Genomic DNA, 265,451 nt, shown 5'->3' on the forward strand with positions numbered 1-265,451 from the left:
CTCAAATATTATATAATTAACAACTGTTAATAGGATTATCTCTAGCAGTGGCCCTGTAAATCACGCATTTTATCGCTCACTTTTATATTTCATGATCTCTCACTCTCTCTCTTTCTCTCTGTCTCTCTCTCTCTCATACAAACAAATTGCTTGTGTACTTATTTCTGAAGTATAACTTGTAAGTGGCTTAGCCTATTTAATATAAATTTCATTCAGTCTACATTTTTATGTCAGAAGTTTGGCAAAATTATTCTGGTTGTTTGGACTCATATTTGAAGTTTTCAAAATGTTATGATTGTCCTGTAGTTACACTGTTGTTTTATTAAAAAAAAAAAAAATCGTGCCCAAAGGAGGGGAGTGGGGGCGCGCACCCCCCTTTGAAACCCTCCCAAAGCCAGACATTTTCAGTGTTGTTCCAAATTGGTCATTCTCATCGCTGAATATTACAAAATATATACCATAATTACAGATTTTGCTTTTTTTTTTTTTTTTTTTTTTGATGATGCAAATTCTTTCTTGACAGTAAATTTGACTTACCGAAGGCCTGAGCGTGGAAGCAGAAGGTGACATTGATTCGTAGAGAGAGAGAGTAGAGGTGAAGTTTTGTTAGCGATACTTATACAAACACTCACAGTTCAAATGCGAGTTAACGTAACAATGAAGCCGAAATGTACTCACGCGTCAGACATAGTGACAGCTTTTCTTGTGTCTCCCTCTGTCAGAGGAGAGAATGGAAAATAAACATCTTAAGAACATTTGCTTGACAAAGGGTGACTTTGTCTTGAGGTCAAACTGCGTTGAAACAGCATTTATTAAAATAAGACAATACCTGGTGAAGATAACTGAAAGATGGTTGATATCACACATATTCTATAAATGTCACATAATAGCGTTTTCTTCTTACCTTACACAATACGCGACAGAATTTCTCGCCGGCTGCTTTTTCCCCGAGATGACAAGCGCACAAAGAGGCTAGATATATAGATTCCGGCGCCCTTGTGAGTGGCTCTCCAAAATAGACACGCTGTCCTCACCATTCCTGCGCGGTGTCTTGTACGAGGTGCGAAAATGTCCACCTGTGAGATTTTCTTTTGGGCCTCCTTATGGGGCTGATGGCACAGTGACACATGCTCGGGTTGAAATGAATGAATCATCGCGAAGTTCTTCGATTTGCTATATATACGTTTTAACAAATGACCCCACGGCGAGGGTTGGCGTCGCTGGTGAAGCGTTGGCCTCACAGTTCTGAGGACACGGGTTCAATCCCGGACGCGCCTCTGTGGAGCTTGTATGTTCTCCCTGTGTCTGCGTGGGTTTTCTCCAGACACTCCGGTTTCCTCCCAGATCCCAAAAACATGCAACATTAATTGGACACTCTAAATTGCCCCGAGGTGTGATTGTGAGTGCAGGTGTTTGTCTCGAAGTGCCCTGTGATTGGCTGGCAACCAGTTCAGGGTGTACCCTGCCTCCTGCCCGTTGACAGCTGGGATAGGCTCCAGCACTCCCCGCGACCATTGTGAGGATAATCGGCTAAGAAAATGGATGGATGATAATAAAACTAGGGTAAAGTCAAACTGCTCACGATTTGAAGACACCTGCTGCGTTGAGGAAAAAGAAATGCATTTGCATAGCAATGCTGACACCTCGTGGCGTTTCCTAGGTACTGCTGGAATGACTACAATCTCATGATAGTTCCCATAGATAGATGATAAATCCCCACTTTTGAGCAGGTTTTTCTTCCCTGGGGGGGGAAAAAATGGAAGGCAATTTATGGCAATTATAATTAGTATCAATTATTCTCAAATTTTGCCCCAATCACTCCCATATAGAGTGGCCACATTTTACAGGACATATTTTACTTTTCATGCACACTACTTTTTTTGTTTTTGTTTTACATATATGACATCCATATAGGGGATTCCCACTATTTGTGGGGGATAGAGTCCGAACCTGACCCCGAATAGGTAATTGTAACTGTAACTTTGCATAGTTTGCTCATGAGCCCTGCGCATCAATATAGGACAATACAGTAAAAGCTGGACCTAACAATTCATCCATCCATGTTCTTTGGCGCTTATCCTTACAAGGGTCGCGGGGAATGCTCGAGCCTATCCCTTCTGTCAACGGGCAGGGGGCGGGCGACACCCTAAACCGGTTGCCAGTCGATCGCAGGGCACATCGAGACAAACAGCCGCACTCACAATCACACCTGGGGGGCAATTTAGAGCGTCTAATTAATGTTGCATGTTTTTTTTGGGATGTGGGAGGAAACGGGAGTGCCTGGAGGAAACCCACGCAGGCACGTGGGAGAACATGCAAACTCCACACAGGCGAGGCCGGGATCGAACCCGGGTCCTCAGAACTGTGAGGCCAACGCTTTACCAGTTGAGCCCATCGTGCCACCCCAAATTAAACATATTACACATAAAAGTCAAATCAAAATTGTGCCTAAATAAACCAAAACAAGCACTTTTTGAAAATTAAATGCAAAAAATTAGTTTAAGGATTATGTACAATTGAAGTGAATTTAGGCACTGTCCCTCTCAAATATAGATCTCAATAAGAGCTAAAAAAGAAAAAAAAATGCGTACATCGAGACAAACAGCAGCACTCACAATCACACCTCGGGGCAATTTAGAGCGTCTTATTAATGTTGCTTTTTTTGGGGGGGGGGGTTGTGGGAGGAAACGGGAGTGCCCGGAGGAAACCCACGCAGGTTTTGTGTGCTTTCAGTATATTTAAGTCCATGCTGCCATCACGAGGCTGCAGTCAAGAACTACACCACAGTCGTACCCGCCATCTTTTAAGAGTCAAAGCAAGACTGAACACATCTTAAAGAACAAGGGCAGGTGCCAATCAGTGGTTGACGGTTAGTAAACTGACCCCGGATCAGTATGTGTCATTATTTGCTTAGTTGTATGTTTTTTGTTTTTTTTTTTTGTATCACATTGTAGTCAAATATGCACAGTTAGTTGACTTTGACTGTGCCACCATATTAAAAAAAAAAAAAAGCAGTAGCAGACTACTTTAAACAAGAATAGTAGAGTATGGGCTTGGAGTATGTCGGATGTATAAGTGAACCTCCACACACACTTTAACCTTCACCAGCATGACTTGACGAGGATCTACTTTTAGTATCTGTGAAGTTTTTTTTTTTTTTTTTTTTTTTTTTTTTTACAGGATGTAAATATAACGATATTGTAATCCAATTTTAAAGCAGCATTAGTTCCATGCTTAAAAATCCTTTCCGGGGAGGGGTTGCCAATTTGCAACAGGTTTAATATAATTGAAAATTTTTGTTTCAATTTCTGTTTCATGTTCTGAAAGGATCGGATTTTTCTCTCTGCAAAATTTTATTTGGTCCAGAGAGGGTTAAACTGTTGACAACATGAAATCTTTTTTCAGTACAAACAATATCTTTAAAGTTTTAAGTTAAAATAAAAAAGAAAAGAAATCGTTAAGGTTTTGAAATTTGGTTTGTCACTGTTTGATAATGATAAATTAAACTGAAGTGCAATAAAACGTCTCAAAAGGTAGTTTTTAGTGAAATTTTGATGTTTTTGTCAGGTGTTAGTAAAATGTAAATAAAAGATATTTTACAATAAAGTAAAACTACACCGAATGGCAGGCATGCCAAATAAATACTCAATTTCGCCTCGAAAAATCTATGTCTTGCCATCATTTTAAAGTAGTTACAAATTTATCCATTAGAAGTTATCCACAAATACGTCTCTCATTCAAATGAAATTGATGCTTTTGGATAAAATTCTATAAAATAGCAAATAGCTTGATAGGATTAATCAGCTTTCCTTGTAAAAATCTACAATTTGTTGATTGATTCTGTACAAATTATTGCATTCTATATTTTGAACATCAAACATGAGTTTCAATATGTTGATGATACCTTTTTTTTTATTGTCATCGTCACATCGTTTCCAGGCATCTCGACACTGTAAGACGGCATTACCGTTGAGCTGTGGTGCTCGGACACACAGAGATTGACCAAGTGATTTTCCGACTTCTGTCATTTTGAATCTACTGGCCGGCGTTAAAAAGCTTCATTCTTCCCTCCATACCAGACATGGCCTCCACATTCTTACGCCAGTCGGTCACTTCCTCCTTCTGTTCACGAGAGGAAAATCCTCAAATCAACCAATTGGTGTCCTAATTTGACGTCAACGGAGCGCCGAAATGGAACCAAAATCTAATCTTACCTTTTCCTCTTCCTTCTTGACGGTCTTGAGGTTGGCCTTAAAGTCCACAGACTCCTTGACCTTGGCGCCCAGCAGAGCTCCCAACATGGCGTCGGCCGAAATCTTGACCCTTTTAAGAGCGGGTCGCTTCATTTTACCCTTCAGCTCAATAATCTTGGCGGTCAGATTCTCCAGCTGAAGGAAATCACCGGAAAATGGTCGACTAAATTCTTAAATTATGGCCACGCCTTTAGATGAATTTCCATACCTCTGTGTTATTCTTGGTAACCTTGGAGTTGATGTCGTAGCGCTCTTCGTCGACCACGTCGATTTTATGGTGCAGTTCTTTGCACAGAGCCTACGAGAGAGGCAAGGACCTTTAGAGGTTGCAAAAAAAAAAAAAGAAATACGTAGCCCAGTGGCCATGTTCACTGGTTCTCATGCATTCTAAAAAAAGTTGTAAACTGTCTCATAGAAATTTGTCATCTAAAACCACTGCAGCTAAAACTATTCTGGACATAAAAAAAGAAAAATCACAAATGGAAAGCAAGTCAATTAAACATAACAGCTGGTAAAGCGTGAGCCTCACAGTTCTGAGGACCCGGGTTCAATCCTGGCCCCGCCTGTGTGGAGTTTGCGTGTTCTCCCCGTGCCTACGTGGGTTTTCTCTGGGCACTCCGGTTTCCTCCCACGTCCCAAAAACATGCAACATTAATTGGACACTCTCAATTGCCCCTAAGTGTGTTGTCTGTCTATATGTGCCCTGCAATTGCCTGGCAACCCGTTCAGGGTGTACCCCGCCTCTTACCCAATGTTAGCTAGGATGGGCTCTAGCACTCCTGCGACCCTTGTGAGGATATGCGGCTGAGAAAATGGATGGATGGATAAACAACACAATTAAAAGTCCAAATGAAGCTCCTCCGGAGCTTAAAAACTGTGTAGCGAATCATTAATTCACGCGGCAAAACAGTAACGTTTAAAAAAAAATGTAAAAATGTTGTCGATGTGGGATCAGTATTTGTCAAACTGGAAGTCACATACATTTATACACGTTACCAATTGAACCATCCATTCATCCATTTTCTTTGCTGCTTATCCTCACGAGGGTTGCGGGGAGTGGCGGAGCCTATCCCACCTATCATCGGGCAGGAGGCAGGGAACACCCTGAACTGGTTGCCAGCCAATCGCAGGGCACATAGACACAAACAACCCCACTCATAATCACACCTAGGGGCAATTTAGAGTGTCCAATTAATGTTTCATGTTTTTGGGGATGTGGGAGGAAACCAGAGTTCCCGGAGAAAACCCACGCAGGCACGGGGGAGGACATGCAAACTCCACACAGGCGGGGTCGTGATCGAACCCTGGTCCTCAGAACTGTGAGGCCAATGCTTTCCAAGTACTTCACTGTGCCGCTAGTGGATGCAAATAACTAATAAATTGATATAAAGTAACAATAAATAAATATATACACTGTAATAGTAGCAGATAAGATCTGTAACACCATCCCTGCCTCTCCTAAAAAGTGAGTGATGAGAAGTTGAAACGAAAAATGCAACCCTTGAAAAAAATGGATTGAAGGACAACGTTGTAAGGTGTCGGTGTATGATATGAAATTCAATATGCGCAGCATACATGACAAGAGCAGCAGCTATGAACATGGCGTGCGCTTGGCAGAGGCGTGCGGAACATTCAGAACAGCACGCCGTTAGAGCCCAAACGTAATGGACTGGCGAGACACCGCACGCACGTACCTGAAGGTCCTGCGCTGACAGCCCAGACAGCTGCAGCGGAGGAACTCGCGTGCTCAAAGTGCTTTCTCTCTCCTGGCGTTTATCTTCATTCTCCTTTTCCAACATGACAGTTGCCACCTTCAGCAGCTTGGTCTGAATCGGAAACGAAACGAAATCGCTCATTAGCATGTTTGTGAGCGATTGCAGTGAGTCGTCGTTGCTCAAAGGCACCACAAGGGAAAAAAAAAAGTCATACCTTCAAGGTCAGCCTGCGAGATGCAGAAATCTTGGATTTTCTCTGCGCAGAAATTCAAATAGTGCATAAAATGCCACATAATTTTCATTTGAAACAGTTAACATGCACAAAAAGAATATCTTACCGGTCTTTGGTGGAGATTGAAGAGCAAATGAAAACCAAGTTAGAATTGAAACAAGTCATTACAAACACAAATGTTCATGTAGCGGGGCAAAAAAGAGTGATGTCTTACGCCTCTGACATGTTGGAAGTCTTCTTGCTGTGAAAAATCAAATTATTTGGATTCAAAAAGACATGCAGATGATATGACTCTTTTGATTCCAGGAATCAAAGCCAATGACAGATTCCTGCTCGCTGGCCTCAGCTGCTTATTTCAATAAATTCTTAACCCAAAGCATTAATTGCACAAATCGGTGAATCATCAAAAATCTAATTAGTACCCAAAGAATTCCGGCCTGTGTACAGTCATCCAGGTAATTTGCAAAGGTCAAATATTAGCAACTGGATTTTTCTTGTTTGTTTAAATTATTTTTTCATGTTTTCCAAAAAAACTCAACTCTGACTCAGCCAACAAGACTATTGAAAAGTAGTCTCACTATTCCCATTTGAATAGCTGGATGGCATCGATTAAAGTGTGACCTTACGTCTAATATTTTTTGCACTTATTCAAAACAATCCAACATGCGTCAGTCGTAATAAGTTGCACAAGCTGCGAGGACGATGAAGAAAACTTCTCATACCTTTCTCTGCGCGTACAAATGAAGCTGTGCAGCGTCCGTCTCGGAGTGACGGGAGGAGCCTCGGGTCACATTCAAGAACTTCTCGTCGGGTCTGTGAGTGGCCAACTAAAATAGAACTCTTGTGCCGGGACCGCAAGCAAATCAGGATGCTAGGTCACCCGTTATTCATGCCTCTTCCACTCGGAGTTAAATCCCGAAGGTAGGAGACGAAATACTCGACCAGACAAGAAATACAAAAGAAACGAAGCAGAAAAGTGGCTGTAATATTTTTAATCATTCTTGTCCAAACTGGTAAAAAGCACAGCCAGTTGTCCGATAAAAATAATGCCCCATGCCTGCAAAAAAAAATTGTCTGTGTTTTTTAAAGAAGAAAAATAGCACTGTATTATATTGTACTTCATAAAAGCATATAGTAATATATTGATTAAATAATAGAACTTGGAAGAATTCAGGAATTTGCACATCATGGTTAATTTGACTTGGCCACCTGGGTCATATAGAGGTCGTGCACGTGACGGTCACCATTTTCACGGCGCCATATTGCCGGTCAAAAAGAGCTGCTCGACAGTGTGGGGGAGATTGAACAGGAGGAGAATATGCACAATGCCGGAGACTTGTTGTGCTGTTGGTTGTTACAACAGACGAGACAGATATTCAAAGAGGTCATTCTACGGAATACCATCTGAAAAGACGAGAAAAGATCGATGGATTTCGGCAATGAAACGTGATGGATGGTGCCCAACCAAAATACACACACGCATGTGTAGCGATCGCTTCATTTCAGGTAGAAATTATTCTTCTTAATCTCAAATTCCCAAGAAGTATTTATAATGCCAAATTGGCTCATTTTAGAACAATTCGTTAAAAAAAAAAAAAGTCATCGCCAATGTACACGGAAGCGTGTTGCGGCCACATGTTAATCTTAGGTAAACCTCTCCCCGACAGACTTTTTATTTTTGTTGTGTTTAATATGTATTGTTCTCAAATCCAATGAGTCCAATGCGTATTTAAAAAAAGAAAATAAACCGTCGGTCACACAGAGGTCTACGTAGTTGAACGTGTGGCCGCAACACGCTTCCGTATACGGGGGGTGAAGCCTATCCCAGCGGTTTATTTTTTTTTTTTTAATATGCATTGGACTCATTGGAGAACAATGCATATTTAAAAAAATAAAAACTCTGTCACGGAGAGATTTACCGAAGTTTAAGTTTAGCCGCAACGCACTTTGTGTACGAGGAGCTGACTCAGTCTTTTTTTTTCTTTCCCCAATCATAGTTAATGAAAGCGAGCTTGTGTAAAACCAGACCTGTTGTTCTGTTGGTTGTTCCAACAGACGAGACATCATTTTATGGAATACTAGCTGAAAAGACCAGAAAATATTGATGGATTTTGGCAATTAAACGTGATAGATGGTGCCCAACGAAATACACACGCCTGTGTAACGATCATTTCAAGTAGGAATTATTCTTCTCAATCTCAAATAACCAAGAAGTATTTATGATGCCAAATTGACTCATTTGAGAACAATGCGTATTTAAAAAACAAAAAAACGTCAGTCACAGAGAGGTGTACGGAGGCGTGTGTGTGTGGCCGCAATACGCTTCTGTGTACGGAGGAGACGACTCTCTGTCCTAAAATATTTTTCACAATCATAGTTAATGAATGCAAGTTTGTGTAAAACCAGGGGTCATTTATTTAAATATTGGTATCTGTATTGAAAAAATGAGCAGTGTATAGAAATGTGATGGATGGTGCCCAACGAAATACACATGCCTGTGTAGCGATCATTTCAGGTAGGAATTATTCTTTTCAATCTCAAATTATCAAAAAGTATTCATAACGTCAAATTGACTCATTTGAGAACAATGCGTATTTAAAAAAAAAAAACATCTCTCTGTCTATGGAGGTAAGAAGAGAACAGATCCAGCAATGAACTATTTGTATGCGTCCAGACTTTTCTACGCTTTCAAACTCTTCTGTGTAAATTCCAATGACTTACTCACCAGATGCATGTGTGGATCCAGTTGTCCAAGACAAGCAGAAGCGAATTAACACTCCAATTTCTTATCGCCGAAAACATCGACTTCGGTATTAAATATGGGTCCTCTACGGCAAGTGTCTCTCATTTTTCCACGTACCTTCGTTTATTATCACCTTCTAAATGTTTAACGGTATGGGACAAAACACTGAGCGTCGTGCTATAAGACGTATTTTCGTGCCGTCTCCAACTGACTTCGCATTCAAGAATGCTTTGTTAGACTGTCAATATGATCAGTCACGTGACTTCGGTGACATAGGTGCACGAACTCAATTCTAACATATCTCTCCGCTATACTGGACTTGCGCATGCAGTACCACAGTTCCTCTCTTGGTACTCTGTCATAGGCTTTCTGCAGATCCACAAAGACACAATGTAGCTCCTTCTGACCTTCTCTGTACTTTTCCACTTGCATCCTCAAGGCAAATAATGCATCTGTGGTACTCTTTCTAGGCATGAAACCATACTGTTGCTCGCAGATACTAACTTCTGTCCTGAGTCGAGCCTCCACTACCCTTTCCCATAACTTATAAGTATTCAGTCCATCTATTCAGCACACTACTGGCACCAGTCAAGACATTTCCGTCTCTATCCTTAATCACCCTTACCTGCTGCACATCCTTTCCATCTCTAACCCTCTGTCTGGCCAACCTTTAGAGATCTTTTTCTCCTTTCATGTCCAACCTGGTGTACATGTCCTCATGTGCCTCTTGTTTACCTTTTCCCACCTCTACCTTTGTTTATTATCAAAATGTTTAACGGTATCGGACAAAACTCTGGGTGTCGGGCTACAAGACATACAGTGAAGAAAATAAGTATTTGGACACCGGTCACTTCTTCCCGCTGGAGCCCACACGCATACGTAGTTAGATGCTGTCGTGTAGATTTTGTCTACAAATAATTGCGTTTGAACGTTACCTTTTCGTCCTCTTTCTTCACTGTCTTTAGGTTGACCTTGAACTTGTACCATGGCCAAGACCAAAGAGCTGTCCAAAGACACCGGAGACAAAATTGTACAACTCCACATGGCTGTAAAGGGCTACAGAGAAATTGCCAAGCATCTTGGTGAAAAAGCTCCACTGTTGGAGCAATTATTAGATAATGGAAAAAGGGGCAATCTCAATCGGAGTGGAGCTCCATGCAAGATACCACCTCGTGGGGTCTCAATGATCCTTGAAAAAAAATCAGCCCAGGACTAACTTACTCTGTAAGAAGCATATCAAGGTTCTGCTGTGGCCTAGCCAGTCTCCAGACCTAAACCCAATAGAAAATCTTTGGAGGGAGCTGAAACTCCGTGTTGCTCAGCGATAGCCCAGAAACCTGTCTGATCTAGAGAAGATCCGTGTGGAGGAGTGGGCCGAAATCCCTCCTGCAGTGTGTGAAAACCTGGTGAAAAACTACATGAAATGTGTGACCTCTGTAATTGCAAACAAATGCTACTGTACCAAATAATAACCTTGGATTTCTCAGATGTTCAAATACTTATTTATAGCTGTATGACACAAATAAATGATTTCAAAAATTCATACGTTGTGATTTCTGGATTTTTCTTTTTAGATTATATCTCTCACGGTGGACATGCATCGACGATGAAAATTTCAGACCCCTCCATGATTTCTAAGTGGAAGAACTTGCAATATAGCTGGGTGTTGAAATATTTTTTATCTTCACCGTATTTTCGTTTCGTCTCAACGGACTTAGCATTGAACAACGCTTTGTTTGATGACGTAGGTGCACGAGCTCTATAATACAGTCATGCTGATGCAAACGAAGAAGAGTTCCACAACGACTGTGAGCAACTCATAAACTGCAGTATTTGTTGTCATTTGATTGATATGATTGTAGAAATTCTTAAATTATATTGTAATTATATGTGTTACAGGGGTGTTTGTGTTAAAATATCCGTTACTTGACTACATTTTTCATTTAACTGACATGCAACACATTTTAATTGAATCCAAATTTCAGTGCATTTTTTTTTTTTTTTTTACATTTTCAGTATTTTAGTACAGTGTTTATGTTGAAACTGTTCATAATATTACAATGACTTACTATGATACAAAATCTTTACCGGCATAAACCCTTGGTTAACACTTGGGCCTACTATGCAATTGCATTTTAATCTTAGTACTATAATGACGGTACTTTGTCTAAAACGTTTGCAAAGCAGTTAAAGTAATTCATGGAAACTGACTCACAAGCTATGATGCCGAGTTTGGTTATTGCCCGGAGTTGAAAAGCTTCTTCCTGCCCTCCATGCCAGACATGGCCTCCACATTCTTACGCCAGTCGGTCACTTCTTCCCGCTGGAGCCCACACGCATACGTAGTTAGACGCTGTCGTGTAGATTTTGTCTACAAATAATTGCGTTTGAACGTTACCTTTTCGTCCTCTTTCTTCACTGTCTTTAGGTTGACCTTGAAATCTTGTTTCATGAGTTTGGAGGGGTCCGAGTAAGCGCCAAACACGTCCTCTGTAGTTTTCTTCACCCTCTTCAAGCTGGGCCGCTTGACCCCCTTCAGCTCGACAATCTTCTGTCTCAGTAACGCAATCTGCGGCGAACGACACAAGTGATTGCGTCACTTACTTGTATTCTTTTTGCTATGTCAAGTTTCATCGCATGCATATTAATTTTTTTTGGGGGGGGCAGTTCGTTCATTGTAATATGCGTTTTCGGGGCGGGGTTTGGAATGTACCTAAGAATTGCAGAAAAATAAGTCACTGAAACTTATGGTTTATCGTAGTTATGAACGTCTACATATTCATGTTTTGACACGCACAAAATCATACATCCATCCATTTTCTTTGCCGCTTATCCTGACGAGGGTCGTGGGAATGCTGGAGCCTATCCCAGCTGTCAACGGGCAGGAGGCGGGGTACACCCTGAACTGGTCGCCAGCCAATCGCAGGGCACATAGAGACAAACAGGCGGACTCACCATCACACCTAGTGGCAATTTAGAGTGTCCAATTAATGTTGCATGTTTTTGGGATGTGGGAGAAAAGCACGCAGGGACGGGGAGAACATGGAAACTCCACACAGGCGGGTTCGGGATTGAACCCAAGACCTCAGAACTGTGAGGCCTACTCTTTCCAGCTAATACACCTTGCCGCATTAAAAATCATATAGTATTTGAATTATTTGTATTGTTTTACCTAGACTTGGTATTCCCTTATTCACTCGTGGGATGTGATGCGACTAAGTCCGGAAAATGCAATCCCCCAAATGTTAGCGCGTTTGCAATGTGCCTTTCTAAGCTTAGCCGGAGACGAGAGGCATCTAACTAAGTGGGTCACACAATAGTGTGAATTTGTACGGAGGGGCCCACCTGCTGCTTTTAAATTAGCTGCGTGGGGAAACTGCCCATTTGTGTGGGGTGGTCCTTTTTTATGACGCACCTGGCTACCATAAATACTCTTGGGTTATAAATGGACTTAACCCTTAGAGCTTTTCTTTTGGATCGTTTAGCCTTGATTTAGATTAATAGTATAGCCTATGATACAGTGAAGAAAATTAACATTTGAACACCCTGCTATATTGCAAGTTTTCCCACTTAGAAATCATTTTCATTGGAGGTGCATGTCCACTGTGAGAGAGATAATCCAAAAAGAAAAATCCAGAAATCACAATGCATGATTTATTCCCGATTTATATGTGTGATACAGCTGCAAGTAAGTATTTGAATACCTGAGAAAACCAATGTTAATATTTGGTACAGTAGCCTTTGTTTGCAATTACAGAGGTCAAACGTTTCCTGTAGTTCTTCAAGAGGTTTGCACACACTCCAGGAGGGATTTTGGCCCACTCCTTCTCTTCTCTAGATCAGACAGGTTTCTGGGCTGCCGCTGAGAAACATGGAGTTTCAGCTCCCCCCAAAGATTTTCTATTTGGTTTAGGTGTGGGGACTGGCTGGGGCACACCAGAACCTTGATATAGTTCTTTTCAGAGCCACTCCTTGGTTTTAATGGCTGTGTGCTTCGGGTCATTGTCATGTTGAAAGACCCAGCCACGACCCATCTTCAATGCTCTAACTGAGGGAAAGAGGTTGTTCTGCAAAATCTCACAATACATGGCCATGGTCATCATCTCCTTAACACAGTCCAGTCCTGTCCCATGCGAAGAAAAACACCCCCAAAGCAGGATGCTACCACCCCCATGCTTCACAGTAGGGATGGTGTTTTTGGGATGCAACTCATCATCCGTCTTCCTCCAAACACGGTTAGTGTAATCATGACCAAAAAGTTCAATTTAGGTCTCATATGACCACAAAACTTTCTCCCATGACTCCTCTGTATCATCCAAATTGGCCGTGGCAAACTTAAGACGGGCCTTGACGTGTGCTGGTTTAAGCAAGGGAACCTTCTGAGTTCAAACCATGACGTCTTAGTGTATTACCAACAGTCACCTTGGAAACGGTGGTCCCAGCTCTTTTCAGGTCATTGACCAAGTCCTGTCGTGTAGTCCTGGGCTGATTCCTCACCTTTCTAAGGATCATTGAGACCCCACGAGATGATATCTCGCATGGGGTTCCACTCCGATTGAGATTGACCGTCATGTTTAGCTTCTTCCATGTTCTAATGATTGCTCCAGCTGGATCAAATAAATAAATCATTTTAAAAAAAAATCATACATTGTGATTTCTGGATTTTACTTTTTAGATTCTCTCTCTCACACTGGACATGTACCTATGATGAAAATTTCAGACCCCTTCCATGATTTCTAAGTGGGAGAACTTGCAATATAGCAGGGTGTTCAAATACTTATTTTCTTCACTGTGTACTATGATATTTTTAAGATGGACATAATGGTGGTACTTGGAAAACTCAGTAGAGGTACAATATTTAAGCCTTTTGACAAATCCTCGGCTCGTTGGTTTGCCACAGATAGTTTGCAGGTATTCTTCCCGCTCAAACATACTTTACCTCATTTTCATTTTTGTCCACCTTCACCGCGACATCATACCGAGCTTCATCGGTGACATCAATCATTCTGTGCAGCTGCCTGCACAGCTCCTGCAAAGGAAGAAGACGTCAGGGATGTGTTGATTCGGGAGGTGGACCTCGTGGTCTTGCTACCTGGAGGTCTTGGGCCGACAGCTCCGAGGTCTTCGGCTGAGGGAAACTTTCACCGATGAATCGTTCCCGCTCCGCTCTTTTCTCTTCACATTCAGTCAAAAGCATGGTGGTGGCCCTCCTCAGCAAGATGGACTTTTAGGTAAGAAGGCAACCCGTGTGTGATTAAGCTCCACCAGTCGCGTGGCATTTTTGGGGAGGAAAATGATATTCACATATTTTCACAGTAGCTGATGGACTCACCTTCAAATGCAGTCGCCGTGTGGCTGAATATTTTGCTTTTCTCTGCGAGGTAAATGACTATGTTTTATGCATCACTTTGGAATGGATTATTGGATGAATGAGCATTAATAACAGCACCACGACACTCACCGGATTCAAACACAATGAACGAAAAAAAAACTTCCAGTTTTTTAGGACAGATGGGCTTTTGTTTCTCTCAACCCAAACCCTGAGCTGTTCCGAAATATGAGAAGCAACGATAACAGTGCCATGGCAGCACTTGATGATCCTAGAACTTATGACGCATCCAATCAGATTCCATGCATTAACCACCATTATCGTCCTCATCTCCCGAGCAGTGGCGGTCCCTAACGTGTGCGATGTGTGCAGCTGCACAGGGTGGCATTTATGATGCCCCCTCCCCAAAGCACCCCCCCCAAAAAAAAAACAGGTGGAGGCACACAGCATGTAATGTGATAACATATATGTATTTTGTATATCGCTGCGCCCCAAAACTCACAGAGTAACGCCCCCGGGAAAGTTAGAAAATAAATATTTCCACACAGCCCTGCAATTGGATGGCAACCAGTTCAAGGTGTACCCCGGCTACTGCCCGTTGACAGCCGGGATAGGCTCCAGCACTCCCGCGACCCTCGTGTGGATAAGCGACAAAGAAAATGGATGGATGGATATTTCCACACACCAGTTTCACTGATCAACCTACAAAATTTTGGTGGGTGTCTCTATCATCACAGGACGTAGGAGAAAGTCTCTTGGACCCACGTCCAAAATTCTACAGGTCTGCCATTTTAGCTGGCTACAGCCATTTTGCTAAATTTCTAGGACAAATTCCTTGTTGAGCCCCTATCAGAAGCAAGGATTCTAGACCAGTGATTCCAAACCAGTTTGTATTGGCATATTAGCCATCAGAGCTAAGCAGGTGTGCTGTGGGAAAGGATCCCAATTTCACGCAATTCATCCCAGAATATTTGATTTACAACTAATGTAGCGACAATGACAGGCACAAAATTTTAAACTTCCTTCCACAAGATGCAACAGAAAGCACTTCATATTAAATTTGTGTTTTGGGAGCATGCCATCTCATCTCTTCTTATTTAAAATACGTGCCTTGGCTCCAAAAAGCTTTGGAAACTAAATGGACCTTTCCGACCTGGCAATCACTCATACACTAACAGCCAATCAGATAGCCGAGTTGTCTTAACCCCTGGTTTGACACGCCCCCTCTCGCCGTATTGTCCCACAAGCAATGCTGGTTGTCGGTAGCGGGCGCGTGGAAAAGTTAATGTTACAAAGAAAATGGTCCTCAGATGCAAAATTCTGATGAAAGATATCCTGCTAGGTTACAAGGGGCCCGCTTGATTCATTTTCCAAAGCCTAAAACACAGTTTACAAAGTGTCTACGATGGATTAAGGCTCGCAGAAGAGCGCACGTACAACGAATGTGGACAATATCAATAAACACAAGGCTGAAGGTAAGTGAGGGAGAAGTATAATCTCTGAGTTTGATTGAATTCTTTTCAGTGCTTTATACATTGCAGGAGAACAACTTTCACTTTGTTAGCATATCACTGACCTGCCCAATGAAGTGTGTAATATTTTAGTGTTAGTGAAATTTAAATGTGCGATGTCATGCAAGAGAAACGTCTATTTGCCTATTTGTATTACATCAGACTTTTAAAACAGAGCATAAGGTTCAATTACAAGCCAAGTCAAATAAAAAAAAAAATACACCCACTCACTTATAAAAACTACAATGATATTACTCGTGATCTTTCCAAGTAAAAAGTACTCAACTTGCTTTACATGCGCAGTACGATTCCACTATTTTATCCTGTTGGGTTTCAATATGAACTTTGTGAGGCGTCATGCTTTTTCGCATCGATCGCCAACATTTCGCAGTAACTCTGACATTGCGTCCTGCTCCGTCCAAAATGTTAATTCTGTGTACATATCCTGGCGTGAAATAGTTGAGACCTCTCTGAAGAACTCTCGTGGAACAAGTCAGACCCATTTGGCAAAAAAAACATACAGCAATATTATCTGAAATACTCAATAGAGAATCGATTTCAAACACGTTCCGTTCAGTCGCCATTTTGTCAGCGTGTGGGACATGGCTAAGGGGGCGGAGCTTATGATAGCCAGTCGGAAAGGTCCACTGTGAAGCGTTTTCGGCTTTGCCGTTTTGATGTGGGCGATTACTCACCGGTCTTTGGTGGAAAATGTGACGGGGAAGCAAACAAAAGAAGTGGCATTAAAAGTCAAACATGAAATAAGGAATGTTGGAAGAAATGTACTCACCCTTCAGACATATTTGCACCAGTAATTTATTATTCCTTTGGAACAAAAAAAAAAAAACAATGTTATATCCATAATTTTGCAACAATTTCTCCCTATTTGTAATTATTATTACTATCAGAAGTGTGTTAATATCCCTTCCATAGCTCGATAATCATTCAGACATGCAGAGTGGCTATATTTGTTCAATGGGTCCCAAACAGCTGCCGTGGCCTTCAATCGTTTTACAGAAGGCAGAATTTCGAAAAGCAGAGATCTTAAAAGTTATTCAAATTATACTCTGCTTTTATCCTCATTTTCCCCGTCTCACTTTATTATTTTTTATTTACAAAGCAGTGACTCGGTGACGACATAATCACAACCACTTCGACAGGTTGGCTGAAGCGGAGACGAACATTCGTGCCAGCGACCTTCGCGGGTTACAAGCGTGGGGTCAAGCACGCCGTTACCGTCGACCTTTGGGTCGAAGGGTCAAATCTCGGGTCACATTTCTTTGTTTAAAGAAGCGTGGCAAGATTATCAGGAAGCTCACCCGCGTGTGAATACCGTCTGCGTTGAGGCATGCGTTAAATCCCAACTGGATTTACTGCGCATGAAGTAAGGCGGATACCCAGACACCGAAAAGGCTGCCAGAGTCCAATAATTTGAATATTTTAGTCGCAGCGTGTTGTTATTCCAACTTACCTTGAAGGTGAAGTCCACCAAATATGGCAGAGATAAGAATCAATCCAGCGCACAAATGATTTATGCGTGAAAAGCCCCATCCCGCCCAGTAAATATACCCTTCCACTCCCACCTCACTATTGGTGCATCACGAAGGAACCATTCTGGATTTGGTCCAGGGGAACAGGGACACATTATTGCATGTTATTGCGCAGCACAAGGGCATACCTTGTCGAGTATGCGCCTGGGTTACATGGCAGCTCAGTCATCCTCTCCGTCCAGATCAGGTGCTCCGAGAATGTTTGGCGTTTGCGTGTTCACGGCTACGGCGGAATAGAACTCGGCGTCGTCGGAACAGGTGACTTTTCAAACACGTCAGAGCAATTCTGTCCGACGGATCGTAACGTTGCATGGAACCCACAAGTACTTGCTACAATCCTATACAAATTCTTGCAAAGGCCAAGCAATTACTTTGGGGTATCCGGTTCGTGACGGTTTAGACAAAGTATTTTCAAGCAAAAACGAGACAGAATTTTTCCCCCAAGTACATTAATGTTATTATAAGCCACTTTAATCTGATGCACAGTTTGAATATTAGAGCTAAACATATATAATAATGCATTTTGGCACACATGATTCACACAGCCATGTACCGACAGTGGCTATAAAAAGTCTACACACCCCTCTTCACATGCCAGGTTTTGGTGATACGAAAAAAATAAGACCAAAATAAATCGACTCCAAAAAAATTTGCACTGTTAATTTGACATATAGCCATGCATCTCAATTTTACCTAATGTAATATTTTTAGAGCGAAAATAAGCTGCCAATTGATGTGAAGTCAGCCCGTAGTTTGAATGTTTTGGAGTCCAGATTAAAAAAAATTAATAATACTCACGCGCGGCACAGTGAAGCAGCTGGTAAAGAGTTGGCGTCACAGTTCTGAAAACCCGGGTTTGATCCCGGCCACCCCTGTGTGGAGTTTCCATGTTCTCTCCGTGCCTGCGTGGGTTTTCTGCGGGTACTCCGATTTCCTCCCACATCCAACATTAATTGGACAGTCCAAATTGCCCCTAGGTGTGTTTGTGCGGATGTTTGTCTCTATGTACCCTGCGATTGGCCGGCAACCAGTTCAGGGTGTACCTCCCCGTTGACAGCTGGGATAGGCTCCATCACTCCCCATGACCCTCGTGAGGATAAGCAGCAAAGCAAATGGATGGATGGATGGTTAATTCTCGTGCTAATGATTGAATAATTTAGAGCATTTTCATTGGAAAGAAAAAACTTGCTCTGTATAGTCTTCCAATAATTTTAGTCAGGTGACTTTTCTTGTGTTTGAATGTTTTTAATCATGTTAAAATCATGTTTTAAAAAACATTGGGTTACCTTATAAATGAAAATGTAAATATAATATTTGACAAACAAGACCAATTAAGGAATATCAAATTGTTATGTTTAATTTTTGTTTCTAATTTTATTCAAGGCGAGACTGATATTTCACCAAGGAGGAGCGTGATGTTTGTTTGGAAGCTGAACATTTTTGTTTTTAAATTTTCACATTTAGAACATGTCTTGTCGGAGCCAACTGACTCCTGATGGTGGCAGTAAAGGGACGTTGGAGTTCTCCAGCGACTGCCCGTCAAAAACATCACCGAAGAAGAAAACGCGGAAGTTGTCGGTACTGCTAAGCAAAAGGGCATTGTAATAAGCCTAAAGTCAACGTTATTTTCTTTTTTTGTCATTTTATTAGACATACTTTTTACAGCGCTTAACAAAGGAAAACCAGGGCGTCTTTGTTCTCTGACAATTTTTTCTTCGTCGACTCACTAAACCTCTCCACTTAGCTTTAGCTTGCTAGCCGCCAACAAGTAGACGGCGAAAGTGATCTGATTTCATTAAATCACAGCAGCGGCGCACTCGACAAGATGTGTAAAGTCCGAATGCTGAGGGCTTTGGTGGCGAGGCGACTAACCCAGGCCGCCGAAGATATATTCGGCCTCTTTGAGAGGACGATAACGGAGTACGAGGAGGAACTGTGTCGCTCCAAAGAGGAGAACGAGCGACAGCGGCTGCTACTGGACGCGTTTCTCAAGCCCAGTAGTGTACAAATACATGTGGAAGGTTTGTACTTGCCGCTTCATTCTCACACGGATTCCCACTTGCCAAAATCATGACTCCAATATAATGTTACATATCTTTATTACCATATTGAAACCATGACAAAAACGTGAAAAGTATAATCAGTAGAACAACAGATGACAAAAACATACCATGGCACCAAAAAAAAATCGTAAACAAAAGCAAGTTATACGCCAACGCTACTTATTTCAGACTGAGTACCAATACAAGCACTTAACACTTACATTTGAGTGCCTACCGAAACTTTAAAATGTCATTTTCGTCTGTTTGTGATCAAAATGTAATATTGCTCAGAAACACACAATTACAAAAAACAAATTGTCATTACTGCTAAATTAATACCCAACTGTGTTTTGCTAATGATCATCCCACAAATTTTGACTTCTATTTAGCCTGTAATATAAGGCATTTCGGTTATAAAATACAACTGTGACAGGACAATGAAATGATATTGTAATCACACCATCACTTACTATTTTTGTTGCTTATTGAAGTTGTAAAACCAAATGATGACTTCACTATGATAGCTGCATGAAGTAGATCAGTGTTGATACTGAAACAATCCCACAGCAAAACACCAAAATGGCTGACAAAAACAGCATCTACAGTGGGGATCACCAACACGGTGCCCGTGGGAAAATGGTAGCCCACGAGGGCAATATAAAGCGCCCTCAAGGTTTGTTCTAAAAATACCATAGGCCACCAATTGTTACTATTATTTGTGCTTTAAATTTTGAATCTAAGTTGCTTACGTGAATTAAAGTTTTAAAATACCTGTAATGTCATTTACTACAATAAATTAAACCAAAACTACATACGTGTAATGAACTGAGTCTGAAATTTGCCGCAAACAGGTCACGTAGCCCTTCATACAATCGGTGCTCACGAAGTAGCCCTCAGCCTCAAAAAGGTTGCTGAGCCCTGAGCTACAGGGTGTCCCAAAAAATATACACACACTTTCAATAATTTGTAAATTCTTTTACATGTTACAAAATTATTCAAATTATAATAAACATCAGGTTTGCAATTATTTAAAGCAGTCACTGTGATTTGACAGGCGCGTATGCCCATCGCACTCGCAAACCTGCACTCGAGCACGAAAAGTCATGCGTGTAAAATTTGTTGCGAGTAGAAATACATAGATATGGAAAGATGTCACTTATTTTGTGTAGTCTTGACCAATGCAATTGCGCACTTGTCGCGCACACGACAACCGATCCAGCGCAGTGAACCACGGCCTGATGTCTTTTTTTTTTTTTTTTAATTTAACACGGAAGCACGTGATCTCTTTGAGCTGGTGCTCAGCCTACTTCAACTTCCTAGTTTACCTGACACCCCCCCCCCTCTCCGCTCTTAATGGGGTACACTCATAAATAAAAACAACACACACCCGTACCTTTATATCTGTGGGCATGACTGACCACACCAGTACATTTTTCAGTTATGAGGGACTGATTTAAAGTGTGTATACATTTTTTTTGGAACACCCTGTATTTTGTATGGTGCTTGTTATCCCCATTGGGGTTGCTGGTGAAAGACGGCGTATACCTTGGACTAGTTTCCAGTCAATCATAAAAGGTTTTTTCCAGCGCCTTTGCAGCCTCACTTACGGACTGACTTGTTCATGGTGTCCCGCAGATGTACCACAGCTGACGGACATGAAAGAAGAAGTGACCCCCGACAGGCGCGAGTGGCGCGGCAGTGCAAAAAACCAAGAAACACTGGATCCCCGCCACATCAAAGAGGAAGAGTTCTGGACCAATCCGGACGGAGAAACTGGGAACAGGCCAGGTGATGAAGTGAGGTCCTCACCATTTTATCGCAGAAAAAGTCAGGAAAACATTGAGTCAGAGTTTCAAACCAGCAGCTTGGCAGCAGAAGTTGCCGAAGACATCAGCAAAGGACCGCAACCGTATAGCCACGGCGATGCATCGGCCGACCGTTTGACGTCTGACTCATCCAGCGAGGCTCTTCATGGTAACCCAGACTCGCAGGATCACGGCAAGAAGTTTCAGTGCTCCGTATGTGGTAAGACGTACATGTCCAGAGGCAGCCTGAACAGGCATATGATGAATCACAGCGGAGAGAGACCTCACAAGTGCTCGGTATGCAGTAAGAAATTCATGCAGCGCTCGGATTTAGTCATGCACTTGCGCAGTCACACCGGAGTGAAGCCTTTCGCCTGCACGCTTTGCTGCTGGAAGTTTGCTAAAAAGAGCAGTCTGGCGTTGCACATGAGGCGACACACGGGCGAGAAGCCTCACCGGTGCTCGGTGTGCGGCAAAAGATTCCGGCACCGCTCCACGCTAGTGGAACACACTCACGTTCACATCCAAGGCAGCGTTTACTCTTGCTCGTTGTGCGGCGCCGGATTCCCCGGGAAACGCAGTTTGGTGGCACACAGGAAAACGCACAGAGGAGAACAGATCCTTTCTTGCTCACTTTGCGGAAAGAAAGTGACAAGCGCCAGTTTTTTGGACTTACACATGCGAATGCATACCAGAGAGAAAATACACCCGTGAAAATGAGACCAACATAGATGATGTCGCCGTCTCAGAAGTACATTTAAGTCAAGGCCTCAACCTTTCTTGTTGATGAGAAACCCGTCATCTGAGTATTGCATTCTTACACTACTCGCAAAAGGTTTGAAAATTTGGGCTTTTAGGATTTAAGGATGAACCTAAATTGCAATTTCACTTTACAGGTGGACTTAATGTAACCTTCCCCAAACTCTTAAATACACTTTTTGATAAAAAAAAAAAAAATAAGCAAAATAACTTGAACAATTCAATGGACCTCCCTCCCAAAAAAAATCTGATTTTTCCAGATGGACAAACTTTATTGGAGACCCATGCACCACTCCATGTAGAAATGCTTTTCTGCAATGTTACAGTGTGGAACTTAAGGATCCCAGTGTGACAGTCTGAGCGCTCCCCCGTGCTGAAAAGTCTCCTTGTGATGAATGCGCATGCATTACTAACAGGGGAACTCTTGGTACTTAGCAGACGCTTACTGGGAAATCTCCCGGTCTCATAGTTCCCCTTCTTCTACATAGAGGGCGCTAACATACGTTATAACCTAAACTTAAAACAAAAGATATACACATCTATGTACGATCGCTGTGTTCATCTTTCTGGGACGTCCACGCCGAACATGAACACTCTGCGACAAGTTGTCGAATGGCACATGAGGCATGGATGGGGATGTTTCAGACTTGCCGGGAGTTTACAAAATATACGTGCATGTGCATTACTCACAAAGAGACTTTGCAGCACCGGGAGCGCTCAGACCGTTACACCGGCCCCAAGTGGCTCCCGGTGCTGCAAAGTCTCTTTTTGAGTAATGCGCACGCGTGCATATTTTGTAAACCTCCGGCCAGTCCGAAATGTCCCCATCCATGCTTCATGTGCCATTTGACAACTTGTCGCCGAGTGTTCATGTTCGATATGGACGTCTCAAAAAGACGGACACAGCGATTGTACATATATGTGTATATCTTTTTTTAATCAGCTTTTGTTTTAAGGTTAGGCTATAACGTATGTTAGCTCCCTCTATGTAGAAGAAGGGGAACTATGAGACCGGGAGATTTCCCAGGAAGCGTCTGCTAAGTACCCAGAGTTCCCCTGTTAATAACGCATGCGCATTCATCACAAGGAGACTTTTCAGCACGGGGAGCACTCAGACTGTCACACCGGCCCCAAGTGGACAACAACAATACCTACACCTTAAATTCATGTTTTTTTTTTTTTATCTAGTTACTCCATTAACTGATTGGATAATCAGTGTAGTTGTGGATTCTAAAAAGATCTCATAATAAAGTCACTCGCAAGGTGATTGCATTTCAGCTTTCCTTCTAAAATTTCCCCCAAAACCCGACTGTCCCTAACTTATAGCTAGTTGTGTATGTTGAAGTCATCTGAGGAAGTTGGTCGCCTCATTCATTTTGTTTCATCTAGTGAGAGAAATTTGTAATTTTTTTCTCCCTTTTTACAATATGTAAATGTCATTGGAACTTTCAAATAACTAATAAAATGTCACCTCAACATTGCCTGTAGTGTAAATAAAGATTTTATGATGGTGAGATATTCAGCTCAGAACAAGTTCGTTCACTTGACTTTTTTTTTTTTTTTAATAGGGCAAAATTAAAAACAAGTTTGGTATTTTTTTATCCATTTTCCGAGCCGGTTATCCTCACGAGGGCCGCATGAGTGCTGGAGCTGATCTCAGGGCAAGTACACGGCCTGCAACAGGAGGCCGTGCTGATGTTTTTCCTTGTCAGTCTCACAATTTAAAAATGATTTAAGATGTTAAGATTTGTACGTGTATCTTGCTTTAGATGACTGAAAAAAGTAGCCGAGCGCTATTGAGCAATATTTCCTGTATATGTGGGGTAATGTACGATGATTAAAAGTGATAACAGAATTCTTCCTGCATGTTATGATGAAGTTAACGTTCAACATTCATAGCAAATCACAATCATCCCCCTTAGGCAACAACTTCATCTAGTCTTGCACCTCCAACGTCAGAATGATCCATGTTGCGTTCCTCTGCTCTTTTTTGCCGGCTGGCCTTGCAGTTCCCTATTTTCTTTGGGTGCCTGACTGCAACCAACGGGTGAGGCTTAAATCATTTATTGATTCATTCATTTCCTTTAAAACAGGAAACAGCCTTTAAATGTTTTTATTAAAGCCTGGAAATGTCCAGTAGTGGCAAGAACTTTATGACCGTTTTTTTTTGTTTTCTTGGTAAGGTGGTGATCATGATGGGGGCAGGATGTAAATAGAGAGTGGTAAAGTCAACTCCAGTTGAGTTGATCATAGATTCATTGAAATCTTGGGTTGTTATTTGCCTCTAGAAAAAATAAAAATAAAGGAAGGACAGTGAAAAGCAGGCATGTGAGCCACTGAGAATTAGAATTAGAATATTATGATGCCTAGAGCTATGCAGAAGCAAATATTCCCCACCCATGTTTTTATGAAATATAATTGTATGCTTGTGAACTCCAAGAATGGCTCTCGGTAAATGTGCTTCTTTTGTGGAAAAAAAAGAAAATATACACGAGGTCGCCCCCCCCCTCAGTTGTTTAATTGTGTAGCCCGAGGGCAGCTATTTTTGTCCTCCTAAATATGACCATTGTACTCGTTAATAAAAGAGACTATTTTAACGGTTTCATATTTTTCTGTGCTGAGATGCTCCACCCCGCCCCTCATTATGTCAACTTATGAAAATAGGTATTATATGAGTATATAATTGGCTAAAACAAAATACTTTTGTACTTGATATTTCAGTCTGTTCTGCACTTGTGCTTAAAGGTCCACTGTCATGAAATGCATGATTTTTAATGTTACTAATTTAAACAAAAAAAGGCAGCTGGAATGGACGCATCTGTTCTTTCACCTCATAACATGATTCTGACGTATATGGATTTTTGTCACTCCCGCCATGAAAATCCTCTCGAGGGATTTGGTTTCCAGAAGAAGCAGGAAGTGACGTCAGGAGCAGACGCCCACTCAAGCGGTCTCGTGTGTTTCTACAAGTTTTACCTGCTGGAAAGTAGCTCGTTGTTCCTTCGCGTTAGCCAAAATGCCCGCTCGTTGTATTGCGGGATATTGGTCGAACACTCGGGAGGATGGATTCGTTCTTCGTACTATTCCAAAAGACCCGGTTCGTGGTGAAAAATGGATTGCACGGGTGCAAAGGACGAGAGCTTACTGGGTTCCAAATGACAGGTAAGTGTGTTTACAGCGGCTAAAAAAAACTAATAGTTGGGGTGGGGGGCGCGACATAATCCTCTCAGAATCCGACAAAAGATCCGCACACGTTAAGTCAGGGGTGCTAAATTGGTCAATGTACCCGTTGGCACCGAGCACGGCTTTGGTGGCCCCTCGTCCGGGCTGGCTCATACATTCTGTCTGGGAGTCTGTTGTTAGTTAGTAGTGATCCGCATATCATCTAAATATGGCTCAAAACAACAGGGTAATATTGCCCTGGTCACTTCACTTGATTGTGAGATGTTCTCTCCTTCGAAAAGAGCTTCCGTGTCCCACAGTAGGTCGCGCAGCGTGTTTTCAGTGGCCGATGTCCCGGTGTGACGTCACGGACGGACGCTTCAGGAAATATGGCAACCACTTGGACGTCGAATGAGACTTCCGCAACTTTGACGCGCTCTCCGCTCATATTTATTTTTCTATTTTCTATTTTTGATTTATTACAATTGGTATTTCAGACTGTTTATAAGCATGACACTTGACCTTTAAGTACATTAGTTGAATTACTTTTACCTCTGTCATTTGGTTACGTTTTGTGTTCTGACTCCTAAGACTTAAATTCCTGTTTTTCAGGGTCTCGAAAGCTGCGCAATTAAATGTGAGTGTTTAAATTTGTCCATAATGACAACGAACATTCCTCACCGTTGTCAATACGGCATACATATTTTGCAAATGTCAGATAACTGCACAGACGAGCGCAAGGTTGTGCCCCGGCAGAGTGCACCCACCGCTCCCGAATGGGGTCCGTACTCTGTGGGGATAGGTCAGGACAACCATGTGCCTGTTCCCGTTATGAACGTAACGTGGACGCTAAGGTCAGATGGTAAGTAGCGCTTGAGACTTCCATCAGTGCTGTACAGTATCTTCACGGATTCTTTTTAAAAACGGGTCTTGAACTTTTTGCCCCTTCCCCGCTTCTCAGCAAGTGTATTAAAACTCCAGGGGTCACAGTTTCGTATTGTCGATAAACATCTGAATCGAAGTCTGTGTGTGCAGTTTACTTACAGTATCAACCAGCAGCTCAATCCCAATTTTACCAAGGTAAGTCGACACTCTCCATCACAGGTGTCAAACTCAAGGCCCGGGGGCCAGATCCGCCGCGTCGTGAGATTTTATGTGGCCTGCGGAGGCAAGTCACGTCTATCAACTTCTGTGATTTTTTTTTTTTTTTTTTTCATATCTGAACCAAAATTCCAAATTGTCCTATCATAGATGATAACGTTGAGATATTAGAAGCATTTTTGGGTTGCCAAACAACAATAGTTGGAAAACCCCATTACCCTTGATTTATGATTCAAAAACCAGTTCATAAATTTTATGTGTAAATATGATAAAGATTTTTATTGTTTCACAGCCATAACGGCCCTTTGAGGGAAACCACAAGTACGATGTGGCCCGCGACAAAAATGAGTTTGACACCACTGCTCTACATGTTTGTCTTGAACTGGACCGAAGAAGTAACGGCGTTTCCTAAATAGTGGACCTTTTCGATGAGTGGGCTGGTGGTGGAAGGTGGGCGTACGTACACACTTTCAGCTTTTCATTTGCCACGACCCGACCTTGGAGATTACACCGTCACAAAGCAAGTTACTATTCCAGGTGAGGTATTGCCACTGGACATTTGGATTTCATCTTCATTAACTATACCAATAGTTCTCCACATAGTGGTAAAATGGTCAGACCTAACCATTCTGATCAACGTTAACAAAATCACAATTATTGGATGTCTCCAAAAGACTGTTGGGCAATTGTCATGAGATGTGTCAGGAGTGATTTTTACCTCCTGATCTGGAAAGGTTCTGAGTCGACAATTGTAAATGCTAAACCCGTTCAATATTGACAATGGCAAATCATCGGATATCTGTGTGGTCTCCCATTTGTTTGCCGATACTGAACGATAATGTGCAGCTAAAATTATGTAGTTTTAAATTTTTTTACTTATTTAATGTGTACACACACATACCGATGATTGGGGTATTTTTATCCCCTTCTAATTCTGACCGATTTTTCTGCGGTGGTGTGATTTGCCCTGGATGACCTGTGGCTCCATGCTGCCTCCTATTGGTCAGTCTTGGAACTACACCAAACATTTAATTTTGGGGAGGGAGACTTGATTTTTGGCGCTGATGGTGGTGTTTGTGGGGTGTCTTGCATTAGTCATCTGGCATAAGACTGGTAGCCATACACATGATTTTATCAGATAATAATGATACAGTATACGATAATGTGATCATATTCTTTATCATATTTTTACACAGTTCTGAGGTCCCACGGTTCAATCCCGGACCCGCATGTATGCTGTTTGCATGTTCTCCACGTGCCTGCGTGGGTTTTTTCCGGGCTCTCCGGTTTCCTCCCACCTCCCAAAAACATGCATCATTAATTGGACACTCAAAATTGCCCGTAGGTGTGATGGTGAGTGCGGCTATTTGTCTCTGTGTGCCCTGCGATTGGCTGGCAACCAGTTCAGAGTGTACCCCGCCTCCTGCCCCTTGACAGCTGGGATAGGCTCCAGCACTCCAGCGACCCTTGTGAGGATAAGCGCCAAAGAAAATGGATGGATATTAAGATGGTAAAAATCTCACCAGGACTACATTAGGTCCCAATTTTATGATGCATTCACTATCGCTCAAAAGTGAGTACATTTGTCACAGGTTTCAAATCTTTTCTATTCTCACGTGGTCAGTGACAGTGAGACCTGGAAGGGGGTGAACAGCCTTGGGAAGAACAGTCCCCCCGATCACAACCCGAGCGGTGTTCTGTTTCTGGACTTCTGCTGTCATCGCAGATTGTCCATAACCACGCTCAAGCATAAGGGTTCCTTGGAAGTCGGATCTCAGGTTCATGAGGTGCAATGCGGTTTCCGTCCTGACTGTGGAACGGTGGACTACCTCGACACCCTCGGTTGGGTCCTCGAGGGTGCATGGGAGTTTGCCGAGCCAGACTGCTTGTTTTGTGGACTTGGAAACGGCGTTCGACTGCGTTCCTCGGAGAGTCCTGTGGGAGGTGCTTCGGCTGCACCGAACCCACTAAAGCGCACCGTTCGGTCCTTGTGTCAGAGTCTAGTCCGCAATGTCCGGCAGTAAGTCGGACTCGTTTCTGGTGAGAGTTGGACTCCGCCAAGACTGCCCTTTTGTCACCGATTCTATTCATAACTTTTATGGACGGAATTTCTAGGTGCGGCCAAGGCGGAGAGTGGGTCCTGTTTGGTGGCCTCAATATTGCATCCCTGCTTTTTGCAGATTTTGACATTTTGTTGGTTTCATCAAGCCGTGATTTTGGCTCGGCATCCCCCACCCCCCCGGAAGAGTAGCTGTGGAAAGGGAAGTCTGGGTGTCCCTCCTAAAGTGTTTGGCCCGGCGACCTGACCTCAGATAAATAAGCAGTAAAAGATGGATGGATACATTTTTATTAAGAAAGATGAATTCGATGCACATAACTTTCTGGATATGTGATTGTGACAACAAATTTCTTTTTTTGTTTGTTTCTTCATCCACTCTTATCTTCTTAAACACTAACTGTAATCTTTGCTGTCGTGCCCAGGATGCGATGACGAAAGAATCCGAAAGTCCCAGATGTGTCTGGAAAATGGTGCGTTTGTATTTAAAAAAAAAAAAAAAAAAAACGCTACTGGGGACAAGGGGGTTCAGCCATTGTAATGCTTTTTTTTTTTTTTTAATAATTTTTCAAGGCAGCCTTTGGGACCCTCAAGTCACGACTGTTTTGTCAGTGGAGAAACAAATGTTGTCTGTCGTCGTGGGCTTCGAAGCAGACAAGCATTCTGACTTATATCAAGTTTCCATTGAGAGTGACGGCATCCATTTCTCCGAGAATGTTTCCAAGGTAACCACAATACAATACGGACACTCACTTATTGCTCTCTATACCTGTAGATCCGTGCAGAAAAAGACTCCATTGATCCCATTTGGTGTAATATTGCATTATTGTGCATTATTAATATTGTCTTATTACTCAATCTCATGAACAGGAGTACAGAAGATTTCTGAACGTTACCTTTGGCTTGGATGTGTCACAGCTTTTAAAATGTGAACTGACATTAATGGTGAGTCTTTAACCATTCCCTGTTTCATAAAAAAATAAAAATTAAAAATCTGTGAATACAAGTTGAATATTTTTTTTTTTTTAGATCAAGCCATTTTTCACAAGGTGCATGAATGATGGCTGTCGTCCAGAACAAATGAATATCAATTATTGTTTGTGTAAGTACTGCACTTGCTGTAGCATTCAGAGCTCAACCCTTATTATTTGGGTCAAATTTAACCCATTCAGACATTTGACAGAAAAAGAAACACCATGAATGAATTACACCCTGAAATCCAATGTCTTTTCTTAATGTTAACCAAAATACCCCCCTCCCCCCCCAAAAAAAAAAAAACATAAAAATGTGTTTTGTGTGTTTATGAAAAAGGAACAATCCTGTATATATCAGGGGGGGGAATCAGTTAACTTACAATCAATTTTAATGGAATAAATGATAACAGGACTTAATAGATGTACCCAGATGCCTTTAACTGTACATAATAGTGTTTTTATTATTATTATTTTAAATTGAACTTTTTTTGGTAGATTTTCAAGCACGGACAGCAGGGACTAAGGGCGCTATGGGGTTGCTCTTTGTTGTTGTTTGCTTTGCCTCTCTGCTGTGGCGTGCATCACGTAAAGGTAATACAATTGATTTATACGTAACATCCTCAATTATGTTGTAATGCATGAGAGTGAGTATATAAAGTGTATATAATATTTATTTTTAAAAATATATGTCATTTTTACATTCAGCATTGTACTGGAATTGAGTTCCACCCCACATAATGTTTATCAGAGGATCGAATGGCTTTAAATTAATGTTACACTTTTTTTTTTTTTTCAAAAACCACACCAAGGTTCCACAAGACGATGGCAAAGTAATCAAGTACTTGTATTGTTTTGGGCTGACAATTGTACAGTGATTAGACATGTTTTTAAGTGATTGACCCCAAAATTTTGGTAAATGGATCAATTTGCAGATCCCCAAACACAAATAGGTGGAGCGATTCACTGTGTTAAAAAAAAGGGTTGCTAAATTAATTTTAACGGTAAACTACAACTGGTCATGGGAATCAACTGCGTGAAGCCTATTTCAAGTTAGGGTTTCCAGGCTAAAGGGAAAAAAACAGCTTATTTCATGAAAATATACATAGTTTGGGCCACCCAGATCTCGAGGCAGCTCTATATATACACACCTCTAGGATAAAAATTCAGAGGCTGAAAAGTAGACTTTTTGGGGAGTGTTTTGACCATTCCCCCCCCCCCCCCCCCCTTGAAATGCTCGTTCTGGTGTGGACACCTTTGACCACCAGGGAGCAGTATCATGAGATATAATCTTTCATCTCCAAAAGGGGGGCGCTGCATAAAAGTTTGGGAACCACTCAATGACGTGGAATAAAAACTGGACTGCGCACTCAGCATCCATCATCGGCCTCCTTTTTGAAGTATATATTGCTAGATTGTTTACTATTCAATTGCTGGTTCATAGTTAGCTTAATAGCTAGCTTGTAACTCAAAAAGGAAGAAAAACAGCCAGGCAATGGCTGTAGCTATAGCTAAAAAAAAAAAAAAAGACAAACATAAATTGGTTCATTGGTAAGTCGAGGCACCTCAGTATTTGCAATTTCTGAGATATGTTGTCAGTAGTTTACACAACAAAAGAAAACAGTTTAGCCAATCATTTCGCTGTAAATGGCAAATTTTAAGAAATGTACATTTTCGCAGCTGTCTCTTGAATTTCTTTTTCCTTCCCTCAGATCAGGTCACTGTGTCGTCACCAGCCGCTGACCAGCAACTGCAATTTTTCCAGGTGCAAGAGAGAAAAAAAGTCCTCATCCTCTACTCGCTTGACCACCCTCTATACAAAAACATCGTCCTCAAGCTTTGCGCCTTCCTGACGGCCAAATGCGGCACCGAGGTCATTCTGGATCTCCTGGATTCCACCCGACTGGGAATATTGGGCCGTATCCAATGGCTGGACTGGCAGAGAGAACGTATGGAAAGCTCTTCGGATAAGGTCCTGCTCCTGTGCTCACAAGGGGTGCGAGCCAAATGGAGAGCCATGTGTGGAGAGAAGCCAGTTCTTCTGAGGGAAGACCTGCGCTCGCCCATGGGCGACATGCTCACCCCGGCTCTCGGCCTCATCGTTCCTCATCTGGTGCGCCGCGCCTCTTTCGAAAAGTACGTGGTCGCTTACTTTGAAGACGTCTGCTCTCCGGAGGACGTCCCGTCGCCGTTCAACGTCACGGTTCGATACAAGCTCATGAAGCAGTTCGAGGAGGTCTTCTTTCGAATCCTGGACGCTGAAAAGCACGGGCCCGGGAGAGTCTGTCACATCGAAGGAGTCGCAGAGGGCGAGTATCACCGCTGCCCCTGGGGTCGAGCCTTGCGGGAGGCCTTGGAGGCTTTCCGGGCGTACCAGCTGAAGCACCCGCAGTGGTTTGAAGAGGAGCTAGTGGAGGACTTGAAAGTTGAGCAGCAAGTCCTATAACGCCGAGGTTTTATTTTTCAAAGTGCATACCTTTGGGGATCGACAGACGGTAAAACAAACATACCACATTGCATGCTTCGAGTTGAACAGTAGTGGCTTTTCTTTTACATGGCATTCATCATTCACTCAATGAAGTGTATTTTTTTTTCTCATAATTGTGACACTTTCTACTACCTACCTAGACACATAGTCTGGTAATATCATATCATACATAAATAAGATCCCAGCGTGAGGTGCCTAAATTTGTCCGACTTCCAACATGTTGGCGTTTCTGTCTCATATCATCGAAGGGACAATTAAAGAATCACTATCTATTTTTATTTTCTATACATAAATTAGTGTTTTAACTCAACTCTAAAGCAACGCAGTGCTGGTACCTTCGAGAATCTGTAAGTGATTACAGTGGTTTACAAACCTGAACTTCAACTTCACAGACAAGCTAGGCGAGACCCTCTTCCATCCCAACTCATTAATAAATATACTTGAGGTGGATTTACGTCGGTGGCATGACTGTCTAGACCACGGGTGTCAAACTCATTTTTGCCGCAGGCCACATTGCGGTGCCCCTCTGAGGGCCGTTATGATTGTGAAACAATAAAAAATGTTAATCGCCCCATTATCTTTCCACTGATTTGGAATCAGAAATCTCGGTAAATGGGTTTTTCGACTATTGTTCATGTTTGGTAACACAAAAATGCTTGCAATATCTCAAAGTTGTCATTTATGACATGCTGATTTGGAATTTTAATAAAACTCCTGCAAGTTGACACACATGTTTTGCCTTCGCGGGCCACATAAAACCAAATGGTGGGCCAGATCTGGCCCCCAGGCCTTGAGTTTGACACCTGGGGGTTTAGACTCATTTAACAAATGTAAACATCCCATGCAGTGAATAAGTAATTACCATGTCGTGCCCCAATCTTGCAAAAATACAACTTTGATGCTTTAAGATTACTCAACTTTTTCCATTCCAACAAAATGTCTTTGTTCATGTGATTACAACTTTCTTTTTTGAACAAATACATCTTTATTCTTATTTTTTGACAACTTTTTTGGTCTCCAAAATATTTATCGTAACATTACACATTTCTCGTGAAAATAGGTTAACTATAAAATGTATATGGAATTTTCAGGGTGTTTAATTGGCGTTGGGATTTTGAGTGATTCCTTGGGGTGGTATAAGGATGTTAAACAAACACCTCAGCCTAACTTTGTATGTACAGTATTACACTGCAGACAACTGTTATTACATTGTACGGTAATGTGTGGCTGAAGTTAACTGGATTTCATGTACAATTGTCGTAATAATATAGTGACCTGCCCTGCTATTGGCTGGCAACCAGTTCAGGGTGTATCCCGCCTCCTGCCCGTTGACAGCTGGGATAGGCTCCAGCACTCCCCGTGACCCTCGTGAGGATAAGTGGCAAAGAAAATGGATGGATGGATGAATGTTTGGGAAATTTTGTTTGTCGATGATAAATCTTTTGCTGTTGGAAAGCAAGTTTATTAATAACCTCGTGAGGATAAGTGACAAATAAAATGGATGGATGGTTGAATTTAGTGACCAGAAATAGTACAGAAAAATGAAAAATTAGTGAGTTACATTTATCATATACTTCACAGCTGTTCTGACCTAAAAGACCGAGTTCTGGGGAATTAGTTAACTAGCACACTATGGTATTGATGCTAGCTGGCAGTGTCAACAGTGTTTGTGGTTAAAGTTCAGCCTTCTGGACAAAGTTTTTTTTGTTTTTGTAGCAGCAAAGAAGGTAAGCATGTGCGAATTGCTCTTGCCGTATTCATAGGACAATTTTGGGCTGATGTAGTGTATACTGTGAGTGTAATATATTATTGGTGTAAGTGTAGATTTAGTATAAAATGGCAAAATTGCCTTAAAACTGCCTTTTTTTTAATACCTACTGTACAGAAGAGAATGACACAATTTGCAATATTTTCTTCTACTTCTGGGAAATGAATCTTTTGGTCATATATCTAAAATTGGAGAAGTTCATTATTTTTACAATTAATACAATAATTTGAATGTAGTCTGTAGAGAGAGAGCAAAAACAATGTTCCAAAAATGTTGGATCACGATGGGAAAAGTAACAGACAAAAGGAGTGTGTTCCAAAGTGTTACGTTCTCTTCATATTGTCTAGGTGCCCCTACAAAAAAAAAACAGACAGAATGCTCAAGCGATTTTCCACTTTGCTCATTAGAAGAGGACTTTCGACATTTCAGAATGGTAAGATTTTCCTCTTCGTTATCTCAAAATATGGCTTTGTATCAATTATTGCCAAATGAATTGTACTTTGTAATTTAAGGAGTGTTCAATATTTGGACTGGAGAACTATGGTGTTTAAGTGATTGAATTAATAAATTAGATGGTAAAATAAAATAATTGTTTGTTCTTCTATTATGACAAGTTTGATTCTTTATATCGCCAATCAGAAAAAGCTTGAAAGTGTGAATTTGTCCTTAAAAAGTTGTGTTCGAATTATATTAGGAGTACTGATTGTGATCAGAGTTGATAAAAGTACAGACGTTTGTGTAAAACAAAAAAACTGCGGTAAGTAGTAATCACACTTTTTGATAAAATCAGTTTTGATAAGTTTTAGGCCAACTTTTTTTGCCACTTTATTTTCTAAATGCTAGTGGTGAGAAGTGCAGTACACTACGAATACTTTAAACGGCACTTAAGTGGATTTTTCGAGTATCTGTAGGCTTATTTAACTTGAAGTTGAGTAATTAAAAACAGTAAAATGCATTTAAGTTCAAAGTAAAAAACAAAATGGAGGGGCTGTCATTCATATTTAATACAACACCAGCTTTGATTAATTATTAGACCACATTTTTTAGCACATTATTTTTAAAAGCCACCGTTGGGAAGTAGTGAAGTACAAATCCATACTTTAAGTTGTTTTTTTTTTTTTTCATATATATCTTATTTTCTGGAGTATTTCATATACTTTTACTTCCTAAATTTGAAAATAGGGTTCTGTACTTCCTCCTCACTTTGTTTTTCAATCAGCTTGTTACACCCCACCATTGACTGCTATGATAATATAATACCGCAATTCCCGGCCTACAGAGCGCACCTGGTTATAAGCCTCACCGAGTACATTTGCAAAAGGAAATATCATTTGGTACATACATAACGCTGCAGCTGTGGAAAAGCCGCAAGTGGCCACATTGAAACCCACATTCAAACACGAGATATTTACAAAGAAAGACAGTACACAGATCGAGTTTAACGCTAGCGCGGTGCTAACGCCAGTGCTAACCCTACCGCTAAGCTAACAGGGCCGGTTAAAATAAAACTTACCGGTAAATATCACTGAGACACACCGGTATCACAGCAGCAACACGCTAGCACAGTGCTAATCCCAGCCCATTGCTAACAGGGCTGGTAAAAGTCACTTCCTCGGCACATACAGTATATTCCACCGGTCTCATTCTTACCTTTTCCGCTCGAGTGCCCCCTGGCGGCCGTTAGAAAAAAAATGCACAAATTAGCCGCATCAACCGCAGGGTTAAAAGTGTGTGAAAAACGTTGCGGCTTGTAAGCTGGAAATTATGGTATGTATAATGTTCCTTTTAGACGGCGCCTTCAAAGTTCATCCATCGGTATCAAATGCATTGGCAGAAAGCCGCCCAGTGGTGGCGCTTGAGAGCGCTATCATCACTCATGGCATGCCCTATCCTCACAACCTCAGGTATGTACTGTGCACATGATGTTACAACTGTGATAATGAGCCTCAAATTGAATGAGTGGATCAACACAACACAGCACAGCCAGAGAGGTGGAGGCCGTAGTGAGGGCCCAGGACGCCACCCCAGCCACTGTCGCGGTGATTGAGGGCAAAGTTCACGTCGGTCTGTCCATGGAGGAGCTGGACTTCCTGGCCCGCTGCGACGGCTCCGTCAAGGTGTCTCGACGTGACCTGCCGTATGTGCTGAGCCAGGTGACGACGCGACACTCAGATGTGAAATATGAAGCTTGATTTCTACCCCTGTATTCAACAGATGGATAGGTGGGGAAAGATAATTCCACAATTGGACAATTTAGCCAGAATTTTTTTTTTTTAAAAAAGCACCAATTATTTGATATTTTTTTCTTTTCAAAACTGCAAAAACTGAGACCTGCGTATAAGTTTGTAATTGCGTGTAGATGACCCAAGAAGCACTTAAAATGCAGAGGGCCATAATGCATCAATGCCATACTTCTAGCATGTACACTATCATGCAATCATGTTACATAAACAACTGTGTTAAGTTACAGTTATGTGCCAATTTTGACAAAGTATGGAGGAAAAAGTGTAGTTTTCAAATGTGAGTAAAAGTAAAACGTCCATCCATCCATTTTATTAGCCGCTTGTCCTCACGAGGGTCGCAGAGAGTGGTGGAGCCTATCCCAGATGTCATCGGGCACGAGGCGGCTTATACCCTGAACTGGTCGCCAGCCAATCGCAGGGCACACAGAGACAAACAGCCACAATCACACCAATTTAGAGTGTTCAATTAATGGACGTTTCTGGGACGTGGGAGGTAACCGGAGTGCCCGGAGAAAACCCACGCAGGCACGGGGAGAACATGCAAACTCCACGCAAGCGGTGCCGGGATCGACCCTGGGTCCTCAGAACCCAACGCTTTACCAGCTGATCCACTGTGCCGCCCGTTATCATTTATGACATGACAATTTGAAATTTCGGTACAGATTTGAACAAAAATCATGTTGATACACATGATTTCCCTCCGTGTGCCACATAAAATCACGCGGCGGGCCGTATCTGGCCCCCGGGCCTTGAGTTTGACACCTGTTATTTAGATGTTTTGGGGTTTTTTTTTTAAACCCAAAAATTACATTACACAAATTTGTGATCAAACCCGGGTCCTCAGAACCAAGAGGCCAACGCTTTCCAGCCGCACCACCATGCCGTCTAAAAGTGAATCATCTTCAGGAAAATAAATTGTCATTAAAAAGTACAGGTAGCTAAACAATTTAGCACGGTAGCAAAGTTTACACGGTTTATGTCCCACCATCTGACCGGATGTGACGATGATGCGTCTTCAGGGACTCTCTGGAGGAACGACCGTGTCGGCCACCATGATAGCGGCACAGCGGGTTGGCATCCCCGTGTTTGTCACTGGAGGTATCGGGGGAGTGCACAGAGATGGAGAGAAGAGTAAGACCGACAGCTTTTTTTTTTTTTTTTTTTTTTTTATCATGGATTCCTTTGAAAAGGTGATGTCGACTAACCCTAACGCAAAACTGAGCTGAAAGAAATCTCGGGTGTTCACGTACCCTTAAAAAGTCCCTCCACCTGTTTTCTATAGCGCTGCAGATTATCCCACCTGACTTTGGGTGAGAATCGGGATATAGTATTCCCTTGTCTGGTCGCCGGCCAATCACATCTATGTACAATTTAGTCTCTTCGCTAAACCACACGTGCATATTTTTGGAATGTGGAAGTAAGCCGTAGAACATGCAGAAAACCAACACGGGTGAATATGCAAACTCCACACCAGAAGGCCAGCGTTGATATTGATATGAGCCTCCCAAATGAGGGAAAACCGATTGATGGAACTACAGTAGTGCCTCGGTTCTGGACCACAATCCGTTCCATAAGATGGTTCGAGAACCGATTTGTTCGAAAACCGAATCAGGCCTTGCGCGAATTATGTTATTTCTGGGTTTCTTTCGGGGGTTCGTTCGAAAACTGAAGCAAAAAAAAAATTCTTGAAATTTTCATTCGAAACCCGATTTGTTCGAAAAACGAGACGTTCCAAAACCGAGGTACCACTGTACTACTATTAGATGTAGTTTTGACATTACCGGTCCTCAACATCAGTGAGTTTACAAGAAGATTTTGTATTTTCAATCAACACTGGGTTATTGCCATTGTGTTATCACTTTGTTGCGTATTTTTCCAGGTTTGGACATCAGTGCTGATCTCACAGAACTCGGCCGGACTCCCATTGCTGTGGTATCAGCTGGGGTCAAGTCTATTCTAGACATTGGACGCACTCTGGAGTTCCTAGTAAGAGCTTAGAGGAGATATGGAATAGCACATACACTGTATACGCTACCTATGATTCTTTTTGGCGCTAGGAATCCATCCATCCATTTTCCATGCCGCTGATCCTCACAAGGGTCGCGGGAGTGCCGGAGCCTATCCCAGCTACCACTGATTATATCTTTAAAGCTAACATACTTTTAAAAATGCCTTTGACATGCTGAAAATTAGCATTGATGATTGCAGTTTTAGGACCCCTGAACACAAATTGTGGCGCAACAAACGTAGTCAGACAATATAGCAATCCTCACGGACACATTCTTTATTCTAGTCTTCATTGTTTGTGTCTGAAAATTGTATTTTCTGCCCCTTGGTGCTGTAGCTACTCAAGTAAAATTTAATGTTAAAGAACAGATATCTGTTTTTAAATGTAAGGAGTAAACGTCAGTCATCAAAAAATGTAAATACTCAAGTCAATTACAGATACAGCACCTGAAAAAGCTACTTCACGACCCCCCCCCCCCCCCCCCCCCATCACTGTGCATTTTCCCTAAACAGGAGACACAGGGCGTTTGTGTCGCCACCTACGGACCGTCAAAAGATTTCCCGGCCTTCTTCTCTCCTCTAAGCGGATTCACTTCACCGTACGGAGTCAGGGATCCCGACGAGGCTGCGCAGCTCATCGGTAGATTGACTTCTCAAAATTTCACCCAACGCCCAGGACATCGACGTTGACAAATGATCGTGCTTTGTCACTACCGCCCCCATTAGAGAGTGCTTTGTCGCTTGGTGTCCACAGTGGGGTCCTGATAGCTGTGCCCATCCCCAAGGAGCACGCAGCAGCTGGACGACAGATAGAGCGAGCGATACAGACGGCCGTGGCGGAGGCAGAGTATGCGAGTTATATTTATGAATAAAATGGACGGAATGGATGAAAAGTTTAGCCTTACATACTGTTTGCGTTCCATGCACAGGTCGGTTTCGACCCAAGCCAAGCACATCCCCATAATTGTCTACATCAAATTTTGACCTGTAAAACTTTTCCAAGTGTATGAATAGCCTGTCTGACATTAATAGATGGATTATTTATCCTTAATCTAGGTTTCAGAGAAAAGAGAAAAGGTATTTTTTTGCAAGTGCAGTGATGTCTTTTGGATACCACTTGTTCCACCGTGAGTTTGGCTTCACAGTTCCGAGGTCCGGGGTTCGAATACCGGCCCCGCCTGTGTGGAGTTTGCATTTTCTCCCTGTGCCTGCGTAGGTTTTCTCTGGGACACTAAATTGCCCCTAGGTGTGATTGTGATTGTGAGTGCGACTGCTGTATGTCTCTATGTGCCCTGCAATTGGTTGGCAACCAGTTCAGGGTGAACCCCGCCTCCTGCCCAATGACAGCTGGGATAGGCACCAGCAGTCCCATGAACCTTGTGAGGATGAGTGTCTCAGAAAATGGATCGATGGGTGGATGGATATATATATTTCCTCCCACATCCCCAAAACATGCAACATTAATTGGACACTCTAAATTGCCCCTAGGTGTGATTGTGGGTGTGCTTTTTTTGTGTCACTATCCCCTGCGATTGGTTGGCGACCAGTTCAGGGTGAACCCTCCCTCCTGCCCATTGACAGCTGGGATAGGCTCCAGCACTCCCCACGACCCTTGTAAGGATAAGCGGCTAAGAAGATGGATGGATGGATGGATGTATGTGTATATGTAGCCAAGGCATACACACTAGAAGTAGCAGCTCAATGTTCATTGATGTTAAAAAAAAAATAAAAGTTTAATTCTTTACATTCCATTTAATTGTCAATGCTTTATTTTTATGAAGAATAATATAGAATGCTAACTTTATTGATTAAAAAAAATACAAACATTGCATTCTCTTTGGGAGGCTGGAACAGATTAAAGGCATTTCCATCCATTTCAATGGGGAAAGATGATTTGAGTTACGAACACCGTCATGAAACAATCTAAAACCGGATTGCATGGCACCACTGTACTTTGCATTGGAAACTGGACAGGCCAGTGCTGACTTTTGTCATCCATAGTTGAATTTCATGGTCGTCGGTCTGCATTTCCAAGCAACTGTTTTTCTCATTTCTTCTTCTGATTCAGTGCTCTGGGCATCAAAGGAAAAGACGTGACGCCGAACATTCTCCAAAGGGTCAACGACCTGATGCAAGGACAGTCCCTTCAAGCCAGTATCCTTCCAATAATTCATTTCTCATTGACCGTGTGCGCATAATATCCACTCCCCAATATCAGTATGTTATCTTTCCTTCATTTTTTTTTTTGCTCGCAGATATCGCTCTCATTCATAACAATGCGAAAGTTGGCAGCCAGATAGCTTTTGCACTGTCAAAGCGGATGAAGACGAAAAAGCCAAGTCCCGCATCACATCGTCATCAACCCGCTAGACAATCAGAAAATAATATCGTGAGTGTTATCAAACGCAGATAGGTGATTTGAAGGAATCATTTTTCAAATACACTTCAAAAAAAAGCGAGTAGCATTTCAAAAACCAGCACTGTTTATTAACTCTCATCTATCCAGCTAATGAAATTCAGTGCAGCTCTGCTTACCTTTTGACTTCAACTTGATAGTAGGATGTTTCTTTGTGATCGTCTTTTGGACATTATCGTTGCTTGAAAGTGGACTTGGTTCTTGAATTTAATGCTTGATGGTTGGGCAGACGTCCTTGAGAGTCAACCAGAGGATTTGTGAACAAACCGTTAAAAAAGTCAATTTTCATAAATACTGTATGTCTCTAGCTCGGTGTGCGTCAACAATGCCACTCTGTTTTGGTGCAGGTTGTCGTCGGGGGCATAAATGTGGATTTTATTGCAAAAGGGAAAACGAAAACATTTCAAGTAAGTTTATAATCCATATCATAAGCTGTTTCTCAGTCTTTAATGATCCGAGACAAATATATTGCATAAGAAAAGTGTATATTGGCAAATAAAAATGTCACAAAAAATGGATACACGTTTGATTGTTCCCTTCTTCCATTTTTAAACTGTTGTCACTTTGAGTTTGGGCAGACCAACCCAGGAAGTGTTTGTCAGTCATACGGCGGCGTCGGAAGGAACATCGCCGGTGGGTCTGTGCGATCTTTGTCCGAACTGGTTTTCTTATGATCTTCTTTTGATTGACGTAATTTTTGCGGTGTGCGTGTCCTTTAAGACTGCCTGAGTCGTTTGGGCCATCAGCCGATGTTCATCTCGGTCACCGGCGCTGATTCTCACAGCGATGGCGTCTTCAACTATTGCAAGCATATGGTATGTGTTGTCAGTAGGGTTGCAGAATTGGAGGAATTTTCAACATTGGAAACCTTTTTATCGGAATTACATTTACCAGAAAATATGCCACGCCTTTACAACCTCGGTCATCAGGTGACTCGGTTGTTCGAGTTTTTATATGTGAGTTTGTGGTCAGTAAATGCCATCGTCGCCTGTGCTTTTGCCGTCAGGATACCAGCGGCGTGACGAGGTTGGAAGGCCAAAGCACCGCTACTTACTGTGCTGTTATCACTGAAAATGGAGAACTCAGTCTTGGATTGGGCGACATGGACATTCACCAGCTAATAACAGAACAATATGTAAGTTCTGATTGCACCCCGACCTGGCCCGATGGCTTTTAAGGTTCAATTTTTGGGGGTTTGAATCTCAGCTCAGGCCAACTCTGTGTACCATATTTTCCGGCCTATGAGCCGCGACTTTTTTCACACGCTTTCAACCCTGCGGCTTATGCGGTGATGCGCGATAATTTGTGCATTTTTTTCTAACGGCCGCGAGGGGGCACTCGAGCGGAAAAGCTAAGAGTGAGACCAGTGGAATATATGTGCCGAGAAAGTGACTTTAACCGGCCCCTTTTAGCGCTGCGCTAGCTTGTTGCTGCTGTGTTACTGCCGTGTCTCTCTGATTTTTACCGGTATGTTTTTTTTTTTTTTTTTTTAACCAGCCCTGTTAGCGCCACGCTAGCGTTAGCATCGCGCTCACATGTTGCTGCTGTGCTACTGCCGCGTCTCAGTGATTTAGGCATGGTTTCTTTTTTAACCGGCCCTGTTAGTGCTGTGCTACCGTGTTGCTACTGTGTAGCTGCCGCGTCTGTTTTTTTTTTTTTTTTCCACCGGTATGTTCGTGCTCCCGTGCTGTTGCTATGTTAAGCTAGGCTAAGGTATTAGAACTTTGAAAACTCTTTCTGTGTACCGTCTTTCTTTGTTAATATCTCGTGTTTCAATATGGGAACTTGCGGCTTTTACACGGGTGCGGGTTATGTATGTACCAAATGGTATTTCCTTTACAAATGTAGTGGGTAAGGCTTATAACCAGGAGCGCTCTGTAGGCTGGAAATCACGGTCGTTGTCGTCCATACTTGTGTGGGTTTTATTCATCTCACATTAAATAATTAATGTTATGTTCATGGAAGGCTCTAAATTCTGCAAAGGTTTCTCTGGCACTGAGCCGAGGAGCAAAACCTAATAAAATGAATGTATTATTGTCATCTGTCTTCCGATAGGTGTCACAGTTTGAAAACCAGCTTTTGTCGTCCACCTTGGTGTGTCTTGATGGAAACATACCCGCCTCCACCATCGGATATGTTTGCTCCATGGCCAAACAGCACAACATCAACGGTACATGCTGAATCGGGGGTCTCGAACTTGCATCCTGGCTGCCAATTGAGGCCCGTGGGATGCAGTGTTTGTCGATTAGTTAGCCAAAGTCAATTAGCTACACTACATAAAATAAACGGTACATAGTATACGCTAATGAAGTACATTACTGTTCGTTTAACAGTTTAAAAGCAGTTTAAGAGCGTGGAAAGTGTTAATAAGAGGAAGTAGAGGAAAACACGAGTGTGTTGAATAAGTTGAGTTTTGATAACCCGCCCTAAGTTGAAAAACAAAAAGTCTTTAACATGAAACTTGGGTGCAGTTTGGTACGAGCCTACGGATTCAGAAAAAGCTTGCAAGCCCTTTCTGTCCGACGCCTGGAAGTCGATGTCCTACGCGTCACCCAACCTGGTGGAGCTGTGCACCATGAATAAAACGCTTGGCCTCCAAACACCTAAAGGTAAAGATCGGAAGAAATACAACATTGTTTGTGGTAATGTGCAAGTGAGGATGTGGTTTTGTTGGGGGCGGGGGGGACATCAGCGCTTCCAAACTCCCTGGAGCAGGTGCTGAGTCTGGCCTTGGCCCTCTCACGCCCTCTTCTGGAGCACCTCCACTGCTTGGTGGTGACCCTGGGAGAGAACGGAGTGCTGGTATGCGGTGAGCACCACATGGGCTCAGTCAACCTGCAGCCAAGAATCGAGAAGAAGGCAAGAACTTGACTGGTTCAATTCACAAACCCGAAGAAGATAACAAAAAAAAAATCAATTTCAAGTGGTTGACGTACGGGTTTTTGTTTGTTCTCACAAGGGTCACGTAACTCAAATCTGTCACATTTCAAAATCATGTTTCCCCTTTGAAATGAATACATCAACACTGTATTTACTGTTCTAGTCTCGCTCTCCCCCCAAAAAGGGGTTTTTAATCAGAAGAATAGCACACTTTATAAAAGCATACTGTAAAAACACAATTCCCATAATCCCAGCCGACAGAGCGCACCTGGTTCTAAGCCTCACCAAGTACATTTGTAAAGGAAATACCATTTGGTATTTGTATACGCCGCAGCTGTTTAAAAGCCGGAAGTGCCCACATTGAAACCCACATTCAAACACGAGATATTTGCAAAGAAAGACGGTACACAGAAAGAGTTTAACGCTAGCACTAATGCTAGCGCCACGCTAAAGCTAGCAGTAACACTAGAACTGCGCTAACACTAACGCCAACATGGCCGGTTAAAATAAAACTTACCGGTAAATATCACTGAGACACGCCAGTAACACAGCAGCAACACACTATCGCAACGCTAACAGGTCCAGTTAAAAAAAAAAACATACCGGTAAAAGTCACTTTCTCTGCACATATATTCCACCGGTCTCACTCTTAGCTTTTCCGCTCGAGAGAGAGAGTTTAATGCTAGCGCTGCCTCGCTAATGCTAGCGCCACGCTAACAGGGCCAGTTAAAAACAAAAACAAAAAAATATATACAGGTAAAAATCACTGAGACACGGCAGTAACATGGTAGCACAGCGCTAACATGGACGGACCGGTAAAAGTCACTTCCTCGGCACATATATTCCACCGATCTCATTCTTACCTTTTCCGCCCGAGTGCCCCCTTGCAGCCGTTAGAAAAAAATACACAAATCAGCCGCATAAACGCAGGAACCGCAGGGTTGAAATTGTGTGAAAAAAGTTACACCTTGTAGGCCGTAAATTACGGTAAATACAATGTGATGAAGTTAACATTTTTGACATTTCATCACTTAAATGTTGTTGAATTTAATCTCCATCGCTACTGTTTTGTCCCCGTTTGCCACACTCACTGATATTTGTAATTTTCTGCTTTAAAATTCAATGTAGATCATTCACTTTTCACTTTCTTTCACTTTCAAAATGGGTCGAGGATTATAAATATCTTCCTGTGTCCACTTTTCAGGCAAGGAAGCTCTGCGCTGTCCACTACCCAGCAGTGAGTGTCGCAGCACATACGACGGTAAACGTCTCGGGAGCAGGAGACAGGTAGGTCGCATCTCCCTTTCTCATACTTTTTCCAAAAATTCAAAGTAAAACGCGAGTTGTCGTCGCCCCGACGCAGTCTCGCAGGCGCCTTGATGGCCGGGATCGTCCAGGGTCGAGACACTGACGCTTGCGTCCGGATGGGTCTCCTGGCCGCGCGCTCGTCACTCGCATCGCCGCATCCTATCGCCCCCGTCCTGAGTGCGCACTCTGTAGAGCCCGACCTCATCAAAAACCACAGCTGGCCCAAACCGGCATTCATGTGGATTGACTGAAAGTGTTTGGAGATGCTCCCGAGAAATTGTCCATAGAATGTTTTGTTGTTTGTCTGTATGTTCTCTGTGATTGGCTGCTCGGACCCACACTAATCCTGACCCCGCCTGTGTGGAGTTTGCATGTTCTCCCCATGCCTGCGTGGGTTTTCTCCGGGCACTCCGGTTTCCTCCCATATGCCATCAACAATTGCTCCGAGGTATGATTGTGAGTGTGACTGTTTTGTCTGTATGTGCCCTGCGATTGGCTGGTAACCAGTTCAGGGTGTTCCCGGCCTCCTGCCCGTTGACAGCTGGGATAGGCTCCAGCACTCCCCGTGAACCTCGTGAGGATAAGCGGCAAAAAAAAATAGATGGATGAGTAAAAGCTGTACACTAGCTACTTTACAGTACATTGTAGCATTGTAATGCCATTTTTTTTCAATTTGTCCTATGAAAACATAAAATATTTAAAAAAAAAATGTGACAGGTGTGCTTCATTTTATAAGATACTGTATGTATAATCATTTTAGGCATGCAACATAAGTTATGTATTGTAACAATACCAAGCTTGTAAACACCGTATGTTAACCATTTAACACAGATTTGAGCAAAGTCCAGCCTGTGTTCTGCAATCCAACCCATGGAGCGTTTTATTTTTTTACCTTTTAATAAAGGTTCTTCAGTATGTTCTGGAATAATTTAACAGTTTTCCCCCAAAACTATTCTTACATATCAATCGCAGTTGTTCAGCCACACGAGGCGACAACAACGCTCTTTACTGACGTTTGTGGCTTACCATGACCTGGATGACTGAAAATGTACTCATAGGCATATTTTTTGGTTGATGATCAATACTAATATTCAAAATCTTTGCAGTAAACAGCCACGGAGGGGCAGAGTAACTTGCACTCAACAATATTCTGCGTTCCGATGATTTCCAGTCCAGGTGTAAGTACCTGGCTTCAACCAAGACATGTTGAACATGTCTCAAGTTTTACCACACAGTGCCAACACACTTATATCATAACCATATCATCTTTGCTGCATTTAACTGTAATTGTTTACCGTATGTCATTTGGTAGGAGCCTGCTGGTGGTTGTTTTTTTATTTTTTTTTCTAGACTTATTAATTTGGGTGGTCAGACACAGCGCCACTGTTTGAATTCAAATTAGAGAAGCTAATTTGGATACAGCTAGAAGTTGTTCCGTTAATATTGAGGCCAAGGTGCTACATGCAAGCCAACTGACGGAATGCCAATGAGGCCCAGCATTATAACTCAAATCAGGACACATGGAGAGAGAGAAAGAAAAACAGATATGGTTCGAGGTGCAACAATTAATCGATTAATCTAGAACTGTTTCGATAATCGACTACTGTATCATTTAGAGACCTTGTTTAAAAGTCCACTGTCATAAAATGCATGATTTTTTTAGTATGTTATTAATGAAAAAAAAAACGGCAGCCGGCATGGACCCATCTGTTTTTTTTCACCACAAAACATGATTTTGACGTATATGGCTTTTTGTAACTCCCGCCATGAAAATCCTCTCGAGGGATTTGTTTTCGAGAAGAAGCAGGAAGTGACGTTAGTAGAAGATGCTCGCACAGGAGGCTTCGTGTGTTCATATCAGTTTTACCTGCGGGAATTTAGCTCGTTTTTCCTTCATGTTAGTGGAAATGCCGGCTCGTTGTATTGCTGCATATTGCTCGAACACTCGGGAGGATGGATTCGCTCTTCATACTTTTCCAAAAGACCCGGTTCGTCGTGAAAAATGGATTGCACGGGTACGACGGACAAGAGCTTTGTGGGTTCCAAATGACAGGTACAGCTACTAAAAAAAATAATAGTTGGGAGGGGGGGGGGGCGTAATCCGTAAATCAGGAGTGCTAAATATGTTGATGTGCCACCCTAACCGAAGCTGTGAAAAGCGGATGCGGCGCCGCGCCGTTGTGCCTCATCTCCGCCGCGGAGATGGATTGGACGGGGAGGCCGTTTGGCTGCGGTGTCGTCGTCGCTCGCGGGTGGTGTTGTTTTTATCACCGCCGCACAGAGGTGGATTGGGCGGGGAGGTGGTTTGGCTGCATGCGGGTTGGCCGTGATCCGCATATCCTCTAAATATGGCTCAAAACGATAGGGTAACATTGCCCCAGTCACTTCACTCGATTGTGAGATGTTCTCTTCTTCGAAAAGAGCTTCCGTGTCAGAAGGGGCGTGTTCGCCATCGTCGGGGCCACAGCGTGTTTTCAATGGCGGATGTCTGGGATGACGTCACGGGCAGGAGATGCAGCCAATATGGCCACACTTTAATGTTGAATGACACTTCTGCAACTTTGCGCATAGATGACACGCTCTCCGCTCATATTAATTTTTTCGTAGAGACATTTAAGTGAATAATGTTACATGTATTTTTCATTACAACATCTATTTTGGAATGTCTATAGGGATGACACTTGACCTTTAACTTAAAATGATCCATATCCTTGGAATTTCATCAACTCAAGATGAAGTATTCTCAGATTTTTGTGGTCCTCCAGGAAAGCAGGCTGATTATCTTTGTGTTTAATCAAATGAAACATTTCCAAACCTCGACTGGAAAACGGTTGTTGGTCGTTTTTCTTACATGCTACGGTCCATACCACTAACTGAATCATAATCAAATTACATTTGTACATTTTCTTCACATTCAAGATAAAATAACGCCACATTTTTGAATAAATAAATTGAAATTTAACAAAAATGTTGTCATCGTATTCATTAAAAGGAAATCAACAGATTAATTGATGATAAAATAATCAAAATTGCAACCTTGGATTTTATATATCAGTATTGAACTTTCATTACTAATACATAAACTCAACATCTGTTTTTTTCTACATGCTGTGCATTTTTTTTCATATAAAATCCCCTCAAAGGTTTTTTTTTTTTTTTACAGTGCATTTAATGGGGCTGCTGCATCCAAAAATTCACATTTGTTTGTTTTATAAATCCAATGAATTATTATTTTGCTGTGGCCCGGCATTCGAACAACCACCAAATCAGATTTGATGTTGATTTGATGATCGCGAAGTGTTACGCTGTGTTTAAAAACTCCATCTCCCGCAATGCACCGCTCTCTCCGCGCAGACTCAGTGCGGTCGAGTACTACTACGCTCCCTCCTCCCCCCTATTTTAATGCTAGCTAAGATGGTGGTTTGAGCGTAAATTGTCTCCTCAATACTAAGAAAAGACAGGGGCAAAAAGACAGATTTATAGCCTTTTACTTAACACCGAACAGCACACCTACGGTTACCCCAAGTGACCGCTTCGAGATATTTTGACATTTCCCCACACATTTACTCGTAGTCCCCGCCCAATTCGGTGTGACTCTCTTGGAGTGGAATCCTAGCTAAATACGGACAGGGTAAGTAACGCTAACGTCTCCAGCACTCCCTTCAGATCGCCCAAGAGGCCCGTTTGTTAACCCGCCCGACGACCGTCGAGGGTGCCCGCGTCCATTCCAACCCCGGCCGGCGTGTTTCCGAGCCGGTGAGAGCGCTGTCAGGCGTTTTAATCGCGGGCAACTTGCGCCCAGCTTGCCGTTAGCATTCGCAGGCCGCGTCCGTAGCCTCCGCCGAGGCTAGCCGATGCTAAGCGGTTATCTACAAGCAAGCTGTCAGGGGGCGAAACGTCACGTCGTGTCGACGGTTTTATAAAGTAGTCGATATCAGTGGCGTGTAGAAATTCCGCTTCCGAATGAATAAATTGAATGTTTAACGCCCGCCACCCACCCAGCGGACTACCCCCCACCCACCCCCACTCTCTCCCCCTCTCGCTCTCTGCTGACTTATATAAACTAGAGCAGCTTCCCTTTATGTGTTTTCTTGGCTAATGTTAGCTGCTTTTGATTCACGTCGGTCGAATAACATCTGTCAGGAGGTACGAGTCTGAAAACAGGCAGGCCGAGATGACACACTTTGACTGTCCCGCACGGCACGGCAGCCAAACAATGGCTTGACAACTGCATTGCGAACAACCACGGACAGGATTTGAAATGCTGCTCTTTTTATTTTTCCTCCCTTCGTACGCTTACGCGGATTCGCTTTGCTCCGCAAATCGGGATCGGGCTCCCAAGTTTCTGTCAGCCGTGTTGTCACATACTAAGTAGAGCATGACTGCTAACAACACGTTATTTATACACAATCACTGCCGATATGTTGCGAGGCGTTAGGTAACAGCGGAGCAAGGCAGATCTGGACTAATTTAGGAGATTTTTTTGTTTGTTTGTTTTTGCTGTATATTTGTTTTTGTGTGTGTGCAAAAGTTATTGCAGGACTTAAACGCCTGCTTTGGAATGGGATTGAATCCCGTCTTCCTCTGTGGAGTTTGCCTGTTCACCTCCGGATTCCTTGCAAGACACTAAATTGTCCATTCGCGTCAATGTGAATAGAATTTGTGGAGAAGGGTATGTTTACACCCCCCAACCCTTTGTCAATAGTGATTTATTAGTAGTCATGGAGGCGGATTTGGAGCTGGTATTCATATGCAGTAAAAATGAAAATTTTGGGGTCATAATGCTGAATAAGCTACAAAACTTCAAAACGACTGTGCTGTTTAAAAGCCTTTAATGTTTATTAAACAGCTTTTCAGATTTGTAATGCTAGTTTTTTTCTTAAAAAAATAGACAATGTATATCTTTTAAAATTCAGAGGTTTAGGAGTGTGTCTTCTAAATTTAAAAACCTTTCAACATAATAAAATCTTCCTCTAATTGATATTTGTTCTAAGTTCAAATGAGTTCAGGGGGTTACTAGGTTCAGCAGTATCTGTTGTGAAGTTAAATGAAATTTTAAATAGTCTCCTGACGTTCACCCAGTTTTAAATTCTCTCGTCAGGTACTGGATTAAAAAAAAGTCAATGCCAATATATGTCATATATCAGCACCAGCATTATACCTGGCCAATAATTGTTATATCCTGAGGAATTTGTCAATATATGCCCTGCATCATCAGTCGCCCACCTTCCGCCAAGCGTCTAAGGACAAGCGCAATAAAAAATGGATGGATTGGACTTGTTTTGAATGGCGACAGCAGCTTTCCCCAATGAGGCTCCAGATCACCTGCGATGCTGAGGGCAAGCGGCATAGAAAATAGCTGGATGGACTTGTCTTGAGGCAGAACGGTGATTTTGTGGTTTGATGTTTAAAGCTCATCTGCCGTCTTCCAGTGTGTCATTGGCTTGTTCTCCCCGTTTCCATTCGCATTACAAAAATATGAGTGCTGTTTGTCTATATCTGTGATGTGCCTCGCGTCTCACCTCCAGTCAGCTAGGATACGCTCCAGCTCACCTGACCCAAGGAGTGACAGGTTGGATGGATGGACGTGACTTTAAGGCAGCACAGTTGAGCGGTTTGCATGTCACCCTCACAGTTTTTAGGTTGGGAGTTTGTATCACTGCTGTGACAGAAGAGTGTCTACTAGGATGAAGGGCAAAGCTTATAAAACAGCAGTGAGGCCGTCCATGATGTACGGATTAGAGACGGTGGCACTGAAGAAACAACAGGAAGCAGTACTGGAGGTGGCAGAAATGAAGATGTTGAGGGTCTCGCTCGGAGCGAGCAGGCTGGATAAGATTAGAAATGAGGTCATAAGAGGGACAGGCAAAGTTGGATGTTTTGGAGACAAGGTTCGAGAGAGCAGACTTAGATGGTTTGGACATGTCCAGAGGCGAGAGAGTGAGTATGTTGGTAGAAGGGTGCTGAGGATGGAGCTACTCGGCAAAAGACCGAGAGGAAGACCAAAGAAAAGGTTGATGGATGTTGTGAGGGAAGACATGAGGGCAGTGGGTGTTGGAGAGGAAGATGCACGTGATAGGCTTAGATGGAAAAAGATGACAAGCTGTGGCGACCCTTGACGGGACAAGCCCAAAGCAAAAGAAGAAGTGTGTGTCACTGCTGTGGTGTTTCTTTGTGGAGTTTGTGTGTTCTCCCTGTGCTTATGTGAGTTTTATTTGGGTTCTCAAAATTCTGACTTTCATGTTGTAATTGTAAAAAAAGAAGTGATCCTTTAATGATACCACATTAAGCTTGACTTGTTTTGGCATTCATCTCGGTGGATCAATGTTTTGTGGGTGGGTTCACCTCTCTGTAACCAGTCCCGTAGAGCTGCAGTTGCCCGTGACTGCTTATTTATGCCTAGGAACCCTTCTTTTCCAGCTCCAAGTGTCCTGGATTGCCCTAATCTGAAACCCCTGAGATGCCCCCCGGTGGCTTTGGAGCTCAAGCTCGTGAATGTCAAAACACTCACGCCGGGTGCTTCGCACCAACCTGGCAGCTTTACCTCACCTGGAAAAGATAGTTTGAGTTTAAACGTTGTAACGAAGCCTGCGTGTAAGGGGACACGTTAGTTTCAAGGATCAGTGTTGTTCATCATGACAAAGTATGGCTTGACTCACGATGTTACCGCACTTTAGTCCTCGCAGTTCTGCGCTCCGCGACCGCTTCAACGCTCAGTCTCGCCACGCCGTAGGATGTCCCATAGCCCTGAAATGAAGGACGACCCCATGGAGTGCCCCCTATGCATGGAGCCGCTGGAGATTGACGACGTCAACTTCTTCCCCTGCACCTGCGGCTACCAGATATGCCGCTTCTGCTGGCACCGCATCCGCACAGACGAGAACGGCCTTTGCCCGGCGTGCAGAAAGGTGAGGGAGACTTACTCGATAAGGGTTTTTGGAATTGCGGGAAATTTACAAGTTGGAAACTCGTGGGGAGAATTCATGGGAATAAAACGTGAATTTACAACAACAACAACAACAAAAAAAGCAAGTTTGGGTATTAATAGGGAATTTTATATATATTTTGTATAATAGAACAAGATTTAATAGAAATACCATTAAATATGAAAAGCCTATTGCCTGAAGAGGTTTAGCAAAAATGCAGAGGCGAGGCTTAACAAGCATGTTTTTTAAAAAAATTTTAAATTTGTGATTTATTTGACATTTTGCGGGGAGAGAGAGCCACTTCTCAAATGTTTTGAAATGGACTAATTAACTCACCATTCATGTTGATCGTCCTTAAATTAAGTAATTTATTGTTCACTAAATGTGAAAACTTGATAGTCCGTCTTATCAAATGTTTTGATATGCCTTGCTTTTTAGTTTTAATTTTATATAGAAAGCAAAACGTTTATGTTTAACTATTTCTGAAATTCCTCGGCTTTTATGTAAATTTTTTTACTCCTTTGCCATTCAATCAAGTAACATTGTCGAGTGTCATATGCATTTCAAATAATAAGTCTACTGCTCTAAGATAAAACAGCCTCTGCTCTAATTTACTGGTAGATGTGAGTCACTGCATGTAAAAGCATCACGTCTTATTCATCTCTGGGATTTGGAGGTACACTTACATATCCAGAAACATCAGTTTTCAGAATAAAAAAAAAATGCCATGTTATCATTTGCAGTCATAATTGCATCCTCAAAGAGCGCAACACATTTCCAATATTTTAGGTCAGGTAAAGTTACTGGACTGACCAGTCGTATCGATTTGTGAAAAAATACGAAACTGACCATATTTGAACGTTCTTAATGAGTGCGCAGTGTGAAATGTTTACAACTATAGTCACATTGAGAAGCTCACTTTGGACAAGAGGCAGGGTAGGTACAACCTGGACTGGTCATCAGCCAACCGCAGGGCAAATCTAGAAAAGTGATTCCCAAACAGTGTGCCGTGAGCGCTCTTCGGGTGTGCCGTGGGAAGTTATCCAAGTCGCTTAAAAAAAAAACAAAACATTCAAAGAAATAACCCTAACCTTCATCTATTTATGCCAGTGAGGCACAATGACAGACAGAACAAAAAAATCATCTTCTATTAAATGGCAGGAAGTACATAGAGTACTTAATCGATCCATTTTTGGTGACATTTACTTTTGTTGGTGTGCCGTGGGATTTTTCAATTATAAAATGTGCTTTGGCTCTATAAAGGTTGGCAATCACTGATCTAGACAAACATTCACAGGCTCATTCACACCATTGGACACTTCCGAGCAATGGCGTCAGTTTTATTCTTGTCATGGACCACGTCATTATCATGGTTTCCCTCAGACGGGGTGCAGGCATCGTGAAAACTATATAGATGTGTAATCTTTGTATTATTACATATACACATTTGCCCCTGTATTGGATTATTATATACACGAAATTGTTCATAAATTTGGGGTCACACAGACAGTTTCATGGATTCCATGAAAACACATCTTTGTGTCGATATACGCTTCCAGTCAAAAGTTTGTTGCAACTTAGAAATCCCCCCCCCCCCCGTAGAAAAAAGAAAAGTAATTACTTATGAATGTCTAAACTGTATATTCGATAATCGTCATTTGAAAAACTAAAATCAGTGCCGTTGTCACGGTGAGGGAGACACAGTCACCACTCTGCTGCCTGAATCAGGTTGACCTTGCCACGTTGTACAGAAAATGCCGGTCAGACCAACATCATATTCATTTTGTTTTTTGACCCCAGACTCCGTCATAGCTTTAGAGTAGGGGTCACCAACGCAGTGCCCACGGGCGAATGGTAGCCCGCGAGGTATGTTCTAAAAATATCATAGGCCACAAATTGTTTCTATTATTTATGCTCTAAATTCTGAATTTGACTTGCTTATGTGAATTAAAATTTTAAAATACCCGTAATTTCATTTACTACAAATTAAAACAAAAATATTTTATGTACGTGTAATGAACTGAGTCTGAAATTTGCCGCAAAACAGGTCACGTAGCCCTTCATACGATCACAAAGTGGCCCTCAGCCTCAAAAAAGGTTGCTGAGCCCTGCTTTAGAGAATTTAGATGTAGATGATGGAAGGACTGACTGTGTCTCAGAAAGGAAAATACTTTTTTTGTTGTTGTTTAACGCCGAATTGCGTGCGTTTGAGTCACTTCAGTTGCAGGAAGTTTCCAAACTAATTTAAGAAAAGTTTCAAGATTTGTTGTTGGGTGCTTTAAGGAAAGGAAGTCATCTGAAAGGTGTTGCATTGTCGTCACCAGACAACCAACCTCAGTTGTTGTGATTCATTAGCGGCATTATTTTTCCTGAAAGTGTTTTTTTGATTTCTACACTGTACAACCTTGCTACACATTTTCGAGTTGTACGCAAACACATGCTAAAGAGTCGGGTGTTTTAAGTCAATATTGGGAAAAAAAAGAAGAATACAGGGGGAGTGGGGTTGGGTGGTTGTTACGTAGTTTTTGAAAATTGTTTGTATTGAATACAATAAACATGATAATGAATAATAAAATAAGAATATTACAAGGAAATAAATAAAATAAAGAACAGGAACCAGCCATTCCAAATTTCTTTTTTATCCAACTATACCTACACAACAGTTCAACTTTTTTTTTTTTAACTAAATCTTCCATGACTGTTATTTTTCAACAGCTGAAATACATGTCAGTTTGGACTGTGTCCCTCTGTTGGCGACCACAGACCGAGCACTCTTAACGGGTCGCTGAAGTAACATTTAAACAAGCCTTCAAAATAAGATACAGATACGCCACGAAAATGGATTTAAATTGCATGAAAAATTTAACTCACTATGACGCAAAATCAATGGGAGCCCTGAGCTTGCTTCCCTGCAACGAGATGGTAACGTAATGGGAGACAACGACACCAGAAGTGCGTTGTTTATATCCAATCTGTTATGTTGTTTTATTTTGGTTGCTGTCACGCCAGAAAACCCCGGTTCACAGATATGTCGGAAATGAGAAATCTTTGCAATGGTTCTCGTAATTAAAACAGCGATTAAAGAGCGATTTCCCTCTGGATAGCCATCTTATTTCCGTGTGTAAGAGAAGCATCTCCGTGCCATCTCTTCACAAACCTCCTCAAAAACGCGTGAGTTAAAGGAGTGTTTTGATGTGGTTAATAACTTTCTAGGAAGTTGTAGGCTCTTCCTCGATCTCTTCAGTGGGCCTTTTCCCCATCGAATATAAATTTTCCAAAGACGTGTTTTTTTTTTTTTTTTTTTTTTTCTATCTTGCGGGGGTAAATTTGGTCCTCAAGTGACCGAGATGTAACCCAGAGAATCCGGTCATTTTTCAAAGTAAAAGATTTTTCCAGACTCTGATAATGAATACAACAGAACTAATTATTACTTTGGCGGTCCGGTACTAATTGATCTGCGGACCGGTGGTTGGAGACCACTGGACTCAAGTGCTACAGTAATGATAGACTGCAGAATATTCTCTCTTGCGTGTATAATTGGGTTAAAATGCAACCCAGTGTAAGGCTGCATATAGTGACTCTTGACTCTATTCTTGATATTTGCTGTCTTTCACGTAGCCGTACCCCGAGGACCCCGCTGTGTACAAGCCTCTGTCACAGGAGGAGATCCAGAGGATAAAGAACGAAAAGAAGCAGAAACAGAACGAGAAAAAGCAGAAGGTGACGGAGAACCGCAAGCACCTGGCCAGCGTCCGAGTGGTCCAGAGAAACCTGGTGTTCGTCGTGGGGCTCTCGCAGCGCCTCGCTGACCTGGAGGTGAGCACGGCGAGCTGGGTGACTTGCTTATGCTCCACGTGGTACTGCTGCATTTGTGAGGGTTCTGGAAAGAAGTCCATCCTATTTAGTAACCGTAAATGAGCACAAAAATACACTTTGGCACAGAAATCTGTGGAAACAAAGCATGGTCATGTGACACAAAAAACTTTGGTGGTTGAATTTTGTTTTCCAGTGTTAACTAAATAGCCCAATTTTAAATGAAATAGAAAAAGGCTTTTTCAATGAGTTGTGCATTTGGATTGAAACTGAAGGAACTAGCTTCCTAGATCTTGAGCTCAAGGTTGTAGATTCAGTATTGAGACTTACGTCAACGACCTCATACGTGTTTTTTGTTGCACCCACAGGTCCTAAAACGACCAGAATATTTTGGGAGATTCGGGAAGATCCATAAAGTAGTTATCAACAATAGTACGTCTTATGCAGGGTCACAGGTGAGTTCACAGACGTACCCTTTAGTTGCTATGTTGATGGTATCCTGACTAAAACATTATAATTAATGCTTTCACAGAATTGTAGTCTACTGTTTTTCACAATTTTTTAAAAAAAGTAAAAATATACAAGTTTTCATTTGGTTCAGTTTTGGTCATTTTCCGTCAAACTTTAATACCTTTTCTGCCTTCGTGTCGCTTGTTTGTTTGTGTCTGAACATTTCAAAGGTGGAAGTTTGGAAATGAAAACACACCCTATATTTTGTGTATTTAAATGCAGAAGAAAATGTTCAGTGAGATATTTTGGCAGTCTACAACCGTTTCTATTTTGAATTGCAACTCAGGAGCAAGCAAAAAACAACAAATTTTCAGTGGCTGTCTGTCTGTCTGATTTGTCTCTTTATACCTCTGATGGTCCAGGGGCCGAGTGCCAGTGCGTACGTTACCTATGTTCGCTCAGAAGACGCTCTCAGAGCAATACAGTGCGTTAACAACGTGGTGGTCGACGGCAGAACACTCAAGGTAACTTGCTGATCCTCCTCTCGGCGATGAAGGCTAAGTCAATTCTGTTTGCGTTTCTGTTATTTTAATTCTATTCTCCCTCTCACAGGCGTCTTTAGGCACAACAAAGTACTGCAGTTACTTCCTCAAAAGTATGCAGTGTCCTAAACCTGATTGTATGTATCTACATGAGTTAGGAGATGAAGCAGCTAGCTTTACTAAAGATGAAATGCAGGTAATACAGTTATTGATAGTGAGGTGATCCCCCTTGCTCTGTTTTTTTTTTTAATATATAAATATTTGCGTTGACATAATTGACGCATTTTTTGCATCTCGTTTTCAGGCAGGGAAACATCAGGAGTATGAGCAAAAACTCCTGCAAGACCTGTATAAAATAAACCCTAGCTTTCTACAACCTCCAGTATGTGGAGCAGAAAAGTCAAAAAGTAAATCGGGCTTAACGCAAAGGTCGGCATTTTCCGCTCATCTGTCCATCTTCTGCTTTCTCGTCCTGTCATAATCCCTCATGTCTTCGTTCTCCTTTTATGTTTTTTGTTTGTTTGTTTTTTGCAACAGACAAAACAGTAGCAATGGTAAAGATGGGTGGCCCACGTTATCAGGGCACAGCAAACTAGCCAATGGCCTTTCAGAGGACCGCAAGTCCCCGCCGCTGCTAGACTATCTAGACCAAGAGGGACTCGCCTCAGATTGTCTCGATACAGACATCGGTCCTGGCCAGTGTACTGCCATGTCCCCTTTCTCATCAAACTGTGACAGCAACAGGTAGGACTGGGAACTCCCGAGTCCTGCAGCGCCCGCGTTTTGCATGAAGCGTGTTTGTTTTTCGGCTATTAATACACAAAATATTGTGCCAGCAGCCCTAGTGACAAAGCTTCAGAGTCTATTGGTATGGTGAACGGCGATACTTTCCAACAGGTAGAACACTTTCAGATACTTGCTTTTGCCCCCCCCCCCCATCCCAAAAAAAAAAAAAAAAAAAAAAACCCTAAACGAACAAGTCAGACGAGCACATTATTATCGCTCTCTTCCACAGATGCCCACCAGTGACTCCCCATCCCCTCCGCCGGGTTTGACCAAGCCCAGCCTGGTGGTGCCCATCAGCGTGTCCGACCTCACAGCCCGCTCGCCTTTCGAGGGCGCGGCGGCCGAGTCGCAATCACTCTTTTCGGACAACAGCAATTTCAGACACCCCAACCCGCTCCCCACCGGTCTGCCCCCATTTCCCAGCGACCCCCGGGCCTCCGATTGGCCCATGACTCCTGAACCGCAGAGCCTATTCACGTCAGGTAACTCGAACTTTTCATACTGTATATCCCTATGTGTTTAAAAATATAGGGAATCTGGGCAAGAGGCGAAAATTGTGATATTGAAATATCATGTAAAAATCATTTGAAGTACATTACCCCTCACAAAAGCTTTAAACCAGGAGTGTCAAACTAATTTTTTTCGCAGGCCACACTCTAGTTCCGGTTTACCTCAGAGGGTCGTTATGACTGTGAAACCATAAAAATCGTTTTTATCGACTCATCATATTGACGCATGAAATTTATGAATTACTTTTCAAATCAGAAATCAAGGGTACAACTGTTGTTGATGTTTGATAACATAAAAACTTGCAATACCGTGTTATGATTCATGATATGACAATTTGAAATTTTGGTACAGATTTGAACAAGAATCACAGAAGTTGTCACAAATAATTTGCCTTCGCGGGCCACATAAAATCATGTGGTGGGCTGGATCTGGCCCCTGGGCCTTGAGTTTGACACCTGTGCTTTAAACACATAAAAAAAATTCATACCACAGTTAAAGGATTCCTTTTAGCACCTGTTCTCACTCTTGTGCTCCCAGTTATTCAATGAAGAGGCAAAGCATACTTCAAGCTATGCAATATTGGAAAAAATGTTGAAGTAACATAAAAATGAAATATTTGTAACGTAATATAGTAGGAGAACATTTTAATATATTTTGTTGGTTTTCTGAGAATCTACTGGACCAACATGCATCTTGGATGACGTAGCAATTAAAACAAATATTCTGAAAATGCGGATTAATCTGGTTAGTCACATTGGACGGTTATTATTTTGAACACTGCTGTATAACAAAAATTAAATAAGTATGTATGGCAGTACTGACTGCTTTCTTGTGCCGGATGAAATATTCATACGTTGGGGCACAAAGCAGTTCATTGCAATGCGATTTTTCATAATAAAGGATGGCCCCTGTATTTTCAACACATTTTACAAAGGGAAAATTTTTTTGGACCATCTAATGAAATACATTTCCATCTGGTTTCAACAAGATCAGAACCAATTAAAAACCAGTATCCCCATTACACAGACATTGGGTGTAAAGATGTAGATGATGCAAAGATCCTGCTTATTTTTAATGGTTCACATCATATTAATATGTATCTTGTGTTACGAGTAATGAGATCGTGTTGGCGTTCCACTTCAACTCTGTGCATAATCATTGCTAAATTATTGATGCAATGGGCCATCTTTGAAATATTCACCAGGCGTCGATTTTTCATTATTACTATTTGCCGTTTGTGCTTTTGTCGGTCGTATGTTTACTGAATTGTGTAATTAGGACATGTGATCAGTGGGAAGTCGTAAATGGGCTCCAATTATAAAAGGCTTTGACTACACTATCACAGTCCTCAAAGCAAAATAGAAAGCCTCACATTCACCCATTTTCACACACACTTATACAGCAATGGGAGACTGCTGCCATGGAAGGAGCTGCCAGGCTCAGTTGGAGCAAATTAGGGTTTAGTGTTTTGCCCAAGGACACTTTGAAATGCGGACAGTCTGAGCTGACCAGCTCTTCCTACTGAGCCACAGCTGCCCATTAGAAGCCAGTATAACAGTGAACTGAGCAGAGTTGTCATCCATATAGCCAACTTTTTAGAGTATTTGGGATGTAATCGTGTTTTTCCTGTGTCTCAGTGAACGTCAACTATGGATTAAAACCATTCACGCTTTCCTGGCTTCTAGATATTTTTCTCCCGAGAGGCCTAAACGATCATTTGAATGTTTTGAGTTTATCGACATCAGTAGCGAAAATCTCGCCTACCCTTACGGTCCCGACCCGGCATTGTTGACATAACAGACACGTTGTGCTCTCACATTGTCTGATGGTGATCTTAAGCTTCGCCCCCTCAGCTATGTCCCACAAGCTTTCAAAATGGCAATTGAACAGAACATGTTTGAAGTCGATTCTCTATCGTGTATTCCAGATAATATTAGAGTATGTTTTTTTTTTTTGTTTGTTTTTGTTTTTTTTGCCAAATGCGGTAGACTTGTCAGAGTTCTACAGAGAGGTCTCAACTATTTCACGCAAGGATATGTACATGGAATTAAGATACTTCTCCCTCACTTACCTTTGAACATACAGCCTTGAGTTTATTGTCCGCATTTATTTGTACGCGTGGTCTTCCGCGCGCCTTAATCAATCGTAGACACTTCGTCAACTGTGTTTTAGGCTTTGGAAAATTAACCAACCGGGCCCCTTGTAACCTCGCAGGATATCTTTCATCAGAATTGCGCATCTGAGGACCATTTTCTTCGTAACATTAACTTTTCCAAGCGCCCGCTACTGACAACCAGCATTGCTTGTTGGACAATTTGGCGAGAGGGGCGTGTCAAGCCAGGGGTTAAGACAATGTGGCTATCTGATTGGCTATTATTGTACATGTGATTGATGGGTTGGAAAGGTCCTTTGGGTCTTCTACACGGAGGCATCCAATCAGGGGAAAGGTCGCCATTTTAGCCAAATATGGACAAAGCGGATACAAAACTCTGTCAAACACAAGTACTGTAGTTGTCAGAGGGGCCTTTTCTGAACACTTGGAGGACAAAATTTTTTTTTTTTTAAACAAAATTGAAGGGTATACTAGATCCATGTTAAGAGTCGCTAAATGGCGATCTAAATAGCCAGTCCATGAGCCTTTTATCAAATTTCATTAATTGAGATCACAATAGTTGCATACTGGATCTCTGTCATGTGTAAGACCCTGAAGCAGTTTCCTTCCACTATACAGTCCGTGCCTGTGTTATTGACTTTACCGAGCAAATAACTGACACTTAACTGAGTACAATGGTACGCACATAATAACAGATACATGTTGCCACGACACCTTGCTCCAGTACACAGACTATATCAAATGTCTCCGTGTCCCAGTGATTGTGAAATAGTGCACGTGCGGTCAGCATTCTTGAAACATTTGGATGTCAGTGTTGTGTTCTCAGGGTCTGAAAAGTGCTTGAGTGTTGGATAAAGGGCATTGAAGTGCTTGGAATAATAACCATTTCTCTCACAATTGGTGGCTATCTGACTGAATACTTTGCTTGTTCGATAGAAGCTGGGGGAGGGTTATTAACTCATACATGAAAACTGTGCATAGTGGAATTTAATCTCCCTTTGCTCTTAGGATTTCAAACATTTTTTTAAAGGAGTTAATCACTTTTAATCTGATTGTGCTATTTGAGCATATAGGTCCAGTATTATTTTATGGTGGTAGGGGGTGCTGCCCTCCATCAAACTAATTTGCTGTTTGTGTTTTTTGTCAGTTGTGGAATATTAAAAATATAGCTTTGGGGTTATCTCGTGATTAAGGAAATATGCCAAGTTGAGGGGAGGATCTTTCCACCATCAGGCTGAAGCTTTGTTTAATAGAAAAAAAGTGCTTTTCTAGAATCTTGTGACAAATCTTGAGGCAAAATGTTTTTAAGGTGACCATTACTCGTGGATTTTTGCAGTTCATGGCAAGGTTCAATCTCTAGCCCTCACAAATGAAGGGATTTACTTTTTCTATGTCAATGAATGGCGACTGTGGTTTCCAATGTTCTTTATTTTAGTAGTACCTGAAAAATATTTGACTCCGTTATGACTAACATTAAAATGCTTCATGTTCATCCAAAATGAGGCACGTTTTGCTCCGCAAACTTATATCGTTTTAAATAACTCTACTGTGCTTGAATTTAGGAAAATAAAAAACTCATATTCAATTAAAATGTTTTTTTAAACAAAAGTTAAAACATTTTACCTAAAATGTAAAATAAAGAGTTTGTAAAGATTAAATGCAAATGCATTACCAATTCACGTAGCACTAGTGCAGTGGTTCCCAATTTATTTTGGTGGGGGGTGGGCTTGCCTCCCTTTTTGGAGAGGAATATATGTTTTTGTTTTTTTTTTTAATTCAGGGGTTAATTTAAAAAATTTAAACTGTCATTACAAGAGCAACTCATTGAACACAGGAGAATAACTTTTGTACTCTTCCGACCAAGTTTCTACATTAATCAATTTTTATGGTTTCTTACAGAACTTGAAAGTTCCTGAGGTTGCTGTCCCACCCCACCCCCTTTGTTTTGCTTATACTTTAGTCGCACCTCCAGTAACGTCCATGTTTGCTCTCGCGGCAGAAACGATACCAGTGTCGTCGTCCACGGACTGGCAAGCGGCCTTCGGCTTCGGCTCGTCCAGCAAACAGCAGGAGGACGACCTGGGCTTCGACCCGTTCGACGTCACCCGCAAAGCGCTGGCTGACCTCATCGAGAAGGAGCTGTCGGTACAGGATCAGAGCTCGGCCTCCGCGGCGCCTCCCGCCCAGGGGGGCAATCACGCACCCGGTCTCCCGCCCCCCAACGGCAACGCCGGCAACTCTCACCATTTACACGGCGGGCTACCCCGCATCCCCCAGCTACACCACCACAGGGCCATCTACAATTCCTTCAGTTTCCCCGGCGGTCAGAGCAGTCAAGCCAGTCAACAACAACAACAACAACAGCAGCAGCAACAGCAACAGCAGCAAGCTGCCAGACACCCCTGGATGGGCATCCCTTCGCGGAATAACCTCACACACTTGAACCACTCAGCCACTGCTGCCTCACACAGTAATTTCCTGGACCTGAATATGCCTCATCAGCACAGCACAGGTCTGGGAGGGATCCCCATCTCAGGTAATGTCTGCATGGCTGCCCACTCACTATGTGATTGTTTTCATGGGTTTTTGCAGTACAAGGAAACGCAAGGGGAAACCAGTCCCACACACGATGGGTTAAAATTTGCAATTATAGACGCCATATAAAATAATTTTTAGTTATTACCCTTCCCACACAAACTCAAAATTTTAAATAATTGGACCCAAGTTATTAAAACACTTTTTATTCCTCGCCTCTTGTTCTCATTCTGTCGAAATGGAAGGTTATCATACGTCACCAATTTGGGGAAACAAAGACCATACGTATACTTGGGGGGGTGGGGGGGCACTATACTTGAGCACAAAAAATGTTAAAATAAACCACAGGTGTCAAACTCAAGGCCTGAGGGCCAGATGCGGAACGCTGCATGATTTTATGTGGCCCGTGAAGGCAAATCATTCGTGTCAAAATCTGTGATTCATGTGAAAGTCCCAACATTTCAAATCATCATATATCATAGATGATCATGTTGAGATATTATCAGCATTTTTGTGTTATCAAACATGAACAGTGGTTGGAAAAACCCTACTTCGCTTGTTCTGATTCCAGGACTAGTTCATAAATTTCCTGTGTAAGTAGGACGAGGCGGTTCAGGCTTTCTATGGTTTCACCATCACGGCCCTCTGAGCGAAATCGGAATTACAATGTGGCCTGTGACAAAAATGAGTTTGACACCCCTGAACTAAACCCTTTAATTCCTGAAAACGTAATGCCAATGTAATGCAAAAAGCAATAGGGGGCTCATGTCAATTGGCAAGTATCGTAATTTCTGGTCTATAAACTGCGACACTTTCAAGCCTGTGATTTATGCGGCGATGCGGCAGATTTGTGCATTTTTTTTTTTTTTTTTTTTTTCTAATGGCCGCAAGGGGGCACTCGAGCGGAAAGTTAAGAGTGAGATCGGTGGAATATATGTGCCGAGGAAGTGACTTTTACCGGTCCGGCCATGTTAGCGCTGTGCTACCATCTTACTGCCGTGTCTCAGTGATTTTTACCAGTATGTTTTTTTTGTTTGTTTTTTTTAACTGGCCCTGTTAGCGTGGCGCTAGCATTAGCGAGGCACCACTAGCATTAAACTCTGTACCGTCTTTGTAAATATCTCTTGTTTGAATGTGGGTATGTACTAAATGGTATTTCCTTTAGAAATGTACTAGGTGAGGCTCTGTAGGGCGGTACGGTAGGCATTATAAACCTAAACAGCTGTTACTTTACCATGGACAGAGCAACAACACACAAACAGATCAGTAATACTCACAGGCATATGTATCATATTTTTCTTTTTGGTAACAGTGATTGCCAGTCGAGTTGGGGATGTTCTCTGTCTCGTTCTTGTATTAAACTGCTTGGCACACAGAAGGTGTGCCGCTCTAAATTCAGACGAGCCTGCATACTGTAAACAAAATGATTGGTTTAAAATCAATGGGTGTTAAAAAAATGGGGGGGTCCACAGTATACTTACCGTAATATGTGGGAAAGGAGATTATTGGCTTGACTTCTCAAGAATTGAAGAGATCCACGTTGTTCCTCCGCTGTGATCAAAATGTGAATAACCCGGCACTTGTGATTTACCCGCTTGCAGAAAACAGCAGTTCTATAGAAGGCCTAAATGTGAAAGAGTGGCAAGACGGTCTCAGAGCGCTCCTGCCCAACATCAACATCAACTTCGGGGGCCTTCCAAACTCCTCTTCCTCCTCGTCCTCTTCATCCTCAAACAGTGTTAACCACATCGGCGGGCCGGCAGGCATTTCGCACAGCCTGAGCTGGGACAGCACAGCGAGCTGGATGGACCCTGCGATCATCACAGGTATGTTGGAGATGGCTGATGAGATCTCTACCTTATTCTAATGCTATTGTCTCGTAGGTAGGTGGCTCGGAGGCCCGATTATAGCTAGTTAGGGTTGTAGCTTGGTGGCTTGAACCGAGCAGTGTTGGTACATAGCGAGGCGGATGGCTAGGTAGTAAGTAGATGGGTTGTGGTTAGGTGGCTCGAAGGCAGGTAGCTCCGTGGCTAGAGTTGAGTGACTCTAGATAGATGAATTGCTAGCTAGGTGGCTAAGATTGGGTGGAAAGTTAGGTAGCTAGGTGGCTTAAAGGCTAGCTAGCTACTAGTGGCTTATTAGGTTTGATATTTTGCTAGCTTGATAGCTTTGTGGCTAGGTAGGTAGACGGGTAGGCCGGTAGGTATGTGGCTCAAAGGAAGCTTCAGCGGGTAGAATTTCTTAAATTTCTTTGTAAATTGGTCCTGAAATATACATATGGTCTATATTCATCTTGAACAAAATTAACCTGTCCGTGTGAACTAAAACCGCACAATTATCCATCCGTTTCTACCGGCTTACGTCCAGCGCTACCCTGAGAACGCCCGATCTCGTCTGATCTCGGAAGCTAAAGCGGGTTTGACCCTGGTTAGTACTTGGATGGGAGACCGGCTGGGAATAACAGGTGCTGTAAGATTCTCTTCCCCGGCTAAAATGCAGAGGGGTTGCGTCAGGAAGGGCATCCGTCGTAAAAAGTGTGCCAAACACATACGCGGTCATCTGAGATGACGCGTGGCGGCGACCCCTAACGGGACAAGCCGAAAGGAAAAGAAGATAATCCATCCAGTTCTACCGCTTATTCGAGGTCAAGTCGAAGGGGCAGTTGCTTTAGCAGGGATTCCCACAATTCCCTCTCCCCAGCCGCTTCATCCAGCAATTCCGGAGGGATCCCTAGGCGTTCCCAGACCAGCCGAGAGACGTAATCCGTCTATGGAGTTCTGTCCTTCCGGTGGGACGTCCGCGGAACAAATCACCAGTGAGACGTTGGGGAGGAATCAGATGCCCAAGGAACCTCAATGCAGAGGAGCAGCGGCTCTACTCTGAGCCCCTCCCTGATGGCGAAGTAGGAAGGAAGCTCGGTTTGAAGCCGTCCAGGGTAGCGAGGTCGTAGGGATGTGCAGTAAGTCGGTCGGGATTGTCAGGTTGTTGCCAGTACTTCTGTCCACTATCCGACGACTTGTTTCAAATGTGGTATCTAGACATGTTTTGAAGTGTCTTGTAAAGTATTGTGTGACGTTCCGATCTCCAGGCATCCCGGCCTCAGCGGGCGCCAGTTTAGACTGTCTCCACGACGACAACCCCCCACACTGGCTCAAGTCCCTGCAGGCGCTCACAGAGATGGACGGTCCGGCCAGTTCGGCGGCGGCGCCCGCCCCCCAGCCCCTCCACAGCGGCATCCTGGACGGCCACCTCCCTCTCCACCACAGAGCCGCCGCCGCCGCCGGCTGGGCCCCTTACCTGCCCCCCGCCACAGCCAACCCCGCCAGCCAGTTCCACTCCCCCCCGCCAGGTTTCCAGACCGCCTTCAGACCCCAGGGACAGCCCGCCACAGAGTTGCTACAGAGTGCCACCGTGGACCGCCACTGAATACAGACTCCACCCTTCCATTTCCACCACCCTTCATGTACCCCGACCCCCACCCCCCAAACATCAATCTGCAGAGTATGAAAAATGATTAACAAAGTAACACATAATGCTTTCTTTTGGTCCACTTCCCCCCCCCCCTCCCCTCTTTGTTCGTGGCACACAAATGATCCATAACCTTCGTCTGCGACCATCACCAGTCCTTTGATGAAGATTGTGGGGTGGGGGGGGGGTGACCCCGGTGTAGTACTGAGGACCCCAAAAAAACTGACAGATTGAATTAAGCTTAAACGAGGGTTGTCTTTTTAAACGTAACTAACGGTGAAAATGTAAACGGTTGTGAATCAAGGATGACAGTCGTCGCTCGGCTCCATCGCTCGCCGAGGAACGACAACTCGGGTTTCGGGGAGTACGGGGAGCAGGCTATGCACAGGGCTCCCCCCCGAGGGTGGGGCACCAAAAGGTTTGCCCCACCGGCTTGAGAGGCCCGGTGGCCCGCACGCCCTCCAGTGTTGGGCTCCCACTGGGGACATTTTTGCCGAACCTCTGTATCAGAGGGTAGGGCAGTGCCCAATTGCAAGGGAGTGGCGCGTAGGAGGGGGTGGAGTGGGGGGGGAGGGGGAGAGTCCACCCCCGCGGGGAAAAGGTGGCACATATCCTGAGCACGAGGGTTAGACTCTTTACTCACAGTGCCACCGTGTGGTACCGACAGTAGCCTAACCCTAACGTGGACAAGCCACCAAGTAGATAAAAGTCAAACTAAACAGATTGAAATACTAACTAGGCCGGCGAGGACAGGGGGGGGGGGTCATCGGGAGCCCCCCCCCCCCAAACCCCCACCAGCCCCACCTTGTCGACTCGCGAGGGCTTAATCGAGGCCTTAATGTGGAGCGGAGAGAGAACAGAGCCTGAATGCATGTAGGTGAGGTCACATGTCAATGATTGCAGTATGCGTACCGGGGGGGAGGATTTTAAATTGTGGTTCACTATAAATGAAACGTACGTACAAAATATTTTTGTCTGCACGATACTCAGTCGGGGCTGCAAGTAACTATATTGCCATAAATTGGTCAGTGAAATGCTAACGTGTTGCTTCAAATGATAGATTACACGATCATAGAAATACAAGCATAACATTTGTGGCCGTGAAAAAAATGCTCACTTGCGGTCCGACTTGGGTACAATGTGTGCAAGAAATACACATTTGTGAAATTACGGAATAGTAATTTGCAGCTAAGAAATACTAAAATTTGCTCGCGAGCTGGATTATGAATTTGCGGTTCCAGATGAGATGTAATTTGCGCGCAAAACACTTAATTTTGTAGATCGGACGTGGGCGACCAGTTGGGTAAATGGAGCAGAACTTTTCTAGAAAGTGCAAAGCACGGCGCCCTCTTCCGTATCCCGACGTTTGAGGCACGCCACATATTATATAGAAATAAAAATGGTTACGAAAAGTTTCAGACACAAGTTCAATATGTATCTTCTCGCGTTTAGCGGAAGCGCACGTAGTTGGCGCGCCTGTCCAGTTCGGTGACGGGCATCGCGTGCGTCCCTTCTGGCGACCGCAGTTGAATTCCCCCAACCCCGGCACGCGAGGGCGCCGTACGTCGTTTTGTGCCACTTTGACACGTGCGAGTGAGCGGGCGTCACAAGGCAGCTGCAGTACGTAGTACCGTTGCGGTCAGTCTCAGCTTCCCCCGCCCCCACCGTATTCGCCCACCACATTCTGCCTTTCTTCTTTTCGAGTCTTAATAATTACTGACCCCAGTTTTTTGCTCTTCTGGCCCCCCTCCCCCAAACCCTCCCCCCCCATTTAACAGTATTGACTCACAATGATCAAAATGGAAGGAACCGCCAACAGCCCTGGAAATGGGTTTTAACTACAATGCTGTCAGGAGGAAGGGGTTAAAAAAAAAAAAAAAAGAAGAAAAATGACAACGAAATGAACTTGAGGCGCTTAAAAGGAAGTACAACTGTCCTCTGCAGGTCTGGAAAAAATGAACCTTGAATAAAACTTAAAAATTCAAGACCTCGTGTTTGCTGTTGTCATTAAGAAATTGGAAATTGGGTTGAGCCGTTTAGTGTTGCGCACGAGGAAGCAACGGCAATTGCCTGCAAATTGGGAGTTTCCCTTCCTTGGTCTGCAGAGGTCGACTCCGCTGGCACAAGGATGCAAACGTTTAAACTGGAGTTCATGTATCATTTGCTGCTTCTCAAATGACAGAAAACTGTTAAAAAAAAAAAAAAATGGTATAAGTACAAAAACAGTTTAGTTTTGATTGGGAAGTGTTAAGTACAAATGTAAAAAAAATAAAAAGTTTAAACTTTCACTTCATTTTGAATGTGAGTGGTGCAGCTACATCCCTGTTTACACAAGGGTGTGTACACTTGTGCAACCACATTCTTAATTGCTTTCTCTCTGGAAATTAAGTTTTGAAGTTATCTTTATTTTAATATCACAAAATCATAGCAGTTCTTGTGTGTGTAGACTATATACATGCAAAGTAAAATAACATTTTACTAATAATTCACAAATCAATTGCAATAATTTTTTTTAAATGAAATATTTCATTTTCATTATCCCACTTATTTAATACTGATAAAAATCGAGTGTGTATTTAAATGCATTTTACTATTTTGGGCTTATCGTAGTTGTCAATTTGACTTTTTTTTTGTAATAAGGTAGAATAGGTGGAATGGTGGAACAGCTGACAAAATGTTGGCCTCACAGTTCTCAGGACCCGGGTTCAATCCCAGCCCCGCCTGTGTGGAGTTTGCATGTTCTCCCCGTGCCCGCGTGGGTTTTCTCTGGGCACTCCGGTTTTCCTCCCACATCCCAAAAACATGCAACACTAATTGGACACTCCAATTTGCCCCAAGGTGTGATTGTGAGTGCGGCTGTTTTTTGGCGACCGGTTCAAGGTGTACCCCGCCTCCTGCCCATTGACAGCTGGGATCGGTTCCAGCACTCCCCGTGACCCTCGTGAGGATTAGCGGCAAAGAAAATGGGTAAGGTATAATCCAAATATTCTTTTGGGAGTTTATTTAAGATTAACTGACCTACTGTAAATACAATGAACTCCAAAATACACTTTTACATAACTTATTTTAAAAAAATATCAGGAAAAAATGAAATTAACAATACATCTAAAAAAAAAAAAGAAGTTTGATTCCCCAATTTTAAGACGAATTTAAGGCAACAAATCTAACATGACTCATGTAAATGCTCGCTGTCTCTGTTGTCATGTGATCATCAGAAATCCTGGGGTGCTCAATGGGTTGATCAATCCATCGTGAAGGTCGTGTTGGTCACGTGACGTTCTTCTTTTCCTTTCGGCTTGTCCCGTTCGGGGTCACCACAGCGTGCCGTATTTTTCCATTTGGAAGTGTGCTTGAGGTTGGCTGTCAGCAGTTACTGTCCGGACTGGCGGATTCACTTCAGTGCAAGTCATCGGAGTCAAATCAGGTAATGACAAAACATTTTTTTTACAATGTTAATTATGACGTGTTGTGCAAGATTGCCTCACGCCGTCATGCGTTTTAGCTCATTGGTATTTATCTACACCCCTGGTCAAACTGTTTAAAGACAATATTCCTCAGCGTATTGCAAGGAATTTAAAGATTTCATCATCAAGAGGTTCAGAGAATCTGGAAAAATCACTGCGTGTAAGTGCCAAGGCCAAAAACCAACAGAGTGCCTGTGACCTCTGACCCCTCAGGCAGCATTGCATCAAAAAATGACGTCAATTTTTAAAGGATGTCAACACATGGGCTCAGGAACACTTCAGAAAACCAATGCCAGTAAATACAGTTTGGAGCAACAACCATAAGTGCAACTTAAAACTCTACAATGCAAATTGAAAGCCATCTATCAACAACACCAAAATACGCCGCCAGCGTCTTTCGAGTCTGAGCTTGTCTAAAATGGACTGATGCAAAGTGGAAAACTGTTTTGCGGTTCCGATGAGTCCACGTTTCAAATTGGTTTTGGAAATTGTTGACGTCGTGTCCTTTGGGCCGAAGAGGAAAAGAACCATCCAGACCGTTATGGATACAAAGTTCAAAACCTGGCTGTGATGGTGTGGAGCATTGCTGAAAGGTACATGCAGATTTTGGAAAAACATATGCTGCCATCCAAGCAACAGCTTTTTCATGGACGCCCCTGCTTGAGTGTGGCTTCATAGTAAAAGAGTGCAGGTACTCGAGTGGCCCGCCTGCAGTCCAGACCTGTATCCCAGTGGCACATTATGAAGCGTAGCAAATTACAACGGAGACCCCGGACTGTTGAACAGCTGGACCTGATCCTGTACTTCAAGCAAGAATGGGAAAGAATTCCCCCCAACAATGCTTCAACAATTACTGTGATCAATTCACAAACATTTATTGGATGTTGTTAAAAGAAAATATATTTTTATGACAGAAACCTGGCATGTGTGCAGACCACCATTTTGATGAGGATGAGTGTCACGTGTGGTCCTTGCAGGTGCGCACGTCCAACACCTGGCGGCAGTCTCTGCAGCGGACGGCGCAGCACCAGTGGAACTTGCATTCGCACTTGACGCTGCGGCTGACGCGGGCCGTGTCGTAGCCCCGCCCGCAGCACATGACCGAGCAGCCGTCGGCTCCCCGGGACGTCGCGTTGCACCGCCGGCCGCCCGTCCCCACGGACCCTGCGCGGGAGACACACAGTCACGGTCGCCGTGGAAACGTCCACGCAAATTAGCGGCAGGGATGGCGATTCCGCTGCGACCTGCGTCGTGGTCGCGCGTGCAGAAGTCTGGGGATCGGTCCGAGTAGACCAACTGGTTCTTCCCCGGCGCCGCCCGTCTTCCCGCCGCCGCCGTCAGCGCGGTGAGGGCGGCCCCGTAGTGGTTGACGGCCACGTGGACGGCGCGCTCGTACATGCCGCGGAGTTCGTCTCCGGTGCGGCGGAAGTCGGCCATGGCCAACCAGCAGGTGCGAACGCTGCAAGAGCCGCTGACGCCGTGGCATTTGCACTCCAGGCTCAGGAGACGCTTCACCGCCTGACGTAAAGTCACGTAAGAGACACTGACACGCGTTCGCAACGCAGACACAAATCATACACAATTTATTGTAAACAGATTCAAGATTTAATACATTTCCCGGCCCAACGAGGTGTGCGATGATCACAGATGGAAAAGACCACGTGGGGCAAAGTCCGTCAGTTCCTGATACAGTACAATCTCGGTTCTCGACCACAATCCGTTCCAGAAGGCGCTTCGAGAAGTGATTTGTTTGAAAACCGACATTATGTTATGTTATTTCTGGGGGGTTTTTCGCGGTGCGTTTGAGTATCGATTTTCATTTGAAAACAGAAGCAAAAAAACAGGGACGAGAATGACTAATTTGGAAAAACACTGAAAATGTCTGCTTGGGGGGGGGGGCGCGCCCACTTTTAGGCATGAAAATTTTTTATAAAACACACTGTTAAATGGTGACCTCTGGTTACTTCTAACAATGTGTAAATACAGGGCAATCATAACATTTTTGAAAACTTCAAATATGAGTCCAAACAACCCAAATAATTTTGCCAAACTTCAGACATAAAAATGTAGACTGAGTGAAATTTATGTCCAATAGTCTACGCCACTTACAAGTTATACTTCAGAAATATGTACACAAGTATGACCTACGGGGCCAGTCCTACAGATAGGCTTAATCATATTAACAGTTGTCAATGATATAATATTTGAGAAATTTACGTCACGTTACTTTTGCGTTTCCCGGTTTGGATACGCTCCTGGATATTTTTTTGCTCCTATCGGAACGCGGCACTTTGCCGGGAACGTCCACTTTTTGCATGTGTTCGGTTAGACACGTTGATACAGTTTTCGTTCACATCCGCACGGTTACGGAAAATTCTCACCCCTGGAAAAAAGTGGTGGAATTTGAATTTGAAAACTGAGTATTCACTGCAATTGTAAACCTCAGAGGCCATGAACCCGCTTGGCCCGAGGTCGCCTGCCGAGCAAGAGAATTCACAAAGCTTCCGCATCGCATGTCTTGAGGTCAAAATGGGAAGGTTTTGAAAAACAATAGTTTTCTCCTTACAATGGTCAAAGAGGCAAACCATTCGAACTTTCAAGACAGATTTTTTTAATTTGAAAATGTTTGATACTGACAGGAGACGATAAAATCCGGTTTTATTAGTTACAATGTGAGAAACTAACTGTGCCTCTCACCCTTACTTTGAAACTTTATGGCCCCCCCCACACTTTCTCTTGAAATACGGACAAAGTCCCAAATGACATCCAATAAGAGCCCAGCCCCCCCCCCCCCGGCCATCACCTTGCGTCCGGCTCTGTTGTTGTGCAGGTTGACGCGGGCGCGCACGTCGGGCTCCTTCCTCTCCTTGGCGTCCACGAAGGCGTGCCCGAAGCGCGCCGCGTGCTCCACGTGGTCGCTGCAGCCGCCCCAGTTGAAGGCGCCGGCGCGGTCGCGCCAGGGGCCCGTCTTGCGCGGGTCGCACGAGCACGAGTCCAGCTCGCCGCGGCTGCACGCCCGCGCCAGCGCGTGCACTGCGCCCGCCGACGAGATGGCGTAGATGAAGGCCACCTCGCGGCTTCCTGCGGGGATTTGGGGGGGGGGGGGGTCCACACAAACTTATCCTTCTGACGATGCCCTCGCCTCTCATGCCAGCAACAAAGTTGCACAAAACCCACTCAAATGCCAAACAAGTGACTCACACCGCAAAATACAAAACGATAAACACGGAGCCATATCATAAGCAAATGATAAATAACCTGCATGTATGTAAATAGAAATTACAACACAATAAATACATATACTTGCAAATGACACACAAAGCAACGTGCAAATGATACAAATACACACAACCAACGCACACAATGACATGAATAACACACATATTACATAAACATGCAAATCCCACATTAATCCCATACAAATGACACACACAAAGATTTTTTTTTAAAAAGTAAAACACATTTGCATTTCTGTTTATAAGAATATTTCTTGTCTTCAATGATTACATTTAAAACATTTAAAATGTCTAAGTTTTTTAATCGTATTCCTCTTCATTTTTGAGCTTTGAGACATGGTCGAGTTCTATTTTTTTTTTTAAATCAAATCAACCAAATTAATACATAATTACAAAGGAAATGTGTAAAAATCCTACTTCAATTTTTCAACTTTTTTACATTTTTACACAACTACTAGTTTACTGTACTTTTAAAATACCTTATAAATTGAATTCAATTATATTAAAAAAAGTATATATTAATATGCACACATGCATATATACATATACGTTTATGTGTATATATACACATTTTTTTAAATTGAAAGTTTTTTTAAATAAGCTAAATAAGTTTCTAACTTTTTTCAAAATGTCTATGTATAAATTGAATTTTTTTTACTTGAAAAATGATTAATACTCCATAATTGCTTCCATTAAAAAAAAAAAAAAAGTCTCAAAAGTAAAAACAAAACCAAAAAATGGCATTCATCTAATTTCAACGGGGAAAACAGAATCTGTTGAATGGCTGACTTTTCTGATTCTGATTTGTGATGGGCCCCCTCCACCCCCCCGCGTGCCCACCGACATCCCCCGTCCCAGACTCGCCTCGCAGCAACAGACGTCCGAACAGGCTGTGGTCCCGCGCCACCGTGTTGCAGTTCCAGCGGTGGTTGCGAAACTGGTGCTGGCACTCGGCGATCCAGTCCTGCACGCCGGCGCCGATGGCCTGCATCACGCGGGGATGCCGGCGGCACAGCCGGCGCTGCTCGCTCACCAGACCCGGAACGTTGTCGCACATCAGGCCGGACCCCAGAGTGCTCATGTACCTGCGCGGGACGGGATCACGTCATTAGGTACACCGACCGCCATCACCTCAAAACATATTAAGTACAGTGTATATAAAAATATATTTAGCCAGATTCTGCCTCCAGTGGTCCTCAAGGTCATTTGAGTTTGAGACCCCTGGTAGTGCATTTCATATACAAGGAAGCTAAATGTGCTTTACATGATTAAAAGCGATTAAAAACAAAGAAATTAAAACTGAAAAAAAATGACTACAATTTAAAACTACTTACAGTGCAAGAAATAACTTTTAAAAATGTTAAATGTATTCTAAAAAGAATGAGAAAAAAAGTGTTTTTAACCTTGGCAGATGTGACTAATTCATTCCATTTTTGTGGAGCATGATAGCTAAATGCTAAAGACTTTCATCAGCAAGAACCCGAGGAGAGTCTAGTCAGAAGATCATTACAATAGTCAAGTCTCTTTGAGATAAATGCATTGATGAGCTTCTCCTGGTAAAAGGTAAAAATGCTTTAAAATAATAATAAAAAAAAGTTAATAATAATAATGGGAATAGGTATTCATTATTAAAAGCTCTGTTAATGTGGCACTTTCTCAATATTCAAAAATGTTTGTTCTCAAGAAAGTGTAAAGACCAAATATTTACATTAAAGGTCTGTTAAATTTTAAAATTGTGCAAATTAGATTTTCTTTGGCGGCACGGTGGAGCAGCTGGTAAAGCGTTTGTCTCACAGTTCTGAGGACCCAGGTTGAATCCCGGCTCCACCTGTGTGGGGTTTTCATGTTCTCCCCGTGCCTGGGTGGGTTTTCTCCGGGCACTCCGGTTTCCTCCCACATTAATTGGACACTCTTATTTGCCCCTCGGTGTGATTGTGAGTGTGGCTGTTTGTCTTTATGTGCACTGCGATTGGCTGTTGACCTTGCCTCCTGCCAATTGACAGCTGGGCTAGGCTCCAGCACTCCACGTGACCCTCATGAGGATAAGCAGCAAAGAAAATGGATGGATGGAAATAGCTCTAATAAGTGAGGATGACATTAGACGGTGTACTTAGCTTCATGCCCACGGGAGGATTAAATAAGTGAGTGGCTACAGTCGAGGTGTAAGATTATTGCAAGAGGTGTTGAAACGTTGGCCGTCGAGGGAAAAAGCATCACGAGACCAGTTGAGACTTGTGAAGATGTCTTAAAAGACTTCAATGGGGGAGAAAACAAAATTTAAGCTGCAAGAACATTTGGTGACAGGTCAAGTGTAATCATGTTAAATACAAGGCCGTGCGGGAAATCATCAGCATTTGTGAAAATGCTCAGTACAAATTTAAATCCTAGCGAGAGACAATTTATACAGCAAATACACTAAAACATGAAACCGTCACAGCAATAAAAGACTTGGGAGCGAGCGTTCCGGTCCAAACTCACCACCAAGACCCATCGACACACAGCGCGCACAAGGTCACGCACACGCACCAGCGGACTCCGCACGCCGAGGCGTTCATGACGGCCGGGTCCGCGCTCGCGTGTCCGCGGGGAGCGCGAGCGGCAGGCCAGCCGAGCGCGTCCTCGCGTCGGAGCGAAGTGCGCTACTCTGGAATGTTCAGAGCGCACGATCCATTTATACGCGCCGTACACGCTGGCGTTCGTTTTGCGCTGGGGCCAATCAGTGCTGGGAAGATGACTTGACCTCGTGATGTTTTGGCTAAATGGGTGGATTATAATCATAAGCGTTATTTTGGAATTAACCGCATAGTTCTTCTTTACAAAAATAATCAACTGACAACAAAACACCATCAAATGTAAATATATAATAAATAAATGTGGCATGTGGAAAGCCATATCATCTTGACATAATGACAAATGTGCACAATTATGATATAATTGTTCCAAAAATCTTTTTTTTTTTTCAAAGATCACAAAAATGTCAAATCCACAACCAACTTGCATATTTCTGCTTATTTTTCAATTTTGTTTCAAGGAACACTTTCTCCATTTTTAACTTCCTTTTATTTTTTTTTTATTTAACTATTATCAAAATCTTCATCTCGAGACCATCTCTCATAAAACAAACTTCTACATTTGAACATATTTTTTTGTTAAAAAAAAATAAAATAAAATACTGTGCGTCTTAGAAGAGAACGTAGAAATAAAAATGCCAGGTTAAACACAGGTGTTAAAATGAATTGAGAACGTTCCTTCACTTGCGCAGATAGCGGCAGCTGAAGAAGAGGACGAGGGCAGCCCCAAGCGTCCCCACGACAACCCTCGCTAGGGGTGGCAGCTTCCTGTTGCCGTGGGCGACAGGCGGCGGAGGTCGACAGTAGTTCGGGGCCTCGTTCATCTGTGTGTGAAACACATCTATTTTATTCCACTTGGGGCTCCACTGGACCATAATCATCAGTCAATCGTGGCATAGTTCCCCCACCTGTAGGCTCAGACCTCCTTTTACTAGTCTGGAATCTCTTTCATGGCCTGGGACTCACCTCTCCAGATCAGCAAATCCCGACCTTGAACTAAATCGTGGTTCTCGAGCTCAGCCGTGCTTTTCCTCTACGACCTGGAGCCCGTTCTAACTAACTAAGACCACCCTCCCAAGGTTTCAAACAACTCTGCTGCTACTACTTTTCTAGGCTGGGACCACCACAGTGGGTTGAGCCCGTCTTTACTTGACAAGGATGTCCAGATGCCAGTTTTGGTATCTCAATGCAAAGAACATTTGCTCAGCAAGAAATACCTCCTCCGGCTATTCCCGTACCCTCCTCTATAAACTCGGATCTTGAGATGCCAACCTTGTGCTCGAGTTGGCAGTTCTAGGCGGGGAACCAACCTTTCTACACTAGGGCCCGCATTTACTAGTCTGGACACTCTTTCCTGTACTGAGTGAGACCTCTCGTTCTAGTCAAGGACTTCTCTCTAGGCTGGAAACACCATAGGTGGGAGTGCCCACCCTGCGCTAGGAACTACTTTCCAGATTTATTTAGGACTACCTCACCTGAGTTGGGAACCTACTCAGTATCCTAAGGCCGGGAGCCTCAAAAACTAGGAACCCCAACGAGGACTTATACTGAAGACTCACATTTCAAGGCAGCAACCCACCTTCCTGGGTTCTCAGACGTGAACCCTCTCTGCACTAGAAACGACTTGACCTGGGTTTGGATTCTGATCCTAGACTAGGTCAAACAGTTTTAGGCCAAAGAGTGTATGCATTGTACAATATCTAATGGCTGAGAACAAAATAAACAATTTGGTCTGGGATCCCCACCACAGGCCTCTGGATTCCGAGACATCTCCCCAAGAGAGGAACAAGACACCAAAGCTCAGAGCCAAACAACTCATTTGGTCTGAGGTAGCCACTTTGGACCGTGCTCCCCTCCACCTTAGCCTAAGGAACCACATTTCTAGGCGGCAGCCCCACTTCCTGGACTGGTACTCCCAGTGCAGTCTAGGACCCCACTCAGTCCAATAGGGCTCCACTGGTCTTCAGATTTGTGCTTTACAGAGCTGAGGATCCACAGTCCCAACCAACTCCAATTTGTCTGTGCTGCTCCTTCATCTCCTTTTCTCACCCCTCAACCCAAACCCTAACCCATCAGCCATCTAAACTCCGTCACCCCGCAATGATATGCCCCTGCAACCCAACACCCCGCACCCCACCCAGTCTTCCCTCTCCCTGGTCTCTGCGTGCTGACAGGGCCATGTCACGGCAGTGCTGATTTATGGGCTGTGAGGATTCGCTTCTTTCAGACTCAAGAGTCACTAGACTATCTGATCAGCTACGAACACACACACACACACACACACGCTACAACTTGTCAAAATTCAAATCCACTGTGCAGACGTTTTGCGGACCTGGCAGAGCAGATTGTGCAGGCAGTTGACTTCGGTCTGCAGGTCTTGAATCTGCACCATCAGTTGGCTGCACACGGCCTCCGCCTCCCTCTTGTGGTCCAGTGTGAAGACCAGCTACACCCAAACAATAATTAGCACACAAAAGCAGCACAACCGCTCCCACGCATTGGGAGAGCCAATATGACAAAAGTCATAGTAACGCCTCGAAACCTTTTTGCTAAAACTGCAGATCGGAAGGAGGGGGCGGACGGTATTTATTTGTACAAAAACATATTTGGAATGACAAGTCAGTAATATTATCAATATATACCAAACGCAAGTCTTTTACACTCAACACTTTATTAACAGGGTCTTGCTCACCTGCAACCGAGCACTATAGACTATTTTCGACCGACGTCACACACCTTCGGGATTAGAACGCGGTCGCCATTTTGGTTTGAGTAAACAAGCGTACGACTGGGGGACGCACTGCTACGTTATCGGTTGTAAAGCGTCTTTCTTTCGACTGCCAGCTGTGATCAAGAACCAGAGTGAGAAAACGGAGCAGTTAGCAACCAAGCGGCGACAATTGTGGCTGTCTCGTATCAGCAGAGCCAATCTAGCAGCCAAGTCATTCCCTTACGTCCGAGTTTCCTCGGAGCATTTTGTTCTTGGTCAGTATTTAGAATTTCCCACCTACTTAGCAATAACTAAGTACTGTGAAGGAGAAGTATTCTTTAGGGCCAAGGGCCTCCATATTACTCATGTGTGAATGCAATGCATGTCTCCAAAATTTGTATTTTCTGTTTTATTATAATAAGTTTGCAAAAACGAGCTAACGCACCGCGAGCTGTTTCGAGTTGAGTTAAAAATGTAGCTGTGGAAGTGGAGAAAAAGGTCCGGGCTCCACTTGGGACTCGTGCCGGTTGAACCTCTCTCTCTTGGTAACAAAAACGAAAATAATCATCTAGACCTTTTACTTTTTTACCACTTTTGTTGGTATAATCAACATAATTTAACAGAACGCTGACTGTAATCACGCGGTACATATTTAAGTTGCATTGTGCGGTACACTAATTTTAGCAGTGTGGAGCACTTACAATGAATACCACCACAAGACGGACCTAGCCATTGATGAATCGGTTGTAGGCCTCCAGATCTTTGTAAATCTTTAGTTGGTCCACGGTATAAACGCTTGTCGAGAAGAGGAGACAGTTACTGACGCCCACAGTTCGAAATCCTTGCTCCATTTGTGTTTCTTCGAGGCACATGGGTCGATATTGTCGATCAAAGCGCACTTCTTGTCGTAACTGTTTCTTTAAATAGCATCTAATGAGCACCGATAACTTTCCAAAGTCTTTTTAGCTATCATGTGTCACTTTTAAAAGTCGTACGAACATTTGTGTAACTCCGATCTGTATGCAAAAGCGAGAGTGAACGGCGCGTCACTGGAGTGAACCCATCCAACATGGCCACGTGCCCTGGTCACGTGGTCGAAAAGTCTATAGATGTGGACGCTGTGCCATTTTTTTTAGTGTGCATTAACGCCACCTACAGGACTGGAGTGAAATGCCGCACCCCCTCTCCCCGCCGCAACCGAACAGGTAAAAACTGAACCTTTTGATGTGATAGAATTGAGCAGCTGTGCCGGCGTACCTTGGAGACCTGCAGGGGAAAGTGGCGGATTGTGTCTTGAACGATTTCCGTCAGGAAGCAGCATTGCTGCTTCAGCTTGAGCAGGAAGTTGAGCAACTCCTCGCTCCTTAACAACAACAACAAAAAAGCACAGTAATCCTTGAAATGTTTTTTATGCATACAAATGAGAGTTACTCAAAATGTTGAACGCCTCAGCAAACAGGTGGCCGGCCGTTCTCACACCCAGCGAACGTGGTCTTCAGATGATAAGTGATTTGCATTCATCAAGCCGCGTACCTGACAGCGGGGATTATCGATCGTTGTTATTTTAGGGATACGTTTGCCTCGGAGGAGGCGCACTCTGTCACAGTAAGCAGTGTAAACACTGTCAGGCAACCTGGCCTCCCTTCTCCCTGCTCCCAGTTTGTCTAGCATGCCGATGACAGCACACCCGCACAAATATGTAATGTTATGATATGCTTTGTTGTTTTGCAGAGGGGAAAAATGTGAGAGACTGCCCGCCTTTGTTTTGTTTTCATTTATTGTTTTTAATTTTAACGCTTGTAAATTAATTAATCCCTGTTTTGGATGTGCTACAAGTCAGAAATGGGCCAGCTACTCAGACACTTCTGAAAAAGAAAGTCATCAAAGTTCAATTTTGGATTATACAAACGTAGAAATGGTTTTGAGATTTCTGGGGTCGATTTTGGTTTATTTAAAGCAGGGGTGTCAAACTAATTTTTCTTGCGGGTCACATTATTATTCCGGTTTCCCTCAGATGGCCATTATGACTTTGAAACATAAATATTTAGTCATCTCATCATATTTACATAATCAATTTTGTGAACTCGTTTTGGAATCGGACATCACGAGTAATGTGTTTTTCAACTATTCATGTTCGGTCACACAAAAAATTCTTGTAATATCTCAACTTTATCATTTATATGTGACAATTTGAAATTTTGGTACAGATTTTTACTAGAGTCATGGAAATTCAAATTCTAGATTTGGCTTCGCGGGCTACATAAAATCATGTGGCAGGCCGGATCTGGCCCCCGGGCCTTTAGTTTGACACCTGTGATTTAATGTAACTTTCAGGTGGTAATTAACTTTCTAAAACTTATGCATTTAAATGTTCATTTTTAAAAAAATATTTATTTAAAATGTTTGTTTTCATTTCAATTACTTTTTTTTTTAAATACAATTTCAAATGTTTCCGTTTCCGTTATATTCTTGGTGACATTGTTTATTGTCCATATCCAGAGTTTTGGATAAATTAGACCTTCATATTGTAAAGTTGAATTTTTGATTTTTCCCCACGAATTAATTCCATATACTATATGATATATCAAATATACACAATTTTTTTTTATTGTTGTTCCAGTTTTACACTGCAAAAGCAGTTAAGTTGCTTAATATCACTTGTCGCTTAATAAGGTTTTTTTCTGGGCAGATGAGTAGAGAGGCGACCGAGGAGGAGGCCTGGTCCCGGTCAAGCCTCGGCCCATCCTTCTATCTCCTGACGTCCATCCGCTGAGCCCACACGACGTGATGGGGTGCGCCGAGGCGACTCTGCTGTAAGCTCCCGTCGCCTCTCTCCTTACAAATCATTAAATCTACACTCCAACCATTACTTTCGGACTTGGTGAACGTTCAGATGAGCACACATGGGGTTGAGGGTTGAGGGGGAGTAGTGAGGTGCCCACAAGTGTGATGGACAACTTCCAGTTAGGGAGGACAGGCAGTCTTAAGTCTTAAGCCCGCCACACACCGCCGAGCGACACGGCCGAACCAGACTGAACCTCGGCGACTAGTTCTTAAGACGAGCCACTGGTCGGCCGACTGTCTGAGGTGATTAAAAATTTGAAGTGCCGGTGCACGGCGTTGCAGGAGCCCTTTGATTAGAAGATGTGGTAATACAAACCCATTGTCATTCACCCCAAGTTCTTCAATAGTTTTCAGTTCCACTTCGTCCAAGTGCATCTGACGCAGGGCGCTCAGAACCTTCTTCTGGTCTTTTAGATCTGTGATTCCAACCTATCGTAAGACAACACTGGTCTTAGCTCATTTGCATAACGTTTGTATTTGTAGTCTCTCGTGTACCTAAATCAAGTCACTTCCACATTTAATTTGACAATCTTTAAACTTGTTAGTCACATTTTCTGCATTATACTGTACATGAACACATATTTACATTGTTTACTGTTTTTTTTTTAAACATAATTTGCAGTAACTGAACTATTCAAATAAAATATGGATGCAGTGCATTGTCTATATTTACATGCTATAATAGGGTCTCCGAGGTCATATTTTGTTAGCTCTCATATGACTAGATAAAAAAGGAGGAGGAAGAGTGAAGCTCCAGGGAGAAGAGATAGCGAGGGTGGATGACTTCAAATACTTGAGGTTAACAATACGAAGCAAGAAAGAGTGTGGTAAGGAAGTGAAGAAACGGGTCCAAGATGGGTGGGAACGGTTGGCGGAAGGTGTCTGGTGTGATGGAAGAGTCTCCGCGAGGATGAAAGGCAAAGTTTATAAAACAGTGGTGAGGCCGGCCATGATGTACGGATTAGAGACGGTGGCTCTGAAGAAACAACAGGAAGCAGAACTAGAGGTAGCAGAAATGAAGATGTTGAGGTTCTCGCTCAGAGTGACCAGGTTGGATAGGATTAGAAATGAGTTCATTAGAGGGACAGGCAAAGTTGGATGATATGGAGACAAGGTTAGAGAGAGCAGACTTTGATGGTTTGGACATGTTCAGAGGCAAGAGAGTGGACATATTGGTAGAAGGGTGCTGAGGATGGAGCTGCCAGGCAAAAGAGCGAGAGGAAGACCAAAGAAAAGGTTGGATGAATGTTGTGAGGAGGACATGAGGGCAGTTGGGGTTAGAGAGGAAGATGCAAGAGATGGGCTAAGATGGAAAAAGATGACACGCTGTGGTGACCTCTAACGGGACAAGCTGAAAGGAAAAGAAGAAGAAATTACTAGATAAAAAAAAAAAAGTTCATTGTCTAATTATTACACCTCACAGTGTAATTGCTGTTTTATCTGAGAGTCCCAGACTTAAGACATCCTTTGTCTTTTTTTTCCCCATACATTTTCTTCTTCCACTTTGTTGTTGTTGCGGTTTGTTTGCCTCTTTCAACTTCCCACTCTGTGAATCTCCCACGTAAAGTCTGTTCTTCCTCTTGCTTCCCTTTCGTACTTGGGTGCCATTAATAGTGGCCTGTGTGTCCCTTGCGCCTTACAATTAAATAAACAGCTCCCCAGAGCAGAGAAATTGTTGCTACGAGGTACTCGGATTAGTCGAGGATTCGCGTTACCCCTAATATCACTGCAAACTACAACCACAAAAATACAACCTCCATTATGATGTTAGTCAAGCAATTTTGAATACAGCTAATTAATCTACATGACGTACCAAGGCTGGTACCAAGATAAGTAGAACTTGAAAATAACGGCTCGCACTTGTTGTGGATGTAACATACCTTCCATGTACACAAGATTGAAAGTTCACAAAAAGCTGCGATACATGAAGTGATGCTTATTGGAGCGTACCAGCGTCATACTACGTGCGTACTACGTCATTGCAGTTTGCAGTCACCCTGTACCTTGGCCAGGTCCTCCTGCTCCATAGTCAGCAGCTCACCCCAAGCGATGTCCTTCTCCTGTGAAGGAACACGGCACAACTTGAGCGAATGGCAAGAAAAGATGCACCTCCATGCCCGACAGCGGCACCTGTCAAGCTCTGGTCGAACCTGCGTTCATTCCAGCTACCGTGCCACAAAAAAAAAATGTAAGCAGCACACCTCATTACATTATATATAATGTACATGTAACAATGTTTTGGAAACATGATTCAGCTGTACAAGTGATTTTAAATAGAACAATTATTTTAAACCTAATCTCTGAACATCTACGAATGATTTTAAACGTACATGGAGTATTTATTTTTCCATGTGTGTTGTCATGCTTTCAAAATATATCCATGGGAATGGTTTTAATGGTTGCAATGGTTTAAAAGAAATTATTTTCAATGTCCACCTCAAAGGGCCAATTTTGAACAGTGTACATAATGGTAACAATTTTAGAGATTCTTACATACAAATGATTTTAAAAATATACGTTAGAATGATTATTATGTCATTCATGCAGTTTTTTTTAATCTATAATCTATTATATCAACCCCTGTACATCAATGGAATGATTTTAAACATGTACACATTTGTATGAGTTTAACATAATGTATAGTTCAGGTATGACCTTGAACCTAATTTAGAAACATTTCAAACATAATATTAATCAAAGGGGTGATTTTAAATATTAGGAATAGCTGAGAGATGATATTTAAAATCCAGGAAAGAGGCATCCAAGATGGATTTTTTTTCTTTTAATCCCAAAGATGGGAAAATATATTTTCATGCCTGGAAAGGGTACAAATAATGTAATAAGTGGTGACGTACATGCATGATGTCGGCCAGATAGCCAAGATCCAGGCCGTGAAGGAAGAGCTCTAAGTCATTCAGCTTGGGTACGCTAGCGTGAAAAAGAGACAGTATGAATTTGAATAATTACTTTAGTTAATTTCTATCAGGCTGAAAATGTGGATTCCTGCAGTTGTTGAGAGAATTCAGTAGGGGGCAACAAACACACAACATCAAACTGTTACGAAAGCAGGACAGCCCGAAGCAATGTGTATCCATGCATATTTTGCAACTATCTATGAATATATTTTCAAATCAAGGTTACGTTACAATGCTTTATTTACCTTTCCACAGAAGATTGAGGCTGAGGGTTGGTATAGATGCTTGTGCAAAGTGATTCCTCAGCAGAGTTGATAGGCAGGACAGGATTAATGTTGGAGGACAGGATCCTGGAGATCTACATGGTGTGAGGAGTACACCCAACATTGTACGTTTATAAACAACCAGGTGTTTAATGCACTCAATTTACATTACAACACAAAAATGTATTCATTAAATAAAGGTAGAGATTACAGCCGACGACGTGCACATGCAACAGATGTGGCAAAATCATTCTTCGCTGGGTTCTGTGTGAAATGACATTGCTGGTCTGTGAATGTCATAATTATAATTAACTAGGTTGCCAAAAATATGGCACACGTGAGAGATTATTAGGGGTAAAATGGCCGAAGGTTGGAAGTCAGACAAGCATTTTAAAATCAAATCGTGTGTATATGTATAGTACAGTATTAGCAGACTGGGTGCCCGGGAGTTTCCAAATGTGTCTTTTGTGATCATGATAAAGTACGACAGAGACTGATAAGAAGGACGGACGGTCAGCATATAAGGCAGTAAAATGATTGAAGTCTCACCTGGTGAGGCCGGGTTGCTCACGGCGTATGTCTTATATTGGTAAATACGGTGGTACTTCTACTTACAAAATCCGTTCCAGAAGTCGTTTCATAACCTGAATTTTTCGTAAGTAGAAGCCCATTTTACATGTAAATAGCGTAATCTGGATTTCAACCTATTGCAGGTGGGTCTGGGAAGCGTCTACCGTGATAAACGGGGGCTCACTCTAGTATACTGTACATTCCTAGTTGGGTATTTGTCGTATTTGCTCCATGTAGAGTCAGAGTTGAAGGTACCTGAGTGTGGTTAAGAAGCGAAGCCAGCTGAGCGGGGGTCTTCCCTGCACTGGTCGTGATGCTGCTGTCTGCTCCGAGCTGGAGGAGCTTTAGCACGGCCTTTTCGTGGCCGTGGTGCACGGCAAATGACAAGGCCTGAAACGCCACATCACCTTTGTTATACACACTGCATAAGTGTAGTTGCAATAGTGTCACATACGGTGTATCCGTTGGCATCCTGCATGTTGAGATCAGCGCCATACGATGCCAGCAGGTTAAGGATCTTGCAGTAATCCTTACTGGCAGCCATCATCAAGCAAGTCATTTGACACCTTAAAAAGAGCCACCACAAATTATAAACTGGGTGTTAATGCTCAAATTTGAAACCTAGGACCACCTTTAACACCCCAAACAAATATGGTGCATTCGCTGTCCCACGCAAACACCTTTCAAAAAATAAGACACAAATCGATATTAAGTCATCAAATGTACCCCCAAGGTCCATACACATGCAATGACAAAAACGTCATTGTTTTGCAATTTAGCATTGTCCATCTGTCGAGTACATGTGCTTCAAATTTGGTAATAATTAGACATTTCAAAGACAAGTTTGTGTTTGAGACCTGGAAACATCCCAAATGACTCAAACAGCTGGCTTGTACCAAAATGGGAGACCACCAAAACTTCCCTTTTTTGAGGTTCTACTAATTTACCAGCTGAAAACACAAGAAAAGATCGATGGATTTCAGCAATTAAACGTGATGGATGGTGCCCAACCAAATACACACGACAATGTAGCGATAGCTTCATTTCAGGTAGGAATTATTCTTCTCAATCTCAAATTTCCAAGAAGTATTTATAATGCCAAGTTGGCTCATTTGAGAACAATGCGTTAAAAAAAAAAAAAAAAAAAGACAGGGAGTCATCTCTAACGTACGCGGAAGCGTGTTGCAGCCACACGTTAATCTTTGGTAAACCTCTCCCAGACACTTAAAATCTGCATTGTTCTCAAATTAACAATCAATGCGTATTTAAAAAAAGAAAATAAACCGTCGATCAGACAGAGGTTTACCTAGGTTAATGAGTGGCCGCAACATGTTTCCGTGTACGGGGGCTGAAGTGTTTCTTTTCTTTTTTTAAAAGCACATTAGACTCATCTGAGAACAATGCATATTTAAAAACAAAACGTCAATCACGCAGAGGTTTAATGTGTGGCCGCAACACACTACATGTAAGGAGGAGCCCACTCGCTGTCTTTTTTTTTTTCCTTCCAATCATAGTTAATGAATGCGAGTTTATGTGAAAGCAGGAGTCATTTATTTAAATATTGGTATTTGTATTGAAAAAATTTGAGTGGCTCTATCACTATGTGGGATTTATTCTTGATTGAGAACAGATCCAGCAACGAAGTATTTGTATGCGTCCGGACTTTTCTACGCTTTCAAACTCTTCCGTGTAAATCTTGACGACTTACTCACCGGATCCACGTGTAGATGCAGTTGTCCAAGACAAGCGGAAGCAGGTTAACAGTTCAATTTCTTATCGGCGAAAACATCGACTTCGGCATTAAATATGGGTCTTCTATGCCAAGTGTCTCTCATTTTTTCACGTACCTTCGTTTATTACCACCTTCTAAATGTTTAATGGTATCGGACAAAACTCTGGCCGTTGTGCTATAATTTTTGCTATTTTTGTGTCGTCTCCAACCGACTTAGCATTGAGCAATGCTTTGCTTGTCCGGCAGTATGGTGACTTCGGTGACATAGCTGCACGAGCTCTAGACTGCGCTTAGTGCTTGAAGATAGCTGGGATAGGCTGCGCCACTCCTACGACCTGTGAGGATAAGCGACCCGAAAAATTGATGGATGGATGGTTCAACTGCGATTCAAATTTCTAATTGTGGGAAAATCTAATTGCCAACGGATATTCAGTCATAACTAGTTCCAGAACCCCGCACACTGCACGACAGCTTGCCCATCTTCGGTTAAGTCATGTTGTGTGTGACAGGTTTTTAACATCCAGCTGTAACACAAATGTACACCTCTTGACAAATCCATTCATGGTCTACAGAATATAGCGTAGGCGGGACGGGACACACCCCTGGGTCAACCCCCGTAGATGAAGACAATTCTGGATCCAATTCCTATAATCATGCTCGAGAGTGACAAACACTGTACATCAATGACTTTTTACCTGTCACACCTCAAAGGCGAACTAAGTGTTGACTTACGGCGGTGATTTATTCAGTCGTCTGGGAAAGTGTGCGAGCTGTGCAAACAGCGTGACGGCAAACAGTCATATTAATCACCTTCGAGTAGACAAAAGTTAATGTTTTATGTCAATTTGCGTACATTCCTCGCTACCTCACCACGAAGCACTTCCTCTTTTGAACAGTGGGAATCGGACCGGTCGCATTGTTCATTTCTACAGTCAGTGTGGCAGCCCTCACAAGGTCTTTCTCATACAGCTTCTGTCCGAGTGATCCAATCATTGGCACCGTAGATCATTCTTATCTGTCCAACTGTCCGACCAAAGGTCAGTTGAGCTTTAAGGTCTAATCGTGATAAATAGACGTCACAAATTCAAAAAGAAAGTTCACGCCTCCTGTTATGTAGCGGGTCAGACTGACCAATTTGTAAAGTAATAAGATAGCTAAAGCGGTACTTCTCAGTATGAAACTTCATTGTGGGTTTGTAAGCATAACAATCATACAATGAAAAAAGTTAACTCTCCAAAGTGGAGAAATGGATGCACTTGATTCTGTGTGAAAGGGTAATGCAGGTTAATGTTGGCTCTGTGTGAAAGGGTATTGGGCTACACCAGGACAGTTAAGGTTAACATCGACATTCACTGTTTTGTTATTTACAGTATTCTTGCCAGTATTCTAACCAACTACTTTATACGACACACTAAGACGGTGGTGCTGACCTGTGTAACTAGCCGATTGCACACAATTGCAGCGAAATTTACTGGATTCTGTGTGAAAAGCAAATGTGGCTTAATGCTTCTTTTCAACTCAGATACAGCAATTTTCTTTTTTTTCTTTTTTTTTTTTTTTTCAAAGGTTCACTCTTCAATTGCAACCATTTTAATGACAATTCTTTTAGTCTTAAACACATTTCACATTGCCTGTGAAAGGTGACATTTTGCCCAAGCTCTGTAAGACAGAGGCTATTCTTGCATGGCGATTCATTTGTCAGATTTGGTGGAGAATGTCTTAATTTATTCTTCTTCTTTTCGTTTCGGCTTGTCCTGTTAGGTCTCGCCAGAGCGTGTTATCTTTCCATGTCCTCCCTCACAACATCCATCAACCTTTTCTTTGGTCTTCCTCTCGCTCTTTTGCCCAGCAGCTCCATCCTCAGCACCCTTCCACCAATATACTCACTCTCTTGCCTCTGCACATCTCCAAACCATCGAAGTCTGCTCTCTCTAACCATGTCTCCAAAACATCCAACTTTGGCTGTTCCTCTAATGAGCTCATTTCTAATCCTATCCATCCTGCTCACTCTGAGCGAGAACCTCAACATCTTCATTTCTGCTACCTCCAGTTCTGCTTCCTGTTGTTTCTTCAGTGCCACCGTCTCTAATCCGTACATCATGGGCATCATCAGCCTCACCGCTGTTTTATAAACTTTGCCCTTCATCCTCATGGAGACTCTTCTGTCACATAGAACACCAGACACCTTCCTCCAACTGTTCCACCCCGCTTGGACCTGTTTCTTCACTTCCTTACCACACTCACCATTGCTCTGGATTGTTGACCCCAAGTATTTGAAGTCGTCGTCCCTCGCTATCTCTTCTCCCTGTAGCTTCACTCTTCCTCCTCCATCCCTCTCATTCACTCACATATGTGCTGTTTTACTTCGGTTAATCTTCATTCCTCTCCTTTCCAGTGTGTACCTCCATCTTTCTAATTGTTCCTCTGCCTGCTCCCTACAGATCACAATATCATCTGCGAACATCATGGTCAAAAGGGGATTCCAGTCTAACCTCGTCTGTCAGCATATCCATTACTACCGCAAACACAAAGGGGCTCAGCGTGGAACCCTGATGCAGTCCCACCTTCACCTTGAATTCTTCTGACACACCTACGGCACATCTCACAGATGTTCTGCTGCTCTCATACATGTCCTGTACTATTCTAACAATTCTCCACCACACCAGACTTGTGCATGCAGTACCACAGTTATTCTCTTGGTACTCTGTCATGGGCTGTCTCTAGGTCTACAAAGGTACAATATAGCTCCTTCTGACCTTCTCTGTACTTTTCCACGAGCATCATTAAGGCAAATAATGCAACTGTGGTACTCTTTCAAGGCATGAAACCATACTGTTGCTCGCAGATACTTACTTCTGTCCTGAGTCTAGCCTCCACTACTCTTTCCCATAACTTCATCATGTGGCTCATCATCTTTATTCCTCTGTAGTTTCCACAGTTCTGAACATCGCTTTTGTTCTTAAAAATGGGGACTAGCACACTTTTCCTCCATTCTCCATTCTCCTGGCATCTTCTCTCCCGCTAGTATTCTTTTGAATAAGTTGGTCAAAAACTCTACAGCCACCTCACCAAACTGCTTCCATACCTCCAATGGTATGTTATCCGGTCCAACTGTCCTTCCATTTTTCATTCAGTTCAGTGCATTTTTTAACTTCACCCTTATGTCTTTATTCAACTAGAGCTCCAGACCAGTGGGACTAGGAGCCGCTGTGCATGCTCACATGTGCATAGCAGCTCAAAGCCACTTCCGGCCTCAACAGACGAGTAAATGTGAGCGCATGTGAACAATTGCGAGTCCACGTCGTGTTTGTTGAGACTGTTTGTTTACACTGAAGCAGAAGGCAGCTGGTATTAATTTTTGGTCTGATGCTCCTACGTAAGCGACGACAGCGGGGGGAGGAGGTTTGATGGCGTTTAACCACATCAACGTAGACTTCTCTTTGAGCTGTGGGGGGTTTGTTAGCATCTTTGCTATGCCGGTTCGCTCAAATATTTGGTCAAGCAAGGAACTGATCACTTGGCACTGGTAAAGTGAAGCGTGTTAGTTTGTAGGCTAAACAGGACATGCACAATCAGTTTGTCGGGAAATACAGCGCAGTCTAATCTTAGAAAATGAAACACATTCAACAGCAAAACAAGTTTTCTTTAAAATGGCCGATAGTTTCCGACAGTGGTCGCAGATGATGGCAAATCATGAGCAAGCGCTAGTTTATCCTACAATGCAATAAAAATCCAAGAGGTCGTAGGAAGAAACTAGTACTGACACTTTGGAAAGAAGAACTTCAAGACACAATGAACACCTGCCATCGTGTTCATTTGTACTTATCATTTTGTACTTAACAGAATAGCAGTACTTTGAAACAGTAAGTCATGCTTTTATTAAATCGCGACTGAATTACAGGAATACTAATAATAATTTTGGAGTCAGCCAGTCCTCCCTCAAACAACTCCAGTCTGTCTCAAATGCTGCTGCGCGCTTCCCAACTGAAATTCATAAGTACACAACTCCTTAACTGGAACACATAAGAGGGCGCACATAGCTCAGTCTATTTTAGGATTCTGTAGTCCCCCCCCATGTGCCCTGTGATTGACTGGCGACCAATTCATGGTGTACCTTGCATCTTGCCCGAAAATACTATCTACATGATTTCTTGATTGAACATGTTTGTACATAATCAGTGAAAATGAACCAAAATAAATGTGATTCGCCACAGGTAGCTCAAGGTTTAACAAAGGAGGTACTGTATGACCATTATATTACCAGGTTGCTTTGAACAGGTTATTACCCTAGTAGATAAAACTGCATATTATGCTTTTTAATTTTTGTTTGATATTTACATTTATTTAATGATCTTAATGTGGAAAACTATACGAAAATGTAAGAATTTTTTGGAGGTGGACAGTACTTTTTTCATTGCACTATACTGATGCCTTGTCATCAGAAAACAAGCATCAGGGGGAATGAAACTTCCCTGTTGACGACAGACTCACCTGTTCGCCATGTTGAGATCAGCATTCCTGGAGAGCAGAAGGTCCACACAACGAGCAATTTTGTCCTCGTCGGCAGATGCCCCACAGGCAGCCATGAGCACTGTCCTTCCATCTGTAGACAGTAATAGAACATTTGCTCACACACAATATATACATTTTTAGTTTAGTACAAATCACGATGAGGTTCCTACGCAGACAAACATTGAGGCATGACTTAACGCCTCGAAATTCATGAACTTTAGACCATCATTCTCGCATAAGTGCATCCAATTTTGGTAGTAACGGGACAAAATTTCTATGGGGACATTTTTCAAGGACCTGTGGAAAGGAGCCTAAATTAGAACTAAATGCAAGTTTTGAGGCCCCTAGGCTGGAGTCCATTATTATAACTAGAGATGCAACGATTAATCAACAAATAAGTGATTTTCAAATGAATATACAACTATTGTTTTATATATACATACATTTCTATATATATATATAAAAACTTAAAAATGTTGTCACGTTCCCTCATGGGAAGCAAGGGGGGAACTTTCACAATGTCACTAGATTAGCATCTTTTGTTCAAGATGACGTCCAGAGTTGTTCATACGCTGTTAAGAGCGATCCGAGACCCCCGGCGCTGCATTCAATCCCCACTTAGTTCCAGAAATGTGTTTGAGTGTGTGTGTGTGTGTAATGTGTATTTGTGTTTGGGCTCCTCCATCTGTATGTGTGTTACTGTGTTTTTGTTGTTTATATATTCTTTGCGTAGGCGCAAACCAGACGGGGCAGCTTGCGACTGCATGGGCTCGAAGTAAATAAATGCTGATCCCGAGATTTTGGCGAGCGGGAATGGCAGCAGTGTGACGAGCGGGATGTGTGTCGTTCATGCTTCATACTCGTGGATTCACTTGGGCAAATGAAAGCCATCGGCACGTTTGTTTCTTCACCTGCCTCCAATGTCACATCCATGAAATCGTCCTGGACTCACTTGAACTTTTGAAGGAGTTCCAGCAAAAAAACTATGGAGGTTAACTGTGCCTTGTGTTAGCACGATGGCATTAGGATTTTGCATAATAAGATAATAGTGTATGAGAGTTATTTTAAATATCACACAGGCACAAGGTTTACCTTGGAACACAAAAAAAGGCATGCCTTTTGAGTTTTGATGGATTGAAATGACTACACATATGACACTATATCTTAATCAAGTTTTCCATCCATCCATTTTCTTTGCCGCTTATCCTCACAAGGGTCGCGGGGAGTGCTGGAGCCTATCTCAGCTGTCAACGGGCAGGAGGCGGAGTACACCCTGAACTGGCCAATCGCAGGGCACATCGAGACAAACAGCCACACTCACAATCACACCTAGGGGCAATTTAGAGTGTCCAATTAATGTCGCATGTTTTTTTTTTTGCGGGGGATATGAAAGCAAACTGAAGTGCCCGGAGAAAACCCACGCAGGCACAAGGAGAACATGCAAACTCCACACAGGCGGGTCTGGGATCGAACCCGGGACCTCAGAACTGTGAGGTCAATGCTTTCAAGCTGAGGCACCATGTGCATTTCATTAAATAAGTGGTGAAGTAATAACTAAATGAATCATACAAATTAACCCTTTTCGGGCATGTGATGCAAATTTGCAACAGGTTTAATATAATTGAAAATTTTAAGTCCAGAGTATCATTTTCTGAAAGTGTCAGATTTTTCTCACTGCAAAATTTTATTTGGTTCAGACTGGGTTAAAAAAAACTAACCTTTTTTCCCATCAAATAAAAAAAAAATAATAATAAAACAAATCAAATTATTTGAATAATTTGAATAATTTTTTTACCCTCATCTACTAATGAGTGCTGGCCCATTTCTCTATTTTATGGCTCGCCGTCGTAAGTGAACATACCCTCAGATGAAAAAAAAAAAAAAACCCACAACATCCAAATACTTTTGTCCAATTTGAATGTCAATAAATGTCATGTTTAGCACTTCTTTCTTTTACTTTGACAGTGATCCATCCATTTTCCATACCGCTTAACCTCACTCAGTTCGCGGGCATGCTGGAGGATATCCCAGCTGACTCTGGGCGAGAGGAGAGGTACACCCTGAACTGGTCGCCAGCCAATCTCGTGACTGATAGTTGATAGTCACCTATTTCCTGATTTTGTTCCCATTACCTTAAACCAGGGATGTGAAATATTTTGTTGAGAACCACAATGTTGGTTCGATTTCCATCTGAGGGCCGTTATGACGATGAAACCATATAAATGTGTTTTACATATACACAACAAACTGATGGATAACTAGTTTTGAAATCTGAAGGATAATAATTGTTCAAGTAGCTCTAAAATTGTACTTTCGTTTTTTTTCAAGATGCTAAACCTCGATGCAAGACATGCATGAATGACGCCACAGCGGCTCTTTGGCTGGACTAAAAACAACTCCCAGAGCGTTTCTGCAACATTTCCTCTTTAGCGTCATCGTAGTTAAGTAATGTCAGATGAAGGATGTTGATGCAGATTGCTCCGCGGTGTTCGGCTTGTGCCGTATGAAAGAATGTCATCAATCTCATCGATTTATATTTTATTAGCAGTCAGAAAATAAAATCAACATCTGATGATCATTAATGATGGGGATCTGTGAATTTTTAAATGGACTCGTTTGGGTGTGTATTATAATATTTCATCCATATAACTATCATGTTATGACTACAGAGGCATGTTTCTTTGTCTTATCACTATTTTTGTCAGATTATCACATTTTCATGAAAACTACTTAAGACATACAATATGATTTTACTCACATAACTATCCTCATGACTTTTTTTCAAAAAAATAACTTACCTGTTTTTTTTTTAAATGTACTTTGTCATACACTATTCTAAATGTATTCAGTTTTAAATTATATGAAAATGACAACATTTGTAAGAGTACAGGTATAACTTCATATTGAAAATAGATTTTTTTTTTCCCGACTTGAAAAATTTTACTGACTTGGACTTCATTCTCATAATTGAAAAAAAAAATCATCTATAAAAACAATTTTGAAAAATCAAATGTATTCATGCAAAATCTTGTTTTTTGGGGGCAGGAAATAGAAAACTTATTCCCAAAAATGTTGTCTTGCATGGCATTTGTCAAATCTCATTAAAAAGATTTTTTCGAAATAAAAAAAAAAACTCAGATTAGTAATGTTAAGAAATACAATCAATATCACTCAGTAATTTCATATGAATGGGAAAGTTATTGTCAAAAAAAAAAGATTTTCTCTTGCCACTTCACTCGCACTGATATTGAAACTGCTCGTTTTGTCTCAGTGGAAGTTAAAAGTTTAAGTGAATCTATATAATCAAGAAGAATTTATTTTTAGTTTGTGAGCGAGACCTTTGCTGAAGTTGGCGTTAGCTCCCCGGTCCAGAAACACTTTGGCCATTTTGTCATCCGCCACACTGACAGCATACATCAGAGGAGTCCAGTCAAAGATCAACTTGCAATCCACGTCTATGCCTGTGTACAACATCAACGATATTACTACGAGGTAAACTTATAACCTGTACACAAACACATTTAATGTTGTGTGTTATGATTGAAAAAAGCTTCTTGCCATTGTCCAGCAGCTGTTCAATGGCACCAACTTTGCCTTCATTGATGGCCTTTTTCAGCAAAGAAAATGTATCTTCAGGATCTGCCACGGCATAATCAACACTCTGTCACAATAACAAATAAAATCATCAGCAGCAGCACCAGGAGCGTCATCATTTACAATGCAGTGATTCAACAACGTACAAGTTCTTCAAGTTACGAGCTGACCATTATTGGACTAAGGTACCGTAATACCTCACGTGGGCAAGCGGAACTACAGTCACGGATGCACTTTCAGCAATTTTTTTAATAGGACAATCAGTTATTAGTTTTGCCTCAACACTTAATATCTTTATTTTGTGACTGCACTAAGAGGAAGTTTTGACGTTTCATATTTTGCTTTTCCTAATTCAAACAGGATATTTAAATCTAATGTGTTTGCATAACTGTTTTGTACTTCACCACTAAGATGAAATAGAAAAGATTTTTTTTTTTGTATTTAGTTTGAATCACAAATTCATTGGACCAGTATAAAAAGGTATCATGTTGGGCAGCTTTTATACAAACCCCCCCAACTGAGACAATCTGTATGCATGCTTTTTTCCGTTAATGCATCGCCAAAGTATCGGATCAGTACTCTGTATTAAGAAGTACTCAGAATCAAGTAACTATATGGATAGGTTTCCAATTACGCCATCTTGTGTGTCACAGAGGTCAGAGAACACAGGTGATAGGTGAAGCCGTGATTTTTTTTTTCTATCCTTAATTTGGTGATGATGTCATTGGAAACCTATCCATTGGGTGCCCCCCAAAAGAAAATAAATGTGATTGGGAAATCCCTACTTTAAAGGCCACCATCAATGACTGGGTCATGTGGGACAGACTACATTGGTTTTAGAATCTTTTGTTAATATTTTGGTTTATTCCATTCCAAATAATCATGGAACATTTTTTTACAGTGATTGCAGCTTGTTGGTAGCAGCATCTGTCGATGCAAACTGCATAGATTGATCTATACTTAAATTATCTTTTTTTTTTCGGCTGTTTCCATGCCGGTGGATACCAATGTGACATTTGTATTTGTTTTAATGATGTATGTAAATCCCAACAGGTAGAAATACTTACAATGACTAAACTCAAATCGTGGCCACAGATTTACATAAATCATGTCACCAACACTTACAAACATCCACAATTCATCTTACAATAATTCCGCTTCAAAATTATGCTCTTTTGTCTGTATAAAAACAAAGAAAGTGAATTTAAGACCTATTTGTATGGATGAATTATAAGAACTATGTTAAAAGGTATGTTGCATACTACCAATATCCGAATTTACACATTTCCCATTTGATATTTTTGTCTATTTAACATTCATGCTGTGATTAAAAAATAATACGATACCATAAATAGTCCACCAATTACTGTTTTTTTTCCTCCATTGACTAATCCCCTTTACCCTGATTGTTTGGATGACTATTTTTTATTTTTACAGTACTTGAATCACTGCATTTTTTTTGGGCCACGCTGCACACCAACAGTACAGAATTGAGGCAATAGGACACTAAGCCTTAACCAAAAGCTTACGATACTAATCATTGTTTAATCATTATAAGAACTTCAGCGAAATTATTTATGTTGTGCTGAATAATATCTAAGGAGGCGTTTGATGACAACCAACGATCAAAGTTAGCTCTCCAGGTATCCAGCAACACGTTATTAGCATAGCTAAAGGCGGTAGGCTAGTAACTTCCGGTACCGCTATGCCAAGTTATCAATCGTTTTTCCCCAAGTCGAACTTGCCTGAACGTCAAAATGGTTTTTGTTAGGGGCCCTTTCGCTGTACCAGTCTTCGTCGCTGTTATCGCTCTCGTATCCCGCTGGGTAGAAACTCGTTTTCAAGTGCTCCATGTTGACGTTACCCACTCAGAGAAGCTGACTGACCGAGCCCTTCAATCAAGACAGGCGGCGCTAACTGCATCCAGGTACGACCAACCCCCGCCCCCACCCCCACTTTTTTTTCAGTTATTATAAATTTCCATCATATTTTGATCTAAACAGCTCATTAATTTTATCTTGTTCTATGACTGTTTCTAACACCATGTTAAATTGTTTCAAAAGGTACTGTACAAATTGTACTGTACGACATACTGCTATGCACAGTTGTTACTACTACCAGAGGTGGCTAAAGTCCCCACTTTGATTTAAGTAAAAGTACAGATATTTGTGTTTTGTTTTGTTTTGTTTTAATAAAATAGTAAGCAGAAGTACCTATTCACTTATGGAAATGTAAAATAATAATCAGAATCAGCTTTATTGGCAGAAGTACCTATTCACTTATGGAAATGTAAAATAATAATCAGAATCAGATTTATTGGCCAAGTAAGTAACAACACACAAGGAATTAGTCTCCGGTACTGGGTGCCGCCCTGGTACGACTTTCATGTTCCGTACTGAGAAGAAGAACAAACTAAATAACAACAACAAAGAACAATAGACATTCAATTCACAGGGAAGTCTTACTTATGATCTGCAGTGAAAGCAGGGAGCAGGCGGAGGAACAATTACAAAGATGGAGGTACGCACTGGAAAGGAGAGGAATGAAGATTAGCTGGAGTAAAATAGAATATATGTGCGTGAATGAGAGGGGCGGAGGAGGAAGAGTGAAGCTCCAGGGAGAAGAGGTAGTGAGAGTGGATGACTTCAAATACTTGAGGTCAACAATACAGAGCAATGGTGAGTGTGGTAAGGAAATGAAGAAACGGGTCCAAGCGCAGTGGAACAGTTGGCGGAAGGTGTCTGGTGTTCTATGTGACAGAAGCATCTGCGCTAGGATGAAGGGCAAAGTTTATAAAAAAAGTGGTGAGGCCGGCAATGATGTACGGAGTAGAGACGGTGGCACTGAAGAAACACCAGGAAGCAGAACTGGAGGTAGCAGAAATGAAGATCCTTAGGTTCTCGCTTGGAGTGAGCATATTGGATAGGATTAGAAATGAGCTCATTAGAGGGACAGCCAACGTTGGATGATATGGAGACAAGGTTAGAGAGAGCAGACTTTGATGATTTGGACATGTTCAGAGGCAAGAGAGTGGACATATTGGTAGAAGGGTGCTGAGGATGGAGCTGTCAGGCAAAAGAGCGAGAGGAAGACCAAAGAAAAGGTTGATGGATGTTGTGAGGGAGGACATAAGGGACAGTGGGTGCTCGAGAGGAAGATGCACGAGATAGGCTTAGATGGAAAAAGATAACACCTTGTGGCGATGCCTAACAGGACAAGCCGAAAGAAGAAGAAGTTGTGCAAAGATCCAGATTCTTCCTAATTTAGAGCAGCTAAAGTGCATCAACGCCCCACATTATGCTAAGCTTATACGGAGTGTCGTCACCCGTTCGCGGTTCACCGTTATAGTCCAGTGGAATGACAAGTGTGCAATAGAAGCAATTTAAAGTGACAAATCGTGTGATAGTCTACAGTATATATTACTAATACACTCATTGGACCAACAACAGAGTAAGGCAAAAAATAGTAAGTTTGCTGATCAAGAATTTAATGGCTTAATTGCAAGAGGGGGAAAGAAACTGTTTGAATTCCTGCTAGTTTTGACTTGCAATCGGTAGCGCCTACGGTAGTTGGAAGAGCTGGTAGCCAGGATGTGCTCTTGTGACTGGGTGCAAGAAGTTCATCCTTTTGCTGGGCTTTTTTAAGGATGGAGTTGATGTTCATTTTCCACTTCAGGTCCTGTGGGAGTGTAATTCTTAAGAACTTGAAGGTCTTGACGGTTGACACAAGACAAGAAGTTGGACAGTGTGAGGGCCAGGTGGGGTGAAGGTGTGGTGAAATGTAATCCATCCATTATCTGAGCTGCTTATCCTCACAAGGATCGCGGGAGTGCTGGAGTCTATCCCAGCTATAATCGGTCACACCCACAATAAAACACCCGACCAAAGAAAATCTCAGTTTTTAGGATTCCAGTACAAGGTGTAAAATTTCTCCAGAATGTTTTTGAAAGTTCAGCCCTCCTTTTTGTTGCTTCTCTCACATCCCTGTAAATACTTTGTTCCGGTCAACTCAACGATTGTAGTTCTCAATAAATGTCCAAGAGAATACAAAGAAACCACAGGGGCAGCTTCAAATGGCCACTGTGAAGGATTCATCTCCTCCTTTCTGCTTGACCTAACAGTCGAACAGCACAAAAAAAGAAAGTCCAGCCCTTGAAACACGTTAAAGACAACATGAAGGTCAATAGAAAACACGAATAAAACTACAATTTTAAGGTAAACAATGTCTATGAACAATTAAGTGGTTATAGAGACAGTTATTGATCAATTTATATTATTTGATGATTCATCTTTGACCAGAGCAATTATGTACAATGTAATGTTAAAAAAAAGGCTATGGCTTTGCTAACGTTATGATTTAACTGTATTAAGCCACAACTGCCTTAAAAGCGACAGCACCCACCATGACACTACCAATCTGAGATTTTTGTCTGGTATATTTCTTCCACTGTTGTTCGAAGACCCCCCTCCCTCTCCCTGACTCGTATAAAAACTTTTTTTCTTTTTAAAAAACTATATTTTTCGGGTGGCATGTTGGATCAGCTGGAAAGTGTTGGCATCACAGTTCTGAGGTCCTGGGTTCAATCCCAGACCCGCCTGTGTGGCGTTTGCGGGTTCTCCCCGTGCCTTCGTGGGTTTTCTCCGGGCACTCCGGTTTCCTCCGACATCCCAAAAACATGCAGCATCAATTGGACAGTCTAAATTGCCTCTAAGTGTGATTGTGAGTGCAGCTGTGTGTCTCGATGTGCCCTGCGATTGGCTGGCGACCAGTTCAGAGTGTCTCCCGCCTCCTGCCCATTGACAGCTTGGATAGGCGGCAGCACTCCCCGCAACCCTCGTGAGGATAAGTGGCAAAGAAAATGGATGCATGGATTTTTTTCGTTTTATTTCGCCTTTTGAGAAGTCTTCACTTCCACAAGAGCAGGGCTGGGATTGTGTCGTGTAACCAAATATGTCCAGCAGAGGTCGCTGTTTCTCCCAGTGAGCGCTTCAAAGACAAATGTAACTCCACGGGCCACAGACTGCTCAAAGTGAAGTACTTACTGTACTTCAATAGTTGATGTTTGTTTTTAACGTCCACAGCTCCGTGTCACAAAAACACACCGAAGTCGCCTCCGTGTGAGCTCTGAGTTTGCCACTGTTTTTTCAAATGAATCGGACCAACACAACCTGAACACACCTACAGGAGGGCTGATAAGACTTCAAGTTCACCCAGCGCACCGTCCCTGCTTTATCTGTGTTCCCATGTGGAATGTTTTTAATCCTCCCTCTCCTGAAACTGTATGTAATCCGAAACTGATGTTTGGTTATTATTAGGATTTTTCTTTTAATTCATATAGACGCAGTGGAAATTATTTATGATGGGACGGGTGTGATGTGGTAAAATTGATGGGGTCCACGGGTGAAGTACTTTGTTAAGGCCTCAAGTAACATCCCTAAAAAAGAAGTTTCTTTACAATATTGAAATGGCAAAAACATATGACTTGACGGAAATTAAAAGATGTTCCTGGGTTAAACTGCCACACACCTTCCGAGTTTTACCCACCCAGGCGTGGGGGCTGATCTAAATTCTTCTTATTATAATTTTTTTTAAATACAATATGCACTTTTCTCATTTACAATATGGATGAATCAAATGAAGAAATTATGCAATTTCATTTCATCGTTACTCTGTACTCCCATATTTGAGTTATATTGGCGCAGTATATTCATTTTAATGGTGATAACTTGTCATTTATATTTCTTTGTGAGTTTTTAACTTTGTATTATGCAAGGTGGAGTTAAAAAATAAATACATTGACAAGAATAGCTTAAATACAAGTGAAAAATGTATTATTAAGAAAAAACTTTTTTTTACTTTATTATTTTGGTTATATACATTTTTATAGTTGCAATGTTTTTGTTTTGTCATGTTTTTTGTGTGGAGTTTTTGATTTAGTCTTTCAAATAGACAAGTAATAGGTAAAAATATATATATATTTTGTTTTATGGTTTCTTATTTTCTAATTTCAATTACTTCGCTATTTTAATACTAATACCTCCAGAATTGTAAGCTCTTTTTATTTTCGTTTTAAGCCTTTTAACATATTTTCTACGCAAAATTGGTATTTATTTAATGTTTTGTGCATTTTTAAAAATATGAATTTGTACATGTAACTGATGAAAAAATTGAGGGTTAAATAAATATTTTTTGAAATATATTTTTACTTTTGATTTAGTCTTTCAAATAGACAAAGAACAGGTAAATTTTTTTTTAGGTTTTTTATTTTCTAAATTCAATTTAATTGTACTATTATTACTTCCCTATTTCAAAGCCGATATCCCCAGAATTGTAAGCTCTTTTTATTTTCGTTTTAATTCTTTTAACATATTTTCTACTCAAAATTGATATTTATCTAACATGTTGTGCATTTTTTAAAATGTAAATTTGTACATGTAACGGATTAATAAATACAGGATAATTTTTTTTTCTAAAAAATATTTTTACTTTCGGTTTATTACAAATTCATTTGAAGATTTTGTTCTTTACTCCTCTAAAACTTGTTTGTATTTTTTTTTTCATGAAGCATTTTGCACTTTGGAATGAATTCAGAGGCGCAAAGTAACGAAGTACAAATATCTTGTTTCTGCAGTCAATTTTGAGGTGTGCGTATTGATATGTGTTTGGGTTTTCCTTTTCAATTTGAATTTCTGTCTTTGAAAACGCCTGCCTTTTTACACCTTCCTTTTTTTCAGCTTCATGATATGAAGAGGTGTGTGCGCGTGCGTGTTCATCGGTCGACTCTTGCGGAAGACGCGAGCGTGTGCGGCGTGCGCGCGCGCGCATAAAAGGATGGCCGGCGCTTCCACGCGCGCTCACACCCCTCCAGCCAAATCGGTCGCTCACACCGTGGAGGCTGCAGTCGCGTCGGGTTCTTTGGGGTGGAGCGTCACGCCGAACCGCGACACTCCCCCGGTGGTCCTGGGCGCTGGGACGTGCATGTTTTTCGGGGTGGGGGGCAGGCACCTTCGTCGCTCTGCGCCTGCGTGTGGCGGACGCCGAAAATAAGTGGGGGTCCTCAAAGGAAAGCGGGGGGCGCGCTTGCCTTCCTATCAGGTGCACACGACCCGGCTGAGGATGCAGAAGTCACCCGTGGAAGATGCCAACTTTCTCTCGAGGTTTTTCTTCTGGTACGTTCCACGATTGTCGTGCGCATGCCAAATGTCTTCTTTGTATTATACAACAGGTGGAAAAACTACACCTATACTTTCTTAGAAATACAAATATTTGTGTTATGGAACTGAGAATAAAAACATCTCAGTACTTGTTGCATGCTAGCTAACGATGGTTCGACTTTAATGCCATCAGAACAACGTTTCCATAGCTTTGTTTGTAAAATGGGCAATACAAAAAGTGTAAAATTTGCTAATGCACACCTTATTGTGCTATATATATATATATATATTTTTTTTTTTTTAATTTTTTTTTTTTTTTTAAATCGAGACACTGGTGGTTTTTAGGCAAGGACAGAACACAACACATTCCCCAATAACCATTTGTGGAATCAATATCAAAAAATTCCCTTGATTAAGGCCATGGATGGGGAATATCTTCCTTTTCCAATTAATTATTCTTGCCTCCTGTTCAAATCTCCTCCATGTTGATAGTGTCCATGTTTTATTCCTAAGAAGATCTTAATCAAACAATATATTAACTGCAATCAATTTAGCTTATTTGCATCATTTTTATGTCATGTTGTCATTTACCAGGGTTAAAAAAAACAGATAAATGTTGCCAAAGTAAAGACTGTAGAAAGTAGAGCTTTCAAAATCAGTTTTCAAAGTAGCAAGTTCAAGTAAGAGAAGTGTGAGAAAAATAATAAAGTGACTCAAGATAAACTGTTTAAGTACAGTACTTCAATATTTCCACAACTGTAAGCAAAAAAAAAAAGTTTTTATATACATATTTACTTTCAAAGAGTGTTTAAACCGGAGTTTGTCAAACTTGGATGCTTAAGGAAAAACGAGCCACGCCATAGATGAAGTATTTGTGTTTGCTTTTATTTTGCTTCGTTTTAGTCTGCTGTCTGCAGCCCAGCCGGTGTTGCCGTCGCCTTACCTGGATAACTAAAGGTTGAATAGATCAATTCAAAACATTTTAAAACTGCGTATTCCAATGTGTAAAATGATTAATTCTCATTTAAAAAATATTACTGTGGTAGAGTTGGTATGAGAAGCCACTAATATATGTGAACTGTATTTTTTACAATAAATATTTTAATTAGGTAAATAAAAAATAGATTTAAAGGAGTTCATTCTAATTATAAACTAATTTTTGAATTTTAAAGATTAGATATAATAAATTACAATGTATTAATTATGCAATAAATCACATTAACATTTAGGAATGTATATATTTTGCAAATTTGTAATTTTGTTTTTTCTAATAATGTATTCATTTATTTAATTTGATGAATTATGAAAAATGTGAAAATATGTAACAGTGTTCATTTAAAAATATGTATGTGCAATATTTGAATTTTTTGTAATTGTTATTGTAAAGATTGTAGCATCATTTACAATGTTTTGAAGAATTATGGGGGATCAGAAAGATGAATAAAAAAATTATAAATATGTTTTAATTAACCAATTTTAGGGTTCATAATTTTTTTTTTAAACCCTCTTGAAGTAATGCTTACTGACATTTTGTCCTGGACACTTTCACGGTGTCTTTTTTGTTGAATGCTTCGACTGATGTTTGTTTTTGTTACCATATTGTGAAATTGTGCGCAACATTCCCAATTTTCTTTCCCGGACAACTCAGGTGGACGTCTCCGCTGCTCAGGAAGGGCTTCAGGAAGAAGTTGGACCTCACCGATGTTTATAAAGCGCCTTCATACGATCTCGCCGGGAACCTCTCCGAGCGGCTCGAAAGGTTTGAGGACACCCTGCAGCCTAGTTGACAATTGTATTCACACTTGGGCTCTAATTTGAACCCGAAAGTAGAGCATCCCTCATGTTTTTTAGCCTCAACTTTCAGCTCACAGTGTCCTTTGGTGTTTTGATTTTCGTTCCCATGTGTCCCCTTTCTTTCACCCGCGTAGGACGTCTTGCCCGTGCTTCCCTCAGTGTCCACTTCAAATACAGGCTGGCATTTAAACGCGCCCAGATCCAAACTTCAACCGTGTGTGGAAAACAAACGACTATATTTGTCTTTTTCATGCTCTATATGCCTTTCATGCTTTGTCATTCTGTAATTCAACTTTTTAAACTTCGCAACAGAGATGGTGCACCGTCTTATTTGCTGCCCCTACCCCACAACCTCCAAAGTAAGATACGCACAAGGTCTTTGATTATGATGATCTGACTTGGTGAAGTTGACGTACTACAGCAGGGGTGTCAAACTAATTTTTGCCCCTGGCTACATTGTAGTTGCGGTTTCCCCCAGAGGGTCGTTTTTTGATTGCCTCATTTTATTTACACATGCAATTTATGAACTAGTTTTGGAATCAGAAGTCAAGGTAATTGGGTTTTTCGACTATTGTTCATGTTTGGTAATCTCAAAGTGTCATTTATGACATGGCAATTTGAAATTTTAACAAAAATCACACACATGATATGCCTTCGCGGGCCACATAAAACCATATGGTGGGCCGGATCTGGCCCCCAGCCCTTGAGTTTGACACCCGTGTACTGGCTCTTCCATTTTATGGCCGCACCGCGTAAATTCAAAATTTTCACCATTTCACATCGGCCATCTACTGAAAGTGATTTCTGTTTTTGTTAGAAGTCAGACTTACTTTGAAATACACCTAGAAATCCCCCAAACTACTGTACTCTAAAATGGCCAGTTCCACGCAAAATGGCAGACTTCCTGTATCTTTTTTAAAAACTTTTTTTATGCACACAGCCATGATAAAGACATGCATACCAAATTTCATGTTGCTGAATGGAAAAAGGTTTCAGGAGCTGAATTTCTAAAATATTATGGGGGCACATATACTGTAGCTATTGTGAGGGAGGACATGAAGACTGTGGGTGTTAAAGAGGAAGATGCGCGAGATAGGCTTGGATGGAAAAAGATGACAAACTGTGGCGACTTCTAACGGGACAAGCCGAAAGGAAAAGAACAGAAGAAACTTAGCAATGTGAACTTTGATAGCCAAGTCAACTCACGAAAATTCCTATGAAGCAATTCCTGAAAAAAGAAAAGAAGTTTTTGGTCATTTTGGTGTGCAGCAGCTTTTTCAAGGTCTTTTGGGCCATTTCCAGGGCTCTTTTCAATTCAAACGCCTAGAGTTTTTGTGTGATTGCTACCAAATTTGAGGATATAGTAAGGTAGGGGTGTCAAACTCATTTTTCTCGCGGGCCACATTGTTGTTTCAGTTTCCCTCAGAGGGCCATTACTCTGGAACAAAAATATTTTATCATCTCATCATATTTACATAATTTATGAACTCGATTTGGAATCAGAAATCAAGGGTAATGTGTTTTTCACCTATTCACGTTTGGTAACACAAAAATGCTTGTAATATCTCAACTTTATCCTTTATGATATATGACAATTTTGCTACAGATTTTTACAAGAATCAAGGAAATTGACACTCTAGATTTGGCTTCGTGGGCCACATAAAATCATGTGGTGGGACAGATCAGGCCCCCGGGCCTTGAGTTTGACACCTGTGTAGTAAGGTGTACTAGAGACAAATGGACGACCCGTTGAGTTTTCATCATTGCATGTGGGTGAACGACGGTGGCAGAATTTGACCAGACTGGCTGTAAAACACGTCGTAGTGTGTCCATGACTCCCTGACACATCAAGCGGTCTCGTGCCAGTAGGAGCTAAAAAGTTGACCTTTAGAAAAAAAAAAGAAAAGAAAGAAAGGAAAAAGTATGCCAGTGAGTGATCGGCTTCATTATTTTGGGCCAGCAAGACAGTAAAAAGGCTGCTGGGAACGTGAACTTTCTCTTCCATTAAAAGCTGCACATCACTCGCTGGGGTGGAGAAAACCACTTGATGAAAGAGCTGCAAGGCAGGGACAAAAAAAAAAAAGTAAGACACCGACAGGAAATGAAAAGTCAAGAAAATGTGGACTTTGTGCTGATTGCAGCTCCTCATGCTTCTGCAAAGACTGAAGATGCAGACTCCAGCCATGGGAAAAAATACAATTATTTTTTTAGTGCAACGTGGTGTTTTTGTTCGCAAATGTGATGTTTATATATTGCCATAATGTTGGACTTACATTCATAATTAGCCTGCTAAGCAAAAACATGGGTTCATCTTCTTCTTATCCTTTTGGCTTATTTTGTTAGGGGTCGCCACAGCGTGTCATCAGTCAATTTTCGTCGTTTTGGTCAATCGCGACAGCGTGCTGACAAAAAAAGAAAAAGAAAAAAAAAAGACGCCAGCCGTATTTTTCTGACCTTTAGCTCACTGCGCATGTGCAAAACAATGACCCTCTGTACAGCAAAACACGCTAGTCAGTGAGTTCCCCCACCATTTTAAGCCCTCGTTTTTTTCTGAAAGTAAAGATATCTTATCAAACATGAGTACGGATGCTGGAGCAAAGAAGACAAAAACGTATCACTTAGGAGACGGACAATTTTTTTATACAGTCATTTTTGAAGTGTGTTTGCCTCAACTACCAGTGTAGTGAAATGTGTCGCGGCATTTTCGAACTGTTTATGAAAAATACGACACCGACATTCTGCCAAAAAGTGAGCTGAGAAAAGTGAACGAACTAAAATCCCAATTGGCCGCACAGCAGTCACTTTTCACACAAAATAGTTCCGGGTTCGTCACATCATCATAAATAATAAGTCCTTCCAAGACGGAGAGATGGTAAAAGAGCCATAGCTGACTCATTGCTCCGATATTTTAAAAATAAGGCGGAAATATTATCTTCAATAAAATCTCTGCAGCTGTAAAGGCGCTGTGAAGCCATGGCTGATGTGTGGAAGGACATCGGAGATTGTGTTTCTCACTGCAGTTGGACGAATCCACTGAACGTGACAACCCAGGTGTGCATTTTCATCCGTGTGGTGTTTAGTGATCATCAACTTGAACTCATATAGTTACAAAAAATGTTCATAGTTATATTGGGTTGTGCAATATTGGCTCACGCGGTTATGCAAGGCACACAAACATACATTTACAAATAAAGAATTCTCAGTATATTTTAAAATAAATATGTTTTGCATTTTTGTAGCGGGTAGACCTCTGTGACTTGGTCATTCTATTTCATTATTGGAAGAGCCCCCCACCTGACCCCTTCACCCCGTCGCTCCCGAGAGCCTGACTGCCTGAAAAGTAAATCTTGGGGTAAAAAAGTCTGAGCACCCCTGTCTTAGATGAACGCGTATTTGTTTGGCACAGTTTTACGCCGGATGCCCTTCCTGACGCAACCAAAAATATTTGAATTGTTGAAAGACTATAGGAAAGCTCCTGGAGTGTGTCTGGGCAGATGTGTTTTAGTCAGCGCTATCTCTTGTCCCCCTCGAGATGCTCCCTGAGCGGTAGTCTCGTGCGACTTAACCTTCCAAGGCTTGTTTGTCCCATTTAGCTCCAGCTCCGCATTGTTGCACTTTTGCAGCGCTTCGCTGTGGTCGTCCCTCTTCTTGGGCAGAATAAATCTCTCCAAACGCTTTTGTCCTCCTTCTTTTAATCGCTGGTGTTGTCCACGCCGACGTCCTTCATTCGTCTTTTCATGCTGTCATTCGGCAAGTCAGTCGCCCGCTTAATGAGCCCAACAGAACAAAGATGCTTCTTTGACTTCCCCCCGTGCTGTTACTGTGTGTGGGAAGCTAATACAAGTGTGATGTAACATGGACAACACAGCTAACGCTAATAAATGTTGAGATTTTTTTTTTTTTCAAGTTGTAGCAAATTTAGAGGAGTCAGGAAGAAGAAGAAGAAGATAGTTCAATAGTTCGGCACACTTTCTGGTGTTTCAGGGTTAATTGCTTGATTTCAAAGCATGAAGACAAATGATTTTGACTTATTCACAAAAGCATTGATACTTTTTTTTCTTGGCAGAGTTCCCTTTAGTTTATTTGTAATTTGTCAGCACCAGTTTGATCAATTTTCCTCACTTTGTTCATATTTAGAATAAAGAATATCATACATTGATGTTCATTAGTCAAACCTCAGCTGTGTTGCGCTTCTTTTAAGATATCATTATGTTAATGTTTTTTTTTGCATTATACATACTTCACGTCTGAGAAAGGAGAGTGAAAAATGCTAATGCAGCTTTCAGGTTGTTTTTTTTTTTTTTACATCTGGCGCACAGAAAAACAAACAAACCCACTCACCACACACTCATGCAGGAGCTGCTGGCAGCCACAGCTCACACTCAGACGCACACACACACAAACTTGCTGATATCACAAATTCTGCCCTTCCTCTTAAAGGCATATGTGTGTACATGCATATCTAACACAGATAAAACAACATACAGTATTTACAATGTGTGGTTTTTTTTTTTTACTGGAAATACATTTTAAAAGTTTTTAAAAGGTGTTTTTTACTACAATTTAGTGTGCTTCAATAGGTTTCAATGTGTTTAAGTGTGTGCGAGGGGTTAAAAAAAAGTTTGTTTGCTTTTAAAAATTGTATTCTATTTTCACATATTGCATGTAGGTCCAGGGTGGGGGTTCTCTGCAACCTCCCTCGCCTGGTTCTGAATGAAAGACACGAATCAGTGCATACCATGCACCTTATTAAGTTAAGAAAATGTTTCCTTGTCTAATGAGAATGTGAACTGGTCATTCTGAACTCGGCTAGTGAAAACTGTGTCATCACATATTGTCGTTGTTTTGTCTGTGCAGAGAATGGGACAGAGAAGTGGTCTCGGCCAAGAACAAACCCAGACTGATGCGAGCATTAGCACGATGCTTCATCTGTCCCTTTGCCTTCTTTGGGGTCCTCCTCTACTTTGGGGTCAGCCATCTTCTTTAATAGATAGATAGATAGATAGATAGATAGATAGATAGATAGATAGATAGATAGATAGATAGATAGATAGATAGATAGATAGATAGATAGATAGATAGATAGCACACATTAATAAATTGTGAAACTGAAGCCTGAATTTGAGAACAATAAATCATATTGGATTTACTTTTTATGATGTGCAATGCAATGTAAAATATGTACCGTGGCTGCAAAAAAAGTTGGGAAACAAGTACTTAGTTGAGGGAACCATTTTTTAAAAAGTCCATATTATAATCTATGACGACCAGGAGATCAACATTATGTGAAGAAAGCTTTGACACCTTCCAAAGGTTCCTAAATGTGTCCTGATTAAGAAAAACGTTCAGCCAACCTGGCTCGTACATGTGCATACACGTAATGACCAAAACGACGCAGAAAAATGCCAAACGTGGTAAAATTGTGTTGAGAAGGATTTGGTGATGAGTGGCACTTGAATCCATTTGTTCTTTTCTTATGGTCTTCTCTCTCTCTCTCTCTCTCTCTCTCTCTCTCTCTCTCTCTCCTAGGAGGCCTCCAAGACGGTGCAGCCTCAGCTTCTAGGCCGCATCATCGGCTCCTTTGACCCCTTCCACGCTCCGGAGCGCAGCCAGGGATACTTCCTGGCGCTAGGCCTCTGCCTGCTCTTCACCGCCCGCTTCCTGCTGCTGCAGCCGGCCATCTTTGGTTTGCATCACCTGGGCATGCAGATCCGCATTGCCCTTTTCAGCCTGATCTACAAGAAGGTGAGGACAGAGTACTTGCTGGAGCCCATTCTCCATCAACTTTTGTACCAAAACAGGCGTCATATAGGAGGAAGCCAAAGTTGATCTGTCCGGTGGATGGAGTATTTATTATAAAGTATACAAAGTACAGAGAGATATGAGGTATTTGTCAATCCATTTCTGGCAGAAGTGCAGACAAACTTTCAACCAAAATAGCAGACTGCCACTATTTCAGGGGCCACTCCCACAACAATTTTTGGGTTTCTCTGAGATAGATTCCATTTTTTTTTTTTTTTTAACTACCTGCCCACTGTGTACCTCATGTGATTTCAAAATGTTTGCACGTTATGGTTTTCCCATGATAAAGTGTGACTCATCAGAACAAGACAACCCAGCTGATTAGATTACAAAACACTTTTGTAATCTGAGTTAACATGCAGCATTTAGTCAGCACCGTGTTCATCACGCATGACCCCGTGTTCCTAAATAATCTGGGCAGTTTGTGAGGGGTTTGGGAGGGTCTCTTAACTTGAATCTTTTACTGTTTTTATTTTTTGTTTTTTGTGCAGACCCTAAAGTTGTCTAGCCGGGTCTTGGATAAAATTAGCACGGGTCAGCTGGTCAGTCTGATGTCGGCCCACCTCAACAAGCTGGACGAAGTGAGTGCACAAATGTACAGACACAAAGAAAGAACACATTCACACTGAAGAAGAGAACAAAATGTTCTCCAGAGCAGTTAAAGGGGAATTTTTGCTACAACCAAAAAACAGATACAGATAAATTGGCTAAATCTTTGCCATTATCGGCGGCACGATGGAGCAATTTGTTAGAATGTGCGCCTCACAGTTCTGAGGAGTGGTGTTCAAATCCCAACCCCGCCTGTGTGGTGGAAGTTCTCACTGTGCCTATGTGGGTTTTCTCCGGGCTCTCTGGTTTCCTCCCACATTCCAAAAAAACCGCATTAATTGGGGACTCAAAATTGCCCTTAGGTGTGATTGTGAGTTCGAATTTTGTTTATCTCTATGTGTCCTGCGATTGGCTGGCAATGAGTTCTAGGGTGTACCCCGCCTCCTGCTCAATAAGAGCTAGGATAGGATAGTGACCCTTGTGAGGATAAGCCGCTCAGAAAATTGATTTTTCCTGTTCTGAGAGGACAAATTCATGAATTAATGAAGCGATGCACTCTTGTGCAAAGTCATTCGATGACAGGCACAACTCAATGCTGCAAACCAAAATCAGGAACTTCCTACGTGTTTTCAGACATGGCCTCTTGAGACTATTTTGTGGGTCTCCACCTGAAAGACATCGCTCTCAAATTTCATGTTGCTAAGTCAAACTGGGATGCCGGCAAAGCTGAAGGAGTCCTATCGGGCCTTTTTATCCCGTGGGGCTCCTGAGGCAGATGATGGGTACCAGTTGGCCAAGCGGAATGCAGCTTTGGTGGTTGCTGGGGCCAAAACTCGGGATGTGGGAGGTGTTTGTTGAGACCATGGAGAATGTCTTCCGAATGGTCTCAAGGAAATTGTGGTACACCATCTGGTATCGTGGGGGAGGGGGTGGGGGGGGAGGCAGTTCCCCATCAGCACTGTGTAAATTCCAATTCCTCCGACAGTGTCTAGAGTGTCTCCGTCCTATGTCTGGGGTTGAGGTCACCGAGGTGGTTAAAAAGTTCCTCGGTGCAAGGGCCTGTGGGCAGATAAGGTTTTTCCGGAGTTCCTAAAGTCTCGTTGCGGGGCTGTCTTGGTTGCATGGACATCGGAGACATTGCTTCTGTATTAGCAGAGCAGGGTGGTGGTCGCTATATTTTAAAAAGCCAACCGGAAGTAGTGTTTCAACTACAGAGCGATCACAATCCTCAGCCTTCCTGGTAATGTTCAGGGGTGCTGGAGAGGAGGGTCTGTCGGGAAGCTCGAATCTCAAATTCAGCAGGAACAGTATGGTTTTCATCCTGGTCGTGGAAAATCGGACCAGCTCTACACCTCAGCAGGGTCCTTGAGGCCAACCTGTTTACATGTGTTTTGTGGACCATGCCGCTTGGGGAGTCTTGTGGGGTGTGCTTCTGGAGTATTGGGTGCCTAAGCCTCAGATCCGGGCTGTTCAGTCCTTGGACGACCCCTGAAACGCACTCTAAAATATGGCAGACTTTTCCATTTTTTTGGGGCACGGCTACTTGGGATTGTTTTGTGCTGTGCCTACCAAATTCCATTTCGCAATATGAAAGTGGCTTTGGGGATGGATATTTCAAATGAATCCATCAAGCTTGATCGAGCCAGGTTTGCAGGGGTTGGAGGGGGACTCTAATAGATAAGTTGTTAGGCTTAGCGACGGTACCTGGGAGGGCTTGGTCTATTAGAGTGCAATAGAGGTTTGACAATAAACAATAGCAAATGGCAGCAACTCTGTTCCCAGGAGGTGAAAACCTGCAGTCCCCGATGATGCAACAACATAGCTGCAGGGTTGAATGCAGCGAAGTCTCGAGGACATGTTGAATGTGGAAGCACTCTGAAACTCGCTAACGCACAATTAGCGCCTGCCTTCAATGTGGCTTTTTGGGGGATGTGGTGCGCCTATGAACTGTGGGAAAGAGCAGGAATATTTTAAATTTTTTCACACAAATACTGCACCTGAGATTTCTAGGAAGTGACAAACGTGATTACGTAGCTTTTTTAATTGACACCTAATTTTATTTATTAGTTTTTTGTGCTTATTTCTTTCACTCTTACGTACTGTATTGTTTGATGTCTTGCATCATTTATATGTACACATTTTTTGATTAATATATGAATTCAAAGGAGCTGCTGTACACTGACGGAGGTAATAATGCTTTTTCCTTCATGTATGTATTTGTAGAGCTTGGGCCTGGCGCACTTTGTGTGGATCACGCCCCTGCAGTGCATCCTGTGTGTGGGTTTAATCTGGGAACTGATCGAGGTCAACGGTTTCTGCGCGCTGGCAACTCTCACGCTGCTCGGCATCGTCCAAGCCTGCCTCGCGCAGAAGATGGGACCTCACCGGTGGGTGGAAAAAAAACACATCAGATGACATCACACTTTTTTTTTATTGTGTTTGCTCTTCATAAATGTCCCGTTTTTATGGTCCATGTGAAATGATGGACTTCGTGGGACATTATGGTGGTGGTTGCCCTGGAATGCAAATTCTCATTAAAATTAAACAAAATAGTACTTACAGTTTAAGACTCCTACCATATTTTTCTTTCAGTAGTTCAATTGAAATGTGAAATATATGGCGGTATCTTGATCTAGAAGTTTAATCTTGATACATGACCGATCTTGTAACACAATTTATTTTTAGATTAAATAATACATTTCTCCCATTAAAATGATCGAAAATAGGATTAATCCATCCAGCCCGCCACCCTCCACCCTGAAACAAAAAACATCTTTGTCTGTGTGTGCGTTTGATGAAGAAAACTGTAGCACTGTATTCACTTTTATCGAGATGCACCCCCGATATAACGATTCATTTCAACAAGCGTGCTGGTGTCGGTCGTTGTAAAAAAGGGTGAAGCGAGCGGGGATGATCAACCGCCGCCTGGCGCTCACCTCGGAGATCGTGGAAAACATCCACTCGGTGAAGGCGTACGGCTGGGAGGAGGTGATGGAGACGATCATCAAAAACATCAGACAGTAAGAAAGCAAACAGCAAATGCAGTACACAAAAATTTCATTTGTTCACGTCACGTCACAGCATTAACAGGATGAGTTTCCTTTTATATTTTCTACATGTATATATGATATTTTACCATCACCAACAAAGTAAATGTTACAGTATTTCCACATGGTAAATGTAGGATTTGCTGTGTAGTTTGCAAGAAATGTGTATTGCACCTTACCATCCATCCGTCGATTCATTTTCTTTGCCGCTTATCCTCAAGAGTGCAGTGGGAGTGCTGGAGGCTATGCCAGCTGTCAACAGGCAGGAGGCAGGGTACATTGTCAATCACACCTAGGGGCAATTTAGACTCTCCAATTAATGTTGCATGTTTTTGGGATGTGGGAGGAAACCGGAGTGCCTGGAGAAAACCCACACAGGCACTGGGAGAATATGCAAACTCCACACAGGCAGGTCCGGGATTGTACTCGGGACCTCAGAACTGTGAGGCCAAAGCTTTCCAGCCTATCTTACCATACGTTTTTTTTTTTTTTTAATTTTATTTTGTTTTTAAAACAAAAATAATGCATTGTTGAAACAATGACAAGAAGTAAAACCAATTTAAGTAGAACACTTGAATCTACACCGAAAAAAGTGGACACATTTTATGATAATTTCTGACAATGTTTTTTTTTAGGGGGAGGGGGTATATGGCATGACTAATGAATTTAAAAAACTGGTGCGATTCCCTCTCATGTGCATCTATAGTCTTTATTTATTATAATTGCCTCATCAATCATCTACCGCCGTAACAACGAGATAAATGAAGTGTCCTGATGACATCATCATTAGCGTCATCTAAAATAATGAGAAATTACGTATGTTTCCATATACAAGATGCATAAAGGTAAGATCGCACAAAAATGTGTGTGGTCGAAAAATATTCATATTTTTAACCCTAGTTGATGTTTTCCTCTGAAAAATACCAAGCCTTTTACCAGGCCATGTAAAAAATAACATTTGTATGTGGTTTTGTCATTTTTACAAATCTGATTATGACAAAACTCCCGCCAAAAATCCGTTTATTGTAATGTGATGATCAAAACAAGAAATAATCTGAACAGAAGCATTGTAATAACACCTTAATTGACATAATCAAAAAGTGTAGTTCTTTAATCCATAATCAAGCATAATTATCATCAATCTGGAAGAAATGATTTATGATGATTTATTACACATCCTCCCCCTCCTCCGTCTTCAGGGACGAGGTGACGCTCACGAGGAAGATCGGCTCTTTGCGCTACTTCTACAGTGCCGCTTACTTCTTCTCCGCCATCCTGGTGATCGTGTCCGCAATCGTGCCGCACGCGCTGGGCAAAGGCATCATCCTGCGCCGCATCTTCACCACCGCGTCCTACTGCATGGTGCTGCGCATGACGCTCACTCGCCAGCTGCCCGGCTCCATCCAGATGTGGTACGACACGCTGGCGCTGGTCAACAAGATCGAGGTGCGCCAGTCCTCGCGCTCGTCCGGTTGAAAAAGTTGCGGAAAATAATGCCGTTGTCATTTTTTTGGGTTGTTTTTTTTTTATGGGGGGGGTCTGAAAAAGGATTTCTTGATGAAGGAGGAGTATCGTGTTCTGGAGTACAACCTGACCACCACCGAGCTGGAACTCATTAATGTCTCCGCTTCCTGGGACGAGGTGAGACAACCGCGACAAAAAAAAACCAAAAAAAAAACGAAGGGTCTCCCTCATGTTAAAAAAAAAACGCCTCCCTAAAAAAAAAAAAAAACTAGCAACTTCCCTGAAACATTACAAAAAAATAAATCTCAAACTCATTTTTGCCACGGGCCACATTGTCATTACAGTTAACGCTATTACTGTGAAACCATAAAAATCTTTTATCGGTTCATCATATTTACACATGAAATGTATGAACTAGATTTGGAATTAGAAATCAAGGGTAATGGGTTTTTCAACTATTGTTGATGTTTAATCACACAAAAATGCTCGTCATATCTCATTGTTTTTATTTAGGGTTTGATAATTTGAAATTTTGCTCCAGATTTTAACAAAAATCATGGTATCTGACACATATGATTTGCATTAGCGGGTCACATAACATCATGTGCCGGGCTGGATCTGGCCACTGGGCCTTGAGTTTGACACTTGTGACATAAACAATAAAAAAAAGAAGAGACCTCCTTCGAATAAATATAAAAACAGACAATACCCTCAAAAAGAAATACCTTTGCACACGGATATGGAAGATGCATTTAACCTACAGTATGTTGCGAACCAAAACAAGAGCATTGAGTGAGGCACACAAACAGCCTCTCAGAGAAAAATAAAAGTCTCCCTCAACCTAGTGGACTGGTTGCCAGCCAGAGGCAGGACACATAGAGACAAACAATGGACTGGTTGCCGGTCCTCGTTGGGCACAAACAAGCAATGACACTCACATTCACACCAACTGACAATTTACTCTTTGATCAATCTCACATGCGAGTTGAGTTTTTGACTAGGAGGGTAAAAAACTCATGCGTGCATAATTTATCTCGTGCTTTTTAGAGCATTTCCGCTGTGAAATAATATTTCTTTGACTATATTTTGTTTGAACTCTACTTTTACTTTTTCTATGTTTTAAATGTTTAGGGTTTTTCTTTGTTTTTAAAACGTTTAACCGTAATTCCCGGCCTACGGAGCGCACCTGGTATAGAGAAAAAGTTTAACGCTAGCGCCGCGCTAACGCTAAACGCAGGGGTCACCAACGTGGTGCCCGCGGTGGAATAGTAGCCCGCGAGGACCATGTAAGGCCCCCGCGAGCTTTGTTCTAAAAATATCACAGGCCACAAATTCTTACTATTATTTGTGCTTTAAATTCTGAATCTGACTTGCTTACGTGAATTAAAATTTTAAAATACCTGTAATGTCATTTACTACATTAAATTAAAATGAAAATATTTTATGTACGTGAAATGTACTCAGTCTGAAATTGGCTGCAAACAGGTCACGTAGCCCTTCATACGATTGGTGCTCACGAAGTAGCCCTCAGCCTCAAAAAGGTTGCTGAGCTCTGCGTTAAACTCTGTGTACCGAGGCTTATAACCAAGTGCGCTAACGCTACCGCCACCCTATCGCTTGCGCCGCATCGCGTGTGAAAAAAGTTGTGGTTTGTTGGGCGGAAATTATGGTAATTCTGTAAAGCACATTGACCTTGTGTATGTAAATGTGCTATATTAATAAATTTGCTTTGCCAACTTCAGAAAATTCTTTGTGTGTGTGTGCATCCCGTGTGTGTCTGTAGGGCATCGTCGAGCTCTTTGAGAAGATCAAACAGGAGAACAAAGCGAGCGGTCATCCCAACGGCGGCCTCTTCTTCACCAACCTTTACGTGACGCCCGTGCTAAAGAACATCAGCTTGTACCTGGAGAAGGGAAAGATGTTGGCGGTGGCCGGATCCACGGGCTCCGGAAAGGTGAGACTTCCTGCTCACCGCGATCACGCTACCCTCTATAGCAGTGGTTCTTTTGACTTCTTCAGAGGACCACTTGGAACGTGTTTTCTTTCCTGCAGAGTTCGCTCCTCATGTTGATCCTGGGAGAGCTGATGCCGTCGGAGGGTAAAATCCGCCACAGCGGGCGCGTGTCCTTCTCCTCGCAGACCTCCTGGATCATGCCCGGCACCATCCGCGACAACATCCTGTTCGGCCTCACCTACGACGAGTACCGATACACCTCCATTATCAAGGCCTGCCAGCTGGAGGAGGTGCGTACGTTCTTTCTTCGGGAAAGTTCTGTTTTAAATGACAGCCATACAGAACAGGCAGGTTGTGTCAGAGCTGAAGCAAAGCAAATTTATGTGTATAGCACATTTCATACACGAGGTAACTCAATGTGCTTTACATGATTAAAGGCATTTCAAAACAAAGAGATAAAACATTTAAAACAGCATAAAAACATCAACAATGACAAACAAAATATTTAAAAAATAAAGACAGTTAAAAGCGCATACAGTGCAAGTAATATGATCAAAAAGTAGATATAATCTAAAAAGCATGAGAAAAAAAGAAGAGTTTTCAACCTGGATTTCAAAACATTCACACTTGGGAATGACCTCACCTCTGTTGGCAACTTCTTCCATTTGTGTGCAGCATAATAGCTAAATGCTGCTTCACCATGTTTGCTTTGGACTCTGTGCTCCACTATTTGACCTGAGTCAGTCCATCTCAGAGTTCTACCGGGTTCGTATTCCGTAAGCATTTCTTTCATGTATTTGGGACCTAAATCATTTAGTGATTTATAGACCAGTAGCAGAACTTTCAAATCTATTCTAAAGCTGACTGGAAAACAGTGCAAGGACTTTAGGATTGGAGTTATATGCTCTGACCGCTTTGTTTTGGTCAGAACACGAGCTGCAGCTGTTTAATACTCTTTTTTTTGGGGGGGGGGGGGGTCCAGTCAGAAGACCATTACAGTTGTCAAGTCGACTTGAGATAAAAGCATGGATGTGCTTTTCCTGGTCTGCTTGACACATACAAGACTTGACTCTAGATATGTTCTTCAGATGGTAGATGGCAGTTTTTGTGATTGATTTGATATGATTGTTGAAAGTCAGGTCGGAATCAATCAGAACACCAAGGGTTCGGGATTGGTCTTTGGTTTTTAAAGATAGAGAGTCGAGGTGTTTACTAACAGCAATTCTCTTATTTTTATTGCCAAAAACAATTGTCTTAGTTTTGTTGTGATTTAGTTGAAGAAAATTTTGGCTAAAACAGAAGCTGACTGACTGTAACATGTAAGCATTGTGAGGTTTCACACCCGACCATTGGCCAAGGTCAGCGACCATCTGCTGCGCAGTCCTACACAATCTCACATTTTCGCTGTTCTGTATAAATTCCATGGAGTTGAGCGGGAAATATTCCGACTTCTGACCTTGTATGAGCGACGGTATCCAGAGTGAAAGGGTGTTCTGTAATGCCATGGGATTTGACCATATTTTTCCGTATCGCTGTTCCGTATAAACGTCACAGACCTGACTTTTAGAGGTTGTTACCAGAGTTTTTTTTCTTCCTGATGCAAGGCAATCAATGCCTGTGAGTACGGCACAATGGCACAATAGGGGGTTGGGAAGTTTGCCATCCCACCGTCCCGACGCCCATCTGACTGAGAAACCCGGTGTCGCTGCGTGAAAGTACACACAATTGTGGTAATATCACGCTTTGTTGACGTCTGTGTTAAAAAGTAAAAAGGTTTGGATATTCTGGATCTTCTGCACTTTTTGCAGGTTCTCTGTGTGAAAAAGATTCTTATTACTTCGTTTTCCATCCACTGAAGTGAAGCTCACCTGATAATCTTTTGTGCTTCGGAGGTAGTAGCAGCCTACCAGAGGCAGTTCAGTCGGCATGTTTGTTTGGAGTCTCTGGAAGGATTAAAAAAAGGAGAAATCTCCTTTCCCCAGACCACATTTGCACGCATATTATTATCTTTTTCTCTTCCTCTCTCTCACACACACTAACTCTCATAAGCCTGAGTGTTGAGTGAAGACCCCCTCAGTGGAATAAGGTCCACTCTGTTACCATGGAAATGTGCCGTCCCGTCACTGGGATGTAACGTGAGCTGGTTTCTCTTCCATAATGAACGGAGCAACACAGGAGATACAACTAGCTGTGTCGGCTTTCGTCACTTTCAGCGATGCCCATAAATCTGATCTTGATCAATGGGTGACGTTCAGGAAGTCACTTTACGGTTATCGGTGTGACGGATTTTGGTTGTGGTGTTGTTTGGTGGTTTGGATATGTTATTAAAGTGTTGTTACAGTGGCTCTCACCTACTGGGATACACACGGATACATTGAAATATATAATCCACGAAAAAACAATGTTCAAATCCACTTAAAAATCCAGTTTGTGGATTTGTTTATTTTTGGGGATTTTATTAATACTTAATTTAACTTTTTAAAAATTTATATTTATTTTTCAGATTGACAATATACATAATATATTTTCACAGGCAGAGAAATGTACGGACCATTTTGTTTATCAAATTTCTCTCTTCACTAAAAATTTATTTTGATTGTGTTTGTTCGGCTTTAATATTTTCCAGCATTCAAACATTTGTTTTGGCGGGCAGAAAAGGGAGTGAAATAGCTTATGTGTCTTTTATTATTTAGTGGAATCTTTTTAATATCCCCAAAATATTTTGACAGAAAGAAAAACCAATGGAATATCGATTATTTTATTTTCTGAAAGAAGTTTAAATTAAATTTAATTTTTACTTACTAATTTGGGTATTTAATTTTAACTTATCTTACGTTTGTTCAGCTTTTACAGTTTGAAAAAATATAGATTTTGACAGGCAGAAAAATAATAAATAATTTGTGGCCTTAATTTGTTTTTGTGGAATTTTTATATTAATCTTACTTTATTGTATTTTTCAGTTTTTGATTTAAAAGTGTATCATTTGGGTGGCAGAAAAGTAAGTATTTTTTTTTCCTTTGGTTTTATTTATTCGACTTTATTATATGAAATACAAACAATTATATGATGGGCAGAGCGATTGTAATTTTGAGACATTTTGTGAAGTATTTCAAAAATGAACAATACAATTAAAGATTGTATTCATTGAAGTTTTTTTTTTTAAATATATTTTGACAAGCAGAAAAATGAGCGACGTGAAATTTTGGGCCTTTTTCATTTCATAGAATTTTAATATTAGATTTTTGTGTATTTTATTTGTATTTATTATTATTTAAACATGCATTATAGTATTTCACATCTCAGTCTAGATTAATTTCTCCATCCTAGCACGGTGTATTTTATCAGATTGATTTTTTTTTTAATGTTGGTTTTAATTGTTTGGGTTTGAAATAGTTATGTAATCGTTACAGAGATGTTTCTGCTGGTTACAAGCCAAGCGACGCAGCGTTTCATGGCCACGCCACTGTGGTACATTATGGAGCTGAGTGCACTTTAAGGTGTTTTGCTCCCAAACACACGCTGTTGCCACAGCAAACAAGCACAGTGTGCACTGTCCACATGGCTTTGTGAGGAGCGACGGCCGTCTCGTGACAAAATTGAGACAAACGCAGACAAAATACGCGTGACAGTTGCCGTCGCTGATGCTCCCGATGTAGAAAACGATGACTCAATTTTTCAGCCGTTAATACCTTCACTATTCAGGTTTCATTAGACATGACTGAGGAAAATGTGTGGAAAATTCCCTTCCCAAAGTACAATGACGGTATTCGGTACGACCATTTGAGGATTCTATGAAAGTTAGAAACAAATTAGCCCATCTCACCAGACACATTACAAGATACTACATTTTTTTCAAAAAATTTTTCAAGTTGAATGTCAAAAATGCTACAGTAGTACTAACAACGTTTTTGCTTTAGCACTGATAACACCAAGATTAGACTTTTTTTCTCGTTCTTTTAAGTATTAATATAGTAAACAAGTGATTAGCACATCTCCCTCCCAGTTGTGAGTGTGGGGTTTTTGAATCAGAGTTCTGGCATTCCTACGCGGGGTTTCCGTGTTCTCCCCTTGATTGTGTGCATTTTCACAGTTCTTTGTCCATGTTTGGTTCACTGAAGATTGTAAATTGTCCATAGGTGTGAATGTGCGTCTGAAAAGTCAGCTTCAGTATATGAGTACTCCGGGTGGAAGTTGTAGGCCGCCTTTTAACAACACTTGCTGTGGGAACTATTGTGAGGGTTTCTGTTGGGTCCCAGTTTGGATGCTGCCGCCACACCGTGCGCTCTCCCTCTGCACTCAGCCAGCGGAGAGAAAGGAATGTTTTATGTAAAAGGTTTCAGAACCAGGCGGCACGGTGGGTCAGCTGGAAAGCGTTGTCCTCACAGTTTTGAGGTCCCGGGTTCAATCCCGGACCCGCCTGTGTGGAGTTTGCACGTCTCCCCGTGCTTGCGCGGGTTTTCTCCGGGCACTCCGGTTTCCTCCCACATCCCCAAAACATGAATATATGATTATGAATTGGACACTCTAGATTTCCCCTCGTGGGGATAAGCAGCTAAGAAAATGAATGAAAGGGTTTCAGAACCACTGACCTTTACCAGGGTGAGGCCCCCACCTCTTCTTCCACTTTTCTGTGCGTCACCCTCACTGGATAAAGCTTAGATGTCCTTGTCGTAGAACACATGTGTCAAACTCATACTTGTCATGGGCCACATAGTAGTTATGGTTTCCCTCAAAGGGCCGTTATGACAAAAACCATAAAAATCATTAATTGCGTCATCATATTTACACATGAAATTTATGAACTAGTTTTGGAATCAGAAATCTAGGGTAATGGGTTTTTTGTCAACTATTGTTGACCTTTGGAAACACAAAAATGCTTGCAATCTCTCATCATCATTTATGATATGACAATTGGAGATTTTGATACAGATTTTAACAAAAAAATCATGGAAGTTCATATACATGATTTGCCTTCGCGGGCCACATAATATCATGTGATGGGCCGGATCTGGCCCCCGGGCCTTGAGTTTGACACCTGTGTCACAGAAGCTCGAAATAGTTTTCACCTAAAAGTTGTTCCAAATTAGGTTGCGAACATAAAGAAAAAAGCCGTTTCCACAGCAACCACACCAGACCGTAGCTAAAATTGTACGGTCCGACCAGAGCCGACAGACTGACTGTAATTCTTGCCTATTGTTGCGGCCCGAAAGGAGCATACAGACCCCCGGTGGGTGGTCCCCCCCATTGTAAAGTCCAACAAGCCAACCTCCCCCGCACAGCTGCTTTATATTGCTTGTTTATATGAGACGTATTTGATTCCTGGCTGTTAAACCTGCTGTTAACTTGGTTTCTCATGCACTGCCGTCAGGAGGCTGCACGTCCCGCTTCCAAAAAGGTAGGACGTCCCAACTATGATCATAATTTTTATGTCTATACATCCCACTCGTGTCCATCCCAAGGTGTCCAGGTGTAGAATTTGAGTCTCATAAAAAGAAATGTCCATTCTTCATCAGTTTATTTTGTTAAAAAAAAAAAAAAAAATCTGTCAACTGGCCTTTTCCAACTTTGATTAGAATTCCATCTTCATATATATATTTTTTAATGGGCACCACTCATGTTGATAATGTTCAAAAGTCACAATGGGAGTTTCACACATTGTTGTGCTTTACTTTTTCCATAAACACTGATTCATTTTCACGTTTGAGGTGGTTTCATGCACTCCAGTATTGTTTTTTTTATTCCAGCACGATCACAAAGCACTGATTGTCTTTGAACAAAAGTGTTTCAAAACAAGAAAACCGCTTTAGCGCCGCACAGGGATTTCGCGATTTCATTATCAAATGTTGACATTGTGATGACGTGCTCTTCCCCATGTAGGACTTTGCCTTGTTGCCCGAGAAGGACAAGACGCTGCTGGGCGAAGGAGGCGTCACCCTCAGCGGCGGTCAGAGGGCCCGTCTTGGCTTGGCCAGGTACTTCCTGTCTCATACTTTTTTTTCCTATTATCTTTGTTAAAGCCTTGGAAAGCAGTTTAAGAAAAAAAAAACACTTTTTGTCATAAAAGTAAAAACTGCCTTTGAGTTTAATGAGGTCATGGAGGCCCCACAGCTCAGTGGTTAGAGCATTGGTTTGGTAAACCAGGAGGTTGTGAGTTCCTATTCCACTGCGGCCTCCACTCTCCAGGAGAGGTTGCGTCAGGAAGGGCATCCGGCGTAAAAATTGTGCCAAACAAATATGAGCATTCATCTGAGATATCACAATGTGGCGACCCCTAACGGGACAAGCCAAAAGAAACGTACTTAGTTTAGTTCAGTGAGGTCATAGAGGCCAACTTCTGACAAATTCTGGTCTGTCGTCCACCGTCTCAAGAGGGGTAAGCAGTGCACCATCAACAACGTGTTCTGGAGTGCTGCTGATCTCAAATCAGGAGGTTGTGAGTCAGTGGGCCAGATATTTGGAAGACTTTCTCAGTTCGACGGTCACGCCTTCCTTCAAGGAAGCCGAGTCTGGGGACTCTGAGGTGGGCGCTACTATGTCTGCAGTTGAGGTCACAGAGGTGGTCAGAAAGCTCCTCCGTTGGAGGGCCGGGGCCGGAAGGATAAGATACAACTGGAGTTTCTAAAAGCTTTGGATATTGTCACGCCTCTGCAACATCACGTGGAAATCAGAGACCTTGCTTCTGGAATGCCAAACCCGGGTGGTGGTCCCCCCTTTTTGAGAAAAGGGGACTGGAGGGTGTATTCCAACTACCATATTTTCCGCACTATAAAGCGCACTGAAGAGCCTTTAATTTTCTCAAAAGCTGACAGTGCGCCTTATAATCAGGTGTGCCTTATACATGGATCAATATTGAGCCTTTAGCGCAGCCCTTCTAATGGATGCATAACGTAACCCCTATCTTGACTGCGGAGTGTATTCTATGCGCCTTATAATGCGGTGCGCATTATATCCGAATTTTTTTTTTTTAAAAGGCCAGTCATTGAAGGTGTGCTTTATAGTGCGGAAAATACGGTACTCAGACTTCTCAGTCTCATTGGGAAGGTCAGGGATTCTGGAGAGAAAGGTCAGTCAGAAAGTTGAATCAGTTTAGCTGCTTTTTTTCAGCTCACTGTTTTTCAACAAGAGTGGGTGGCGGATTTTCACCTGTCGTAGATGATTCTGGAACATATTCGCTGCAAAAAGCGGAGGCCTTCACTTTCAGGAAACTTGTTCATTTACTCTCTCCAGGTTAGAATGGTTTCCCTCTCCAATATGCTTTATTTTGTGTGTGTGTACAGGGCGGTGTACAAAGATGCCGACTTGTACCTGTTGGATGCACCTTTCACACATTTGGACATTGTGACCGAGAAAGAGATCTTTGAGAAGTAATGTATCACAAATCAAATTAATTCACAGTTATTAAATGTGCTTCTTCTAGTCTCATGAGTCAAAAATAAGTTCCCCTTTGGGGCACTAGCTGTTGTGTTCATGTGAGAGTGCTACGGTCTAAGGAGTCAATATAAAGCACCACGGCATGTCATATCAAGTTCTGATATAAGCATTCATTTTCAGGTGCGTGTGCAATCTGATGTCCTCCAAGACTCGCATCGTGGTGACCAGCAAGCTAGAGCACCTGAAGCGCGCCGACCAGATCCTGCTGCTGCATAACGGCGACTGCTACTTCTACGGCAGCTTCTCAGAGCTCCAGGCCCAGCGGCCTGACTTTAGCGCTTTGATGTTGGGCATGGAGGCGTACGACAACGTCAACGCCGAGCGCCGCGGCTCCATCCTCACCGAGACCCTCCGCAGGGTCTCCGTCGACGAGAGCGCCGGCTTCCGAGGCCCCGAGCCGGGCCGGCAGTCTTTCCGCCACCCGCTTCCCCCTCCCATCATCAGCGGGCCCCAAGGCGGATCTGACAACTACCCGGAAAAGCGCAAGCAGTCACTCATCCTCAACCCACTGGCTGCTGCCCGCAAATTCTCATTCATTGGGCAGCAGAATCCCAACGGGGCACCACCAGCGTCCATGGAGGATGCTGTTCGGGAGCTTTCTGACAGGAAGTTCTCTATGGTGCCCGAGGATGACCAGGTGGAGGAGGTGCTCCCCAGGGGGAACCTCTACCACCATGGCCTGCCACACCTGAGCGGGCAGCGACGCCAGTCCGTACTGGCGTTCATCACCTCCGCCCAAGGCCAAGAGCGACACGAGCAGATCCAGACGTCCTTCCAGAAGAAACTGTCCATCACGCCATCCCACTACGACCTCCCATCTGACCTGGACATCTATGCCCGACGCCTGTCCAAGGACAGCGTCTACGACATCAGCGAGGAGGTGGATGAAGAAGACATGGAGGTGACTACTCTGCGCATTTGTTTTATGTATCCATCCATTTTTTTGAATACCAGGTATCGTTAGAGTGACGGTTGAGGAGCAGTGCAGAGAATCCCACCTGAGTTTTGGCCGAGAGGCAGAGTAGAGTTAGGGTTAGCCACCAGGCAATCACACGGCGCATGTAGGCAACCATTTATACTCACTTTCACAACAAAATTTCTGTTACAGTTGACTACATTGCTCTGTGTGCAGTTGGCTTAACGGGCCTGGTGTCTTGACAGCAATGCTTTGCGGACGAGCGCGAGAATGGGTTTGAGACAACTTCATGGAGCACCTACCTGCGCTACATCACCACCAACAGGAGTTTGGTTTATGTCCTCATTTTCATTTTCTTGGTCTTTGTCATTGAGGTAATTGAATTTTTACCCATATCAACTATATCTACATATCTTTTTGAGGAGTGGGACTTCGAAAACTCAAACATTTCCCTTGTCTGTCCTGACATTAGGTTGCAGGTTCAGTCATTGGCATCTACCTCATCACCGAGTAAGTAACTTCTTCCTCAATTCTTCCTAATACACCAGTAGTTTTCAAACTCGGGGACAGATTGCTACAGACCCTCCCACTTTTAAAATTTTCAGTGAAAGAAAAGAGAAATGAGTAAATTTCAAGCGGGGGCACGCAACCACGAAACTAACTCCAACCCCTACTGTAACACTACAGTATGTACTTTAATAATGAGAGGAAACCCTACAAGCTGTCATTTATTGCACCATCAGCAAAATCTGGAGGGATAGCGCGAACCCGTCCTCGCCCAACTACATCGATGAGCAACATCCCAACGCTTCGTCACCGCCCACCCACCTGGCGGTGATCGTGACGCCCACCAGCGCCTACTACATCGTCTACATCTACGTGGCCACGTCCGAGAGCGTGCTGGCGCTGGGCTTCTTCCGCGGTCTACCGCTGGTGCACACGCTGCTCACCGTCTCCAAGAGGCTCCACGAGCAGATGCTCAGTTCCGTGCTGCGTGCCCCCATGGCGCTGCTCAACACCATGAAGACAGGTTAGCCGTTGCGAGATTGACTGATGTCGGGAAATGGTGACGCGATCGTCCCCTTTATTCTGTGCCAGGCCGCATCATGAATAGATTCACCAAGGACATGGCCACCATCGACGACATGCTGCCTCTGGTGCTCTTCGATCTCATACAGGTAACGCATCCGAAGAATAGCGCGTGCTATGCCAGTGTTTACCGACCTTTCTTAATCAAAGGAGGCGTCACGGTGGATCAGCTGGTAAAGAGTTGCCCTCACAATTCTGAGGTCCCGGGTTCAATCCCAGACCCTACTCCGGTTTCCTACCACATCCCAAAAACACGTGACATCAATTGGACACTCTAAATTGCCCCTAGGTGTGATTGTGAGTGCGGTTGTTTGTCTCGATGTGCCCTGCGATTGGCTGGCAACCAGTTCAGGGTGTACCCCGCCTCCTGCCCGTTGACAGCTCGAATAGGCTCCAGCACTCCCTGCGACCATTGTGAGGATAATCGGCTAAGAAAATGGAAACAAAATCGCCACCAAATATCAGCAGGGGTTCTCAAGCCTTTTGTATCCAGGGACCCCTTGTACTGTAATGTCTTAAACACAACTACAACTAAGAGTCACTGACGGTGTAGCGGTACACACGCCTGACTTTGGTGCAGGCAGCGCGGGATCGATTCCCGGTCAGTGATGGTGTTGATATCTGCCCTGCGACTGACTAGCGACCAATTTAGGGTGTAGTCCGCTTTTCACCTGGCCGGGTTAGGCTCCAGCTCTGCTGTGACCTTTGTGAGGATAAGCGGCTTGTATAATGGTTGGCTGACTGAATAGATAACTACTGTTAACTCTTAACACAAGAGGAATTAAAAATTCACCCAAAAACAATCAGATTTCTTTTTATCAAACTAAAACTGTACTCCACTAGTTTCCAATAAGAAGAGGACTTTTGTCCTGTAGTAATATTCTAAAAATATATAACTCTCTCTCTCTTTAGACATAATTTAAAGCCTTTGTTTTTAAAGGAATTGTGTTTTTACCCAGTGGCTTGTGGTATAAATGCACGTCAGAAGAAAAATAATACGTTAAAATGTTCTAACCTTTCCCCCTGGCACTAGCTTTCAGTGATCGTCCTGGGCGCCATCTTCACCGTGTCCATCATGCGTCCGTACATCTTCATCGCTGCCATCCCGCTGGCTGTCATCTTTGTCGTCCTCAGGAAGTACTTCCTGAGGACAGGACAGCAACTCAAGCTGCTGGAGGCTGAAGGTGAAGATTTGGTATTATAGCAACAAATGACCGTTTTGGATTATTATACCTAAAATATTCAATGATGGTGCTTCCCATTGCATGTTCAAAAACATTTTAATGTTTAACAAGTGTGATTTAAACATTTTAAGTGTGTTTTGATACGTTCAAATAGCGTGTGGAAGGTGTAAAACTCTATGTCGTGGATTTCCGCTCAATCTACCCCCTTGATCAAATGCTGCCGCAGGGATTTACTGTATAAGTAGAGTCTAGTGCTGTAAACCTCGTAGATTTGTAGAAGTGAAAAACACGAGGGAGGAACAGCAGAGATGAGCTGAGGGGAAATGATGGAAAAGGAAGTGAGGCTGTGCGCTGCGTCAAAGCACAATAACGTTGATAAGGCGTGACGCGACACTCCCCGTCGGGAGCTCACACCGAAGCCACGTCTGACACGTTCATCATTTTCGCATTTGTCCTGAGCCGATGATTGTTTTGGTGGGACTGTTGGGCTGATGTCATTGCTAGTTTCCCAATGTGAAACTCAGCAAAGAGTCCTTATTCCCGTTTGTGTTTGGATTGTGCTCAAATCTTGTGCTGTTTCTGCCTTTTGATATATAAATTGAGGTTGGAGGTAAGTAGGCCTAGAGTTTAGGGATTCGATATGGTGTTGGCGTTCGGGATTAGCAAGTCGGGTTTGTATTAGAGGTTAAAATTGATTGTGCGTTGAGGATTTTGGGTTAGGGTGAGGTTTCAGGATTATGGTCAGGATTTGGTTTAAGGGTAAAGTTAAAGGTTTGGGTTAAGAATAGTTTTGGAGTTGGGTTTGCGTTAGGGTTTAGGATAGTGTTTGGTACAAGACTGAATATACTCTGGTCATTTCTTCTCAGGGCATTTAATTGATTGCAACTGGACTACTAGGACCGCTCTAGACTAAGTGTTGTTGTGGAAGTCCTTCTTACCCTAAATCCAGGATTTTCAAATGAGCGGCAATGGGTCAACCAGCCCTGAGAAATTGTGGTGAGATTTAGGATTAAGGCTCGAGGGTTGGGTGATGATTAGGATTCAGATTTGTGGTTAGGAAAAGGGCTGATGTTTCAGCAATAGGGTTAAACGTAGGGGTTATGATAAGGATTAGGGTTAAGGATTAAGATTAGGGTTTGGGGTTAGGTATAAAATGTGTGACATCAAGTGTTCGGCTGGATCCAGGTCCAAGACTGTGGTGTTGGGATTATGATTTTTTTTTTGGTTGCTTGCTGAATGGACCATTAGGACTCAGTGATGGTTGTGTTCAAGCGCTGAGGGTCACTGAAATGGGTCAGAACCTGGTGTTGACTTCTTTTTTTTTTTTTGCACAGTGGACCCAGAGGAGGATAAAATGGGCTGCTGACTCAGATACCACTTAGTGTTTTTGGGACTTCCTCTTAGTCTACCACAAGAGTGTTAAAGAGCTATGAGTCTTTGATGAGGGGAGGGGGGTGGGGTGGCGACTGGGACGGGATAGAATGGGATTTCCTTTATCCCCATCCTGGTAATGGCAGTAGCGTGTCCGCCTAGAAGAACATCAATCACTCATGTTGCGCTAACCCCAGTACATTAATTCTTTGTTTGCTGGTATTGTGCTAGCATCCCCTGCTGCTATTCAGGATCTTAAACATTAAAAATTGATTGAGCGATGACTCATCGAATATGCAACGAACACTAACCCCTTTCATGCTGCCTTGACGCTTAAACTTTTGATTGGTTATTTATTGCCTTGCCCATTTCAGACAGAATAGCGTAAGCAAAAGTAAAATAGAGCAAGAATAGGGTGCAAATTCAAGATTCGGCACCAACAGTAGATAGTTAAAGGTCTAGAATCATCCCTATAAACATTCTAAAATAGATATTGAAATGAAAAATACATGGAAGATTATTCACTTCATTGTCTACACGAAAAAATAAATATGAGCGGAGAGCGGGTCATCCATGCACAAAGTTGCGGAAGTCTCATTCGACATCCAAGTGGTTGCCATATTGGCCGAATCTACTGTCCGTGACGTTACACTGGAGATTCGCCATTAAAAACACGCTCTGGCCTCTACTATAGGAGACGAACACGCCCCTTCTGACACGGAAGCTGTTTTCGAAGAAAACATCTCACAACCAAGTGAAGTTTCCGGGGCAATATTACTCTATTGTTTCGAGCCATATTTAGATGACATGCGGATCACAGCCGAACCACCTCCCCACCCCATCCACCACAGGGCTGCGGTGATAAACGCCCACTTCCGCGGCGGACATGAACCACCGCGCCGACGAGTCACCCTGGCCGACAAGGCCTGCGTAGGCCGTCCTTCAGCAGCTTCTACATGGAAGCCTTCCGATGTGCACATCGACACATTTAGCAATGCTGATTTATGGATTACGCCACCCCCACAGCTATTGTTTTTTTTTTTGTGGCTGTATACACACCTACCTGTCATTTGGAACCCACGAAGCTCTTGTCCATTGCACCCGTGCAATCCAATTTTCACAACGAACCGGGTCTCTTGCAAACTTATGAAGGGTAAATCCATCCTCCCGAGTGTTCGAGCAATGTCCAGCAATGCAACGAGCCGGCATTTTGACTAACACGAAGGAACAATGAGTTACCTTCCCGGACGTAAAACTGATAGAAACAAACGAGTCCACTTGACGGCGCTCCTGTAATAGACGTCGCTTCCTGCTTCTTCTCGAAAACAAATCCCTCAAGAGGATTTTCATGGCGGGAGTTACAAAAAGCCGTATACGTCAAAATCAGGTTTTGTGGTGAAAAAACGCAAGGGTCTATGTTGGCTGCCTTTTTTTTTCCATTAATAACATACTAAAAATCATGCATTTCAGGACAGTTGCACTTTCAAGTAGATACAAAAGGTGGGTAGCAAGAGTATGGGGTCGGCCACAACGTGGTTGGAAGAATCAGCGGCTAAAGCAAGAAGCAAGTATAGGAAGCAAGAGTAGCTGTCTTTAGTGAGCAGGGAGAGCAGAGAGAATAGTGAAAACCAGTAGCTTGCAAGAGTAGGAGGCTATGCTAGGTCCAGCAAGAATAGTCAGCCACAGTGGGCAGCTAAAGTCGGTAGAAAGAGTTGGCAGCAACAGGAGAAAGTTATAGTAAGCAGTAGCAAGACTTGTTTGGAAAGGTGGCAAGAGACAGTCGTCAGCAACAGTAACGAGCTTTACTGGCTACTGCTCTAACCCGCCAGTGACTATAATGTGTCAAAAGAGAAGTGAGCAGGAATGGAGTAGCCAGCTCGAGTTGGCAGCAGGAGCAGGTGGCAAAAGTAGTGAGCAGTACCACGAGTATCACTGTGGAAATTGTAGTCGCATGTATTCAAAGTGGGCTTTTCCTTCCTGGTGTCCTGCCGTGCAGCTCGCAGTACCATCTTCTCGCACGTCATCATCTCGCTGAAGGGCCTGTGGACCATTCGGGCGTTCGGGCGTCAGACCTACTTCGAGATGCTCTTCCACAAGGCGCTCAACACCCACACGGCCACCTGGTTCCACTACCTGGCCACCCTGCGCTGGTTCCTCTTCCGATGCGACGTCATCTTTGTGCTCTTCTTCACCGCCGCCGCCTTCATTGCTGTTGGCACCAACCGTGAGTAGATACTGTGCTACTTATGAGGGGTACGCACATAACGATAAAGGACCTCAGCACACACTATGCCACGGGATCATCAGACGCACACCTCCACAGCACAGCATAACATCTAATAACAGGATATTTACTCTTAACACCACCAGATAATTGCTCACAAGATGATACCGCTCAACACACCTCACCACCACATGATAATCACTCTCAACACACCGCACCCAAGAGGATAAAATGATCATCACTCTTAATATCACAGGATAATCCCTCACCTGACACCACACGATAATGACTCTCAACACACCCTCACGATAACTTCCTTAACACACCCCACACCACAGGAGTATCACTCTTAACATCACTTGACATCACTCACCCTACACCACAGGGTAACAACTCTCAGTACACCCCTCAACGCAGGATAATCACTCTTAACACCCTTTACAACACAGGATAATGCGTCTTAACGCACCCCATGCCACACCAAGGTCACTCGAAACATAACCCACACGATATCTTTAGATCCATAGTCACTCTTAACACCAGAGGATAATCAATCAGCCCACACCATGCCACGGGATCATCAGACGCACACCTCCACAGCACAGGATAACATCCAATAACAGGATGATTACTCTTAACACCACCAGATAATCGCTCACAAGATTATAATGGTCAACACACCTCACCACCACATGATAATCACTCTCTCAACACACCCCACCCAAGATGATAAAATTATCGTCACTCTTCATACCACAGGATAATCCCTCACCGAACACCGCACGATAATGACTCTTAACACACCCCACAATACAGGATAATCACTCTTAACACCCTTTACAACACAGGATAATGCGTCTTAACGCACCCCATGTCACAGCATGGTCACTCGTAACACAACCCACACGATATCTTTAACGCCACGGGATAATCATTCAGCCCACAACGTGGGATAACTTTCAACACACCCCATACTACAGGCTAATCACCTTTAGTATGTAATAATTCCTCAACACTACACACCACAGAATAATAACTGAACACACCTTACATCATGAGTAAATTAGTCTGAACTCACCCCAGGTTGATCAGTTTTGAGATACACCACAGGATAATCAATGCGGACGTTATTTCCACTCATCTGATTGCCCGGGCCTTTGTTGGCTTTGCAAATACCCTTCATACCGGTAGGCCCGACTATCGGCATGTGTGTTCTCCACTTTCCTAGCATTGGCTGCGGCCCCTTATGATGCAGCACAATAATTGCCGTCTACTTTTCGACCTTTTCATAGACCGTGAGTTCCTCCGCTGGGATGAATTAAACTTCTCAAGATCTTTCCCGTTTGAACAATCGGGGACATCGTGTATCTGCCAACGTCAATAATAATGTTGTTGTTAAATGTCCTCAAAGAATATTTCCATGTGGCATGATGAGTCCTATTGAGTCTTATCTGAACACTGCAGTGTGTCTACTGCTTCTATGCTACTGGATAGTATGTCACGTAGCACAGGAAATGTGTGTGTCTTGGACTAAATGGAGGGGAAACACACACACACACACACAAACATCACGTCAGTGGCAATATGTGTTTTTTCGTTGACAACACATTAAAGAACAATTTAACGGCTCGTCAACAAGTCTCTGACGGAGTATTGTGACATCACTGCATTGTTACCAATACAGTATGCGCGCGTGTTTCCACAGAGGACAAGCCGGGCGAGATCGGTATCATCGTGGCCCTCGCCATGCTCATCCTGGGAACGTTCCAGTGGGCCGTCATCACCAGCATCACCGTGGACGGAGTGGTATGTAAGACGCACAAACGGGACAGGACACGACGGTGGTCATCAAGCGGTAACGATGTACAATCAAGAGATACTGGCAAACGTATTCAGCTCGCGTAGTCAGCAAGAATAGTCTAGTCCGTTGGCGTAGGCAGCGGAAATAGTTGTACTAGTAGTAGTTGGCGACAGTAGGCAGAAAAAGTAGATGGTCAGAATACGATTGCTCGATTAGTCAGGAAGAGTCTACAGAGCGCACCGGATTATAAACCTCACCCAGCACATTTGTAAAGGAAATACCATTTGGTACTTACATACGCCGCAGCTGTGTAAAAGCTGCTAGTGCCCACATTGAAACTGACATTGAAACACGAGATATTTATCAAGAAAAACGGTACACAGAAAGAGTTTTCAAAGTACCGTAGGTTACCTTGACAACACGGTACCACGAACAGGGCTGAAACCAAAATATACCAGTAAAAAAAAAAAAAAAAAAAACTGCTGCGGCAGCTGAACTGTAGCAACACGGTAGCACAGCACTAACGGAGCCGGTTAAAAAAAAAAAAAAAACATACAGGTAAAAATCACTGAGACACGGCGGTAACACAGCAGCAACATGCTAGATCAGCGCTAACAGGGCCGGTTTAAAAAAAAACAAACAAAAAGCATACCGGTAAAAATCACTGCGACACGGCAGTAACAGAGCAGCAACATGCTAGCATAGCGCTAACAGGGCCGGTTTAAAAAAAAACAAAAAACACGCCGGTAAATATCACTGCAACATGGCAGTAACACAGCAGCAACATGCTAGCATAGCGCTAACAGGGCCGGTTTAAAAAAAAAAAAAACATACCGGTAAAAATCACTGAGACACGGCGGTAACACAACAGCAACACGCTAACACTAGCGCAGCACTAACAGGGCCGGTTTTGAGAAAAAAAAAAAAAAAAAAAACATGCCGGTAAAAGTCACTTCCTTGGCACATATATTCCACCGGGCTCACTCTTACCTTTTACGCTCGAGTGCCCCCTTGCGGCCGTTAGAAAAAATGCACAAATTAGCCGCGTCACCGGATAAACCACGTGGCTGAAAAAAGTCACGGCTGGAAATCACGGTAGTTAGCCGGAATATGTAGAGTGATTAGCACACAGCAAAAGTACGTCATGAAAGTCAAGCAAGACTCGGTTGCAAATGTAGTCAGAGGAGAGGAGGAAACGAGAGAAGTCGTGTGAATCGGCAGCGTTTGAAGGCGGCAAGGGTTAGACGGCACTAGTAGACAGCTGCGGCGATCGCTAGCGGAAATATTCAGAGAGAGGAAAACACAAGTCCCAAGGCGGCATTTGTCAGCGGCGCTCGATGAACTTTGTAGTCACAGCCGTCCTCCTGTCGCTCAGATGCGCTCGGTGGATCGAGTGTTCAAGTTCATCGACCTGCCGTCGGAGGAAGCGCCGGCGGGTCGAGGAGGCAAAGCGGGAAGCGACCTGGTCATCGACAACCCGCACGCTCACGACTACTGGCCCAACCGAGGCCAGGTGGACGTGAAGGGCCTGACCGTCAAGTACACGGAGGCCGGACGCGCCATCCTCAGCGACGTCAGCTTCTCGGTGGAGGGCGGACACAGCGTCAGTTTTGGCTTTTATCGTCGCTTCTCAAAACCGAGACGCCGGCTGGCTGCGCTACGTACGACGGCGTTCTCGGTTCTTGTTCCGTTCTAGGTCGGCCTTCTGGGACGGACCGGCTCAGGGAAGAGCACCCTGCTTTCAGCTCTTTTGCGCCTGGCGTCCACCGACGGCGAGATCTCCGTGGACGGCGTCTCCTGGAGCTCCGTTTCGCTTCACACCTGGAGGAAAGCCTTCGGCGTGGTGCCGCAGGTACGGACAGCCGCCGTCGACGGGTACAGCAAATGGTGGAGGGATTCAAACTTATCAATTGGAGGCAGTCAACCGGGCAACGTGCGTCAAGACTCGTTTGTTTTTGTAAACACCAGAAAGTTTTCATCCTAACCGGAACGTTCCGAATGAACTTGGATCCTCACGGCCGCTACGGGGATGACGAGCTGTGGAGGGTGGCCGACGAGGTACCCGCACGTCGCGCTCCTCCGCCGTCTTCGGGCCGCGTTAGCGTTAGCTTAGCGCGTCTGTTGTCGTCAGGTGGGCCTGAAGTCGGTGATCGAGCAGTTCCCCGACAAGTTGGACTTCCAGCTGGAGGACGGCGGCAACGTGCTGAGCAACGGGCACAAGCAGCTGATGTGTTTGGCTCGCTCCATCCTCAGCAAGGCTCGCATTCTGCTGCTGGACGAACCCTCGTCCTACCTCGACCCCATGTCAGTCGCCGGAAAACAAAGCTGAGCCGTATGATTGGGTGAAATGTGCAAAAATGTCCCATTTTGGGGCGGTAAATTGCCGCATTTGGTTGTGGTGTGTTCAGAACGCTGCAAGTGCTGAGGAAGACGCTGAAGCAGTCGTTCTCGGGCTGCACCGTCATCCTCTCCGAGCACCGAGTGGAACCTCTGCTCGAGTGTCAGTCCTTCCTGGTGAGAACGCCGTCTCGTATTCCACGACTAAAAGTTCACCTTTTTTTGGGGGGGGGGGGGGGGGGTGGACATTTATGAGCTACAACCAGAAATGTGCCGTCATTTTCGACCTACAAGGCGCGACTTTTTTCACACGCTTTCAACCCTGCGGTTTATGCGGCGATGCGGCTAATTTGTGACTTTTACCGGCCCTGTTAGCGCTGCGCTAGCGTTAGCGCTGTGGTATCGTCTTGCTGCTGTGTTAGTGGCGCGTCTCAGTGATATTTACCAGTAAGTTTTATTTTAACCGGCCCTGTTAGCGTTAGCGTGGCACTAGCATTAGCACTAGCTTTAGCACGGCGCAAGCGTTAGCACTAGCTTTGATATTTCCTTTACAAATGTACTCAGTGAGGCTTGTAACCAGGTGTGCTCTGTAGGCCGGGAATTACGGTGTATATATATATATATATATATATATATATTTTTTTTTTAGGGACAAAGAGTTGTAGATTTTCAAGACAAAAAAAAGATTTTTGGGTTCTCTATATGAAAGAAAAACTAAAAGAGAGCAAAAATGTGTATATTTGAGAAGAAAACACGCATACATAATATTTGGAGGAAACATCTAAAAGCAATGTAAGTTATGGAACAACATTTTTTTTATATATATTTATACGTTGTTGCAAATATTTGAAAACAAAAAGTTTTACATTTTTGAGGAAAATGTCTTTGTGATCCGAAAAATATTTTAGAGTCTAAAATTTTATTCTCAAGGGTAAGAAAATGTCATCCCACCTCCTGCCCGTTGACAGCTGGGATAGGCTCCAGCACTCCCTGCGACCCTCGTGAGGATAAGGGGCAAAAAGAATATGAATGAATAGATACTTTTGGAATATTTGATTTGAGAACAAAAAGTATATTTTTGATTCAAAATGAAGATATTCTATAGTTGCAAAGAAAATGTCATTTTCAAGGAAATCGTGATCTATTTCGGTTTGGGGTATAGATTTATACTAAAACACACACATACACAGTTATAGATATATATTTTTGTGGAAAAGAATGTCTTGATTCCTGCTAAAGAGTTTTTCTCCAGAAATGAAACATTCTCGCGTGCGCTCGTCTCGTCAGATGATGTCGGGCAGCTCGATCAAGACCTACGAGAACCTTCACAAGCTGCTAAACGAGACGAGCCAGCTGAAGCAGGCCATGAGCCCGTCGGACCGCCTCCGCCTGGGGGCCCCGCTGCACCGGCTCAACTCGACCAAGAGGGCGGCGCCGCCCTGCGCCAACATCGCCTCGCTTCCCGAGGAGGCCGAGGACGACGCGCTGGACACGCGGCTCTAGCGCGGCGTTCCCGCGTACGATCGGTACGAGCGGCCGTAGCGCGAGTTTGAAGCACTTTAGAGAGACGCTGAGGTACTCGCTCACACTAAATGAACATCAAGAGCACAAGTTGCCAGTAATTCGTGCAAAGTCGCAATAATAAATTTCCAGTTGTTTTGTTTTATTTTGTAGTAGTCGGGTACTTGGATGGATGCGTGGCTGTGATCAAGCCTTTGTTTGCTCTTTCATAGGAAAAAAAAAAAGAAAGAAATGTTCCATAAATGCCTTTGCGCTGTCAAATATATTTGCAATAAAACATTTTCACGTTTGTTGCCCTGCTTGTGCTTGTGTTTGTACAAAACCACGGACGGTACACGTGTATAATTACATATTCACATGCAAAGCTAAAGAAAAGCCACCCGGGGATGATTTGAAGATTTTAATATTTTTGTGCTTGAAAGCCTTTTTTTTTCTCAAATTAAAAAAAAAAAAAACTCAAACAGCCATCGTACAACTTTGAAACAGACTACAGTAGTCTCTCCTGTACATATGTTTACATACATACACATATATATATATATATATATATATCTATATATTCAAAGAGTTATAAACATTGAAGAAATCTTTTAAGAATAAAATCATACACGGTGATTGACGAGAGAAAAGAAAGCTTGTCGTCGTCTTAGTAGTAGTAGTAGTAGTAGTAGTAGTAGTATGGCTTACAGTACACGTCTAGTACTTACTTTCAAACGTTACAAACACTCCTTTAAAAGGCGACTGTACAGATGTCCTCGTCCCCCGTCACGCGCTAACGGCAAAACTCGTAAATTATTTACACGCTAAACCCTGATTGATGTTCAAGCCGCCACGCAAACAAAACAACAACAAACAAAAAAAATAAAGAGGAAACAATCGGTCACTCGCTGCGACCGTCAAATCAAATATTTGCTTCGAGAACAAAAGCGTGGTCCCTATTATTACGGGCAAGTACACACCAGGGAAGTGTGACGAGTACAAAGAGTTCAAAGGTGGTCTGCTTACGAGGAAGGGGGGGGGGGGGTAAACACACGCTCACGCTACAACGACAACGTCACGTACTCTACCGGATCACCCGACATTTGAAGAACCTACAGCCTTGTTTTTATTCAATACCGGATATGGAATTATTGTATTTACTCGAGCTCGGTACACACAGACTCCTTCTGAATAATTCCAAGAAAAACTTTGACATTTTTCATGTTTTAAGGATTAGAATGGGATATTTTCCAGAAAGAGAATGTTGCAAATTTAAAAGGAAAGGAAAAGCATTTTTTTTTAAAGTGACATGTTCTGGAAATAAACTTTTGTGAGAAAAAGCTGCATAATTTGTCTATTTTTTGAACTGTATTTTTTGTTTTTGAAAGTCCTCAAAAAAAAAAAAATGTCCAAATTATACAAATGTTTTCTCATCAAAATGTCAGAATTTTCTTTAAAAAAAAACAAAACTTTACTTTATTTCTTTAACCATGAAAAAGTTTTTTTTTAGGGTAATGAAAAAACATTTATTTCCAAGAAACAACATTGCAAATCATTTTTTTCAATATATACTACTTTTGCTTAAAAATGTCAATGGTTTTATTTTTGAAAACGTATTACTTTTCTGGAAAAGCTACAACTTTATTTCTTGGAAATGTAATAAGTTTTATTTTCTCCAGGGCATACAATGTTTTTCAGTTAAAAAAAAAAAGTGTTAGTGTCCAGAAAAATCTATTTCAAAGAAAAAAAAATCTTTACGGTGTTTCTTTCTTAAAACAAATCTGAAAATATGTTACTTTTTTGTTGTAAAAGGAAAATCAATTTTTTTGAAAGTGACATGTTCTGGAAATAAACTTTTGTGAGAAAAAGCTGCATTATTTGTCTATTTTTTGAACTGTATTTTTTGTTTTTGAAAATCCTCCCAAAAAAAATGTCCTCAAAAATAGGCAAATTTTTCTTCAAATTATACAAGTTTTCTCATCAAAATGTCAGAATTTTCTTTTAAAAAACACCTTTACTTTATTTACTTAAATATGAAAAGTTTTCTTTAGCGTAATTAACAAAATTTTTTTCCAAGACACAAAGTTTCAAATAAGTTTTTTTTTTTACTTAAAATAATATTAATAAATATATAAATTATATAAACATTACTTTTGGTAGAAAATGTCAATGGCTTTATTTTTGAAAACATACTACTTTTCGGGACGAGCAACTATTTTATTTCTTGGAAATGTAAAAAGTTTTATTTTCTCCAGGGCATAGGATTTTTTTTCAGTGAAAAAAAAAAAAAGGTAATTTTTCCAGAAAAATTAATGTCTATTTCAAAAAAACAAAATCTTTACTGTGTTTTTTTCTTAAAACAAATCTGAAAATATGCTACTTTTTGTTGTAAAAGGAAAAGCATTTTTTTTTCAAAGTGACATGTTCTGGAAATAAACTTTTGTGAGAAAAAAATTGCATAATTTGTCTATTTTTAATTTTTTTTTTGTTGTTTTTGAAAATCCTCCAAAAAATAAAAAAAAAATCCTCAAATTATACAAATGTTTTGTCATCAAAATATCAGAATTTTCTTTTAAAAAACACCTTTACTTTATTTACTTTAACATGAAAAGTTTTCTTTAGCGTAATTAAAAAATTTTTACTTGTAGTATACATTTTCAAGAAAGTTGTATACTCCATTTATACTTCTAACATAAAATTCTGACATTTCCAAGAAAAATTTGCACATCTTTAAATATTTTTACCTTTGAAAAAAAAGGTAGTACAGTATATTTTTCACAAAAGTGAAAAAATGCCAATTTAAAGTTTTTTTTCCCAATAATAAATTTCAAGGAAAAAAACATTTTTAAGAAAGATTATTTTCATAACACAATTTCAAAGTAAAAAAAAAAAAAAAAAAAAAAAGTTGTGTACTTTTTGGGGGAGACGACCAAAAGCAAAAACCAAGAAATGGTGTTTGAACATGATTTTGATACTGCTGTGTGTACCGGGCTGGATTTCAATTCTAACATCCTTCAAGGTGGAGTTTCCAGTTTTCATAAAAATATACCGGTACATGTCAGATTGTCCGTACGACCTGACAGCGGGATATTATTAAAGTGATCTTTTGAAAACGGAAGAATGGGGAGTTGATTGCTGCTACGTTGAAATCCTGCGAGCGTTGTCCTAAAATCTACGATGACATCACGTCTGTACTGTTACATTGACCATAACATGAACAAAATATGACATCATTATTTCCCTAATGAGGATTCCTCGTTGTCCCCATATGATTAGTTTCGTTAGTATGTGATATGGGGAGCAATTTCTACGCGTTTGATTGGCTCTTCGTTTGGTGGGGGCGGGGGCGGTTTGTGTTTGTGTGTGTGTGAGTTTATTTGTCATTGTGTTGTTGTAGAACCCAGATGTGCTCCTGCGGTTGTTTGTTACTGCTGCTGCCGCTGCTGTTGTTTGCTTTGCTGTTGCTTCTGCTGCCATTGCTGCAGTTGTTGTTGTTGCCCACGGCGACCCTGCTGGGCACGGGCAGCTGGGATTTGGCCCGAAGACCCAAGCGATGCTGGCTGCTCTGGACCCTGGCCTGAGGCAGCGGCGACTGCGGGCGAAAGGAAGAAACGCTCAAATTTGGCCTCGGAACACAAAGCAAAAATAAAAACAAAGAAAGTAACGCGAAGAATAACTTGGACGTGAAGGTGGTTATTTTCAAATATTTTTTTGGTTTTCGATTAAGATTGGAAAAATGTAAATTTTCCAGAAAAAAAATTAAATATTTGTCATTTTAGAAGGTGATATTTTATATTATATGCAACATTTTTGAGAAAGGGTACACTTTCTTTTAAAGTTAATATGCTACAAAAAAATCCATCTTTTTTTTTTTAAGTATACTTTTGGAAAAAAATCAACTGTACTTGTGAAAAGTATGTACAGTATTTTGAGAAAAAGTGGTAATCTCTGAAAGAACAAAAAAAAAAAAAAAAAAAAAAAACGACCGTAATTTCCGGCCTATGACCGGACTTTTTTCCACACGCTTTCAAGCCTGCGGTTTACGCGGTGATGTGGCTAATTTGTGCATTTTTTCTAACGGCGGCAAGGGGGCACTCGAGTGGTGGAATATATGTGCCGAGGAAGTGACTTTTACCGGCCCTATTAGCGCTGCGCTAGCGTTAGCGCTCTGCTCGTGTGTTGCTGCTGTGTTACTGCCGTGTCTCTGTGATAGTCTCCAGTAACTTTTATTTTAACCTGCCCTGTTAGTGCTCCCGCGGTGCTAGCGTTAGCGGTGGCTTTAGCGCGACACTAGCATTAACGCCTTGCTAGCGTTAAACTCTTTCTGTGTACCGTCTTTCTTTGTAAATATCTCGTGGTTTAATAAGGGTTTCAATGTGTGTACTTGCGGCTCAGTGTACCAAATAGCTTTCTTCCAACTTGCAATTGGCTCAAACTGTCGAACAATTTCAGAGCCTGCAGGTGGCGCCACCACACGCTTTTGGTCTGTCCCGCCCGCTTCCTCACCGGTTGAGCCGATTGGTCCATGGCTACATCCTGTTCTGGCGCTGGGGGCGGAGCTCCGGCGGCACGGCCGTCGTGGTCCTTAGACGCCCACGTCTGGAAAAGGGAAAGAGCGGGAAGGATGTCGTGATAGAACCCGACCTCAGAACATTCAGGACAACATTCGGAATTCATCTCAGTACAATACAAGTAAAAATTACAAGAAAAAACATTTTTCTTTCAATCCTTACACAAAAATCAGCTCATGTAAAAAAAAAAAAAAAAAAAACATCTCAGCCCCCATCTGGTGGTTGTAAGAATCAAGAAGTCAAATAACAACAACAATTTAAATAATAATAATAATACCGTAATTCCCGGCCTATAAGCCGTGACTTTTTTCACACACTTTCAACCCTGCGGTTTATGCGGTGATGCAGCTAATTTGTGCATTTTTTCCAACGGCCGCAAAGGGGCACTTGAGCGGAAAAGGTAAGAGTGAGCCCGGTGGAATATAAGTGCCGAGGAAGTGACTTTTATCGGCCCTGTTAGCGCTGCGCTAGCATGCTACTGCCGTGTGTCAGTGATTTTTACCGGTATGATTTTTTTCAACCGGGCCTGTTAGCGTGACCTTATCACTACCGTTAGCATGTCGCTAGTGTTAGCACGGCGGCGCTAGCATTAAACTCTCTGCGTACCGTATTTCTTTGTAAATGTCTCTGGTTTCAATGTGGGCACTTGCGGCTTTTACACAGCTGCGGCGTATCAGTGTACCAAATGGTATTTCCTTAAGAAATTTACTGGGTGAGGCTTATCGCCAGGTGCGCTCTGTTGGCCGGGAATTACGGTACAAGAATTCTTTATTACGAATACAGTATGTGTGGGGGTACTGTACCCGTCTGATGTCAGGTTCTGACTTGCTGGAGGACAAAGACTGAAGCTCTCGGATCAGGTCCGTCTCGTCGTCCAAGAACAAAGACAAACCGGACGCCTCCCTGAACAAAACACGTCCCACTATTACTTGTCGTAGTACTTGTAGTAGCGGCAGTTCTTCATGTTGTGACCAGTGAGTACAAACCTGTGGATTTTGCCATTTGTGATGCAGCTCACGTCTGTGGTGGAGACACAACCTGGAAACATTTCATCGAGTCATCGTTTCTTCAAGTGACACGACTGACAGATGAATTCATTTTTTTAACGTTAATAAGAATCATGACACAGCAATTCATCTGGCTGGTGTACTGGTGTATTGTTGGCGTGCCTCCAGTGAAATGTTACCGTTTCGAAAGGAGCCGCCGGTCCAGCTGGAGGCGGGACTTGCTTTCTTTCGTGGGCCGGTATTGGATCGTCTCAGCTTGTCTCGACACTTCCTGCCGCCGAAGCTTCCTTTAAAGGAGCCAATGGTGGTCAGAGGGGTGCCTCCGCCCCTGAACGCAACCTCTGAAGAGGAATGATCAATTGTTTATATAACAATAAGTAAGTTTCTTTCGGCTTGTCCCTTTCGGGGTCGCCACAGCGTGTCATCTCAGATGAACGCACATATGTTTGGCACAATTTTTACGCCGGATGCCCTTCCTGACGCAACCCTTCTCAGGGAGTGGAGGCCCCACAATAAAAACAATAATAATAATACACTCCGAAGAAAGTGCCGAATCAGATTTTTGGATTCAAATCAGAAAATAGCATACGTAACCTTCTCGGAGAGAGGCGCAGCAGCGAAAACGTGCCGGCATACTAAATTTCCAGTTCAATACACACCGTAATTTCCGGCCTATAAACTGCGACTTTTTTCACACGCTTTCAAACCTGCGGTTTATGCGGTGATGCAGCTAATTTGTGCATTTTTTTCTAACAGGCGCAAGGGGGCACTCGAGTGGAAAAGGTAAGAGTGAGACCGGTGGAATATATATGTGCCGAGGAAGTGACTTTTACCGGTACTGCCACGTCTCAGTGATTTTTACCGTTGTGTTATGTTGTTTTTTTCACCGAACCGGCCCTGTTAGCGCAGCGGTGCTAGCGTTAGCGTGGTAGCGCGGCGATGGTAGTGTTAAACTCTCTGTCTACCGTCTTTCTTTGTCAATATCTTGTGTTTCAATGTGGCCACTCGCGGATTTTACGCGGCTGCGGCCTATGTATGCACCAAATGGTATTTCCTTTACAAATGTACTAGGTGAGGCTTATAACCAGGTGCGCTCTGTAGGCCAGGAATTATGGTAGTTTTCAAATCATTTTAATGTTTTGGAAAATTATTTTAGAACAATAAAAGAAGTGATAATTCAACTATGGTACACAAGAATAACGAATCATGATTTAGAGGGCCTAAATAAATACACGCATTCATTCATTAATAAATAAAGTCTGACCGTGGCGTGGGAGAGGGCAGCCCCTCAGGACGGCCTTGTTGACCAGGATGCTGAGGGCGGCCTTCAGCACCGCTTGCTGGCCGGCGCTGAGAACGACACTGCCTGTCGGCAGGGGGGCGGAGGAGGAGCACCTGGCCGTTACCCGGGAGACGATGGCCATCTCCACGCGAGGGACCACCACGGAGCTCCACAGCCGAGACAGCCACCTGGACGCAGTGCCGCCATTTTTGATGGACTGGGTACGCTTCTTGTCAAGATTGTCGCATGTGGACCGGCGTACCTGACGATGGCGTGCGGGTCTTCGGTGTGGACGGGGCAAGCCAGGAAGTGTCCAGGTCCCATCAAGGCCTCATGCGTGCCCAGATGTGCCAGGCAGGCGTTGAGCTGCTGCCAAACTTGAGCCACCCACAGCACAGCCTTCTCCATGACGCCGTCGCTGGCCCACACCGCACTTCCTGTCTGGAGGAAGCACGTACCACAAAAACTGATGAGAGAAGTAACAACTAAATGGACTTCCAACTTCTTGTGCTCATGATTCCAGAATTTGCGGCTTGACCTGGTGCAGGAGCTTCCTGCGCAGGCGTCTGGCCAGGAGGCCGCGCAGAGGTTCCTGGTCCCAGCGCAGACGCAACCAGCGGAAATGCTGCTGCAGGCGCAGCTCTGAGCCCTGGAGGCGGGGCTTTGACAGAGAGCCAATCAGGAAGCTGCGCTGGCAGAAGCTATGTGGACCTGAAGAGAGGAGACGTCAACTGATTGTCTGGTCACGCTTTTCATTCGCTTGTTACACCACATTATCACATTAGTTTTGGAACGCATTATTTCATTTTCCATTCATTGTAATGGGAAAAAGTGCTTTGGTTTTCGAACATTTTGGTTTTCAACTAGCCCTCTGGAACAGATTGTGTTTGAGAACCGAGGCACCACTGTAGTAGACTTAGTTGAAAATAGTGATTATTTTATTGACCTTTATTGTTAAATTATGACGTTCTTTCCTGTAAGAGGTTTAAAAATGGTACCCACACTCACCGGCATTGAGCAGCAGGGGGCCATTGGAGGTCCTGTTGTCCAAACTGTGGCACAGGTCTCCCAGCAGGCCAGACAGGGACGCCGCCTTCTCCAGACCCTGCAGCAGCAGAACCACGCAGCGACCGTGATCACATGCTGGTGACGCCGGGACCAGGAAGCCTGGAAAGCGGGAAGGATGTGTTGATTTGAGGAGCGCCCTAATGAAGACGATGGCGACGACGATGATCTAATATCTCACCGGAGGTGACGAGCGTGTCCAAAAGCCGCTCCTTGGTCAGACTAGGTTGCACGTCCACCTTCACAATCTCACATGCCTGGCCGACCGCCTCCTGCTTGGACTGACATGAGGGGGAGATGGAGAGGAGGCTGTTGTCAAGGCGACTCAAGACAGGTCAGACACATCAAAGTGGAGGACAATCACAATTAGAAAAACATTTCATCCCCTTTTACAACTTCCATTTTTTGTCTAGGATTCAAATAATGTTGTAGGTCTAGGCAGTTATGATAAAGTATTTTGTTTCGTTGCAATTTTTGGAAAAAAAAATAGTCATGTTATGGGTCCGCCATTGTGGTTGAGCGAACTGCATGTCGGCGTGGGACACACTTTGAAGTTTGAATTATAAAAGCCAGAAGGCAATAGGAAAACATCCTGACTCATAAAATGAAGTGAATCAATTAAAAATAGATGAATTGTCCAGTTCTTTTGTGTTGATATTTAACAGGCCTTCATCATCGCCATCATCATCACACCTTGATGCAGCGAGCCAGTAAAGAGGCGATGTACTCCTGACAGCTGTCCTCCAGGCCGTGAAAGATGACGCTCCCATATTGTTCCACCTGTCACAACAAACACTATATGTTACAAACAACATTATCTGCGTTTCATAAAGAAAAAGTTAACATACTTTTGTTTTTTGTTTTTTTTTTGGGGGGGGGGGGGCAAGAGAAAATACGGATATCGTAACGTAAGGAAAAGCCTTGTTGCCCAGTATCATCATGTTAATGTTGGTTCCATTCATCCATCTTCTACCACTTATCCGAGGTCAGGTCATGGGGGCTTTAGCAGGGACCCCCAGACTTCCCTTTCCCCAGCTCCTCCGGGGGGTATCCCAAACCAGCTGAGAGACGTAGCGACTCCAGCTTGTCCTGTGTTGTCCCAGTTGTCTCTTTTTGGTGGCGTTTAAAAGTTTATGGAGCCGTGCTTTGTCTGGTAGCTCACCGAGAACCTTTTTCCCCATGGGTGACTCTACCACGGGGGTGAATCCCCAGACAGCTTAGCTCTTCCGGTTTTTGGGACACACAAACCCCTCCGCCATGATAAGGTGACGGACAAATACTACACAAACATGAGAGGCGTGAGGTTGGGGGTAGAGTTGGCAGAAAGGCCACATCGTTTCTAATGTCATGACACCTGCAGTGCTTGTCTAAGCTGCTTTTGTCCGGCATTTGATTGTCTTTGTGCGTGCGTGCAAACATACCAAGCGGACGTAGTTGAGCAGCACGGGCAGCGGGAAGAGAGACTCCAGAGCCAGCTCATCTAGACAGGACTCCGAAAGACCTTAAATGCAAAACATGAACACATACACAACCTTGTTAATACAAATGTTGCATTGTTAAATGGATGTTACATGGCTCTTGTGTGGATGTCGCGTTGTCATATTAGATGTTGCATCATGTTAATGAATGAATGTTAAAATGATGATACGAGCATTACTTGAATGCTATGTGAACGTTACCTGGCTGTTACACGAATAAAGTGAATTCTATGTGTATTTATTTATCTTCTTCTTTTACTTTTCGGCACGGTGACTCAGCTGGTAAAGCGTTGGCTTCAGAGTACTGAGGTCCCGGGTTCAAACCCACCTGTGTGGAGTTTGCATGTTCTCCCCGTGCCTACATGGGTTTTCTCCGGGCACTCCGGTTTCCTCCCACATCCCAAAAACATGCAACACTAAATCGTCCCTAGGTGTGATTGTGACTGTTTGTCTATGTGCCCTGCGATTGGCTGGGAACCAGTTCAGGGTGTACCCTGCCTCCTGCCCCTTGACAGCTGGGATAGGCTCCACCCCTCGTGAGGATAAGCGGCCAAGAAAATGGACGGAGGAATGGATATATACATATATATATATATGTAGTTGAATGTTATATTTTCACATGAACATTGCATTCAAGTTCACATCACGATGACATGTAACATAATCCATCATCCTACAGTACATGAATATTACATCACTGGTCCATGGTGAGTAAACTTAACTAGGATATTACATGCATGTTACATGTGGACGCAGCTGGCCTCACATATCTGAGGACCCGGGTTCGATCCCGGCCCTCCCTCTGTGGAGTTTGCATGTTCTGCCTGCGTGGGTTTTCTCCAGGCACTCCGGTTTCCTCCCACAGTCAAAAAACATGCAACATTAATTGGACACTCAAAATTGCCCCTCGGTGTGATTGTGAGTGCGGCTGTTTGTCTCGATGTGCCTTGCTATGGCTGACAACCAGTTCAGGGTGTACCCCGCCTCCTGCCCGTTGACAGCTGGGATAGGCTCCAGCACTACCGTGACCCTTGTGAGGATAAGCGGCTATGACGATGGATGGATGTTAGATGTGCTGGCTGTTTTTTGTGTACCTTTAAGTTGGACGGTGATGACCTGACAGAGAGGTTTTCGGACTAGATCCCAGGGTGAGACAGGAAGTTCCTGACCAAGCCGCCACTCACTTCCTCCTACACACACATGCATTGATGAAAGGAGTTAGACGGGGGAAAACAAGGAAATTTTTAAATCAGGCAGTGGCTTCCCACCAATCTGGACGGAGGAGATGCTTGAAGCCGTGAGGCCCAGCGGGGGGCGCTCTGAGTCCTCGCCACAAAGCATGAGCAGGTGTGCGGTGAAAGCGTGATCGATGGCGGCACTGAGCTGAGACCAGCACATGGAGCGGTCAACTGAGACTCTGCACAGCACCAACTGATGCTTATCGGCCCACTTATCGTCGTCGTCATCATCATCACCAACCATGGACCACATGGGACCATTAGCGCCGCCACCATCCGAATACTGGACACGCACCAGGATGCGATACTGATCTGCAAATGGAGATTATCACTTCAAACTTGGGATGGCTGATAAATATGATATGGAAATATGATGTCCCAATAGAAAAAGCATCTGACAAGGTTATTATAGTATATGAAAAAAAATGAAAAAAAAAAAAAAAAAAAGAATCACAAAACTAAATCAAGAATCTTTAAAAAAAAAAAAAACAAGTAAAAATAACATTTTAAATTTGTAAAATGATAAATGTAGTGAAAATATTATTTGTTTTACTCTGTCAAATAATTGTATTCATGAGCTTTCGGCATCGATTTTTAATGTCATTATTTCAGATACAAATGCATAGATACAGAACCGATACGGACATAAAGGCGAACAATCCTTTGGGAATTGTAGTTCACTTACCGTGTCGGCTATAGGTGAAGCCCCAGGGACACACCAGATCAAACAAGTTTTGCTGCAAAGGTGATTTTTGCATCTAAGTTTTTTATTGCTGCGTGTGGCTAACGAAAACGGCTATGACAGCTGCTCACTAACTCCTCTCTCTATGGACCCTGCAGGTCAGTTATCAATCTTTTGGGGATAATTCAGAGAAACCAAAAACTGTCCAGAGTCTCAGATCGCAGCTGTTTCCCTTCTACAAAAGGCAGATGGGAAAGTAGACAAGGCATCTGTCTTAATAGGAACTAAATGAAATGGACAGCGTATTTGGCCATGTTGAGCTCAACTAACTCTGTGATTGCCTTCCTTCAAGGCTCCATTTTAATGATTAGCCTTTTTAATGAAATACAATTTTATTCATTTAAGAAAATGGGAGCTCTGGTGTTTGTCTACTTTACCAGAACGTTTCCACCCACGTACAACACAAAAGAGTGTGCACAGAAACCAAATGCACAACACTCACTGAGATTTTCGAGGAGCTCTTTGCAGTCGTCCGTGGCAACGTCGTGAATGGTGCGATTACATTTATCTTTCCTCTCAATGTCCTGCTCACGATGGCTACACAGGACCTCCAGACACTCCTACACGTAAATGCACACACACACGCACGATAGTAACAACAACGTCCGCCTTTGCGTGCGAGCGAGTTTAATCTATTCCACCTTCAGGCCGAGAGCGGCCGCCATGTGTGCGGCTGTCCACCCGTCGGCGTTGGCGTGGTTTAGCAGGTCGGCGGGCAGAGCCGGTTCTCCATCGGGTTGAAGGGTGACAGCGCTGTCTCTGGGGCCAGGGTGACAGAGGAGCAGACGTAGCGTGTCCACGTGACCTGATCGCACTGCCGCGTGGAGACAAGTGCAGCCGTCCTGCACAGAAGATCGGGCCACATGAACTATTCAGTACTTTTTATTTTTTTCTTACTCGTCATTACCCATTCATCTATTTTCTATCCTGCTTATTCTGCTCTGGACAAGTCGGCAGCCGGTCGCAGGGCACAGAGAAACAGACACTCATTCACTCCACCCTTTACCAGGTCACTGAATGTGTACCGAACCCACACTCCTTGTACTGCAGTTTGGCAAACGTACTACTACACCATGAACCCATTCATGGGCAGGGTGGCAATTTTTTGCCTTATTGAGATAAAAGTCTCCTAACAAGCCACAATCAAGGAAATAACACTTCTTTTTTGTTTATGGTAAAGTTATATAATAACTTTATTCATTTATAATCTCGTCTGAAAAATGGGACGCTGCCCGTGAGAGGGTACTTGGTACTCTACTTAGTAGATCGTCCCAAAAACCAGAATCAGAATCAGATTAAAAACACTTAAATATTTTGATATACTGAAGGATGTAATGCGTGAAAATCATGATGTCCCAAAAATGGGACGCTGCCCACGAATTTAATAATATTAGCTTCAATTGTTGTTTGGACAAACGTCCACAAACAAAAAGTCAAGCTCCAGGGAGAAGAGATAGCGAGGGTGGATGACTTCAAATACTTGGGGTCAACAATCCAGAGCAATGGAGAGTGTGGTAAGGAAGTGAAGAAACGGGTCCAAGCGGGGTGGAACAGTTGGCGGAAGGTGTCTGGTGTTCTATGTGACAGAAGAGTCTCTGCTAGGTTGAAGGGCAAAGTTTACAAAACAGTGGTGAGGCCGGCCATGATGTACGGATTAGAGACGGTGGCACTGAAGAAACAACAGGAAGCAGACCTGAAGGTGGCAGAAATGAAGATGTTGATGCTCTCGCTCGGAGTGAGCAGGTTGGATAGGATTAGAAATGAGCTCATTAGAGGGAAAAGAGGAGAGAGGTTAGAGAGAGCAGACTTCGATGGTTTGGACATGTTCAGAGTCGAGAGAGTGGGTATATTGGTAGAAGAGTGCTCAGGACGGAGCTGCCAGGCAAAAGAGCGAGAGGAAGACCAAAGAAAAGGTTGATGGATGTTGTGAGGGAGGACACGAGGACAGTGGGTCTTAAAGAGGAAGATGCACGAGATAGGCTTAAATGGAAAAAGATGACACGCTCTGGTGACCCCTAACAGGACAAGCCAAAAGAAAAAGAATAAAAATAGAAGATTCTTTAGACAAACAAATCCAAATTTTATACTCTTAAATTATATTTTGCAACCCACACCTCAGCCCTGGAGGCCACTTTCACAAAGGAAATTTTGTATGTGTGGCTGTCATGAGTAGACCCTTAAAGTCTCAAAAAGACATGCCTGATAAGAGGAAATCCGACGTTTTATGGCTCACTCCCAGGGTTCCTTCCAAGACCAAGGCCCGCGCTCACTTAACCCAATTTGACTTCACCGTATCACATGGCTACTTTTGACTCCACCCACTGGCCAACATTAGCTGGAGCCTAAAAATACTTCTCGTCGGAATGCAACAGAGCAAGCCATGCAAAGTCCAGCAAAAAGCAAGACACTAAATATTGGATATAAGTGGATCACATCAAGTGCAACCGGCGGGGCACTTAGGGTTGTTGTAGCAACCTGGGAAGCGAGGATCAATGCATCCATCTATAAATCAGGCCTTGATAGTAAAAAAAAAAGAAGTGTTGATTGTACAAGGCCTTCAAGGACCATTTAAAAATGGAAAATCAGATGCTCAAAAATTGAAGTATGAGGGGGAGCATATATACCATGGCCATACGGGAACGATCGGCGCCGGCGCTCAGCAGGATGTGGACACAGCGCTTCCTGCCCGCCCCGCTGGCCAGGAAGAGGGCAGTCTGGCCACCATCCGCAGCTGCGTCCACAGCGGCGCCCGCGGCCAGCAAAGCCTCTACACAGCTGGAAGGGGAAAGGATGCTATTATTAATTAATTGGAGCTTGGACAGTGTTGTTTACTAGACTACAATGATCGATATCAGGGGATAAGCATTTTACACTGATTGGCGGATTGGCTTTAATGTCAGAATTTGCTGATCCCGTTAATTGATTGATACTGCAATAGACATTTACTTTCCCCCTTTTCTTTTTTGCTCGCCTATACTCACCCACTGTGGCCGTGGGTGGCAGCAAAGTGCAAAGGTGTAAAACGATTATGACCGAACACGTCAGCAGGCGAGCCGGAAGACAGCAGCAGCTTCACGCACTCTGTACACAAAGTACATAAAAATGGTCAATTGTGCAATCTAACAGAAAAATCAATAACTACAGTAAACCCTCACTCCCTCGCGGGCATTACAGACCAATCGGTGAGTAATCGATACACCTCAAAATTTTGAAATAATTATATATATATAATAACCCGTAATATACCTGAAACTATGACCTCCTTTAACATCATTAACCTCACCTTCCGACATGAATCTTATATTTAAATGGCTTGCAGATAACGGATTTCCCTTTGCGACAGCCACTCACCAGAGCAAAAACACCCATGCAGAGAAGACTGCAACTTTCACCAACAACCCGAGCTAAAATTAGGTCCTCTCCAATTTACAAAGATCTTAGAACCATCCACATGTATCGTTTCAACACACTTGCTTGACATCGATTACTAGTTTTTGTTGTTTACTCTGTAGGGTTCACTGTAAAGCTCCGTCAGTCGCTATCTTCACATTTGGTCCCCACCTGTGTGTCCGCGGTGAGCAGCAGCAAACAAGGCAGCAGTCAAGTTGTTGAGGAGGTCTTGTGGTGGGTGGCGGGTGGTCTGGTTGTCCATGGCAGTGGTGCGGTGGGTGTGGTCGGGGTTGCTAGGGTGGGGTTGGTGAAGCAGCATTGACAATAAAGTGACATTTCCCTGGGAAGCAGCTTGGAGAAGGAGCAGCGGCCGCCCGCCGTCCAGGGCGGCGGGCGCACCATCGCCGACGGGGGAGACTACGGAGGGACACCAGCCTGTGTGTGGGGGTGGGGAGAGGGAGCAGGGACGGAACAGGTTAAACCAGGAGAGGGAGGACGAGACTAGAAGTGCTGAAGAGGAGGAAGATGAAGGGGAGGAAGAAGACGAAATGCTTGAGTGCTTAACAAATTTACACACCAACAAAATATTAAAAACAACTGTCGTCATAATATGCTAGCTTGGACAAATTCCCACAGGTTCTCAGCGGGTCCTTTAGGTCTCACTGTTGGGATTGTGTACTTTGCTACAAAGTGTTCTCCACAGCCCCGCTTTGGTACATTACGACACCCCAAAAAAAAATGTTCTGTTGCATCAATCGTGGGCAGCGTCCCATTTTTGGGACATTGTGATTTTCATGCGTTAAATCCTTCAGTATAGCAAAATATTTAAGTGCTTTAATCTGAGGCCATAATTTGGTATCAGGAGAGGATAACGAATCGGTCAGAGTTAGCACAGAGTTATTTCCCTTTCTTTCCTGACCCGACATGGCTGCCTCAAGTACACATGGAGCGTTTTCCAAGAGAAGAAAGGGAGAAAGGTCAGTATGCAACCAAGTTTGTCTTCAAAAGGCTAATCCATCAGTAGTATTAATGCGTAAGTGCCTTTATAGAATAAGAATTAATTAATAAACATATCTCTAGTATGTACCACTTCACAGAACTGATAACATACCCGTCCCAGTTTTGGGACGTTGCCCGCGAGAGGGTACATCTTTTTTGCCCTTTGTTTTATGCGTTAAACGAAAAAGAAGCGTTATTTCCTTGATTGTGGCCTGTTAGGAGACTTTTATCTCAATAAGGCAAACAATTGCCACCCTGCCCATGAATGGGTTAAAGTTATGCTCTACAACATTCCGTTTTTCCAAGTTACAGTTTGCTACGTTATGTTTTCGTATACTACGCTTTAAGATATTACACTCCATAGAATTGCACTCTCTTTAGATATTCTGAAAGTAATTACAATTTGCTATGTCACTCTTTGGTAAATTGCTAAAATTGCTACGTTATCATCATCAAAGTTACACTTTCAAAGTTTGGCTTTGTAAGGGTCAGCTTTTCCACGTCGTGGTTTGCTACATTCTCTTACACAGCAGGTGTCAAACTCAAGGCCCGGGGGGCAGATCCGGCCCACCACATGATTTTATGTGGCCCGCAAAGGCAAATCATGTACAGTATGTCAACTTCTGTGATTCTTGTTCAAATCTGTACCAAAATTTCAAATTGTCATTTGATAAATCATAATGTTGAAGTATTGCAAGCGTTTTTACATTACCAAACATCAACAACAGATGAAAAACCCATTACCCTTGATTTCTGATTCCAAAAGTAATTCATAAATTTCACGTGTCAATATGATGAGGTGATAAGGGATTTTTTTATGGTTTCACAGTCATAACGGCCCTCTGAGGGAAACCGGAACTACAATGCGGCCCGCGACAAAAATTTGTTTGACACCCCTGTCTTACACACTGTAAAATTACACTTATTTAGCTACATTACACACTGCAAAGTTAGCCTTCACATAGTAGGGTTCGCTGTAACAAACACTTTGTTACATTCCATACAGTTACTCCTTACCAAATTAGTTTGTGATGTACTAAATTTTGCTTTATTATACTCAACTGCGTATGGTTTTGTTACGTGCCACACAGCACTGTTTGGCTTCGCGACATTACATTCTGGTGTCTTATGAATTGCTAATTTGACACCGACTTTACGATACTTACTCTCATTTACACTACAACTGTTAACGATGCCTGGTTTGTATTACTATACAGTTGGATTTATGTGTAACGCTAGCCACAAAAATTCTTAGTGAAAATATATCCCGAAGAGCGCAGTCACTTCCTTTTGATCTTCCATGCGAGTAGATTATCCAGCAAGTGATGTCAAATGAACTCGAGCAATGATTTGGGGGAGAGGGTGGGGGTGGAAGGGGGGTATTTCACAGCATTAGTTAACATGTCTGCTTGTCATCACTTTGCATGAGAAGTGCAGCAACCAGAGAAAGATCAGTCAGGATAGGGTGAATGAAGGGGGCATGCTAAGTGGAAATTGGAAAGGCAAAGGGGAGGCGACAGCAGCCACTGGCATCAGCTTCAGAGAGGAAAAGGGATAACCATCGGGAATATTTGAACTAAAAGGCTAGCCTCAGTGCTCCCCTTGCTTAGATTTGTCCTCTTGCTAGCGAAAGTGCTGCGCTAACCTGTGGGACAAAGAGCACGCTTAGAGGAAAAAGAAGTGAGAAAGAAGCCTGGATGTTCTTGTTCTGTTCTGATAGCAGAAATTGGACTTAGATGTGTCTCACCATGCTATGCCACGCCATGAAAGATTGGGCTACACGGGCCTAACCTAAAGTATGCTATCGATAGGCTTGGCTAGCCGCCACAAAGATATAGCTGAAAGACAGGCAGTGGCCGGAACTGAAAAAAGACGGAATGTCGGAAGTTGGAGATGGCGTCCCTTTACCTGATGCTGTTGCCAGGGGGCTGTCTGTGGGGGGAGGGGGGCTACAGTTCGATGGAGTGCTAATTGAGAGGGATGGGGGTAGAGGGTTAATGGAGGGGATGGCAGTGATGACGACAGGGGGGCGTTCTGCAACCTGGGAGCAGCGGAGGGGGCATGCACCCACCTGAGAGGCCGTCAAGGCTGGTACCAGGTCCAGGGCGGGTTTGGGCGGCAGCTGGGGTGTAGCTGATTTGAGCCCAGCCCCGTGAGAGCGGGCGCTGTCCCCCACCACCTTCATGGGCGGGTGAGGGGCGGAAGGGGTCTGGGAGAGGCCAGGCTTTTTGGGAGGGATAGGGGGAGGGTTGCCTCGGTCAATTCTGGCCACGGTGGGGGACTTAAGACCAATGGGGTGGCTGAGCCGGCTGGGGAAAGGACCTCCTTCCGATGCAGAGTGCGGCAGGCCGGGGCGCAACACTCCAGTCCCCCCTGCTGGAGGGCTGGTAAAGCGTGACAGAACCTGGGTTACAGTGTGGCGCGCTTGTTGTTTGGCGAAGTTCTCCCGGTTTGTGGGAGATGGGTCCCGGGCCGGAGGACTTTGAGAGGCTGTGCCGTTTTGGTCCTGTTCCTGGAACTTGTACCGGGCTGCCTGGACACGGGGGCTGACCCCGCTGGGAAGGCCGGGGGGGGCGGCTTGGGCCTCAGAGCCGTTCTCGCTTTGCGCCAGGCCTCCCGAGCTACCGTGGACAATACCCCGGACGGTGGTCTTTGGCAAGCTGAGGCCGGCGTAAGGGCCCGGGGTAGGTTTGGCAGCTACGGTGAGGGGAGCCTTCTTGGGACCCTCGATCTCAGGGAGGGGGTGGTCCGTTTGGCAGGACGCTGTTCGAGAGCTGATGGGATCCGTGCCCATGGAAACGGAAGCTTTAGGCTGCGTGCAGGCAGGGGTGGCAGGTTGGGCGCCATCCTTGGCTTCCCCACATTCTGTTCTGAGCTCCTCAACCTGCTGTCGTAGGTTTTGACTCTCAACTTCCTCGCGGCCCAACCTGGCTCGCAGCTGCTCGCGCTCAGTGTCCAACTCAGAAAGTTGCTTCTCCATCTCGGCCTCCATCTGCTGGCCCCGCAGCCGCTCGGCACCCAACTCCTCCCGGAGGCGCCCCGCGGCTCGGCCTTCCTCATCCAGACGGGCCTGAAGCTCGTCGAAGCGCTGCGACTCCTCCACCACGCGCGTGGCCAGCTGCTTACACTCGCGCACCAGCATCATGACAATGTGTTTATTCTTCTCACGCTCATCCTTCAGCTGCGCCGTCAGTTTGCGATGGTCCTGCTCCAGGCTCTGCAGCTGCAGTTTCTCCATTTCCAGCTGCCACAGTAAGAAGCAAACAAACAGCATCTTTATCCCGAGCTAACAGGTTAAGTAACACAGAAGCGTTTATACCTGGCTAAGTTAGATTCTGCAAATTTATCGGCAGTTTCAAAGGTTCTGCAAAGTTATCACTACAAGTACCGCACTTTGCTACAGTGGTCGGTTGGCCCAGTTTCGTTTGTCTTTGCTACCTTATACGCCAAAGTGTTCCGCTTTATCACATTCCGCTCTGCTACGTTACGCTCAACAGTGTAACGCTTTGCTACTTTTGACACGATCATGTTCAGCTTTGTTATTTTGCATTTTCCTGAGTTACGCTCTGCTGCGCTGTGTTGCTAAATATCACTATGCTATGAAATATGGTGTTACGTTACATTTTACTGGTGGTCTGATTTGCTACTGGTACATGATGATTTTCAACATTACGTTCCATAACTTTTAAATTTGCTATGCTCAATAGCGTATTTTTACATGTTCCGCTTTGCTGATACACACTGCAATAGCGACTTTGTCACGTTACATACTAGAATATTCTGCTTTGTGTTTCGCTTTGCTACTTTACACATCACATCATTCAGCTAAATAACTGACCAAGTGATATAGTAAACAACCAACTATCAAAGTAAACTGAATAACAGAAGAACACAGTGACTAATCAAATTAACTGAACAACCAAGCCACCACACAGTAAACTAGCAAAATAGCAAACTACTGAATAATCAAACTAACAAACCAGCGAGAAAACAAAAAACAAAGTTATGAAGGAACTAGCTAATAAAGAAATTAAACAACCAAGTAAAGAACTCCCCAAGCAACTCGTATTATAGCAAACTAACAAACGAATAACTAGCTAAATTGCATACTTTCTAACTGAGGAACTAACTAAGTAGGAGATGAGATAACTAATGAAGGAATTTACCACACAGTCAACAAGCTTACAAGCAAAGCAACAAACCAAAGGACAGAACGTTTAACCAACCAATCAAGTCAGGAATAAACGCCTTACCAACAAACTAGCAAACTACACCTAAGTACAAAACTATGTGAAAAACAAAATGACTGGCTAACCCACCAAATGAACAACCAATGAAGTAACTCACCAAACCAAAAATTAATAATAGCAAACTAATCATCCAACCAACCAATTAAGGGGCAAATTAAGTAACAAATGAAATTAAGAACCAACCAAAAAAAGAAATCAAGTAATTAACCACGCAACCAACTAACTAACACCTTGTGTTGTTACCTAGTTTTATAACAGTAGTAGACTTGTGGGTCAGACATCCATTCATTTATAATGACCAGTTCCAGCTAAAATTGGACCGCTAGCGCTATTGTTAGCCTTGGCGTGAGAATCTCCATCCTGCTAACGAGGCTCCCCAATACAAGTTTCTCCTGTTTCAACGAGGACTTTGCAAGCCAGCTGTTTCACAGATGAAGAAGCCGCTGCCACTAGCTACTAATTGGAAGGAGATTACACTCTCCACAGACCTCCGCCAGGGCTCCCGACAATCATATACACGTCCGATGATTCAGCGGCTATCTAAATCGGCTGACATCAGTCGTCGGGTCGACTGCCCAAGATAAACGCCACCTCACTTCACGCGCTCACATTATTCCACACAAAGACATTAAAGAATTACCCGCTGAGCCCATCTGAACTTTGTTGCTAAACAAAACAGAAACAACTGAACAGTCTTCTGAAGTCGTAGCGCTTTTAAACATGTGCACAGCATTAACCGTGATCTTACATAACATAGCGATGACGATTTTGCAAGGGATAGCTTTCCATTTTCGACTGATTAAGTGTTATATGCATCCATTTCTATAATCTGGATTGCTATTTGAGGTATTGTTCCATCCAGCCTGTAGTATTAAAGATGATCTGACGTTATGTGGAGACTATTAGACACCATCAGACTGACATGTGGTTGTTCAACATGTGTGCACAGTGGATATAAAAATCTACAGACAACCTGTTTAAATGCCTGGTTTTTGTGGTATAAAAACAGACCAAGAAAAAGTATTTAAACATTTTCTACCATTATTCCAGTGTTACAAGTGATCTTGAGTCTTTAAAGGGGAAATCCACTGGTTTGCATTAACAATGTATCCAATAGGTCATGTAATATGTACTCTATTTTGACAATGTGATTTTAAATCCTCTCTTATTTAATAGTGTTTTGAGAAGATTTTTATCGACAATTACTAACTGTCAGAGGCGCTGCCATTTTCGTGAATCACATGACCGATGTGCGTGGATGTGATGTCTTACGTGCCGCAACAAAGGCTCGATGACATGGGACACCATTTATGCCAAGCGTTGATTTCTCGGATTTATCCTCATCTGATGAAGAAATAGCAGTATCGGTTGATTTGGAAGACGGAGGAATACTTCCATACACAACCGTGAGCGGCTCGGTTGATCGGGAAGACGGAGGAATACTTCCATACACAGCCGCACAGTATACTCGCGAAAATGGCAGCACCCCTGAAAATTAGTAATTGTCATTAATAATCTTCTCAAAACACTCTTAAATGAGAGAGGATTTGTCAAAATAGAGTACATATTACCAGACCAATTGGATACATTGTTAATGATATCCAGTGGATTTCCCCTTTAATGACAATTAGCAAACCACTAGACTCTGATGTTACACCGACAATGTTGCGTGCAGTCACTTGATAATTTGTTGGCTCTACACTACTGATCAGAATCAGAATCAGCTTTATTGGCCAAGTATGTCAACAGACACACCAGGAATTTGTCGCCGATAGGTGGAGTTGCGACATACGTTATCCATTCCGCACCGTCTGCCTCGGATTTTACGTTAAGTGGATATCGCATTTTTAACAATGATTAGCATAATGATTAGACTCCTGATCATTTTTTGTTGTCCGTGTTCTGCCCAGCGTGCAGAGTACTGATCCACTGTAATTAGCCCCTTTTCTTTTGTTTTGAAGTCTTCTTTACCTCGTCATCATTTATAAAGTAAAAGTTTTATAGTTTAATATTATTCCTAAAAAGGTCTTCCCCCATTTCCAGTTGAATAAATAAACACACCTGGACAGTTTCTGCGGACTAATCTCATGTGAAAAAAAAAAAAAAAGCGACAGGGAGAGATCCTCCTGCTAGCGTTCCACACAAACAGCCCAGCTGTGTTCAGCTCGCGGACAATTCATCAGCGAGCCCGCGGCAGTGGAATGACGAGAGCAAAAAGGGAGTGCGGGATAAAGATAGCGTCGAGGTTATGGGTGAAATTTACTCTACCCAGCAACCCAAAAATCCCGCTGAATGCTTTTCCCCTCATGATGTTACTTCCTGTGCCACTGATCCATTTACACGCTGGCAGCTGCTTTGCGGTGACCAATAGCCTCACTTTAGCAAAGCTGACACTTTTGTAGCTTGGAAAACCTGCACTTGCGCATTGTGATTAAGCCGCTAAGTGTCAGCAAACAGCTTCAAACTTTTCTTTTCAGGGAAGTGCAACATCAAGTATTTTGTCTTCATTTTAGCACAGTGCAGCACGAATAGTTTGTCTTCTTTTTAACAATGCGTAAGCTTACTAGATTTTTTTTTTTTTTTTTAAGAGACAAACATCAACAGAAAGGTGAAATGTCAACTGTTTTTCATATTTGTCTGTCAATACTCTCATTCATCCAGGTCATATATTTCATTTCATTCTCATCGGATTCCATCGATCGCCACTCGACTGTTGTTGTAGTCTTAGAAGACATTTTGTTTGTTCCGCTGCGATTGATTAAATTCCCTGAGAATCAAACTTGTCTTCTTTGTACGAAGGTGCACGATCAATACTTCATTTGAATTAACATTAATTAACAATACAATATTCCCTGCCTTAATTTATTTTTCTTTTTTTTATAATTGAAAGGAAAATAAGGTGCTGGAGTAAGCGTCGACCAGTATTCGTCTGTGTGTTGTAGCCTATTAGCTTGTGTCGATAATTCTGAAATTGATTCCCCACTTTTGAGCCATTTGGTGTTCATTATTATTCTTTTGCACATTAAACACCCTGGTCAGCACAGCAAAGCTGTATATTTAAGAACATGTAGAATATTATATAGTACACACACACAGTATATATATTTAACAGGCTACTCCCATAGAGCCTCCTCTTGTGTGGTTGACTCTCAACTTCGAGTTGGCTCTCGACCCCATCGTATCTGTAATTTCCAGGAGGTTCAAGGAGAGGACACGGTGCATTTTTTTCCTCTTTACTTGCTTTTTAAACGCTACAATCCCATTTTGTCCTCATCTAAACAATCCCACCGCAGCATACCTCCCGGCAGGAGGGGCAAGGGGAGCGCATAATCCCAAAGAGACTCCCGGAAAAATTTACACAGTCGTAAACACACTTAGTCAAGCGACGAAAATAGCAATGACACACTAGAAGACTGTGAATTGAAGTTTAAAGGTTAATTTATTCACCCAGGGCGTGAAAATAGATGTGTACCATTTTACGAGTGTTCTTATAATTCCAATTTATTTTCAACAAGATGCCACAGAAGCCAGTTTTACTTAGGAACATGGAATTTGCTAGACGCATCTGTCATAAGTTGAACCTACAAAAAATAGCCTTACTCTCTTCTGGTGGCTCTCGGCGGCAGCCAGCTGTGCAGACATGCGCTCCTGCATCTTCCTGCAGTGCGCCATGACGGCCTCTAGGACAGACATTGGGCTGGAACCCAGCGGCCGCCGCTCTTTGTCACCGAGCGAGACACCGCACTCGAAGTCCCGCTGCAGTGCCAGAAAGGGGTCGGTCAGGCTGTAGTGGCTGTAGCGCTCCTGCAGGAACACTTCCCTCCTTTGAGCCTGCAGAAGAAATGACAATTTAGGCTACCGTAATTTCTGGCCGCAAGGGGGCCCTCGAGCGGAAAAGGTAAGAGTGAGATATATGGAATATATGAGCTGAGGAAGTCATTTTTACTGGTCCGGCCCTCAGTGATTTTTACCAGTACGTTTTTTTTTTAAACCGTCCTTGTTAGCCCGGCGGTGCTAGCGTTAGCATTAGCGCAGCAGCGCTAGCGTTAAACTCTCTGAGTGAACTGTCTTTCTTTGTCAGTATCTCGTGTTTCAATGTCGGTTTCAATGTGGGCACTTGCGGCTTTTACACGGCTGTGGCTTATGTATGTACCAAACAATTTTTCCTTTACAAATGTACTGGGTGAGCCTTATAACCAAGTGCGCTCTGTAGGCCGGGAATTACGGTACTTGAAATTATGGTTTAGCTTCAAGGTTTACCGCTCAAATATTGATTTTGAGTCACTTTGGAAAGTCTGTGTCGTGAATACAACCCATTGCCAGGTACACACAACACTGTTCAATTCAATACAAAACCCTAGTTACTGGCTCACAAAGAACAATTGTCAGTTCAACAACCACAGTCAGATACACACAGCCCTGGTTGGTTGTACACACACACACACACACACACACACACACACACACACACACACACACAGCCCTGGTCAGACACACACAATCCTGGTTAAGTGCTGTACATAAACAACACTCGTCGGGTACACACATAAACCTTTTCTACTTAACCCTTGTCGGGTCAGGTACACACACAACGGTGGTCGTTTACGTACACAATCCTGATCAGGGACACACATCCGCGGTCAGGCAGATACACACACCTGGTCAAGTACACTCAACAACCTCGGCGAAGTTCACAAAGCATTGCTTGCATGTAAAATATTATATAGCGCGCACATGTGCACGCACACACCTACGCACACCAACACACACACAGTCTGTATCAGATGTTGTGGGGATTTTTGTTGTTTTGCCCGCAGAGACGACTCAGTTTAATGAAGCAGGGGAGGGGGTTAGCATGGGGCCTTCTTTATGGTGCCATTAAATGGCTAAAAATAGACAGCAAGGAGCTGCTGATGAAGCACATACACACACACACACACACACACACACACACGCATGCATGCACACCCGCGCACACAGAGCTGCAAGTCATGTTTATGTGTGTAAACGTACACTTGAGCGCGGAGCGTTGCGGTCCCGATGTCGACGTCCGGCAGCTGCTCGGTATGACTAGCTTGTGATTTGCATTCATAGCATAACACAGCACGACACATTAACGTGTCATTACCATAATGATACACTGATGAGCATATTTAGGGAGTTGTTGTTGTTGTTGATAGCTAATAATGCCCCAGGTTGGTGTCAAAATTAGCGTTTCCTTATCTAATTTTTAAAGACATTCGTAGAATGTTGTTGTTTTTCCAAGAAGTTGGTTTGAGTAAGCTGAAGTTGCTCTAAGTTATGCTAGCCATCCCGTTAACAGGAAATGATGTTAGCGCTATAAGCTAATAATGTTTCGATATAAAAACCATAAATCATGTTAGGTTCACCAGTCACTCAGTTAAAGCAACCTGACATTTTGTTTCAGCTAATCCTACCAACCAGAAGTTTCCACCGTTATCGTGTCCATCCAATGCTTTTGGTGTTTTGCTTTTCAGGTTTCTACTTCTCTTACTTGATAGTAGCGCTTCTTTTGGCTTCTTTAACGCGTCTTCAGGTGTCAGTTTCTTTCCATGCTTATTTTTCACCCATCTCGTCTCTTTTTTCAAACTCCATGCTTCCTTTTAAGTCTGCTTCTCTGGCACTCTGTGCTTCTTTTTCTGGCTTCTATCCAAATGGCTCACAAGTCTGATTCCTTTTTAGGCTTCAGTCTGCTTCTCGCTTCTCCGTTCTTTTGTTTTCTTTTTCTGGACTTCTGTCCACATTCTTCTTTTTCTGGCTTTTGTGGCACATATTGTTTCATTGTCTTGCCTTATATACATACACACATACTTACATACATAATAATCATCATGGTAGTTGTGGCGGCGCGGTGGGTGACCGGTTAGCGCAGCGGTTCCCAACCAGTGTGGCGTGGCATGAGTGTGCCGTGAGAGCCTTTCTGGTGCGCTGCAGGATATTTACAAATTTCACTTAATAGGTCAAAATATTATTCATTTAGAAAAAACAATGTTTATTTGTTTATCTATCTATGGCAATGGCATATAAAGAACGACAGAACAAATAAATGCTTTCCTATTTGATGGTAGAAATTGTATACCATAATTTCCAGACTATAAGCCGCGACTTTTAACTCACACTTTCAACCCTGCGGCTTATGCAATGATGCGGCTTTATTGATTTTTTTCAAACGGCCGCCAGGGGCGCACAAACAGAAAAGGTAAGAGTGAGGCAGGTGGAATATATCCATCGAGGAAGACACAAGTTTAATGTAACTTCGCGCTTTGTGCATGAATAAAATTAGCATGAATAGACACTCATCATGGAAAATGCAAGAAGAAATTCACATAATGCAGCTTTCAAGTCAAAAGCAATCGAGCTGGCCGATAAAGTAGGAAACAGTACTGCTGGACGTAAACTTCGCATAAATGAATCGATGGTGGGACGCTGGAAACGGCAGCAGGAAGAACTGGAGAAATGTAAAAGGAGAAAAAAAAAAGGCAGGTATCCTGAAATGTGTTGCTGCTGTGTTACTGCCGCATATCAGTGACTTTTACTGGTATGTTGTTTTTTTTTTACCCAGCCTTGTTAGTGCTGTGTTACTACCGTATTGCTGCTGTGTTACTGCCGCATCACAGGCACTGTTTGCAAAGAACAGCTAAGGTATATCATTAAAACTTTGAAAATTCTTTCTGTGTACCGCCTTTGTAAATAGCTCATGTTTCAATGTGGGCACATGCGGCTTATAGACAGGTGCGGCTTGTGTATGTCCAAAATGGTTTTTCCTTCACAAATGTACTGGGTGCGCCTTATAATCTGGTGCGGATTATACTCCAGAAATTACGGTACTTGACTTGTTTATCCACCTTTTGTGACACTTTTGTTTAGTGGTGTGCCTTGGCTCAATAGAAGTTGGAATTCACTGGGTTAGCACATCTGCCACACAGTTTTGACGACTTGGGTTCAAATCCCAGTCCCACTTTGGGAAGTTTGCATATTCTCCTCGTGTCTGCATGGGTTTTCTCCAGACACTCCGGTTTCCTTCCAGAGGCCCTGTGGCTAAGTCGTTAGAGCATTGGTTTGGTAAACCAGGGGTTGTGGGTTCGTATCCCACTGGGGCCTCCACTCCCTGAGAAGGGTTGCGTCAGGAAGGGTATCCGGCGTAAAAACTGTGCCAAACAAATATGTGCGTTCATCTGAGATGACACGCTGTGGCGACCCCTAACGGGACAAGCCGAAAAAAAACTCCGGTTTCCTTCCACATCCCTAAAACCTGCATGGTACGTTGACTGAAGACTAAATTTCCCATAGGTATACAAGTCTGTGTGAATGATTATTTGTTCATATGTGCCCTGCGATTGGTTGGCGACCAGTTAAGGGTGTATCCTGCCTTTGGCCTGGAGATAGCTGGAATAGGCACAAGCACTCCCACGACCTTAGCGAGGATAAGCAGTACAGAAAATGGATGGCTGGATGGATATTGGTAGTTGTGAAAGATAAACACATAAAAGGACACGACGTGACAAATGTGTTGTTGTGCTTAAAGGTCAACTGCATTGAGTCGAGCCAGTGCGGCACGCACACAATCGATCTATTGACTCGTCGCAATGTTTTGCTCAAGCCCAAGGACGGGTGTGGTCAACTTTTTAGACTTACAAGAATGGTAGCGGTGATAAAATGTGATTTAAAACATTGCTTGTACAGTTAATAAAGGTTTTGTTGTGTGTGGCAACCAGTCCCTTTTTTGTCCATGTGCAACATGCACCAAAAGTCAGCTTGGACGGGCTCCGGCTCACTTCAACTCTAATGAGAACAACCACAATAAAGAAAATCGCATGTTGTGATTAATCGTGCCAGCTCTTTTCCACGGGCTGACTTAACATGAGAAACCACACGCACACAAACACACCAGCACTTATCATAGTGGCGAGATGTGAGGCCAAGCCACAAGCCAACAGGGCTCGTATCCAAAAAGCTCCTCTGATATCACACATTCATAAACTAGAACATCACAGCACTCAGCACACAAACACATCCACATGCATCCACCCACACACTTGCCCTCACAGACACACACATACACAAACGTGCAGGAAATACAACTTTGATTTATCCAGTTTCTCTATTCAATATCTTGATTAAGAATTCTATTTGTTTAAATGCACGCTTTTAATTCATCTGAGCGGCTGCTTCAAGTTCACTTAGCTTACTGTGGAAACCAGTGAGTCACTGAAATGCACAGAACCAACAAAGTTTCATTAAAGAAAAAGAGATAAGAGCAATTTTAACCCAGCATTTACATCAGAAACACATTCAATGAACTACGCTAATGTACAGTAAATACAGAACATAAGAACTAACGTCAATACAACAAAGGTTTAGCATTTACTGTAATGCATCCTCGGAGGTGCGTAGATTCACTATTGCAACAATACAAAGTGTTTATTCCAATCTGTTTTTATCTTGGTACAATGCATTCTAAATTTGAAAATCATGGTGATCTTAGCAAAATAAAAAAATGTTTTTTGTTAGTTTTTTTTTTTAATCACTCAATACATGCATCCCAGCTGCTGACGCGCGACACATGGCGCCAAAATGTATTCACCTGGGGCAGCTGGTTCGCACATCTGCCTCACACTTCTGAGGACCCGGGTTCAAATCCGGCCCTACCAATGTGGAGTATCTATGTTTTCCCCGTTCCTGCGTGGGTTTTCTCCGCATACACCGGTTTCTTCCCACATTCCAAAAACACAATATAGGTTTGATTTTAATTCATACATAATGAGAAAAACCTCAACTATATGGGGGAGCAAAAGTGGCAGAATAAATATATCATTAAATAAATGTGTAAATTATTGAATTATTTCAATATTTATCTATTTCAATCTTTTTTTATCTTGGTACATTTCATTTTTGGGCCAAATGCATCAAAAAATTTGAAAATTGCGGTGATCTTGCAACATAAAAATTTTTGTTTTTTTTGTTTTTTTTTTTTAAATCACTCAATACACGCATCCCGGCTGCTGACGCGCGACACATGGCGCCAAAATGCATTCAGCTGGTTCGCACATCTGCCTCACACTACTGAGGACCCGGGTTCAAATACCTATGCGGACTATCTATGTTTTCCCCGTTCCCCCGTGGGTTTTCTCCGCATACACCGGTTTCTTCCCACATTCCAAAAACACAATTTAAGTTTGATTTTAATTAATACATAATGAGGAACACATAAATATATGGGGGACCAAGAGTGGCAGAATAGATATATCATTAAATAAATGTGTAAAGTATTGAATTGTTTCAATATTTATGTATTTCAATATTTATTTAAATATTCAATGTATTATTTTATTTCCATTACAATTTAATTATGTCAATATTCATTGATTTCTATACTCGTTTTTTAATTTGGCCACACCTGTTCACTCCTGCATTATGAAAACTGTCAGTAAAAAGTGTTCAAAATGTTTTTGTTTAATGCAGAAATAACATTTCATGTTCTTCAAAGCAGTCCTTGATTTAATAAATACAACACTAGTCTGTTATACATACAGGTTTAAAAAAAAAAATAAAACTGAACGCTAATACTGCCCCCGGGTTGGCATTGTAAGTAACAAATTGTTCTCGATTTTCTTTACCAGCTTAAACAAGGTTCCCAGTGTTTTAGTTTTTTGTTTTAGTTTTTTTCTGTGGGAGACTGTCTAATAACTCGATGGAGGTAATTAAAAGTACATTTTATCACAATTCAACTCTTGTATTGGATCTGTCCCTAATGTTCAACCTGTAACAACAATGTTGTAGCTGCTTAAGGATGCTGGACAAGATGCAGTGTTTGATTGGTCCATGTTGTCCTTTGAGGATCAGATGGCTCCCCCCACCCCAAAACAAAGTTGGCACAGTCAGCCGAGGCAATTGGCGGGTCCGGAAGCCACCGCGGTGCCAATCAGAGGCTCGTTAGCACATAAGCGGGAGGCGCATCATCTGATTTCGGTGCAAACTCTGCGCACATTGAATGCCAAAACAGCGTGGCGGAAAATTAAGATGCTTGATTGCCCTAATCATATAGAAACTCATAACAGGAAAACAAAATATAACAGTACCTTGACTGACAGACCGAAAAGTTGATGTACACATGTAAAAGTATGTTTAAAAAAAAAAGAGCCAAAGAACAGCCAAGACAGCAAATGAGTGGTGTCTATAGAGCTCGTGCACCTAGATCACCGAAGTCACGTGACTGGCCATACTGCCGGTCAAGCAAAGCATTCTTCAATGCTAAGTCGGTTGGAAATGACACGAAAATACGTCTTATAGCGCAACGCCCAGAGTTTTGTCCGATACTGTTAAACATTTAGAAGGTCATAATAAACAATAATAGGTACGTGTAAAAATGAGAGAAACTTGGCATAGAGGACCCATATTTAATGCCGAAGTCAATGTTTCCGCTGATAAGAAATCGGATTGTTAACCCGCTTCCGCTTGTCTTGGACAACTGGATCTACACAAGGATCTGGTGAGTAAGTCGTCGAGATTTACACGGAAGAGTTTGAAAGCGACGAAAAGTCTTGACGCATACAAAAACTTTGTTGCCTGGTCTGTTCTTAATCAAGAATAAATCCAACAAGTCGATGGAGTCACTCAGATTTTTTCAATACAAATACCAATATTTCAATAAATGACCCCTGGTTTTACACACACTTGCATTCATTAAATGTGATTGGGAAAAAAGAAACGACAGCGAGACAGCTCCTAAGTACACAAAGCATGTTGCGGCCACACGTTAAACTTCGGTAAACCTCTCCGTGACACTTTTTTTGTCTGTCTGTCTGTCAGGGAGAGGTTTACCGAAGATTAACGTGTGGCCGCAACACGCTTCCGTGTACGTTGGAGACGACTCCCCGTCTCCGGTTCAATGTCCCCCACACAGTCGAGCAGCTCTTTTTGACCACCAATATGGCGCTGTGAAAATGGTGACGTCACGTGCACGGCCTCTATATGCATCCAGAAAAATGGTAGAATGCAAGGGCCAAGGGCTTGTTCAATTTAGGAAACACACAAAAACCACTACATATATTATGTTATTTTTCTGTTAAAAGTGATAAGGCAAATACACTGTAGTTTAACTGAAAATCTGTCAGGATTAGGGTGTGAGCCGCAGTCTTCCACCCCACTACAATAGCAGCAGCTGAATCATGTCTCCACATTTAGAAATGAAACAAAAACAGCAATCTGAAGTAAGCTGACAATTATTAAAACAATTACTTGATCATTAATACGATATGTTCACCAAGCGAACCTTGAGAATGAGTAAAAACTGGAGCAAACCATTTTCACTTCTGGAACAAAACCATTTTTAGTCACAGTACCCCAGAGAAATAATACAGATGTAGTTATTTAATATATATTTTTTTTACATCTAGAAAAGCTCTACGTATCTAACAATGGGCCGCACCTGGCCTTAGGGCCGTAGTTTGGACACCCCTAGTTTGGGGGGGTCTTTTAAATGAAGAAAGTAAGAGTGCGAAGATAAGCGAGAAAGAGTCCATTTATTGGCGACGAGAACACGAGCGTCACTGTTGCTGGAGAAGCTGACCGTCAGGACAAAGGACGTTCTGTAAGGGAGCCCGAGAACGCAACGTACTTCGCCTACGCCCCCGGAACGCCAGCCCGGGTATTGGGGGAAAAAAAAAAAACATTTTGGCTGCCCCAGGGTGGGAGGAATCGGACGAAAATGAAGGTACCGCAGCGGACACTTGTGAATTCAATTGTCGGCGCTGCGCTATTGCCAGACAGAAGTCGCAAAATTGGGGGGGCCGGATGTGATTGCGACATGGAAAAGAGGCCCGAGGCTCAGATTTCCGGAGTGACTGACTTGAAAGCTCGGAACCAAAAGCGCTCAAAAGTAGGGCAGCAGCAATTGAACATTTTTAGAATCAAATGTTTTATTGATTACTCAAGTACTGTTTTTTTCCAAATAGCAAATTAAAATCACAAGACATTGTTCATTGACTAAACCACTAAACCGTAGAACATAAAGTGGAAGAACAGTCCTGCTCATCCACAGTGGGGGACCCAATTTACCTGCACTGATTATCAACAAGATCAGAATGCATTTAACATAAGAGCATTAACTTTTATACTCGGATACCTCCACACTCAGATACTTCAACTCAATATTCCAAAAGGTGACTTTCACACAAACCAAATTATTTTCTGTCAGTCATTCCTTTTCTCGAGTACTGCTTTCAAGTACCCTATTTTCCGCACTATAAGGCGCATCTAAAAGCCTTGAATTTTCACAAAAGCCGACGGTACTCCTTATAATCCGGTGCGCCTTACTGTATATATGGACCAATATTTCAATATTGAGCCTTTAGTGCAGCTCCATCTAATGAATGCATAACATAAGCCCAGCTTCTACTGTAGCATCTATTCTATGCGCCTTATAATGCGGTGCGCCTTATAGATGGAAAAAAGGTTTAAAATGTGGCATTCATTGGAGGTGCGCCTTATAATGCGGTGCACCTTATAGTGCGGAAAATATGGAATTTTATAACGACAGAACCTTAGTTACTCAAATTTATTTTGCCTACTTTACCCGAGTAGCATACCTGATGCTCACTAAACCCAGATTTTGGTTTAATACAGATGCATCAGAACACCAAAAATTTTGGTTATGGGCACTTATATTGTATGTTTAAGTACTACTGTAAATTATTGTGTGGAAAATTTTTGCCAATATCTAACTTCACAAGACAGACGGTGGCTGAGTTACAACTCCGATGCCGCCGTTTTACAGGCTCTCTGTGTGAAAGAGGCTTGTGACGGATCCTCCTATAAAGAGGTGACAGAAGAACAACAAACTCGGGTCAAGCCCTGAGTGCCTTGCGGGAGGTCCATGTGGCTTGCGGTGTGCCACAGGCTTCCCTCCAGGCCTAGGTGGCGTAGATCCAGGAGGACTTTGTCATCTTCTGCCATTTCCTGTTCTGATCTAATACTGTCCTTGCACACTAATTAGCCTCCATTCACACAGGGGACAACCCCCTCCCCCCAACCACCCTGCATCCATCCGCCAGATCCCTCAGGCAGCAGCACCCATCAGGCAGGTGGCACTAAGATCTGCTTTGGCACAACATAATTTCCCATTTTTCCAGATGAAACCATCAAGAGTTCAGAGATGAGCGACAATAGTCCTAAATCTTATATTAAAGCAGTCACTGTTCAAGCGCATTTATGTCGAAAGTCATCAACATCATGAGCCATCTCAAAGGAAATTCAGTTATACTGAAAACATTTCCGGGATATAACACAGGTAATGTTTCAGTATCTAACTATAATAAGTATGAGATTCTGATTTACTTTGACTTGATCTAAGTTGTAACGTTACGTCTCGTCTGTCCATATCTGAATGCGAATGGTCATTTTCTCCCGTGGAACCGCGTTATCTTGAAGTTGATAACTTTTCCCCGCTACATGCTTTAAGAAGATCTAGATCATCTACTGTTAGCTTTCTACAATGGATTGACAACAGATACTGCCGTAAATTACGCTAGATTATAACAATACATCATAATGAAATAAAATGATTTGATGATATGAATATTTAGTTTTGAAATTGAATATCTCTTGAGCTCTTTAAAAATGTCTGTCTCAGTCTGTGCAGTGTCAATAAATTATGATTATGGTGTTAGGTAACAACTACATACTCTGTAAGTTATATTAAAGTCTTGAATTCCATCCCATGTCACGCACGCAACTTTATATCTGCGGGCATGACAGACCACACATGTACATTTTTCAAATGTGAGTGAATGAATTTTACTTTAACAAATAAATTGAGTTAGCAACTTGGTCAGGGAACAAATCAAATTTCTATAATAAAAAAAATTGTACCACACTTGTACATTTTTCAAATGACTGTTAAAGATGTATAGCGTAAATAAGATGTAAATATCCTATATTACAGGAACAGAATGGATATAATGTAATGGGTGAATGTGAATATTGTTGAGGTGTAGAAGCATTAGAAGCAGTTTTTCAAGTATAAAAAGTGGCCTTGGGGAACGGCTTGTTTTATTATGAAGCTCAAGGGAAGCATGGCATAACGTACTATATCAAACATACAAAGACTGAGGCACAATCCAAGAGTACCTCTACTATTTAATTCAAAGAGCGGGAAGCTGACGGCGAGGTCAGCAAAGACAAATGCAGGATAGAAAGTGCTATATATACAGTGACATGAAATATGTAAACATTGGGGACTCACGCATACCACATTTTTCTCAAACCGAGTACCAGCACAAGTACGTGGATTTCTCGGCGACATTGACCAATTATACTTGATGTATAATGGAATAGTAATTACGTCATGCAATTTGTTAGCAAAATGCATTTGATTTTAATCAAATATTGTTCAAACACAAACCAACAGGCCACGGGGCTCGAAACGTTCTCGCCGATGCCTCGCGGGGCGGCCATCTGTGTCGCTGCCTCCGCGGAGTGGAGTTTATCATCCATTATGCAAAGCATAATTTGCAGTCACCTAGCTCCATATGGTTCACGTCACTCCTACTCGCAAAGTACAGTATGTGTCATCTCTTCTCAGTTGTAATAGTCCACTTCTACGAGTACCCGGACCGGTATCAGCGCTGACAAAGAAAGGCATTTTGAGATATTAGAGGTGTCTAGAGAAGAAGAAATATAGTAGTGTTGTTCTTGACCTCTCCGATGCGCAAAGTGACTCGAAATAACCGTAAATAAAACTCATTTGACTTGACTTGGTGGTGGAAATGGCGGACCTTGCGTACGTCACTTCATTGACTGACTGGCATTGACCCGCATTCTCACACCCGCCTCCCACCCGTCTAGTCGTGACTCAGCCGGCGTTTGACATTTAAAAGGATTCATCTCCCCCACGCTTGCGGACGCTCTCGCACCTGATCGCTTTTCTTCCTGTGAGTCGGGGAAAGCGGCATCTTGTACCGTTTATACACCTCTTTAGCGCATGTACAGTAAACCAAAATCAATGTTTGATACACCACAAACATAGTATATATATGGATGATATTTACATTATCTTAAATGTATCACCGAATGTCACATATTACCAAATCCTGTCAATACATCTGTAATGTTGTATATTTACACCAAATTTAATATCTACCGTAATTTCCGGCCTATAAGCCGTGACTTTTTTCACACGCTTTCAACCCTGCGGTTTATGCAATGATGCGGCTAATTTGTGCATTTTTTTTCCCCTAACGGTCGCAAGGGGACACTCGAGCGGAAAAGGTAAGAGTGAGTGGAATTTATGTGCTGAAGAAGTGACTTTTACCGGTCTGGCCCTGTTAGCGCTGCGCTAGCATGTTACTGCATGTTTTTTTTTTTTTTTTTTAACTGGCCCTGTTAGCGCGGCACTCTTTCTGCTTTCGATGTGGGCACTTGCGGCTTTTACACAGGTGCGGCGTATGTATGTACCTCCATTTTTCTGGCATCTTCTCGCATGCTAGTATTCTGTCGAATTAGTTGGTCAAAAACTCCATAGCCACCTTTCCAAATTGCTTCTATACCTCCACTGGTATGTCATCAGGACCAACTGTCTTTCCATTTTTCATTCTGTTCAGTGCTTTTCTAACATCCCCCTTACTCATCATTGCCTCTTCTACTCTTCCTTCTCTCTCATTTTCTTCATTCATTAACTTCTCAAAGTTTTCTTTCCATCTGCTTAGCACATTACTGGCACCAGTCAACATATTTTCATCTCTATCCTAAGTCACCCTTACCTGCTGCACATCCTTACCATCTCTATTCCTCTGTCTGACCAACCAGTAGAACTCCTTTTCTCCTTCTTTCGTATCCAACTTGGTGTACGTGTCGTCATAAGCCTCTTGTTTAGCTTTCACCACCTCTACCTTTGCCCTACGTCGCATCTCAATGTATTCTTTTCACCTCTCCACATTCCTCTCCGTGTCGCACTTCTTCTTCCCTAATCTCTTGCCTTGGATGACTTCCTGTATTTTGGGGTTCCACCACCAAGTCTCCTTCTCCCCTTTCCGACCAGAAGACGCCCCAAGTACTCTCCTGCCTACCTCTCTGAATACCTCAGCAGTAGTATTCCAGTCTTCTGGGAGGTCTTCCTGTCCTTCTCGAACCTGTCTCACCTCTTTTCGGAAGGCCACACAAGAGTCATCCTACACAGCACCATCCTACCTCTATTGTACGTACATCTAATATACTATATATTCATTAACTAATGTAGGATATTGAGATCATATATAACCTTCTAATGATGCTTATTTACTGTGTGTAACGTTGTGCCACATTTACATCACATTCAACGTTCACTACACCGGTTTTTGGTTGAAATGGTTTGTAAAATGTGTTGTTCCTGCTCTTATCTACATTATTGTTGCACTAACAGTGGGAGAACTCCCACGTTCGCTCGCCTCTGATGCCACGACAACAAGTACACACGAGCGCGGCAGTTGAAAGCCTCTCATCTTCTCTCCTTTGATGCCGGCCAGAAAAGATCAACATAAAAATGGAACCAAAATGGTCCTTTTCCAACGTCCCCCTCCTCCTCATAATCGTAATTTCTCTCGCTTGGGTAACGTGAAGTGGACCTTACGCAGCTGCTCCCTTCATTCAAACAAATGAGTGTGTGTGTGTGTGTGGTGTGCGCACAAGAAAGTGTTAAAATTGACACGAGCACGCAAGCAGATTAGTGACGAAACGCTTCCACAATTCACACTGGAATGTTTCCTGCATCACATTTTCTAAAATTGAAGACCAATTATTGGTATTATTGTGATCTATCATCAAACATCAAATTCATTGATAGCGATTTTTGATCACCGATTAATCTTTTTGAGACCTCACTTAACTTAAATTGGTCCAAATCCACAGATCTTTTGTTTCTCAGCAATATGTAATTCTGTTTATTACAATGTAAAACAAACTGATTATCTTTGTGTTTCATTAAAAGAGATCTCCTTTTACTTTGGAAAACTGATCAACATTTTTACCCATTTTATCCACCAAATTATATTATAATCAATTCATGGAAAATGAGGTAGTCGGTTTCATCTAATATGAAATATGACAGCTGCCACAAACTATTTTCATAGCCGACTAGTCACAGATTATTTTTATGAGTATGTGATTATGTAAATTAATTGTGATTGAATTGATTGGGAAAAAAATGTGACACAATGTAGGTATTTTCCCCGAAAAAATTTGTTGGCACGAGTTTTCACACAAATAAGCTTCATTAATCAAGAGTGAATGATATGCATGATATGAAAAAATGTGTTTGGACTAACGAGACAGATTTTACGTTGTCTTCAAAATAAGGGTCCCTAGTCAAGACTGTGCATGTTATGCTGCTGACTGCTCGGCCTCCCTCAACTCAGGTGGCAGATGGAATGTTTTTGGACTTGTTGAAGTGCTGATTGTTGTATTTTAACATGGTTGTCATGGAAATAAGAAACTTTCGTCAAGAGGGTGGAAGATTTGTTTATGGGTTGCAAGCTGCTAGATGACACTGAACTAAGGAAGAAAAAAAAGTCGGCATCAAGGCAAATATCTCGTGGGTGTGTGTGCGAGTGTACGAGAGAGAGCGAGAGTGAGAGAGAGAGAGAGAGAGAGAGAGAGAGAGAGAGAGAGAGAGAGAGAGAGAGAGAGAGAGAGAGAGAGAGAGAGAGAGAGAGACACGCATACGCACAACATGTAACGCTACTTGTATTACCATCATGTCTTGAAAGCGGGTCAGGACTATTTCTGTTTGTATCAGTAGCTCTAATTACATTCCTGCATCACGTGGACCATGGGCAACGTGTGTGTGTGTGTGTGTGTGTGTGTGTGTGTGTGTGTGTGTGTGTGCGCGTGCCCGTGTGTGTGTGCAGCAAGACACTCCGAGAGAGATAACATTAAGAACCGGATTCAAGTGCGAGTCACATGACAGCGTGACATACTCATTGGAGAGTTAACAGTTAACAACAAAAACAACTTTGACGTTGGCTACATAGAAAGCAAAGCGTGAACTTAAAAAAATTAAAATACATAAAAAATAAAACCAGCAGAGTGATGTCTTATAATTCAGAAAACTCAGTTTCGTGCACACGAAAATGAAGGTACAACTGATAATAACACGTGACAACTAGGACAACGAAATATTATTTTTTTCAGATTAAAAAAAAAGTTTGAAATTTCCACAATTTATTTGAAAACAGGATATTATTTCAACTTGATAGAGCAGAAAAACCTGATGATGATATGATAAAGTTACTGGTTTTATCCAGAATGTGTCAGAAAATAAGTAAAATAAGTAAAAATGTCAAAAGTAGTTGTCCAAAGTAAAAGATGTTGGAAAAGGTCTTATTTTGATGAAACACAAAATAGTGCACTTTATTATTGAAATAAATATAATTAATATTTATTGCTTTATTGTTACAAGAAACAGTTTTTCAAATTTACTGCTGAGGGAGCTGCAATTTCAAGGATTTGGACACTTCATTTTAAGGAGTAATTGAAAATTGTTATACCGTAATTCCCGGCCTACAATCTGCAACTTTTTTCACACGCTTTCAACCCTGCGGTTTATGTGGTGATGAGGCTAATTTGTGCATTTTTTTTTTTCCTAACGGCCGCAAGGGGGCACTCGAGCTGAAAAGCTAAGAATGAGACCGGTGGAATATATGTGGCGTGGAAGTTAGTTTTACCAGCCCTGTTAGCGCACCGCTAGCGTTAGTGATGTGCTAGCATGTTGCTGCTGTGTTACTGCCGTGTCTCAGTGATAAGTTAAGTAAGTAAGTTCTATTTTAAGCGGCCCTGTTAGCGCTACCGTGGCAATAGCATTAGCACTAGCTTTAGCGCGGCGCTAGCGTTAGTACTAGCATTAATGCAGCGCTAGCGTTAAACTCTTTCTGTGCACTGTCTTTCTTTGTAAATATCTTGTGTTTCAATATGGGTTTCAATGTGGGCACTTGCGGGTCTTCCACAGCTGCGGCGTAAGTATGTACCAAATGGTATTTCCTTTACAAATGTGAGGCTTGTAACCAGGTGCGTTCTGTAGGCCGGGAATTACAGTACTTTATTTTGATAATCGATGAGTTGGCGATGAATTGAGCCGCCTCCATTTAGTTATAACCAAGCTGAACTACTAGACTGGGTGGTGGGATTGATTCTGAATCAGGGTTCCAAAATTCCCTTAAAATGGGAATAACAAAGGATGAGTGAAACATTGGCCTCAATAAGAAGATGAAGAGGAAGAGGAAGAGGAGGGTGAGAGTTGCAGGCGGAGAAGATTAGACGAGAGAAAAGGAACATTGGCTATGACCTACTTCTGCTCAGCTCTTCACCAATCCTTCCTCTTCATCGCCGGCGAGTTTTGCGTGCCGAGGACACACAACGTCACACACAAGTGAGGGTTTAAAACACACAACGTCTGAAATGCTGCCGCAACTGCTTTCAATGCGACATGGCAGGAGAAATGAATCAGTGTTCTATATGCTTCCATACCATCCCGTCTGTTCTGGCTCTTTCTCGCAGAGATGCCACACAAACGGCATTTCAGAGCTTTCCGGAAAAATTTTGAAATTTCATTTTGCTTTATACACAGAAGCCGAGGGAACCACGACACTGTCACAACTTTCACGCAGCGATACAGCATCCTGCAACCAGATAATTACATTATGTCAGCATCTGGTGAAGTACCGGTACATAAAATACAGCGGTGCCTTGACTGACTACTCAACTCTCAATTACAATTTTTTACTATAGAAATTTGATTTGTTCCTTGACCAAGTTGCTAACTCAATTTATTTGTAAAAGTAAAATTCATTCACTCACATTTGAAAAATGTACGGGTGTGGTTAGTCATGCCCGCAGATATAAAGTTACGGGTGTGGTCCACCAGTCATGCCCGCTCATATAAAGTTGCGGGTGTGATTAGGGATGGACTCTCAAGACCTTAAAATAACTTCCTGAGTTGTTATACCCGGGTACGTAGTTTTTACCTAATACCATTATCATAATTTATTGACACTGCACAGACTGAGACAGACATTTTTAAAGAGGTCAATAGACATTCAATTTCAAAACTAAATATTCATATACTGTAATCAAATCTTTTTATTTCATTATGATGTATTGTTATAATCTTGCGTAATTTACGGGGCTATTTATTGTCAATCCATTGATGAAAGCTAGCAGTAGATGATCTATAGCTTCCTAAAGTATGTAGAGGGGAAAGGTTTTCAACTTCAAGATAACGCAGTACCACGGGGAAAATGGCCGTTCGCATTGAGATATATGGACAGACTAATCTAACGTTGGAACTGAGATCATGTCAAAGTAAATCACAATCTCATCATTATTATAGTGAGATACTGAAACATTACCTGTGTTATATCCCAGAAATTATTTCAGTGTAACTCAGGGGTGCCCATATTTTTTTCCCCCCAAGATCTACTTTTCAAGCAGCCAGCGGCTCGCGATTGACCAGCGGGGCGGGGAGGGAGGGTGCACGCGCGCATCACCGTGACTGCCATAAATAGAAGGCCGGCTTGCTAGAACGCGCCTTTATGTGCGTGCGCTTGATGTATTGGCCACGCCTGTATCAAGCGACGAGGTGAATGATAGTGTAACGTCTTCTTTTTTTTTTTTTGTGAGTGTGGGGCACTCCGTCACACGATCGACTAAAACTGCCTCGCGATCGACGCATTGAGCACCCCTGGTGTAACTCAATTTCCTTTGACATGGCTCATTAAGTTGATGACTTTCGACGTAATTGCGCTTGCATTACACGAAGGAGCTCCGAACATGTGCTTTTGGCATCAGTTCCGCAAATGCTCAATACGGTTAACTTGCATTTCCTGTTTCCAGGTGAATACTGATTGTTTAGGATCAGGCTTGTTTTGTTACCAACATTTATGAAATAAACAAGTAAATTAATGTCAAGACCACACAAAATAAGCGACGTTTTTTGATATCTATTTTTTTGACAGGTAACAAATTTTAAGTGCGTGATTTTTCGTGCTCGACTGTGCAGATTTGCGAGTGCGATGGCGCGCAGGCGTGATCGCGCCCGTCAAATGGGAGTGACTGCAAATTTTACATTTATGCCCCATTGAAATGCCATCTGTTCAAGACAATGAAAAAATTTCCGGAGCAAAAAATTTAAATTAGCACAGTATTGTACAAAAACAGAAAATGTATTTTTTATACTATTGTAATTATTGTAGCTTCTGTAATATCAGTGTGTTTGATGTGTAAGTGACGTAAGAAGCTGAATTCTGGTTGACGCGATTTCAGCGTGAGAGTCCGGGTACGAGTTGTGGCCTACAGCAGCTCCCTGTGAGTGTTCTCATTTTGTTGTTATGTATTCGATTGCTTTTGCCATTCAGTAAATGACTGAAAGTGCATCAGCAACTGTAGCTCTTCCTCAAGAATAGTGACAATTGCTTTTACACGTCAGCATTGTGGAATACATGTACACGCAGGCACTATCCCGCATTTTGTTAAATCTGCTTCTACCGATGAAGGCGGAAAACTGCCAGGTCAATTGCGTCCTCATCCTGGGTCGGTGCTGTTTATAGAGAACAGTAACGGGGAGAAAAATACGTCCTTCATACTGAAATTGCATTTTTTTCTGCTGTGAAAAGGCTTCTGAATGCATCATGTATGCATCCATAGAAGCACTCAGATGCACTTTTTCCCCCCGTGGGAGCCAGAAGACAACTTTGACTGACAGCATTTCGAAAGAAAAAAAAATAAAAAGAGAGCCAGGCTCTCCGGAGGCTCCCAGGAATGGAGGCGGAGTGGGGGGGCAAAGACTGACACTCAGGATCTTTTCAGCCTCATTCCAGAGCAGAATTTCAGGGGGTGGTGGTGAAACACTAGGCGCAAAGCCTGCAGAGGAGGGTCCAGGTAGGGGGTTCTGGTTGCTAGGCAGCCCTCCAATCAGAGCAGCATACCAACCCAGTGTCCGTGTGTGTATTTGTGTGCGTGCAGCTAGCCTAATGGATGCTAACATATTGATGCCATTTGCCACAAAAGAAACGTACTATAGCAGCATCGTGGACGACTGGATTAAGCACATCCACATAACAGTTCTGAGGACCTGGGTTCAAATCCCGTCCCACTTGAGTTGAGTTTGGATGTTCTCCCAGTGCCTGCGTGGGATTTCTCCGGACACTCCAGTTTCCTCCTACATCCCCAAAACATTTATTGATTGGAGAGTTTAAATTGCCCCAAGGTGTGAATGTGAGTGTGAATGATTTTGTTGTTGTAGTTTTTACATGCGGTGCGATTGGCAGGCAAGCAGTTCAGGATGTACCCCTGCCTCTCGCCCAAAGTAAACCAAAAGAAAAAGAAAAAAAAGGTTGAATGTGTATTTTGCTCTTGCTCTTTCCACAATAATTAGTCTTGACAAACATGAGAGGAGAAATAGTAGACAGGTAGACACAACATGACGACAAGTGGACACTACATGTCACTAAGTAATCACTATACATAAAAGTACACTACACGATGAAAAATTCACATCCACTAAATTACGACAGCAAGTCGATACACTGTGACGATAACAACAAAAAAAACTGCAAGAAAACAAGTACTCTCCATGACAACAAGTACACATATCAGGGCTGCAGCTATTAAACATCTTTAGAATTGATTAATATTTTATTTTTTTTTACAACAATAACCCTACGTAAATAACTTCACCCAAAAAAAAAGAAAATCCACGCAGGCACGGGGAGAACATGCAAACGCCATACAGCCGGGTCCGGGATTTTACCTGGGACCTGGACCTGGGTGGGTTTTCTCTGGGTATGCCGGGTTCCTCCCACATTCCCAAAAACATAAATGATAGGTTAACTGAAGACTAAATTGCCCATAGGTGTGAATGTGAGTGTCAACGGCTGTTTGTCACTTTGTGCGCTAGGATTGACTGGCGACCAATTCAGACTGTACCCTGCCTCTCGCCCAGAGTCAGCACGCCTGCGACCTTAAGCAGTACGGAGAATGATGGATGAATACACAACTGTTATTTATATTACAGCATGTTATTCAAATTTAACAGTAAGTTTTGGTAATTTCTTGATCATATATTACTCTATGTCACAGGTGTCAAACTCAAGGCCCAGGGGCCGGATGGGGCCCGCCGTGTGATTTTATGTGGCGTGCAAAGCCAAATCTTCAGTGTCAATTTCCATGATTCTTGTAAAAATTGGTACCAAAATTTCAAATTGTCAAAGTTCATAAATGGTAACGAGATATTACAAGCATTGAAAAATAAACCATTACCCTTGATATCTGATTCTAAAACTAGTTCATAAATGGAAGATGTAAATATGATTACACGATTCTATATTTTTGTTTCATAGTCATGACGGCCCTCTTGAGGGAACCCAGAAATATAATATGGCCCGCGAGAAAAATGAGTTTGACACCCCTGCTATATGTGAAAACAAGTACTGCCTTAGTCGTACAGTATCAGCATCGGTGCACAAATTTTCCAATTATGAAGTGCTCAATGAATGCATGTGCAGTATGACACAAGCTTCTGAACAAATGATCTAGACTCATTCATCCTTTTTAAGCTAGTATGACCAATGAAGGTTAAAAATATGATATGTGCTCTGTGAAATCAGGACAAATGGGAAGTCGACATGCATTCTGGAACTCGGATCCCACGATATCCACGTACATCGCAAGCGAGCTAAAGTATTATTGCATTAGAGGCGAAGTATTGGCAGTAGGAGACTGATGGTGGAATATGGGTCATTGGCTCGCTTATCAGTTTAACAAGTGTGCGAGTGAAGAGTTTCCAAGGCAACCGTCTCCATTAGAATCATGCTCTCTAGTTTGATAGCGCGCACAATGACACGACTACACGTGACAATTGATGTGGTGGCAGAGAAAGACACGGCAAAGAAAGGAAGAGAGATGGGAGCGTGCGGAGGGGCAAATGCTGGAGAAGCCCAGCAACAGGACGTGCCTTAAATAGCGAGATGCGGCCCGATAACGTCACGCTGCCTGGCGGCCCGAGGCATGTGTTATGTTATGTTGCGTTGTGTTGTGCTAAGCGTGTATGGACCCGCCGCTGACAGCAGCTTATTCAAATGGCGGCTCACGTGACCTCACGGGGGCTAACGTTCCGAGAATTGAGACCTCCCGTCGTGGCCGTCCGCAACTCCGCTTGCGAAGCTTTCATGGCAACGTTCTATTTTTATCCATCCATCCATTTTCTGAGCCGCTTATCCTTACGAGGGTCGCGGGAGTGCCGGAGCGTAATCCAGCTGTTATCGGGCAGGAGGCACAGGGGACACACTGAACTGGTTGCCGGCCAATCGCAGGTCACATGGAGGCAGACAACAGTCGTATTCACAATCACACCTAGAGGCAATTTAGAGTCTTCAATAAATGCATGTTTTCGGGATGTGGGAGAAAACAGGAGTGCTCGGGTAAAACCCACGCAGGCACGGGGAGAACAATTAAACTCCACACGGGGGAAGGCCGGGATTTGAACCCCGGTCCTCAAAACTGTGAGGCCAATGCTCTCCAGCTGCCCCCACCATTCTATTTTTAGTTATTCCTAAACTGGTGCGTGGCCAAGTAATCAAGCTGCATGTTATGTTCACGCACAGATACAAGCACAGTGACAAAAACTCAATGTTCTTCCACAATTTAGCCTTACTCTCAGTCTACTCCTCTATAAGAGCTTCTTTTAGAAGCAATCAAACAAGGTAGCTAGTTCATCGTTGAAGGACGCCTAAAGATCTGCCAGAACAGGGTGCATTTGAACCAAAATTAAAGACTAGCGAATGTCTTTCAGGCACAGCCGCTGAAGACCTTTTTGTGGGGTTACTCAAAATAGACAAGCCCAAGAAAACTCAAAACATGTTGCTCAGTGAAACTGTCTTCAGGGCCTGTACTTTCAAAATACTCCATGGAGTACTGATCCCTAGATCAAACCAAAAGGCAAGCTACTTGTGTCTTTCCAAGCATTGCAACTTGAGACATTTTTATCGTGACATGCCTTCCAAAGTGCAAAGATCTAATAAAAAATTGTCTTGGTAACGGTACCAGGAAATCTTTTGAAATGTCACACCCTGAAGACAGTTTCACTTAGTAAAATAAAAGCTGATAAGTCACGTCTGCTACAAACAGACCCACAGACAAGTCTCACGAAAAGACAAAAACTTAATGTTCTCAATATGTGCCTTCTGGAGTGCTTTGAAAATGCAGCAACATGAAATCTGGCAAGTAAGTCTATAACAAGTAAACGCCCCCCCAAAAAAACAAAAAGCAATGCCCCCCCCCCAAAAAAAAACCACACAATCTGACATTTAGGGTTTTAAGCACAAGGGTTGCAGGCTCAGGAACAGTTTCTTCCACTTAGACATGACTGTTGAACACCCACACGTAATAACTCATTTATGGATCGTAACAGCCATGCCCCCATTTTCCTATGAACGCCCCCATTGGACTACAGCTTTATCTTGAGTGCTATAATGCTGCTGAAATTATGTTGATGGTGCAATATAATGATTAGATCCCTTTGTTGTTTTATTATTTTTTTCTATGCACCTAGTTATTATCCATCCATCCGTTTTCTTCACTACTTATCCTCACAAGGGTCACGGGGAGTGCTGGAGCCTATCCCAGCTGTCAACGGCCAGGAGGCGGGGTACACCCTAAACTGGTTGTCAGGCAATCGCAGGGCACATGGAGACAAACAGCCGCACTCACAATCGCACCTAGGGTCAATTTAGAGTGTCCAATTTAATACTGTAAATCAGAGTTTCTCCAATTTCCTTTTAAACACCGCTGCACCTTGCGACGTTTACGAAGGCCCGTTTCGCTTCACTCTGAGCTTTGATTTCTACTTGCGCGGCTCTACCTGTGTTTGTCTAAAAATAACCGCCCTGAGAACGCCGTAGTTCCTTTTGACGGGGTTTGTGTTAATCATGTGATACCGTCGCCATTGTTGTTGGTCTAATCAGCTTACTGCCTGCTTTCTTTTCGCTCGGACGAAACCCGATACGGCGGCTCAGCGCGGCCTTAGCCACATGCTAATTAATCTCTGGTTCTAAAGCTGCTTAATAACTCCACGGAGCCTGGCGACGAGCGATGGATCAGCGCTGGTGTGTCGTCGCTGGATGTCGCTTGCAAGCTCATCTGACATCTGCAGCTGGCACCTTCTTGGAGATGTTCCACGCGGGATCATCCTCTCCGTCACGTCACAAGACTCGTAACACTTTGTCGGTATGAAGTTTAAATATCTTGCTTCTTCCTGATTTTACTGTTTACCGCCTTCCTCACATGACACGCGTCCGAAGAACAAACGGCAACATTGTGCAGCTCACTGTAAACTGGGCAAGAGGAAGTCCAGAGCTCCACCAACATTTAAACATGGGGGAAAAAAATACTGTAATGAGCGAGTCTGATTTTGGATGCATATGACTACACTTAACTTTTGTCTTAAAAGGGGAAACATGATGGAAGAAGACACCAGGAAGGTGTTTTAAATTGTGAAATAAAATTAATAAAATGGAAGTCAACTTAAGCATATTGTAAAAAAAAAAAAAATGTCCGTTTGGTCAAAATGTAGTTCAGGTTTTGTCACGATCCCATCATCACACTCAAGCCGCCAGTACCGCTCAAAGAGACGGTGTTAGGCTTTAAGTTTTCTACTTCCTCTTTTGGCGACCAATCCCGTTGGTTTGCTCGGACTATTAGACAGTCGGTACTGATTAACTTTTTTTGTGAATGTAAGGACTTTGGACCTGCAGGGATTAGTACCATACATCTTAGTCTACAACTGAAAATTCCATAATTGTGACGTTACATTAACAACTGTTAAAATCACTCACTTTATTAGGATTTTTATTAAACGTCCTATTCCATTGAAAGTACTATTTTATGCAAAACATAAAAACATAAAAAAGTGTCTTTGACATGGTTTAATTTTGACATGCGGTTTGTCAATAGAATGAAAAAAAAAAGGCAAACAGCATAAGGTTTACAAATGAGGCGCATTTGTCAATTAATATTCAAGAACCTGCCCACTTTGTGGTTGGTAGCGACCCACCAAACTCAGCTGAATAGCAACACGGCATTTCCAGGTTTTAAGTGAGCGAGTCCTCGCTCCTCCCAAGACATCCATCCATCTTCTTAATCGCTTATCCTCACAAGAGTCACTGGAGCCTATCCGAGCTGTGAACAGGCAGGAGGCGGGGTACACCCTGAACTGGTTGCCAGCCAAACGGCCACACCCACAATCACACCTAGGGGCAATTTAGAGTGTCCAATTAATGTTGCATGTTTTTGGAATGTGGGAGGAAACCGGAGTGCCTGGAGAAAACCCACGCAGGCACGGGGGGGAGAACATGCAAACTCCACACAGGGGTGGGGGGCGGGATCTAACCCGGGTCCTCAGAACTGTGAGGCCAATGCTTTACCGGCTGATCCACCGTTCCGCCCTCCCAAGACATAAAAATATAAAATACACTTATCTTGTTCGAGAACAATATCAATATATTCAAATTTTATGATGTAGCAGTGGACCGAAATAGTGAAACCACCATAAATTATCATTGTAGCAGGTTGAATTCAAATCAATAGGAGGGGATGCCTGACCTCAAAATATCTCCATCCATACACTTTTTTTGTAGCATTTTTCGTCACTAGGGTCACGGGTGTGCTGGAGCTTCTCCAGACTAGGTTCGAGCAAGAAGGAGGGCACACCCTCGAAATGGTCTCCAGCCAACTGCAGGGCACACATAAACAAACGAGACTGTATACAAAAGAACCAGCTATGGTGACTTGTTGTGGTGGCTGAGGCCGATAACAGCAACCTGTCACTGGAGGCGATCGTGCTCAAGAGGACTGAGGTGGGAGGAGCATATCAACATGGTGTGAATCAAGTGAATGCATGTTAAGTGTGTATTAAAAAATTAAAATTCACAAACAAGGGATGCAAATACGTAGCATCAAAGGAAGTGACGTTGCTATTAATCTAGATATCTAGATGCTCGCAGATGCTGTTATATGGACCAATCGGAGCAAAGATCTCTTCTATTATTAAATTAGGGAAGATGAACAATCGCATCAGAGCAAAGCTCATTTATATGTCCCATAAGAATTCTAAATCTGACCCAGGCCCAAAAACAAAATGAAAATGTAAAAACTAGAATTCCTTGAAAAAAGGACATTTTGGACATTTCTAACCAAAACGATCATGCAAACCCGATCAAATATTATACAAAATGTAAGTTAAAAATGTATTGAAAGGGACCTTTTTAGATTAGTCCTCACCATGAAATAGCTATTCTCTAAATATCAACCATTACAATCAAAACTGACCTATAAACTGTAATTTCCCCAATCTTAAACCCAAGCTGTGCAAACAAAGATGCATCTTAGCTGCAGATTTTGCCCGCCCCAGGAGCTTCACGTTCTCATCTATTTTTAGCCACTGAACCCACCATAATCATGTTTACTGGTCATTAATTTTTCAATGAACTCCATGCTGAAGTGTTAACAGTTCACATTTTCAAATAAATTCAGTCACTGATGGTTCGGTGGTACACTCGCCTGACTTTCAGTTCTCACTCAGTGATGGTGTCGCTATGTGCTCTGTGACTGACTGGCGACCAGTTCAGGGCGTAGTCTGCCTTTTGCCCAAAGTTGGCTGGGATAAACCCCAGTACTCCCGTGACCTTTGTGGGGATAAGCGGCTTGGAAAATGGATGGGTTTTCAAATAAAATTTACACACAATGAAATATTCCCATTGGCATTATCATTTTCCCCATATGTAACGTAATGCCTACGACAGAGCCTTCACGTTTAAAGCGATCGACCTGATCACTGAAAAACCCGTGGCAGTTTATGTTTTATCTCATATTGATACATCCAATATGGTATATGTAGTTTATAAACCAGCGTGTTGAATCAACTTGACGTGATGGTATTTATTTAGTGAAAAAGTCCAGGCTGATACATTAAACTATAGACAGGAACTTGCGCAATAAAACAAAGGTCCACACGCACATATATGCGCACACAACTGAGCTCCATTGATTATGAAGGCAAAAAAATATATATACAGTGGATTTGTCGTGGATGGGAAAAAGCTCAGAAATGAGTCTAACTGGAAACAGCAACGGGGAATACAAACACAGGGAGTCCTTGGGTTAAGACGGTCTCGACCTAAGACATTTCAACTTTACAACACCCGTCCCCTGTCCTCCATTTTGTCTGGCTAATGCTTGTCCGTGTTTGTGCGCCGGGAGTAACTTTGCATTTTTCACCCTCCTTTTTCGACATTATCGCCCCGAAGAAGAAAGCTGCGTCTTTTAGCAATGCTTCTGCAGCCAAAAGAAAATCCATTACCATGGAAACGAAGCTCAAGATCATAAAAAGATTGGAGAAAGGAGAGTCGCCAACACCACCGAGGCTTCAGTCGGTCAACCGTGGTGACAATTGTGAAAGACAAAGCCCGTATTTTAGCAAATGTGAAGGGTTCCGTTCGGATGTCGGATACAATGATCACAAAACAAGGTTCTTTGATACTTGTCGAGATGGAGAGGATTGAGGACCAGGTTCAACTTCTTCTTCTCCATCCACCTCTCAGCAGTAATGTTAAGTACATCGTCTTGTTTATTTCAATGTATTTGTTTTTTTATGCAAAGTATTATGATGTAAATTCTGACTTTAACAGTGGAATCCGACTTAAGTCGAAATTCGAGTTAAGTCGCTACCGTAGGAACGGATCTCAGTCGTAGACCGAGGACTCCTGTAGGAGTAAAAACTATGCACCACCTATCTCTGTCAAGTACAACAATTAAACTAAAATGACAACAGCAAATATTCCCCAATTTCCTACTGGCCAATAGCTGCTAAAACCATTAGCAGCTCACATTTGAATCCAAAGACTCACCTTAAAAAGCTTCAAAACATCCAAATAAGCACTAGGTTTACACATTCGCTAAGCACAGGTATGCTCAACGGAGATAAGCCTAAGGAACTGGAGCGATCCGCTCTGCCGGTCTGTGCAGGCTATCATTTGCAAAGAAAACCGTGAGGCAAATGAGTCGATGGCTTATTTGCAAATGGAGCGCAGCTCACCCTGAGGGCCTCGATGACCAGGTCGCGTGCCTCCAGCTCGCCCTCCATGATGCTCAGCAGGGTCAACAGCTCGGGCTTGCTCAGGTTATCCATGTTGAAGTCGCATTTCTGAAAGGCAAAACGCAATACTGTATTTGATATGCAAGTAAATAAGTCATGAGCTTGGTCACGTAACAAATCAAGCGCTTAAGTCGCAGTACGACTGCATTATCAAAAAACTGTAAAATGTTTGGAAGTGTTGGATAGTTGACCAAGAAAAAAATAGAATAACAACAGAACCATGTAGCACGTAACATAACATGAACTAGCACTGAAACAACTACAACCCCCCCACACCGTACCGTTCTAATTAAACTCAGCCGTCCAATTAGGCAAGCTATCTCGTCCTACCTCACAGCGATCGGAGCCCAATTACATTTAGCTAGGTCATTAAGCAGCTCCTAGCGCCTAGCGGGTGAGGATGATGGTAATCAGGGTTGACCACACCACGTCTTGCCACAATTAAAAGCTTTTTTCCACTCCACTTATGAAACACAAACCGTCTAGGTGTCGTTTGTGAGATCTCAGTCGGGGGGAAAAAAAATCCAGCAGATGTGAATTCGGCTCAAGAATCTGCCGCCTCTGAATTAGAAAACCTTGTGTGTAAACGCACATTTCGCAAGTGATCAGGGACCCGGCAAGAAAGATTTCCGTGGGGCGGCCGGGGACGTTGCCAGGGGGTGACCGACTTTCTGTCGGGGGTGATTAGGATTGGTTGGTTAGGGCCAAACCTTTACCAACACTGCAGATATAAGAAAGCCAAAATTAAGACTTTGTTCTTCAGGCCGCTCTGATCAACTTTTAGATCTCCAGTATTATTAAATAGTGGCACGTAAACTCTATTCACATTTTACTGTTCCAGGTTTTTTTCTGTGGAACCTATCCTCAGCTTTTGATGACAAAATCCCCGAATTCCATAATTTTGTGCTCTTTCTGTAACGCCTTAAAGGTCTAGAGTCATCCCTATAAACATTCTAAAATAGATATTGAAATGAAAATACATATAAGATCATTCACTTCAATGTCTACACAAAAAAATAAATATGAGCGGCGAGCGCGTCAAACATGCACAAAGTTGCGGAAGTCTCATTCGACATCCAAGTGGTCGCCATATTGGCTGCATTTACTGTCCACGATTGTCACACCGAACATTCGCCATTAAAAACACCCTCTGGCTTCTACTATAGGAGACGAACACGCCCCTTCTGACACGGAAGCTCTTTTTGAAGAAGAGAACATCACACAACCGAGTGAAGTTACGGGGCAATATTACCCTATTGTTTCGAGCCATATTTAGATGACATGTGGATCACGGCCAAACCACCTCCCCGCCCTATCCACCTTAGCGCTGCGGCGATAAACGCCCATTTCCACGGCGGTCATAGCCACCTCAGCGACGAGACACCCTGATCGACAGGGCCGGCGGCAGGCTCGGCCTTGTGAACAAGGCCGCGGCCAGTTGGCTCGGCCTTGTCGACAAGGCCGGTAGCATCCACAAGGCCTGCGGAGGCCGTCCTTCAGCGGCTGCTGCATGAAAGTCTTCCGATGCGCACATCATCACATTTAGCAACCCTGATATATGGATTACCCAACTATTTTTTTTTAAGTAGCTGTATACACACCTACCTGTCATTTGGAACCCACGAAGCTCTCGTCTTTTGCACCCGTGCAATCCATTTTTCACGACGAACCGGGTCTCTTGCAAACTTATAAAGGTTAAATCCATCCTCCTGAGTGTTCGAGCGATGTCCAGCAATGGAACGAGTCGGCATTTTGGCTAACACGAAGGAACAACGAGCTACCTTCCTGGAGGTAAAACTAACAGAAACAAACAAGACCACTTGAGCGCGCTACTGCCTCAAACGTCACTTCCTGCTTCTTCTCGAAAACAAATTCCCCGAGAGGATTTTCATGGCGGGAGTTACAAAAAGCTGTATACGGCAAAATCATGTTTTGTGGTGAAAAAACGCATGGGTCCATGTCGGCTGCTGTTTTTTTCACTAATAACATACTAAAAATCATCCCTTTCATGACAGTGGCACTTTAAGGTGCCTCAAGATGGGACAAAAGACCCCGTTATTGGGAAAGCAGTAATTGGTATCAAGAAAATAGCACTGAAGTGAAAACTCCCAGCTGTGGAAAGCACTGTAAAGCCGCTACTAATGTTATCCTCATGTCGACAATTGCTTTTAACACAAAAGGGCTGGATCACCGCTTGGTGTCAAAACTTTACTCCCCTGTCCCAGGTTCACAAACCCGACGATATGTCTCTGGTACTACATCCAAAACTGGAAATTTGCGGTGCATTGTCCAACCCCAATTTTGTGTCAGTGCCATTCACGACCAAAGAAAACCGTGGAAACTTCCTGCTCTTGTAGCTTGCATAAAAGGGCTTTTCGTGGTTTTGGGTGATTCATCAATACGTCAATGGTGACAATTGCTTTCAACACAACAGTACAGGAGAAGTGAGTGTCAGGGGTAATTGTACTCATTGTGCTGTTTTCTTCAAACACAGGCATTTAATACCTCACAAAACTCCATTCAATACCTTTTAATAACCTTCCATGTTGAAATTTTTTTCTTTTAGAAACCTGGCAGACACCTTGGGCTTTTACCGGTGTTTTCTGTGACATCAATCCAAGCCAAAAAATATCAGCTAATGTGCGCTGAGATCAGGTGACCAGCATTGGACTGCGTGAAATGGGCCCCTACAAACAAGAAACTTCCCCCCCACCTTAAGCCAGCTACAGCGAGTGTGACAGGAGCGTGCAAAGAGCAAAGAGCTTTATTTAACCAAGGCATGGCAGCAGTTAGGGTGTTGGGGGGGGGGGGGGTGTTAGTTTGGGGTAGCGGGAGGGCGCAGAGGCGGAAGTGAGCGAGATGAGCCGGCTCGAATACCATGTCGCTGGTGCACCTGTTTTGCTTTGCCGCCAAGCGAAGGCGGCCTGGAGCGGGTTCTGGAAGGGGTGATGGGTCGGAGGAGGAGGGGGTTGCTGACACGGTACTCCCAGCTATGCCCGCTGAGTCACTGAAATTAAGACCAATTTAGAAAGGTGTCTGGTGAACACAACCAACCCCCCCTTACACCGCCTCCTCACCTCGTACCGTCACTCAAACCCACCCACACGCTTTCCCTCAGTGCCTGTTAGGGCTGTGTGATTTGGCAAAAAAAAATATAAATCACGATTATATTTTTTGCTATCGTTTGATCTTGCTTATCAGAATTATTTTATAGTTTTAAACTTCATAACTGCTAGTTTTAAAGCATCTAGACTGAACACTGAAGACGCTAGAGAGTAGTTCAGTCAGCCCCAAGTGTGAATGTTTTTAATTCCAGGTTGAAAACTTTTTTTTTCTCATGCTTTTTAGAATACCTCCACTTTTTGATCATATTACTTGCACTGTATGCGGTTGTGTCTTTTTTTTCTCCTTTTTTAAAAATATTTTGTTTGTCATTTTTATTGTTTTTATCCCGTTTTAAATGTTTTATCTGTTTGCCTTTAATCATGTAAATCACGTGGAGTTACCTTGTGTATGAAATGCGCTATACAAATAAATTTCCTTTGCTTTGCTTTAGTTCAACATTATGTAAAAAGTAGAAACATTTTAAGGTAAAATATTCAAAAAAAAATTACAATTATCCTCCTCTGGGACTGTGAAGATGCCTAAAATGTGAACGTTTAAATTTTGGAGTTATCCTGCTATATATGGCATTAACATTATTTCTACTAGGAAATTTAGATCACCTTTAATTGCAATAGTGCCAAAATATTTGTTTTATAGCAAAAATCTAATTTCACTATAAAAAAATTCACACGATAAAAATTAGCAGGCCAGAATACTCCGCTCAGAGGCCTTTTGACAATCAACAACATGAGGCACGATCAACATTTAATACAGCATGACAGATCATACGAGATTGCTGCTTTGCTTGAGTCCTGTGGCCTAAATGCTAATGCTAACTAGCATTATTACGTACATGTGAGTTACAGGGTGTACTATCGCTCACATTTTTATGCTTTTCACATAATCACTTGTGTGGAACTTCTTGAAGAAATTTGTAAAAAAATAACAAAAAAAACTCAGAGGGCACGCTGCAGAAACTTAACACCCCCCTCCGTCGCAATCAGAGGCTTAAGGGTAACGCCGGCATGACAGAATGTGCCAAAGCACGACAAAGCTGTGGTTTCACCGTTATATCATGTAATTAGATGCATGTCCCCGCCAGCAACAAAGGGAAACGTCCGGTCAGTATCGAGGTGTTCAATTTCAAACTATCGTGATACACTGACGGTGTTCCCATCGTAGCTTGAAACCCAGCAAATTCACTGGTCAACATCAACCCTTGCCCGTGTCCCGCATAGTATCTTACTCACAGGGAAGTGGGCTGGGGGGGGGGGGGGAAACAGCTCTTAGATGACCAAAGCGAAAATTAGGTGTACCCGAAATAGGGGATAGGGACCAAGTTCCACAGCGAATGGGAAAATATCACGATTGACGCGTCCCAATAAAAGTGTTTGGAATGGCAGATGGATGTCACATCACAGATGGTGGCAAAGCGCTTAAAATGGAGTGCATCAACACCATGCATCCAACGCGTACACAATCAAGAACCCATGTTACACAACAATTGTATTCAGTAGTTAAAATTACTGAACACAAGCCACATTCACATGAATCTCATGAGCAGAATTAGCTAGTATGATAACCTAAATAACATGCTGTCACAAACTGGTTTGATGTCACGCATTGAATCAATAATCACAGTGAAGAAAATAAGTATTTGAACACCCTAGAAATCGTGGAGGGGTCTGAGATTTTCATCGTAGGTGCATGTCCACCGTGAGAGAGATCATCTAAAAAGAAAAATACAGAAATCACAATGTATGACTTTTTTAATGATTTATATATGTAATACAGCTGTAAATAAGTATTTGAACACCTGAGAAAACCATTGTTAACATTTGGTACTAATTACAGAGCTCAAATGTTTCCTGTAGTTGTTCACCAGGTTTGTAAACACTGCAGGAGGGATTTTGGCCCACTCCTCCACGCAGATCTTTTCCAGATCAGGCAGGTTTCTGGGCTGTCGCTGAGAAACACGGAGTTTCAGCTCCCTTCAAAGATTTTCTATTGGGTTTAGGTCTGGAGACTGGCTAGGCCACGCCAGAACCTTAATATGCTTCTTACGGAGCCACTCCTTGGTTTTCCTGGTTATGTGCGTCGAGTCATTGTCATGTTGAAAGACCCAGCCATGTTGTTCCCCAAAATCTCACAATACACGGCCACGGTTATCCTCTCCTTAATACAGTGCAGTCATCCTGTCCCATGTGCAGAAAAACACCCCCAAAGCAGGATGCTACGACCCCCATGCTTCACAGTAGGGATGGTGTTCTTGGGATGGAACTCATCATTCGTCTTCCTCCAAACACGCTTAGTGGAATTATGACCAAAAAGTTCCATTTTGGTCTCATCTGACCACTAAACTTTCTCCCATGACTCCTCTGTATCATCCAAATGGTCATTGGCAAACTTAACACGGGCCTTGACATGTGCTGGTTTAAGGACTTTTGAAGGTGGAGTAACAGGTCAGAATTCTAGCCGATAGACAGGTGTTCAAATACTTATTTGCAGCTGTATCACACAAATAAATTGTTAAAAAAGTCATACATAGTGATTTCTGGATTGTTCTTTTTAGATTACCTCTCTCAAAGTGGACATGCACCTACGATGAAAATCTCAGACCCCTCCATGATTTCTAAGTGGGAGAACTTGCAACATGGAGGGGTGTTCAAATACTTATTTTCTTCACTGTATGCACACTAGCAGTTGATGAAAATATTATAGCAATATTAGGTAATACAATAAAATTATAATGGCATTGTGGACTACACAAGCTATTAGTCAGAGAAGTACAAACGGTTCCAGTTTCACTTTTAGTATGAGGTAACAGAGCATTCAGGGACTGACAACAAAACAGGACCTCTCAAATGCAGACTAAAGAACAAAATTTCACCAGATAGCGCCATAGTACTACATTTATTGATGCCTGAGCACAAAAAAAAACAGAATATAGATGACAATTTCAGCAAATAATTGAAGATAGGGTCACAAAAAAAAAAACCATCCCCATGAGTGGGGGTACACTGCAGCCCCTCAGACACTGGCCACCTAAGGTGTTATTCTCAGGGGTTTTTTTTTTTTACCCGCCTTTTTACCGGCTCGGTCTAAAGTGCCACCCTGACCAAAGTGAAGTTAAGCACCGGATAGCCATGGCCCATTGTGTTGAAAGCAATTACGACTGCACTCACGATGCATCTAATTATCGGTATGTCGAGAGGGTGGTTTCAGATTAAATGGAACAGATGAATAAATGACTGTCCTGCCATTACACATCCGATGGGCCGATTTGTCCCGACGGCTGCGTTCAAGACACCGTGCGTCGATTAATCTTTACGGCGAAAGCCGCATCAGTCCGCCGAAGGGGCTATATCCCGCTTCACTTTCGTCTGAGCAGGGCAGGTTAATAAACGCCGGCTCTACCGTTACGCTTGTGATGCGCCAGTATGAAAGTCACCAGACCAACCTACTGGCAAACCACATAAACTAGGTTGAATTCTCGGCGTCCGGCTTTTGTGAGGGTCAGCGGTGCAGCTCAGGAGATTGCGCAAGTTCGTGACGTTTTAACACCCGACACTCAGGTCTCCTATTCAATTGTCGCCGTCAGATGCCGCTCTCACGTATTTATCGGATTGCGGCGCGAGATCGTGTTGCCGTGTGAGAACTTTATACACATTTTTCATATATATCGGTACGGCACTAAGGCAGACTATGACATCATCGGTCCGTTATGGTTTTTGGGGTTCACTGTATGAAACACCGGACATGGCTTTTGCCACACATACCCGTCAACTCGTACGGTTTAGCCGTAGCTCACGCGGATTTTGTCTTGAATCTTACGTATACGCCCGTATCATCACAAATCACACAGATTCTGCAAAATTCACCATTTAGAGTTGGTGAAGAAGGTTACACATATTGAACGCGGTAATGCCACTAAATTGACTTTGATAATTGGACATTAACTTCAGATATTATCGTTATGGAGATCTACAATAAAAATTATTGAAAAACTCCGTTATTTTGACATAATTTCCTCCGGTATGTATTAAGGATTTTTTTGCTCTCGACAAGGATTTTTTGGAATTGGCGCTCCGAAAAGTTGACAGGTATGGCTACCAATCAGCGTTGGATCCAACAACAATGATTCTGATCAATATCTTCAATACTAAAGAAAAAAAAAAGTACAGTGGCTGACATCGTATTTTGTAATTTATGACTTCCCACAATCGCAAGTAGGTGCTGTCAACAAACCAAGCTGGAGCATCTGGTCGCAACAAACTGAAGAAATGCCATCTCCTCTGGTTCCGAGAGCTTCCCAGGGAACCAGAGAACCTGCACCATGTCAACGCGTCCACACTTCAAATATTTCATAAAGATCATTTTCCCCCATGAATATGCAAATGCCGTCGTGCTAGCCGTGTGAAGCCATTTTTATGTCATTTCTCCATCACGGCGACGGTTCGGAGAAGCCTCGAGGCGAACAAAAGAATTCTCTCCATCACCGGAGAAGCAAAGATGAGTGAAAGCTCGTCTTTTTTTTTTTTTTTTTTGTCACGGTGAAGGAAGATGGTGAGAGGCGTTTTGGGTGGGGGGGTCTGGTTCGGTTCGGACGGACGGACGGACGGACGTTGTCATCCGGACGTTGTCGCGAGAAGCCCGGCGGCCACTCAACGCTGATTCATGCGCGACATTTCTCGCCCTTGTTGTGACGAACGCCCGCCGGCCCCAGGTAATTCCTGCCCACCCCTCACCCGACCGACACTTCCCTCGGCGGCGGCGTCTTACCGCGTCGACGCCTCCCAGCACGGCGGCGGTCAGGGCTTGCTGTGCCGGGGGAGGAGGCTGCTCTCCGCTGGCTCCCTCCGACGCCATCTTCGTACTGTGGCGGAGCGAGTGCTGCCTGCCGGAGAGGAGAGCGAGAGCGCGGTGGGGCTCATCCGCCGCTGCCGCCGCCGCTCGTTAACTAGTTCGCTGCTGGGAACGAGTCATGAGTCCCCCCGAAAAAAAAAAAAAGGAGGAAAAGAGGGGGTGTGGAGGGAGGCTGGTCGAGGACGGGAGAATGGAGACCAATGACTCGGTGGAGGACCGATGGAGGGAGGAAGGGAGGGTCATGGAGAAAAAAAAAAGGGGGGGGGGGCGGACCCGGAGGTGCGGGCGGCCAAATCCTGTCAAAGGGAGGCGCGTGCTCCGTCCGCAGTGATGACTGACAACATTTGGCGGAGAGGAGAAGATGATCCAAAAAACCCGAAAACTGAACGCTGGAACATCGTCATCAGCACCAGCACCAGCAGCAACATTCCCACTGTAGTATATAGTATAGTAGGGAAGGAAGGGCTACAAGACCAGTCTGCGGGAAACTTCCAAAATCACAAAACTCCTTATAATAGAATATTTTTTAGCCGCTCATCCTCACGAGGGTCTCGGGAGTGCTGGAGCAAAAATTGACAGAAGCGCCTCATACCTTTTCACAGCAAAGTACAAAGCCAGGCGAACTGTTTCCAAATCTTGTTTTCAAGTTTCCATTTTCAGCCTACAAAAGAGCAAACTGTAAATGAACAAACATCCATCCATCCATTTTCTTAGCCGCTTATCCTCACAAGGGTCACAGGGGTGTGCCGATTGGTTGACACGAGGTGGGGGAGGAGGGCCTGATGAGAACACGTTGGAGACAAAACCCAAACCAACAGACGTGCCATGGAACACGGGATAACATCCATCCATCCATTTTCTTTGCCGCTTATCCTCACGAGGGTCGCAGGAGTGCTGGAGCCTATCCCAGCTGTCAACGGGCAGGAGGTGGGGTACGCCCCGAACTGGTTGGCAGCCAATCGCAGGGCACATGGAGACAAACAACCGCACTCACAATCACACCAAGGGGCAATTTAGAGTGTCCAATTAATGTTGCATGGTTTTTTTTTTTTGCAGGGGGGGGGGTGGAATCAAAATTAGAGTGCCCTGAGAAAACCCACATAGTCACGAGGGAGAACATGCAAATTCCACACAAGGAGGGCTGGGATTGAACCCGGGTCCTCAGAACTGCGAGGCCAACACTTTCCGGCTGCACCACCATGCTGCACATAAAATGTGAATTATTTTTAAAAATTAATTCACGTAAGCAAGTCAAGATACATTACAGCAATGGTGTCAAACTCATTTTTCTCACAGGCCACATTGTTGTTCCGGTTTCCCTCAGCGGGCCGTTATGACTGTGAAGCAAAAACATTTATTCATCTCATATTTACATCATCAATTTACAAACTATAGTTTTGGAATCAGAAATCACGAGTAGTGTTTTTCAACTATTGACGTTTGGTAACACAAAAATGCTTGTAATGTCTCAACTTTTATCATTTACGATATATGACAATTCGAAATTTTGGTACAGATTTTTTTTACAAGAATCACGAGAATTGACACTCTGGATTTGGCTTCGTGGGCCACATAAATTCAGATCTGGCCCCCGGGCCTCGAGTTTGCCACCTGTGCATTACAGTAATCCCGCCTCCGTCGTTTTGAATTATATATTTCCAGACCAAAGCGACAAGTAAAATCCACAATGTAGAAATACACGATTTGAATACACACTCGCCATGTTTTAAATTGTTCTTGAGGCATTTAAACAATTTCAAAATATGTATTTTGAGCGAGCGAGAGCAAGCAAAGTATTGTAAAAACCATCAGTGGCAGTTATGAGCGCGCAAAATCAACATTCCTCCGCCTCTCGCGCTCCAAAATATAGTTTAGCATCGTACACAATAACATATCATACAGTATGGTGTAGTTGAGTATAATAAAGTATCAAGTAGTCTTGTGTCATGTTGTGTTATAAAATATAGTATTGAACAGTATATTTTAGTAGTGTACTATAGGACAACGCGGTATTAAATATGTAGCGTAACCAATGTACCACGGCAGCAGCCCTGAATGATCTCCACACGAATCATTCAATAAATTGAATGTACAGTACACGCAGTACTGCAAAATGGCGGCTGACAACAACCCCGACGTGTCGCCGCCGCCTCCCCGTCAGCAGAAAGCTCGGCGTTAATCTCACCCGAGTCGAAATCTCGGCGCTACGGACGCGCTCGTCCCGAGAGAGGCGGGACGGAGGCCTCCCCGGCTCCCAGATGTGGTTTTAGGATTAACGGGTGCAGTTGATCCGGTCTGCTGCGGCAGAATGAGGTTAGCGCGTCTCCATTTAGGTCAAACGTTCCCTCGTATTCCCCCCGTTTCGGTTCTCTCGTACACTTTTGATGCCGGAGCAAAGTACTTGCTTCGGTAATATAGAATAGCGCAGTCAATACTGGCAAGTAGTAGTGTATAGTTCTGTCCATGCAGATTCAGAGTATTATAGTATTGTATAGTGTAGTATTATAACATTACAGTATTTCATAGTGGATATGTATCATTTTTTCCAACCACGGCTTTTCCTAATAGTATATCATTGTATTGCATAACATACTGCAGCGTTGTGTAGTATATTATAACTGTATTGCAGGGTTTAACGTCATATTCGGGTATAATATATTCGAGTACAGTATATGATGATAGTGTAGTCTGGTATTTTTTTCCCAACTTGGTTTTGATGAGATTTATTTAGCTTCACGTTTTCCCTTGTTCCGTGTCCATAGTACTGCGCGTCTGTTGGTTTTGTCTCCAACGTGTTCTCATCAGCCACTCCCCCCCCCACCTTATGTCAACCAATCAGCTCCCTCCGGTCACTCGTGGCTTGTCCAGGTGTGCCTTGTTGTCTGGTCAGTTCGATTGGATTAAATTTCCAGGATTTTTTTTTTTTTTTTGTCATGGTGAGGGTTTTTTTTCCCCGTCTGGGTATTTTGTTCATTTAATATCCATCCATCCATCAATCCATTTTCTTTGCCGCTTATCCTCACAAGGGTCACAGAAGTACTGGTCCACAGGGGGGTTTAGGAAAAGCCCCTAAATTGTCAACAGTGACTGCTGCTTCAGTGATGGCAGCCATGTTGCTAGTATAAGCAATGAACATTAGCAAGGACATTTTTAAACTATATTTCTTTCTTCGCTGCTTATCCTCATGAGGGTCATGGGAAGTACTGGACCACAGGGAGGTTCGGAAAAGCCCCTAAATTGTCAACAGTGACTGTTGCTTCAGTGATGGCAGTCATGTTGCTAGTGCAAGCAATGAACATTAGCAAGGGCATTTTTGAGCTACATTTCTTTCTTTGCTGCTTATCCTCATGAGGGTCGTGGGAAGTTCGGAAAAGCCCCTAAATTGTCAACAGTGACTGTTGCTTCAGTGATGGCAGTCATGTTGCTAGTGCAAGCAATGAACATTAGCAAGGGCATTTTTGAGCTACATTTCTTTCTTTGCTGCTTATCCTCACGAGGGTCGCGGCGAGTACTGGAGCCGAGGGCACATAGAGACAAACAGCCACACACACAATCAAACCTAGGGGCAATTTAGTGTCCAATCAATGTTCCATGTTTTTGGGATGTGGGAGGAAACCCACGCAAGGTACGAGGGAGAACATGCAAACGCCACAGAGGCGGGGCCGGGATCTAACCCGGGTCCTCAGAACTGTGAGGCCAACGTTTTTACCAGCTGATCATTTAATGTTCAGATTTTTTTTCATGTCTCAGTTCCCTTTTTCCTCGGCAAACTAAATCCATTTTGAATACGTCCTGCACTCCTGGCTGTCTTTTGGCTTCCCCGGCGTGGTGTCACGCAGCGTTGCCGCGTCACGTGTGATCACGCGCGAAATCGCACAGTTGCATCATGCGTCCGTGAGCTCGTCCTCTCATCATGCATCAGTGATGGCGTCCGCTTTGTCCTCTCCTTTTCAAGAGATCCTTTGTGATCATCCGCTCTGAAAAACGGTCCAGGTGAACACACGGAAGCTCCCCGAAGAGCAGACGAACGAAACGTTTGATACGGCACCGGCACGCCACAAACACTCCGAGTGGCGGCCAAACGCAATGAGATTTATCAAGGGCCCGGTAACGACCCGGGATGACCCTCACCTCGGTTGTCTTCGAACCGGGATCCGCTCCAGATCCCCGCGGCCCTGCGACGAGACGGATCGGGGATAAGAGGAAACGCGCTCGGATTGGAAGCGGGAATGTTCCGGCAAAACTGCTATTTGTAAAGCGAGCCTTTGAAGCGATACAACCGGCGTGTTTCCCGCCTGTTAGCTAACGTCTGAATAATCCGAGACAAGTCAGTAAATCGATTCAACGGAGTCCGCGAGGCTTCCTGTGAATCCTCTGTGAAGCGGGTCAGAAATGGGTCAGAACACTCAACGTTTACCGTTACATTTCCTTGTGACTTTACAGATAACTTGCAATGCGGGGAGTCCTCGGCCTACGACTGAGATCCGTTCCTACAGGAGCGACTTAAAATCAGAATTCACATCAAAATACTTTGTATGAAGTACAAATACATTGAAATAAAGAAGACGGTGTACTTAGCAATACTGCTGAGAGGTGGATGGAGAAGAAGAAGTGGAACCTGGTCCTCATTCGTCTCCATCTCGACAAGTATCAAAGAACCTCGTTTTGCGATCGTTGCGCCCGACATCGGAACGGAACCCTTCACGTGCGCTAAAAAACGGCTTTTGTCGTTAATAATTGTCACCACGGTCGACCGACTTTTTATGATCTTGAGCTTCGTTTCCATGGTGATGGATTTTCTTTTGGCCGCAGAAGCGTCGCTAAAAGACGCAGCTTTCTTCTTCGGGGCAATAATGTCGAAAAAAGGAGGGCGAAAAATGCAAAGATACTCCCGGCGCGGAAAAAACACGGACAAGCGTTAGCCAGACAAAATGGCGGACGGGGGACACCCGTTGCCAAGTCGAAAAGTCTTAGGTCGAGACCACCTCAACCTGAGGACTCCCCGTATTTAATAGTTCTTTTATAACCTCCATGCTCGCAATCTATTTTTAGGCCGTTTTGACATCAGCATCAATCGACGATGTTGGACTCGAGTTCACCAATCAAAGCACACAAAGTCACATGTCCGCACATAAAGTTCTCTATTGGGCTGGGCTGGCCAATCAAAGCGAGCCGTGACAACCACGCACGACTCATGTTTACGTTACAGCCCACAGCTGCCAATGTTATTATTTTATTTCATTATTATTTATTTTATGCTCACAAGTAACTGTAAAGAGCAGTTTTGTTCGCGTTCTCTCTTCATTTTTTGTTTCATCCAAGTCCACAAACTCAGCCCACATTTGACACAAATTAGGTTCATCGTGGGCGCCACGGTGGGTCAGCTGGTAAAGCATTGGCCTCACAGTTCTGAGGACCTGGGTTTGAAACCAGACCCGCCTGTGTGGAGTTTGCATGTTCTCCCCCATGCCTGCGTGAATTTTCTCCAGCAAAAACACGCAACACTAATCGGACACTCTAAATTGCCCCAAGGTGTGATTGTGAGTGCGGCTGTTTGTCTCGATGTGCCCTGCGATTGTCCGGCGACCAGTTCAGGGTGTACCCCGCCTCCTGCTCGTTGACAGCTGGGATGGGCTCCGGCACTCCCCGCGGTTCTCGTGAGGATAAGCGGCAAAGAAAAGCAATGGATGGATGGAAGTTGATCATGTCTGCTCACTTCCCTGCTTACGAAAGCCTCGAACTTGTGCTTCCCGATTCAGTGCGCCGATTTGAATTATCAACCTTGAATGGAAAAGTGACATTTTGACAATGAGACCATTGACGGAAAAGAAATGAAAATGGCGAGCGGGATGTGGGCCACATCTCACAGCTTGACGGTCACTGAGGTCTGAAGTGGTCCTCTGTTCGTTCGCTGTCGACTCACTCTGCGATCCGCGCTCGCTTCCTCCCTCATAGTGGGCCTCTGTCTCAGTAACTTCCTGTGACTGTGGAGCGCAGGCAGCAGGTGTTTGGGATTTCTCAAAAAAAAAAAATAATAAAATAAAATAAAAATTCGGCCATTGAAGCTTAGTTTCATTAGCAACAGAAAATTTGGTCGGCTCGTCCATCATAAGTCATCATCCTACACCAGGGGTGTCAAACTCATTTTTCTCACGGGCCACGTTGTTGTTCCGTTATGACTGTGGACCAAAAATATTCAATCATCTCAGCATATTTACATTATCAATTCATGAACTAGTTTTTGGAATCAGAAATCAAGGGGAATGTGTTTTTCAACTATTCACGTTTGGTCACACAAAAATGCTTGTAATAGCTCAACTTTATCATTTATGATATGTCCATCCATCCATCCATCCATCCATTTCCTTCGCCGCTTATCCTCACGAGGGTCGCGGGGAGTGCTGGAGCCTATCCCAGCTGTCAAGGGGCAGGAGGCGGGGGGAGCCGCACTCACAATAACACCTACAGGCAATTTAGAGTGTCCAATTAATGTTGCATGTTTTTGGGATGTGGATGTGGAAGGAAACCGGAGTGCCCGGAGAAAACCCACACAGGCATGAGGAGAACATGCAAACTCCACACAGGCAGGTCTGGGATTGAACCCGGGACCTCAGAACTGTGAGGCCAACACTTTACCAGCTGATGCGCCGTGCCGCCTATTTATGATATGTGACAATTTGAAATTTTCACACAGATTTTTACAAGAATCACGGACATTGACAGTCTTGATTTGGCTTTGCGGGCCACATAAAAATCATGTGGCGGGCCAGATCTGGCCCCCGGGCCTTGAGTTTGACACCTGTGCCCTACACGAAAGCTTTCGTGAAAAAATTTCCAATTCCGGCGTGAAATGGCTATTTTGTGAATATGTCCGGACTTTCCGTCAAGGCCCTCGTTCCTCAACCCTGGATTGCGTATCTTTTTCCCCTCTCGTGTCACCCACGGGAGGAATGCACTCAATCAAACCCGCGTCACGTTTCTGTTTACGCGCGTCGCTAAGCACAAAGCACGACAGCGTTAAAAGCTGACAAAGGTTTGGATTGTTTACGCGATCCTCCGGGCGAATAACTTCCTTTCTCGCTGACAGACGGAATGCCGGTGAGCGGGTCTTCGGACTTCAGGTGACGGCGTACGAAGCAGAGTCGAGCCAAATAAACAGCTGCTGACGAGAGTCATTGCAACAATGTTTGGATAGCGCTAGATTTATGTAGATGTTTGGATATTTTTACACAGTTTTAAGCTCGATAATCATTCGATTCTATATGGTGGTACCTTGACGTATGAGAAGTGTGCCGAGAATGAGCGATGTCAACCGTGACCACCCAGGCAGATAGCAGGCGATTCTTCAAAAAAAAAAAAAAACAAACAAAAGAGGCCCTTTGTGCTTGCTTCAAGTGTTCCACTGCAAAACTGAACATTAAAGACAATTAGACAATATATATCGCACCAAACCACATACAAAAAAGTGCAATACGTGGCTCACTGAAGACACAATATGAAATGCTATAAAGGCCAACCCCCCCCCCCACCAAAAAACAGCATTAATGTAGTGCCCATTATAAACATCTGGTATTCTGAAGGCTGACAAACACCAATTTACACACACACACACACACACACACAACACACACACACACACACACACACACACACACACACACACCACACCACACACACACACACACACACACACCACACACACACCACACACACACCACACACACACACACACACACACACACACACACACACACACACACACACACACACACACACAAAAGACTGGATAGCGCATGCACATCGAGTGATTTGTTGATGGGTTGAAGCCAGTTGGCCGCCATCTTGGTACTCCCAAAACGAGTGGAGGACGTAGTTTACAGCAGGGGTCACCAGCGCGGTGCCGGTGCCCGCGGGCAAACTGTAGGCCGAGAGGACCATATAAGGGGCCCACGAGGTATGTTGTAAAAATACCACAAACTGTTACTATTATTTGTGCTTTAAATTCTGAATCTGACTCGCTTACGTGAATAAAAATTTTAATTTGCAACAACAAATTAAAACAAAACTATTTTATGTACGTGTAATGAACGAAGTCTGAAATTTGCCGGAACAACAAATTTGCTCACGAAATAGCCCTCAGCCTTACAAAAGGTTGCTGAGGCCTGGTCTACAGGTTGGATTATGGCGGGGTTTTTCCTCAAAGTTTTGCATGTAAAATTAAAATTGGTCGTGTGAGCGTGACATTTTTTTCAGTTATGGTAAAATGAAGGATTTTTAATTCGACTTGGTAAGCCAAAAAAAAGGCTAAGTGCAAAGGAAAGACACCGTGACGACCAAACAACCTCACATATTACCCAGGGTCCAATTTCCGCGATGTTAACTTTTCCCAAAATACACTGTGAAGCACTATCATCATAACATAGCAAAAAAGTTGTCATATAAACATGAAATTGTAAGTCAGTTTGAAATATTTTTGTAAATACATGCTAAACGCATTGTTCATTTGTTGTCTCTGTGACGTCCTATTTCAGACAAAAAATTTAAGCTCGTTTCCACCCATTTGAAAATCAAATTCAATTTGCAGAATTCTGTATTATGAAATTCATGAAAAATGTCACAGAAAATGTGTTTTCTTGCTTATCTACTAATGAATTTTGGCAAAATATTTACGTCTTTTTCGCAAAAAACAAAACAAAACAACATGTCGGCCTATAAAGGTGAAGCGGAGAGGGAACAGTGAACAACAACAACCGTAAACAAAACTGTGAAATAAGCTCATCAGTAAATTAGAAAACAACAACAATAAAAAAAAACCAAAAACGTTACAAACAAACTTTAACAGTGTGAAAGTAAATTTTTCTAACTTACCTGTGGAATGTTTTCTCACAGCCACGAATCCGGCAATTAACGCACAAGTCGGCATGGTTGTTTCGGGAGTCTCGAAATGGCGGATGGCGACTTCAGTTTTGGTGGCCAATGAGCCATCCAGTCTTTTGTTTTGTTTTGTTTTTTAGATGAGTGCTGCCACACATCTAGGTACCACTGTACTAGTTTTTCCAAACCATTTTTGCCACTTTGTTTCAGGTAGAACAATTAGAATTGTTTTGGTCTTTGCCTGACATATTTTATTATGCATTTTTATTTGTTATTTTCTATTTTTAGGAGATTTCACTCGTTGTACTTTCCAAAAATTTGCATACCACTCTAGAAGTTTTTTTCCCCTCCTAAAACTATTCTTAAACCAGATGACACTTTTACGGTAAACGCAATGTATACTTATTTTTGATACTCTCAATAGATATTTAATGAACAAATGCATAATCACCACAATATTATTACTGATACACAGTTGTCCCCTGCAATTCATCATTATTAATGTTATAGTTTGAAATGAGAAGTCATGGAAAATAGTGATAATTACATATAAATATTATTTATTGTTCTATTTACGTTTTGAAATAACATGCAGAGTGGACAAGTGGCGCCTCCTAGTGGAATATCAACCACAGCTACTGTAATGTGATAAATGTGTGGCTTTACATTGGTTTTTATTTTTTCCTCACTTCAGTATTAATTATTATTATTATTATTATGTAGTTAGCTAGAGTCATTTTCTGTTCCAAAAGAGTACTTTTTGTGGTCAAGTAATGTATTTTTCCTCTCAAGCCAAACTATTTTTTTCAACTTTGCATTTTAATGCCAAAATACGATTATTGCCACGATAAAAATGCATAATTATACTATTGTAAATACGGTTTTGCTGAAAATTCGCAAAAACCGGTTTGGAGAAAAATGAAGACAAACTCCACGGGATACAATGAATGTGCAGCTTTTAATGGAAATCGGAAATGAGACAAATCTCAGCGGGGTTGCTTTCGCCACCTGCTGGAAGATAAAAATATGACAAGTCGACGTGACGTCACCAGAATTCAGCTCAGTCAACAGCATCAGAATCAACTTCACGTCTTTGGCTTTTTTTTTGTGGTGTTAGGTCATCGCAAAAGCTAGGGGAGGTGAAGACACGAAAAAGATTAAAAAAAAAAATCATAATTCATTACATAGCAAAACTTGAGAATTGAGAGAATAAACTGCCCATTATACTATACTTTTTTTTTTTTTAAATTCAAACTATCAGCTTTTTATGGCCAACCATTGCCTTTTAGTGGCAAAATCTGACTCTTTTATAGCAAAAATGCAAAATCTCAATTTTCTTATTTCTAACGACAATGACTGTACTGAAACTTAAAGGTCAAGTGACATGAAATGGATGATTTTTTTTTAGTATGTTATTAATGAAAAATGGACCCATCCATTTTTTTACCACACAAACATGATTTTGACATATATGGCTTTTTGTCACTTCTGCCATGGAAATCCTCTCGAGGGATTTGTTTTCAACAAGAAGCAGGAAGTGACGTACATGGCGGGACCGCCCTCAAGTGGACTCGTTTGTTTCTATTAGTTTTTACCTGCGGGAAGGTAGCTCGTCGTTCCTTCGTGTTCCCCTTCATAAGTTTCCAAGAGACCCGGTTCGTCGTGAAAAATAGTTAGAAGTGATCCCCATATCATCTAAATATGGCTTGAAACAATAGGGTAATATTGCCCCGGACACTTCACTCGATTGTGAGATGTTCTCTTCTTGGAAAAGAGCTTCCGTGTCAGCAGGGGCGTGTTCGTCTCCCATAGTCGGGTCCATCTCGTGTTTTCATTGGCGAATGTCCGGGGTGACGTCACGGGCGGGGGATGCAGCCAATATGGCGACCACTTGGATGTCGAGTGACACTTCCGCGTATGGACATTGAAGTGAATAATGTTATATGTATTTTTCATTTCAATATCTATTTTAGAATGTTTATACGGATGATACTTGACCTTTAACTTTTTTTTTTTTTTTTTCCTCAAGAGTTTTGTTCTTAAGAATCTTAACTAGTCAATTCATACTATTTCCAGTGATTGATTTTTCCATATATTTTAGCGACAAAATGGGGGGGCAGGATTCAACTACTGGAACTAGTAGTATGGAATCGAGTTGATAAGATTCTTAAAATAAGATATTGTATCTTCAAACAAGTCTTTTTGTCTTTCTGAAAAACAGTATCAAAATAAATCCAGTAATTTTCCGCTAAGAATTCACTTCACAAGATTTTGTGTGTATTTTTTTTTTTTTGCACTGTGTCAAAGGTCACTGGTAACAAGAAAAGATGAAAAGTGTGACTACCACGATAGAGCAGGAAGCGGAACGATTATGCCGCCGACGTTACCTAACACTTGTAGAGCGAGTTGAGTCGGGTGATGTCGTTCCTGCTCATCTGGCTGGCGTTGCCGAAGCTGACGTTGGCGTTGGGGATGGGCACCATGGTGGGCTTGTTGTTGCCGGAGAATGCGTACCTGCGCAACCGTTTAAAACACTACAATGACAAAATATTCAACTATGGTGGCCCAAAAAATTGAGGACTGTTGGATTTTTTTGCGGACAACCTTTGCGTTTAAAATAAAATAGTAGCCAACTGCAGGATTTTAGTGTTGACTGGTCCAATGTCGCATTTCAGTGCCACAACCATTTTTTTTAAGGCCATAATGATGACATTTCAGTGGGAAAATTGATGTACAAACCTGTGGTACTGCATGACAGAATTGTAGTCATACGCCGTGTTCATGTTGAGCGTGTTCATCTTGTCGAAGGCGTACTCCCAACCTGAAGAAGAGCATCACATCAGCACTCACGACATATCGTCAGGGTCTGTGTGTGTGCTCGCAGACCAGACTGGATGTTCTCCCAGAGGATCCGGATGTGTCGGTCTCGGTCGGAGCGACACTGCTCATGGTTGAAGCCGAGCGCGTGGAGGAGCTCGTGCTGCACGGTGCTGTGGTACAAGCAGCCCTTGCGGTCCAGAGACAAGGGCTGTCCGTTGCCGCGGCGACCCACGTACGAGTAACACCTTGAGCGAACGGCGTTAGTCACAGGGATTGCTGCTCAGGTAGGTCAGTGTTTCCCAACGTGTAACCTACGTCACCAAAGTCACGTGACTGGCCGGAAGTGCCGGTCAAACAAAGCATTGTTCAATGCTAAGTCGGTTGGAAACAACGCCAAAATACAACTTATAGCACGGCGCCCAGAGTTTTGTCCGATACCGTTAAACATTTAGAAAATGATAATAAACGAAAGTACGTGGAAAAATGAGAGACACTTGCCATAGAGGACCCATATTTAATACCGAAGTCAATGTTTTCGCCAATAAGAAATTGGACTATTAACCTGCTTCCGCTTGTCTTGGACGACTGGATCTACACGCGGATCTGGTGAGGAAGTCGTCGAGATTTACACGGAAGAGTTTGAAAGCGTAGAAAAGTCTGGACGCATACAAATACTTCGTTACTGGATCTGTTCTCAATCAAGAATAAATCCCACATAGTGATGGAGCCACTCAGATTTTTTCAATACAAATACCAATATTTAAATAAATGACGCCTGGTTCAACACACACTTGCATTCATTAAATATGATTGAAAAAAAAAAGACAACGAGTTGGCTCCTGCGTACATGAAGCATGTTCCACCCACATGTTAAACTTCGGTAGACCTCTCCGTGACAGACTTTTTTTTTTTTAATATGCATTGTTCTCAAATGAGTCCAATGTGTATTTAAAAAAAGAAAATAATGGGCTTCAGCCCCCGTACACGGAAGCGTTTTGCGGCCACACATTAACCTAGGTATACCTCTGTGTGGCCGACAGTTTATTTTCTTTTTTTTTTTAATACGCATTGGACTCATTTGAGAACAATGCATATTTAAAAAATAAAAAAATAATGTCAGGGAGAGGTTTACCAAAGTTTAACGTTTGCCCACAACACGCATCTATGTACGTTGGAGACGACTCGCTGTTGTATTTTTTATTTTTTAAATACGCATTGTTCTCATATGAGTCAACTTAGCATTATAAATACTTCTTGGTTATTTGAGATTGAGAAGAATAATTCCCACCTAAAGGGAAGTGATCGCTACACAGTCGTGTGTATTTGGTTGGGCACCATCCGTCACGTTTAATTGCCGAAATCCATCGATCTTTTCTGGTCTTTTCAGCTGGTATTCCATATCATGATCTCTTTGAATATCTGTCTCGTCTGTTGTAACAACCAACAGCACAACAAGTCTCCGGCATTGTGAATATTCTGCTCGGGTTCAAGGTCCCCCGCACTGTCGAGCAGCTCTTTTTGACCGGCAATATGGCGCCGTGAAAATGGTGACGTCACGTACACAAGCTCTAAAGCGATTTGTGTGTGTGTGTTTTTGCCGAAATACGACTTTTTGTAGTCAACCATTACATTTGTTGTGCCATAATGCAACTTTTTGGCTCAACGGTTGAAAATGTTTGGGAAAAATATGACCTCTTGTCACCAACCGTTAGATTTTTGTGCCAAAAAGAGCTAATTTTTTTCGTCAACTGAATTATTTTTATGCCAAAAATGCAACCACAATACAATCTCTGTGTTAGGTTAGGTGGGTTGCTGCATACCCATTGTTGGACTGGATGCTGACATAGTCTCTCTGGCGGTTGCGAGGCACGAAGCGAATGCAGGAGACAGACTGGAAGGAGTTCAGGCCGCGCTCGATGATTGAGCGCTCACGAGAAGCTTCATTCATAAAGAAAAAGAATATGAGGACATAATACTTCACAGCATATGAACATGAATTCTGGAATGTAGTAAATGTGTCAAATCTGATGAGAGAAGCTCTTTTTTTTAACTAAGGAATATTTTAAGGAATGTGATTGAAAACTAGTGGAGTAGCGATTACAAAAAGCGGTTAGCGAGCAATCACTAACATTCATGTGATTACAAAAAAGGAGCGTAATAAAAGTAGTGTGATTACAAAAGAGTGGTATTCAAAATTATGCAAATACAAAGCAGTACTGGCACTTAAGAGCTAACAAAAAGCAGGGTTAGGGAGTACAGACTCAAGTGTCAACAAAAAGCAGGTGATCAAAAAAAAGTAGTGTTAAGTACTAACAGCAATGTGATTACAAAAAGTGTGGCAGGGTGTACAAAACAAAGAGCAGTACTGGCAGTAAAGTGACAACAAGCAGTGACAGAGTGTACTGAAATTATAGTGACAACTAAAAGCAATAAGTACTAATAGTAATATGATTACATAAAAGTGGTAAGTAGCTTTAAGCCCATAAAAGAATGTGATGACAAAAAGCAGCATTAGCAAGCACTGACAGTAAAGTGATTACAAAAAGCAATAAGTACTGATAGTAATGTGATTACATAAAAGTGGTAAGTAGTTTTAAACCTATAAAAGTGATTAAAAAAAGCAGTGTTAGCGAGCACTGACAGTAAAGTGATAACAAAAAGCAATAAGTACTGACAGTAATATGATGACATAAAAGTGGTAAGGAGTTTTAAACCTATAAAAGTGATTACAAAAAGCAGCGTTAGTGAGTACTGACAGTGAAGTGATGAGAAAAAATGCATTGAGTACTGTACTGACAGTAATGTGACAAAAACCCCCATAAGTGAGTACGACCAAGAAAGTGATGAGAAAAAGCTGCGTTAAGTACTAAGAGTAATGTGATCACAAAAAGCAGCAAGAGTACTGAGCGGAATAAAAAGTACTGACAGCATTTCAATTACAATTGAGTGGTATTCAAAGTATTACAAGTGCAAATAGCTACATTGGCAGTGAGAGTAAAGTGGTAACAAAAAGCAGCGCTGACAAAGGGCGAGGTCACTGACAGTAACTGGTGGAGATGGTGTAGGGCACGTAGACTTTGCCGTCCGTGGACTTGGGCCACATGCACCCTCGCGACGTGCACTGGTCGGCGTTCCGCTCGCCGTCTTTGTCCACAGCAATGTCGTCCATCACCAGAGGCTCCTCCGCCGTGTGAACTGGCGACAGAGTCGCAAACAATCGGTGGATTGCATGTGAGCGCAAGCGGGTCCTATTCGGACCGCCGTCCTGTATTCGGTCTGAGCGTGGTTAGTGCGAGTTCGGAAGGGACTTACCCACATCTTTGTTGGCCCGCCACAGAAGCTCCGACACAGACAGCTCCTGCAGCAATCAATCAATCAATCAATCAATCACTCAATCAATCAATCAACTCTTTGCCATACATATCAAATTTGACATCTTAGGGGAATTTTTTTTTCCCTCAATTATTATTTTGAACGAAGAACATTTTATTATACTATATAGAACTTCATGTAAAATTATAATTATTAGTAGTATTTTGTTTTACAAAAAAACTATAAAACAATATTCCATATATGAATTAAATTAATTCATAGGCCTTTTAAAAGGAAATACATTTTTACACCCTGGTACTTTTAAGTTACAGGTGCAGATATTTGTCAATAAATACAAAGAGATTAAATTCAATTTAATGGGCCCTTTGACAAGTAAAATCAATTAAATTTACTGAATTTAACGTCATATAATGTCCTGGTGCATTCCAGTGGAGCTCTGCTGACGCAAAAATAAACAAGACAATTTATTATTATCAGTATTCAATATAGAATTGATTTTTTTGGACTGACTTTACATTTATTTTGAATAACAACCTAAAAATAAATATCTTAATGTATATTTTTAAATCAATAACATTGGCATTTAAAAATACCACCCAATAATTACACGAAAATTTCTGATTGATTTAAGTATTTCTCATCCATCCATTTTCCGTTCCGCTTATCCTCACGAGGGCCGTGGCTGGAGCCTATCCCAGCTGTCTTCGGGCGAGAGGCGGGGTACACCCTGAACTGGTCGCCGGCCAATCGCAGGGCACATATAAAGAAGCGGTCATTCGCACCCACATTCCGACCTACGGGCAATTTTGAGTCTTCAATCAATCTACCAGGCATGTCTCCAGTCTTCAGAACTGTGATGCAGCAAAACGAACATCAATATTTTGGGACACGAATAAAGCGATCTAACCTGCTGCGTGGCTGCACTGCACCGAGCAAAGACAAACAGCGCGAATATGGCGACCGGCTTCATGACGAAGATCAAGCGGACGACAACGAAGGTGTTCTGCCAGCGGCGCCGCTCTTTAAAAGATTGCCCCGACAACCTTGAGAACAGACGACGCGTTCCCAGGAGCAACGGTGGGAACGTGGCCTGTTGCTTTCTTCTATCGGCGTGGACTGGTGGTGGTAGGCAACCTGTGAAATTCCCACATGCTGAGGTTGCGTGACAAGGTAACAAACTAGTACAACGACCATTTTGGTGCTACTAGTAGGGTTCAGGAAGCTAGTACTGCATGACAGCTTTGTTAGTCATGCAGCACAATAGTTACTTACGTACTGGTAGGTCAAAAGTGGCACTTGTCGTGATAAAAAATAAGAGTGGTTTAACTAGTGTGCTGAACTGAAACAAAGAGTAACTAGTACCTGGACTCGCTGGGTCGGGCCCAGTGGAGCTTACGTGTGATGTTGGCAATCTGCGTGAGCGTCCAGGCGATGACCGCGGTCAACAGCAGCTCCTGGGTAAGTGCGCTCATTTTCTTTTCCTGTTCTCTTGGTATTGAATAACCTTTTGAATATTGCATTGGCAACTGGTGCTCTCCGGTCCCATGTTGAAGAGCATTACAGTGAATGGGTACTGGGGGGTACCTTAGAGAAATGGGATATTGCGAGGGCGGAAACGATCAAATGCGATATAGCGAGGGAACACTATATTTTTTTCTTCTTTTTTTAATGATGGCATCTTGTTTTATACAACAAAGAAACATTTTAAATAATCAAAAAACAAAATAAAACAAAAAAAACCCAAAACAAAATCAGTCAAGTTTGTCAGATGCGCGTGAGCTGGTGCCAGAGGCTGGACGGCAGGATGCTCTCCACCTTCTCCATGATGAAGTTGAGCGGCGCGAAGAGCGTGCTCAGGAACTGGAAATGCACAAAACAAAAACAAAAAAAACGTCATTAAACGCAACCCAAACTCTGGTTTGTGGAACTGGAAATGCACACAGGAGGTCTTATGAGATGGGCAGAGGACAGAGTACAGTTCGGAATTCAAAGGGAATTGGACAAAAACAGGCCTTCCCATGTTGCAAATGTTACATTTGATTACTCGTTTTTTGTGAGCATTTTGCCGTTTTTTGACAACAACCGATTTGAGTACAGGCACCGTAATTAGACAGAAAAAGAGCAATTGTATTTAGTAATTTTATTTTTAATTGTTATTTTTTTTTATTAATAATGCATTTAAAAAATCTTGTTTCGATTCCAGAAATGATGCATGTTTTACAGTTTCTCTGGACCATATAATAGGGCAAATGTTGCCAAATTTGGGCTGAAGTACGGTAATTTCCGGCCTATAAGCCGTGACTCTTTTCACACGCTTTCACCCCTGTGGTTTATGCGGTGATGCGGCTAATTTGTGTATTTTTTCTAACGGCCGCAAGGGGGCACTCGAGCGGAAAAGGTAAGGGTGAGACCGGTGGAATATATGTGCCGAGGAAGTGACTTTTACCGGTCCGGCCCTGTTAGCCCTGCGTAGCGTATTACTGGCATGTCTCAGTGATTTTTACAAGTATGCTTTTTTTTTTTTTTTTTTTTTTTTTTTAAACTGGCCCTGTTAGAGCAGCGCTAGTATTAGCACGGTGGTACTAGCGTTAGTGCGGCGGCGCTAGCGTTAAACTCTCTGTGTACAGTCTTTCTTTGTAAATATCTCGTGTTTCAATGTCAGTTTCAATGTGGGCACTTTTGGCTTTTACACGGCTGCGGCCCATGTATGTACCAAATGGTATTTCCTTTACAAATGTACTGGGTGAGGCTTATGACCAGGTGCGCTTCTGTAGGCCGGGAATTATGGTATTTAAAGTTGGGCAGTGTCAAAACTACGCTGCATGTTAAAGCTGTCGGAGTCTGTAACATAAACACGAGTCACGCATGGCTCCAATGGCTCACTCTGATTGGCCCACTTTGTGTGCGGACATGTGACTCTGTTGTCATTTGATCGATGCATTTGAGTCAAACTTCACTGTGGTAATCACGGTGGAGAGAGCTGCTCACCGCTTTGGCGAAGACACCCATGAGTTCCGGGAACTGATGCGTGAGCAGAGCCAGCATGGCGGTGAAGGAGCAGAGCCCGGCCGTGAATAGGATGAAGAAGGGGAGCTCCTTCTTGGGGTACACCGACACCTCGTGGAACACTGCTTTACACACACACAAGCACAAATGTTAGCTACGTGGTCATACGGAATGAAGGGGAGTTGACAGTGAACCCGAAGGTACTCTCAAATGTCTTTGTAGAACTTAACAACTAACTAACTTTGACATTTCAGTCTATTTTCGTGTTATATTCGTAACCCCCTAAGATGGCCGCCTAAACACCGCATTTCTTTTAAGGAACTTCACAACCAACAGCAGCACCAATGGAAGATTACAGTAGAGGTCAGACGAGTAGGTGAGAGTCCTGGCAGAAAAAGCAGGGTACTAAAAGTCTCGTGATGATACAGAGGAAAGTCCGGATCGCATTTGGCAGTTCACAGCTGATCGGCTGCTAACGGCTCGCTGCTGGTGCACTAAGTGTCCGGCTAGAGCAGGGGTCGGGAACCTTTTAGGCTGAGAGAGCCATAAATGCCAAAATATAATTTAAAAAAAGAGCCACGCTATATTTTAAAAACTAAATACTGGTGTATTTGAGCATTTATGTAGAACCAACACTTTTAAAGTACAATAAGGCTCAGAATTCTTTTGAATAACATTGTTACGATGTTGCTAACCAATGATGACAAAAGCGCTTCGTCCCAATAATGTGACTTCTGGTGCTGCATGGTTTTCATGATGGCTTTATAATCTTTCATAAATCGTTAGATTAAGCTTCATGCAGGCGTCGAGACTTCAATCAGTTAATTGTGAACATAATTCAATTTGATTTGCCATCATGATGGTACGATGCTGAACAGTTCTTGCCAACAATAGCATGTCTTTTATATGTTTTATGATCTTGTCTTTATGTGAAAAGTTGTCAAAAAATCAGGCACAAATGCTTGAGCATCCTCCTCCATCTGTGAATGGCTGTCCAGTCTTGCCGAAAACTGTAGAACTCCCCATCTTTTTTGTCTTTGAGCGATCGTTTGCACAGTTAGTTGTTGCTCCCTGCTCTGCGTTGGACCCTTCTGCGCTGCGCACATCAACTGGTACGGTGAACTACGCTAGGACAAACTGTCTCTACTCATTTGTGTTAACTATGTGACCGAAATGACATTCCACAGTATGTAGTGATGTGAGCTCTGCGAGCCATACGCAACATCAAAAGAGCCAGATATGGCTCGCGAGCCATAGGTTCCCGACCCCTGACCATATAGAGTGATGTCTAGAGGTACAAGTTGAATTTGTTCCATCATACGATCAATCCATTCCAGCCCCTCCCCTGAAATAAAACTAAAGCTTTTTGTTTCGAGTTCTTTCAAGAGATCAATAACAGTCATGGCAAAGAGAGAAAGTGCGACGGTAACAGAAAATTAAACTTTATACATTAAAAAAAAAAATTAAAAACGATGTCATTGATGCATGCGAGAGGATGGCAAACCTCGGAAGACTTCATCTTACTGAGTATGTGCTGCTATGTATGAGATACTGGATGCGTTTGTGTGCGCATGTGTAAGTGGTTCGTGTGTGAAAGTCTTACTGGGTAGCAGCTCTCTGTCTGCTGTCTCTGTGCAGATGGGATAGGGATAGAAGAGATGACCCTTCTCCAAAGGATACGGGATCATTCTGAAGGCTAAGCACAAGGAAACACCTCATGAGTGATGAGTGACCCCCCGACACACTCACACTTATGTTACAGTCTTAATCCAAAATTGCATAAAAATTTGTAGTCCCCTAAAATTCCACGCACAACACCCCATAACGAGAACCTAAAATTACTTGGGGGAAATTATTCCATTCCATTCTCTTTGCCACTTATCCTCACAAGGGTCACGGGGAGTGCTGGAGCTTATCCTAGTTGTCAACGGACATGAGGCGGGGTACACCCTGAACTGGTCGCCAGCCAATCGCAGGGCACATCGAGACCAACAGCCACACTCACAATCACACCTAGGGGCAATTTAGAGTTTCCAATTAATGTTGCATGTTTTTTGGAATGTGGGAGGAAAACGGAGTGCCTGGAGGAAACCCACACAGGCACGGGGAGAACATGGAAACTCCACACAGGGATTGAACCCAGGACCTCAGAACAGTGAGGCCAACGCTTTACCATCTGAGCTACTGTGCCGCTGGGGAAATCATTATTTTTTTAAATTTATTTAATATAAAACTAAGGAGGTATTTTTGAAAATTATGCCACAAGCTTGACACCCCCTTTCTTTGGCCAGTTTTGCCCATTCCGCTTACTCCCCGGAATTTCACGGAATAAGGATGTAACATAAAAAAAGCAAAAAGTTGAAAAAGTGAAGCATTGTGAATATTTTATATGCACTACATATATTTAGATGGTGTTTAAGTGTGGTGTTTATGTGTGAGACTTACTGCCCTCCCAGGTGCAGTGCAGCAGATTGAGCGCTCCCTCTACGCGCTTCCAGTGCTGCAGGTGGAAGAAGGCGTACGCGATGGCCTCGCTGTCCCCTCGTTTTAGGATGTGCTCCGGAGGAAGGATCAGACTCTTCATCTCCAGAAGGTACTGAACGAGTCAAAAAGAAAAAACACAGCCAGTCAGTCACATGACCACTGAGTTGAGTTTGTGTACGTGTGACTGACTTTGGGGACATGAGGGTTGAACTCCACCGCTCTGTGAATTGCCTCTACTGCATTCATTTCTGCGGTGCTCAAACCTCGTCTGGACGCTGCTTCTGGAGAGAATCTGAATGTGTACACAGACACAGACAGACACACACACACACACACACACACACACACACACACACACACACACACACACACCACACACACACACACACACACACGTGTGGATCAAAGGTCATTAAAGTTTGCCATGTACTGTGCCATAACTCCAGTCAGACAAAACTATATTTAGTTCGGTGTCATGTCACTGAGTGTAATGTAATGTTATTCACTTTAGTGCCGTAGTACCATTTTATAGTATTCATTCATCCATTTTCCAAGCTGCTTATCCTCACAAAGGGCGCAGGTAAAGTGCCGTAGTACCATTTTATAGTATTCATTCATCCATTTTCCAAGATGCTTATCCTCACAAAGGGCGCAGGAGTGCTGGAGCCTATCACAGCTAATACTGTAATGTCCTGCAGTGTTGTGTCATTCACATCTGTGTAGTTTTATTAAGTGTAATGTCATATACAGTAAAACCTTGTTCATCCCAGAGGTTAATGTCCTTGACAAACCTTGTAACAGACAAAGTCACAAAGTAGTCAGCATATATGTCAATTTTTTTAAACAAAGATTCATGCATAAAATAACAAAACACAGTATATGCATGTGAGCCAGTATTATTTTTGTCCACTAGGGGTTGCCATCCTCACATTTTACAAATACTGTGGTATCCGTGCCTAACTGTGAGATGGGGTTGTTGGGTGCCTGGCTGTTGAGTCACCTGATTGACAGTGAATGATAATGTAGAACTGGCTGGGTGTAAACTGACAAAAAGTTTAGCCCCTCTGTTGTGGTGGCATCAGTTGAGGCCATCGTCAGGTTGTCTAAGAATGTGTTTGTTTTTATTTTATTTTTCTTGGTTTGTATAATCAATAACATAATAGAAATTGCACAAGCACATATCTCTATATTCCCTCTATCCTAACCACCTTTGGAATGATTATAATTTATTCGAATTGGTGGTAAGGTACATTAAACTAGTTAAACATTCACTCCCATTTATGAGTCGTCCCTGAACGCACCCTAAAGAGCTGGGGTGTTATGGCGCGAGGCATTTTCACACTGCACTTGGGAAGGACTGCATGACAGAGCAACGAACACGATGACCCGGTCCAGCATGAACAAATCTGGAAGTCTTGATGTGGCTGCCTACTAGGAACTGAACAGGTATGTTTTCCTGCAGGAGAAGTAGACTACACCGCATGAACTTTGGCAAGATACCCATTATTTTTCCCATCCATTCCATTCTCTTTGCCACTTATCCTCACAAGGGTCACGGGGAGTGCTGGAGCATATCCCAGCTGTCAACGGGCAGGAGGCAGGGCACATCCTGAACTGGTCGCCGGCCAATTGCAGGGCACATAGAGACAAACAGACACACTCACAATCACACCTAGGGGCAATTTAGAGTGTCCAATTAATGTTGCATGTTTTTGGAATCTGGGAGGAAACTCACACAGGCACGGGGAGAACATGCAAACTCCACACAGACGAGGCCGGGATTGAACTTTACAAGCTGATCCACCGTGCCGCCTCTATTGTTTTTGCGAAAGAAAGCTCCATCCATCACTGTGCTTTTTTATATACGTCATGTGTCTTTTCTCCTGTATCCCATGGACAGAATGTCTGCAATTATGAGAGCTTCCTCCATTTTCCCCAGAACAAATTATTAAAAAAAAAAAAAGCACATTGAAATCACTCCACCTACCCCTCTCCCATCGGAGGACTATTCTGATGTCATCGTGACGCTAATCTCAGAATAAAACTTCTTACTGACACGACACGGCACGACCTCTGGCAAAGTGCGATGCACACACACAATGAATGGGAAATTTGAGAGCATCAATCGTATTGCCAAGTACGGTGTGAAAAAGCCTTCATGAGCGGCTGACGCATTGAACCGGTTGTCAAATAATACAGCGTTTAAATTGTCTAATATTTGACAGCTTGTTAACTCTGTTTTTAGCCGGGCTTTTTTTAATTGGAGGCCTCTAATAAACCCTAACACGCTTAAATGAAAATGAACTGCTCTTCAAAAAAAAAAATTGTTCATGGACGCCAGAATAAGTGCATTCGCAAAAACACTCAAACAGAAAGACTGCATTCAGTTCACATTCACCTGAACTTTCATTCTTTAAAAGAGTACAATCGTGTATTGAACCTCATGTAGTGCAGTGTAGTTGATATAGTTTACTGTGATGTCTGTACTGCATTGAAGTGTGGTGAGTTGTTTGTAGTGTAGAGAGGCGCTACTCACTTGTCTGACACTGCTCTGGCTTTGAGTAACGCTGCTGTATAGCATATTGTTGCAGATTTAGGTAAGCTAATATCTGTCACACACACAGAAGACAAGTTAAATTTGAAGTAGAAACAAGTCAATTACAAATTAACATTCTGTTAAAGATCATCAGGTGTGCCATGGGAAATTAACTGATTTCACTTAATTGGTCGAAAAATGGTCTATTTACAACAAATAAAGTACATTTGTTCATGCCAGTGACATACAGGGAGAAGCAGACCCTTCATTTAGAATTAATTATGTATCTAATTGTTTCACCTCACACAACAGAATAATAGCTTTGCATTTAGCTAAACCCAGATTGCACACAACGCAATGTAATGAAAAATCTCTGTACGTGCATCATCATATTTGGTCAGCGCGTTATTATTTCTCAGTGTACCTAATATGCTGGCCCGTGCGCGTGCATGTGTGTGCATGTGGTCCTACCGTCGTACTTGGCCAGTACGGCCTGGACGTCGGCGTAGTTTTGCAGCTCCAGCAGCGACTCCAGCAAGTTTTCGTGGATGTTGAACATACTGAGGAGAGGGAACTCCTTCATTAACTGGAAAACACACAACTGTTGTTACATGTAATAGCAGACAGGGGGTGACACACAGTAAGCAGACACTGCGTGTGTTTTCGTGTGTATGTGTGTATCCGCATGGGTGTTTATGACTTACATCCCTCATCATTTTCACCGCCTCTCTCGTCCGACCAAGCTTTCTGGAGCACATGGCCAGCCTCCTTTTTATGTACACTAACACATTAGTGTCTCTTCCTGTGTAAAAAGGAGAAAAAAAAATTAAAAATCCATGTTATTGGGTCTTATTACAGAATAATGACTGTTACTTTTTATTCAAACAGTTGTTTGAAGGGCCTGTCCACTCATTAAATGTAAAAAAAAAAAAAAAAAAAACATTCGTTCTGTGCCTATTTGTGTAAAAATGTGTATGTAAACGAGATCTTAATTTCTGCATTTTGGAAAATAATAATCCAGCCTCAGCTAAATTATCCCCCCATGACTTGGCAGGAAGGTTGGCCAAAGATCCAGAGCCACCTTCAAGCAATGATATCATGCAGATACACCACAGGTGCAACGCCCCTATCTACCACGTCAAAAACCAAAAGGTAAGCATAACTGCATTGAGATTTTTTTGGGGGGATGCCACTGATTGACATTTTCTTCTATTTAGCAGATTCCTCGGTGAGTCTGGTCTCGTGGCTCCACGCCCATCATCATAGTAACAAAATCTGTAGATGAGGACCGGCCCCTCCAAACGAGAAAAGATAAGGTGCGCGGCGACTCACTATGCTGAGCCTCGTACTGCGTGCCGTGGTGCTGTAGCTGCTGGGTGCGGCGGTAGCATCCCTCACCGGCCTTCAGCGCCTGCTTGAACAAGCGCTCGGCCTCCATGATGGTTGTGGCCTCCTCCTCGGCCAGCAGGATGTACGCTGTCGCGCAACTGCACGGCAACAAGTTTAGTGTGAAATAGTTTGTAGCAGCTGAACGTAAGCAATGGTGTATCAAAATGCTTGAGGTGCTTCTACCGTTATCATTGTCCCTATGAAAATAACATTGAGCAGGAAAGGCCGCACAAAGAATATATTCCTGTGATTATTGGTACATGCCTTCTGCACTTCACTTTTTAAGTTCATAATTTTCACAGTAACAATAGATTTGTTTTTAATTGTGTTGGCATTATTTGGAGATAAAATAGGAAAAGTCTGTCGTACTCTTCTAGTTCCAGAGCTTCATGTGCGGCCGAAATGCGAGCTTGCGGGTTTCTCTCCCTCCACGCCTTCTGCATGACTGACAAACACGGAGTTTTAGCGTTGGGATCGTTAGGAAAGCAGCACAAGAAAGAAGGGGAACTCACTGGCGTCGGCAGGCCGCAAGTGGTCCGAGTCACAGGTGAAGAAGGTTTGGTGGTCTTGCGCCGACAGGTTCATGTCGTAGTACGTCAGCGGCTCTCTCCCCGTTACCCACGTGTACCTGAGGAACACCAGGACTAGGGTTGGCCATTGAGAATGGAAAACCGATTGGGACAAGGCTTAACGTTACGTTTCTCCCGGAGCTTTTCAAATACAAACATTTTGGTTCTCAGTTTCAATGTCTACAGTCCTCCCATAACAAGGAAGAAGTGGCGAAAACCAATGAAGAATGGGCAAAAACCAACAAAGACCAACGGTGGCGGCGAAAGAAAAGAAAATTGTTAAAATGAATAACCAGTTAAACCAGGCTCAGTGAAACACTTGAAAAAAGATTATATTGTGCAAACGCTAAAATGCGTCTATGCCAACCCTGACACAGCTAACAAAGGAAACGGTTGGATATACTATTGCACTGCTTCTTTTTGTGAGTGTTTGTTTGAATTTTTAAATCTATTCAAGCACAGATGCAAAAAAAAAAAAAAAAAAAAAAAAAAAAAAAAACGGCTGCAAATTGACCGTAGCAACTTAACATTGCAATGAATTGAGACAAATTTGACATTATGACAACTCAACGCTTACAGCTTATCAGTGGTTCGGGAAAGGAATGGATGATGCTATTTACATGTAAAATGTGTTTCTAATTATTAAAAATTCCAAGTTACAAAACAACTTCCGGAATGGATTAATTTTGTAAGTACAGGTACCACTGTTATAATAATTGACGTGGCAGAATCTCAATGCACCATTGTAATAATAAACTTTTTGCATTATAGTTTGTGGCATATTTACAATGTAAACTATTCATGTTGGCAATTATTGTAAAATCATTTTTAACATGTATATTTTGTCATGACAGGCCTCAATCTCAATCTAAATTGCTTCTTCAACACCAAACCCTCGAAGTACTCCTGTATCGGAAAAGGAACTTTCCTAAACTGCTCACACCGAGTCGTAAGCATAACTTCTTAAATGTTTTTTATGAGTAGTGACCCAATTATTTCATCCTGATAGTGTGTTTGGGAAAAAAAAAAAAAAAAAAAAGAGGAGAGACAGGGGATCATGACGAACAAGTGAAGATAAGAATTTAGAGATGAAAGAACTAAGAAGAAGAGGGAGGCAAAGCAGTCGAGAATAAAACGAGCGAGCGCAATTAGAGGGAATCTCTCAAAGGCAACGAGGAGGAGAACACCGGCGTGAAGGAGACGGAACATAAAAGAGACAAAGAAAAACAAAAATAAGAAGCAGCAAGGGGTCTCACCGCCGTCACTCACCGATTGTACTCGGCTCCTCTGAATAAATTCAACGGGTTCCTCCAAACTTTGCATTCTGTGGGAGGGAGAGAGAAAATGAGCATTCATTAAATCCTCCTTTATGATGACTCAAAACGAGCATGTCGTCGACGCTATCTTTTCAGACAGATTTGTCCAAACCATCCCCCGCCACACCCCTCGTCCCCAAAAAAATAAATGTGCTCCACTTTAATGCAGAAAGTCAATTTGAAGAGGAAAAATAAGTCTCATGATTTTTATGACGGATTTGGCTACTATTTTTCCCGCCATAGGAAAAATAATGAAATGGGAAATGATCTGTTTCAGTGAAGCTGTGATGATCATCAAGCTTTTGTTAATAGAAGAGGCAATGTTTTAAGTAGATAACAGTGTTAAGACGAACAGATTCAAAATTACAGCTATATACAATGAAGAAAATAAGTATTTCAACACCCTGCTATATTGCAAGTTCTTAGAAATCATGGAGGGGTCTGAGATTTTCATTGTAGGTGCATATCCACTGTGAGAGAGGTAATCTAAAAAGAAAAACCCAGAAATCACAATGTGTGAACGATTTATTTGTGTAATACAGCTGCAAATAAGTATATGAACACATGAGAAAACCAATGTCAATATTTGGTACAGTAGCCTTTGTTTGCAATTACAGAGGTCAAACGTTTCCTGTAGTTGTTCACCAGGTTTGTGGACACTCCAGGAGGGATTTTGGCCCACTCCTCCACACAGATCTCTTGATCAGACAGGTTTCTGGGCTGTCGCTGAGAAACACGGAGATTCAGCTCCCTCCAAAGACTTTCTATTGGGTTTCGGTCTGGAGACTGGCTAGGCCACGCCAGAACCTTGATGTGCTTCTCACGGTGGCACTGCTTCGTTTTTCTGGCCGTGTGCTTTGGGTCATTGTCATATTGAAAGACCCAGCCACGACCCATCTTCAATGCTCTGACTGAGGGAAAGAGGTTGTTCCCCAAAATCTCACAATAGATGGCTGCGGTCATCCTCTCCTTAATACAGTCCCATGTGCAGAAAAACACCCCCAAAGCATGATGCTACCACCCCCACGCTTCACAGTAGGGATGGTGTTCTTGGGATGGAACTCATCATTCGTCTTCCTCCAAACACGCTGAGAGGAATTATGACCAGAAAGTTAAATTTTTTTACTGATTGTATGGAGTGGACAGGTGTCTTTATGCAGCTAACGACCTCACACAGGTGCATCTGATCCAGGATAACACATGGAGTGGAGGTGGATTTTTAAAGGCGGACTAACAGGTCTTTGAGGGTCAGAATTCTCGGTGATGGACAGGTGTTCAAATACATATTTGCAGCTGCATCACACAAATAAATCGTAAAAAAAAAAAATTAAATTTAAAAAAAAAAAAAAAAAAAAATCAAACATTGTGATTTCTGGATTTTTCTTTTGAGATTTTGTCTCTCAAATTGGACATGAAAATTTCAGACCCCTTCGTGATTTCTAAGTGGGAGAACTTGCAATGTAGCAGGGTGTTCAAATACTTTTTTTTCTTCACTGTATGGCTCCCACGTTTAAAGGGACACATTTGTAACACTTGGTTTCACATCCTTTGCAGTCAATTACAGCCTGAAAGTCAGAAACGCATAGATATCACCGGGTGATGGTCTCCCTGGTAATGCACTGCCAGAGCGCTCCGTATTTTCCGTTCAGTTTTGTCTGCAGCAAGCAGGTGAAAATGATCCTTAATCGGATTTCGGTCAGGTGATTGACTTGGCCATTGCATAACATTCCACTTCTTTGCCATAAAAAAAATAGGATGGTTTCACTTCATGGAAACATTTCAGAATTCAACTTGATGATTTTGTCAGCAGTCACATAATCAATAAATACAAGGGGACAGGTTCCAATGGATGTCATACATGTCCACTCCATTGGACTACTGACACCGTGCTTCACTGGTGAGCTAGTAGTCACGTCAATAACTATTGGGACAGACACATTTCTCACCTTTTGGTGTCGAAACACCACCACACTGGATATGAAATGAAGCAAACAAGATTTGCTTGAACTGGAGACTTGCAGGTTTAATTTTAGTGTTTACATCCAAACCAGGTCAAGTAGTTCCAACTTTTTAGGGGACCAGAAGTTATACTACACTCGGGTGCTTAGCTATTCCACGGCCAGATGGTTCTTTTATGCTTGCTAAATTGGACTCTTGCGAAGGACGCTTGAGTCCTATTATTCTAGAATTTTCCGATTGTTGGTTTCACTATTCTAACTACACAAAACACTACAGAAGATCACCAGCACTAAAAGGAGTTGTCAGTGGTCTGCGAGGGTCCACGCTACTCACCTGACACGCTTTGGCGACTGGAGTCGGCCTCGCCGTTGCTGGCGTTGGAGCTGCTGGGGGAGTTGCTGTCCACCCCGCCCAGCAGGGGACGCAGGTGGCTCACCGACACCTGCTCGATGAAGGAGGTGCCGTATTTCCTGAAGTACCACCACTCGAAGATCTGGAGGGGAGGGAAGGAGAATCAGTAGGCATTAAAAACAGGGGTGGGCAAAATACGGCTCACTCCAAATTTTAATTTGACCCTTTAAATTGTATTGAGATATTATGGACATCCTATAAATGTAAGAATTTTTTTTAAACTTAAATACAATGATCTACTTTTAATTTCTTAAATATTTTTGAAATATAATATAAGTTATTATAAATCTAAAAAGTTTTTTTTTTTTTTAATTCTTTTAAATGAGCATAATTTCCGGTCTATAAGCCACGACTTTTTTCCACATGCTTTCAACCCTGCGGCTTATGCAGTGATGCGGCTAATTTGTGCATTTTTTCTAACGGCTGGAAAGGGCCACTCGAGCGGAAAAGGTGTGAGGGGGACCGGAATATATGAGCCGAGCAAGTGACTTTTGCTGGTATGTTTTTTTTTTAACTGGCCCTGTTAGCGTTGTGCTAGCATTAGCGCTATGCTAGCGTGTTGCTGCCGTGTCTCAGTAATTTTTACCGGTATGTTTTTTTTACTGGCCCTGTTAGCACTGTGCTAGTGTGTTTCTGCCGCGTCTCAGTGATTTAGGTGTTTTTTTTTTTTTAAACCGACTGTTAGTGCTGTGCTACTGTGCAGCTACTGTGTAGCTGCCGTGGGTGTTTTTTTTTTTTCAAACCAGCCCTGTTTGTGCCACCGTGTTGTTGCTATGTTAAGATAAGCTAAGGTATTAAAACTTTGAAAACTTTCTGTGTACCATTTTTCTTTGTAAATATCTCGTATTTCAACGTGGGTTTCAATGTGGGCACCTGCGGCTTTTGCACAGGTGCGTCTTATGTATGTACCAAATGGTATTTCCTTTACAAATGTACTGGGTGAGGTTAATAATCCAGTGCGCTCTGTAGACCAGAAATTACGGTACCTCATCCATAAATGTGCTGACACAGTTGTTTTAAAGATCAAATGCAGCCCTTGAGCCCAAAAATTCTGCCACCCCTGCAATGAAATGACGTCAGTATCAACACGAGTTGGAGTGCAATGAGATACGTGGAGTGGCAGAGCAACACTGCGTCCATTAATGGAAATGTTTGAATTTGGGGTTGCGAAGAGCTAATGTCTTTAATAGCAGCAAGTGGTCCAGCACTTTACTCCTAAGTGCACCCCGGGCCCAAAATGCAAACACAAATGCTGCCTAATTGCTTAGCGTGAAACATAACGCAATACTCATACTCTAGAAGGGCTGGCAATATTGCCTACAAATAAATAGATTTTTCTTCTGATAAAAATCCAATTTGTAGAATGAATAGATTAATTCTCACTTGCTTATACTTTAGAAAAAGCAAACAATGTATTAACAAAACACATTTTGCTTCTTTCCGCAGCTTTTGGGATTTGCTCAGCAAAGCAGTAGGCTAGCGTTTTGGACAACTTGCTAATAGTTCTTAGGTTTGCTGTTTAGATTTTAGTCTTCCTGGATACTTTCGTGGCTTTTGTCTTCTTTTCCTTTCGGCTTGTCCCGTTAGGGGTCGCCACAGCGTGTCATCTTTTTCCATCTAAGTCTATCTTGTGGATCTTCCTCTCTAACACACACTGTCCTCATGTCTTCCCTCACAACATCCATCAACCTTCTCTTTGGTCTTCCTCTCACTCTTTTGCTCGGTAGCTCCATCCTCAACACCCTTCTCCCAATATACTCACTCTCTTGCCTCTGGACATGTGCTAACCATCCAAGTCTGCTCTCTTTAACCTCGTCTCCAAAACATCCAACTTTGGCTGTCCCTCCAATGAGCTCATTTCTAATCCTATCCAACCTGCTCACTCCGAGTGAGAACCTTAGCATCTTCATTTCTGCCACCTCCAGTTCTGCTTCCTGTTGTTTCTTCAGTGCCACGGTCTCTAATCCGTAAATGATGGCCTTACCACAGTTTTATAAACTTTGCCCTTCATCCTAGGAGAGACTCTTCTGTCACATAACACGCCAGAGACCTTCCGCCAGCTGTTCCACGCCACTTGGACCCGTTTCTTCACTTCTTTACCACACTCACTCATATGTTGGGCATAATTGATGTTATGTCCAACAAACCTAAACTGTCCAAAGCTGTAAATGTTAATGTTTTTTGTCAACAAGTGGAAGGGGGCACCCACCTCTCACCCAAACACAGCTGGGATAGGCTACATCTCACCCACAACAGTATATGAATGGACAGACAGTTGCTGAATGGGCTGAAACGTCACCAAGTTGTCAACACTGATTTTTGCAAACCAGCTTGTGAGTGTAAACCGCTCACATCAGTGGGGATGTGCTTTGAATTATGGAAAGAGCAAAACAACAACAACAACAAAAAAACCACACTAAACAATAAGTTCAAATTAATGGATAAAATTAATTAATCACCCAGTCCACATTCATATGCATTAGTAAGGTTTAAAAGGACATAGGGACTAATTTTATAATGAGCAACAATTGGGCGCAAAACACAGCACCTGGCTGCTCACACATAAGCGAAAGCAGCAGCCTCTGTGAATGGCCTCGCTGAGCGCATGCAAAGCTGAGCAACCTGCAGGGAACAAGCCAGCCTAATTAACAGTCTAGCTATTTTAAAGCAGCACGGCGACACAGAAACTGAAACGGTAAATAAGAACGAGTGTATTGGCGCCATCCATCCATTTTCCAAGACACTTATCCTCACAAGGGTCGCGGGGAGTGTTGGAGCCTATCCCAACTAACTTCGGGCGAAAGGCGGACTACGCCCAATAGCTCTTTTATCGACTAGTTGCCACTCCATGACACATCCAGATTAAAAAAAAAAAAAAAAAAAAAAGTCTAACTTGTGTGGAATGTTAAAATGGCTTGAACTTGAATCCAGTATCAGTACAGTTCACTCTTAACTTTCACATGAAATACATTTTCATTGAATAATTTCAAAATCTTTCTGCTCGACAATTGACATTTACTGTATTTGGTACAATTTTGATTACATTTTTTTGTGCAATGGATTTTAGTCGAATCACAATTCTTTTCCTTTTCTATAATTAAGTACAGTGTTTATGCATAATTATGCATTATGCATAAGGTTAGTGATTTAAACTAAAACAGACTTCAAGGAAGTTTAAAGTGACTTATGTCATGCGATAATCTGGCACATTGTCGATTGTGAAACTTTACCGCATCTCCTTCAATATCATCCCATTGGTTTTTCTTGCAATTCATTCTCAATTGACTAATGAGCAATGTGTTTAGCACCACCGGCTGCAAAAGAGTGGGCCGGTTCAGGTGGAAGATTTGGGGACTCTTATTTAGTTTACACTGGAAAAATGCCAAAATGTGTGCAGTAACTGATGCAAACAAGGCAAAGGTGTTGCACAGCTTTACGGTGATGTCAGCGGTCTGTTCTTACCAAAATGAGTCCTGAAATGAGGGAGGAGGTGCCCGTCAGAGCCACATAGAACTTGGGTGTCAGGGTGTTGAGAAACATGCTTACTGCATTGAGAGAAGAGAAAGAGAGAGAGATGGCAGCTTAGCAAACAACAGTAAAAGGAAAACAGAGTGAGTGAATGTCAACTCCCGTAATTCTCGGCCTACAGAGCCCACCTGGTTATAAACCTCACCCAGTACATTTGTAAAGGAAATACCATTTGGTAAAAGACGCAAGTGCGCACATTGAAACACGAGATATTTACAAAGAAAGACGGTACACTGAGAGTTTAATGGTAGCGTCGCCGCTCTAATGGTAGCGTCACCACGCTAACGCTAACACTAGCACCGCTGCGCTAACAGGGCCGGTTAAAAAAAAACAAAACAACCGGTAAAAATCACTGGGACATGGCAGTAAAATGCTAGCGCAGCCCTAACAGGGCCAGACCGGTAAAAGATATTTCCTCGGCACATATATTCCACAGGTCTTACCATTCCCGCTCGAGTGCCCCCTCGCGGCCGTGAGAAAAAAATGCACAAATTAGGTGCATCACTGCATAAACCGCAGGGTTGAAAGCGTGTGAAAAAAGTTGAAACTTATAGGCTGGAAATTACAGTAATTCTAATTGCTTCATTTCTTATGTACAGGTCCGAACAGGGGTGTTAAGCTTTGCTGTTCTCACATTGTTAATTTTCTTCCACTTTAAACTTAATCTCTAATGGAAATGCGCACCTAGAAAGGTTTACACTTAACTGCAATTATCTATAGGTAAAAAGATGGCTAAGAACAAACATCTGTGATTGTGAAAATGAAGCCCCTGAACGCAATTCAGCAGCAAAATGCCCCCAGATGGACCCAAATCAGTATCACAATTACTTTAGCCTGAGCAGGTGTTCTATGAAATCGTAACACTGCCCTAGAAACTTTCATTTTAAAAGTTAACCCAGTTTAAAACCCTAGCCTTGATTTGAATCCATGATTTTAAACCATAAACCAGGCAAAAAAAAAAAAACAATTTAAAACCTGAACCATAACCCTGTCTTGAAAAACTAAACCTTCCATAAAAGTCTTGTAACTCTATTTTGGAGCCGTAATCCCTTAACTGATACGAACTAGATCTTGAAAGGCTTTATCTCAGATGCTTTCACTGAACAGATCAATTTGTCTTGCAGTGTTGTGGAAAAGTTTGAAACGGCACTTTTCCAGCATTTGTGAGACCAAACTGTTTTATGAATCTAATTATACTCATAAAAGTACAGTTAAAGAATGAAAATATTTTGAATCAACCAGTACAATAAAAAAAAAAAAAAAAAATCTCATCACACTGGCAATACTTGCTTCAGTGTTGCATTTACAAAGTCCAATGATGGAGCTTCGAGTGTAGGGTTTGACATGCATCAAGTGATGGAGGGGGCGACCGGGACAAAGGCGGCACTCAGATGAGCGGCAGGCCAGCCTGGTCGACACGTGTGCAAACGGAGTGCAGCTGCTCGGCTATTGAGTGGCGTGGAGTGGAGCCTCTTGTCCTTTTAGAATGAGCTCATTCACGACGACTACTGCTGCTGAATCTTTATCGTCTTCCAGTCGCAATCAGTGGGTACACCAGTATACTTGTGTAATACGCACGTAGTTAACTAGTCCAATATTATTACTACCATACAAAAAAATGAAATTCTACAGAACATTAAACATTAAAACTCTCTGGCAAATACTTAACCATTTGCTTGTCATATGATCACAAATGACAAGCATGTAGCTGCTAGCTAGTATCTCCACTCAGTGCTCTTTTTTTTTTTTTTTTTTTTTACGAATATGATAAATAGATGGGACCAAAATGCGCCATCAAAATCAAAGCACCAGTAATTTGCTCACAAAAAGTTGGTCAGTACCGGCTACGGCCAATTCAACAGATGTGGGAACGAATGTAAAGTGGACACAGACCAAAATTATGGCCGTAACAGCGTTGGCACTGCTAAACAGGAATAAAACCACAATAGTGGTGAAAGAGCCAAGTTCTTTGTCAGGTTTTTAACAGGGCCGATTAAAAAAAAAACAAAAAAAAAAACATACCACTAAAAATCACTAAGACAAAGCAGTAACACGCTATCGCTAACAGGGCCGTACTAGTAAAAGTCACTTCATCAGCAAATATATTCCACCAGTCTCACACTTACCTTTACCGAGTGACCCCTTGCGGTCGTTAAAAAAATGCACAAATTAGCCCCATCACCGCATAAACTGCAGGGTTGAAAGCGTGTGAAAAAAAGTCACGGTTTATAGGCCGGAAATTACGGTAGGAACAGCGCTAGCATGGCTGAACACAAGGAACAATTTGCTTCTATGCATTACACCAGTGACAAAGAGGCAACTCAACCTAATTTGCTCACAAAAAGTAAATCTATCAAGCCAAGGGGAATAGGAACAAAAAAACAATAAACAAAATGGAAACAACCAAACTAAAATTTGTTACAGAATACACGTACATTAACAGTGACAAAAGAGCGCAAAGAAGTCTTCTGTTTATAAAACGTTTTCCTGCACATTCTCCGTCTTTTTAAATAAACACTCCCCTGGTGGCCTCTTGCCACTGGCTCGCTGCGTGCGAGTGGCGGCGGGCAGAAGCAATCCCGTGCTGCTCCGCCACTAGCAACCCTGCAGCGTGAGGTGGACGGGCAATCGATGGTAATGCAGGGGAGGCAAACCAAGGCAACCCCAAAACCCGAGTGGAGCCTCCTGATTGCTCATTTACACACAATTGTGTCAACCAGGGGGGAACTAACAAATGGTTAGAGCGTCAAACAGTTAGGATACGCTCCCACGACCCTTGTGAGGATAAGTGCCGGAGATAACGGATGGATGCGTCAACCAGATTCAGAATTTTAAAAAAAAACATCTAACAGCAACTTCAGGCAGAGCAAAACTGTTTCGACTTCATTCACAACTTCACATCGACTAAGAGTACTCTTTGAATATTCATAACTGTAAGATGCAAGAAAAAAAAATCTGATTGTAGTTCAGAAGAGAATATTAGCATAATTTACGTTTTATAAGCACATAATATGCAAATGTATATGCATCTACGGGACATTCTTCTATAACGCAACACTGTCTGGCCTTGATTGAGATCAATTCCCTTCGTCTGTTCTTGGAATAATAGGACTCAAAAATCATAACATGCAAATGAGTGATGATGATAATTTTCCAAGGCTTATTTGGGATTCTTTTATATGCTGCATCATGACGTTCAGGGCTAAAGCAGCACTTGCTTCATTATCAAACACATTTAGCAAACGAGATCATAAACCTTACACACATTTACAATGTGTTGCGAGTTATAATGCAGCACTGTTCATATTTATTAAGAATCAATGTGTTCCATTTTTTGTTTTAAGTTTTAAAAACTCCTGGACTCCCAAGACAGCATTTATAACCTAGATATTTCTGCAATCTTAGTTCAATATCGTATTGTGACATTCAGGAATAATGCAGCACTGTTTTCCGTCAATAATATTAATTTGTACTTCTACTTTCTGTATTCTTTTAAAATATCTTGCAATTGTAGGTAAATAATTAACACCTGAAAATATCTGGACATTTTCACAATTTTATTTTTGTAGTTATAAGACATATTGCAATACAGACTCCATCAGCAATATCAATTTTGTACGTATATTTTCTGTATTGTTTTAAAATATCTTGCATATCCAGGTAAATACAGTAATTTTGAAAATATCTGGACATTTGCACAAATTTATTTTTGTAGTTACAAAACATCTTGCACTACCGAGTCCGTCAATAATATCAATTTTGTACATCTATTTTCTGTTTTGTTTTGAAATATCTTGCAATAACAAGACAACAATTACCACCTGAATATATTTGGACATTTCCACAATTTTATTTTGTAGTTTCAAAACAGCTTACAAAACCGAGACACAATATTAATGTCCTCAAAATGAATGCGTATTTCCATGTTGTTTCTTGTAATTCAGCCATAAAACCAAACTGTTTTCCCTCATTAATATCCAATCCATTGCATCGTGTTCCTCCTCTTCCTCTGTGGCTCAGTGTGCTTGGAGCGCACAAGACAAAAATAGCCCGAGTCAGCAGTTACCACAGAAACACAATCTCTCTCTCAACTGTCCCCCCCCCCCCCAAAAAAAAAAAAAAATTCATCTATTTATTTAGAGAAGCATTACCATGGCAACAGAGACAGCTGCTCACTGTCATCATGCAGGCCAATGGCTGACAACCTGGAGCGTGTCTGGTAAAAACGAGTAGTCGTCGTGACTTTTGACCGTGTCGTAAAAACATTAGCGACCCGGGACCACCCTACCAGGAGTGGCTGCCAATCAAAACGTCGATGAAAATATCCCATCTACTATTACAGCCAGTGTGCCGTTGACAATCCAGGAATAAAAGAGCTACAATGAGCTATTAAAAAGGTTCTTCATTAAGATCACTTTTCAGGCTACCCAACCAAAAAAAATAAATAATGGACAAAAACAGCAAAGCTTTATCTTTTTTTAAGTTCTCAAAAAATCATTTTTCATGATACAAAATGCTCATATGTCAGTTTGAATTTTCAGAAACTGATTTAAAGGCCAAGGGAGTTGGGTCTTCGGACAACAAACGACCAAAGTCATCTTACGATCAAGCCATCCAGCCGGCCAATCCAGTTACGCTTTCTTAGTATGTGACGTCACAGGACTAAGAAAGCGTAACTGCGATTGGCTGGGTGTCCGGTTCTGACCTGAAGTAACCCTGCCTGGTGGCACTAACGGTGAATTTTAGACAGCGAATTGTAACCGGTTGAATTGTTAACATTGAAAAGTTACACTGAAATACAACTATTGAAAATGTGATCACTTTACATTTCAAATTCAAATCCTGTTTTCTGTGGTATTTCGAATTCAAATCCTGGTGGCACAGATTTACTTACATAGTTTACATCTCCTTGTGTCTGTGTAGGTTTTCTACAGGTACTCTGCTTTCCTCCCAGATTTCCAGAAACGTGCATAGATGGTTAATTGAAGACTCAAATTTGGTGCGAATGGGACTGCAAATGATACGTTCTACAGTATATGCGCTCTGTGATTGTCTGCAGCCTCTCACTCAGTTAGCTGTGATAGGCTATAACATGGCTGCGACCCTACTGAGGATAAGTGGTACAGAAAACGGCTGGATAGATGCTTCAAAACTTCTATTCATGTTTGCATTTTCGGCTACAACACGATGTCAGAAAAATAAATGCCAAAATGACTATTTTGAGCACTTACTGAAACTGTTTTTTAGGTTTTTATATTGTTACATATGTGTACTGTGCACCACGGGCCTTTGAGTACTGTAATTTCTATCTTCTGTATCTTATGAAAAATTGGCAAAAGCACCCTGTACCTTTTCAAAGCAAAGTACAAACCCAGGCAAACGGTTTCCAAATCTTGTTTTCAAATTTGCATTTTCAGCCTACAAAACATCAAACTGCAAATGAACAAACATCCATCCATTTTCTCTGGCGCTTATCCTCACGAGAGTCGCGGGGCGTGCTGGAGCCTATCCCAGCTGTCATCGGGCAAGAGCCAGGATACACCCTGAACTGGTTGCCAGCCAATCGCAGGGCAAATCAAGACAGACAACCACACTCACAATCACACCTAGGGGCAATTTAGAGTGTCCGATTAATGCTGCATGTTTTTTTTGGAATGTGGGAGGAAATCAGAGTGCCTGGAGGAAAGCCATTCAGGCACGGGGAGAACATGGAAACTCCTCAGAAGAACTGTGAGGCCAACGCTTTACCAGCTGCTCCACCGTGCCGCCCATCAACAAACAATATTTAAAAATTTTCCAACCTATTTTTAAACTTGTCTTCACATTTGTTTTTGTTTTTTTTTGTATGGAACAGTTGTTTTCGGAGGCAGAACTGTCATGTATCTAAACCAACCTTTTTCTGTTTTTTTGCCTTTTCAGAAAATGTCAATTTGTGTGGGTCTGGACAACAGAGGTTCTAACAAAGCTTCCAAAAATAGAGGGTTGGATCATTAAAACCAAAAACGTACTGTAGAATGACACAAGTTTAAAAAGCTAAAAACAGCTGCCCGCTGGTGCCTTAAAAGCCCACAGTGGGCAATCCCCAGTCAAATGGACTTTGTGAAAGCTTTAATTCTGACCCTTGCCTGACCTCCATTTTGGGCTGGCTTTCCCAATCTCAGACGCTCTTGGTGGGATGAAAGCTGGGCTCCAGTCTTCCAGCTGCATCCCTATTGTAAGGAGGCCGTGCAAAACGTCATGATGTTTGTTTTTGTTGCGCTACCTTGTGCGTTTCCTCCAATAGTCAGCGTTGAACTTGGACATAAATACACGACTCTGCATTTCTTTGCCTTGTATTTATTTTGTGTACAGTTCCCTGCTATTCATGGGGGATTGGGCTGCATTCAGTGCTTCGGCAAATACCCCCCCCCCCAAAAAAAAAAAAAAACGAAGTAATTGACACCCTAGTCCACTGGTGTCAAACTCAAGGCCCGGGGGCCAGACCCAGCCCGCCCGATCACTTTATGTAGCCCGCGAAGCGAAATCACGTGGATGAACTTCCGAGATTTTTGTTCAAATCTGTACCAAAATTTCAAATTATAATGAGGCGGTCAAAGATTTTTATGGTTTCACAGTCATAACGAAACGGAAGAGGGAAACCGGAAATCCAATGTGCCCCGCGACAAAAACGAGCTTCACACCGCTGTCCTAGTCTAACGAAACAACAGTATGATCTATGAAATGAATGTTAGAATTGACAGCTCAGAGAGGATTTGTTTTGGAAAACAAACTATAAGTGGCGGCACGGCGGAAAAGCCTTGGCCTCACAGTTTTGAGGTCCCGGGTTCAATCCCAGACCTGCCTGTGTGGAGTTTGCATGTTCTCCCCATGCCTGCGTGTATTTCCTCTGGGCACTACGGTTTCCTCACACATAAAAAAAAAAAAACACTCTAAATTGCCCCTAAGTGCGATTGTGAGTTTGGCTGTCTATCTCTACGTGCCCTCCGATTGGCTGGCAACCAGTTCAGGGTGTACCCCACCTCCTGCCCGTTGACAGCTGGGATAGGCTCCAGTACTCCTTGTGACCCATGTGAGGATAAGCGGCGAAGAAAATGGATGGATGGAAACTATAAGTGTGTATGTAAAGTACATGAGATGAAGACTTTCTAGTCCTTTATTATAAGCCCAAGGCATTGTGGCATCTTTGGTTGCAATTGGTCAGGTAATTTTGTGGACTATTCTAGAATAACACTGAATGAGCGATTCTAATTTAAAATCCTCCCACACCAAAAACACGCCAGGAAAAGCAACAACTAGTGATTACTTAAGCACACGATGACTAACTAAACGGCTCTTCTCACGAAAAATGCTCCATTTGCTCTAAGTGGACTTTTTAGGGCACATGATGCCATTTGAAATCTCACGAGAATTTTGTCATGCCAACTTGGGGAAACCCTCAGAATTTCAGGCCGTATGAGCCCGACATCTTCTTTTTCTTTCGGCTTGTCCCGTTACGGGTCGCCACAGCGTGTCATCTTTTTCCATCGAACTCCCACTGTCTTCATGTCCTCCCTCACAACATCCATCAACCTTTTCTTTGGTCTTCCTCTCACTCTTTTTGCCTGGCAGCTCCATCCTCAACACCCTTCTACCAATATACTCACTCTTGCCTCTGGACATGTCCAAACCATCTCTCTAACCTTGTCTCCAAAGCATCCAAATTTTGCTGTCCCTCTAATGAGCTAATTTCTAATCCTATCCAACCTGTTCACACCAAGCGAGAACCTCAGCAACTTCATTTCTGCTACCTCCAGTTCTGCTTCCTGTTCCTGGCCAGCCTCACCACTGTTTTATAAACTTTGCCTTTCATCCTAGCGGATACTCTTCTGCCACATAGAACACCAGACACCTTCCACCAGCTGTTGCAACCCGCTTGGACCCATTTCTTCACTTCCTTACCACACTCAGCATTGCTCTGTATTGTTGAGCCCAAGTATTTGAAGTCGTCGTCCCTCGCTATCTCTTCTCCCTGTAGCTTCACCCTTCCTCCTCCATCCTTCTCATTCACACACATATATTCTGTTTGACTTCAGCTAATCTTTATTCCTCTCCTTTCCAGTGCGTACCTCCATCTTTCTAAATGTTCCTCTGCCTGCTCCCTGCAGATCACAATATCATGGTCCAAGGGGAGTCCAGCCTAACCTCGTCTGTCAGCCTATCCATTACTACCGCTCAGCGTGGAACCCTGATGCAGTCCCACTTCCACCTTCCGACATCTGATTTTCAAAATTCTTAGTGTCCTCTGGGAAAAGTGACCATTTGAACCACACTCAGCATTTTGACAGACTATAATTTTGGGGAAAATCTGTCACATTGTTACCGATAGGTGAGTTTTTCAGCAAATAGCTGAGGATATAGATTCCCAGAAATAAAAATGATGTCTGGGGAACTGGTGAACGATTAAAAACCAATAGACTAGGATTCACACTAATGATAAAGTTGAATGTAATCTAAAACACGTTGAAATGAGAGGCCATCACATCAATTTTTGGACAAACACACTCACATGCACACACACACACACACACACACACACACACACACACACACACACACACACACACACACTATACACACTATACACGGTAGAAGGCGGCAAGTAGGAGAATGCGAGGCATATCTCAGCGGGACCACCGGCTAGCTTGTGGGGCTAAAATGGTAGATCCCAGATTTCTACCACCAGCAACAACAGGAAGAGGAGGATGCACGGTGAGATAGAAAGATAGCTAGCGAGACATTAGCCTTTTTCTTTCCTTCATCAACTTCCAAAAGCAAACGAGAGAGGGAGAGGACGGTGGCGACGGTGGTACTTACATGACGACTCGGTGCCGAACATGGCTGGATTGGGAGCTGTGATGGAGAGAAAGGAGGATGAGGAGGAGGAGAGGAAGGGGGGGGTGACAGAGAGAGGAGGGGAGGAGGTAGTGAGCAGGCAGCTACACAGCAGGGGTCATCAAAGAAACACAATGCAGCCGCCCGCCAGACGCGTAAAACGTCCCAGATGCCAAAAAAAACAAAAGAGGCCCGCCGGAGCTTCACAAACGCCTTTAACGCCGACACTCCTCAGCCCCGGTCAGATCCAGTTAGCAGCTCGCATGGCGCCTCGCTCTCTCTCTCGCTCGCTCAGCTCCATCCTTTTGGTTTTGTGTTGTCATTGCCCCTCGCTGGAACAGGGAAAGTGAGGGAGGCAAAAGGAGGGAGGAAGCTCTGAAGGAAGAAGAAGAAAAAAAACCCACGGACGGAGGCTGAAGATTCAGTCAGACAATAGACACACGACACGTGTGACGTCACGGCCAGGATGGATGGATGAGGGAGGGAGGGAGCGAGGGAGCAAGATGGGACAGAAAGGCATGAAGGGCAAATGGATAAGATGGGAATGGATGTAAAATGAAGGTTTGTGTCACAAAGACTGACCATTTATTTAATTTCCCTATTATAGGATCCATGATCAATCTATAACGCTTTATCACTAAAAAGTGGAACTTGCATGTCAATCAAAACATGAACGTAATGATGATGTAAACAAACATTCCAATGACATTTTATATAATTGTCGTAAGATGTTTTCAAAAGTTTTATAAAATAATGACGCATACGAGTGGCCAAAAGAAGGCAATTTTGATCATTTTCACAGTTTTAAACTGTTGTTTCCAGGCTACAAAACAACAGACATGAACGTGACGTGAAAACGAACAACCACTACTCTGACCGATTTCATAATTTTCAGACCCTTTTCAAACTGGCTTTCACATGGTTGTGTTTTTTTGGACTACAAAATAATCACATGTAACTGTGCACCCAAAATGACAATTTCCATCCAAGGTCGGGTCACTGGGGCAGTTGCTTTAGCAAGGATGCCCAGACTTCCCTCTCACCAATCACTTCATCCAACTCTTCTGGAGGGGGATCCCAAGCCGTTCCCAGACCAGCGTGTCCTGGGTCGTCGCCTGGGTCTCCTTCCAGAAAGAGATTCCTCAAACACCTCACTACGAAGGCGTCCGGGAGGCATCCGAATCAGATGCCCCAGCCACGTCTACTCTACTCGTAGCCCCTTCCGGAAGACAGAGCTTCTAACCCTCTCTATGGGAGAACCCTGACACCCACTCTTTTCAGCCGCAGCTCGTGACCATAGGTAAGGGCAGGAATGTCGATCGACTGGTAAACTGAGAGCTTCGTCTTTCGACTTCTCCTTCTTTACAGGACTGACACAAAGTCAACATCACTGCAAACGCTGTACCGATCAGCCTGTCGATCTTGCATTCCATTTTTCCTCCCTTGTGAACGAGACCCCAAGATACTTGAACTCCTCCACTTGGGGTAGGATTTCCTCCTTGACCTGGAGAAGGCACGCCACCCTTTTGTGACTGAGAACCACAGTCTCAGATCTGGAGGTGCTGCTCCTCATGCCAGCTGATCCATTGAGAGTTGGAGATCGCGGATTGATGAAGCCAACAGAACCACATCATTGGCAAAAAGCAGAGATGCAATACTGAGGCCACAAAACCGGACCCCATTTCGGTCTCGGCTGTGCCTAGAAATTCTGCCCATAAAAGTTAAGAACAGGATCGTTTTTATGGATCTATATCTGATAGACATGACTACCAACCTTCAATTTTCTAAGTGAAACCCATTTTGAGGGCTGCACTGACGACAGGGGGTACTACCAAGCCAAAAGGTTCATCCGTGGATATGAGCCCTGGAAAGGTTCCCTCAAACCAAAATGGAAGACTTCCTGTGCCTTTTCGGGCATGGCTTCTTCAGACATTTTGTGGGTGCACCAATATTCCAAATTCCATGTTGCTAAGTGAAAGTGCTTCGGGGGCTGAATTTTCCCAACATATCAATTTACATCAAGTGTATTTTATGTCCGCATCTGCTTATTTAAACAAATGTGTGTATGTAATTGTCACTCTTCCTCTCAGCCCACTCAAGACATCTCCAGGGCTGAATTTAATTACACCAGAGGTTCCCTCCCCAAAGAGAAAGTGCACACACTGGGAGCACATTTTGTTCCCGTGCCCCCCTGTGGCCCAGCCCTGGTACTGCCAGGGGTTTGGGTTTACTCTACAGGGATACCGAGAGACAATATTTTCCGACAACTTGGATAAACAAACGCACACAGCAATTACGTTACTGCATCACTAAGCACTCGATCACTTGGGGCTCTTTTGGATTTAAGTCTTTGAAGGACGCCTGCAAAATTCCCAAACTGAACATTAAATGGACTTTCAAACGAAAATGGCGGACTGCCACTGCATTTTCAGCAATGACATCTACACGTTTTTGTGGGTCTACTTTTGATAGCCATACTAAATCTGACGTTGCGAAATGAAACTGCCTTTGAGGACTGAATTTTCCACAATATGTGACTCAAAATTAGAAACAATTAATTGCGACGACTGTGATAAGACAGATTTGCGTCACCTACTCTGTGGCTAAAAGCAGCTAACAACATCTTGGCACTTATATTATAAGGACTGTGTTCCATCAGACGAGCAGAGCTTCATATTTTTCCAATCGAGAAACTCTACAAGCGCACAGTATAAAAGCACCGCATGTAAGCTGTTAAAAAAGATTTGGGAACATTTTCAAATGCAGGCCCGGCAACCCCACTAACATCACATGCTAGCTAGCGGTTGCCAAGCAACTAAAAAAAAAAAAAAGCACAAGAGTCAAGATGGGAGATAGAGGGAGAAAGAACATCTTTGATTACAGCTTTGAGGTGACAATTTTACATGTTCTAAATTACGTTTGCGGTCTCAGTTACCTCCCATTCAAAATCACAAATCTTGGAAAATACTACGTAAAATAGCCATCCAATTAAGCATGGCCCAGGTGACATCCGTCCATCCATCTATTTTCTGAGCCGCTTATCCTCATGAGGGTCACGGGAATGCTGGAGCCAATCCCAGCTGTTATCAGGCAGGAGGCCGGGTAGACCCTGAAGCGGTTTCCATGCAATCGCAGGGCAGATGGAGACAGACAACAGTCGCACTCACAATAGCACCGAGGAGCAATTTAGAGTCTCCAATTTATGTTTTTGGGATGTGGGAGAAACTGTCATGGCCGGAGAAAACCCACAGAGGCAAGGGGCAGAACATGCAAACTCCACTCGGGTGGGTCGGGATTTGAACCCTGGTCCTCAGAACAGCTGCCCCACCGTGCCCTATTTTGAATATAGTAACTATAACTTTCCCCCAATTATTGTCTTTTTTTGCCACCTTTTAAGTATTTTGTTTTGGTGAAGAATCAATCCTGAAAACACCTATCCCTCGATTCAGACAGTCGGCGGTTAAAAAAAATATAAATATCTATTATATGCATGTACTGTACATGTAGAGTGAAAAGGGGGGGGGGGGGGAGCGAGAGAGTGAGAGAGAGAGAGAGAGAGAGAGAGAGCGAGCTCTACTTTTATTGACTAAGGCCCGCATCACTCACCAGAAACCACCTTTTAAAGCCATAAACATTCAAGGTCACAGATAGTGTAGAACGAGATGATGCAGACCTCAAGTGGAAAACAGTCATACCTGCACCACACATGCACATTCGTGTTTGATAGAGACATTTTGATTGGATTTCTCCATTAGTCAATAATTGGAAGAAAAGTATTATAAAAATATTCGATAGCTGGAGCCTTATTTGGAACATTTGGCACCATGTCTTTGTTTAGCGTATTTGACTTCAGGACTGCCTTCCACTCTTTTGTGAAAAATGGGCACGGAAGGGGGGGGGGGGCTAAATCGTCAACACCGACTGTTGCTTCAGTGATGGCAGCCAGTGCTAGTGTAAGCGATCAACATTAGTGAGGACATTTTTAAACTATATTTCTTTCTTCGCTGCTTATCCTCACGAGGGTCGCAGGGAGTGCCGGAGTCTATCCCAGCTGTCAATGGGCAGGAGGCGAGGTACACCCTGAACTGGTTGCCAGCCAATCGCAGGGTACATTGCGACAAAACACTGCACTCACAATCACATCTTGGGGCAATTTATATATATATATATATGGCTTTTTGGACTACAGACGCGTTGCAAAGCCTTCACTTCCATAAAAGTGCCATACAGATGCTGTTTTGACATTTTACCATTTAAAGCAGTTCAGTAGAAAATAAATGGATATATTTTTTTTTATTTCCTTGGACAACATGAATACAAAACTGGGTTAAACAGAAGTAGTTGTTTCTTTTTTTTTTTTTTCTGGACACTCGTACGACAAAAAAAAACAAGGTGCTTTTTGAAATGAAACTGACACTTTTATACTAAGTCCACACTGGAAAGGTCTAAATAACCAAAACGTGAGACCTTGAAGTAGACTTTTTTTTCCAGGTATCTTGACTTCTGTATTCCTTTTTCTAATGACTTCTAACTTTTACTCCCTACATTTGCAAACAGGTGTACTCTCCACTCCTTACTTCAAAAAAGGCTACTTACTTTTTTCCCCCCACTTATTTTTTTTCATGGATGATGACACAATGTACAAAAGACCTACAATATGGAGAGGTTATAAGACAGGTGTCAAACTCAAGGCCCGGGGGCCAGATCCGGCACACCACGTGATTTTATGTGGCCCGCGGAAGCAAATCATGCGTAACAACTTCCATGATTTTTGCTAAAATCTGAACCAAAATTTCCTTTCCTTTCCATATCCTAAATGATAATATTGAGATATTGCAAGCATCTTTGTGCTGCCTAACATCAACATTAGTTGAAAAACACTTCCCTTGATTTATGATTCCAAAACTACTTCATAAATTCCACGTGTAAATCTGATTAGGCGGTCGAAGAGATTTTTTTTCATGATTTCACAGTCACGACGGCCCTCTGAGGGAAACCGTAACTACAATGTGGCCCGCGACAAAAATGAGTTTGACACCCTTGGGTTACAACACGCAAAGGGGCTTGCGTAGGACCTTTTGTTGTTTTAGAACTGAAGAAGCCATTTGGATTAAAAACCCATTCGTGGGCAGCGTACCATTTTTGGGACGTGATGATTTTCACGCATTATATCCGTCAGTATAACAAAATATTTTAGTGTTTTAATCTGATGCCATAATTTGGCATCAGGAGAGGATAACTCATCGGTCAAAGTTAGCACGGAGTTATTTCCCTTTCCTTCTTGACCCAACATGGCCGCCTCAAGCACACATGGAGCGTTTTCCAAGAGAAGAAAGGTCAGTATGCAAACAAATTTGTCTTCAAAATACTAATCCATCAGTATTATTAATGAGTAAGTGTCGTTCTAGAATAAGAATTAATTAATAAACATATCTCTAGTATGTACCACTTCACAGAACCGATAACATACCTGTCCCAGTTTTGGGACGCTGCCCGCGAGAGGGTACATCTTTTTTGCCCTTTGTTTTATGCGTTAAACGAAAAAGAAGCTTTATTTCCTTGATTGTGGCCTGTTAGGAGACTTTTATCTCAATAAGGCAAAAATAATGCCACCCTGCCCATGAATGGGTTAGAGGTGAAATGTCTTCAACAACAAGAACAGTCCAGCTGCCTTTAGTCAACCTTTGCAGATGACCTGTTGTCAGTTCAATTCTCATGATCCGGTCAGCCAGCAGTGACCACTGAGTTATTATTTTGTTCATTATTTTCCTCTCATTATAGTACAAGTTTGGGTCTTTTTACAAGTTATAGAAATGGGTATTGCAGATAATCTACTGTAAAGTACTTTTTCAAGTAGATAGTACCTCCATGTACTCTTGCACCTCTGCTTTTAGATTTGAATATTAACTGAAAAAAAAAGTTACTTAAAATGACCAGAGCAGTAGAGCTAACACTATATATACACACAAAATATTTAATATTGCTTAGCCATTGAGCTTATTTTAGCTCCACGAGAGTTAAATTTTATGGGACAGCTGTCAAGTACTGGACCATGCGGCAGTGTGACATTATGTGATCGTAAACTTTGTAACAAGTCCCCAACACAATATGTATTGTATATTTAATACACTTTTTAGCACCACGTCACAGGCTGCAAACGAGCACGCAGTCGGCGTTGCCCCTTGACAATGTAAACTTGAGTTAGCCACCTAGCCGGCTAAGGAACTTTTTAAAATGTATATTTAAAAAAAATGTTTGCTTTATTAATGCTGGCGGCGGTGGTATATGAAGGAGGGTTATTTAAAGGGCTCACCTTTTTTTGTGTGTGTGTGTGTGTCAGTTCGCGGAGGTTAGACGCTTATTCGTTGCTAGCATTTCTTCCCCCAAGTGGCAGCGGAGGCTCTGAACTTGCGCCCGGTATCCAGTGACTGCACGCGGCGTGCACACGGGTCGACGTGTCCGTCCGTCTGAGACGCGCTCGCTTGGCAGTCGGGCTAACGTTAGCCGAGCTAGCAGCCAGCCAGCCAGCCAGCCAGCCAGCCAGTTGGCAACCAGGACGGTTGCTCGTTTAACTCCCGCCCGCCTCACCGTGTCGCTGTGGGACTCTTTTCCTTTTTTTTTCGTCTTCCTTCTTCCTCTCCACGGAGTTTACCTGGCAAAATCCACTACAGTCGTCCGAGTAGCACCAAATGAGAATTTGTATAGGTGTGAAATACAAACAAATAAATAAAATGGTACCTTAAAATTACGACACTGTGAAGTAACTATAAACTAGCTGAAGGACCACTGGTGTTTCCATGTGATCTGCTTAAAACTCAACTTGTATACATCCATCCATCCATTTTCTTCGCCACTTATCCTCACGAGTGTCGCGGGAGTGCTGGAGCCTATCCCAGCTGTCAACGGGCAGGAAGCGGGGTACAACCTGAACTGGTCGCCAGCCAATCGCAGGGCACATGGAGACAAACAGCCGCACTCACAATCACACCTCGGGGCAATTTCGAGTGTCCAATTAATGCATGTTTTTGGGACGTGGGAGGAAGCCGGAGTGCCCGGAGAAAACCCACGTAGGCATGGGGAGAACATGTGAACTCCAAACAGGCGGGTCCGGGATTGAACCCAGGACCTCAGAACTGTGAGGACAACGTTTTATCAGCTGCCCAACCATGCCATCTAAACTTGTATCCATTTCTTTAAAAGCCCCACAAAACACTGTCCCCATCCTAGTGTGTTTATATATTTATCTGATCAAAATATTTTTGGGGGATACACATAAAATGAGAGGCAAAAATGGATTAATAACAGCCAATTTTGACATTTTAATTTAGAATTTCATCCCTAACATCCCTTTAAAAATGTTTATTTTTTTTTCTATATAGAAACATCAGGAAAAGTATTTCCATGTAAAATATCTAAAGCATACAGACTAATCTCTGAAAGAAAAAAAAGTTTCCCCCAATTGAAATGATTTCCAAAACAATTCTCAATAGGGCGCCACAGTGGGTCAGCTGGTTCTGAGGTCTCGGGTTCAATGCCGGACCCGCCTGTGTTGAGTTTGCATGTTCTCCCCATGCGTGTGGGTTTTCTCCGGGCACTCCGGTTTCCTTCCACATCCCAAAAACATGCAACATTAATTAGACGCTCTAAATTGCCCCTAGGTGTGATTGTGAGTGCGATTGGTCGTTTGTCTCGATGTGCCCTGCGATTGGCTGGCAACCAGCTCAGGGTGTGCCCCGCCTCCTGTCCGTTGACAGCTGGGATAGGCTCTAGCACTCCCTGTGACCCATGTGAGGATAAGCGGCAACGAAAATGGAAGGATGAATTCTCCTTAAATCATTCACATTAAATAAGACTGAACAAATGCTTTATAGTATAATTTACTCCACAGTACCTTATCCCAGTTTGTCACTTTATTTTATTTAAACTGAATTTATTTACTTAATTTTAACTGATTTACTCAGGGTGGGGAGGGGTGTATTTTTCCTTCTCTCTCTATTCAATATTCCCGTGGCAGTTGGGCTAACATGTAATGAAGACCGTTACTATGTGTATTCAAGTTGTAAAGTTGTAAAAAAAAAAAAAAAAAAAAAAAAAAAAAAAAAAAAACACACCAAAAGGGCCCTGGGGTTACGAGGCCTGCTTCCAACAATCCATCCATCCATCCATTTTCTGAGCTGCTGATCTTGAGGCAGGAGGCGGGGTACACGCTGAACTGATTGCCAGCCAACCGCAGTACTTATATGTATTACATATGAATTATCCATTCGGAGCTGGATAATATTGGCGCGAGTTTCGTAAATATGGAAAAAAATGCCTGTCTCGTTTTGAAAACAAACTCTTCATATATAAATATAGTGAACACATTTAACCAGTGTTTACATCCCTTCATCTGCAACGCTTTACCTTTTTCATTACACTGTTCTATTTATTATTACACAAGCACATCGAAGGACACCAAAATTAAACAGCGGCTAAAACTACATGCAAAGCTCCCGAAAGTGATACCTTTAAAGATCCAGTTTAAAATCCCAAATAGGATGTTTGAATCAGCATATTTAAAGTCTATAAACTCAAATACTGACCAATTAAAAAAAAATTAAATAAATCTTAAGCCGCACTTGGGGAACACCAGAAATTGAGACTTTTTGGATAGAAAATTTGTTATTTAATGCAACATAACCGTGACCGAGTTACAATGGATGTCATGGAAATAACCACCAAACCGACAGAGGATGTTTCTTACAGGTATATATATATATATTTATATATGGATATATATTACAGTGTCTTTTTTTTAAGTCATATAATACAGTCTGATCAGTTTTTTTTTTTGAGTAAAAATAAGCACAGAAGGAGAGGTGATTTTTCCTTTTTTTGGGGACTTTTTTTTATTGTAACTTTTGATATTGTTGGAAGCAGCAGGCAATTGGTTAGTGAAGAGGGTCGGAGATGGAAGAAGACGTTCAGTCGTAAAGAAAAGATGGGACAAACAGTGGAGGAAGCAGCTCCCCTTCCTCCCAAAAAAAGGGGAAATTTTTTTTTTTCCAAGAAGCACAAGTTATTTTTGACAAAATTTACTACAAATCATAGTATTTTTGCATACATTTTGCCCTCTTGTTTGCTTTCTTTCCTATGTCATGTACATGTTTTTTCAATACAGTATATCGGATTAGAGCAAGGAGGCGCGCGTGTGTGTATAAAAAGAAAACAATAAAAGGACACATCCAATGAGTTAATTCACCATCTTGCCTCTTCTTTGTCTTTTCAGTTTTTTTTTTTGTACAAAGAAATACAACTATCCAGTCATGCAAGATTGTTTGCGTTTGTGTGCATGTCGGTGTGTGTGTGCATGTGTGTGGGGTCAAGACAAGAGAGGGGTTAGTTTTGTTAAGCATTCTGCATCTCCTTTCCGAGCTTGTAGCTCAAAATCTTGTTCCAGTCGATCTTGGTGCGCGTCACAGGAAGCTGGCGACGTAAGGCTTTGAAGGTAGTTTCCGACATGGTCTGATAGTTCTCGTTGATGGCCGTCTGTGCGGTACCGCAGCAAAAAGACAAAGACGTGGAATTACGGTACTGATTTTTGAGCCTCTTCACTGGACCAGCAATGTGTCTTAAGCTTGGCTGTACCACAAATTTTGGCTCACAACATAGAGCCCCCCAAAAATAATAAAAACTCAGCTGGGGCACTGGTAACTCAAGGTACCACCGTTTATATAATCATACAAATGCTGTAGTACTCTTATTACATACCTGATAATCACCCTCGGCAGCTGCCATGATCTTAACGAACCTTTCCGCGGTTGTAGCCTCACTCTGGAGGGAGATAAGCGGGTAGTTACAATCGGATTTTGACAAGGGAAGATTAAAAAAAAAAAAAAAAAAAAAGAGAGAGATGCAAAAAACAATTCAGGAAAAAAAAAAGTCAGGAACATCGTGTGACTAATCAGTGCAGACCATCTTGGGTGTAAGAAGGTGTTTGACACAATGTTGGCCTACTGCGGTACTCACAGAAATGGACATGGACTCCTGCACTTCCTTGTGGCTCACCAGCTGAACGTTGCCATCCTCGTAGTAATGAACCTACGTAAAGTACAATGTTATGGGGCGCCACGGTGAAAAGGAAGACTGAGAATTACCTGAATCTTCATGATTCCTGCCACTTGAGTGGAGGATGGAGAAATGGTGAATTTCCATTCTGACCTCCAGCGTCCATTCCTAGGGAAAGAGAGGGGTGTCAAAGGTGATCCTGACAGATCGCCCGCAATTTCCAGTTGAGTTAATAAAATGTACCAGAAGTTTTTAGGCTGAAATTGATGGCACTCGATGCACACAATGATGGTCTGATGCCCGTCAATGGTTTTGCTGTAAATCTGAGGAAAAGAACAGATATACATTTTTGAAGACAATATTGCCATCCATATGCATGACAAATACCGAATTCTTCAAAAATAGATAAGGGCATGGCTGCCAGTAAAGTAGTCTGTAAAAACCCATGAAAACCAATCGCTTAAAAATCTGGGACGCGGCAGGGCTGCGAATGACGACACACGATATAACACTGTTTGGGCGTGCAATTTTACCTAATCAAGTGTTCTAAGAGCTACATGTGATAAAAAGCAAAAGAGTAAGCAACATTTTTCTTATAAATGAATGAAAAAGAACGCACGGTGCAGACTCCGTTGGGGTAGTGCTCCTTGACGTAGGCCCTGACAGCCAAGTCCACAGCGCTCCTCCACTCTTCCATGGAACTATCCACATCGTGACGGCGGGGGTCGCTGGCCTCCTTCCTCAAGTGGTCGAAGGCGAAAGAGATCTTGTTTTTAGGGTCCAGGACTCGGCCATTCCCCAGATCCCCGTGCTCTGTGATTAAGACCTGCAGTCGAGGACCGCCAATCAACAACATTGGAACATATAGCAATTTTTTTTTTCGTTGTTAAGAATCATCCTTTCTTGGAACATATAATAAAAAGCTTCCTTAAAAAATATACAGGCTTCATTGTTGAACATAAAATTCTTGCAAATATCTCTTTGAAAATGTTTTTCTACATCTGGGAATGAAAATATTGTTCTCACAAATGTGCAATCTATTTTTCTACAAAAAATACATTAAGGGGTGATTTTTTTTAATACTCAACATATCCTGGAAGATATGCTTTATTTTTCAAATGTTTAAAAAAATAATTCAACTTTTTTTTTTTCAAGTGTCTTATAAAGACAAATTTTTGTTGATGAAATGAAAAACAGTTAACCTTCTATTTGGAAAATATCCCCAAAAAAGAAATTTAATTTTCTTTAAATATACATTTCTTTGGAGAAATGTACTACTTTTTAAACCTGATTTTTTTTAACCCAAGATACTCCAATACTACAAATTCACAATAAAAGAAAAAAAAATTCCCACAATTTCCAACTTAAGATTTTTTCAATTGCAAATATACATTAAACCTCTCTTTACAATTGAACATTTTTCCTTTGGAAAAAAAACCTTTTTGGGAAATATATATTTTCTCGAAAATATGTTTCCTAGAATGCATAATATTTATTTCCTAGAAAAAAAAAAAAAAAATTGAAATATTTTTCTCCTAAAATTACAGAGTCATTCCCTGTTGGAAAAGATGTATTTATTTACTTTAAATGCAAACAAAATTTCAGTCGATAGCCCTTATAAAGGAGCATAAACAGGAGCAAAATAAAGGAGGGAATAAGACAAAGGAAGAGTGTCTTGTGTAAGGAGGGAATATGACAAAGGAAGAGTGTCTTGTATGTCAATGCTTCAGCAATGCTTCAGGGAACAAGCGTGGTGGGAGAATTAACGCACGGCTTGGGAATACCAGGACATGATGACATGTTAACGTAACACTTTGCAATCATTGTTGGTGTTGCCGCACAGTCTTTCAGCCAAAAAATAACAAGTGCTATCAAATCCAATCATGTGATATTAAAGTCAGCGTTGTAAACCAACTCCATGTTTGTTATTTGCTTTCTCTCCGCCTTTTGCAATACAGCCACAAAAGAGTAGTAGTGGTAGTCGTGATGGAAAGGTATGATCAAAACTAATATATGACTGGAAAAAAATGCACATAACATATAAGCCACCTGTTGGATCTTATTAAGGGTACGTGTTGAAATAAAATAAAAATAAAAAATAAAAACAATCACCTGGTCATCGTAGCCCTCAATTTTCACAGGGGTAAACTGGTCCAAGTTGTACTGTGCAAATGCACTGCAAAGAGAAGGTGTGAAAAAAAATCAAACGGATAAATGAGTAATCTTTGGAAATTTTGCATTTTCATTAATAGTCCATGACACCAGTGAAATGAGGTGTCAAATAAGTTTGCATCTGTATTCATACACATGTGACTCAATACATGATAAGTCCCCTATGACAATGTTGACAAGTTTGCTTTCTTCATGGCATCATCATCAGCCCTGTTAGCGCTGCACTAGCGTTAGCGTTGTGCTAGCGTATTGCTAATGCTTACTGCCGTGTCTCAGTGATTTTTACCGGTATGTTTTTTTTTTTTTTTTTTAACCAGCCGTTAGCGCCACGCTAGCATGTTTCTGCCGCGTCTCAGCAATTTAGGTATATATATATATATATATATATATTTTTTTAAATCTGTTCTGTTAGTGCCAGTGTTGCTTCGGCTGTTTTTTTTCTTAACCGTTTTTTTCCCCCTCCAAACTAGCCCTGTTCGTACTACTGTGTTTGCTTGCTATGTTAAGCTAAGATAAGTTATTAAAACTTTGAAAACTCTGTATATCGTCTTTCTTTGTAAATATCTCATGTTTCAATGTGTATTTCAATGTGGGCACTTGCGGCTTTTACACAGGTGCAGCTTATCTATGGACCAAATGGTATTTCCTTTAAAAAGGTGCTGGGTGAGGCTTATAATCAGGTGCGCTGTGTAGGCCGGAAATTATGGTAATTTAGTTTTTATTATTGATGATTACGTTTTGTATTATAGTATTCAAAATTTGACCTAAGAAGTAAAACATTTTTTCCCCAAATAAAAATTAGGTAGGGTTCTGCTTTCGGAAAAATATTTTCTGATCTGTTTAATTAATTTGTAATATAGACATTTCACTTTCTCAATTGCACTACTGAAATAAATGAACATTTCTACCGTATTGTAACTTATTGAAATGCAGCTGAACAGTCTATATTGGATGCAACATTACAAGGAGGGAGGGGGGACCACTTACTGTGCCGCACCTTCCCTGAGGAGATTGTCATTGTCGAGCAGAAATCGCACATCTACAAAAGGCACAAGAGACGAGGAAGGTGTTAGGGACCAAGTGAGTCATTCACAGCACATGAACAGAGTAGAAGGGTGTAGAATCCCATAAAGATCAGGGTGGACAAAGTGGGGACAGGGAATTGATTGTGTTCTAGAGTGTGGTGTGAGGTTGTTTGTGTCTGTCAAGGGGAGATAAGAAGCGCAAACACATTGTCAACCCCCAGGGCGCTTATCATGGCGGGACGAGGCTTTAATGACACTTCTAGCTGTCCTTGGAGTCTAAGCTCACAATTTATCCCAAATTACGATGCATTAGTTACGGCTCTTCACATTCAATGCATATTTGGACCATAAGTCACAATACGAACAGAAAATTATCTAATTATTGTCATAAAAGTGTAACATCACAAGAAAAAAAAAAGTCATAATTTAATGAGTTACAGTATTTGCATTAATTTTATCTAAATAATTGATGACAAAGTCAAAAAAAATACCAAATGCTTTGCAATTTTACAAGAGTAAAGATTGTGCCTAGAAAAGTGATATACAAGTGCAATACATTATTATTATTATTTGTCATTTTTACCATTTACCACAAGAACAAGTGATACATTTTCACAGATAAAAAGATGTGATTTTGGGCAAGTTTTGATATTAAGCACTACATTTGTGTTGGTTTTTTCCCCTTGGAGATGTGATTGGGGGAGTGAGATTTTGGTGTCAGAAAGTGTGCCCAAACTTAAGCATACAAGGTCCAACGTCAAAGTTTAGGGATAGGTCATCTAATGCCTTGTGACACAATGTTTCACTTTGTATTACATTCCTGCATTTGTCAACGTTTGTAATATGAAGGTCTAGGAAAAGAAAATTTGAAGAACTGTTCAGTCAACCAAAAAAAAGGGGGCACACGAAATTTTTGCTTCAAACAATTTTCTTCCATTCATTCTGTCAGACGCATGAACATTTTTGCCGCTCCTTTGGGGCACGGGCAAGGGACAACCTTCCGCAGTGATCATTGTGTCAGTGGAGATGACTACATGCATTCATGATATAAGGTCAGTTCCAGAACTTGTTCGCTAGAGTACAATGGATCTTTCCGACCTGTCAATCACTTGTACAATAATAGCCAATCAGATAGCCGCATAGTCTTCACCCCTGGCTTGACCCGCCCCTCTTGTTGTCATGTCCCACAAGCAATGCTGGTTATCAGTCACGTTCACTTGGAAAAGTTAATGTTACAAACAAAATGGTCCTCAGATGCGCTTGGGGAACGTGCAATTCTGATGAAAAATATCCTGGCCCACTTGATTCGTTTTCCAAAGCCTAAAACACAGTTGAGGAAGCGTCTACGATGGATTAAGGCTGACGGAAGACCGTACGTACAACTAAATGTGGACAATATCAACAAATACAAGGCTGTATGTTTGAAGGTAAGTGAGGGAGAATGATCTTCTCTGAGTTTGATTGAATTATTATCAGTGCTTTATACATTGAAGGAGAAGAACTTTCACTTTGTTAGTGTATCACTGACCTGCTGAATGAAGTGTGTAATGTTTTATGCTGAAGAGTCGGGTTAGTGATACTAAATTCACAATGTCATCCAAGAGAAATGTTTATTTGCCTATTTGTATCACATCGGACTTTTAAACAGAGCACTGGATTCCATTACGAGCTAGGTCAAATGAATACACCCACTGACCTACAACGAATCCAATGATATTACTCGTGATCTTTTCAAGTAAAAAGTACTCACCCTGCTTTACATGCACAGTACGATTCCACAATTTTATCCTTTTGGATTTCAATATGAAGTTTGTGAGGCGTCAAAATTTTTTTTGCATCGATCGCCAACGTTTCGCTGCAACTCTGACATTGCGTCCTGCTCCGTCCAAAATCTTAACTACGTGTACATATCCTTGCGTGAAATAGTTGCGACCTCTCTGTAGAACTCTCTTGGACAAGTCTGACGCATTTGGCAAAAAACATACCCCAACATTATCTGGAATACGCGATAGAGAATCCAGTTCAAACCTGTTATGTTCAGCCGCCATTTTGGAAGATTGTGGGGCATGGCAAGCTAAGGGGGGCGGAGCTGAAGATCGCCAGTCAAAAAGGTCCATTGTGCAGATGGGTATGCGCAGTAAGGCAAAATGGCGTTGGCCATAAACAATACCTAAACGTGATTCATTTATTTTTTAATGTAAATGTGGCGTGGAAGCATTCGAGCAAGTCAGTCAGTAGTAATTTATTCTTTTTTTTTCTTTTATTATTCTCTTTTTATGATTCTAATCCAAAAATTCTGATTCTATGCTACTTTTTTTGGGGAGGGGGGGGCTGACTCAAAAGTTATAAAGTCTTGCTGTTCTTAGCCCTTGATATAACAATTGAGTTTCAGTCGTTTTATTTCGGCGAAAAAAAGTCTTTCATGCAAAAATAAAAAATTCACCTTAGACTATGGCCAAAAATTCTGTACATCACTTGTCTATATACGGATTAATTTATTATTACTACTATTAATAACAATAAAAGCACAAAACTCACCATTGAAAACTTCATTAAACTCTCCTGGTGGGGCGTGAATGATGAATTTTGCTGCTATGCGCACCTGCACGCAGGACAAAAAGGAGGCTTAGGCACAAATAAAGATCAACATTATTTTAACAGTTACATTGTTTACATTTTAAATATTTTCTGCCATGACAATGAATGAATGAATGAATGAAGTTAATGACTAGGTGAAGTGACTGAAGAACCCAATTTATAGGGTTAGACAGGGCATGCCAATACATGCACAATTTCTCCTTCAACATTTCTTTGCAGCTGCTTCTGCGCGATACTTCCTGTTTCTATGGCACATGACAAAGAGAAACCAGCCCCTCCCTCCCCAGTATGGCACTCGACCATATAAGGACATGAAAATGTGCTGGGGAAGACTTGCCAGATTTGTTGGCAGCGTCTGACGGCTCAGCCAGGTTCTCTCAAGTCGGTGAGCCAAGGAGGGACGGTGTGGGTGTGAGTGCGTGTGTCCCGGGGGCACGAGTCAGCAGTTTGCATTTGTTGCAGCGCTGTTTGTTGTTGTTTGCAAAATTTCCACCGTCACTTTGATCTCCACTGGGTGGAAACGTTGGGTTGAAGTGTCAATTTGAAGAAAAAGTCGAGGTGCTGATAAGACAAACCCTAAGGTGGTCCATTTGGTTTGAAGCAAAAATCGGGGAGTTCATGTAAAACTAACCAGAAGTCAGATTTATTTGTTTTTAAATAAAATTGGGCACTGAAACTGTTCTTATACAGGTGTATTGAGACAACTTTCAAGAGACATTTGGTATTGTACGCCATAGCTTTTAAACATTTTAAAATTTGGGCGTTCGTATAAAATTAACCACAAGTGGGACAATTTGGTTAAAACCAGGCCTTATTTAGAAAAAGCTGAGAGTTCATATGAAAAAGAACCAAAGCTCGGACATTTTGGTTTGAATCCATAACTAAAATCAGTTCTGGTTTAACCTAGTGTGGTGCTAGAACAAGTGTAGTTTCTGTGTAGTTTCGAACCGACTAAGCGCCACTTTACTACATTTTTTTTTTTTAACCACGTCGAGAACTGGAGCCGGGAACATGGTCAAGAGCTGCAAATGAAGTTTAGTTTTTGGGAAGCCGTCAGAGTATGTGCACAAGATCCAACATGCAATCTTGACGCGTGAAAGCCTCAGTTGACAGATATTCCTGTACATTTTTTTGCTTTGAGGCGACACGAATAACTACCGCACCACTGAGGAGAGAGATGGTTGCTTGTAAGGTCTTAAATCAAGCCTCTGTTAGTTTGCAGCAGTAACTTTTAAAATCTGAACCTCTGCTACAGATCTACTTTATCTTTATTGACATCTACACTTAAATTAGGATCATAAAATTCTAAACGAGTCTGTTGGTCAAAGGAAATGGACGTTTTATTTGAGAGAGGATTCACAGCAGCAAAGTGGAAACAAAGCAGCATTTTCTTCTGGCCATCTGTCGGCCATCATATAAATTCAAATCAAATATTACGCTTGTAAAACCTCACTAAGAACACAGGCGAACGATAACGAATCTACTCGACCAATGAGAAACCAGCACTGGGGATACATCATACGCTAAAGTAAACCCGTGCATTTTTTGCGCTTCACAATTCATGAATTCACCTATTTGTTTTTTTCAGTGGAACCTATGCTGAACTATTCCTTGAAAAATTCAGTTTTTGGCCTCTTCTGTAAACCATTTATTTTCAAAGGTCATCTTGGAAATTGAGTCTGATAAACTGATAAATGACAGCGTTTAAAGACTACAGTTTGTGGTATATTTTTGTTTTTTAAACTATTAAAATGGGCAAATACAAACAATTTTGTGATGGGTGGTCAAGTCAGATTTTTCCATTTTCTGCAAGGCAAGATTAGGTTCCTATTTGTGGGGGCATACTGTCCAATAAATCCCACCAATAAATGCCCACAGTTACCTCTGTTCTATCCACAACCCCACACCCTCTCACACCAGTGTCACATTTCCACTTCTAATCCTTCAACTGGACCTTCAAGAGAACCAGTAAACTTCGAATGGCTGTCGGAAGGTCCTGTGTGAATAACCATCTCTAATCAGGGCATGAGTCAGCATGATACTAGACAAAGTGTTTATTTGAAACCAGTTTTTCCCAATCCTTTCAATTATCCTCTCTAGATTTTTTCCAAGTGGAGCGTGACCATGCGGTGTGAAGACATGACTTCAGCAAACAAGATGCTAAAACAACAACACGATAAAATGCCCACCGCTGTACAAATGTCTTTGTTCCCTCTTGGACCGCTCACCAGCTGGCGTTCATTATTCACTGACTGTAGGTAGGTTTTACTTACAGAAAACTCAACGTTTCGGCTGAGAGATTGCCAACTGCCATGGACACTACACAGTCACTCACAGTTGAAAAATGTACAGATGTGGTCAGTCATGCCCGCAAATATAAAGTTACGGGTGTGCTCCAGCATTCATGCCCACAGATGTAAAGATGCGGGTGTGTGTTCTGTTTGTAAATATGAATGTACCCCTTAAAGAGCGGAGGGGGGCGGTGTCAGGTGAACTAGGAAGTAGAACTAGGCTGAGCAGCAGCCTGTTAGAGACCGTGTGCTTCTGTATTATAAAAAAAAAAAAAAAAAAAAAAGAGGCTGTGGTTCACTGCGCTGGATCGGTTTTCAAGTGCACAATTGTGCAGTGGCACAGCTTAGAGGGAACATTGGTCAAGAATACATAAACTAAGCAACGTCTTTCAATATTTATGCTTTTCTACTCTTAACAAATTTTACCCGTGTGATTTTTCATGCTCGACTGTGCAGATTTGCGAGTGCGATGGTGTGCGGGCCCGTCAAATCACAGTGACTGACTACAGATATGATTCCTCTGTAAACAAACACATTGGAGGTCAGCCTCCGGTTAGCGGGATTTATGCCTACGAAAAGGACTTTGGAAGTACATCAAACTTTCTTGAAATTGTACTGCGTAAATGGGAACAGAGATGCCACGGCATATGACCACCACCACCCCAGGAGCATTCTGGATATTGTGTTGGAAATGTTTTGATTTTGTCAGGAAAATTTGCATCTCAGCAAAACACAGCACCTTAAATATGCCAGACAATATTAATATTTCTGAATTTTATTGTATTTTCTCTCTCTGCACAGTTTTGAGTAACAAAATTGTAGCTATTTTCAGTTTTTATTTAAGTCTCGGTACTGCATTGCTGAAATAATACGGTAGAGTCGCTTTAATTTAAATGACAAAAGAAGGATATCGTAGGGGCCTTTATCAAAGTTACATTTAACTTATGGGTCTTTAACTTATGTACTTTTAAGCTCTTGCTTTTAGCTGTTTTGATGGGCTATTGCCAACATATTTTTATGTTTTGGGAACTCCGGAAGGAAATTGGCCCTGTGCTAAATCTGTCATTTTTAGGGTTTATGTACTTTGGTGCATTTGTTTTATTAAGGCGCACCATCTCATCTCCCCCGAAAAACAAATAAAAAAGAGAGGTGTCCAATGTGATCGTAGAGCTAGATTGCGATAAATTTTCCAAATAACAGGAAAAATGTTCATGTTTCATACTCCTTGTCACTCCCAATTTCTCAATAAATGTGCTCCTGTTTACATAACAGTATAGCACTTGTGTTTGACATTTTTTTGTTAAAAAAAATTGGTCATGAAATGAACCCTTAAAACATGGTATAATCCAAAATCAGGAAGATCTTAAATTTATGCAGATTTACCAAATTAATATGCATGACACAAATCCATAAATACATCAAACGGAGGTTATAACGTGCCTCTTTTTAAGCAGCTTGAGCTTTGCCTGCCTTCATTTCAAGCCAAATTATTTAAGCAGATTCATAAGGTTAGCTATCCAGACAAGGCTGGTGAAATTGGGGGAGGGTAAGGGGGAGGGTTACAGTCATTTCTGAATATTTAATCGGCATCTTGACAAAAGAAATATGCGGGGGTTGTCAACCATCAGCAAGAAAATGTTTCTGATCTGACAATGAGTATCTAGAAGCTTGCCTGATTCCAAAGAAGGACTGAAGGACTTTTTAAAGATGACACCTGAAATGATTTCCCCCACCCAGATTTCCTGATGCTGAAACGATATAATTAGCATCAAAGAGGTAATCTTAGGTGAATCTTGGAAAGTGGCTTGTTGGGCTATCCCGCAGCCACAACTGAATTTAAAATACAAAATCATTTAAGATAGATTTATTAAATGCAATGCAATACAACACATGGCAATACAGTCCAAAAGGGAAAGTAACACAGGAGAGAATGTTGCTATGGATACAATAGCATTCAAGGAAAGGTTCTTGAAGTCATTACGGCATGAAACCTGCCAAAATATTCGGTTGAGCCAGGTAGACTAACATGACTGGTTCTGTTTAATTTTCCAACGAATTCAAAAAATTATGCGACAATTTGACACACACTACACAATACTACTGATTATATATATATTACAAAATGACAATCTAATTGGCCAAAGCACAGTATTGTAGCTCGTATATAGCTGACACACATAATACCATACAACAAGCATTCCTCTCACACCAAACAGGAGAAAACGGCAAGGGTAGGCAACAATAGGGATGCTCCATTTGGCCTAGTCGTCACTAGTATGATGACGGAAAAACCGTGCAGTCCCCATAATTCATCGCGACATGCAAATTTAAATTAGTACGGCAAAAAAAAAAACTTGTAGTCATGTTTGTTCATAATATTCATTTGTTGAAGTATGTGTTCTTTCACATTTATGGTTCATTTATGGCACAACCTTGCATCTAGGGTGTGTGACAAAGTGACATCCCAGTGAATTCAACTGGATAGTCATTGCTTGTTGAAAGAAAATAATTCTTTAGCACGATGTGTACAGACTCGAACATACCAGTCGTCAGTGATCAGAATCTGATATTTCACTAGTTTTATTACAATGTAAAATGTTGTTCAGTCTGAAACCAAAAATGCACTTTCTAAACTCAGCCGAAACATTTTGGGGCCCAAGATTTCAGAGCATCACTACGACTATGTATATGATACAACACAGTACTGTTAGTCTACAGTGTAAAACTGTCACTATAGAATCTCTTTAGAATTCATTCTCCTACTGATTTTTGATCAAATAATAATTCAACCCTCTTCACAATTACAAAAAACATCAATATTAACTATGAACATGCAGAGGTTGTCCTACAATCCTTAAACTGCATATGTTGGTACTGGCTATATGGTATATATTTGGTGTAAAGAATTTGAGACAGTTAAATGTTGAACGGTTATTAATCGTTTATCTAGTGATGAACATTTAAGGTACTGTATAAAAAAAAAAATAATACTAACTACCATTCAGCTCACTTATACTCATACTATAGGTACATTACACATCTAACAGTCTTGAAAAAAAATCACTTACAGATGCCTGATGTTTTCAGTTTTGGTTTATTATTGACCTAAAACATTCCTTTTGCAAAAAAAAAAGAAAAAGAAGAAGAAGTGTGAAACAGTTTGGGTGGAACCTTGTCCCCTATCTTTGCTTTTAGTCCTGGCAGAGTTTGAAGGCAGAAATCAAGTCTACTTAGGAGAGTTACTTTGTTTTCCTCCAGCCCTAATACAGTACACGAGGCTTCAATACTACGGAAGGCAACATAATGCCAGCATCTGATAGATACAACATGACAAAAATGTAACTCTGCGATTAAATATTTTGACACAAAAGACCCTCCTTGTTGATACAACCCTAGTACTCATGTTCGGTACACTAGGATACAATAAAATACAAAACACTTTGGGTAATCAATTTGCTAGCCTACCTGTAAACGTGATAAATAATAGACTGACTAACAGACTATATGATATGAAGATGGTAATATGATAAGTTACTAAACAATTAATAGTGTGGTAAAACCCATGTATCATGTGTTATGACATATGATATGCACACGTAATGATATATAATACGACAAAACACTACTAGATACAAAAGTATATCCTTCAATACAAGTTATTTATATGGATTTTTTTTTTAAACCTGTAAACTGGAAGAACCATAACAGGTGCCCAGCAAGTCCTTTTTGGTGCATGCAGCGTTACAGTGCAAACAAATTGACTCACTAGAGTTTCCTGTTGTACACTTAGTGTGTGTGTGAGTTGTTTGCTTCCGTTGTCAATGCCGCGAGGAAGCTCAAACAAACACAAAGCCAAGAGGAAGAAGCTGTTATTTTGTCATTTCGGGTCTACATTGCTTTATTATTTCTATGACATGGGGAATAGTTCAAGTGGATGAGTTCTCAGTTTACAGACGGAAGAGCAGCCATCTTACTACACAAAAATGCCATCATAGTCCATGGAGTCTCTGCAAATAAGAAAAACAATCACTTAATAAAGACCCCCCGCGTCTAATCAGTAGTAGCTGATCTGCCGCGAAGTCCCACCGCTGGTTGTAACGGTCCAGCTCTTTCCCTGCAGCCTCTTGAAATGTTTACCATGCTGCTTTCTCTGCAGTGAACCTGACAAGAAGCCTCACCTGCCTATCGGAAATAGACGACTATGTTCCACTACGCTGCTGTTCGCTGGCTGACCAGCAATCAGTCAGTAGCCAACATTAAGCTAGCTACACCTCCTTGAATCCTTTTCAAACTGCATTTGCTCAGTGTGAAAGGTCCATGTGGCACCTTAAAAGTCCGGCATGCCAATATGTCCAATGCTGACCCTGTCCATATTTGGAAGCTATTTTAGCTACCTTCAAGGAACCCGGAAGATGGGCAATTATGCATTTGACGATGTTGCAAAGGAAAGCACTGGCTTTGGTTTGGAGGAGGAGACAACTAGAAGCACAAAAACAAAATGTATGGAAGAATGGATGCCTACTAATTTTACAGGATGATTTCAGACTGCAGCTTTAAAGCGGTGGCCTCACAGTTCTGAGCTCCCGGGTTCAATACCAGCCCCGCCCATGTGGATTTTGCATGTTCTCCCCGTGCCTGCGTGGGTTTTCTCCGGGCACTCCAGTTTTCCTCCCACATCCCAAAAAACATGCAACATTAATTGGACGCTCTAAATTGCCCCTAGGTGTGATTGTGAGTGCGATTGGTGGTTTGTCTCGATGTGCCCTGCGATTGGCTGGCGACCAGCTCAGGGTGTGTCCCGCCTCCTGCCCGTTGACAGCTGGGATAGGCTCCGGCACTCCCCGCGACCCTTGTGAGGATAAGCGGCGAAGAAAATGGATGGATGGATCGCTCTCTCACGTTTCGGTTTTATCGCAATAATAGCACACTACAATAACATTCGGAAAATGTGGGGAAGCTCACGGTATTGCAAAAAGATTCACGGTATAGCAGGAAGTTTCACAGTACCAATGGGGCAAAGATGTGAACATTCGACGAACGTTGCAGGCTGAGTCCTTCTCGAAAAGGCTTAACTAGTTTTGTATACCTCCACAATGCTATTATTGCTGCAGCAATAATCAAGTTTTGTGCACAATGACAAAACCATTTGAAAACTAATCGATACAACAGTATTTGTCACCTTTTTTGTACACATAAATTGATACTGCCTCCAGACAGTGATTACTTTACTTAAGCCCAGTCTCTCTCTCGTTCTTTTTTTTTTTTTTTTAAACAGCTAATTAAACTCCAGCCATAGAACCTAGTTGCATTAGACGAAGCAGTATTTTGTCTGCGTTACTTCGGAAGTGAGGAACAATTGCATTTCACATCTGTAAGTAGAGGAAGCGTACATTGCCCCACACGCTACCTGTGTAGGCAGGTCATTACTGACACACTCACCGTGAGACCATATAAATAGCATTTAAAGTGTATTTTTTGTGTCCATTATTACTTGAGTCATTCTTTTATTTGCTAGTTATGCTATTCTGTTTGCTGTGGTGTAATAATTTTACTTTCGATGTGACAGGTTCAGTGTGTACCTCATCGTCAGTAATGACCTGCCCACACAGGCACTGTGTGGGGCAATGTAAGCTTCTTCTGCTTACAGATGTGAAATGCAATTGTTCCTCGCTGCCTCGTGAATGCCATCATATGGCACCTTACATCAGAATAAGCTTTAATACATACATACATGCTAAAACCCGTGCTTGCATGCTAATAGTGTAACCAGTGTGTTCAAATGTACTTCTTCGGACAAGTCACAACAATTGTACACGTAAGTTATGCTGTCCATTTTACAGAAAATTGAAGACTTTTAAGAGCATCCAATGGTTGCAATAATATGGTACATGTCATAATACTGCGTCCAGTATTCACAATGGTGTAAGGTACGAAACCCCCGCAAATAACGGGGGAACACAGTAATCATTTGTTTATATGGGAAAAGATGATTTGATATGACTATTCTGAGTTAAGAGCGTGGTCACAGAAAGAATTTAACCCCTTCCAGAACCACTCAGTAACACTATATTATAAACTTACAAACCCCAACTAACAGGTTGTTCAAGTTACAAGCTATTGTTTTGTTGGATTTTGGCCTTGTTTTGTGAGCCAGAATGTGACAAGCGAACGAGCTTCACAGACACTGCTGCTTGAGTTTAGTGGGCGGAATAAAGGAGCCATTATGGTACAATAAAGCTTTCAAATGCGCACAAGGACAGTTACTGGCGCTGATGCACTTTCTGCCGTTTACTGAATGGAACAATCAGTTAAACACGTAAATACAAAACTAGGACATTCACGCATTCCCACATAATCGTGAACTGGACCAGGAACACAACCCAGGGTTCACACGTCATAAAACCAGTATATTTATCACCTCTAGGTTTTTACACAATGGTATTTTATAAACACTACGGATGCACTGATACCACCACAGGGAAGAAGAGTACAAGAACATTAGTGTATTTTGCCTGTCCCAAGTACAGATACTTGATAAACAATAAGTCTAAATCTTTCTGAAGGAGTGCTATTTTATTTCTTAAGAGTTCCCAAGTTCAAAAACACAAAATTTGGAATACATTGGAATTCATTTGAATGAATACTTTTAGAGAGAATCAGATAAAGAATACCCAACTTTAATTTGATATACGTGCAAATTCAGTTAGATGCTTGGTCACAACAAAATAAGCTCGTAAGTCAAAGTGATACTAGTGATTCAGTTAAGGTTGTAAATGGAGCTTAATGTCAGTTTGCCAAATGTTATTTTTTAAGGTTAATGTCAACCATAAAGGTTATTAAAGCAGGAGGTATGTAAACACACCCATATATAACAAATCCTAATATGTTTAAATGAACATAAGCGTCTCCTGTTAAACAACTTGCTTACATTGTAAAAGGACTTGTTAACAACACACCTGCACCTCAAATTGAACCAAATGCCTTGTAAAATGTTTTATGTCGTAATTACGGTCGAAAAGAGTGGAATCCAAACAGCAAAAAGGGCGTGTTAGTAAGTAGCGCTGTTAGCCACCAAGCGGCTAAATGCTAAACTAAGCGAGCTAGCGTCGCTTCGGCGCACGAAAAACTTTGCTAGGGCGAACAACAGTCGACGTTCCCCCCGGAAAAATAACGCGTGATATGTTATCTCGGCTGAGTTTATATCGCCGACGCAGCTCCTATTTTGAGCCAGCACCGTACAAGGAGTCTCACTTTGAAGCTTGGCTAAAATGAGCGGAAGTTGAGCTAAAAATAAGGAGAGCCCAGGCAAGCAGCGGCGGCGGAAGGCAGGCCCGCGAATTCCAGCCGTCAAATAAACACGCTCGTCATCGGAAGCACGTCCGAAAAGTGGTCAAGTGCCACATGTGAAAATCGCGTTTCGTCTAATCCCAACAGATTTTCACCTGCCTCCTTGAGAAAATTCCTACCTTTTCTTCGTTGCTGATCGGCTCCTCCTGATCCGCCATCTTTTCTTCCGGCACCACCAGCTTGTCAGAGGGCAGTGACGTCATCGCATGGGTGGTTCCCCGGAGCTTGGCTCCGCTCACGCCCGCACACTTATGCAAACTGGAGCGCGCTCGCACGCACGTAGCCCCCCCATCACTGCTACCTAAAATAATACAGTACTATAAAATATTCGCTGTACCCCTTATCCTCTTATGAATATCCAACGTGGTATGAATATTTTTTCTTCAATACAGTACAGAAGTGAAATTCATTTAAATTTATTTATTTTTTTAATTTTTATTCTAGTGCAGTGTTAAATGCACTACTGTATTCTCAAGTCAACATTATTGACAGACGTCTTTGGGCAAAACACAAACACACTCACGCAACCACAGCTTGAAACAAAGTTTCATACATTATCCCCCCCCCCAAAAAAAAAAAACAAAAAAAAACATAAAACGATTACAAACAATGAAACGATAACGTTGAAAACAATTTTCTATATAATTTATTTCTGTGATAGGCATGGTAAAGCAATGTTTTTTAAGTTTATTTTTTATTTTCTTTTTAACAGATGATTTTTTTTTTGTATGCTCAGAACTGTGCCGAATTTATAAGATAGTTGTTGTCCTTTCGGCTTGTCCCTTTCGGGGTCGCCACAGCGTATCATCTCAGATGAACGCATATATATGTTTGGCACAATTTTTACGCCGGATGCCCTTCCTGACGCAACCCTTCTCGGGAAGTGGAGGCCCCAGTGGGATACGAACCCACAACCCCTGGTTTACCAAACCAGTGCTCTAACCACTGAGCTACGGGGCCTCAATTTATAAGATAGTAAATAATAAAAATAATCATAACAAAATAATAAAGGAACAGGTGATGCTGACACGCATAAAAAAATATGTTGCTACTTGGGATTGACTAAAGGGTGAGTTTTATCCTAACCCTGTATTAATAGTTCTAAATATTAGTAATTAAAAAAGTCAAAGTTTGTCACGGGAATAAAACCTAACTAAAGTCTAACTTCTCTAATAATTACACTGCACTACACTATTTCACTTTTATCATTCTTTAAATGATACTTGTATAATTAATTGTAATATTTTCATATTCATTAACAGAACAACAAAAAGTTGATAATGCCGTACTTCGCCACTAGATGGGGAGGTAAGACAGCATTTATGAAGGGTTCATTTTTAGAAGTGAAAAGCAAGAAAAAGGTCGTCTACAGTGCAGCCCTGAACTGTATTTCTCAATTGCCAAAACACAACACCCTATGTTCTGAACTAAATGCTCAGTGGGCTGAACCCACCTACAGTAGCGAACTGGTCAATCATTTGGTAGAACCTGAAGAACTTTTCACCTAGTTAGACACAACTCGCAAACGTACGTTCATACACAATTTTTTTTTTTTTGCACGATGCAATTCTAAAGCTCAGCTCAACTTAATATACAATCCGACATAATCCAATAAAACAACAATGTAACACCAAGTTACACGATACAATACAACAAATGATAAGCTATAATACAAGATGACGCTATGATGTGCAAAAAAAAATATCCATCCATCCATTGCCTTTGCCGCTTATCCTCACGAGGAACCTCAACTTACTTCTAGGTTATGCGTACATCTTGCTAAAAGTTACTTCTTGGTTATTTCCAATCTCAAATTACTTAATTTGGTAACGGCTATGTTTATCCATCCATTCATTTTTTTAGCCACTTGTCCTCAGAAGGGTCACGGGGAGTGCTGGAGCCTATCCCCGCTGTCAATGGGCAGGAGGCGGGGTACACCCTGAACTGGTTGCCAGCCAATCGCAGGGCACATGGAGACAAACAGCCGCACTCCCAATCACACCTAGGGGCAATTTAGAGTGTCCAATTAATGTTGCATGTTTTTAGGATGTGGGAGGAAACTGGAGTGCCCGGAGAAAACCCACGCAGGAACGGGGAGAACACGCAAACTTCACACAGGCGGGGCCGAGATCGAACCTGGGTCCTCAGAACAGGCCAACGCTTTACCAGCTGATCCACCGTGCCGCCACCAAAAAATATATATACAGTTAATACTCGGTTCCCGAACATCTCCGTTCTCGAACAAATCGGTTTTTGAACGAAAATTTCAAGATTTTTTTTTGCTTGTTTTTGAATGAAAATCGGTACCCACAACAAACTATCTTGTGGCATTTTGATGCCAAGGAACTATGTTGGAGTGAGGAGCTTCACGGAGTGCTCTTTTGGCAATTATAAAGCATTTTGTGCCCATTAGACGGCTGAGCTGGGTCCCCATCCCCGCATATTGTGCGGCTTTACGCTTTACAACATGATACCACCGGTACACAGTATATGGAGTATTATCTTTTGATATGAAGTCTATTTTTGGAAGGGTCGAGTGGAGTTTGCTTTAGGGCTCCCTCTCCAAATGCCGCACAAGTTGCCCGGCAACCAAGCCGGGGATTCGGAATGACGAAGCACGGCGACGGAGGCGTTCCGGCGGCCTCAAACACGAAAATACCCCGCGGTGCACGGCGACGGGACTCAAAGCAGCATTGAGGCCTCGGTGAAAGGCGACCACTGTGACTCAGCGCCAGCCTTTGCTGAGTCATGACGCTGTTCCCGCGTGGACAATCATCACCTCGAGGGAATATCAAAGACGTGGCATAATGAAGTGTGAGGATGAAAGGCCGGAGTGTAACATCTTTGCACTCCCAAAATGTCCTCTTGGCAGCACTTGTGAGCGTAAGGAGGCGGAGACGAACCCGATAGCGTTGAGACTGCTACACCGGTTTTGCAAAAAAAAAAAAAAGTAAGCTTATTAAAAGGTGAGTAAGACGCTCCATTGTGACATTTTGATGCATAAGCAAGGTGGCGGATTTTTATTTCTACTGAGCTCACCGTCTTCTTGGCGTTATTCAGTTTTCCGAGAAGCTTGCACGACGGAAAAAACCCTGCAGACCTCGTCAGGATCCGTCATTAGCGCACGCTCAGGCAAATGTGCAGACAAAAGGAAAATAGTGCACCTGATACGACTTTTGTCCGCCGGCTACTTCCAACATTTCACTGAATATCGATGGGGTCCTTGCTCTGACATTTGAAGAAGTTGGAAATATGTCACCCACACAATATGACACGGTAAATAATATAAATAAATACGGCAAGATATGATATGATATGGTTTGGTAAGTTGCGCTACGATGCAATGAAATACGATACAGTTTGATACAAGACCAAAGAACACAAGGACCATGTGATATAATGGGATGAAATATGAAACAGTACAATATGATACCATTCAATACAGTGTTGTGCTTGATGATACAATGCACATGTGTAAAAATACACACGATATTGTATCATATCATAAAATATAGTAACCTAGGGTATGATAATGGGTTATGATATCGTCAATGAGCCAATTTCCTCAAAAGGATATTATACAATATATCATTTAATGTGATATACTCCCATATGATAACGTGATTCTATCTACAGTGAAGAAAAAAAGTATTTGAACACCCTGCTATATTGCAAGTTCTCGCACTGAGAAATCATGGAGGGGTCTGAAATTTTCATCGTAGGTGCATGTCCACTGTGATCATCTGAAAAGAAACATCCAGAAATCACAATGTACGATTTTTTTTAACGATTTATTTGTGTTATACAGCTGCAAATAAGTATTTGAACACCTGTCCATCGGCTAGAATTCTGACCCTCAAAGACCTGTTAGTCCGCCTTTAAAAGTCCACCTCAACTCCATGTATTATCCTGAACCAGATGCACCTGTGTGAGGTCGTTAGCTGCAAAAAGACACTTGTCCACCCCATACGATCAGAAAGACTCAAACTTGTAACATGCCCAAGACCAAAGTGCTGTCCAAAGACACCAGAGACAAAATTGGACAACTCCGGACGGCTGGAAAGGGCGACGGAGAACATCCCAAGCAGCTTGATGAAAAAAGGTCCACTGTTGGAGCAATCATTAGAAAATGGAAGAAACTAAACATGACGGTCAATCTCAATTGGAGTGGGCCCCATAAAAGATATGACCTCGTGGGGTCTCAATGACCCTTAGAAAAGTGAGGAATCAGCCCAGGACTACACGACAGGACTTGGTCAATGACCTGAAAAGCCACTGTTTCCAAGGTGACTGTTGGTAATACCCTTAGAGTTCATGTACTTAAACCAGCACATACTGTATCATGGCCCATCTTAAGTTTCCCAATGACCATCTGGATGATACATAGGAGTCATGGGAGAATGCTTTGTGGTCAGATGAGACAAAAATGGAACCTTTGGTCATAGTTCCACTAACTGTGTTTGGAGGAAGACGAATGATGAGTTCCACCCCAAGAACACCATCCCTACTGTGAAGCATGGGGGTGGTAGCATCATGCTTTGGGGGTGTTTTTCTGCACATGGGACTGTATTAAGGAGAGGATGACCGCAGCCATGTATTGTGAGATTTTGGGGAACAACCTCTTTCCCTTAGTCAGAGCATTGAAGAGGAGTCGTGGCTGGGTCTTTCAACATGATAATGAATAATGAATGAAGCACACAGCCATGAAAACCAAGTAGTGGCTCTGTAAGAAGCATATCAAGGTTCTGGCGCGGCCTAGCAAGTCTCCAGACCTAAACCCAATAGAAAGTCTTTGGAGGGAGCTGAATCTCCGTGTTTCTCAGCGACAGCCCAGAAACCTGTCCGATCTAGAGAAGATCTGTGTGGAGGAGTGTGCCAAAATCCCTCCTGCAGTGTGTGCAAACCTGGTGAACAACTACAGGAAACGTTTGACCTCTGTAATCGCAAACAAAGGCTACTGTACCAAATATTGACATTGGTTTTCTCGGGTGTTCAAATACTTATTTGCAGCTGTATCACACAAATAAATCGTTAAAAAAGTAAAATCATACATTGTGATTTCTGGATTTTTCTTTTGAGATTATCTCTCTCACATTGGACATGCACCTACGATGAAAATTTCAGACCCCTCCATGATTTCTCAGTGCGAGAACTTGCAATATAGCAGGGTGTTCAAATAC

At 42.5% G+C, this 265,451-nt stretch overlaps 12 protein-coding genes, 2 long non-coding RNA genes and 1 pseudogene across 38 annotated transcripts; 8 read left to right on the plus strand and 7 right to left on the minus strand.

Moving 5' to 3' along the window:
- Nucleotides 1-532: 532 nt before the first annotated feature.
- LOC133501942 (troponin I, cardiac muscle-like) lies at nucleotides 533-18,265 on the minus strand. Of its 6 annotated transcripts, none has more exons than XR_009795320.1 (8): nucleotides 6,307-11,674; nucleotides 6,183-6,224; nucleotides 5,948-6,079; nucleotides 4,462-4,551; nucleotides 4,215-4,388; nucleotides 3,905-4,122; nucleotides 905-1,109; nucleotides 697-715 (listed from the first exon to the last, which is right to left on the minus strand). XR_009795320.1 is itself a non-coding variant. In XM_061822154.1 (6 exons), exons 3-6 carry the CDS (start codon nucleotides 6,050-6,052, stop codon nucleotides 4,036-4,038), a joined length of 456 nt encoding a protein of 151 aa, XP_061678138.1. In that variant the 5' UTR covers nucleotides 6,053-6,079; nucleotides 6,183-6,224; nucleotides 6,307-11,674; the 3' UTR covers nucleotides 3,867-4,035. The 6 variants fall into 6 exon arrangements, 1 of the variants encoding a protein (XP_061678138.1); XR_009795323.1 differs by lacking the exons at nucleotides 697-715; nucleotides 905-1,109; nucleotides 3,905-4,122; ... (1 more) ...; nucleotides 4,462-4,551; nucleotides 5,948-6,079 and adding exons at nucleotides 13,883-13,972; nucleotides 14,036-14,167; nucleotides 14,276-14,317; nucleotides 16,574-16,608; nucleotides 18,132-18,265 and having other exon boundaries at nucleotides 6,307-11,266; nucleotides 11,342-11,512; XR_009795319.1 differs by having other exon boundaries at nucleotides 533-1,109.
- An 893-nt stretch (nucleotides 18,266-19,158) lies between these two features.
- LOC133501940 (zinc finger protein 586-like) lies at nucleotides 19,159-22,361 on the plus strand. Its single transcript, XM_061822150.1, has 2 exons — nucleotides 19,159-19,354; nucleotides 21,011-22,361. The coding sequence occupies exons 1-2, from the start codon at nucleotides 19,159-19,161 to the stop codon at nucleotides 21,892-21,894; spliced, it is 1,080 nt and encodes a 359-aa protein (XP_061678134.1). The 3' UTR covers nucleotides 21,895-22,361.
- Nucleotides 22,362-25,812: 3,451 nt separating this feature from the next.
- Nucleotides 25,813-31,675, plus strand: LOC133501974 (interleukin-17 receptor A-like). The gene is made up of 10 exons (XM_061822199.1): nucleotides 25,813-25,967; nucleotides 26,067-26,181; nucleotides 26,619-26,744; nucleotides 27,795-28,146; nucleotides 28,684-28,731; nucleotides 28,832-28,983; nucleotides 29,129-29,203; nucleotides 29,288-29,360; nucleotides 29,728-29,823; nucleotides 30,942-31,675. The coding sequence occupies exons 1-10, from the start codon at nucleotides 25,813-25,815 to the stop codon at nucleotides 31,673-31,675; spliced, it is 1,926 nt and encodes a 641-aa protein (XP_061678183.1).
- Nucleotides 31,676-33,860: 2,185 nt separating this feature from the next.
- Nucleotides 33,861-44,863, plus strand: zgc:136858 (uncharacterized protein LOC678543 homolog). Its single transcript, XM_061823109.1, has 18 exons — nucleotides 33,861-33,918; nucleotides 35,275-35,389; nucleotides 35,464-35,638; nucleotides 36,748-36,859; nucleotides 37,608-37,714; nucleotides 38,249-38,375; nucleotides 38,462-38,582; nucleotides 39,804-39,889; nucleotides 39,991-40,124; nucleotides 40,499-40,558; nucleotides 40,721-40,784; nucleotides 40,872-40,966; nucleotides 41,158-41,286; nucleotides 42,207-42,321; nucleotides 42,623-42,760; nucleotides 42,844-43,010; nucleotides 44,236-44,318; nucleotides 44,395-44,863. The coding sequence occupies exons 1-18, from the start codon at nucleotides 33,861-33,863 to the stop codon at nucleotides 44,588-44,590; spliced, it is 2,082 nt and encodes a 693-aa protein (XP_061679093.1). The 3' UTR covers nucleotides 44,591-44,863.
- Nucleotides 44,864-47,695: 2,832 nt separating this feature from the next.
- cnot4a (CCR4-NOT transcription complex, subunit 4a) lies at nucleotides 47,696-67,462 on the plus strand. Of its 5 annotated transcripts, none has more exons than XM_061822584.1 (13): nucleotides 47,696-47,970; nucleotides 51,017-51,247; nucleotides 54,884-55,081; nucleotides 55,447-55,533; nucleotides 55,951-56,052; nucleotides 56,141-56,266; nucleotides 56,375-56,499; nucleotides 56,608-56,814; nucleotides 56,907-56,967; nucleotides 57,086-57,338; nucleotides 61,479-62,015; nucleotides 63,616-63,840; nucleotides 65,103-67,462. In XM_061822584.1, the coding sequence occupies exons 2-13, from the start codon at nucleotides 51,074-51,076 to the stop codon at nucleotides 65,438-65,440; spliced, it is 2,433 nt and encodes an 810-aa protein (XP_061678568.1). In that variant the 5' UTR covers nucleotides 47,696-47,970; nucleotides 51,017-51,073; the 3' UTR covers nucleotides 65,441-67,462. The 5 variants fall into 5 exon arrangements, with proteins under 5 accessions (XP_061678568.1, XP_061678569.1, XP_061678564.1 ...); XM_061822585.1 differs by having other exon boundaries at nucleotides 56,910-56,967; XM_061822580.1 differs by having other exon boundaries at nucleotides 55,447-55,532; nucleotides 55,944-56,052.
- Nucleotides 64,370-64,490, plus strand: LOC133502827 (5S ribosomal RNA; annotated as a pseudogene).
- A 993-nt stretch (nucleotides 67,463-68,455) lies between the features above and the next one.
- wnt2 (wingless-type MMTV integration site family member 2) lies at nucleotides 68,456-74,792 on the minus strand. 8 transcript variants are annotated; one of them, XM_061821526.1, is made up of 6 exons: nucleotides 74,661-74,792; nucleotides 73,047-73,267; nucleotides 71,750-72,027; nucleotides 70,191-70,464; nucleotides 69,865-70,110; nucleotides 69,610-69,744 (listed from the first exon to the last, which is right to left on the minus strand). In XM_061821526.1, the coding sequence occupies exons 1-5, from the start codon at nucleotides 74,735-74,737 to the stop codon at nucleotides 69,905-69,907; spliced, it is 1,056 nt and encodes a 351-aa protein (XP_061677510.1). In that variant the 5' UTR covers nucleotides 74,738-74,792; the 3' UTR covers nucleotides 69,610-69,744; nucleotides 69,865-69,904. The 8 variants fall into 8 exon arrangements, with proteins under 8 accessions (XP_061677508.1, XP_061677506.1, XP_061677510.1 ...); XM_061821528.1 differs by having other exon boundaries at nucleotides 69,613-69,749; XM_061821529.1 differs by having other exon boundaries at nucleotides 69,700-69,787.
- Nucleotides 74,793-75,432: 640 nt separating this feature from the next.
- asz1 (ankyrin repeat, SAM and basic leucine zipper domain containing 1) lies at nucleotides 75,433-95,818 on the minus strand. Its single transcript, XM_061821521.1, has 13 exons — nucleotides 95,638-95,818; nucleotides 93,857-93,959; nucleotides 93,637-93,759; nucleotides 90,278-90,389; nucleotides 84,509-84,620; nucleotides 84,310-84,444; nucleotides 83,467-83,579; nucleotides 83,162-83,234; nucleotides 82,310-82,366; nucleotides 80,623-80,735; nucleotides 78,720-78,825; nucleotides 77,085-77,198; nucleotides 75,433-75,576 (listed from the first exon to the last, which is right to left on the minus strand). The coding sequence occupies exons 1-13, from the start codon at nucleotides 95,743-95,745 to the stop codon at nucleotides 75,433-75,435; spliced, it is 1,413 nt and encodes a 470-aa protein (XP_061677505.1). The 5' UTR covers nucleotides 95,746-95,818.
- On the plus strand, nucleotides 88,234-92,913 carry LOC133501685 (uncharacterized). The gene is made up of 3 exons (XR_009795239.1): nucleotides 88,234-88,879; nucleotides 88,966-89,056; nucleotides 92,627-92,913. It is a non-coding gene; the product is annotated as an uncharacterized LOC133501685 (long non-coding RNA).
- Nucleotides 95,819-100,765: 4,947 nt separating the features above from the next.
- Nucleotides 100,766-135,820, plus strand: cftr (CF transmembrane conductance regulator). 2 transcript variants are annotated; one of them, XM_061821518.1, is made up of 28 exons: nucleotides 100,766-101,061; nucleotides 102,695-102,805; nucleotides 107,698-107,809; nucleotides 108,370-108,585; nucleotides 109,134-109,223; nucleotides 111,415-111,578; nucleotides 112,086-112,211; nucleotides 113,438-113,684; nucleotides 113,787-113,879; nucleotides 115,486-115,656; nucleotides 115,755-115,946; nucleotides 121,025-121,051; nucleotides 121,534-121,628; nucleotides 122,934-123,020; nucleotides 123,208-123,988; nucleotides 124,249-124,377; nucleotides 124,476-124,513; nucleotides 124,747-125,033; nucleotides 125,102-125,181; nucleotides 126,126-126,276; nucleotides 129,644-129,871; nucleotides 131,577-131,677; nucleotides 133,048-133,275; nucleotides 133,369-133,524; nucleotides 133,641-133,730; nucleotides 133,804-133,976; nucleotides 134,081-134,186; nucleotides 135,297-135,820. In XM_061821518.1, exons 1-28 carry the CDS (start codon nucleotides 101,009-101,011, stop codon nucleotides 135,510-135,512), a joined length of 4,548 nt encoding a protein of 1,515 aa, XP_061677502.1. In that variant the 5' UTR covers nucleotides 100,766-101,008; the 3' UTR covers nucleotides 135,513-135,820. The 2 variants fall into 2 exon arrangements, with proteins under 2 accessions (XP_061677502.1, XP_061677503.1); XM_061821519.1 differs by lacking the exon at nucleotides 121,025-121,051.
- Nucleotides 135,821-138,803: 2,983 nt separating this feature from the next.
- Nucleotides 138,804-193,933, minus strand: cttnbp2 (cortactin binding protein 2). 4 transcript variants are annotated; one of them, XM_061823113.1, is made up of 23 exons: nucleotides 193,612-193,933; nucleotides 185,665-185,772; nucleotides 159,132-159,362; nucleotides 153,190-154,525; nucleotides 150,454-150,717; nucleotides 149,874-149,973; nucleotides 149,517-149,667; nucleotides 147,534-147,734; nucleotides 147,335-147,452; nucleotides 146,181-146,462; nucleotides 146,007-146,102; nucleotides 144,856-144,935; nucleotides 144,128-144,214; nucleotides 143,616-143,715; nucleotides 143,378-143,536; nucleotides 142,908-143,080; nucleotides 142,632-142,810; nucleotides 142,352-142,557; nucleotides 141,267-141,428; nucleotides 141,067-141,118; nucleotides 140,884-140,983; nucleotides 140,016-140,108; nucleotides 138,804-139,101 (listed from the first exon to the last, which is right to left on the minus strand). In XM_061823113.1, the coding sequence occupies exons 1-23, from the start codon at nucleotides 193,696-193,698 to the stop codon at nucleotides 138,883-138,885; spliced, it is 4,584 nt and encodes a 1,527-aa protein (XP_061679097.1). In that variant the 5' UTR covers nucleotides 193,699-193,933; the 3' UTR covers nucleotides 138,804-138,882. The 4 variants fall into 4 exon arrangements, with proteins under 4 accessions (XP_061679097.1, XP_061679096.1, XP_061679095.1 ...); XM_061823112.1 differs by having other exon boundaries at nucleotides 143,372-143,536; XM_061823111.1 differs by having other exon boundaries at nucleotides 150,454-150,792.
- LOC133502381 (uncharacterized) lies at nucleotides 159,291-189,097 on the plus strand. Its single transcript, XR_009795470.1, has 3 exons — nucleotides 159,291-159,429; nucleotides 181,630-181,799; nucleotides 188,291-189,097. It is a non-coding gene; the product is annotated as an uncharacterized LOC133502381 (long non-coding RNA).
- A 9,575-nt stretch (nucleotides 193,934-203,508) lies between the features above and the next one.
- Nucleotides 203,509-209,739, minus strand: LOC133502170 (high choriolytic enzyme 1-like). The gene is made up of 8 exons (XM_061822654.1): nucleotides 209,630-209,739; nucleotides 208,702-208,747; nucleotides 208,432-208,584; nucleotides 207,210-207,327; nucleotides 205,456-205,634; nucleotides 205,309-205,390; nucleotides 204,957-205,083; nucleotides 203,509-203,699 (listed from the first exon to the last, which is right to left on the minus strand). The coding sequence occupies exons 1-7, from the start codon at nucleotides 209,690-209,692 to the stop codon at nucleotides 204,957-204,959; spliced, it is 768 nt and encodes a 255-aa protein (XP_061678638.1). The 5' UTR covers nucleotides 209,693-209,739; the 3' UTR covers nucleotides 203,509-203,699.
- Nucleotides 209,740-210,377: 638 nt separating this feature from the next.
- On the minus strand, nucleotides 210,378-241,423 carry LOC133502168 (suppressor of tumorigenicity 7 protein homolog). Of its 5 annotated transcripts, none has more exons than XM_061822650.1 (16): nucleotides 241,105-241,423; nucleotides 234,774-234,809; nucleotides 225,855-225,937; nucleotides 222,315-222,474; nucleotides 219,976-220,030; nucleotides 218,650-218,765; nucleotides 218,507-218,582; nucleotides 218,081-218,235; nucleotides 217,453-217,550; nucleotides 217,220-217,349; nucleotides 216,749-216,821; nucleotides 214,402-214,504; nucleotides 214,174-214,324; nucleotides 213,332-213,424; nucleotides 211,711-211,850; nucleotides 210,378-210,582 (listed from the first exon to the last, which is right to left on the minus strand). In XM_061822650.1, exons 2-16 carry the CDS (start codon nucleotides 234,793-234,795, stop codon nucleotides 210,487-210,489), a joined length of 1,551 nt encoding a protein of 516 aa, XP_061678634.1. In that variant the 5' UTR covers nucleotides 234,796-234,809; nucleotides 241,105-241,423; the 3' UTR covers nucleotides 210,378-210,486. The 5 variants fall into 5 exon arrangements, with proteins under 5 accessions (XP_061678634.1, XP_061678636.1, XP_061678633.1 ...); XM_061822652.1 differs by having other exon boundaries at nucleotides 217,220-217,334; nucleotides 241,105-241,422; XM_061822649.1 differs by having other exon boundaries at nucleotides 211,711-211,853; nucleotides 241,105-241,422.
- Nucleotides 241,424-243,440: 2,017 nt separating this feature from the next.
- Nucleotides 243,441-260,504, minus strand: LOC133502408 (F-actin-capping protein subunit alpha-2). The gene is made up of 10 exons (XM_061823176.1): nucleotides 260,391-260,504; nucleotides 250,574-250,637; nucleotides 247,998-248,049; nucleotides 246,951-247,014; nucleotides 245,458-245,664; nucleotides 245,082-245,161; nucleotides 244,928-245,006; nucleotides 244,800-244,871; nucleotides 244,542-244,604; nucleotides 243,441-244,319 (listed from the first exon to the last, which is right to left on the minus strand). The coding sequence occupies exons 1-10, from the start codon at nucleotides 260,472-260,474 to the stop codon at nucleotides 244,179-244,181; spliced, it is 906 nt and encodes a 301-aa protein (XP_061679160.1). The 5' UTR covers nucleotides 260,475-260,504; the 3' UTR covers nucleotides 243,441-244,178.
- Between the last annotated feature and the right edge of the window lie 4,947 nt (nucleotides 260,505-265,451).

This window comes from Syngnathoides biaculeatus, chromosome 6, assembly GCF_019802595.1.
Source record: "Syngnathoides biaculeatus isolate LvHL_M chromosome 6, ASM1980259v1, whole genome shotgun sequence".
Lineage (NCBI taxonomy): Eukaryota > Metazoa > Chordata > Actinopteri > Syngnathiformes > Syngnathidae > Syngnathoides > Syngnathoides biaculeatus.

Coding starts and splice junctions, on each gene's coding strand:
- LOC133501942 (XM_061822154.1), bottom strand. CDS start 6,052: ATGTTGGAAAAGGAGAATGAAGATAAACGCCAGGAGAGAGAAAGCACT. Junction 4,389..4,461: donor TTACCAAGAATAACACAGAG/GTATGGAAATTC, acceptor GATTTCCTTCAG/CTGGAGAATCTGACCGCCAA. Junction 4,123..4,214: donor TCAAGAAGGAAGAGGAAAAG/GTAAGATTAGAT, acceptor TCTCGTGAACAG/AAGGAGGAAGTGACCGACTG.
- LOC133501940 (XM_061822150.1), top strand. CDS start 19,159: ATGTGTAAAGTCCGAATGCTGAGGGCTTTGGTGGCGAGGCGACTAACC. Junction 19,355..21,010: donor TGTACAAATACATGTGGAAG/GTTTGTACTTGC, acceptor GGTGTCCCGCAG/ATGTACCACAGCTGACGGAC.
- LOC133501974 (XM_061822199.1), top strand. CDS start 25,813: ATGTCAGATAACTGCACAGACGAGCGCAAGGTTGTGCCCCGGCAGAGT. Junction 25,968..26,066: donor ACGCTAAGGTCAGATGGTAA/GTAGCGCTTGAG, acceptor CTTCTCAGCAAG/TGTATTAAAACTCCAGGGGT. Junction 26,745..27,794: donor AAGTTACTATTCCAGGTGAG/GTATTGCCACTG, acceptor CATTTGTCACAG/GTTTCAAATCTTTTCTATTC.
- zgc:136858 (XM_061823109.1), top strand. CDS start 33,861: ATGCTCAAGCGATTTTCCACTTTGCTCATTAGAAGAGGACTTTCGACA. Junction 33,919..35,274: donor ACTTTCGACATTTCAGAATG/GTAAGATTTTCC, acceptor TGTTCCTTTTAG/ACGGCGCCTTCAAAGTTCAT. Junction 40,125..40,498: donor GACAATCAGAAAATAATATC/GTGAGTGTTATC, acceptor GTTTTGGTGCAG/GTTGTCGTCGGGGGCATAAA.
- cnot4a (XM_061822580.1), top strand. CDS start 51,074: ATGTCCCATAGCCCTGAAATGAAGGACGACCCCATGGAGTGCCCCCTA. Junction 56,053..56,140: donor TCGACGGCAGAACACTCAAG/GTAACTTGCTGA, acceptor TCCCTCTCACAG/GCGTCTTTAGGCACAACAAA. Junction 56,500..56,607: donor AAATCGGGCTTAACGCAAAG/GTCGGCATTTTC, acceptor TTTTTGCAACAG/ACAAAACAGTAGCAATGGTA.
- wnt2 (XM_061821522.1), bottom strand. CDS start 74,737: ATGAACGCCTCGGCGTGCGGAGTCCGCTGGTGCGTGTGCGTGACCTTG. Junction 72,028..73,046: donor CGGACGTCTGTTGCTGCGAG/GCGAGTCTGGGA, acceptor AAATCCCCGCAG/GAAGCCGCGAGGTGGCCTTC. Junction 69,750..69,864: donor GTGGTCTGCACACATGCCAG/GTTTCTGTCATA, acceptor TCTTGCTTGAAG/TACAGGATCAGGTCCAGCTG.
- asz1 (XM_061821521.1), bottom strand. CDS start 95,745: ATGGAGCACTTGAAAACGAGTTTCTACCCAGCGGGATACGAGAGCGAT. Junction 78,826..80,622: donor CTTGGGGTGAATGACAATGG/GTTTGTATTACC, acceptor GTTGTTGTTAAG/GAGCGAGGAGTTGCTCAACT. Junction 75,577..77,084: donor TGCACAATCTGCTCTGCCAG/GTCCGCAAAACG, acceptor TTTCACACACAG/ATGAACGAGGCCCCGAACTA.
- cftr (XM_061821518.1), top strand. CDS start 101,009: ATGCAGAAGTCACCCGTGGAAGATGCCAACTTTCTCTCGAGGTTTTTC. Junction 101,062..102,694: donor CTCTCGAGGTTTTTCTTCTG/GTACGTTCCACG, acceptor CGGACAACTCAG/GTGGACGTCTCCGCTGCTCA. Junction 133,731..133,803: donor TGTGGAGGGTGGCCGACGAG/GTACCCGCACGT, acceptor TGTTGTCGTCAG/GTGGGCCTGAAGTCGGTGAT.
- cttnbp2 (XM_061823110.1), bottom strand. CDS start 193,698: ATGGCGTCGGAGGGAGCCAGCGGAGAGCAGCCTCCTCCCCCGGCACAG. Junction 147,735..149,516: donor ATCGTTCCCGTATGGCCATG/GTATATATGCTC, acceptor TCTTCTGTGCAG/GACGGCTGCACTTGTCTCCA. Junction 146,463..147,334: donor AGAGCTCCTCGAAAATCTCA/GTGAGTGTTGTG, acceptor CTCCATTTGCAG/ATCAGTATCGCATCCTGGTG.
- LOC133502170 (XM_061822654.1), bottom strand. CDS start 209,692: ATGAAGCCGGTCGCCATATTCGCGCTGTTTGTCTTTGCTCGGTGCAGT. Junction 207,328..208,431: donor CACCATCTCCACCAGTTACT/GTCAGTGACCTC, acceptor TTATGAATGAAG/CTTCTCGTGAGCGCTCAATC. Junction 205,084..205,308: donor TCTGTCATGCAGTACCACAG/GTTTGTACATCA, acceptor ACGGTTGCGCAG/GTACGCATTCTCCGGCAACA.
- LOC133502168 (XM_061822649.1), bottom strand. CDS start 234,795: ATGTTCGGCACCGAGTCGTCAT. Junction 225,938..234,773: donor GTTCGGCACCGAGTCGTCAT/GTAAGTACCACC, acceptor CTCTCAATGCAG/TAAGCATGTTTCTCAACACC. Junction 220,031..222,314: donor CAGTCGCCAAAGCGTGTCAG/GTGAGTAGCGTG, acceptor TCCCTCCCACAG/AATGCAAAGTTTGGAGGAAC.
- LOC133502408 (XM_061823176.1), bottom strand. CDS start 260,474: ATGACGTCACTGCCCTCTGACAAGCTGGTGGTGCCGGAAGAAAAGATG. Junction 248,050..250,573: donor GTTTAATGAAGTTTTCAATG/GTGAGTTTTGTG, acceptor TGCCTTTTGTAG/ATGTGCGATTTCTGCTCGAC. Junction 245,665..246,950: donor TTGAGGGCTACGATGACCAG/GTGATTGTTTTT, acceptor CCTCGACTGCAG/GTCTTAATCACAGAGCACGG.